This window comes from Crocodylus siamensis, chromosome 9 (assembly GCF_052110815.1).
Source record: "Crocodylus siamensis isolate JL-2025a chromosome 9, ASM5211081v1, whole genome shotgun sequence".
Taxonomy (NCBI): domain Eukaryota; kingdom Metazoa; phylum Chordata; order Crocodylia; family Crocodylidae; genus Crocodylus; species Crocodylus siamensis.
Window position 1 is genome coordinate 7,400,381 of NC_143403.1, and position 288,358 is coordinate 7,688,738.

A 288,358-nucleotide genomic window follows, 5' to 3' on the forward strand; every position below is an offset into this window, starting at 1 on the left:
TACAAAGGACAAATAGCAGTTGCTGTTCTGAAAGCGCTGTCCCTCTGATACCCATATTACAGCCAGCACATTTATAAAGAGAAAGCCCTATCACTAGGTAAGGTATTCGCAGCTTTACAGAATCCCAATATTAAAAAAAAGCCCTTGCAAAAGGGAAAAAAAAAAGCAAAGTTTTCAACCCCCCGCAAAAGGAGGCCGCTGATGAACTTCTGGGTGCGTTAGGGCAAAGACTGTTCAGAGCAGTGGACCTCCCCGGAGAAAAGGCAGCAACAGCAGGAGAGGAGGCCTGAAAGCTTGTGCTTTACATGCTGCAAAAGCAGCTCAAGAATATGCCTTTGATCATCATGTAACTTTGCTGCTTCACATAGCAAAATGCAGCCTCGCTGCCCCCAGGAGACAAGGCAGTGTGAAACAAGGTGCTGCCAGGTCACAGTTGATAGTTGGTCTTGCTTTCTTCAGAGAGAGGAAGCAGCATGTGCAAAGTAGCAGGTGGCTTACGCTGGGTCAGTCAGGAAGTCTTGGGCTGGGTATTTTTAATAGTGAAATATTTTTATTCCGGGCTACAAGGAAGTCCCATCTTCTCTACAAAGTAAAAATCATCCATGGCTAGATTTTTTTGAGCTAAAATGTGCTGCGTGTACCAGCTTTCAAGAGAGGTCACATTTCAGCATCGAGAATACATCCTTCAGTGAAATATTCTGTTTTTCGTAACGGAAGCACAGAAAGTCCCCGACCACAGCATTTTACAGATAGATTCATAGCAGTAAGTAGGACAGGCAGACAGTGGGATAAGAACATATTGGTTCCATTCCACAGAGGGGACCAAGGCATAGAAACCAATTGCCCGATGTAATACAGAAAGGCCGCCACTCACACAAGTACTTCTGATCACCATCTGGTGCCTTCACCATAAGGCAACAGCTGCTATCAGCAAATCAGTGATGGCTGGTGAGTAAGAATAGGTTACTGCAGGTTTAATTTATTTAATACTTGAAATGTGGAAAGAAATTGAGGACAAGGGGAAGGCTGTGATTTTTTTGATCAATTGCAGTAAAGAGCTTTCCAGGGGGTTTTAAACAGTCTCAGCTGATTCCCGGAGGAGAAGGTGATCACATTGTGAAAAAGTTCACACCAATGACCAGAATGTGGCAGGAGTTGGCAGCCCATGCTGGTGATCCCTGCAAAGTGGCCAGGGAGTAGATGCGCATCAGAGGTTCACATATTCCCTGACTAGCTGAGCCGGTCCCTCAAGCTAAGTCATGGTGCCAGAGCAGTACGGGGAGTTGCACGCTAAACACTTATGGCCTCACAGAATTACACATTCACCTCCCTGCAGGTAACCAGAGAGCTTTGATAGCTGAAAACCTTAAACCAGGTCACTGCAACAGCTGGGGGAAGAGCAAGAATACTGTGGATATTCATTCAAATCAAGAAGTGGATTTTGTTTTTACCACAAATATGCAAATCTCCCATGTTCGGTCTCACCCACAAGTTGGTGGATGATCTTTGCAACCCAAGTGTTCGTGCAAACCTGCTGTCCCAAAGAATGCAGAGCGACTCGCAAAAAGCAATCATTGTAACCAAATGGTAGGTTTGGCTGAAATATCTAAATTCCAGTTGAAACAGTATGAAGCTGAAATAATGGTACATAATAAACCCTGACAGACAGTTTTGAGATTTGAATATCAAATATTCAGCCAGGATACTTCATGACCTACAAATTGGAGAGGAAGAGAGAAATTTATGAATGGCTATAAATAGCAAATTTGAGATTTCAGAACCTGCTCGTAAACAGCAAGAAGGGAAACCGAATGGATGGGTTTTTGTATCTAGTTCAAATATTCACACAGAAAGATTAAGAATAGGTGTGTTTAAGAGGTGATGTTTTACCCAATCAAATACTTAAAACATTAAAATGTTGGAAGGGATCTCAGGAGATCATCTAGTCCAACTCCCTGCTCAAAGAAGACCAGCCCCAACTACATCATCCCAGACAAGGCTTCGTCGAGCTGGGCCTTAAAAACCTCCAAGGATGGAGATCCCACCACCTCGCTGGGTGACCTGTTCTAGTGCTTCACCACCCTCCTAGTGAGAAAGTTTTTCCTAATATCCAACCTCAGCTTCCCTTAGTTACTGGTATCCTATATTGTAAAGGTGGAATATGAAATTAGCAACGTTAACTTAACTTAATAATCTACCCTGTACCTAACAAAACTAGAACAGAGTAGGCCATTTCGATTTAGAGGCAGCACAAGACCGTAACACCAAAGGAGGTCGTTAAAGTAATATCCCCATTTACATATATATTTCTACATAGGTTCTCATGTTGCACTTTTACAGCCCCACTGTTGCCTTTCCACAAGTTGCAGCATTGTGCTGTCAGCTCAGGAAGCCCCAGGCACACTTCCTTTAGATTCAGTGCAGTTCCTGATAACCGCCCTTTTCAATTTTGACTCCCGATACCATCTCTTATTAACCGGACTCTTGGAAGAAGGCCACCTCGTTCTGCTGAAGTGAAGCTTGCTTTGTTATGATATGAGAGTAGATTACACTGAGAAAAGGGGTTTCGAGAGGGAAGAAAGGACTATTGGCAGAGAAATCACGGGCAGGGAAAGAGACACAGCAAGCTGCTTCATTTACTGAGCCAATAAACCTAAAACCATGTCCAGGACATTATGTTTCGGTGACATCATGATAGCTCTGAGGGCCAAAGTCCTTTCTCTGTCCTTCCTCAGGCCACCTTGTCAATATTTCACATCCCTTACACCATTCCCTCACCTCGGGTGGGGGAGAGATTAATGAGAAGTTGATGGAAGTCTTTTCACTCACTGCAATACTTTTTGAATCATGCCTTAAATCTTCATGCCCTTTCACTTTGCTGTTTACCTGTCATCTGGTGCCCATGTTAGTTAGAAAATTCCCTCCCAAAGGAATGGGCTACCCACTCTCTTGTATTGAAATACCTTAAGAAGTCTCCACCTACTTGGACTTAGGCCAATGACCAGGAGGTCAAAGTCTGGTATCTCATTATCCTGATCTACCCACTCCCCCTCTCTCAGGAATTTTTGGGTTAAAAAAAGCTCATGAACTATTTGCACACATTCTCATACTTGCTGGTCTTGCAGCTGATACAACACACAAGCAGAATTCTTGCCCTTTCTGTTGTTGCTGTCCTTGGCACTCTCCCTTTTCATTTAAATTGCTAAAGGCTCTGTGAGCTGAACATACCGGGCCTTCGTACTGTCGTGATAAGTCATTTGTGCCTGGCATTTCAGCAATGAATGAAGGCCTATCGCTTCATTTGGGGGATGGTGCAGGGATGGTTTTTTCTTTGCTTAATATCAGTTGCTTAATATCAGTGGGAATCCCGGGGCAAAGGAGAAGTTCCACCAGTGAGTGCTTTCAGCTCCATAATCACATTCTATTTATCTGAGTTATTCATACAAACAAGACCCTGAAACAAGGGAAAGATTTCTGGTCCTGATTAAAAAAAAAAAAAAAAAAATCCCTCCTGTCCTGTGCAGTTGATCTGCATCTCCGCTGCATCTAAGCATCGTTTTGTGATCCAACTGGTGATCTGAAGTACCACGATGCCACACTCTGCCTGCATCCTGTATTAACACACAGCCTACCCAGGCTTCATTTATCAAGAGCAGCTGCCACATCAGAAGAATCATAGCTGCTGTGATAGGGCTATTTGTTGCTGTCATGCAGCAGTTCGGCTTTTAAATCGTATCTTTTCCAAAAGGGAAATACAAATACAGTCGGTAAAAGCTATCAGAACAGAGTAGGCATCTCCAGACCCTAGTGCATGCCTCCAAAATGTCTATTATGTACATATTTTATTTATTCCAGTGCTCTGACATCTATTCAATCATAAGGTGGCCAGAATTTAAATGCCTGTCTCGTTTTTTCCCCTCTGCTACAGTTATCCATCCATCATATTTTATAAACAGAAAAGAGTGCATTTTTCGAGAAGAATTGCAAAGAACTCGACCCGTATTGTTTACAGGAGCCAAGTGCCATCACACGATGCTCTCTGGGTTGCAAAGAAGCAAATCTAACCGACATAACAAGGCTAGCCAGGGTGGAAGGTCAAGATTACCTTCTCCAAAGGAATCAGGACTTCAGGTTGGCGGCCAGCAGTTATATAAACGTAAAGCATAAAGGTCTGGTGCACAAACTAACCCGTCTTCCTGTTGAGATACTTGGCAATTCTGTGCCTTCTCACACTTATGCCTGTCATGCTCTCTCTTACTCGGGTAAAACATGAGATTCCTGGGTTCCTAGGAAGCATGGGCTGGCAGCAGACTATAGCCCAATTCTGCATCGGGCAAAGCACCATCATTAGCCGCTGAAGTCAATGGCAGGGGAAGGAGCTTTGAATCCTCTCATCGTTGCTGTGGAATATAACACACTTTATTCAAGAGGCCTCACCTAAGAAATGCAATGTCTGCTATTTTAAATGGTTGCCTTCATCTGGAGCTGGGGTTGCTAAGCACCTTGTTCTGCCTCAGTTTCCCCATCTATAAATAGTGATAATAATAGATGATAACCCACCCAATTATGTGAATTTATTTAAGTCATGCTTGTAAAGTATAGGGATGCAATGTATAAATGCTAAGTATTGCTAGAAAAGTAAAACAGAAAATGATCTAAGTGTGCAACTCTGTATGCCCAGTCCTGACTTAGAGCACAGAAAACTTACCTGATGGATGCAGTCAGACAGGTGAGGCCCTCACTTTGGATTGTCCCCTTGTGCAAGAGTAAATGGTCTTGGAACACAGATGAGGGCTGATTTTCTCATGCCTTGCACCTTGAGGCATCGGTCATTGACACCTGCCCAAAGCAAACCAACTCAGTGGCAAATTCTCTCGCTCCTGTAAGAACATCTGGTGCCCATAATTATGCACAGTATAAGGCAGGGGTCAATTCAGTTCACTTTCCAGGTCTTTGCTCTAAGGCACGAATCTGGCCCTCCAGAGTCTCACCGTTCAACCAATCCATGCAAGTTAATAAATGCTTCCTTAACAGGTTTGCTCCAGATGTCTTTCTGGGTGGTTTACAATAAAATGGATTAAAAATCAACTTAGTTAGCTATTAGCTGAACTGTTCTATGCTTTCAACTTCATGGTGATCTAGAGAGATGGGTTTATGCTGCAGCTTATCTTTTGGAATCAGCTCCTGCATCTGTCGAGCCATATTTGAATGTACAAGATATCCCATGATATGGTTTGTTTAGTTTTTTGCAAGCTAAATTTTATTGGCCATTATATACAACAGGCTCTCTGTGGTCTTTGCAACAGCCACAGCATTTACTTGCAGTACTGCACAAGGATGCAAATTTTTTCACGGGAGTTGGCAACAGGGAAGTGTACAGTAGGAAGGGCAGTCCACAAGTTAAACCACAAAGGCAAGGGAGGTAGTTAGAGAAGAGACGACGGGGAGCATTTTGCAGACAGTGCCATATCGTGCCCAGTGCCTGTAGCTTGAGAACATGACAAGATGGAGGGAAGCTTCTCTCTGCTTCTCCTGTACAATTGGCCAAATCTGCAGCTTTGCCCCGGGGGGAAAATATATACATTAGTCAAAACAAAAATGGCAAGTAGCCTTAGTATAAAATAAGCTCCTGGCAGTATGATTGCTCTATGTCTTTTACAGTACCGCAAGGTTAGTCATGCTAAAATGCCAGCAATTTCTTGGTGCCCCCTATACACTAATGCCTCCCCAAGAGCTACACCTGAGTGAGCTGTGCCAGTACCAGCAAACGGGGAGATATTTTGGTCAAAAGGCCTAGGGTAGATATTGCCTGAATTTAGCCATTGGCCATGTGTACCTGGCTCCTATTACCTTCAAGGGGAGAAAGGAAGGATGCTTTTGGGCATGAGGACACCAAGGACCTGGCACTCTCTAGGAGGGCTGCCCCTGAGCCCAGCCATTCCTCTTTGCAAGAACCAAACCCAGAAATGCGGTAATGAAACTGCTCTGGGCAGCACCTCCAGCAGTTCTGGCAATGACCGGATTGAGTCGCACTTTCAAATCCGTGGGAGGAGTGAACTCCTGAAGGACAAGCCAGTGTCAAAATGGGAATGAGCCATTAGGACTCGTAGTAGCGATGTTACCTTTTATTACACTGAGATTTTTGCAAAAAAAGAAAAAATATTGAATTGCAAGCTTCATCGGGCATTGGAGGAAAGATTGTAAAAGTTCTCCTGGGTAGAAATGAAAGTTCATGTTTCATACAATTTCACAGAGGAGTCAATCAACAGAAAACTCCATCTATCTGGTCTGGAGCCTCTCACCTCCTGCGAGGATCTGTGATGATGCAAACTACCTTGAAACAAAGGCAGGAGCGTGCCCAAAAGCTTGCAATTAAACACATTTTTTTGCAAAAATCTTGTTGGTCTAATCAATCATCCCTACAACGAGGCCTGATTGCTTTATCCTCTAGACCAATACGGCTACAACCTGGATACCGGAGAATGGAACAGAAGCAGCATCTGGCTATAGGCGCAGGTAGGCAAAGGCTGGATGGCTGGCAGGCTGTCTAGGAACAGGGAAGGGTTGCTGAGAGCGTTCCCAAAGAACAGAGTTATTCTTTCACCAGCTCTCATTACTGTCCACGGCACCCGGGCAGCTTTGAGAGGGACGATCGATGTTCGACGTCACTAACAAGAGTGAGAGGGGGACAGCAGAGCCCGGAGAACCAGCCGAGGCCTGCACCGAAACACAGACAGGAAAGGCATCTTAGTCGATGCATCTGATTGAATTTGGACGAGGTTTCATTACTGCTTCACTGCACACGAGGGCAGCAGAGATTGTGAAACGGAGAGACGGCTCATGTGCATTTTAGTCCTGCTGCACAGCTGGTTCTCCAGGTTCTGCGATGATGCTGCCAAGGGGAGGAGGAGTTTTGCTGAGAGGGGATCTCCGTGCCACTCATCTTGCGTGAGAGATGCTGGCGGTCCTTCCGATTAGAAACCGGTGTTCTCAGTCCCTTGATCGCGGCTCCTGTACTTTCACAGAAGGGTCCAGCTGGGAAGAGGATGAGATTTCGGCACCTATGCCCTTTTTGTGCCTCGTGCTCGTGCAGCCTTTTTGTCTGCGTGGGATGGTTTAAAGAAAGAGTGCATCTTTCAATGTACAGCCTAAACATACACTGGGCACTATTGACACGCAATGCAGAAACTCCATGTCTGCATCACACCCAACACCTGCACTGAAGCAATACTACGAAGTGGCCAAGGGAAATGCATAAAAATTAGGAAATACCAGAACTGAAGCTGCCTGTACAACAAGCTCAGCTTCAGTTCTCATGTACAATACAGTCTTTAATGGCATGATCACACACTATTTTTTACCAGAGGATCCATGTCTCATTCAGGGCCCGGGACTGACTGTGGCCAGGAGCTGCACAGTGAGGGAAGCGGTTGTCTGCCGGAGCCCCCCTTCCTCGTCATAGCAGGTGCAAGGTGCGTAGCATCCCTGTTTCCCTCCCATCCCGTTGTTCCCATGTGCTAATTCCTGCAGTGTCCCTTTCTCTACTTCCCCTTTGTCACCCCTCTGCATCCGAATCAGGTGCTTTCCTTCTCCTGCCAGCTGCCTGCAAACCAGCAGGGGGAGCAGGGAGGACATAGACCAGGGGCGAGCAATTATTTTGGGCAGAGGGCCGCTTTCTGAGTTTTAGTAAGCCATCAAGGGCTGCATGCCAGGCAGCCAGGGGCAGATGTATATTCATTTTCTAAATGTTTTAGGGACACCGCGGGCCGGAGAATGGGCTGGCAGGCTGCACCCAGCTCACGGGCTGCATTTTGCCCAGCCCAACTTAGACTCACCACAACAGAGCCTGGGAACAAGGCAGAGCTGCTTCCAGGTTCAAGGGCTGAGCAGACATTTCCTGGGCTAAATGTTCGGTGAGGACAGAGGAGCAGTCGGGAGCTGGGGTTTGCTAGTACAGACAATCTTGGGAGGATTCAACTCCTCAGTCACTGCTTCCCCACTCGCACGTCAAGTCCCCGATCCCAAATGGGGAAACAAAACGTTTGGAAACCTGCTCTGAATAGGGGTCAAGCAGCTTACACTCCTCTCAGCTTGATCCAAGAGACCACTAAACACTTTAGCCTACCTCCCAGAACTGTGGAGCTAGGGAGGCACCCGCCATGGGGAAAGAAAAGATCCCAAACAGTTTAGCAGGATTGCAAGCCACTGCCAACAGGGCCTATGATGGGAGGGGTTGCGCAGTTCTGCTTCCAAAGGACAAGAGCAGCCTAGCACCAGCTAGAAGCAAAAGTAAAATAGCTCAGTGCTCCTGTAAGCCTAGGGGAAGATGTTCAGGCTTTTCACACGGTGCTCTGCTCTCTGGCCTGCGGCAGGGCAGTTTCTCTGCTACTCAGAGAGGTGGCGATTGGAGTCGGGTCCACCTTCCACAAAGGGGATTCTTTAAAGTCCAGCACGTTGAATTGGCCGGGTGAATCCAAGTTGCGGCTATGATGTGGTTGTCTTATATTCCTGCTGATCACCACGAGGTGGTGCATTGCTCCACAGGACGGCAGGCCACCGCACGACATGGAAAAACAGGAGGGTTCAAAGTCTGCAATTTCTGCCACACAACAAGGCCATCCAATTGCTAAGAAGCATCGGCAAAGCAAACAAAAGGCACCTGTGGCTTAGTATTAGGATAGGTTCGTTATCGATCGTGTCATATATGCAATACTCGGGAAAGAGTTATCCACGCCTGCTGGTTACTAGGTAACAGAGAAGAGTTGCCTGAAGATACCACCAGCCAATGAGAACAGATCTTATGATATAACGTTGTTGGTGTTGCGTTTCATTAGCTGCGTTGTTGCTCACCATCCGTCTAAGGGGAAAGTTCATTCTAAGACTCAGGGAAAACTCCATCTTGGTTGTGCAAATTGGTATTTCTCTCTCTGGAGTAGGTGCAGTCCAACCTGTTCATACAGGGACCTTTTTTCTAATTGGCTTTTGTATCCCGTCATGGTATTACCCCAAATGCCCATCCATCCCCAGCGTTGATGCCCACAGCATATCATGCATCCATTCTCCTTGAAGGATCAGGCCCCCAAATTGTATTTCCCTTGCTAAACTGCAGTGACCTAACTCCCACCATGCGCTGCATTGGTTCAACCAGAGGGAGACTCCAGTGCATCCGAGGAAGCTATAATGCCTCTGGATAGCCCAACTTCTGCCGCAGAATGAGGGGGGCTCCGACTTTGTAACATGCAATTCCCTCAAGACACACGAGCAGCTCAGGTAAAGACAGGTGGGTGTTGAAATGATCCCAAATCAAATTTTTCCCAGTAACTTGACAAATCAAAATAGTTCAGCTTGGGATCTTCCACCCTGAAATTAAATTTTTCATTTATATTTCGCCAACCCTCCCCCCCCCCCCAAAAAAAAAAATTGAAGCAAAAACCAAAGTCTGATTGTCCAGTGGCAATATTTTCTATCCAAATATGTTTTGAGGAAGAAGCCTGAACCATTTCTATTGAGCAATAATTTATAACCTACAAGCCATGTAATGACAGTCTACCTAGTGCCTCTGGTTTATAAAGACTAGTAACTCTCATTTGCAAGAATGACTACTACCCCATTTACTGATAGTAACAGAGGATCATGTCCATAATAAAACTTCACAGTTCACTTTCTTTGGCTTATAAATTATTCTTCCTCCTACAAATCTTCACAGCAATTACCTTGCTGATATAATTCCTGGTTTGCAAAATTATTCACCTAATGACTCCAAGAGCAGGAGTCTTTGGCATCCTGCTCACATGTTCTATTCTTGAATTTCCACTCAGTTGTATTAAGGTGCCAGCTGGATATTTTGTACATCTGTTCAATGAAGAACGTGGTTATTAAATATTAAAGGAATGAGATCTGACAATTACATGCCTAAAAAAAATACTGACTCTTGTTCTAAAGGCAAGTAAAAAAATATATAAATCAAAAGTTGGAGAGAGAATTCTGTAGAGATGATTACAATATTATTAGCAGTCCAATAGATATTTTTAATAATAGAAAAATGTTCAGGGTCTAGCATTATGCACCTTGACGTTGCAAATCCAATCCTATTAAGATCAAATTGTAACCGTAAATTAAACTTAAAAAATGAGTCTGTCAAGAGATGCATGGAAAGTGGAGTCATTCTCCACCGCTGAGAAAAGCCATGTTCCAGCACAGCATGGGAAAGGATATAGTACGTATGCTGTACCACTTCTGTGCCTAAAATCTCCAGTTCTGTTAATCGAGCAATTCATTTTTTTTAAAACTATCGTGGCAGGTTTATAGCAGAGGACAGCGATTTGAGGTGGAGAATTAGTGCACTTTTGCTTGGAGACAGCATACTGCACGCTGCTTCTCCCCTGCCCCCACCTCCCGTGGAAGCAAGCATCATCCAGGAATGAGTCTGGCTTCATTTCCTGGACAACAGTATCCTTTTGTGAGTCACGGGGGGATGATACAACAGGAAATAGGAGAACATTTCTCCATTAAGCCTCCTCAAGCCATGCTAGCAAAGTGCTTACACCTTTCTCTGCTAGGACTGAAATCCTGAGCCTACAAGCGACTAGGATATGCCATTTGCTCTCAATTAAAAACTGTTTCAGGAGCTCACTGCTGAGGCAGAAACACATTTGCTGGCCTTCTAATACCAGCTGGTCTTTATATGACCTATTTAGTAAGTGCTCTTTGGACAAACAGGTTTAATTCAGTGTTTGAATTCAGTTCATTCAGTAAATGAAGAGCATCAGGCCTACTGCAGCAACAAGGATCACGTATCTGATGAACCAGCTGGATCACTGGCCCCAGGCTGCAATGCGCCTCTACCATGACGCATTAATGTGTGGCTCATAATGCAAGCTCTAACGCAGAAAAGCAGCCATTTTCTGTATGAGGCATAGTCATTCAAATCAGTTTAGCACATCAGTCAGCAGTGTTCCCCCCCCCAATCTTATGCATAGTAAATTGCTGCATGTATTGTTTTAAGGCTACCTTGCAGGCCACCCATAATCCACTACAGTTCCATGACCCCAAACAGTTGTGCATGTGCGGAGAGGGACTGGGACTGTGCTGTGCTGTGCTGTACTGAACACAGCAAGAACGCCCAACCACCTGTGTGTGTAGCACAACACATAGGCCACAAAATGTCATTTGCCATGACTGTAAGTCACTCGTCGCAGTGAGATGCAGCTCCCACTAAGTCTTTTACCCCTCAGTTAAGCCTCACATTACTTTCTCTTCCAGTGACCAGTGGAAGTGCTGAACTACAATTCTGTACAAGTAATGAAATGCAAGCAAAGCCACAGTTTGATATTTGAGCTGTCAAGAGAGATTTGGAAAATTAATATCCCAAGGGAGAAGAGTACAAATAAACTAACAAGGTAATCACTAATTTGGACTTTTAATTAATTTCTAATTACTAGACATTGTAGTTTCTAATGACTAATTGTGGTTTTCTAATTTCTAATTGTAATTTCTAATTACTAAAAACTGTGAGAGCTGATTCATTAGGGGAAAAACCCCATTCTCGTAAAGGAGTGGTGTTAGTATTGCACTGGCTGATGCCAGGGATCTATACCTTCCCTCTGAGACAGACAATCTAGGCATCCTTTCTCAATTGGGCTTGAGTTCCCAATTGCACACGGCAATTGAGGTACGTATCCTCAAAAACCGCTCCCAAACTACTAACGAAGAGTAGGATTGGGGTCCTTCCAGCCACAAATTCCATCAAAGCCTGTTTCCCGTTTTTCCTTGGGTCAGATTCTAACACCCTTGGTCCTAGCTCCTTAGTCTGCCAAAGATCACAACAAAGTCAGTGGGTTTCTTTGCAGGACTACAGAAACTGCATTTCTTTGAAATCTAGTTGTGTTCTGACCACATGCTTCTCTTTAGCATGATTAAAATGCTATATAGCACTTCCATATACCCAGAAACTTGTTTGTTGGTGCATGTCGGTGACGTCAGACTAAATCGGCCAACGGTGTTCTAGGAAATGCAATTAGGACATGCAAAGTGAGCTGTCAGGAAATATGTAACTTCCCTTTGGCCAGGACACTGAGCAGATCCTCTGCAGTCGGTGAGCAGCGCTGGAGCACCAGGGATGCAATTGCTACCTAGTTGTCAGAATTTAAGAAATAGTTTGTGAGCTCGCCACTGCTATTTCAGATTTCCCAAAACTTAAATGCAGAGATATGTGCAGAGAACAAGTGTATCACCAGAAAAGACAATGACCTTTTCCAAGGGGTGTGCTGACTTCTTATTTGGCTTATCTGGCTGGATTCAGCCCATAGTGTTGCCTATAACATATGCAATGTAAATGCTTTGGACCCCAGATACCCGAGGTAGCATCTGTTGTCCTCCTGGTCCCTCCCCAGCTTCTTGATAAAGAAGATGAGGAGGTTCTTCTCATGCACAGTTACTCACGATTAAACGACTGGCAGTTAGACCATGGTGCAGGCTATCGCTATCCTCAGAGCTTTTTGCTCGAGTGTTGCATGTGGTCTCTATTTAGGTCATCATAGAAGTAGCTCTCAGCAGATGCTGATACTGATCTATGCAGTGATGGTAAGTGCACCAATAGCAAATTTTACCAGCCAGGATGGTAGTTTCGTCTACATACGGAGGACTTGAAGGGAACAAGCTACATCATCCTGTCATTGCCAGGCCATATGACTTCTGAAGGGACTGGCAGGGGACAGGCCAAGCAACATAAGCACTCAATCCCACTGAAATCCCAGGAAAAGGCCTCTGCAACCTGAACATGAAGCTTTGGTGGGGCTAAGGGTACTTTACGTACAGATGGCACCTGGGTAAAATCCCTGGAAGATTAGGATTTGTATGCATACATGCTCCATGTGCCTCTCAAGGTGTTTTCCTCATTGGAAATAGCATCACACTCTTCCTTAGTGACTGCTGTGACTTGTAACTGTTTGGGACAGGAGTTTTAGGGCTATCTCACTGCTCTGTCATGGGTATTTCTGAGCCACCTCTTGCCTTCACACGGTATCTAAGTGGCATTTCCAAAAGGTACATGAAAGTCATTCGCCAGGAATTCTTTTAAAGCAGAAAAAATGTCTATAGAATTCCTTTTATCAGAAGATTTCTGCCTGGGGCAGCTGAGGAGAGAAGCAAGCCTTGAGTCTCAAAGTTTCAGGAGAGGAGAAATACTCAGTATGGATCCCAAGACAGGCCGTGGGGGAACAATTCCTCATGTCACACGGCTTAGCTCTTTTTGTCCCTGTCCAGACATTGCTCCAATATCACTGTTTATGGACCAACCGCTGACGAAGGAGGATCTGGGTTGTGTCTTAGGCAGATTTGAAAAATGAACAAACCCTGGAGATGCATGCGGGACTTTATCAAATATGATGGGATGGCAAAATAGCAGCAAGGAGATACTTCAGAAGGCCAACAAGGGCAGGGACTGTAGGCACTCCTACAGAAGCTGGTAGGGACGACTCACCAGTGGTGTCACACCATTGGAGACAACTTGCTATTCACCTCTACAGTTGGGGCTCTCCGTTTGTCCTCTGAATTATACTTTATGCCATGCAGAAGCATGGGGCCAGATTTCCAGTTATACTTATAGCCCCTTCAGCAGAGTACAAGGAAGTAGGAAGGTTCTCTGCCCATGTGGGAGGTCTTTGCTGGCCAGGGCAGACTGCGCATGAAGGCTGTACATCAACCATGTTCCCAGCCTTCAGCAAAGGGGCTCCGCACCATGGCTATTCTCCGATTTCCAGGGCCTGTCAGAAAACACAAGCAGAAAATCATGAGTCAGAGCAGCAACACAATGCAAATCCTGGCTTGCACAAGTGGGGGAGGGCATGCAGAAAGCAGGTAGGCACAGAAGAGTGAGTGCCCGTTCGCATGCCAGCTCAAACAACGTCCTTTCCTGGGGCTCAACTGAGGACCTGCCCCAATCCAGGAGACTGTTTCCATCGATTCCCATGTGGGCTGCATCAAGCCCGTATCTCTCACAGCAACGACTGACTTCATTGACTGAGCACTATGAGCTCCTTGGAATTCAAGACATTTAGTTATTCTTGAGCCAGCTGATTATTCATAACATTGCATGCTCATGGCACTTGAGGACACTTTTCTCTCCCAAGCACTAGGGGATTATGATAATTTTTTTCTCTCTGTATATGAAGGCGGAAATGGAACACGATGCCAGTTAAAAACACGGATTACAGAAGAAGCCAGAGTAACACAGAGAAACAGATGAGCTGATCTGAAAACAGGTTGATGAGAACAGTAGTGCTTTCTACTAATCAAAGCATTGCAGGAACTCAAGAACTAGCAGGACCTGAGCCTGGCCCCGCTAGATGCTGGTCCCACTTAGTATTTAGAAAAAGGTTAAACCTTCCCATTGAGCTTTGCAGTTGTGCCCAAGGGAGTTCATCAACTCCTGTGAGAGCCAAAGGAAGTGACTTCCGTGGGGATACGATGTTTCTGTGGGCCTTGAACATGCCACCCTGTCTCCCATGGGCTGTCTGACTCAGCCACAACAGCAACCAATAATCAGTGATGGCACCTGCACTGAAATTATTCCATGACTCATTTGCCCCAGTAATTAAAGGATACTTTTCAGGCCTTTCTTCGTGGGAGGCCGAGATAAATAAAATCTCGAGAAGATTCTCAGTCTGGGAGCAGCGGCAGAAACTCCTCTTAGAAGGTCACCAATAGGATGCACTAAGTGGGTCACCCAAATCGCAATGCTACGTACCGTTTGGACCTGAAATAGCAGCTAGCAGGTCATATTTCATAAAAACAGGTTTCATAGTAGGTAGGGTCAGAAGGGACCTGAGCAGATCATCAAGTCTGACCCCCTGCCATGGCAGGAAAGAGTACTGGGGTCAAATGACCCCAGCAAGGTGATTATCTAGCCTTGTCTTAAAGACCCCCCAGGGTAGGAGCCAGCACCACTTCCCTTGGAAGATGGCTCCAGACCCTAGCCGCCCTGACCGTGAAGTCGCGCCTCCTGATGTCTAGTCTGAATCTACCCTCTGCCAGCTTGTGACCGTTATTCCTGGTCACTCCTGGGAGTACTCGGGGAAACAGGGACTCCCCCAGTGCCTGCTGGTCCCCTTCAACTAGTTTGTAACAGGCCACTAGATCCCCCCTCAGCCTTCTCTTGTGGAGGCTGAACAGGTTCAGGTCCTTTAGCCTCTCCTTGTAGGCCCCCTGATCATATGAGTGGCCTCCTCTGGACCCTCTCCATGTTGTCCACATCCCTCCTGAAGGTTAATTGGCAACAAGAGAAATTGCCTAGAAGATGGCTGGCTTGGGATCCTACATCTCTGGGTCTGAGAGAGAGAGAGATTTGAAATTAGGAACTATTTCTGGTGCTTTGCTAACTGTTACTGCGATAGCTAAGTTGACTCCGAGAAGATCTATGACTGACAGACCCCATGGACCCAAACCCCTTCGGCACTTAGTTGGGCCTAAGTTCGTAAGTTCAATAATACTGTCCCATCCTGTTCATGTCTCAGAAAAACAGTTCCACATCCACGTCCCGTTTTTGTGACTAGCCTAAAGGCTGAGAGGATGGCATGTTATGGAAGTAGGACCATTACTGTTTTCTCAAGGACTTGAGTAGAAGGAACTAGGATGACACATAGGCACCTAAAAGGTGGAAGAGAAAGTGGTCCCATCTACAGGGTTTTGGATGCAAAACATGTTAAAAAAATCCGTCCTTCCCAAATTTGTTTGCATAGCGCCAACACGTACCATAAAACCATCCCATGCCATAAAGCTGCTCTGCAGGAGTGATCTGGACTGATCGGGAATTAATCGAGTTACCTGGACTCTTTAATTTATGGAACACTCTCCAGCACCCAGAGCGAAAATTGAAATAATCCCAGGTTGTGATAAATGCCCCCCACTTACGCTTTAATTTGCCTTCTAAAATCACCCTCCCCAGCATTTCCTGGCTTACTAGGAACAGGATGGCAGATATCACAGCATGCAAGGAGGCATCTGGCATGCATACAAAGAAGAGCAGCTTGTCCTCATTAGAAAAATACTTGCACAGCCAGACGTAACACCACTGTTTTCTCCCGACACTTTTCTCTGAGAAGGTAACTCATGGCTGCTGGGATCGGTGTGCTGTTACCTTATTTACCCTTCTTGGGCAGTGTGAATCAGAGTTGAGAAGTACAATCTGCTGAAGTGATCCCATATTCCCATGCTGTGAGTGTGAGTCATCCAGAAGGGAGATTCTGCAGGCTCCCTTCTGACATCCTGTTTTTTGTGAGGTTATGTGCTGTGAAGAACCATATTCAAAACCAGCTACAGTGACCCAGGAGAATCACTGCTTGCCTGTGAATCTTCAAAAACACCAGGCTTTTCCCAGGATCAGTAATCATGCTGCCAACCCAACGGTTAGGATTTCTATAGCAGACAAGATTACCTCTCACTTATTCTCTTTTCCAGTGGTCGTCGGGATATAGCTGGCAAAACTAAGTGCACACAAAAGGCAGCAATTCAAACCCAGCCAAATGTGTATCTTGAATAATTCTATAATAATGAGGCTTCTTTCCAAATGAAAAATAATAGATAAGCTGCACGTTCATCTCCGGAGTGATTTCGGTTTTGCCATGAAAGACTGTGGTTAGCCTTTTCAAAACTGCAATAAATATGCCAGCGTGAGCATGCGATGTTCCAGTCCTGACTCCCAGAGTCATAAAACAAGCCCAGGTTTTGCCTATTAAGGCCCTTTTCCTCCCCCACCACCCTCCATTAAATGTCACTGATGGACCGAATGCAGGAATTAGTGGGTCAAATCCTCTGGACTGTGCTGTGGGAGGTCAGGCCAGATAATCGTCACGGTCCATTCTGGATTTAAACTCTGTAACTCAACCCTATCTACATTTTCCTTCACAGCCCTGCTGACACTCCCATTCTCTTTATTTCCCCCGTTATAACGAGGTCACCATTTCCCTTCATCGTCTTCTCGAAAGAGTCTCTGCATTGTATGGTCCCATCTCAGGCTCCAGAGAGGACGGCATCGGCACCAAGATGAGCTAATGAGCATCTTTACTGATTTCAATCACAGGCAGCCCTGATTTTCTTCGCTTTTATTAAACTTCTCTTCCTGTCACCAGAAACCTAGGTGCTCCCTGTGACGGAAGTCAGTGTCTGCCTCTCACAGGCACCCGATACAGTGCTGAGAACAGGCTTTCCTATTAAGACAGCCAGTTTCCTTCCATTTCCGAACACTGGTTACATTTTAATAACTTATATTATCAGTAGTGTCCGTGGAGTCCAGCACTGCCTTTACTGGGTTCAAGGATACATTTAAAAAGTGACTGGGAGATCCTTCCATTTTGGGGTGCTTAATTTGAGAGTCTTGAAAGGATCTTGATTTTCAGAGGTTTGCTTCCCAGCACTTTCTTCAAGTCAGGCCCTCGTCAGGTGTTTATTCCAAAATTCATAGCCGCTTTTGGGAGAAAGTTAGGCCTAAAGTTCCTCCTCTCCTCTTCGCTCCCTCTGGGAGGTTAATACTGACCAGCGAATGCTCTTCATTTCAGTCACCATCGCAGAAGCAAACTAGGAAGCAACAGAATCTCTCCCAGAAACAGCAATGAGCGGCTGCTTGGATGGATGCACTCCTTCCTCCCCCCACAATAGAAACAAACCCCGCGTTGAAAACTGGCAAAGAGTTCAAGGTGTTTCAGAGGTCAGGTAGAGCAGTTGTGCATCTCCACTGAGTGCGCCAGGCTGGACCTTGCAGGTATCACTTGCCACTGAATGATTTAAAAACTGGTTCAAGTGAATTAAAAAAAAAAAAAATTAAAATAATCCCATAGTGACTTCTAGCCTTTTCAGCATCTCTCTCTGAAAGACCAACTACGAATGCACAGATCAGACCCATCATCCAGTACCGTATAAACTCCCACACGAAGGGTTTGGCTGCACGTATAGGTTTCTTTTTCTTTCCTTTTGTGATAACTGGCTCACCTCATTCAAGTTCTTCCTGGTGACACGCGGCTGAGGAGGTTGATCAAGTGCAGACTCCAAGTCCTGACCCCAGGCAGTAGCTCGTAGTCCAGCAGATGTTTCTCTTCAAAAACGGATCCAGTCTTTTCTCTGCAGTAACGACAGCTTGGTTGGGATCCAGGGCTCTGCCTTTTAAAATCAAAGAGGAAGACGTACATACTGTGTCGCACTGAAAGGTAAACGCCGTTCTTCTGTCCAGGTCTGCGCCACACAGCAATTTGCTGTAACAAATCATCAACCCTTTGATGTTTCTAGTCAGTACCTGCTCAAAGAAGCACCACTCGGAGCCTGGGGTGAATGGGTGTCTTTTCATTGTTTTCACCAGGTTTTGAATTATGCCCGCTTACCAGGGGGAAAGGACCACATCTTCAAGGATTTTACCTGGATTATGTCAATAAACCCGAGCTTAGTTTTCTGGAAAGCAGGACACAGGGAAAGACTTAGCTGCTGTATGTGGTGTTGACCTTTAGCCTGGCTAGCCCATGGCATTTCAGCTGAATAGTACATTGAAATTTTGAGTTTATTCAAGCCCAAAGCCTCAGATACTTCACTCATGTGAGCTGCCCCGTTAAAGTCCACAAGCCAGTTCAGGGGAGTAATGACTGCTCATGAACAAACTCTATGGGATAGCCCGTCGAGTCACAGCACACAGGTTTTGACCCCCAAGTTTTGCATAGAACTCGCAGGGAGGCAGACGTGACCCGAGAGCCGACTTCCTAATTAACCTTCACAAACTCATCACAGTTGTACTCGACCCAAAGAGCACGCGGTAGAGCTTTCTCACTCTTCAGTGAATCCAAATCAAAACTTTGAGACAGTCTAGACCTGACTGATCCGCCCAAAAGAGCGTCATAAAACAAAGATAAATCCCAGTGGTAGCTACCCACTGGTAGTGGCACCTGAAAAAGGATTTGGATGGAAGATAAGAAAGGAGCAATTAAAGTTTAGGAGGGTCATCACATTTATGTGGGGCACAATCCAAAGCCTATTTGAGCCAATGGCAAAGCTCATATCGACAGGAATTAATTTTGGATCAGGCTTGGAGAGAGCATAAAGAACAAAACCAGCACTATTTGGTATTGCCGATAGGCTCATTTTTGTTCCTGTTTAAGAAAATTAAGGAAATAAACCCCAAATTGTTTCCAGTTTTGTTAAAGAAAAAGTGCGCCTGTGTGAGTGGGTGAGAGAGCGAGAAAAAGAGAGCAGGAAAAAAGCATGATAAAGCAACAGACTAAAGCTAAGTGACACTTAATCAAATGAGATGATTTTAATTCATATTTGATGTTTCACAATTTCACCCTGGGTGAATCACAAGCACTTTGTACTTGCTTTTGGATTTCCCTGGGTGGCCACAAGACATACAAGCTGTAGAATAATAATAGCAGCGACACTGAAAACGGAGGCAGGCAGCTTTTTAAAAGATGTGCTTACCTGAACCATCTGGCTTGGCTTCGTGACATGGATGGCTTTGATGACACATTTGCAGACATTTACATCAGGCTGGCATAGGTCGCAGTGAGATAGAACAGAAGAACCCTTAAAGGTTAGTCAGACAAGACTCTTTGGGTGAAGCTGGTATCTTTTATCAGACCAACTTAAATAGTTGGGGAAAAAAAATCTTAGCAATCTTTTGGGTTTAAAAACCCTTCATCAGGCTGAGGAAGCATCTGCAATTGGTGTGCATGCTCTTCCTAAAGGTTACAGGGGTGTAGGTTGTAGCCACGTTGGTCTAAGCACACAGGCAGACAAGGTTCCTTGGGTAAATCTGGGATCTTTTATTAGACCAATTTAAATAGTTGGAAGATATTTTCTTCGCAAGCTTTCAGGTTTAAAAACCCTTCATCAGGCTGAGGAAGCATCTGTAGCTGGTGTGTGTGCTCTTCCTAAAGGGTAGTCAGTCACTCAATCATCACGAGTTAAAGGAACCATTTGAGATTAAAAACTTCTGATGAAAAAAACAAAGGGCCTATTCTCATTACGTTTTTCAAAAAAAGGTTCCTTTTTTTTTTTTTTTAGCTGTCACTATTATCGACTATCTGTCTTTTCCTGGTTAGTGGGGGCTTTTAGCAGATATTGAGCTTATATATTGTCAACTATCCATCTTCTCCTGGTTAGCGGGGGCTTTCAGCAGATACTGAGCTTATAACTGTAATCTTTGCGGTTCAAGTGTGCACATCTGTTTAACTCACCATGGTCCAGAAATGCCCACCCACTATGTAGATGTAAACTGCAAACATCTCGGGGCAAACGTCTTGGGGAATGGACAAATTTAAAGTAAATATATCAAGAAATGTAAGGAGGCAAGCACCGATGAGACGAGCGGCTGCCATGCTGAAGGAACGATCGTTTCTCAAGGTCTACAGAACTAGGACGGGTGGTTAGATCCGTTGGCCTGTCTTCATTCTCTCAGTCCCCTGTTTTCTCCCTTTTCCCGGCAGGAACGAGCGGTGAACAGAAACGCTAGTATTGCAAGTCATAGGGTTTCCACTGAATGCTGCTTTTGTGGGACCATTTGTCCTCCGCATGCAAAATGCTTGGCATCCATAGCACACGTGCCCCCTTACCCCACTGACATCCTTGTAGGAATGAGAAGAAAAAATGGGGCTCCTAACTAGCACTGTGCTTTCAGAGGCTGCCACCTACCACGGCCGCTCCCACAACTGCCCCTAAATGAGGCAAAAACAACTTCGCTGAACGCATCTGTAGACAGAGTAAATGTGTCCTGGGTCCCAGCCAAGGTTGTCGTGGGATCCAGAACCGTTCAGCTGGCCTGCCTGCCCATCACGTTCCCACCCCTAGCTCCACTCCATCTCGGAGGACCCCTTGAAATCTCCAAAGCAGCATATCTGAGGGGTGGGCTCAGAGCATGCCAAAGCCCAGGCACTAGGTTGGCTGAGGTCAGCCGTGAACACTTACCAAGGACGGGCTGGAGACGGAGAGCCTGAGATAGCACAGGGGCATGCATTTATGGGCTCAGTATGGAGCCAGTGCAGACATGAACCCCCCAGGCTGAATGTCACCCCAAGCTGAGCCAAATCTGAATTTTAATTCAGCGATGAGCAAAACTAGCATTTTTTTCCCCGTGTTTTGCCACCTGCAACTTTCCGATTGGTTTGAACTCAAAGCAGCACTCAGAGGACGAGCATCGTGGTGGGTGAAAGGAGCACAAGCAGTGCTGGGGGGGCGGGGAGGGGCTGGGCCACCAGGTGTCCAAGTCGACTCTGCGAAGGAGCTTCCATGGGAGGCCTAAAATACTCACCCCCACTCGTGCAGTCGTGTGCACTCGTGACCTCCGGGGAGGCGCTGGGCACCTTGCAGAAGCAGGAGGCAAGAGGAGGAAAGGCCCCTCTGTCTCGTGATGCTGGCAGAGGCCAGTCCCAAGCCTGAGCTGTCGTGCGCGCTACAGGGCGATGCTTACATTGTCACTCACATCCGTTTCCTTGGTAGCCAGCAAGCTAACAGCACTCGGGATACCTAAGTGAAGATTTGGTCACCATGGCAACATTGATGTCATCAGCTTTGTGGCTGAGAGCACTGGTAACCTCGAGTGTGAAGGTTTTTTGTTTTTAAAGAGTTCAAAAATAGAGAGATGGTGGAAGCGAGAGCGCAGCGGAGCTGCAGCGTGCACCTCGTTTGTCAACCTACGCATCACGACACAGGCATTTCAGACACAGGCTTGCCCAAAACAGGGACACTGCGCTCCGGGGCTTTTCAGTGGAGAAAACCGTCTGTGTTGCAAGGGTGCACTCTTTTCTGGCATACTCTCCATTCCCTCCCCTGGGGCTAACTCAGCAGCGCTGCTTTTCTCCCCGCCACCGAGTGCTTTTGCTTGCTATTGCAGTATCACTGGTTTCCTGTTCAACCACCATCCCCACAAATTGTGTCCTACCAGGTTCAATATTGCTCCCTCTGCATAAATAACACTCTCCCTGCAACCTCCAAGATCTACAGGCATGCACATGCATGCCTACACACGTATAGAAGGAGGATGGACGATTGCACTGATACAGGCCATCTAGCCTGTCCCTTCTTGGGCTAGCACGTTCGCTGCCAGTCACTGTCCCAGACACAGCGCCAAAGGTGCTCTGAAGTCTCAGCAAATCCCTTCCTTTCCCTCTAGCTGCTCGGCAAAGTCCTGCTATCGTGGAGCGAGGGCTGCCCAACACAGGGGTACTCGACATACCTACAAGTGCAAAGGGATACTGTGTTCATGGTATGCAGCATCGCAACCAAAGCAGGGACGGCATCTGCAGCCTGCGATCTGTCGGAAACCCGATCATCATTTCTTCAGCTGCAAACTGGAAGAGTAACAATGGCTCCGTCCATTTGAAGTTAAATACCATGGATTCCCTTACTGACGTCATCCGCCTTTTTCTCTCGGGAACCAGGTTATGAGACTATCATACAGAATTACTTTCTGCTGCCTATGTCCTGATAAACTGCCCGAGACTATTTTTATGGAAAATGATTTAACTCTTGCTGGATAAGACAGGTGAATATTACAGAGGTGAACAGGGGAGAGTGTTTCACATCCTCCAGGATGCGTCACCGCCAACAGATGTGTTTTTCGTATGGAGTGCTTGCAGATTTAGCCACGGAGAAATGGAAAAAGGTGCACTGTCAAATTATTTTAAGGTGGATCAACGCCCGATTTTCTCTGCAGGGAGATGGAAGTTAATGTACTGCCTTTCAAAGGAGGTGTAGAATGATGCAATGCCTTAATCTGAATATTTGATAACTGCACTTTCGTTTACATAATCGATGACAGGCTGTACATCTGTAACTGGGCAGCTCTGCACTGCATGTCTCCAGCATTACATCACGATAACCTCGGAGATCATTAATATTCAGCCCATCACCTCCCAACCTGAATAAACCAAAGCATCTAACATTTCTGGAAGGGGGGGGGAATGCATCACATTATAAATCTCTGGACTGGAGCAGGGTATCACATCTGGAAAGAATTAGAGCAACCTGAAAAGCGCAACTCTGACTAAAGCAGAGCCATAACCGCAACAAGAACAGCTGAAGGTCAAACTGTTCGCCTGCATAAAGCCAACGGAGGCAGAAACCCAGGAAGGGGACAGTAAACAGCAGCAGTCCTTTGCCTTCCATCTGCGGCTCCTCGCAGACACAGATTTGTTTTCCAAAAGTCCCTAAAAGCCACCAGGAAAAGGGAGGCAAGGGCAAGGCAATCTCTGTTGTAAGGGATTGCCCAAGGGAGTAAGCAAAGAGCAGAACAATGTCTCCGCACAGTGCTGGCTACTCAGTCCCTCTGTGGAGCCCAGTGCTGCTGCTACAGGAAATGACTGCACGTTTTCAGTCCAGGGAACATCTCAACTTTGGTCCAGCCCGGTCCATTGTGGTTTGCCCCATACAGAGGGCTTGCTTTTAATCTGCTCACTAGGAAGTCTGTACCAGCCTATGTATCACCATAGGCAGGCAAGCTTCTTTGGGGAGATGTGATATATCTTTTAGTGGAGCAACTGAGTAGCTGGAAAAAAGTTCTTTGCAAGTTTTCAGGCACAATCACCCTTCTTCACATATTAGAGTAACTGCTGGTCTGAGACTCCAAGGAATAAAAGAAGCCAAAAGTGTGATGGGATGGCAGTGAGAATGTAAATAGGTGTAAATTTGGGAAAAAATGAGGAGAGAAGGGAAAGGGCGGGGGGGGAGGGGAGGGTGGAAATCAAGGGGGGAAGAAAGCCAAAGGGAGACTCTAGTGTAGCTGAGTTCTTCGAGCTAGAAAAGAGGCAGTCTGTGAAAAAGTAAATAGCTGGAAATTAGGAAGACAAAGGGTAGAAAAGGAGGGGGAGGGGAGGAAGGGGTGGAAAGAAAAGTGTAAAAGGTCAGGTCGGGCAGGTACCTGGTGAATCAGATGTCAGGCAGGTTGTAATGCATCTTAAATCCAACGTCAATATTGAGTCCATGATTTTTGCATCCAGTATGCATCACCATAGCACCTAGGTGCAAAGAGAAGGCAGTCCCTGACTTCAGCTGACCTGTATGAGTAAGTCTAATCCCCATGGCTTCGGTCACCAGACCGGCCCAATATCCACCAGGTGCAGCTGGGCAGAGCTGGCTATAGCTTACCCTAAAGAGGAATTGTGGCTTGTAGCCTGCCTCTTCCAGGAATGCCTTGGCAGTCAACGTGTGCAGGACACTGCAGGGAGCTGGTGTTTTTATTGGGGGGGGGAGGGGGGGGCGTTAAATAGTTTCTAGGGTTGGAAGAGACCTGAACAGATTACAAGTCTGACCCCCTGCCATGGGCAGGAATCAGTGCTGGGATCACAATACCCCAGCCAAGATATCTATCCAACCAACTCTTGAAGACCCCCAAGGTACTGCCCTCAATCTGTTTGTGGCCATTATTCCTTGTTATCCCAGGTGGTGCCCGGGGGAACAGAGCCTCACCTATATTCCGCTCGTCCCCCTGGTGAGTTTATAGACAGCCACCAGATCCCCTCTCAGTCTCCTCTTGTGGAGGCTGGATAGATTCAGGCCCTTTAGTCTATCTTCGTAGGGCCTGCCCTGCTGCCCCTGGATCATGCGAGTGGCCCTCCTCAGGAGCCTCTCCAGGCTGTCCACATCCCCCCTGAAGTGCGGTGCCCAGAGCTGGACGCAGTACTCCCGCTGTGGCCTGACCAGTGCCGCATAGAGGGGGAGGATCACCTCCTTGGCCCTGCTCGAGATGCATCTGTAGATGCACAACAAGGTGCAAGCAGCCTTACTGACCGCTTCCTCACGCTGGCGGCTCATGTCCGTCTGGGCTCCGTTCCAACGGGAACGCCTCTGCAGGAGAGCAGCCCCTTGCAAAGGAAATCCAGTGGCTCTCCAGACTCATTGCACCACTAGAACAACAGAAAAGGGTCAGCACAAAGCTTGGGATTAAGCCCAGGACCCAGAGTTAGGGGAGAAGGTGGTTGGAGCTGTGGAAGTAAATCTGTCATGAGCAGGACGATTACCAGAACAGTCTGTGACCACTTTGCAAATGCCGTTGGGACACTGTTGTCAACAGGATGTTTTCCTTTACTTGATTTAACCCAGCTGCCAGGTTTTTCATGTTACTTTAGGGTTTGTGCTTGTGTTTTCTCTTCTTTTAAATAAATCCATCCTCAAATGATATCTGCCGTGTTTTTTATCTAGTTTTACAGGAAAGGAGTTGCATCGTTGTTGGTTTGGGTTCGGTTATCTGAAAGTACCTTAGCATCTCTCTCAGATTATTAAAAAAAAAACAAAAAACGGAGAAGTGAGACTTTTTATTGCTGCCTTGTTCTCAGGTAGAGCTGGGTGTTTGACTGCAGGTGCCGCATTTCCAGGGAAAAAAGAAAGGATCCTTTCCAGCAAGGGCAGTCTGAGCACTGCTCGGCAGTCTGTGCTTTGTTGCACAATGGGTGTCCAGTGACAGCCGGGGCCGCGCAACGTTTGACCGGAGAGGCGGTAGGCTTGAACGGTTGTGCTGCACACCCCCAAGGGATTTGATTCCTGGTTTTGCCCATGGATTAACTGCAGGTTAATTCAGCCCAGTGCACAGGGCAGTGCCGCCATCTTCTTGTTTTGACTTAGCACCTCGCACAACGGTCCAAGTGCTACTGCCGCACAAATAGTCATACAACTAGGCACCGTGTCTGCACCACTTTGAAGACTCAGGCATTAAGTGTTGCAGGGGCCTTTTGTCTCACAACAGTGAATTTTGTCCCCTGTGGCATTCGGGAAGTCTATTAACCTCCCCAAGTCTCCTGTTACTTCCTTATAGAAGAGGCCATCATTGTTATTTGGCAAGTGCGAGGAGTCTGGGTCACGCTGTACTGGAGACAACCCAAACGCACATTATCCATGGTACTGGAAGGTTGAGGCCCAGCAACCCAAAGTATTTTTACCATCTCCACATCAAAGCAGTGGCCAGATTACTCTCTCAGGCGCTGTTCAGCAACAAAAACAACATTAAATCTGAACCTCAGCTCTGGTTCCGATTTCCTGCCTTTCTAAGAGCTGCTCCATGCAAAGCTTTTCAACTGACATCACTGCCTGCTAGAGGAGTGACTTAGTTACACTGGTACAACTGGGAATGTGGTTACTGGTGCAAATGTGCTTTATACCAATATAATCTATTTGCCTTTCCCCCACAGAAATAAACTCCACTGTCATACTGTATCCACACTAAGTGGGTTACAGCGCTTTATCTATGCCAATATAGTTAAAGCAATGCAACTCATGTGCATACAGGAGACCTGACTTGCAGTTTTCTTTTACCTCGTTACCATTAAGCCCAAAGTTACCGGATTATCTGAAAACATTTGGACTCTCACAAGCAGCAATATAATGGCCTGGAACAACAGCTTTCGTGGGTGGCAATTCATGATGACTTGAGGCTCTCAGTTCCTTCACCTCACCCCATGGGTACAAACAATTAGAGAATGAAAGACTTTTCATGCTATCAGTAGATCACTCCCATCCACTGAGCAGGCAAAGCATCATAGGGAACAGGGATATTTAGGAACTGGATCATGGAAGAAGGAACTTCAGAAAAGTTTTGAAGGCAACTCACGTCTAGAGCAGTCCTGCCTCTTGGAATAAGGATGGGATCAAATGAAACTTGCAACTCTTATCCTACTGTTATGCTTACCATGAAATTCAAAGTACTCTTAATAAATACATCAGGCCGTTCAGGATCCCAACTATTTTACTAATTAAACAATAATTGTGACAGTAATGCATAGCTCTTATACAGTGCTTTCTGGCAATAGACCCCAAAATATTTTTCAAAGGAGGGGCATGTCGTTAATTATCACTGAATCTCACAATCATCACTAGTAAAAATTGTGAATATATTCTTACCTCATTATTTCCATGCTTTAAATACAGCTCAGTGAGACATACCACACAAGATGGGGGAAACCCTCCTTTGAAAGGGATACAGTCACTCAGTTTTACATTACACATTTGGACTTTTTGTTTAAAAAAAGGAGTTTAGTGCCACTTGATACAAAAGAAAAAAAGCTGTTCTAATACAAATTTTATTGGCAATTTTATTTTATGACCATATGATCACTGTATTTGCATGACAGACTTGGAAGCTGATAGGTGCTGTTTCAAAAGTAAGTATTGTGTACTACCATAATAGTTCAAAACATAAGTATAAACATTCAGAACAGACACTGTGTACCATACTAACAGGAAAAAAACCCTGTATATTCAATATTATTGACTTTAAAAAGTATATTCCAAGACATGTCAGTAATAAAAATGGTTCATCTTGCATATTTACCGAAGACCTTCTCGAGCCAGCTGAAAAAGGACATGGAAAAAACTGAATGTCATAGATGGCATCAAAACAAATATTTTAATGCATGCACTATATTTGGTTGGCAAAATATCATTAAGAATTCAAGATACTCAGCAATACAGCTGAATGATGGGTTTTTGTAAGTACATCTGGCTTACTTTAGAAAAGCCAAGAAAGGTCACAGTTGTCCTTCACATCAGAAGGATTGTGGCACTCTGTTTTAACTTCTTAAAGATGCAGAGAAAGTAAGGGCGCTACGAAAAGGAGGAATGGCTTTCTCCAAGCTGCGTCCCATGAAGGAAGAAGATACCAGTATAGGGTGAGTATGTGTGCGTTACAGACCAATGTACAATCCAAATAAAGATACCAGGCATTTGTTAACTGATCTCTTTTCAGAGATCTGGAAGTACAAGTTGTACACGCTCACTGGAAATGTAATGATAAAAGGCCTAGAGAAAACACTAGACTTGATCTCCTCTTCTGGTGCTACCAGTCTTGGGACAGTGTAAGATCCACAATCATCAACTGATGGTCTTTACTCCAATGCTTCAAAGAAATGCAAGTTAAAGCTTCAAAGACCTGGCATTGACACGTGTTCATTGCTGTCTTGCATTTAGACTTGCCAAGGACAAAAATACAAGTAGGCCTGCAAACAAGAGGTCTTACGTCCAGCTCAAACCTCAAAAAAAAAAACAAAAAACTCTATGCTTATCATTTGTGGAGACCTGTCAGCATCAAGCATTTCCATGCCTCCCATTGTGGCTAGATGCAGTACTTAGGAATCGTGCCTGAACCACCACAGCCATTTTACTGAGGCAGCTGGGACACGGAGTGCTGCTAGGGAGTCGAAAGTACTTTCTAATATACTCACCAACTTTCAGCTGTTTTTCAGGATGGTCGCTGTCTTCCAAACAGCCCATTTATGGTCAAACAAGAACATCTGTGGTAGGAAGTGGAGTCAAAAGGTTAGCAAAACTCCCCACAGTGCCAAGGGCCTGAGATTGTGCAAAATTTCAGAAAGGGGCTCCTGCTTTGCAAGGAAATCATCAGGCACTTGGGAGTCATCAGGCACATCAAGGCTTCTACTAATACAGCCCAGGGTGCTGTTAGCCTTCTTGGCAACAAGGGCACACTGCTGGCTCATAGTCATCTTATTGTCCACTGTCACTCCCAGGTCCTTTTCTGCAGAGCTGCTGCCCAGCCCATCGGCCCCCAGCCTGTACTGCTGCATGGGACTGTCCTGTCCTAAGTGCAGGACTTTGCACTTGTCCTTACTGAGCCTCACGCGATTTCTTTTGGTCCAGTCCTCCAATCGGTTGAGGTTTCTCTAAATCCTAACCCTAGGATTTATATGATCTGAAGGGAAACCAAAAACCTCCAGCTCTTGGTAACCTGTGGAGCGACAAAGATGGAATCATTTACAGGTCGAGTTTTTCACTGCAATAACATGTGGGCAAAATTTCCCCATGTGTTGCCTGTATCCCTTTATAATCAGTCAGTGCCAGTCAAGGATCAAGGCCCCGTCGTGGCCAGTACCATACCAAAAAGGCAGCCACAGCTGCATTTCCAAAGTGCTGTGTGAGCCATCTTGTGGCAAAGCTGACAGATAGCACACATGCATGTTTGCCAGCAGGGTCAGAGAGGATTTAAAGCATTTGAAACATGCTGACATAACCCAGCAGACAGTGTTACTCAGTCCAAAAAGTGTGGGTAAGCATGGCCGAGAGTGTCTGTGGGGCAGGTCTAGGGAAAAGTATCATTCTCATCTGTTGTTGAGAACCCAAAACTGCCACCCTATCCAGCACAAGTATGAAACAAGTCCTGGAGCCCGTTAGAGGGTGGCAGAGTCGTTAAGTCCTAATACATGAAGTCTTCTCCATCCCTGGTCACACGCTCTGTCTGAGCTCCCCGCTCAGCGCAGTGTGGCCAAATTCTCAGGGCTTCAATTTTTGATCTCCGAGCATGAAGCTCTGAGCTCTTAAGCTTGTCCTCTGGTATAGAAATGTGTTGTGGAAATAGGTATGGTGTCTAGGTTTTCTGAAGTGGAGTTTAACCCCAAATGTCACAATTTCCTGGTCTTCCAAAATACTGCACACAATTTCCCACAATCCCTGCTTCCAACTGAGCAGCAAGGACCCAAAAGGAAGTGCAAATGCAACCCTTCATTTCAGGGTAACCACACCTGAAACAAGGTGGTTAGTGCAGGAGCACCGTCCAGCAGCAGTGGCACCGCTCAGGACCTTCCCATGCACTCACGTTGACCGTTCAAATCCTATTTAGAAGAAGACCTAGCATCGAGCCCCACTTGGGTCCTTGAAAGATGCAACAATAGACTCCTTTGAAGTGGGAACTGGTGATGTTTTAATAGCTCCTACCACCAACACATGGCAGGGGAAAGGAAGGAGGAAGCGCACCACATCCAGAGGGAAATTTTAGGGAAGCTGAATGCAGTACTAGAAAGGCCTTTAAAAAACCTGCAGCATAAGGGCTGTGCAGCACGTCAGATCTTATTACTCTGTTCGTGCAACTCTCCGACTGCTTCATCGACAAGACAGTAACTCAGCTGGCGCAATCTCTCGGAAGTTCGAAGAGCATTTCTTTGCTGTTGTCACTGGCTGGTTGCCAATGGCAATGGCCATGGAGATACCTATTGACAACTGAGCAAGACCGCCAATATCTGAGGACATCATCATCTCTCTAGCTTGTTTTTTTTATTAATATTTTTATTTAGACACTGGCTCATCTGGGGGTAAGATAAGCGTGTGCTCAGAAAAAAAGCTGGTCTATACAACAGGACATTTGGAGGCAACTTAGGGCAAACGGGTTCTTACACAGAGCCTAGAAAGCCGTGTTGAAGCCAGGTTGGCCAGACGAATGAGAAGGCCCTTTTCCTGCCTGGTTTGGCGCTCCCCCAGAAGAGAAGACAGCAGCATGATAGCAGCCTCTAGGCGAGGGGAAGCCACTCAAAATCATGCACTTAAAATGTGCAATACTGAAGACATTTCTACTCCCCTGCCAGTAGTGCATGGTCAGTGCAGCAGCCTAGAAGGGAAGGATTTGGGTACTACTCCTTGGCATTGATCCATCCATCCCACCCACAACAGCATACACTCATAGAGCTACAGGCTGGCTTAGCGCATCTTGGGAATGGCAGGACTGGCACTTCTTGCATTGACACCGACTCTTGGATCTTGGGAGTAGGGACTGAGCGTCGCCTCATGGAAGTAAAGGGCCATTTATTGCATTGGGACAAGGAGAAAGCCTGATTTTTCCACTTTGAGGATCTCTTGCCGTCCTGCCAGTGCTTCCCAGATTGAGTGAAAGATTTCTACAAAGCTGCATTTTTTTCAGTCATATGCTACTGTCTGTGTTGCAAAATAAAGGAGCTTTTATGCCGGGCTCCAATGGCTTCGGCAAAGGACTGGAGGACAGTGAAAGCGTGTGGATGTTCTGTACAATTGGGGCAGAAGGGAGCAGACCTGTTTGTTTAAAAATGGCGGGGGGAGAAAAAGGGGGTTGGATAAATGTCCAGACTCTGGAAACTTTACTGCGAGGCCAAGGTTGCATTGTTTTTGCTGGCACCCTGCCCACACACTGTGGTGTTTTATCAAGGACAATGGGCAAACCTCCAAAAGGATCAGGCAGCTCCATCTGGAGGCTTTCCCAAAGCTTATCAGAGCTTCTCTAGATCTGGAAATGTCGCAGTATTACCAGCATTCGCCGCTTTGGATGACTGACCCGAATCACTTGCCAGGTAACGGTGCGTGGAACACGCAGGTTAAGGAGCTGGCTGGCTCGGGAATCTGTAGAAGTCTGAATTGCTTTTTCCCCCCTCACAAGTCACGAGTTCAAATCCAGCCTGGAGCGATCATCACGGAAGGATGCAAGAATCCTAGAATCAAAGGACTGGAAGGGACCTGTAAGATCATCAAGTCCAGTCCCTTGTCACGGGCAGGAGGTTTTGGGGCTCAAACGAGCTCAATGAAGTGCTGGTCCAGCCTCCTCTTGAACACCTCCCAAGGATGGTGACTGCACCACCCCTTCTGGGAGCTATTCCTTTGATGTTACTATTGCAAAGGTTGTCTGATGGCTTGTGCTACAAGGTTTGGCATTTTGACAAGGTACATACGTTACAAAATCCACATCTCCGGACGGTCCAAAACATGGCAGTTCAATGCCTACAAGGAATGTTTCAGGAGGTCGAGATTCAGGCCTAGTGGGAAACTTAAAAACTGAACAGTCACAGAGGCTCAACTATGCTCCCACTCATCAACATGCTCCAGGAGTCCTCGGTCTTAACTTACTAGGTTTAAACTTTAGGCGACACATTGCCTGGAGGCTGTGGAAGCAGCCAGGGCCATTGCTCCTTGCTTTGTGGATGACCAGTCTCCAGGGGGGGGGTCTCAGATTTTCAAAGCCACTGTATTCATAGAAAAACCCCTACTACTAAAACAAAGCAAGGGAAGTGAAGCATCAGCTCTTTCAAGGTTGTGTTCTGGCCATTTGGGTTCCTCTATTGGTGCCCATCACCTTTATTAGTGTCATTTTTATATTACAGAAGTGCCCAGAAGCCCCAAGGTGAAATCATGGCCCCACTGTGCAAGGGGCTCTAGGTAAAAGCCAGCCGCAGACTCAATGAGCATGCCATTTAAATGGCCAAACCAGGATTATTTTCCTGAGAGGGAGCTGGATATTAAATACAGACTTCTGAAGTCCCACCCCTTCTCACTAGTAAGTACCAAGCACCTCCCAAAATATTCCCACGCCGTCAGCTCATACAAGAGCTTTATTCAAAGAAAGCACAAAGCACGCAGCTAAAAGATATTCACTTACAGTTTATTTTTGCCTGAAATTATTTCACATCTCTTTGTACACAGCTACAGAACAGGAGTAGTAAACCATCGGTAAAAGCAATAGTGCTAAGGAAAAAGGTTGGCATAATTTTTCTTCTTTTTTCTTCTTGCACTGTATGTTCATATAGTTTGGGACTTGAGGGGAAAAAATCTGGCACACTACATGAGTTAAGACTTAAACCAATTGTTTCATTTTGTTCTGTTTTGTTTTTTTTAAAAAAATTTGGGCAGGGGCTAGCTACTTAGCAACAAAGTAAAAAACAAAAGCCCAAAACAAAAACAAAACAAAAAAAGCTTGGCTTCCACTGAATAAGATTAAATATATATATATTTATATATAAAAAAAATTATATTGGCTGTATGTTAATCTTGAGGTGCTGAAGAATAAAAGAATGGTGATAAGCCAAGAGAGAAAATTAACCAAAAAAAGATGCCGCTCTGTACAAAGGCTCATTATGAAAAACAAATCCAACAGTATATTTATAAAACAAACCACAATTAAAAAAAAAAATCATTTTCTAAGCAATTGTGGAGAAGGCTTTGGAAATAAGTAGTGGTCACATTTACAGATAGGGCAGAACTATCAAATCAGGGACAATGTTATTTTCTCAGTCTCCCAAGGGGAACATGCAAAACAATGCGTGCATGATGAAAAAGGGAAGGGACGAGGGCGGGAGAGGGGAAAAGAATAGGCCTGTGCACCGGGGGGCAGGAGAACTTGAGTTTGAAATATTGGACGTAAACAGAAAACAACTGAGGCGACTCGTGAAATCTACAAATATTGTAAATATCCCATTAGTAAAACAAACAATCCGGGTTCCCTACCTCCCAAACCCCTACACCTGACAGGGTCTAAAAAGAACCAGAGAAAGATTTCAGTCTTTCCAGAAGGAGATGTATGACTCATAGGCATCTCTTTGCCTCTCCCACCCCGGCACCCTATGCCCTCTTTTATACATGTATTTTTTTTCCTTCTGACTAGATGACATCTGAGGCATTTTGAAATCAGAAATGCAACAGGGTGAATGCTCCGACAGAGAGAGGTTATAATACAGTATGCATTACTAAAAGGCAATTCGTCAAGGAGGGCTTTCCTTTTAAAAAATAATAACAACAACAACAACAAGACAGCAAACTAGTTTATACAGTACTATACGCAAAAAAGGGTAAAAGAATTAACAATTCATAAATAAAAGACAGGTCCCAGACCTGTAATTTGTGAACCATTTTCTTAAATAGGTGCATTATGTAAATCTTATGTACAACAAAATTACTTTGCATAACAACTGCAAGGACACCGGGAGAGGTGCAACTCATGTGGGGTTTTGTTTTTTCTTTTCTTGGTACTTTGTGGTTGGCTTTCCTGGAGCCAAAATGATGGCGATGGAGCTCCTAATGGACAACCCCCAGGCAAAGAAACCCAATTAATATCAAGAAATAGCTGTGTTCTTTGTTTTTTCTCCACATGTCGTAAAACACAATAGCAAAGTAAATCCACAAAGGGTGTTTCTTCCTCTTGCTGCTACAAAGTCTTTTTTGTTTTTTCAATTTGAGTTACGTTGATTTTGAAATTATGAAGCTGAAAGAATCAGGCAGGGTCTGGGCGTGCTCAGTTCCCCCTCCCCCACACAAAGCGACTCCTCTATCTCACAACCACAACTCCTAGAATCAAAGTCCCAAAACTCACTGCTCTACAGGTATTAGCCAAAAAGGTGTTTCCTGGGGTTTGGTTTTGTTTTAAAAATCTTTTTCTTCTTGCCAGAAGCTAAGAGAGAGAGAGAGAGAGAGAGAGAGGGAGAGAGAGAGAGAGAGAGAGAGACAGTTCACCATGCTTCAGTGTAGCGAACATCTACTTCTTTCAGGTTGGGTAATTTAGCCTGTGTGGAAGAGGGAAAAGATTCATTAGAATGAATGATAAGGCTGCAGGACTTGAAAGAAGGCTTGCATCAAGCCGGCACTGCGAGGACGGGCATAATGGATGAAACAAAATAGTCACCATGTTAACTGATACCGCAGACACACAGGTGGGCCCTTAATGCAGGCAGGAGGAGCCTTGCTCAATACAGCGTTAAGAGCTTGAAGCACCAGGGACTTTCCCCAGAAGAAATGAGCTAGCCAAGTTCAGAGGCACGGGGGACCTAGCTCTGGTCTTAAGACTCTCCAGGATAAACCAGAAATGACTATTCAGTCAGTGGGTTTACACTGATGCAAAGTCAGGATTAGATCCCTGCTCTTCATTGCCTGCTGGTGCCAAGCAGCAAAAGGTGGTTTTTGTAAAACCCTTTTAATAGCTACTCAGAACGCTGCAGTCACACAACGCCCAGCTCCCCAGCCCTCTCCTTCCGCAGCCCCTGCACTGTGTCAGAGCCTAATTCTCCACTCCATGTATTATAAAGATCCCAGAAAATATTAATAACTTTTGGCTTCATCCTGATTTTCTCAATTACTTGTAAAAGGGAATGGCATAGAACTCAATACCCCTGACTTATTCAAATGTAAATTAGACCATATTTAGGTTCTTTGTACTATTACTTATCAACTGTGTTTCCAAGTCCTCTTTCTGTAAAACCAAACACATTTAATTAGATTAGGGCACTACCCAGCTGATGAAGTTCATAAGAAGAATATTTACCTTGAAGCTAGATTTATGCACACATGTATTTTGATGAGAGGGAGATACTGCCAGCAAATAATTTTTCTGTTAGGCAATAACAACTCCAGTGAGTGATAATTTATCATCTGGTTGAACCTGCCCGTGTGCATGTTCAAGTATGTTTGGTGGGGTTGAGGCCAGAGTGGAGAGGATATGTCATCCCTGCTATACTGGCTTGTGTGTTTAATACTCATTGAAACCAGGAGAGTGGTAGAAAAGGTCTCTGTCAGAAACATGCATGGAGGTCTGCATAGTTTTTCTTGACAAACACACCATCGAGGACAAGCTACATGCTGCAAAATCACTTCCCTTTGAGAAAAGCCCTGCATTTTCGGCTTGTTCAATCTGCTGTAATTGGTGACACTTTGTACATAGAAAGTGTCGCTGTTTGCCCTGTACAGTCACTTTTGTGGGCTGCTTGTGTGGTCTTTTGATGCAGCATCAGAGCAGAGGAGAACCAAATAAGGAAAATGTGAGTTCAAAACTAGAGAAAACACTGGTGCGGGGAGGAGGCCCAGGGCAAGTGCAGGACCAGATAATACCGTCTATAATTACTTTTTTAAACACACTTGATTTCAGGAAGACAGCCCTGAGTTTAAATGACCACAATTCTGTGTGTAAAGGACACACAACTAATCGCTTGCTTAGGAAAGTACCTCATGCAAGTGCAACTGTGTTAATGCCAATGCAAATGAGCTATTCATATGCATGTACTTACAAACACTGTTCCTGAAACATGCTACCAGCCTAGCAGAGCTCTCACTCCAGGGAGCAATCAAGGAAATGCATTTGCAGTGAATCTCAAATGCCAGCTAAATGTAAAGTTTCAGGACCTGTCTTGAGTTTGAAATTCAACGCAGGTCTGTGACCTCTTTGAGCAGCCTGAGTCAATCTCGGATTATATCGTCAAAGCCCGTGCAATGCAGAATTTCACTTTGAGTATCTGGGTTTGCAAAGCGAGACTCTGGGCATATGACTCACTTAGGACCCAAGTGAAGAAAAAGTCCACACAAAGTCATCAGTGGTTTTTACATTTCAGATGGTCCCTAGATGATAGCCCCTCCCCTGATGCTGCATTCACCTACATTATTTTCATTCCACATTGGCTGCAAAGTCACCATAACACTGCTGAGCAACAGACATGGCTCAACCACCGCAGGGGCTGCACAGGTGTCTCCATGTAAAGCAGACTCCTATTCAAGGCACCTTGATCAACAACTCCAATATGTATTCTAAGTCATGGCCCCTTCAGGTCCCGATTAAACAAGCCTGTGTTGATCTGAATCCTGCTAACACTGCATGCACACCTCTGGAATAGTCAATCAGATTCTGTTGTGACAACCATACAATAAATCGTTACTGCGGTTGGCACGAGAGCTGCTGGAAGTAGGAAAAGTCAACTTTTGCTCATTTAATCAGCAGACTGGATGGGGAGCCTAATACAGAGTCAGTAAACACGGAACCTGCATGCAATTTCTGCGGTCAGGTTTCACCAGAATGAACCCCATCCTCTCCCTGTCCAGACAAAAGACAGTTTAGGCTACACAATATGCCGTATGCGATGCAAACCTTAGTCTGTCAGACTCTGCTTCTAGATGCTTCAACCAGACAAACAAATATCTGCACTTTGCCTTGGACTCCCAAATCCACTATTTCTCCACTGCTGTGGAACTACAGAACATTACCTTCCTCAAGCAAGACTGCCGTGCTAATTGGCCAAGGATGGGGGCCAAAAACGCTACTGTATTCTTCCCCTGCTTTAAGCGACTACTTTCATTTACAAAATGCAGTTAAACAACAGTCATTGTTTTACCTATTCAGCTGGGGCTGAAACGGTTTCTTTCCCAGATCTGAGCAAGAATATTTTGTGCCCAAAAGCTTGTCTAACTTCTCTCCCAACCACTGTTGGCCTCGTAAAAGATATCACCAGACAATTCTTGCATGTTCCCTGGACCATCCCAGCTACACCACTACAACCCTCCCATCACCCATCTAAGCAGAAGACTGGATGGCCTAAGGCTGGCTACAGAACATCCTACTTTCTTTGCATAATGTGTCATCACATGACATTGGCAGTAGTCACTGGACACTTCTCAGTTCTTAAAACACAACTTATGAATTGAAATACCTTGAGATCTTCATAAGTGTCTGCTGAAAGCTTGGTGCTGTTCATATTTAGACTACACAGGCTTTTCATAGCTGAAAAAGAAAATATATTTGTGGGCATGGTGCAGACCTGTAACATTTCAAGTCCATGTATCGAATAATGTACACCCAAAAAGTTGTGATAAAGGGACAGCTCTCAGTACCAGGCTGCATGAAATAAAGCATGAACAGCAGATGAAGGAATCAGCATTTTGACCCCAACTCAAGGAAATGTCCCTATTCCAGAAAAGCCCTCAACTTTAAGCCTGGGCATAACTTCCATTGACTTCTAGGAATTCAAACACATTCCTGAATTGAAGCCTTTATACCTAAGATCATGGATTGCCTGTACGGCATTCTAAATAATGTCGGTCCTCACTGTGCTGGCGCTCACACTATGCAGAAAAGGTGTGCTGATCTAGGCACAGCGGTGATCTCTTCTTTTTCCTGTCTACACACACTCTGGGCTCTCCTATCAGCAGGGAGGTTCCTCCTCCTGGTTCCATTAACCTTTGTTCTTCTTTTTACCTCCAATATTTATAAATAAAAAGAGCAGGGGGTCTCACCTGCCAAAATGTAGGAACAGTATAATACAGGCAATACTAACCTCCCCTGCAATCAGCTAAGCTCTCCAATTGACTTGTAATGTTTTTTTTCTACATACCAACGTGTGCCCCAAGATGTCCCCACATATCCACAGTAAGGAACATAAAAGAAGCCACGCAGCTCTGAGACAGTTGGATCAGACCACAAGGCAGGAGTGAATTACATAGATATTGCTACAAGAGGAGGAGGAGCCAGGCTGGGATGACCAACTGAATGCCTGTTTCAAGAGTTCAGGTGGTTCACATCCAGGTCTGGTTTTCTGCACCTGAAGCTGACTTTCACCACTAAATCTGGACATACTTTGCCCCTTGGAGGAAATTTTAATGTGGAGGAGACCCTGGACTCTCTAGCCACTGCTGCAAAGTTTCTGTGGCAGCACTGCAGTCCTTCTGTTTGAGCCCGTATGCATTCCCCTTCTAGTCTATTTTGAACACTTACAACTAAGTGCCAGCAGCCCGGCATCTGTGACGGGAGTCTCGCACAGGTTGAGCACTTGCAGCATGGTGAGGTGTTCAGAGAGAAGCCGCAAACCTGCATCTCCAAACTGTGGGGCACAAGCAAGCTCAGTCAGAAAACACGCACAACATCTTTTAGCAAGTAATTCTGCTGGGACGAGGGAATGTCTAGAGCAAGGGCTGTACCCGACACTTCAATACCACACCCCAGATTAGTCATCCTCTCACATGACAGAACGATGGAAGAAATGCTATCCTCCATGTTTCAGAGATGGCAGACAGAGAGTAAGTGGCTGGTCCAAGGTCACAACCGATTTTCTAGCCAGAGCCACAACTCACCATCTTTCCTCCCACTGGCTTCTCTCCTTGGAATTTAGCCCTTACCTGCGAGAGTTCCCACATAGCCCATGTAAGATGGGTAAACAGTCTCAGCCCAGCTCTCGACCCCATCATAAAAAAAAATCATCACAGCTTGCACTGATTAGCTGCTTTGGTGAAAAGAACAATGACCCGCTAATTGTCTTACTGACCCATTTAATTTCTATAAGCTAAGAGGAACCATAACTGCTTCAAAATCAAAAGCTAAATGATGCAATAGCTGTTCTCAATAAAAATGGGATAATTTTAACAAAAAAAGTGAGCATTTTCTTCTAAAAACGGAACCTCTCATTTTGACCAAGAAACAGCTCCAGAAATCACAAATCAAAACATTTGCAAATTTGGGTGAAACTTTTTCTATAATGTTGAATGTGCCATTTCCCCCAGCACACAAAATCTGTGGGTTGCAAAACTATTTGGAACAAAATAGCGAAATCATTCTAAGAAACTGAAGACAAGGATTCTTGGGGCCATGCTGCAAAACAATCCCACTATGATAGGTGGTAATAATGTTAGGAAAAGTAAGTCTACTCAAGGAAATGTAGGGGCAAAAATACGGCTTAAGAGCTCTTCTGATTAATTTCTGAATAGCTTTTCAATAAATTTTTCCTCTTTTATCTTACAAAATAACCAAAAGCAGACTGTAGAGTCCTGATATTTGGGTTTTCTTTCTTCTTATTTTTTTTAATACTGGACTTATCAGAATTTGCCGGTGATTCACTACAGTTGCCTTGAATATTATATGTGGCCTGGCTTGCTGAAATTGTGATTGGTCAGATAAGTTCTTTGAATCATTTATTTCCCGTAACTGGATGAGAGCAGAAGCACATCCAGGACAGAGCAACAATCCACTTCAAAATGTGGTTTCAGCAAAATCAAACTGAACCACTCAACTGTCTACAAGTCACAATCCCTAAAGAGGTGTGACATAACAGCAAATCCATTTCAGCATTCAAGAAAATATTTGCAGAGCTTTCCAATGCAGCACTTAGCCTGCAGGATGAAAAAGTGCCCTCTATAAAGAAAATGGCACCCCTGATCAAGTAAAACCAAAAAACAGCATGTAAAACTAGGTTGAAGGCAAATGCACTCTATGCAGGTCTCTTCACATGTGCGTCAGCTGACGTAAGCTGCGATTTCGGAATTAGTCAGTGTTGGTTCCTTCTCTGTGTCTCTGTCTGCAAAGCACATACCTGAGTTGACCACAGGTTCAGCTGCTTGAGTGAAGGCAGTTTGATGAGGTGCTCAGCGCAGGCACTCGTTACATTGGTAAAGGCCAGGCTGAGGTTTTCCAGATTTCCAAAGGATCCCGAGCTCAGTAGACGGGCGAGGTCTGCATCCTGAAAGCAAATAGCATGTCGCTTAAGGCAGGTAAGCCTGCAAGCATCTGCATAGCACCACCGGTCCTGTTAACCAGCAAGAGTTGCACAACTGAGCCACTTGTTTACAGTAAGAAAGCGTGGCAAAGAAAGGTTTCTGTTTGCCTGGCAAACAGTTAAATGCTTGTGGTGGGACTGCCTCATGCATCCTGGAAACGCGGGGCTAGAAGACGCAGAATCTTCTGACCATGCATACGATACGAACAATGCAGGATTCGTTGTCAGAGTGAACCCAGATTGCCCATTTGCCGCCCGCCTCCCATTTCAGCTTTGAGATTCAAATGATGCTCCGGTCAATGAACTCACTTCAGTGGACGCAGCCTGTCCACTGACTGTGTAGCTGACTATGATAGCCAGTTTCAAACTAATATGTAAGATCCAGAACTAGACTAGATGTTTGCTCCAGTTTTCTGTAAAATTCTGTCAAATTGGATTCTGCCATAAATTCCAAATATGAGCACAAGTATAAACCTGGCAACCGGATGCTCACATTGGCTTTGCATCCACCCTGCAGAGCTAAGAGTGGAAATCTGCCCTCCCTGTGGAGCCCCTGGTTCTGTCAACAAGTCGGTGAAACACCCAACCACTCCCCCTTTTGAAACCGATAAAGCTGTCGTGTCAGTTCCTCCTTGTGTACTGGACTGACACACCTTTGCATTTACTATTCAGATGAACTTACTGTGGATTTGGATGGCAGTGTTAACCGTGTGGGGCCGCCTTTTCTCTGCTGTAACACAAAACATGATTTGGTTATCCAGGCTGTTGTTCCACAGGTGAGACATCACCCACTGTAGGGCAGAGCAAACCCTACCCAACTTCCTAAGCTTCCTGCCAATCCTCCCACCAGCTTGCCCAGTTTTTTTGCATTAATTAAACTTTTCCTCAGTTTCCTAAGCAATGTGACAAAGACAGGCTTGCAGCTGCTGAGGGCAGTCCTTTACTCAACCAGTTGGTGTAATGCAGAATGACATTCAATCTGGGTTTAATAAGGCACCATGCAGCCAGTCTCACCCTTACTGATATACTCCTGGGGTATTGTGTTAGGAGTATGAACAGGGATAGAGGTCTTATTTTATTTTATATAAGTCACAGTTAATCCAGGCTTGTTCTGTTCCAGGACATGAGGGGTGGGGAAGAGAGAGGGGTATATGTGCAATGGGAGGTAGGCTGTGAAACAGATCCCCCTTGAATTTGTAAATCTCACCCTTCTTCAGGAAGTTTGAGATGTGGAACTCATTAGCCAGCTTTATTTTAACCCACAATCTCACAAACTCACCAGACTATTTAACATAGCCCCGGCCCTATCTGAGGCTTGAATGGTGCCCAAAAGCTGCATCTTGAAAAGAAAATGATGTGGCTGCCAAAGCACTGAGGAATGCCAGGCTGTCTTGGCACCCACAAGTCACCCTTATGTAAAAGGGTAACAGGAAGTGACAAGCTGAATATAGTTAAATCCTCCCATTGATCTTTACACTGATCCTTAACAGGTTTTGAATCTCATTCAGGAGTATTATATGTGATCAAACACATGAATAAGTATCACACAACGGACACATGTACAGTAAAATCCTCCGATTACAGTTCCCATCCTGTTGTTCATTGGGAATTTCACACCCTGGTTGCCTTTCCTTTGTACCTCCATTTCTGGAGAGTCCAGACCGCTATGTGCTATGACAATATTGCGTGCAGGGCAACATACCAGTTCTTTTAACTCCCTCTGCCTGTCACACAGCTGTTCATACATTCTCTTTCCCACGTCCGTACTTTCCAGGGTAGAGATGATCTGGAGTTGTGTGTCATTGTTGTCAATGATGTTGTATTCCAGCATCAAACAAAGAATCTAGCAGCACAATGAAAGAGAAGAACATTCTGATTGGAGCTTTGTGTTTAATTTCTTCTGAATGCTCTGATGGCAGTGAATGCCCCAAACTAGCTACAACAGCCATCAATGGAACCTGACAGTCAGTGTTAGGCAAATCAGACTAGATAATCTAATGATCTGTTCTGACCCTAAAATGCATTAACCTTAGCTAAAGAGTGACTTTCAATCTCTGAAATTGTGCCCATCTAGCCTGTTCCTCAGTGGGTGTTCCCTTCAGCCATTCATTTCCTCACTGGCGCTGCTTTATAATTATTTAATTGGTTCTCCCTCCATCTTTTTACTGATTTTTTTTGGTGTTAAAAATAATCTATTTTAAACTATTAAATTCAAGCTTGAAAAGTTGTGAAGCAACTTCATCACGACTCATGTGGCACGGTATACCCCCTTATCACTGGAAGGGAATAAAATATAGGGAGTTAATCTGATTGAAAGTAAATGAAATAAGATAATAAAACAAATAAAAGCCCTGCTACCTGCCAATTCACCCCATATTGCCTCTTAAATCAAACCACATGGCACCATTTCCAAAGGAGCTTTCCCCAACAGGCACCCACAGCACTAACAGTGCAAGAAAAACAATCCATGCACTGGCTATGTACACTGGGGCACATAAATGTAGATCTGAACATGCATGGCTTTACCAGGATGCTGTTTGCACTGATGCAGTTTCAAATGTTCTTTACGAACATGCGAGCCATACATCCCATTTCCTATCGCTGGATGGAGATTTGGGCTAGATGTGTATATATACAAGTCATGAAGGACATCCAAATGTCCTTAAAAGTTGTGTTCTGTCCTGCAGCCTGTATTTCAGCCTCTCTCACACTGCTGAACTAGACAGCAGCATGATTTGTTTTGACATGCAGGAGAGGTATCAGATAGCTAGAGTCTGAGAGTGACACAGTCCATTCATTTCTCATGATGCCTGGCATCTCCCTTTGAAACCCCAGCCCTAGCATTGTGTTAATCCTGCCCATCAGCTGCAAGACCAAAATTCCTCCTGGTTACTGTGGCTGTTACAGTCTTCCTCCCCCCTCCTATAATGAGCGTCAGATCTGTTTTACAGGGCAGCAGAGGAGGATACACAGAACAAAGAGCTAATGATGGACAGTTCGGCCTGGTTATTTCTATTTCTCTGAGTAAGCAGTCACCTAATCTGCAGTGTCATGAGAGGAGTTTGAGAGACTATTAAAACTCATCAATCCTCCTGCCCTTCTCTATTTATTTCATGAGAGCAGGAGGAGGGAGAAGGCGGCTTAGAAAAACTATCACAGTGATGGGTCTCAACAGCTCCTCAAATAAGATAGAGCCTCCCTGACAAGAAAAAAAACAGAGGAACATCTTTCCAGATTGTGCCTAAGCTAACCAGGAGTAATTCAAGTGTGACACTAAAGGGAAAGGATCACTCAAGACAAACAATGGACAAACTGACGGTGTTGGCTCCCTTCCTTGCCCTGTTCCCCACAGCCAATGCAATCCTGGCCATTCCTGAGTTCAAACCCACTGAATGTCATGGCACCTTTGGCTGATTACAGTTAAGAAAACCACTCCCCACCGTTCACATATCTCATGCAGCATGACAATATTCCACAGTAACCACATAATGGAGAAAAACATAGCTTCCCCCACTATTGTTTCGCTTGACTGTGCAATAGCTAAACTTGGCTAAATGCTTCTGTAATTCCATTAGCTCTTGGTTAGGGAAGGACAGTAAAGAATTCAGACAATATATGGCCCTCCCAAAACAGATCTGGATGGTTACACCAGGCATTACCTCTACCATGGTCTGGTTGCCCCTCAGAGCCAGTAGCATGCAGGGTCCAAGTTTGTTTTCAGCCAGCGAAAGCAGGAACTTTTTTGTCTTATAACAGGACCCCATTAAAATGTGAACCTGTATGAGGAGGAGAGATGAAGACTGTTGAATGGTGCTGCCAAACAGTCAAACCAGCATGGGCAACTTTGCCACAAGCCCCAGGAAAATGCAATCACAACCTGCAGAGCTTGCAATACTTAGACAGTTTTATTGTGGACAGTGGCCCTTTGTCAGTATATGGATGACAAAGCCGAAGGGATAATACAAGAAGAGCCTTCCGTTTTGCCCATGATAGCAGTCACATCTTCCTTCAACAATGCTGCCATTAAGCTCAGCCCTGCTCTAGAAGAATCATCAAGAAGTTCAGAAGAGCAGCTCAGATGCAGGTTTTTGTGCTCATTCATAACTGAGCTTCTCTTGAGGTAGCTCAGGTTATGTTGGGTTGTGCTATGATCAGGCTACTGGATGGCTGTATAAAAGATAACAACTTTTGGTTATTGCTACTGATCTGCCAGGATTTGAACCCTTGACTTAACAGGTGACAAGCAGCAGCGCCACCTGACCCAGCAAACAAGGGGTGAACCTACAGAAGTGGCCAATTGTGACAGGGAGACAGCAGCACCCTGAGAAAGACAGGTTTCCACAAAGTACTGAGCTTCACCACAACCTGGGGAGTTTCCCTATCCCTGACTATTCAGGTGACACATTTTGCTTTCTCCTTCTTATGTTTTCCCCTGGAACAAAAGATGTCACTCGTCCCTCATTCTTTTTTAATCATCCCAATTTCCATATTCTGCGGCCAATCTCAAACCTCCTGGGAACATCATGGAATAGCCCACCATAAGCGTACAAAAGATTGGAGCGCAGAGCCACCTGGACAATTCAATCATAAACTAGCTTCTCCTCATAGAGAACGGCAATGCTTTCCCTCTCGTTACAAATCTTTTGGAACAGGCTGTGGGAGAATCCACGATTTTCAGCTCATGGCTATTGCACATACAATGCTCATGGCTATTTCACTAGAAATAACCCAACAGCCCGCTCCTGAAAGAGCCGCACGAAGGAGTTCTGAGTTTCTGATGAGCTGTGCAGACACTGGGCAGAGCACGCACCCGGAGCCCTGGAGCCAGCAGCAATGCTGTTGCACAGCAGCTAAATCATTTACATACCCTTCACAGCGTGGGTTTGGTAAGAGCGGAGGCACACTTGTGTCTGGGTGCATGTGTGTGAAAGTTCAAAGAACACTGTGGAGTAGTTGGAGAGGTAAAAAAAAGACTCTAGACACAGTGCAGCATTTTGTGGCTTCAGATGTTTTAGAGGAAAACCATGAACTGCACCCTGAGTTTCATTAAGTGCAAGATACCCGCTTGAGTTAAAAACTTGCTGAAGCTTCATGGGAAACAGCCCTACTGTAGAAGATGATTCTGGGTAGGGAGTTGATCATATGCTACTGTGTCATTTTTCTTCCTTCATTACATTATCAGCAAGGACTTTCCTTGAACACAATATCTCTGTTTCCTAAGTGTCCATCTGCTCATATTGCCTTTTAAAGAGGAGACATCCAAACCAAAAAGATCTCACTTTCATACAAATGTCCTTGTTATTTTTTCTAAAGAATGAAGCTAGTACTGACATGGAGGTTAGCATACAAACCATCCAAACAGGATGTTTTTCAAGCTTTGCAGTTAGTCGTTAGTAGTACTTTAAGTATTTATCAACATCCTTGCAAAGAGTACAGATTATTGCATATTAAGGTATAATTAGCAGCTTTGGGCTGTCTCATGAAAACCAACTCCTTGTGCTTGTAAACACCGCGAAATCACACTGCTCTCTCAAGAGGAGTGATTTCTTTAAGTATTTTTTTAAAAATAAATTAAGGGGGCTGGGATTGGCCAGAACTGTTCATAAAGAGAAGATACTGAGCTGTATTTGACCACAATTCTATTCCTCAAATATCTGACCAGCTCAATTATCAGTAACTGCATAGTTAGAGGCATACAGATATTTTATATGGCCCAGGGGTAACATTTTTTAAAAGGTCTTAGGAATCTAGATTCTGTTGAAAGTCAATTCACTGTAGCATTAACAAATGTTAGAAGACACTTGAGGTTACTTTTACTTCACCTTGGGGAACTAAGGCATAGTGCAATTCAGAGAATTTGGCCAAGGTCATCTGGGAAGTGTGCGCCTGAACTTGGACCTGAACTCTGGCCTCTTCCATCCACTACCCTAACTCCAAGGCCATCCTTCCCCTCTTAGTTACAAGAAAGGGCAGAAAAGCAAGGTTCTCATCACAATTCTCAAAAGAAAGGAAACATGAAAGCAGGGAAACCTGCAAGAAATGCCAAGTTTCTGTGTGTTTTATGCATTGTTTTAAATGTTTCAGTTTGGTTTGAAATCCCATGCTAAATTATAATCCTGAGGCTGAAAACACCAGCACTGGGTGTCAAGAGCAGGCTCCCTTAGCTGACTGCTTTCTCAACAGTCAGATCGCTGGGATAATATACAGTAAAACACTCGCTGGATAATTACTATGCAATACCAGGAAAGGGGCCAAATTTTCAAAACCAAGCATGGGTGGTTAGTCACTTTGCACACAGAAGCAGACTGGTATTTTATAAGTAGCCACTGGGCATGCAAACACAGTTTGTTTGTGCAAAAGCACAAGGGCACTCAGGCATTACGTGAGTAAGGCAGCATGGCCGAAACATGTAGTTCTATGTGTTATTTTAAACCATTTGTGGGTTTTCTTTAGATTGTCCTTAGGGATCTTAATTGAAGTTCTTTAAATGCTACTGGATGGGTCTGTGGTTATCACATGGTCTGCGTATAAGCCAAACTGCCACTAAGAGGGAGAACAATAGATTTCAGTTGGTTATATCATCATTTTAATTTACTGGCAAATTCTGAGTCATGGTTTGCAGTGTCAACATTTTAACAACCAGGAACAAAGCTACCATTCATGAGCTATATATTGGCTATTTACTGCAAAGAACTTGCTAAACTCACATTATTGCAGACACGTACCATACTGGCAAACAGTTCTCCGTCATCGTCGCAGGCCACGCCCCCAGGACTGTAGAGCTGGAACCAGCCATCTTTGCCAGCCCGCACACTCAGCAAACATGAGTGGACCTGCCCGACAAAGCAGACACTTGGAACATTAGGGTTCCCTCCGGTACTGTCGGCATACCCTGCATAGCACACAACGTCCCCAAAGCAGCAATGCTGCAAAGCAGATGGATTGCTTTTCACCTTTGGGGGGGGATGAAGGGTTAATATTATTACTGACAGAGCTGTAGGCAAATTAATTATTTTTGCATCGTTCAACAGATTCCCAGCATAAACAAGGGGTGGGAGGGTTCCAACACTAACTATATCGCCCTCTGCATTTTCTTTACCCAAATGGAGCCTCACTGAGAACAGTTCCTTTGGCTTGAAAGCAAAGAAGATGCAACATTCTGAGCTTCTCCCCCAGCATGGTGCATGTCTCAGTTTCTAGTGTGGTTCAAAAAGCAGAAGTGGCTGGATTATGGGTTGCTTGTTCTAATCATGTACCGCTGGTATTTTTCCTGCTGCCATGCAACTTCGTCAGATGGAGGGAGGGAAGGAAACCAATAAAAAGACTTCCGCAGAAACGGAGAAGGAAGAAACTGGCAACACAAACAAGTTCAAACAAGCTGCTGTGAGCTTTGTAATCCAAACTCCAAACCACAAGACCAATTTTCATTGTAGGCTTTGTAGGTCTATATTGTTCTGATACCATCGCTTGATAGCGTCTCCCACAGCATTCTTGCAAGCAAGCTGAGAAGTACAGGATTCTGTACTGTACGGTGTACTGCAAGCTGACCGTAAGGTGGATAGAAAACTGGCTGGATTGTCAGGCTCAATGGGTAGTAATCAATGGCTCAAAGTGTAGCTGGCACCTGGTATCAAATGGAGTGCCCCAGGGGTTGGTTCTGGGACTGGTTTTGTTCAGTATCTTCACTAATGATCTGAAAGATGGCATACAGTGCACCCTCAGCAAGAACACGGATGACGCCAAGCTGGGGGGTGTAGCAGATACGCTGGAGGGTAGGGCTAGGCTTCCGAGAGACCTAGACATATTGGAGGATTGGGCCAAATGAAATCTCATGAGGTTCAACAAGGACAAGTGCAAAGACCTGCACTTAGGACAGAACAAACCCATGCACCAGTACAGGCTGGGGAGCTGACTGACTGGGCAGCAGCTCTGCAGAAAAGGACCTGGGAGTTGCAGTGAACAATCAGCTAGATACAAGTCAGCAGCATGCCCTTGTTGCAAAGAAGGCTAACGGTATCCTGGGCTGCATTAGTAGGAATGTTGCCAGCTGACCAAAGCAAGTAATTATTTCTCTCTATTCTGCACTGGCGAAGCCACATCGGGAGTACTGTGTTCAGTTTTGGGCCCCCCACTCTAGAAAGGATGTGGACAAGTTGGAGAGGGTCTAGCGGAGGGCAACACAAATGGTTTGGGGGCTGGAGCATGTGACTTCTAAGGAGCGGTGGAGGGAACCGGGTTTATTTAGTTTGAAGAAGAGAAGACTGAGAGGGGATTTGATCACAACCTTTAACTCCCTGCAGGGTGGTTCTAAAAGAGGCTGGAGCTGGACTATTCTCAGCGGTGGCAGATGGCAGAACAAGGAGCAATGGTGTCAAGTTACAGCAAGGGAAGTTTAGGTTGGATATTAGGAAAAACTCTCTCACTAGGAGGGTGGTGAAGCACTGGAACAAGTTACCCAGAGAGGTGGTGGAGTCTCCCTCCTAGGAGGTTTTTAAGGCCTGGCTTGACAAAGCCCTGGCTGGAATGATGTAGTTGGGGCTGGTCCTGGTTTGAGCAGGGGGTTGGACTAGATGTGACCTTGTGAGGTCCTCTCTAACCCTAATTTTCTGATTCTATGATTGTTGTGGAGCAGCCAGGAGGGCACACAGTTACAGTTATAAAACTTCTGTTTTTCAATGAATAGTTTTTTTATTTTAGCTTTTTGATTTGGGGGAGATGGTGCCAATTAGCTTTCAATTAGACATGTAACTATCCAGGGCCAAATTCATTTGCAGCATAACTGTATTGGAGATCAGGGGCTTACACCAAAGTTTGGCCCACGAAAGCTAAAGCAGAGCTTGTCAGAAATTCTGGGTAATGACTGTAATGCAGGTTCAGCCCACTCCCAGCCTGCACTTCTGTGGTATCTTGTTTCACTTTGTGCTGATATAGAAAATTAATGGAGATGAGAGGCCCAATCCCACTCAGCTGTAGCTGATTATGTTAAAAAGTTACACATGTGGCTGTGAAGCAGTCAGCTGCCATGAAGCAATAGCTATGCACTAATTCCAGTAACATCCTCCCCCTTTTTCCTCTTAATTCAGGAGACCCATGGTCATTTGCGCATACTGAAACTGAAATGCTGCTATGGCAAAACTTGTCATTTGGGAAATGACAGGATCCAGAGCTTGCTGCTTTACTCTTTTCAAGGGAGGAGGAAAAGCCTATGGGGATTTGACAGAAAATAGGAAAATAATTCTTGCTGGTTGCAGTTTACTTCAAAGCAGAGACATCACCAAATCTCAGACAAACAGGGCGGAGTGCATGTTTATACATGAGGCAGGAAGCCATTCATAATAAGGCAGCCTATGTTTTGAATGCATTTTAGCTCGCGAGGTGACTCAAGGGCAGTAGACTAAGAATTACACAGTGTTTGGGGATGTGCTATTTAACGGAAGAACGTTTTCACAAATACACTCACATTCCCTTGGATTGTGACTCTACTTATACTGGAAAGGCTCACCTCTTGCCTTGGGTCTTCTGCAAATCTCTGAATCACATATTTCAGCTCCCTTAAAAGAGACAAAAGAAAACAGCTGATTGGCCAGAGAATTTGTGCAGGTGTCACATTTCCCTTGCATTACGCTTTAAATGATTTATATCTTTATGCAGTTTATAGAGAAACAAGCTGAACAGCTTTTACAGGAAGGAAGCATGAGGTATAAAAGCAATTGCCAAGGACGGTGCCTATTTAAAATAGGCTAGGAAAGCTTTCAGTGATCTACAGTGACAAACAGTTTTGTAAATTCTGTTGGTATCAAATGTCTTTAGTCCTTGGACTCTTGTTGCTGCAGTAAATTACAAAGTAAACCACACAACTTTATTGCTAAAAAGCATGTTCTCGGACCCCCACGGACAAAGGTGTTGGAGATATGATACCGAATGACAGGTCTTTGCTAGCACAGACTTGTTTCCAAAAGGTAGTTTAAGTAAACACGCACTTACTTCGTGAATTTCTCATGTGCAAGAGCCCTAAAATAAAAAGCAGAAAGCTATAAGAATTTTTTTTTTCTGCATTTCTTTCCAAATTATTTCCATAAACACACCAAGCAACTACTGCCTAAATGACATGAACAGGATAGTATGTCTGGACAGACCACAATTAAAAACCCTTCCATTCATCCAGCTGGTAATAATGAGTATGTACACAAGGCATCTCAGTTTTTTTTTAATGAGGCTGAAGTCAGGCACAATTCTCATTAACCTCCATGGGCGGTCTATGTCAGTGGAAAGTGAGTAAAGGACTTTAGGAGTTAGGCATGGAAATTACATTTGTAAACAGGATTTTAGATACGTCAATGAACCAGGTGCATTCTTTAATTGCACTGCACAGCTAATTAGCAGTGTACATCAGCAAAGCAATTAATGGTCATTCGATAAAGTCTGTTGCATCATGGTACTGATTTACTTTCTCCCATGGGATCCTTGGGAAGTCTGACTCGGGTAAATGATGTCACTGCCTTGCTGTAGCCCAGGTAGCCTGGCACTGAGGAGTTAAACCTCTCCGCTACAAGGCACCAGGTCACTGGGGGGGCATGATAAGCCAGCAATTTGTACAATTAAAGACTGTAATGTTTGTCCTGGGAGATTTGCATTTTATAAACACTGATGCTCATTAATAGGTTCCTGAGGGAGCCTGATTGCTCCTGAGGTGGCAGGGCAGCATCTTCACTTAATCCAAACACTATAATACGAACAGTTGAAGACTTCACCAGGTCTGTAAGATGCCTCGGTCCAGCAAGTCGCTTGCTTTTCCCATCCCCCCATTTGTATTCTTTATCCAATTAGCCTTTCCCCTTCAAGACTGCCTTGAAAAATAGGGAAGTCAGAAGGAAGAACAATTTTTTGTACCCTACCACCTTTTGTAGCCTGGAGCTACATGCAGTTGGACTTGTCCGAAGCCAAGGTCTCCCCTATCACAAAGTCTAACTGACGTAAGACATGTCACCTTAAAACAATGAGAGAAACTCTATAACCATTCATTTGTTATGAACTTACTCTTTGGGGAATGGGATAGGTTGAAGCAAACTGGCCAGCGCTGGTCTCCAGTCATCATAATCTGACCTGAAAGATGAACACTGTTAATAGCACAGCATGTGTTTAACAGAATTTGTTGACTGTTGGCTCAGTGGATCAAGAGACTTTTACTGTCTGAGGTTAACCACCTTGTTTTATTGAGGCTTTCTATTGACTTAGGGGGACACTGCCCTTCTGTTTTCCATGCACTCTGCAGTGTGACACACTAACTCTGGTATTCACGTCTCAGCTCCAATACAGACCTCCTGCATGTTGACGTAAAGACTTTCATCATTTACAATACCTGTTAGCATTTAATTGCTAGCTAATATTTTCATCTAACTCTAAGCTGCAATTACTATGCCCCTGTTATTTACAGCTCCACTCTGAACTTTAATCAGATCTTTTTTCCCTTTTTGGGGGGTAGGTGACAGGAGACCAAATCACAGGCATCTTCCTTGGTCCACACATACCGACTGCCATTTCGCAACCTGTTTCATAGAACAGTTATGTAGCGTTAATTCAAGATTTTTGCAAATGTTACCCAGGGCCATTTCCAAATACTTGCTGCACACAGTTCACAGCTTACTAGACACCGTTTGTTCCTTCTCTTTCCAAAAAGCTGCCTCTCAACTGAACAGTGGCATGCAACCAGGAGTATAAAAGGGCATAATCTTTGCTCCAAAGTGTGCCCAAAGAACAAGAAATTGAAGTAGTAGGCACATGGGGATAGTGCAATTTAAAGAGGACAAGGACTGAGAGATTATTTAAACTGCAAGGGAAGAAAATAGAAAAGAAAAAGTGTTCTTTGTAGGGGTGTGGAGAGGGTAGGTGAGGGTGACAGGTAAAAAGAAGAGGCAAATGAAAAGCATTCAATTTGAGCTGGTCCTGCAAGAAAAGGGAAAGAATTCACTGGTGGAACTGCCTTCCCTTTGTAAAATGTCTTCATCACATACCCTACTCGATGCATTATATTCAGCTCCAGGATCTATAGACATAGGTGGCATTCAGTGAGGTGCTATTCGAAGAAGGATGTTTGTGGAGATGGGATAAAAGAAAGGCAGCCTGTTTGGTGAGGTAAAACATGGAATATTCCTTAGATCAGTGGTTTTCAGCCTGTGATCTGTAAACTCCTGGGGGTCCGCAGACTATGTCTAAGGCATCTGCAAGAGATGACTATGATCTGTCAAAAGTATGTGAATATCCACACTTACAACTCAAGGGGGTCAGTACCTCCATTCAAAGTTTTTTAGGGGTTTACAAATGAAAAAAGTTTGAAAACCACTGCCCTAGATCTACCTGCAAGTGGGCTGGTCAGTGGGTGGAAGGTGGTATGCCTTATCTTGTAAGAAAAATACTCTGCGTTTCCCATTTCATCCAATGATCTGATAATTACTAATTCATTAATATTAAGTAGTCAGGCCTCAAAACACCTGTGCAAAGAGTTGCTACTATCGTCTTATAGATGAATAAAATAGAGGCAACTTTATCAGTCAGTAACAGAATTGGAAATAGAAACCCAGAGTCCTGATTTAAAGATGGCTGATATAAAGAGCCCCATTTCCTTAACCTGCGTATTAGGCTGCAATTCCTCTGAACTACAGAAACTGTTTCAAGACAAAACTAGACATAGGCTGAGCTCAAAGCGAGCTCCCAACATGAGACTTTTTTGATCTAAAAAAGATTGCAAGAAAGAGCTTCTTAGCACTTATCTCCTGGATTCAGGTTCTAAAAGCTAGGAGATCAGCATTTCAAACTTGGCATGAAATGATGATGTCTCTTTAGGGAGGAACAAAGTGTAACATACTCAGATACGCAGCATCTACCGATAGCACTGGAACACAGTTAGATAAAATACACGAAGGAACACATCATGCAGTTATACTGAAGAGCAGACGAGGATTTGGCCCAGAAAGAAAAGAAGATTGAAAAGTATCGGCTTTTCTGAGTGGGGCCAGGTCAGCTTGTCAGATGTAAACCAGAGATTTCCACAGCCGTTAAGATATGTACTTAACACACAGCAAAGAGCAATCCAGTAAGGTAACAACAGTGACAGAGCCATGAATATGGGAGTATTACTGACAAACATATGAGAGGCTAAAGAAATTCCACCTTAAGACAATAAGGGAGAGAAAGAAAAATTATAACCGAGCGCATGAGGCATTGGAAAATCTAGTACTATGTTCAGCAATGATTTCCAGTCCTTTAGTGTTAACATGCATCATAAACCCCTGGGGAGTCTTAATGCATACATGACTGATACAAGAGACTGTGACTTGAGTCACATAGTATATGGCAGCACCCACCGAAATATCACAGAAACCCAAGGTTTGATTTTTACAGCAGACACAAGGCCTGCCTATGACAAAGGTCAGGGGGAGAGGAGGGGAGAGCAAGGGAAGAAGACAACTAAAGACATATGCTTTTGATTTCTATGCTTCAGAGATTGTTGCCTACTTCTTGCCAGTGGAAAACCTAGCACATCTACTTTCCAGGTAGGTCCTGAAATCCCTCTCCCAGCAGGCAAAATGTCTCAAATTCTGTGGTTAATACAGAGTTCAAGATAACTATTTCTAATTTACAGATTTCTTTTCTCAGGGTGCATCTGTCAAACGACAATCAAAGGAATTGGGTGCAAGGTAGCAACTCAGGAAAGAAGATCAGTTGAGCAAGTGATATGGCTTGGTCCAGGCGGAGAACCCCAGCCCCAGGCCATGTCCAGGACTCCAAACAACCGGTTGAGAATCCTGGCTATGTCCTCTAATAAATCCAACTTGTTTATTATCCTCTTGTTATCTTTAGCATTCGAGGCCCAGAGCATATCATGTGTCAAGCTCCAGGGCTCCAAGACAGAAAGCCCCATGCCTATGTCAGTAATTCTAAAAGACATGAGGACTAATTTTGCTCTCGGTCACACTGGTGAAAAAAGGCAACAACTCCACTGAGGTATGGGGAGCTACCGTTAAAAAACAGCGAGAGACCAGAACCAATCCTGCTGCTGCTACTGGGCTTTGCAATTTCTGATTCACAAGGTTTCTTCCAAAGACGCAATGCTTTGGTCTAGCGCGCTCTCAGCACTGCCAGTCAACAGACAAAGCACAGCTGTTTGTTTGCCCGCTCCATTTTATGGCTCAGAAGAACAAGGCCTAGCAAAGAAGTTCTTCTGAGAGTAGATCCCGTCCTCCATCAATGCCATAAAATATGGCAGCCTGTAGGAAAGGGACTTTGCTGTTATGCTAGGAAGTATAAAGCCACGAAAAAAACCCCAGCACATTGTATTCGAGGCTTTCCAGGCCCAAAGTTAATTAAAGTCTTACAACAGAGATATTTATTCTCCCTCATCAAGGGTAGAGTGAACCGGGGCCAGAGGTCCAGTGACACCCACCATACAGCCAGCAGCAGACATAGAAATTAATCTCAGGAGTCCTCTGCTGCAATCACCAAACCTCTGCATAAGGGCAGACAAATCTCAAGCAGATCATGGCTGCAGCCAATATTAATTCACTGTCTGTAGTTCATATTCAGTCAGCAGCTACATTTTGAAAATAACTTGTCACTAGACCAGTGATCTTACACGAAAGGCATAACATTTTGATGAGGCAGGTACTACCTGTAAGGGTGGCAAACCTTTAATCATGGGAGCCCAAGGTCAAAAGACCGGCCTTAAGAAATGCAGAGCTCCTTCACAATGCATGCAAGTTAAGCACCAAAAAGGCCTTTTCCAACATAAGGTTAAAGACTCACCCCCACTTTGAGTCTCAATGCTTTGAATCCCTTTGACACCTCAACTTGTTTAATGCCGAAAATCCTTTCTTGGGAAATGGGGCAAGCAGAGATTGCTAGAACTGCTTTGATCCATTTTTGGTGTCCGATCTCCAAAGAGAGTTGCGGGAGAGGGGGAAGCTGCTTACAAATGACTTAAGGGAGAGTGAGACTTTACAGAAATGGACAGAGATGCTGCACAAAATCTTTGACTCGGTTTTAAAAACTGGGATATTATCTACCGTAGCCAGCACGTGCCACTGGTAAATGGGAACCTACGACAGAGCAGCAAAAATAGACCAGATTCTCTTTGAAGACAAGACGACTCTCTTCAGTGAAACACTTAGAAACGGGTCACACAAGAAGTCTGACTGTTAAATTGAGGCGCACGCTCATATCTGATCTCATTCTCTAGCCTCTTACGGGCGATGCCTGTATGAGCTAAGTCTGGACCACAACTTACTAGAAGTCTGCAATGTGTCCCTTCCCTCTTCTAATGCTCTCTGCAGACCACCTCAGTTGCTTGCACTCTTGCCTGGGTTCACATGATTTTCTTTTGTTGGTCCCCGACCAAACTCAAACCTCACTGAACAAGGCAGGGAAGCTTTAAAAGCAGGGAAAGAAAAAGCACCAGTGTCCTTGTGGGATGTTAACTATCACTGCAGTCAGCCAGGCACAGAGCTGTTGGAGGGACAGTGCACAGGGGACACAGGAGTGCACATTATTCAGGATTTCCACTCAACATTTGAAATCTTGCAAGAAATCAGTGCTATCAGCATGAAGATCCCCATTTGCTCCTGCCCTGCTGAGTTCACAAAAAGCCATCAGTAGGCTAGTGGTCAGTGCTAGCCGCTGGAGGCAGAGAGAGCAATCGCCTGTCACTGCTGCAAGCAGCTATACTTCTCCAAAAAATGCCTAACACGCCTGTCCAGAATGCTAACCAACCATAATAATTAAATAATCCCTGCCTAAACTGCATTTGCCCTAGGGCTATCACTGTTATCTGCCTGTAGACATAACACTCTTTCTTCCCTGGTATCACCTTTCACCAAAATGAAAATCCGCCCGTATGTCATGTGCAGCCCAAACAATCCAAAACATATTAGCAGCCCCGGGCAACCCTGATAAACAGAGCATCAGAGAATCCGCTTGGGGTATTTGCTATACAGCACTGACATATAGGGGAATGTGGACAAGGCTGAGAAAGGCACAGCAGAGGGTTGCAGGGAGAGAACCATTGCCCTTATCATTAGGAGACAGCAAACTCCAAGGTGTGTTTGTCCATTTGTAGGTAATTTGTTTCTTCTAATAGCAGTGCCATTACACAGCTAGGCAACAACATCTCCTGGATAGTTAATTAGATATTGAACAGAAAGATGATCCTTGAACCAGAGGCCACAAGTCTAAACTCAGCCAGACTTGGGCAGCATTGATCCTGACTGGGATTGGATCTTTGGGGCTGGCGGGCATGAAATCATTTTGCCCAGCTCTTACTGGAGTTAGTAATACAACGCTGCTAGTGCAGTGGGGGAAGGAGCCACGAGCCTCGCACATTCGGCAGTGTTTTGTTATATGGAAAGCAAAATTTAGTGCTGCTGAAAGGTGCCGGATTGACAGCTCTGCAACGCCAAGTCCTCTAGTGTTCACAGAAGATATACAACGTAGTCAGCAGAAGTGCAGGCTTGCCCAGGCAGCCGTGCAGATTCACTATGACCTGTACGTGCTACATGTATAGCCTAAGTCAGTAGCACATGTTTTTGGCACCTGCAGGACAATCATGGATCACACTAACAAAGAGCAAAGAAGGTAGCTGGAAATTTATCACCATAGTGGCTGCCACCTCTCTCGGCAGCTCCTGCTCATGCAGCTCGTTTCCCTTCTAGTTCCATTGATTTATCATCCAGGTATATGTCAGATTTTATCAGAAACAGGACTTTGGGGATACAATTTTCTTCCCTTCTGTTTATATTTTTGTAACTTACTTATTTCCAAAGAGAACTCCTGACCAATCTGAAGCCCAAGCAATTCTGCAAACCGCTGCACAGCTACTAGCTGCCTGAAGCTGGTCAGACTGTGGGCATCTGGAGAGGCAATACCACACAGTTTGCCATCAAATGTGCCCCTATCTATAGCTTTGCAGCTGGAGAATGACCATCAAGTAGTAAACATGCTCCATGCACTGCTAAGCAAGAGAAACAATTTTTGCTATACAGGAAAGGGAAAGGCCGTCATTTATACTGGAACGGGACAATGCTAAACAGCTCTCAGATACCCTGAATGAATGTTTTGAGCAACAACACTCGATCAGCTTCAAAGTACACATTCAAGACTACTTGGTATTCAGGAGGGGCTGAGTGGTATTGACAATACTGGCAAGGTCCAGGATCTACTACAATCTATTTGACATAAAACTTGATTCATCACTGAAGGCAGGAAAAATGTAAGGTATTCCAATTGACATTATAATTCCTTCAAAATCTGTCCAAGCTCCTGCTCACCTGCTGTAGTTTGGACAGTTTTTGAAAAAGGGACAATGTCAACTGGAATGCAATATATCTTTTCTGCTTGTCTACCACTTTCTGTAAAGCAATAGGATTTTTTTAATTTATTTATTATGGGATGATGACTGTTTTCTGCCACTCAGGTTAATTTTAAAAAGGGACTGATTTGGATCCTCAAATGCTCCTGATTTTATCACAGGAATAGAAGTTGCAAACAAGCTTGTTTAGAGCCAAATTCTATCAAACAGGTGTTCAGGGCTTCTGTTTCAAAAAGCATGAGGTATCTACAGGTCACTACACAGCTTTTATTCAATTTTAATCAGTCTCTGAGGTTTTTTATTCAAAAGTGAATTGTGTCCAGGAGAGAGAAGAACAAGAAATGTCCTCTGCTGAACATACCATACTGTCATGGGATTATTATTTGTCAGACTTTGAATAATTAAAATAAACCTAAATAAAGTTACTCCTTGGTGCACCAAGTTAATTATGTAAGAAAGATATTATTATTGGTGACTGTATTGTTTTGATGGTGCATTGAGTCAGACACCTAAAAGAACAATTATATTCAATGCTAAGCAACTTATTAATAACCATATGCCAAACATAAATAAGGACCTTATTTTAGCAATTGCCTACTGAGACCTCTAATCCAGTCCTAGATGACTGTGGGTTCATAATAAATAACCTATTAATATCTTCTTCTTGCTGGGACATTCTTCCCTCCCTTCCCTTTTGCTATTTCTAAGGAAGCCGAAATGCACTTTATTGCACATTGTTCAAGGGTCTGAGGAAAAATCCCAGCCCCAGAAAGGACTCTGTTAACAACACTATTAACAGCTCATTAATAATCCCTTGCTCTTCTCTAGTGCTTTTCATCCACAGGGCCCACAGCACACTACAAAGGAATTCAGAATAGTGATGCCCATCATACAGATGGGGAAAATGTGGCACAGAGAGGTGAAGTGACTGGTCCAAAGTTGCTCGGCAAGTCCGTTGCAAAGCCAGGAATAGCAGCCAGGCTCCCGAGTCCCAGTCCAGTGCCTCAAGTTCAGCAGAGAGGGGCCTGAATGGGAATGGCAGAGCACTCAAGTCCCTGGTGCTAAGATTTATACCAGCTGGCTTAGGCCATGTTAGCAAAATAGTCACAGGAAACGCCAACTGGTTTTGGTGTGCCCATTGTTCATGGGCTGTATCCATTCTGTGGGCTTCAGTCTCCAGGGTGGCCTGTAGGCCTTGGGCCTACTACAGCTCTACGGGACCACATGGACATAAACAGCACCTTGTGCTACTACAATAATGGACCCAGTGCACTGTTACTACTGAAGAGCTTAATTTAAAAAAAAGTAAAAACATCCAAGGGCCATGTAACATCAAGCTGTAGATCACTGTATGACGTACCAAGAAATAGTAGTATTTTGTGTAAAAGATTAGAGTTGTGTACTTCCATTATATGGATAATATGAAAATTGGAGAGCCTGTGTGGAAGAGCACACCCATTTGTAAGTGTATTTATAAAACATGTGTCAGCTGCATGATGAAACCAAAACCATTGACACTTAATGAGAAAAATGAGTCAGCACCTAAGACAGCGCTGAGCCTGGGAGTTCAAGGTGTTTATGGAGAATATCAAGAGTCAAGGGGCCTGGAATGAATATGCTGCATGGCTCATGCGTCACCTGGGTGCACACAGGCTCACAAGACATCAGGGCTGATGCCAGACATGAGGGGAAAAAGAAAAGAAAGAAAAAAACCCCAAAAAACCCTGCACTTTACCAGAGGAGACAGTGTGTTAGTTCAACCCGGCTCCTCAGCATCTGTATAGGTTATGTGCTTTAGCAGGGCTTTTTGGCGATTTTATCTAAAGCCAATTTAATCAGCTATTACATAAAAGCGCCAAATAGCCCCACTGAATTGCCTGATCTATACAGACATTGGGTGAGCTGGGTCAAACTAACGTGATGCCTCTTCTGGGCATGTGCTGGGCTCAGCATGGGGACATACCGAGTTTAAAGTAAAGCAGCATTGGGGAGAGAGTGGGGGGGAGGGTCATGTCTGTAAGCAGCCCAGGTAAAGCAAAATCAATTGCTGGGCTGATCCAATACAAATGTTTGTAAAGGCCAGGTGAAATCAAAGAAAATCTTCTCTACTGCAGGTTGTTGCTTCAGAAAATAAGAACACTACCTTGGATCTACCTGCCTTGTCAGCAAAAATTACGGCCCAGATTTTCAGGGTGGGTGTATGATCTGAGTGCATAATTATTGCAAATACATGTGCAAATAGTGCAACTTCACAAAGAACAAACCCACTGAAATATACACAATTCTGAAATCGCAGTCTACTGCTGGTGGTTATTTATGGGATGTCCTCAACCATTTCACGTGGAGTTCTCCCACTCCATGGAGTGCCTATTAACCACCCACGCTTCTGGCTGGTGAAACTCTGGACTCACTGAAGTAAGTCTCATTGATGTCAATGAGGTCAAGATTGCACCTACAGTACTTTGTCATTTAGGCATTTAAGGAAGCATTGTAACAGCTTGCATTATTAAAACAAAATTAAACATATGGAAACTTCCATGGTTTGCCCAGGACCACACTACAGCTCAGGTGCAGAGCTGACTGTAAAACTCAGGCATTTTGACGTGTGGCTTCCCTTGGGTGAGACTGCTCACCATTTGAATGCATATTCCCTGTAATTTTTCTGCTCTATTATGCATCACATGGTACCAGCTGATAAACTAGGATCCCCCCCAAAAACACTTATTTCTGAAAATCCTTTCCCAGTATAAACCCCTGCTGAAGGTATGCTCACTACAGTGAAACCTTTCCAAAAAGCTAGCCTCATCAGGCAAGTCCACCTCTTGGGAGACCATGCCAATTGTTCTTAAATGGATTGAGAACAAATTATTTTTTATCTTCATTACATGGCCCACCCCTCCACTGAGCAACTGCTTATTAATGGTCCCTTGAGTGGTCATTTATTAATGTAAAGCTTCCTCTACCTAAGTGGGATTTGGTTGAACCAAAGAGAATGTTGAAAAAGAGTGGTTAACACAATGGAAGGAAGTTATACTTGTGTTTTGTGCACGGTTCTAATGAGCTATGCGAGTCTCAGGGCCCAACCCTGTGAAGAACCGCATGTTTGAGAGACACAGACTTCACTCGCTGAAAGTCAATGGAAGGTCCTGTTGTTACCACTGAAAGCGAATGTGAGCCGTCTTTCAAAGCTAAGGAAAGAGTTTAAGAGATCCAGTTTCCCACCCTCAGAAATGTGTGTTAGATAATCCCAAGCGACCTGGAGTGAAGAAATGGGAATGCTTTATGGGTAACAGAAGACCAAAAGCTTCCAGCAACAATATCCTCTCTTTTATAATATGCTCGAGGCTCAACATACAGAGCAGCGTTCCATTTTCATCCTTGTAACGCTATTTTTAGAAGTTATTGGCAGCACCAGATGTCTCTTTCAGCCATTGGACTTTACTGCTAGTGCTGGATTTATAACCCTGTGTTTGCACATCTTGTTGGCCACACACATGTTGGAGGAGGCAGACCTCTAGGAAAACCCCTTATCATTAAGATGACATCATTCAGAAGCTATAAAAATAGCTACTCACAGCATCTTGAGTATTTCCACATAGCAGCCAAGGATCCTGTCTGCCTGGGCACTCAGCTCGATGCTCATGGTACTACAAGTGGGGCTGACCATCAAGCAGTCAATCAGGTTGGGCTCACTGTCGTTGCCGACATTTGCCGTCAACTTCTGGTTGGCCGTATTGTTGCGCTCCACTTCCACATGGATCTCGTTCGAAGTGACGATGACTGATTTGAGACGGGATTCGGTCAAAGCAACTTCTTGAGAGACCAGGTCAGGACTTGTGTGGAGAAGCCGCAGGGGTAAGTTAGGCTTTCGGTCACACTGCTGCTGGCAGCCATTCCGAATTTCCTTCAGGCTTGGAGAATTGTCTCGGCTGATTTTTAAGAAAAACAAATAATGTTAATAGTCAGACATAACAGAAGGGAGAGAGGGGAAGTAAAGGAGAAGCACTAGACAGAGAAGCCAAGCTCTTTCACAACTGCCCACTGTATTTTACACCAGCCCAAATGATTACACTCTTCTGTTTATTTTGATTAGCAAAACTAATGAAAACTATTCATGTTCCAGATGCTTCTCCACGGGCCTTTCTCCTCCACGAGGATTTGTACTCTTTGTCAACACGCCAGTTAAACATAAAGGTGAAGTGAATGAAGCTTCCCCTTCCAAGTCATGCAAAGCTGTAATGAAATCCAAACTCAAAACCATGCAACTGGCTACCTGACACCCTGGCCCTTGCCTGGAGTCCCACAACCTTGCAATTTCTGTTGGGCGCTAGCCAGCCAATGCACATACACTGCTCAGGTGGGAAAAATAAGATAGGCTTAAATTGATAGAAATCAAAACAAAAAAGGAATACTTGTTGTCTAAGGAAAAATCAAAAGTACGAGACGTAGCAGGCCCACTGCAACCTTTATTTTCTGGTAGTTAGTCCTCTTAGGACATGGAACTGAATCTACCTGAAGCATCGACCTATGGGTACATTATGAGCCTCCATTCTGATAATTAACCATCTTTAGAAATCACCATTCATCTTGCTTAATGGATACTTCACAATGCATGTTTTGTGTTGAAGGAACCTTCCGTGTAAAGGGTTTCCAATCTACTACCTCCCAGGGCGTTATCAGTTCCAAGTCCCACAGACTGTACAGACCCAGGCTGTGGAGGGGCTGTGAAGGGCTTTGTAGGGATGCCTGGGGAGCTTTCCTGCCATTTCCATCCCTCCAACAGTTAGTTACAATTGCAGCTCTCCCACTTTACCCCAGAGGTGTCCCCAAGCAAGATGAACAAGGTGAAGTAGAGAGGCTGGACACAACAGGACACAGAAGTTCATTTTGAATAATGCAGCAGCCTGCACCCTCCTTTAGGCACAGGAACCACTGAATATCTGTCTATAGCCAGAGCACTGCCCTAAAGGCACTGGCTAGCTCACACCAAGTGGATAAAAGAACAGAGCCCAGGCATGGAAGACAAGGGTGCTCAGTTCCTACAGAACACACTCCGCTATGCAAGGGCAAGGGCTCAACACCTCCATTACTTAAGAGTTCTAAAGTGTATAGTGTGCAAAACAAATGAACATATACACAAGTTGTGCATAAATAAGCAGACCATGCATGGTCACACATACATGCACACTGATGCTTGCAGAGGGTTTGTAAATGGGAAGACTGGCAATTGGAGAAGTCATACGGACCTGTTGATAAATTCCTCATAACACGAATAAATGGCTGCTAAGCAAACAGCAACGAGATTCGGCAGGACCCTAGGATGGGGACACTGTCCAGTGGGACCGTGCATGCTGCAAAATAAAACAAAATAGTGTCAGCACCACAAGGAAGCAAAGACAAGAGAAAATCAGGGTAATGAAAGTCTACAGGCAAAAACAGTTAGGCAGGCTAGCATCTGAGAATGAGGGACAGAGGCTCTGGGAAACTCAAGGAGAGTTGGGTGCATAAAACACCCTTCATTTGACCCTAGAGACTCCCCACTATGCTACTGCTCCAGAATTTGGTTGGGCTGCTCTTGACTTTTATTTAGTGCAGCAACACTTGCCCAGTAAAAGCCCATAAATGAGCGGGCACTGACTGAAGGGCCTGATCCACAGCCAGTGGGAGTCCTCCTGAGGACTTCAACTGGCATTGAATCAGGTCCAAGGGGGAAAACTTTCATTTGAGGGGCCTTTAGTGCTTCTAGCAATTTCCAGTACCACCAGCTACTCTATGGCTGTCAAAGAGGAGAATGACGAGAATGTAGCCAAAAAGAAGACTAGAACAATATCAAAGACGAACACATTCACAGGGCTGGAGAATGCTGCACAGCATTAAATGCAACTCACCTGTGAATAAACTTCTTCACCACCTCCATGCCTGCATTCAGTTCATTCAAAGCCAAAATATATTCCTGAGTAAACAGCCTCAATCGAGGGCATTTCCCAAAATCCTGTCCAAAAAGGAGAGACTCAGTGAAGCCGCTGAAACATGCCTGCAATGTATGAACTGAGTGTTTTTAACAATGGTCAACCCAGGCACATGTGAATTCAATTCACTGTCATGCTAACAGCTATAGGAGAACCGTTCTGATGAGCCATATAAATAATTATGATTGTCCCCCATTTTCAATTTTTGCTGCCCAAGACACATCTTTGAAACATACCTTTATGTGAAAAGCATGCCTTTCCATGCAAATAAGATGCATATACACAAGAGCTCCCACTGGTCCTTGCCCAGTCTTTTTTTTGCACCTACATGTGCATGTTGTGTGGATGGGATACCAGTGCTAAATACTGAGAATTCAGTGATCATATTTTAATGAAGGGTTTCCTTTACAAATGCTGAAATAGTATATGGCAATATCGCTCAGCAATGGAACTAAGGATGATTCCATACCTGGCACAAGGAGATATATTAATGATGAAGTATCTAAACGCCTTTGGCTTACAGCAGCATATTTGGGTCATGATTGATTCACCAGGAGACTCAGACCCATGTACACTGCAAGTCAGACATCATTATGGGTCATACAGTTTTATGAAGACAACAGAGCAGGGTGGTACATCAGAGACTGGCTGATTCAGATAGGCATGTGCTTTCATTAGCAACAACCTATTTTGACAGATGCTAGCAATGGATTGGCTAGTTTTATGATAAAGCAGCTAACAAAGTAGGTTGTTGCCTATGAAAGCTCATGCATCTGAGCCAGTTAGTCTCTATAGTGCCACCCAGCCCTACCTTTTGCTTGAGTTCACACTAACATGGCTAACCATCTCTGTATTTTCTGGCTGTCAATTTTAAGGGTATTCATCAGGCTCTAACACAATGCATTTATTAAAGCTTCTCAACTCAAATGAGAGCAGGGATAGGGGCAAAAATTACAGATAAATCAGTATAAGTTATCAGAAACCAGCTCATATCTGTAACACAACAGAAGTGCAGTGTGCAGAAAATGCTTTCAAGTGAAAGGCTGAAACTGGTTTAAGATAAATTTGGAGGGATGTAATATCAGATTCACCTGATTTAGCTTAAATCAGTTTATTGCACTTCTGTCCCAGATCCCCTCCAGATTCAAATTAACTCACAGGCTAAGTACAGACAGTCAAAAAGCCTGAGGCTGAATCAATTCTATTTTTGCAGGTTAGTCTAAGCTGGGTAGATTGAACCAATAGGCAAGTGAACGAGGAATTTGCAAAGGAGGTGCAATGCATCCTGGGATGCTGAGGGACTGACAGTCAACTTGAATCTGGAAGGGATCCCAGACAGAAGTTCAATAAATCAACTTAACCTGAATCTGTTACACCTAATACTACATCCATCCAGGTTTACCTTATACCCGTTCCGGCCATTTTGAAAGTGGTTTATGTGCACCGAACTTCTGCTGCGTTACAGATTTGAACTAGTTTCCAATCACTTATATCAGTGGTTGTCAACTGGGGATACACATACCCCTAGAGGTACTTAAAAGGTCGTGGGGGTATGCAAAACAAATGAGAAAAAAATACTGTTTTATAGAGGTGTGATGATATATCGGTCCCATATTGGATTGGCAACAATATAGGGAACATTGACTGAATTGGGAATCAGTTTTTTTGGGCTGCTGTGGCTGATAAATGACTCATGCATGCACACAGCCACAGCACAGCAGGCAGGTGGCCAGGAGCGCAGCCCGGCAGCATGGACAGCAGCCGGGTCTGGCTTGTACGTCTGTTGTAAGGGAAGGGGCGTGGGAAGGTGGGGGGGGACCCAGGTCAGAGTCCCCACAGTGAGAGAGGGAGTGGGGCTGAGGCCTCACCACGGAGGCCTTGATCTGCCCCTGCAAACTCTTTCCCTGCCTCCTGTTAATGGTAACATTAAAAACAAGAAAAAAAATATAAAGGGGTACATGACTGAAACTTGGGATATACTTGTTAAAAAAGGTTGAAAACCCCTGACATATATCAGTTTCAGTGCAATTTCTGTCCCTAACCACACTGCCCCAGCATCCCACAATGCTTTCGCACCCTCCCCTCACAAACCCCCCCCTCACAGGGTGGGCAGACTAGCCCTGGCCCAAGCTGTCTGCTCCAGCTGAGCAGGGAGGCATGCTCTACCATTCCCCAGCTTCTGGCCTGGGCCACTGTAGGGATGTGGCTGCATTTCTGGAATCAAAAGTGAATGTCTGTTCACTTCTTATTAGTTCAATCTATGCAACTTAGACTAACCTGGGAAGATTGAATCAATTCAGCCTCAGGCTTTTTGACTGTATTTAGCCCTGAAGTTCAGAGATTGTAAAGAGGCTTTAGGTGTGGACTGGACTATCCCTTCATTCAAAGCACTGCAGCTTTTTTTTCGATACCATACGTGGAAGCAGATTATAAAATAATATACATGATTTATATTGTTCATGTTTAATAGCCACGAGCTTTAGAGAAAAAATATAAGCCCTGCAAAACAAACCTAAAAATTCTCATTATTGATTCTATTGATCAAGTCACGCTTTTAAATTAAAAACCTACGCCATTCCCAATTTCTATGTTTTAAAAGAAAATCAAACTGCTGCTACCCACCTGTAATATTTAGTGGCTTGAGACACACTGGCTTGTGTCTTCCTAATGTGTAATTAAATAAATGAAACTGGGAATAAATTACAATTATACAATCTCTATACAATTATAGCCAGATTTTTATAACTGTGTAATTCCCATCAGTGTTTGCGCAGTTCATACATTCACAGATGTTTAGGTTAACGGGAACCCATTATGATCATCTCCTCTGATCTCCTGCATAACTCTTGCAAAACCTCAACCCAGCAGTTCTGCATCGTGTCCATAAGTTCTACTTCTGTATTACTGGTTGTGTGGCTAAGGTGCTGCATTAAGACCTCTCCAGCCATGTGGGTTTGAGTCCCACTGCTGTCACTTCCATAACATCTATTTCATCCCAGTCTTGATTTTACAACTTCCAGCCACAGAGCCTCCATCCTATCCTGTCAGTAGGTAAATTGGTCCAATGGTTCATGACTCCCAGCTGCAATAGTTGTGCCTGCAGCATGTCAGCTGAGCATACAATTATCATGACTTTTCAAAGGCTTACCAAGTAATTTTAAAAATCCCAGGCCTCAGTTTTATAAGATGGTCCACCAAATGGTAGAACTTTGCAGACTGCAGCGTGATGTGGTTTGGAAGAGGAATGTGTATCCAGAAAAACACGACAACTTGGAAGTGTTTGCAAAAATCCAATAGCCTTACTGTACGTAAGTCTGTAATTGCATCCGCTGGCTTCATTCACATTAACAAAAACATGAGAGCTAAGCTCCCCTACTCAAAGGCAGCACAAGAAGCCAGGGATAAAATGAGTTTTCTTATGTATATACAGATGTAAATTACTCAGTATATCCTCTAACATTCCTATAAACCCACCAAAACCAAAGCAGTCAACTGTGAGCTGTAGGCAGAGTTCTCTACTCAATATATTAGGCTAGCTTAATTACTTGGCTTAGCCAAATGTCTGCATTAACTGAGAGCAAGACATACAAAAAAGTACATTTATATTCCAACATTTGGCCCAATCTGGCAAGAAGCCAAGCATCTCCTGGAAGGCAAAGGTACTGAGGCTGCTCAGCACTCCAAAGAACACTTGGCCTATGACAGGATCTGGCCTGTTGGCTTGCAAATAACAGATAACATTGGTGCACATCAAAATTAGACAGTGATTACAGCTGTTACAGGTTTCCTCCATGCATTTCAAAACATTTCTAAAAGGAAAGTGGAGTAGCATTAGCTCCATACTATAGATGGAGAAATCAAGGCACAGAGGTTGAAGTGTCCACATACACAGACCAAATTAAGAGAGCCAAGAATAGCACTTAGGTTTCCCGACTCCCAGCTTGCTGGATTTTCATGTGGCCTCCTACAACTCTGAAATGTAATGCTGGCAACAGCGTTCCCCACATAAAGGGCATTTTTATATACACACACAGACACTCACTCACTCTCCCTCTAAAGAGTTTATTCATTATATTAATTCCCCAGAGAGCAGAAAAGTGTCCAAATCCACTCCAATTAATATTTGACACTGTAAATTCTTTGACTACACATTGTGGTACAGACATGTTGATTTTCAATCTGCAAATGCTAAGTATGGTAAATATGTGCAATTCTCTTAAGTTAACCAAAGACAAGCAATGCTCTGTGTGTTTCAATTTCATTTGAGACCACTTGAGAGCTTTGGATTTCTTTTAAACCGTCTGGCATCCAAAAATAACATTTATAGAATATTTTATTGAACGCTACAGAATATTCAAAAATGTTTACATGTCTGGAGACGGTAGGCATGCAGCCAAGAATATGGCCTTTCAGCCATGTCGAGCTCACTAGTTAGTTCTGTAAACTCTAAGAGTTTAAATAATAATATTAACAACAGCAACAACAACAACAATGCTGTGTAAATACAAAATGCAAAATCTTCTCTGAAAGCATATTGTGACCCAGAAAGGCAGGGAATGTCATCTCAAATTATAATAGACATGAAAAGAGACTATTTGTGCAGTTATAAAGGCACAGGATCCAACCCAGCTATCACAGCAACATGGCCCAAACCTTATTTTTTTCCTCCAAACTGTAGCTTTGTGCAGTAAAAAACTACTCATGCCAGTTAGGAGCTGTGCCAGCCACACTGGGCATGCTCCAGATGGCTCACAAGCATCTTGTGATTCCAAAAAAAGGCAGGTAGGCTTCCATATTACTGGGCTGCATTAATCGTATACTATGTTCTGTTCCCGACGTGGCTGCACTTTATGACATTCATTGACAGACGTTATAATAAAGTATGTGCCAAAAATCATGGATCACCACTAAGACTTGTGGGTAAGATTTTCACGCAGGTATCTAAATCAGTTTGACACTTAACTCCCATTGAAAGCTGGTAGGAGTAGAATGCCTAAACTGTCTAGATGCCGTTGCAAATCTGACTTGAGTGCCAAAAGGTAGGCACTACAAACCACACACAAAAGTGGGGTGGCTAGGTATTCTGGGGATGCATTATTAGAAGGAGGCAAATAATTCATGGCTGCTAATGACATAAGACACCACAATGAAAGCTCTCAACTCATCAAATACCCGTAACTTAAATACTGACCATGTTGTGTTTGAGGATCCTCTGTACCACTGGTGTGAAGACTTCAATGACAACCATGGACCGAGGACGCTCCCTGCAGTGCTACAATCAGAAACATTGAATGTGTGTGAATGCAGCAGCAGCAGCACACAGACAGCAGGATGAAGTGTACAAGTAGAGCATCTATATCAGGGGTGGGCAATAGTTTGGGCCCACCGGCCACATAGGGAGTTTTGGGAAGCTGCGGCCCGGGTCAGAACCTCCCTCCCTCGCTGTTATACAACAGTGAGTAAACCTCCCAATGTGGGATGGGTCTGTAGGTGGGTGGGGAGCTGGCTTCAGCAAGGGCAGGTCAGCCAGGCCCCCACCACCACAAGCACCGCCTCTGGGCTGCCCTTCTACCCTGAGGAGGGGGTAGAGCTGCTGTCCAGTTTTGGCAGAAACTGCTGCTGGGCACTGGGAAGAAGTGGGACCAGGTGGCAGGTCTACATGGGCCTGAGGCCAGCAGTGGCGGCTGCCAGAAGAAGCCACCACCACAGGGGGCTGCCAGGAAATGGAGTCAAGCTGTGGAGCCACTCCAGCCCCACTATGTGACAAGGCACAGCGGGATGTGCCACAGGCCGGATGGCACCTGCACCAGATGGGACCAAGGGACCCACCACAGGCCAGAAAAAAAATCCCTCTGTGGGCCGGATCCAGCCTGTGGGCCATATTTTGCCCACCCCTGATCTATACATACTACACTGATTTGTCATGGCCCAGATTCTCAGAGGCACTCAGGCACCTAGATCCTACCAGAATCAACAGGAGTTGAACACCTCAACATCTTTGACAGTATGGATACAGATTCCGTACTGGGCCTTGGATACTTGTGACCCTGAGGTCAGACACTGGCCTTTGGGCTGGTTAACAGGTAAAATTAATGTTGGATTGGCTGGTTTCAGAACTCTACCTATGAACACATGGAGCCTTGAAGGAAGAAAGCAACACGGAGCATGTACTGGATCAAGGTAGCCAACCTGCAGCACACGTGCCACAAACGGCACAGGCAACCTATGTGTGTAGCATGCAGCAGGCTGTGTAGGGGACAGGTAACACAGCAGCAGACAGGGCAGGAAGTAATCAGCTGATCAGGCAAGGAACAAAGGGTAGGAAGTCAAAAGAAAGAGGAGCAGATCAGGAACAAAGGACAGGGCAGGGAACAGAAAGCAGAACAGCAGATTAGATAGGGGAAGGGATCAGAATGGCACTCAGATGGTGCAGGGATAATATGTAATCTTGCCAAAAAAGTTGGCCTGAACTGAACTGAATTACTATGATTCATCTGAATGTGCTGGCTCCAGTGACCCCACGGCTAGCTAGGGAACATGCTAAGATGTCTCTGCTTTCCCCTTTGGGATAAGGAAGTCTGAGGATTAAACGCTCACAGTGTATTACTGCCGAGCAGTAGATAGGGAGCCATCACTCCATTGCAGCCACTAACTATTCCAAGGTCTGCTACCCATCAAAGACAGAAACTGTCTGGGGAATCAGTTCAGTAGGGTCAAGGAAAAAGAAGTAGTCAGAAACATCCATGAGATTTCAGACAATTAAACTGCTCTTGGTACCTTGCAGAAGAATTCACAGAGGTCAGGTGGAGGATGATTATTTTCCAGCAAAGGTGCAATTGCCTTAAAAATAAAAAAAAAAGTTAACAGGATTTCAATTGGTCTTTGTCACAGAGGTCAACCCTACTAAACAAGTACAAAACTGAACACATTTTAAAACAGAGACCTGAATAAAACCGTGTGTAGATAATTTTAATGGGACATAAAATTAGGACTTTAGAAGGGAATAGTAATATTTGTATTATTGCATACATTTTAAAAAATAAAGAAAAAATGGGATTTGTTTATCCCAGATAAAGAAATGAAGGCTTGCTGCACTTTTAAAATCGATGGACCCAAATGTATCCTAGCTGCAAGCCCATTGGAAAATGCTGGCTCTCTATTACGCTACTTTTAAATCCAGAGCAACGCCACTGAAGATAAATGGAACTCCAGTTTTTAAAGTGATTTAAACAAAAGCAGAAATGGACCCATTGCTTTCAGAAGTATGACATAAAAACAAATGAGGCACAGGATTAAAGTGTCAATGGCCCTGTAAATAAGATTTTACTCACACACACACACACACACAGACACTTTCCCCACATCTTATATAATACATTCATGCTACACACGCCATGTTTTCAAGGAAAAAGTACTTGCCTTTCATTTTACCAAGAACAAGACAGTGTTACCATTACCACCATCGACACTACTCCTTAAAAACAAGCGCTGAACTTTCTGAAAGTTCAGATCATCCTTTCTGTCTCCATCACTAGGCAACCCAATGCGATTATGTACAGTAAATATATTAGAGGTCATACCTACCACTGTGAGCATAATGAAATTATTCTGCTACTACCTCCTTTCTAACTTTACAAAGTGGTATTAGGACAATGCATCCTCTCTGCCTTGATGATGCCTCCGGGCTTCACCAACCTTGAACTAAGGGATTCCCAGTACTGATTTAAAAAGTAACACTCTTAACAGATCCACTAGGACATTTTGTAACAAATTTCTGCACACAGCAATTTTATCTAAAGGAGGTTGGAAGTTTGGCTACAGCAGTACCTCTGCTCCTGCATCCTCAGTCCACATAAGCCCATCAAAATCACCATGCCTCATTATATACCTGCTTTCACTCATACAGAGATAACTGGGAAGGGAGAAAACGGAACCTAAATATGGTCAAAGACCTACACTACATAACACTTCATTTCCCAGTATATACTATGTTTGCCGCCTCCTCTCTCACACAAGGTTACAAATAGAAGGTGTCTTACACACTACACCTACATTAAATAACTGAAATCACTACAATAAATGTTGACCAAAATCCAGACAAATGCATATAAAACCCCTCTCCCACCTTTTGCCCACAATATGCAATGAAAAGCAGGGTACTTTTAAGCAGCTAAAATGGGCCTTTGCGCTCCTGCCCTCCTTACAACTGTTTATTCCTCCATTCAGAAGGCTAGGTGAATACAGACCTTTATAGACCAACTAAATAAGGTACATAGAGAGAGCACAAGCTTTTAAGAATCCAAGTTCATAGCATCTTATGAAGTGAACTTGGGTTCACAAAGGCTTGTACTCTATGCATCTCTTATTTAGTTATCTATAAAGGTGCATATCTACCCTGCCTTCTGATTTGAGACTAACACAGCTAACCACCTCTCTATTCCTCCACTGATCAAGGAGGAATAGTGACATACTCTTATGGGAGTCGCAAGAAACCAATGCTGCATGGTTGTAACATTCAGCTGGTCGAAAAGACCCTTTGTGCAGTTAACGAAATTAAGGATCCTTTTGTTACTCCACATTCGCTCTTAGTAAATGTAGTTCTTTGTGTACAAGTTGTTGTCTCTAGTGCGGATGGTGGTGCTGGGGCGTGCAAGCTGTTTCCCTGGAGACCTGGGTGTTACACAAAGAACTGACCACAAGGCTTGGTTCAGTGACAAAAATTCAGCCAGGTTTATTACCTGCGCAGGTAGTTAGCTGCGTTAGTCTTGCTAACATGTCTATCTACCGGGTTACAAGATGTTGGCCCTGGATCCTGGTGGTGAGGCACAGGTACACCTTGTAATAGCTTTCATCCTTCTGGCCCTTTGAACTGCAGAGTTCAAAGAATCCCAGGCCTTCTCTTATACACAAAGTTAGCAGCTCTGTTTACGCCAGCCATTTACATGGTCAATGCTTCCAGCAAAGCCTTTAAATGAGTTGTATATGCATTGATCGGTGCTTATATTACTCATTACTCTAGCAAGGCCTGCAGATCCCATCTAAAACTATCTTCTTAATCAAATGTGTTATAGTGACTCTATGGACTCCAACAATATACTGCAAAAATCACTGGGAGGGCTCTATGCTTGTCGACTAACTGAGAGAGGGCACTGGATAATCATAATTAGAGGCGAAACTGGCCATATAGGCTGCTGACAGACGTGAACCCCCCGCCCCTCCTAAAATGCACTTTACCAGAAGAGGCAGTGCATTAGTTCAACCTGGCTCTGCACCTTCTATATAGATTGTGCACTTTAGCAGGGCTTTTTAGTGCTTTTATCTAAAGCATATTCAATCAGCTATTAGATACATTTCCATAAAACCCCTGCTGAAGTGTGCAGTCTATCCAGATGTTGGGTGAACCAGGTCAAACTAACACAATGCCTCTTCTGTGCATGTGCTGGGCTCAGCACAGGGGTACACCAAGTTTAAAGTGACACTGTTTTGGGGCGGGTGTTATGTCTGCAGGCAGCCTCGTTGCCTAAGTCAAATCAATCTCACTGGACAGACATCCATATCACAAGGGAAATACCTCAGGAAGACAAAGACTGAAAGGCACACTGATTTTCTCACCCAGGTACCCAGTGAACTCTCTAAAACTTCTGCTGAAACTATGCCTGTTCTAGGGCTAGAGGGAAAGCTTTGTTCTTTGCAGATGCCAAACTATACCAATAACTACAAACACTAACGTGTGTGTGTGTGTGTCTGTGTGCGTGTTCCCCTTCCCCAAGAGATGGACATCGGCTAACCTGAGTATTGGTCTGTTCCAGCATGGCAGTTTGTAATCAGAATCTGTCTCAGTGGTAAAACCACGTTCCCTGTTCAATATTGAACTACAAGGAAAAATCACTGATAAATTTATGAAACAGCAATCATCATCATCATGCAAACTGCAAGACTAATACTATATCTGCAGTGGGCTTAAAATATCTAGAAACTATCAACTTGCATTTGGAACACAATCTTTGGATAACATAAAAGATAGAATAAGCTTTGATTTTTACTTTTAAGAAAAGGATTTTTTTTTGTTGCTTCCCCAGAATAACAAGTCAGCCCCAACTGGCAGCTGGAATCAACTTTAGTCTAGAAGAAAACTACAGCCTGTAGCAGATTTCAAAGAAAAGCAATCGTCACTTTAGCAACTTACTTCAGTGAGCAATACTGGTTAAAGTAGCATCCGGAACCATACTTAAGAGCAATTCGCACATAGCAGCAACTATATTTTATATCTTGTCATTTTGGAGGAAGGTTCACAGAAACCTGGTTGTAAAGTGCTAGATTTGATTACCGAGAAAATCTCCTGGAAATCACCAGCAGCTGAAATTAAATTACAAAGATGGGGAAGCAATTTTCACCCCTCTAATAAATGTTTATATTGGACAATGCAGAGTACACTTTCAGCGCATGTGTGTGCATGTGTGGCTGGGCGAATAAAACCACAGACACGTACATATTTCCCACTTCGCAAAGGCAAACATATACTCACATACCATCAATAGTCCAGACACTCTGTATCTACAAGTGGTAATGTTAACTCCTGAGAAAACCATTGTGCCCTGAAGCCAATAGTTTGGCTCTAAGAGGCATAAGAAGCAAGACCAAATACTTCCTTACATTTTATACAGGATGTTAAGCTGCATGAACAGCTTCTTTTGGAAAAAGGATTAACTCTACATGAATCATATAGATCAGAGCTTCTCAGACCGTGGCCCGGAGACCACCACTGCTCCATGAGCTCCATTGAGGTGGTCTGCAGAAAGTTTGCAAAAGTATTGAGAATATCTGTAGTTGTAAGGTAAGACTACTGATATTAAAATACAAGTTGTGTGCTTTGATTTGCAGAATAAAAAAAAAAGTTTAAGTGGTCTGCCAAGACCCTCAGCAATTTTCAAGTGGTCAGCAAAAAAAAAAAAAAAGTTTGAGAACCACTGATATAGATCAATCAGGGATCTTTTGAGCACCAGTGCTGTGCACTGCCTTTCTTCTCTCCTCCCTGCTCTCTTCCTCCACTTACCATCCCTATTGAATTTAGCACTGTTGCTGGCTATGTGCTTTTGTGGTACTTTGTGGTGATGACAAGTGGAGATTGCAGGGCACACACGAGGGAGAGAGCAGGTGATCAGCGATTCACAGCAGCAGCTAAATCCCAAATGCCAGCCCTACATGTTGCCAACCCCTGACCAGAAAGAGAACAGACCCCCAAACCTTGACGTTAGGAAGGACACTCACCACAATAATGCTCTCGTGGTCTTGAGTGGTTAAACTGTTGTTCTGGAAGGGATAAACAGACGAGGTCAATGAGCAAACTGTATTTTGAAAGCAACATGTTCAGTGCCCATCCCTCAGCCTGTGCAAATGAATAAAGGAAAGGGCCCAGTTCTGTCATCCCTTTACTCATCATTCCCTTCATATAGATCATAATACATATGCTGCAGGAACAGGGCTGATTTCCACGTCCCACTCAGTCCCTTTCATGACTCTCCCACTCAGCGCACCCTGGACTTACAACCTGGGAATAGCAGATCACTGGTCGCTGTGATACCAGAGCAGTACTAAGGTAACAGAAAGATTAAGCCAGTGGTAGGTATTTCTTGAAAGCACTCTCAGTTTCAGACAAAGAAAGCACAGCATTCATCCCTGCTCTGCACTAGTACCAGGAAACTAAATCGCTATGATTTCCTGCATTTCCCATCTTAGACCATGAAGCCAGCAATGCAGGTGATGTAAACTGAGCAGCCCCTCTGAGGTTGATCGAGCTGTGCTAATTTACACCCGCAGGGAACATGCTTGCGGTCTCTGTATTACTTGGTCCATTCAACAAGGAGCGATGGGGTTACGAAGTGCTGTCGCCTTGGTTTACCAAAGGAAAGGCAGCTAGCACTTCTTCTACTCATCACCAATGCACACAAAAAAGCAGAGGTCCATCTGATACGTAAAAAATCCTGACAAGAATCACATTTCCTGTTTGTATGCAGACGGAAGCAACCAGTGAACATGTGCCAAGAGCAACAAGAAAAAAAAATGCTTCCCTTATTTCTAAATGAACAACAGATTAAATATGGTGGCAAATGCTTCTAAATAAAAATGGGGATATCACCCCGCTCAGGAGCAGATCATCTGTTTGAAACAGGCAAAGGGGAAGCTAATTCCCAAACCTTTTCATTTGAAAAATCACTTTATATTAGATTAATGGTGCTTGCATACTACCGATCCGGATGAGAACGGTCTGTTACAGACAAATGCAGCCAACCCAACCCTCACTGAATGACAGCTTTGCCACTAGCTTCAAACAAGACATGAATCAGCCCAAAATGAATGGTAACCGTGAACCACAGGGGGGTGGGCAGGAAAAAGGAGACAAAAAATAGTGGTTTTCTAAGGAAACTACAGAGGATGAGTCAACTCCAAACCACTGTGACTCCCACTGAAATCAGGAGGAGAGGCCTATATTCAGGAGCAGAACATTGAGTCTCTGATTTGAAACTGTGTCCTGGGGTTTTGTTGTTCTGGGGGGAAGGTTGGGGGGTGGGAGGGGATTTGCTTTTTTTCTTCAAAGGGAAATAAACAAGGTGGGACCGGCCCCACGCTCATACCTCTGAGAGCAGTTTTGAGACAATCTCCAGTGGTGCTTGATGGATAGAATCATCCTGGAGTGGAGATGTGAGTGCCATGTCCACCAGCGTCCTGATCTCCTTCAGAACAACCTCCCAACGGCTCGGATTGCTAAGCACCTTCTTGTACTTGTAAATCTTTTTCTGCAAGAAAACAAACACAGAGTCATACTGAAACTCTAGCTAGCCCATCCCATTGTCCTTTGGAAACTGTCAGAGGACAGCAACTTCCCAATCAAGATCTACGAAAGAACACTTCTGCATTTTAATCCTTGACTCCTTTTCTGGGTTGGCTTTTTTTTTTTTTTTTTTTTTTAAAAGTGCTTAAATTCTGAAAATAGAGGGGTATAAAACTGATGGTTCATAATCCCATTCCATGAAAATATTGAGATGAGACTGCCACATTTTGCTCTAGTATTGAAAATGAGCTGTCAGTATAGCACCGGGCACCTTGTTTTGTATTATCCATGGCCTGTAACTAATCCATTCTCTGCAGTTCAGTCAAAGATAACAGCTGAGGTACCGCTTTCACAGCCAAAAGTCCTTTTAAATAAAAAGCAATTTGTTCCATTTAGTTGCTGGGAATAGTATAATAAATATTAATTGCTCTACAAATATTTTATACTGCATTGCCCACTAACAAACTCCAGTTCAGGAACAAAAAGTTCATCATTCTAAGAACAATTTTAGAGATGGTTGAGAAAAGCTCCGATTGAAATCCTCACCATTGGGGAACAGAGTTCCATTGATATGGAAACACTCGATGAAATTGTATCAATTGGTCAAAATTTATTGCAAGCAAAAAAACCCATGAGTTCTGACACTGTCAGAATTTCCCTTGCATATACTTCAAAACTTTCTGAATAATGAATGTTGATTTTTGGAAGCCAGAGGTATTTTGTATTTTATATTGGATTCTTCCCTAAAACAGAACTTAAAGTTAAAAAATCTAAAGTTAAGCTTTGCCGTGTTGCAACAGTGCAATGTTTTGATCTATCCGAAAGATCCCCATTCCCCTGTCACTCTCCCACAATTTGCTTTTGTAGAAAATCTCAGAATTGTCTGGTTTTGTTCCTAGCTATACTGAAAACAATTGCCAAAACCTTGAAATTCCCCTCCACGCTCCCCAGTTCTCGCTCTCTAAACCCTCCACTTCATACCCAGTAATGTCAACACTGCTCCAAATCTAGCGACTATGTGTCACATACACACGAAAGAGCAACCCTTACCATCACAACAGCCATGCTGCCCAGAATGACTGTAGTATAGACTGTCTTGGATTATAAATAGCATTCTTTGGGGAAAAACCATTGTCTAAAAGTCCCAGCCGGAGCTTGACTAAATTCTAGAAGCTCAACAAAATGATGAAATAATGATGAGAGTTATGTCTCCAGATAACCCCAAGAGAGATATCAGACACTGATCCAGGTTAGGCCAAACACAGTCTTCAATCATCATTCAGATTTCTAGAACCGCCACCAAAAAGCCTCTGCTGGTTATTGAAACTTGCAAGAATTTTTTGCAATGGCTCATCTCCTCCTATCTTCTCCTGTCTCTTCCATCTATCCATAAATCTAGCCTAGTAACCAAAGGGGCCAAAAAAGCCCATTTTCATTCGGACTAGAGTCAACCACCTGGATGATCAGTTTTCTCAACTGCCTACCAATGCAGCAGCTGTGAGCAACACAGGCTGCATTATTAGAGATGCTTTGGGGAAAAAAAGATCATTCCCTTAATATAGGAGTGGTCCTCAGGCTGCATAAGTATAACAAATGGCATGACACAAACACAGCTCCCCTTTTTAAGTGTTTTGCTGATATGCTAAATCACATCCTTTCCATTCACTTGGACAGTGCAGCCCTTCCTGAATCACCTGAAATCCAGCTATACCTGTCTGCTTATCAATCATTTCTACCCCAAAGGCAGCAACAGCCTTAATTTAATGTTCAGCAGAATGTGCAATCACCCTCCCACCCAACTACCAGCGAGACAAATAAAGGAGAGAACAGCAAAGAAGGCTGCATATCATATTCTGCCTGTCCACGGTGGTAGGTGACAGCACTCACGCAATGGACAGAGGCTGCAAAAGGATTCTGATAACTGATGTAATTATACTTTCTTTTAATTAAATCTACACACAAAAAAATAACACAGTGGCAACAGCTCAGACTTGCAAGGTATTTTGGAGCTGCCAGAAAGCTTAAAAAAAATGAAAGAGAGAGAGAGAGAGAGAGAGAGAGAGAGAGAGAGACTAAAAACCCTCGCCCCAGACGCTTTCAAATGTATTTCAGATTCACAAGTTGAGTAAATACCTCTGTAAAGCTCTCTGAAACACAGACTGTCCTTTAATGGCTTCTAATTATGTAGCATATTGTCACCACTTATGATCATTATAGGGTTTTTAGCATCCTTTAGGAAACACTCCACAGAGTTTTTAATTTCCCTTATTCTTCTAATGTTTTTGGTAAACAGGCTACAGAGCTGGATAACCTAACCATCCTAGGCAGCCTGCAACCTCCGCGTCACTCTTTTCTGACTAACTGAGCACATCACATAACGCAGCCTTAACAAAACCAGCTTAACAAATAGGCTTCTGCACTGAACTTTGCATCTCTGTCCTATAAAACAAGCACATTAAATTCAAAGCACAGACCAGAGGATGGCGGAGCAACAGAGACCAGCTGGGGGATCTCATTCACCGGATTCCTCCCTTTGCATCTCACGGCCAACTTCCCCACATCACCCCCACCCGGGCATACTGCATCAAGAGCCCTGCTCTTTGGTGGGACCCGGCTCAGACAATCTTACCACACAAATCTTTCTGCGGCCACCAAGTTCTCCCTTGCTTTAAAAAAGATGGTCTGCACTCAGAAGTAAAGCCTTTTAGAGATGTCCATGAAAGAGTAAAAATAATAATAAAAAAAAGAAGCCGATTTCAATGCTGAGAAGCAGAAGGGAAAGGGAGCTGACCCTCCATCACGAAGGACCTAGCTGACGGTGGTTTCTGACGCCAGCCTCAGCAGTTAAAAGGAAGATCCAAGGTCAGGCTACCTCTACACATAAGCTGTTGCAGTCACAAGTAAGAAATCCCAAGCTCATGCTCTCCGTTCCAGCTTTCTGAGGCAAAAGGGTTTAATATGCTTCCATGACGTGCTGGGATCTGTAAGCAACAGGACGGCATTTTCAAGTGATGGTGGAAACAGGGAAAAATAAAACAACCCCAAGAGGGCTGAACTCTGCTATCATGAACCTTTGTCCATGGTTACACTGCTGCTTTCCTCAGCAGAATGCTATTTACTGTAAACTGCCTCACTGAACGCCTCAATTAAGTCTGAAACCTATCAGTTGGTTACAGAAGCAAATTGGTTCGCGTCAGCAAGCATTTGGACAACACTGAACCATCTGCTCTATTCTACTTGTGCTGCCGCCTGAACAAGGGGGAACAATCGTACTTGTGGGGCTGCACAAACTAAGCCCAAGACCAGAGAGTGGTCAGAAGGCAGCCCATCGAAGGGCTGCATCTCTCCTGGGTGCAGATATAAAAAGCACCTGTGATTGCATGCGCCACCTTTACAAATTAAACGAGAGCGGCAGGTTTCAAAATCTGTGATAACGGAGGTCCGTTTCTGTAAAACTGCCCTGCTGGCAAGAGCAGCCCCCCTGCTGTCAATGGGATTATTCATCTAAAAGCAGCTTTGCAGACTGGACTTGGCTTTGAAAAATGCTTAGGTTCCTGAGCGCTGTGCAAACTCCAGACTGTCGCTGATGCCCTGTGGAGACTGCACTGTACAGCCAGGCATCCAAGCACATCCATGTCTGATCTCAGCATTATTCTTGCACTCACCACCAGGGCATGAAGGCACCAAAACAAGAAAAAAAAATGGCAATGAATAGCTGTATTCTCACAAAAAGAGATCTCAAAATTACAATGCCCAGAAATCAGACCTCGACTCCATTAGTTACTGTCCAGACAGAACTGCGGGGTTTTCTAATGCCATTCCAGATGTGCCTGAAGCAATTCTTTTAAACCACAACTGTTACACTTAACTGTAGGGGAACAGAAACACTAGGGATAAAGGGTAATAATTTGCATCCACATGGCACCTTGCACCCAAAAAAATCCAAGTGGTCCTAGCTAATGAAACTTTGAAAAATCCCTAGAGTTTTGTAAGACTCAACCCCATTTCACAGCTGGAAAAGGCGATATTCCACCTTACTTCAGATGCAGAGCTGTGGACAACAAGGTCAGAAGGAGTCAACCACTCTCAACAGAGGAGGTTTTATTAAATAGGTCCTACATGAAACTTCATTATCTGCTGCAAGGGCCTTACCCTTTGATATCACTCCCAAAAATGCTATGTAACAAGAACAAGAGACTAATTAATCTACCTACCTAAGTAAGGGCTACTTCTAAATGCAAACAGAAGTAAAGTTATTTCAAGTTGGCATCCTGGGGACTTCCTTGATGCTGTCAGAGGCCCTAAGCAGCCATTATTTTTGATGGCTATTTGATGACTAGATGATGCTAACCTTTTCTGTACTCAATCCATATGGGATTTTTCTGTACTCAAAATCCACTCTAAATCCTGGAAAACAAGCTTCTCCAAGCACCATATGCATTTGTTTGTCCTCAAAAAAAAAAAAGACAGAGAAAAAAGGAAACAAAACCAAAATCTGGAGTGGATTTGCTTATAAGACTGAGGCGATTAGAGTTAAATAACCTTTATTACTGATACGAGTGATACTTTTTAATGCTAGATTTGATTTTATTGTCTCAATTGCGGATCTATGTACAACATTGTTATAGATTCATGTCTTGATTTACTACTACAGAAAAAACTCTGTTATCTGGTATCCACTGGGAATGGGGGGTGCTGGTTAATCAAATATGTGGGTTATCTGAGAGTTATACTTACTTTTGCTAACACTAACAGCTTGATTCTGTGTGCCTGCTGCATTTGCGCACGTAAGCACACTCAGGCAGTCCTTGTTCTGCTTAGCTGCAGGATGGGTGAGATACTCAGCGATCAAGTCACAATGCAGCACAGGCACAATGCAGTCACAATGGCGGATGAGACTGCCGCTAGCGACACCGCTCGGCAGCGTCCTGAAGCTTCCGTAATCAACATATCTATGTATTGCCGTTTATGACAGGTGCCAGTTAATGGAGCATTCCAGATGGTAAAGTGCCGGATAACACAGCTTTTATTGTATATTTATATTAATAATGTTTTTATGTCGGCGGGCTGTTTTTAGTATAATATTTTTAGTTTGGTTACTTTGTTCAAACTTATTTATATTATGGTCATGTGTGCATTATGTCTTTTTTGGGAGCATGGCATGTAGGCAGAATCCTTAATAATTCTGAATTGAAATTGAATTGTATTGAGTGGATTGTTGAAGTCTAGCTTTCTCTTTCCAGCCACCCCACAACCTCTGTTGAGACAGCCCTTCCTCTCTGTTCACAACTGCAGATAAGCTGATCACTCATTGCTGCAGCCACACTAACACTACAACAGAAGTGTGTGCTGGCTTCCCAAGAGCTGTGTGTGCCAGAGGTTATTTGCTGAGCAGAGGAAAGCAGTTCCAGCCAATGGAAAAAATGGCAAAAACTCCCACGCGTAGTTCCTTCCCATCTCGTTGCGGAGGAGAGCTGAACCAGGCAAAGTTACAGCTTCAACCCAATGGCAAGATGGAACTTTTATAAACTGAAGGTGGCAGCCACACATGACTAGGTATATGGACCACAAACCCAGAAACTGGACTAGCCCAATGGACCACTTTGTTACTATCCCCAGAGAGAGAGCAACACACAAAACCATTTGCAATGTGGAACACACATGTTTTACTGGTCCTGCAAAACCAATAAACTACGCTACATGTTCTTCAGTGCCATGTACCAATACCTTAACTATCAACAAACTATCTTGCTCTATAAAGCATTTTTGTAACTAGTCCGGTACTGTCTTTCACAATCAGTAGCATTATCTGTTTTCAGAAATTGCTGACTCCAAGCACGGACGTGCAACAATCCAAGCAAAGTCCCACGCCAGCCAACTGGACAGCACCTGGGTGTGGGGTTTTTTTTTGTTAGGGTCAGAGTAATATAGCCATGGTGGTCCAGAAATTACGTGAGAGAGAAAAATTTCTTAGAGTGACATTAAACCAACTGTATAGCTATGATAGAGTTTGACAAGCATCTGAATGCAAGGCATTCTTCCTCAGGTTCTCTTTTGTCATAATCAGGGCCTTATCTATTGGTATCGCTGCCTTACAGGACTTTCTGGATGCCTTACACATGAAAATGGCATAACTTGGGGTTCTGCAAGCTGTTAGCACCAGCAGCACGGTCTAACACTGCACAATGATTCATTGGTTTATTTATATTTAATGGCTGCTTAACACTACTTGCCTGACTGTACCAATGCTACCAGTTTCCCCCAACAAGTAAGCTAGCTAGGAAAGTATGAAAGGGACAGCTTGGCCAATGGTGTTAATAATCCAACTACCACCCAGTCCCAGGGGACAGAGGTGGTGGGTCTTTTGGATGTAGCAAGTTCCTGAACCTTGCAAATAACTTCTAAAGGTTTGCAATGCTCAAGCTAGAGTCTGTTAAACATTTTTACCCTTTGATGGTTCCCTTTCAAAGTCCGGCTAAAGCTTGGTATTTCTGTTGCCAAGACTGGGGCGCCTTGGTGCCAAATACTGCACAATATGCACTAAGGGACTGTCCCTGCCCTGAATAGTTTCACTTTAAAAGAAAATGGGTCAGAGAGGTGGAAGGACTTGGCTGAGGTCAGCCAGCAAGTCAGTGGCAGAGCTAAGAATAGCAGATCTAAGACTCTGCAGCTCCGGACTCCCATACCAGTGCCACAGTCATCAAAGCCAGCCCGTCTCTTGGGCTCTGAATTAAGCACAAAAATATTCTAGCACCCAAACTCAAATGGGACAAGAGAGTGGGATGGATACACTAGATCAGCTGTACTTTCCCCTCAGAAATTCTCCTTCCCATTCTGCCCTCCTTTTCATATTTCAACACCATTTCTTTTCCAATCTGTCCCACTTGCTTTTTCACTGGCCTGCATGTTCTGTCTCCTAGTTCCAAGTAAGCCGAACAAAAACTTGATGACATTCAAACCTGAGCTAAACTTTCACAGTCATGAAGCTTGAGTGGGTTCAACATTCGGTGAGACGAGTTCAGCTGTCACTAATAAACATTCTGGACTCTGAAACAGACACTCCCCATTGACGTCAAAGCTCGCCTTTCACTGACAGCCTAGGTTGGGAAGACGAAAGGGAATCTATCAAAAAAGCAGCCAAGATGGTTTCCATTTCTACTCAGGAAATAAAATATAGGCAAAAAGTAGGATTATAGACAAGAAAGTGGAAAAGGGCAGCTCTGTTGGCAGCCTGTGGCATGTGACATAGGTAGCACATCTCATACGACCCTCAGCACACCACAGCAGAATGGTGCTGGGAAAAATGTTCAGAGCCCCCGCTCTCAGCCTCCTTCAAAGCAGCAGTGGCCGTGGCTTTCAAAGCATCAGCTTGCGCTGGGCTCTCAGGTGGAGCAAGACTACTTAGGATATCTCCTAGAGCACGGCTGTGTCACTGATGTCCCTTGGGCCACATGTGGCCCCCAGGCTCCTGGCTGAGGTGCTGCTCCCCATCCCTCCACAAGCTTCTGTGGCCTACCACCATCCCATGGCCAGAGGGCTCAGGGGACTCAGGATCCTTGCACAGCATCCATGGCAGTCCACTGGGATGGGGGCCCAGGGACTGAGCGTAAAATCCTTGGCAGTGCCATGGGACTCTCCTGCCATGCTAGTGCAGTGGGAAGCACGGCAGGAGAGTCCCACCCTGTGATCTCATCTCTCCTCCCACAAAGCAGCTGGGTGGTTTGCTCAGAGAATCAAGTGGCACACAAACACCCGGACTTCGTACACAGACAGTGTTTTTGTGTCTTCCCAGGGATCCCAAAGCACTTTGCAAGTTAAAGCCATGAAAATCATCACCAAGGCTAGTGGATTCTCTTGGCTGGGAGGTGGCAACACATCTTCACAGAGGAGGCTGGGAAGAAGGCAACTCGGGATTCTTTAATAGCCCACAAAGAACAAACAAGACTTTTGTCTTATACGTATTCTCCCTTGAAAGTCCTCACAGGCCAAACTGCCTGAGGGGCATACATATGTAGCTTGGAAAAGGGAAAGCAACTGGAATTTAAACCCCTGGCTCTACATGTTTCAGGCACTGGCCGCTCACCCTGACAAATGCCCCCTTCACATGTGCTTATCTGATTCCACACTGCCGTGTATTTTTAGCCACCTGAATTCAAAGCTCCTACAGTTCAAGGCCCAGGTTTTCCTTACAGGCCCGTATGTGGGGGGGGTCTGTATTGTACCTTCCCACACAGCATAGAAAGGTACAATACAGAACCCCCACAAAAAATATTTTTTATTTTTTGGCCAATACCTCTCCCCTAGCGACAAATGCAGCCCTCCCTTTATGATGGAACAGAAGCATAGCTGGATGGTCTGAGCTCAACCTCCCCAACCATGCATTTGAGATGCTTTTCAGTAACTATAAAATACAAAAGGCCAACTATGGCTCCAGCTGCGCTTCGCCTGGGCTAACACGGCTGCTCTCGTAATCAGACCTGTCCACAAGGGAGATGCTTTTTGGCAGCGCTGACCCTTGATGCATTCCCTGAAACCCTCCATCCCTGCTTCCATTTCCTTTTTGGCAAATGCTCCCATTCTTCAGGCCCTGGTTCCAGCACCAGCTTTGCATTTCAGGTTGGCAAAACGTCAGCTTTCGTCCTGCTCCCAGCAAATGTTGTTCCGTATTTTTCATGTTACAGAGCCAAGTGAGGGTTTGTTTCTTAACGCTGCCTTGGCTCTGTGGAATTTCACTACTACTGCAGGAGACGCTCCAAGCAGGCAAACAGAAAACCCCGTGCTTGCAACAGTTATTAGTGCACAGCTGCCTGGATCTTTTGGGTAGCCAATTGCTCTTGGCCTTTTCCTCCAAAGAAGTGTTTCAAAGGATGTTGACCCCCCTTCTCCCTCCATATTTTTTAAGACAACAACAAGGACTGATCCTCCCGGGTTCAGACAGAGGAAAGCCTAAGTCCACCCTGCCACACTGGGAAGGTGGCACCACAAATTCAGACCAGTTGGTGTTACCACTGCTCCCACCCTCCCTCGGGTTTGCTGCCTGGAGTGTATAGCAGCTTTCAGCTCCTATCCTGAACTCTGAGAAACCTCTCCAGAGAGACTGCTGGATGCACTGAATCGGCTGTTCTGTCCCACCTGCATTAAGCACCTTTGTGGTTGTAATGGCCACTGAGTCATCCAGCACTTTCTGGTACAAGATTCCTGCTGCGGCAGGTCCCGTTAATGCCTGCTACAGGGTTTCTAACAGTGTGCTCAGCACCTAACGTCAGACACGGTTGCTGACAGGACACTGGGCAAGACGGATGCTGAGCCACTCCAAGCTGGCCGCACCTCTATTTCTCTGGTACCATCGTCCAACATCAAGACTGCTGGCCCATCCCTATGCTAGGTGCTGCATGATGTGAGCAGATGCAATCTCTCACATCCACTATGTACTGTCAAAGCAAAAATACATTCAGATGAACAGACTAGCAGTTAAAACGCAGGGCAGGGAGCACATTGTGTCACCAACTAGGGGAAATAACAGGCTAAATGCAATGCATGGGACCTAACCAACCGATAAGCAGTAAGACGCAACAGGCATCAAATTGCTACAACAGAGAATGCAAGATGTAAAGCACAGCAGCTTTCAGCAGTGTGATCCCTGCAGAGACAGGGCATCCCTGACTGAGATGTGGAACAGCGCTGACCTCAGGTGAAATATTCCCTTGGCATCCAGCATTCGAATACCATTTCTTTATACTGCACAAACGGTGGCCCCGTCTGGGGGGTCTGGTCACTGACATCTACCAGCTATCAGCATGCAGTAGGGCAAAGTGACTTAACCGCTTCAGAGAAGAGACAGTCTCCAGAAAAAAGGGACAACACACCCTTATCATTACTGCACTCTGACCACTTACTCTACAGAAGAGACTGCACTTCAAGGCCACTGGGGAAGAGACTGAAGCAGAAGCCCTGCTGCAGAGAAAAACCAATTGGATCTGGCGCTGTGTCCGCACCGTCAGGAACAATCAGCCCATCGCCTGGGAAACGGGATGCTGTCTCAACAGCAAGACTGAAAAACATATGTCACTACTTCCAGGCAATGGCTCATAAAGGACTGAGAGTCCTCAACGCCGGTGAAAGCTCCCCAAATTAGCACTAAGTGATCCCTAATGCTACATCCTTTGCTAACCAGCAGCAAAAATTATCTCCTAGGTTGAAATGGATTCTTCTTATTTTCTAGAGAGGGCAGACAGCTCGGATAGCACTCACTGGCATGCAAAGCAATTATTTCGCAGATGCACAAGACAGACTAAAAGGGGCACTCGTTATCCCTAGCCCTTTCTCCTCTGTTCCCTGCCACAGGCTTCCCCCAGCCCTCTCTGACCACCTACTCGCCCCATATCCTGCAGATGCTTGAAAACAGAAATTCATTTACCTACCTATTTTGCGTCCCCCCTCCTTAGCAAATGTATTATTTGGCTGCGTTTGGAGCACTTCACAACCATAAATGGCTTTGAAATCGACTTCTCTCTCATGTGCACCTGCATCATCGATGTCGTCAGCAGGAGAGATGTGCACTGCTCGAGGAACATGTTTGTGTCAGAACACGGCTGCGGCTGCAGAGCCTTAGGGAGAGCTCCGATATCAGATACTAATGCAATGCTCACGAGCATCTTAAAGGGACTTTGGAAATAAAGCAGGTGACTGCTAACTCCAGAATCCTGGAAGCTGAGCCGGTTTCTCTCTCACACAGAAGGGCCATATTTCAGGGCAATATCTGCATCTGAAGACATTTTGGCACTTAATATAGGGCTTCTCGGAGCCTCTCGCTGCACGAGAAACTTTTGAATTTTTTTGTCTCTCTCATACAGATGCTGCTTGACAAACTAAAGCAAGATAGTAAAGGTCTAATCCTGCAGCTGTGTCACACCTAAAGCTCCCACTGAAGGTGTAGTAGCACTGGGGACAAAAGGAGCGTGCATCAGAGTTGTTGCCACTCTTACTTTGAAAGTTTGGTTGGTCCCCGTCCATCATTCTGGACAATTCCTATGAGTGCGATGCATCTTGATTCTGTAAATGTTGTGTAAGGGTTCCCCGCCTCAATACAAGTATACAAAGTGCCAGGGAATATCCTGCCACGTGTAACAATGATTCAAGACCTCTAGGCAAGAAGATTGGAATAATGCCCCTCAATAGCTTTTACTATCATTCTTTTCTGCCCTTTTTTTATTTATTAAAAATTGCTGCTGTAGAAAAAAAAATGAAGGAAATGTAAATGATGCAAGACAAGTGTCTGGAATGACTGCAGGTAAACTAACAGATGATCAATATGGCAAAGTTTAATTCAGCCATGTCATTCTCATCAATTTACTGGGTGTTAAAGGCTATTTTTGCGATCCTTAAAGGGAACATAGGACACTAGGGATTTTACAGGAGACACTGCCATTTTATTAGGACAGGCTACAGACACAGTATGAAGAAGAAATCATGAAAAATGGAGGGAAGCTTGAAGGATTCTGGTCCCTCCAGACCCCTCTGGCTGCCTTCCTCCTGTACCCAGTGAAGTCAACTGCCGAACTAGCTGAGGCTGCTGCTCCTACAAGGCATTAGGTGGTACAAGTACCTTTTGACTCCCATGACATCACTGGGAGTCAGGGAAACTGTATTACCCGATGGGGCTGGCTCCTCTCTACAGGAAAGCTGGCATCTAGAATTTATGAGATGATTTTACACGACTGCTTTATCAGGAGACTCCAGGGACAGGTGCTACAGAAATCTCTGAAGTAGACAGAAATGCCCATGCATACTGCCAGACATGACAACCGCGGGAAGGGCTCAGCAGCGCTCCAAACACTGTCATTTTCTACACAGCAAAGGTGGTCACACAGTTATGTATTCTATGTTTCCTGTGCTGAATAATAAAATGCAATAAATAATGAAAACCACAACAAAAAAAGTCTTGGGGCATGGGATTTTTAAATGCCTAAATTGTCTCAGCCAACAGTGATAGGATCTGCTCCATCCTGCATGTACTAGTCTCACATGTTGGTCAGAGATCTACCGAGGGCCCCTCCCTCCAACACCCCACTTCCACCAAAGCCTGAAGGGCAACTGGACCTCAGACCTGGAAAGCCAGAGAGAAAGACTTCACCTGCCCCTGCAGTAATCTAAAATAAGGTTTTGTCCCAAGGGGGATCATTAAGGAAGGCTGGGGAAGACTGCAACATAAGTTTAGGTTAAAGAAACGGTGTTGTATTAAACTGGAGACAGCAGAGAAACAGACACTTCATAAATTCTCCTAGGAAAACTCTTTGAATGGGGAAACAGTTTAATTTTGTTCAGCAGACTTCCTAGAAAACACCTCAAAATGGAAAGATTAACTGAACAGAAAGAGAGAGATCTCAGAGAAAGTCCAGAGAAAATCAGATACTCGCACTGGATATATCACAAGAAAAAGACAAGTAACAGTTAAACGTCACACCTGCCCAAGCCATATCTTTCCCAGGAAAAAAATGTCCAATGTTTGCCCATAAAAGACCTCCTGTATGTGAGGAAGTCTTGTATTGCTGTCCTGTTTAGGACACCAACCAGAGGTTACATTTTATTACCACTACATTTCATGCAAGTTGAAAAGGAAGGACTGTGCTGTAACCTGTTGAGATGAATGGTCACCGTGACCTGGAAAGCAGAATTGCTTAGAATTAGTCACTGAGAAAGCTCAGGAGTTAGGCCTAACAGCACACCTCCATCAGGAGGTACAAGGATCAGGGTTCTACACCCGACCATGCCCCCTACTATTTTACCAGAACAACAAGTACTCCTAAACATATTTTCTCCATATACAAGATCAAGGTAGAGACCTAAGAGCATTTACTAAGGGGAGAACAAATTCAGCCATTCTTCTGCTTGCTCTTTGTACCTTACATTGGCTTAAACTGGGGTAAAATCCACTAGCCCAGATGGGGGATTTAGGATCAACCTATTTGCGTCAAGATAAAAGATTCCTATGCCGTACCTCTAGCAGGACTCTGCCACAAGTTCACTGAATAGAGTTATCCATCTCTGGGCCACATCAGGGACAGAGATGCTACCCAAAGTACCCAGCAATTCATGGCTCCCCTTACGCCAGTTTGTAAAATACTGATGTCCCACAATATGCACAGAAGGACTTTCTGTTTAGATGCCATTCAGCTAAACTGCCCATTTTTCTCAAGAGCTCATCTCATCTTCCCAGCAATCCCGACTTGAAAACATTACAGCCATGCCCAGCAAAAGCTGCAAACTCACAGACATTAGACATCAGAGCTGGAAGGGACCTCATGAGGTCATCGGGTCCAGCCCCATGAAAGCAAAGCCTGAGGCCAAGGGGTTAGTGATACTGGATGGCATGATTTGGGGTTTGGGTGGGTAATAGTGGGAATACATGACTTCTTAGAATTTTCTGTGCTTACAAAAATGCCCTAAGCAATGAAGTTAGAAAGAGGGGTGGGGGGCATTTAACTATAGGAAACAAAAGTTATGCGAGTAGAATACTTTCTAAATATGGCCAGACTTCTGCAGGGTGTCTCTGACATTGACAACAATACTGGTTAAATCACAGACTAAGGGGTATTATCAATCACAGCAGAAGAGATCCTGAGCGGTGGTGCCCAACCTTGCTGGGCTGCGGACTGAATGAGTAGCGTGGAATCAGTCCACTGGCTGGATTCAGTGCAGGGTTGGTATATAGGAGTGATCCAGGCTGCCATCCCAGCCCCCCACGTACCAGCCCAGTCTGGCGCCCAGGGCACAGGGCTTGGGAACTTGGTGGTGGGGAAACAATGGCAGTAGTAGTTGCTACTACTCCCCCACCACCAAACTTCTGGACCCCTGGGCAGCCCCACCTGCCAGATGACATGGCTCTGCAGGCTGGATCTCACCCACAGGCCAGAAGCTGAACGCTACCCTAGAGCCTTAGAAAGGCATAGACAAACAGCAGCAAATAAATGGTTTTTGCATGGCCTGCCGAAGTGAAACAATAAAAAATAATGTCAAATCATGGCAGTAAATTGTGAGAGAAGAGCACCAAGAATCAAACTCCTGAAATTTATTCCCACTTCCATGTGGAAGGAGTCCACAACTCACTGGAAAAAACATGGTAACTGGTACAGAATACAGCAGCCTGCCTGCTTAGCAACTCACACCTTCATTAACACACACCATTTTCTGCGTCGTTCCCCTACCAAATTTAGAATTCGGTTCAAGATCTCTGGATAAATCACAGCCACCTAACAGAATGGCTCTGGCTATCTGAGAAACAGTCTCCTTCCCCTGTGACCCATGACAGCTACTGGAAGAATTAAGCCAACAGTAGGACTGCTGGAGCAGGACCGGGAGCCAAATAATGGAATTCAGTCGAAAAAGACAGAAGAATGACCAAAGGCCTCAGCATCTTCAGAACAAAAGACAGCACTAATTCCTTCATCTTAGCTTCCCCTCAGTAAATTAACACACATGTAGAGCTGGAAAAAAGGCTCTCCTCTTTCCTGTCTTACATACATGTTGTTTCTGGTTGCATGCCAAAGAACAGACATGTTAAGTCCCCTGTTTGATCAGAAAACCTGAGATACTACCACAAAGAAGACAAAGATATACCCATAATACTTTTGGCCACCATCATGTTGAAGTGTCTGCTGCACATAAAACTGGAGGCAAAGATAGAAAATGAATATATTTCAGAAAGAAAGAGAAAAATAAAGACACTGAAAGGCAGTGCTGAAAACCAAGAAGAACTATTTCAAAAGAGTGATGGGCTCTTTGAATGAAATGTTTGATAAAAAGTGAGGGCATGGGTCTTTACTCCATTCCCACATGATGCCAGCTGCTTCTCTCAGATCAGATGCCAGGAGGTTAACCAGTGCCACCATACCAGTTTCAGTGACAGATCTTTCTGGCCCTTGCATCTGGGATGTTGCCTGATCTTGTGGTTTAAACAAGTTTTGCTGAAATTCAAGGCTATGAATTCCTTCGATGCCATCATTTAAATTCTATATAAACTCCAAACTGTAAAAACACTATTTTTAAACATTACCATAGTGACAATGGCGTAAGGCATTTTACACAAGGCTTCACCAGTCTTCAGAACAGCTTCTCTCAACTGAAACTTTTGCTGTTTGCAAATGAAAGAAAATATAAACACTGAACTTTCATTGCTAAGTCCTGATATGGCTACCTTTCTTCCGCAGTGATGCTTTGGTGCAGCCATTTGTGGAGTAAACTGCTTTCTCATCGTGTTTCACAAGGGCTGTTCCCTTGTAAAAGCCGGCACGTGCTCCCATTATTCAAACTGAGTGCTACTCACATTTACAGTAGTGCCAACACGAGCAATGGAACTAACTGTGTAATAAACTGCTATTAAATCAAGAATAAGCAGATGCATCTACACAGCTTATTGCCCACCAGTTTATTGCTCCCAGGAAGTTCCCAGGTATGCAAAGTTTACACATGCACCCAAAACGCAGCACACTGAGCTGGCTTGCAGAAGCCTCAGGAGACAGGGGTCCAGAAGGTTAGCCTGCCAGCCCAGGGCTGCTCCTACCCAGCTCAACATGCTGTGGAAAGGTTAGCTGGGGCACGAACGTGCTTCAGTGCAGGGCTAGCCGGCAGGCAGCTCTGGCACCGAAGCACCCTTCTGCCCCAGCCAGCCCCATCAACGTCTATACATGTGCTGCTGCGCACAAGAAAAACCATTGCATCAGGGCAGTGTTTGTACATACTTTAAGTTAATGTGTTTCGTGCACCCTAATAAGGGCACAGGTGTAAAATGCCGAGACATTTACTGTGCAGCTAATTAGTCAACTGTGCAGCAAACATCTCATGTAGGTTAGGGTTACCATATTTCCAGTTCCCTGCTGCCCCTGAAGGGCCCCTCGCCCCCTGGAGACGCAGGCGCCTCCCCCACCTGCCCACCACACACGCACATACTAGACAGTGCCTGCAAGAACAATTTTGAATCTGAGCTGACCAAAATCCTGGACATTTGATCATATTTAAAACCACCCAGACTGAGATCAGAAGATCTAAAAAGAAGACATGTCTCCGAAAACTGGGATGTATGGTAACTCTAATGCAGATGCACAAGTATGTCATAACTTGACCCAAAGGAACTAGTTAATAATGGAAAACAGCAGTTTACAATAGCTTCTAAATCAGACTGTGTGACAAGGATTTCTTTTTTGAAAGGCAACCAGTAAAGAGAGCCAGCCTGTCAATTTGTACCGTTTACGCCGGGGTGGGCAAAATATGGCCCATGGGCCAGATCCGGCCTGCAAGCTCATTGGATCTGGCCCGCAGGTGGGCACCCACCAATTAATTGCATCCAGCCCTGCAGGGGGCTGCCTCTGCTGTGCTCTGCCTGGGACCAAGTCTTGCCCGTGGCAGCGCGTGCTCCCAGCCTCCCAAACAGAGGGGCCCAGCCCCGGCCAGCAGGCAGAGCTTCTGGGCAAAGTTGATGCTGCCGCTGCTGCAACCACCTAGGGAACTGCTGGGCTCCCCTGGTCTCCAGCGACTCCTCCTCCTGTTCCTGGTGCAGCACTCCAGGCAGCAGGTAGGGAGGAAAAGCTGCAGCACTGAGGGGAGTACGGTGGGCTCTGCCTGCAGCTTGCTTTGGTCCTGCTCCTGCATGGCTGGACAGGGGAGAGTGTGGATGATGGGGAGGGTGAGGCAGGATGTGAAGGAGCTCAGCTGCTAACAGCCCCACTGGGCAGGCACAGGATAGGCAGGTGGGGGTGGGAGCAGCAGCAGCAGCAGCCAGCACAAGCTCAGCTGCAGTCCTTCCAGGCAGGTATGGGACAGAGACTAAGGGTGTCAGGTTCAGATCTCTGCCCCCTGAAGCCCACCCCTCTTCTAATGGCTTCTCCTGCTGCCCACTGGCAGCAGCTGCTTTCCCATCCCTTTACAGCACACCGCGAGCTAGACAGGCAGCACTGATCCCCCCCTGCCCTCACCTGCCGAGGGGCTGGGCTTAGCCACATCACAAAGAGCAGTCAGAGGGAAGCTGGTCAGGGGGAGGAAGCCTCTTGCACGTGCACACCTAACCCACCCCACCCCACACATACCCACACTGCAACCACACACCCTCACACATCCCACCCCCACCACTGTCCCATACACCCCATGCCCCAACCACACACCCCACCCCCACCACACACATCCAACACTGTCCCATACACCCACACCCCAACCACACACCTCCACCCCCACCATACCCACCCACTGTCCCATACACCCCAAACCCTACATTCCTACATACATATACACATACACCCACACTCCCCACCGCCACCATATTCACACCCCACCCTACCTACACCTCAGCTACACCCATACCCCCATACCCAAACACACAACACTGCCCCACCCCCACCCACCCCATACCATACTGACATGCACCAAATACTCCCACGCACCCCACACCTTAACCACATACACATCCTATCCCCCCCAAATATATACCCCCCACATGCACCATATCCCCCCCAAACACATCTACCCCCACAGTATACCTCCTGCTCCCACCACACAACACCCGCCCTCCCCCCAAGGAGTACTTCCTGGACAAGAGGAGAGACTTCTGGCAGCAAAGGTAAGGGGTTGGTGGGGTGGGACTTCTGGTCCCAAGATAGCGACCAGAGGGCAGGGCACCTGTCAAGGGATGGGGCTACCCTTGCAGCCCTCAATGCCTCACCATAACTCGTTAAGCAGCCCTCCAACCAAAATAATTGTTCGCTCTTGGTCTACACTGAGAAAAATGTAAAGCTACACAAAGAGCGTCATTTCAGAAAAATTGCTGCCTTTCCTTTCAGAAAAACTAAAATGCAGCCAAGCCCTGTACAGCCTGTTTAAATGCATTTATTCCTCTCCATGTAAGAACTCTTCTGTATCATACAGCAAACTATAAAAGAGTTTCCAGTGATCCACTGGAAAGGTCCCCTTAACACCTTTCCAGATTTCAGGTAGCTTTGTAATCTCTAATGATGAATTTTATCAATAATATATTTCAAATATGCATTGCAGCAAAGTGGTCCATCAGGATTGGGACCTCAATGCTAGGCACTGTACAAGCAGAGAAAGACACAGTCCCTGCCCTGAAGCAAGAAACAGAGTAATAGGTAGGTGACGCAGAAGGAAAATGCTGAGAGTAAGTGTGGTTATTTCTATATTCCAAAAATTATACTGCTAGCCACCAGCTCTCTCATTTTCCAGACTACTCGGCTAATGTTCTGAACACAGCTGACCCCATATGACCTCCTCCCACCCCACCCCTGACCAGTGGAAAAGACCCAGCTTAGCATGCAAGAAAACAGCTTATCAGACAGTAGGGAACATTTACGCCCTCCCATGGTAATGGGGACTCCCACTAATTTTAACCTTATATGTCCTGGGATGAGCAAATGTTTTCAAGTTACAAGACTGAGGTCAGACACGGGAGCTGTGGGTGCAGTTCCCTGCTCAGGCACACAGTTCCTATGTACCTTCACTTAACCTTTCTGTGCATCAGGTCACCAAGACTTCCCCTCGAGTCCTGTTTATATGGACTGCCTGGTCTTCAAGGAGGGGAAGATCTGCACCCCAAACACTTCATACAATGGGGTGCTAAGTTCAACCAAGGCCTTTGGTACTGCCCTAATACCAATAATAATATTAGGTTTGCCTCTTTAGAGTTAACCCACAGCTTCAAGGGGGAACCAGAGTAGATGCTAGTACCATTTGCATTTGTGCTTTCCAGACTTTCAGAAATGTTTTGACCTAACCGATTCATGAGGGTGCAGTGCAGGTCAGTGATGTCCACTGGGCCTTGGAGAACACCATCTGTCCTAAAATAAGAGACCTGCTGTTTCTTTGTAAATCCCCACCTTGTCGGTTGGTCACCGCTCCAAGCAAATCCCAACATGGAATGTAAAACAGCGCCCAGTCCTGATAGCTACAGGTTGAAATGAGCAACTTGCATCAGCAGTGGCAAGGGGTTGACTGCAGTCCCTTTCCTATGACCTCTCTGCCTTCAGTTCTGCTGTACTTTCACTTAAACCTGCTAAATACCCTCCCAGTTAAACAGCAGTCAGTGGGTGTTCTTCCTCTGAACAGTTAAGGCACTGCAATGTTAAAACCACAATGATATACCAGCAAACGGGTACATGTTAGCACAAAATGCATGGGTCATGATTTAAGCTCTGTCATTGTTCTGTGGAAAAGCCTGGCTTCCTACTCTTGGCAAAGGGAAGGCTTTCAAATCAAGATAATGTTTCATTCTATAAAAACATTTAAAAAAAATTCTTCTGAACAGCAAATGTCCGCTAAGGTTACATTGCTCAGAGTTTCCCCAAATGAGATGCTTGGTCAGAAGCACTGGAAATTTTAAAAAGCTCTCCTTTAAAACAACTCCCACAGGGAAAAGCCGTCTCCATGTCACTGGAAGATGTACAAGTGAAGCAGGTCATGTTCCCTATAGTTTTTCTCTGTTGTTTACTGATGTTCAGGGTAGAACTGCATCTTGACCCTCTGCCATAGGGTGGGGGATGACTGAGCTGTGCCAAGAACATACCACAGAACGAACTGGGAATCTGACCCTAATCCTCCCCTTGCTCCAGCAGGCAGTCATCTGCCGCCTCTGCTAAGAAAAATGCCTCTATCCCTTTCTTGCCCATCTGCCGATTCCTTGCCTAACTGCTCAGAAAGCAATGGGCTATACAGAGGCAAACATCCCTCTACACTGTGATCTGCAGTGACCCCTGCCCCTGGAACAGCTGAATAAGCAACACAATAATCTTGCCTTTGCTGAATTTGGAATCAAATACTGGAACACTGGTAAAAAGATGGTGGTCTACAGACAAGGGCAAAACAGGACTACTGTCCTACAATACAACCCTCTATTATTCCAAATACAACCTACATCACTGCCACCGGGGTGACAAGGAATACCCTAGTGGGACACAACTTGTGAAAGGCTTTAACAACTGCCTCAGGTATCCAAGCTGTAGCCTCACTGGTCGGAGGCAAAAGGAATCAGAGCTTGCTGTAGATGCTCTCTTTTATTAGACTAATTAGATCTTTGCAAAAAAAAAAAAATTAATAATAACAACAATAATAATAACTATTATTATTATTATTGTTACTATTATTATTGTTGTTATTATTTTTATTATTATTGCAAGATTCCAGGAACATCTGGATCCTGCTATTGAGAATTTAGACCCATTCAGCAAATGACCCTAATCTCACCAAGATCTCCAAAACTCAAACGTTTCTCCCAACATTCCTGTCAGGTTGGTATTTTCAGGTCTAGATGGATATATTCAACTGACCTTCATTTTCACTTTCTTATTTTTAGCCCTTTCCTCTTCACATGCCCATTTGCACTTCCCTAAACAACTCCTCTCCAAATATTTGTGGGTGAAATACCTCTATACCACTACAACACACACAAGTACTGTGCAAACTATTTTCCACAAAGAGCACCATCCAAAAACTCCTACAAAAAACCAACTGGATAGGAGGGATTTCCTTATATTTTCACATGTACTTGTTACAGGCAGAATGGAAACTTGATAAGCAACAAAATAAGAGGTCAACCTGTTTGACTCCATTGAAACACTTCCAAAGAAATGTTCTTTGTTGGAAAGTTGTTTGTTTGGTTCATAAAAGGGACTTGCATAGATAACAACCATATCCACAGTCGGATCAGAATTTATTTTCAAGTTCAATCCTAATCTGTACAGAATCTATCTAATCTATCAGTTCATCACCAGATACATTTTTGAAGCTGGAGAATGATCTGCTTTTGGAGACACTCTGCTCATTTGTGAACCACTTTCTTTAATAGTCACCACATCCATCAACCTCGTTTCCAGTAAAAATGACATGCAGCCTTTGAGATAGCAACTACACATATTTCCGAGTCATGCTTAAGAATAAAAACAGATGGCTACATAGACTGATGCTGCTTACAGTTAATAAGCAACTTCAAAAAACATCCTCTTTGCCCAGTTTACCAGGAATAAACAAAACCAGGTAGCTTGGTAGCATGGCATAAGCCAAGATCAGGCTATAGTCTAGCTCAGTGATTCCCAACCAAGGTCAAAAATTCCCTGTGGAGATTTGAGATCCTTTCAATGGTGCTGTGGGGTGCCATACAATATAAAGTCTGCAAACATGACTCGCATGAACCCAGAGATTTCAACTAGGAACCCACTGTGTTATAGCATTATGATCTGTTGTGGTCTTTCATAGTTCTCTGCAATGAACTGCTCTTTTTGTTTTTCTCCTTTTTTGACTACAGAAAATAATAAAAGTAGCGAAAACTAAAAGCTGGCATTTTCCAAGGGGAGCCCTAAAAAGGTTGAGAAACACTGGTCTAGACCAGTTCGGAGGTGTTCTCAAATTTGGAGGCTTAATGGATTCTATACGACAAACATTACCTTCCTACAGAATAATGTGTTTATCTCATTAATACTCTGTGAGAGATAGCACCATACTATCTGAAATTACTTAGTTTGAGCCCATGCTGAGGTTCTGGAAGGAGGGGAGGGGGATAACCCTCCTTTAACCAGATAGATGGGTGCTGCGACACAGGAAAAGAAGGGGGGAAAAAAAATACAGAATTTTCTGCATTTGAGTATGCTGATCCTAGCAAGCAAGATGCATCTTAGTTCGGGGGCAAACTTGAGGGAAAACAACTTTCTGTGCCTCACCTTGGCATCTGAACTCTCTCACTTCCTGCCACAGATCACTAGGCTTGAAAATATATAGCTTCTAGTTAAAACTGTAGCAAGGAAAACAGCAAATGGAGGACCTACCTTCCACTGCAAAGAATGAAACCACTGATCCCTCAGGTAACTGTTTGCAGCCTGCAATAAAAAGAAAGATTTTTAAAAATAGGAACCATTAGATTCTATTCAAGCTTGAGATCACTGAACCAAACACATGCGAACCCTCCACCCACCAACATTAATTAAAACTCATCAAATTGCACACAATTTTGACACACAGCCCAATGACCTTGACGCTCTGCTCTGGAATTGCCATCTTCACCCCCTGCCCTTCATTAAAGGGAAGAGAGTTTTCTGAGCCCTACAAAAGGCCATGAGTTTGCACAGTAATTAATTTATTTTCACAGGAAGCAGAAACATTAAGACTTTGTTCGATCTCATTTCCTTTCAACATATTAAACATTGAACTAATACTACTAAAAAGTACCAACTTCAGATGAAATAGGACCAGATCCAAAAACCCTTTAAGGCCAATGGAAACATTCTCATTGACTTCTAGGAGCTTTTGATCAAGTCTATGATAATTATATGCCATTTGCCCTATGTATTAGATCACCCCTGTCAGGTTAGCATCTCATTCTGACATGGTGCAGATAACTTTTTATATGCACTAGCCTTCCCCTTTCCCAGTCCACAGCTGCCTGCTAGCTACTTGAGTCTGAGTGTCATGTTGGCTTTTCTAACAACAATATAATGTTAAAAATATTATAAGATACACACATATCCCCCAGAGGGTCGGCAGAATCTGCATAAATGCTGCCATAATCAATGATCCCCAGTTTTTGTCCATATTAAGCAGAGCTTCTCAAAATTCTCAGTTAAAGCTAGGTTCATAGCCAGTGGAGAAATAGTTCAATGCTCTCAAAGGTCACAGGCTTTGTACCAAAAATTATAAAAGCAGCTATGCTGACGTAAATCCATAAGGGCACAGAAAGAGCGCATGCCTTTGAGGGGCTATGCAAGTTTGGAATATGCTGAGTGTGTAGAGGAGTGGGGGGGCGGGGAGGGTTGGCTTTTCCAGCTCAGCCACTGGGACTTTTTCCTTACAATTAGAAACATCTTAAAATGAACAATAAAAATTATACTCAGTGAAAGTCCTGTGCCAACAACAGGCAAGGCTCTTCTTTGGAAGAGCCACATGCCCTTTCAGAAGGCTTTTGTCCTGTAGCAGCAAGAATCCTGCAAACTGTATCCTGCGTGGTCAAGCAGAAGTCTAAGCATCCTTCAGTTCTAGCTTCTCACCCCCAACCCTTTGAATATATTTTAAAATTTAAAAAACCAAACAAAAAGAACCCCATGACAATTGAAAGAGTGGGTCAGAAAAAACAAGTACAATGATTAAGTGATGGAAATTGCAGCAAATTAGGATGAACCATAACAACTGTTTCATAAGTCTACCCTCTCTCTCAGTAAATGGAAGCGACGCCACGATTTATCTTGTTTCACATAGGGGCAAATCCCTGATGTTTAGCTGCATGTCCTGAGGGACAGGAGCAGGAAGTTGGAATGGTTACCAGAGATGAGCTGACGTGCTTGCAAGGGGCAAATCCCTCCATGGTTAAAAGTAGTGTACTTGTCCATACAGTATACCTGTTCAGTTTTTAAAATAGGAATCCATAGTATTAAAAACACCCTCCCCTGCTGTGGTCTTTCCAACTTCTTTGCAACAGAAGAACTGCTCTACTATTTTTGTGTAAATCAAAAAACAAGTGAAAAGTAAGAGCTGGAATTTCCCAAGGGGTGCCTTGAGTTTCGGCAGAGGTGCCTCGAATCTAAAAGGTTACTTTAACCATTAAGCTAACACATCTTCCCCAAAAAGCCAAATACTTCACATTGGGAGGATAGACTTCACTCCCTGGCAAAGGATCATAGGGAGGCCAAGGACTGACCCCCACACCACCCTGCTTCTTCAACACCAAAAGTTCAATACATTTTGATTTTCCAGTCACAGGAAACCTCTTATTTTCACTCTTAGAAGCCGGTTTCCCTGACCCTCCATGGTGATCATGTCACAATGATATCCTGAAATGCAACTGAGTCTCTGAATGAGTAGTCAAGTTTGAGGAAAGTTTCTTTATGCTTGAGGACATGGTTTACAAGGCTACTGTAGTATCTCATTCTATATACTGATCAGCTCTGATACTTCCCAAAGAAACTCTAGTTTAATCTGTAAATGTTGCGTTACTAGCAAAACCCCCTTCCCAAGGCCATTATCTACATTGAAAGACCAATAAGATACATAAGCTTCTAATATTACTAAGGAATAATGGAAAGGCACAGAGCTTTCCTCCTGAAAAGTGGCAATGCCAACCTGTTTTAAATCCCAGGCTGAACCTACAGTATTATTTGAACCAAGAAACTGCCTCACCTAGAATGAGCAAATATTAAAGCAAGAAAGGAAAATAGTTTCTGGCTATTATCCATTCTCTTATTTCCAGACATCCAGTCACTAGAGACCTCCAGAGCTTATAAATAACTAGGAAAAAAACAAAACAATATGTGCAAGCAGATTTCATGACCAACCCGGCTCCTAGCTGGAACAGTGGTTAGGCACTTGGTAAAATCTCTGTTGACAGATTATTCAGACAGACTGAACACAACAAAGAAAACACTGAAACAATACCAGACTCCCCCAAAAAAATCAGAGGCAAAAAACTAATGGCACAGACTACTAACTGAGAGCACACAAAACCAGCAGAAAAATAAATTACATTGTCAACCTTAGAGGGGAAATATTTACAGAGTTTTAGACCATAAATCGAGCAGAGTGCACGGGCTGCAAACGAGGGACTTAGATTCCAAACTCTGCGGGGCATTTAGGTGCAGCTTTAGTTCGGCCTCTTATGAGAAAAGGCCGTCACCTGAAACTGGCATCTGGATCTGCATCTGACAGCATCTGCTGTTTGAACAGCTCCAAAATTTGGGATGGGCTGCATTTGAGGCTTGTTTCAACACCACTGCTCAGAAAAGCCACCAGCATGACAACAACAGTTCCAACTGAAGCACAAAAGCAGAAAACAAACCTGTAGGAAAGTCTGCCGTTCTACCACTGAGCAGGAACCAATGGGCTACAGACCTCAGAGAGGCAATGGCGGGATTCCAGAAGTTCACTCTCCACAGCGCTCCAGCAGATAGATCAGGCCTCGTTTGCTTAACTGTTCTTACCTCCAACGGGGCTCTTCTGTCACTAGCATTCTCTTTTGCACATTCGGCAAGACTGAGAGACCACAGAGCCTAATCCTTCCAGTACACCCTTCCTTCTGCCTATTTTCAGCGGGCTGCTAAACCACAGCTATGTGCAGGAAATGTTGGAGCTTTAGCAGCCAGCAAAGAATCATCCAGTTTTACAAAATGTTTTTTTTCCCCCCTTTTAAACTCAGAGAGGAAGAGGCTACTGGGTGTATTTCCTGCTTAGCAGAATAACCAAAAATTCCATAAGGAACTAGCGTAATCAAAATGCCTTAAATGGCTCTCAAGTACATATGTTTAGAAAAAAAAAATACTGTACCCAAAATGGACTTCTGTCAAATTAATTTTCTGGTGGTAGGATTCGTTCACAAATCAAAATCAGGTTTGCTCTGGTGCAGAATAGCTTATACATTTATCTTCAAATGTTACTCTTTTTTACTAGCTGTAGCAGAAATGAGGGCAATGTACTCATTTCCCTTGCTTTTTCTTCGACTGCCGCTGTCCCTCTTTAATAAGAGGATGGTAGTACTTTCCTACTTCATAAAGATGTCATGAGATTTTATTCATTAATGAGACTGGAGTACTCTGAAAAGCCTGAGAGTGAAGTTTATTCATATTAGTTCCCTCCTTCTCCATAAATAGACCTAATTTTGATCTCCTTACTTGGGCAAAAGCTAACTATTTCAGGACTGACTCCTACATAGGCAATTCAATAATCCTCAACTAATGTAAATGAGCAGTTCCATTCCAAGCCTTTATGTTGTCCATTGATGTCACTGAAATTACTTGCATGGGTAGAGTCAGCCACACAGAGATTTTTGGGGCTGAGCTTTGCTAATGTAAATTTTGTGACACGGTACACTTGTGCCACAGACACTGTAGCTCATATAAAAAAAGAGCTGCCCAAGCTAGCTAGCTCACTCATGTCCTGGTAGCTGGACAGCCAAAACAGAACAGAGCTCAGTCCAGGCTACAATGCCCTGCTGAGGAACAAATCAGTCACTGGGTCGTTAGGCTGCGCTGATCTCCCTGATGCAGTACCCCAGGGCCAGCCAGCTTAAAGATTACCTGGGTACATCTATATGAGCTGCAGCAACTGCAGTGCAGACATCAACTTCAATGCCCACCTAAAGATACAGCCTACAAGACTTATTCAGCCTTAGGCTATGAGAAAAGAGAAGAGAATGAGAGGTTGCACATGTGTTTTTAAAAACTCAAGCTTTTATTAGCTATCTTGGCTATAATGGGAAAGGTTTTCTAATCATCTCCGTCTTCTCTATGCAGTGAGGGTCACTTTGCACCAGTTATCCTTAAAGAGACATGACCAATGCCCCCCAAAAGTTCCCATTTTTCTCTAGACATGTTCCATGTAAGCAGCCTTTAAGGCTAACATGAATGAAACGGATTAGAGAAACAATGGTGCTCTTTAGTTGAACAGCTCGACTAGTTCGGGTGCTCCGTAGCAAATGACATCTAGCTGCTTTGCTGGCTCCCCTGTATAGTCTATTAGGCCGCAATCCCGAAATGAGTTCTGTATCACGGTCAGTACCACGTGGCCATGAAAAACCCAAAGGGAGACTGAATGCAGGAGCACAGATGTGACTGTTCAGATCAGTTAGTCAAGTATCCCCATTGCTTTCGACAAAGAAAAGATTCAGAACATCAGAAAACATGGCATTAAAAACAGCCGGGTGGGGGGGTGTTATGGGATTTAGGGACAGGTATAAGGTACGTGTGACACTCCTTGTCAGTGTTTTTTATCCCACAGCCATGATGAGCAGGTTGTGAGCGACAGAAATAAAACATTTTAACATGGTACATTTCTAGGACTGATTGTTCAGTTCCCTGATTTGGGGCATCAGTGTGTCAAAGAAGCAGCTTGGTCCCTACTCCCTAAGCACGCAGTAATAACTTTACCTCTGCCAGTAATGTCAGTGGGACAGCCTATATGAGCAAAGACAGGCAAGTAATCAAGTGCTTGCATGGAAGAGACCCCGGTAAAAGTAAGTTATTTGCCCCTCTGCTTGCAAGGCAGTTTTTTCTTCCACAAACCAACTTTTGCCTTTCTTAACCACAGGTGGTTGAAACAAACTAAAATAAGTAAGAATAAATCATTTGGAAGGCAGCAAACCTTTTGAAACTCGATTTTTTTTTTTTGGTTAGCAAAACTAGGAAGTCAAGCTATTGTCAAACAGCACTGATCCAGACATTGCAATGGTTCCCAGCCAGTTAAGAAGCAGACAAATTATTGTTTTGCTTGGGTTTTGGACACTGATCACACAAAACATTATGCAACTTACAGGGCATTCTCCACAACCCACTGGTACGATGTAGATAGGAAAGCCAACACCAGCTGGATCCATCACTGACGTTCTGCTACAACTTAGTCCTGTCACACTATAGTGTCAAACTCTGCTGACATCAGCATTACTCAGAAGAGTACAAGCAATGGCTTGTCCAGATAGCAAAATGTTGTAACAACAATTCCCCTTATTACAGTGACCTTTATGTAAACCATCCTAGAGAGCTCTGCCATAGATAGCAGCTCTGAAAAGGTCTGGCAATAAGCGGGGTGATTTGGGGCCTGGCTTAATTCTTTACAGTCTGGATTAACTCTGTATTTCTTCTTTCCCTTCTTTGATTTTCTTTTTCCACCCACCATCATACATGCATTCCTCCTTTTTTGTCTGCACGTCCCTCCAAAAGGTGCTCATTAGTAATACCTGGACTATAATTGCACTGCAGGCGCCTGCACCAGCGGTTATGTTAATAGCTGGTTTCAATACGAAATGCTGGGATCTAACCAGGCTCTTCACATACAACCCAAGTGACATGAGAACAATGAAACAAAACCTCCCCTTCGAGCTGAGAGTCAGGACACTGGGCAATAGCCCAGCCAAGCTGTGGTCAGCGCTCCAGACTGTGGACGGCAGATCCCTGCCCCTTTCCTGCAAGCACAGGGAGTGTAATCAGCACAAGCATATCACTTGCAGAACAACTAGCCATGCTCCTGTTCAACCAGCAACCCCTCACATGCAGGGAATGAGCTACTGGACAGTATCCCTGCTTGAGGCTTTGGGATCTGCACCTCTCCTCTCCGTCTCCCTACACAGTACAGCTAAAGCAGAACTGCTTATTTCTGGGCACTGCTGATCAGCCTAACGATACTGAATGGATCTGTTGCTAAACAAAAAGCAGCAAGGAGGATTATAGCCAGATAACAGGCTGAAAGACAGCAGACTACAAGCAGGTTTATATCTGGACTATAAGATAAAACAAAACTGGGTACCAAAAAAAAAGAGACTGCACTGATGAAGGGGGGAAAGGACATACAAAAAAGAGACCTAGGCATCCCCATCTAAGGGACTTCATGGCAAAACACTGTTCAAGCAGCAAGGCAAGTATGTGCAGGGAGCTCGTGTTTATCAGGAGTTCCTCTACCGCTTGTTTTTCCTTCTGACTACACCTGATTGCCAAGGATAGAATAAATCAACACAAAGGGTGGGAGAACTCACCTGGCAGCAGTTAGAACTGGTTTGAAAAAAATAGTTGGAGAAATGAGAACTCAACATTTGTGAGGTTTATCTGGCCCTAGCAATTTTTTACCCATCCAACTGTGCAGGCATCAATGCCACAGTCACTTAATTTATTGATGAGGATGGGGTGAGAGACAGTGTCAAAGGCCTTCTTAAAGTCTAGAAAGACTACATCCACGGCAACACCATCATCCAAGGATTTAGTTACTTGGTCATAAAAGGCAATCAGGTTGGTCCGGCAGGACCTCCCTTTGATGAACCCATGCTGACTGCCCCTGAGCATGATCTCCCCTGCAGGCCCCCCACAGACGTGCTCCTTAATGATTCTCTCCAAGAACTTCCCAAGCACCGAGGCTTACAGGCCTATAGTTACTTGGGTCCTCCTTCCTCCCTTTCTTTGAAATTGGGACCACATTAACCAGTTTCCAATCCCCTGGCACCTGGCCAGATGATCACGAATGCTCATACAGCCAGGCCAAGGGCTCCGCAATGACCCCTGCCAGCTGCCTCAACGCCCTTGGGTGGAGGACATCTGGACCTGCAGATTTAAAAATGTCTAGTCCTTCCAGAAGATCCCTAACTACATCTGCACTGACTGAAGACCTGACAGAGCTATCCCTAAGATTGTCCCTACCTCTGGTAGGTGGGATATCCTGGTCCCCGTTCAAGAAAATGGAGGCAAAGAAACTGTTAAAAATATCAGCTTTCTTGTCTGGCGTAGCCACAAGATTACTGTTTGCATCTTGCAGGGGGGCCTACACTGCCTGGTGCCCTCTTCTTGCTCCCAATGTACTTGAAAAAGGACTTTTTGTTGTCCTTAATCCTGGACACTAGCCTGAGCTTCATCTGTGCCTTGGCCTTCCTAATAGCCCTCCTACACTCACGGGCCGAGGAGGAGTACTCCTCCTTGGTGATAGCCCTCTCTCCTACTCCTCACATGATTCTGACCTTGGAAGGGGGGAAAAAGGGAATGACAGCTTCCCAAGAGATATGACACTTCATGGTAAGTCAGGCTGTAAGTAGTAGCAACTTCATTCAAATAATTTTTTCTTTCAAGTTACTTATTAATAAAGTGGTCCTTGGGACACCTCATCACAGTTACTTATATAGCCCCACAAAGATACGAGGTGCTTTGCCAACAAAAGACTGGAAGGTAAATTAAATAAATAAATTAAATATCCACCACGTCTACCACAGCGTGTAGAAAAACTCACTCTTTGTGACACCCCACGAGGGGCAACAAAAATTCCCGACAGCTGGAACAAACTCAGTCCTTCCAAACTAAGCCTGTGTTCCAACAACTATCCACATACCAGAAACAGTGATCGGCAAAAGCAATTCTAGCAGAGACTTGGCAGCTTGACTACACTCCAGGTTAAGCTCTTTGACCTCTGGGCTTCATCCCCTTCTCCAAAATCCAGATGGACTCAGTGTGTTAGAGCAGTCAGATCCCTTTTCAGATCCCATTACCTTAAATGGGCTGGGATACATTCATATTCTAATAGGAGAGAGTTAAAGGAAAGCACAGGTAATGCAGTGAGATGTCACTCATCCTTCTCTGGCTCATTACAATGTAACAACATCCATTAGCCCCTGGTTTAACAGATAAATCCAGTGCAGACAGGAAGGCCCACTGTCTCCATTGCCTGCTAGGAACAGCAATATATAGGGTCATTTCCCACGCCCGCAATGGTGGTAGCATTGAAGGTGCTGCTAAATTCAGAAAAATTATGGAGGGGTGCCTTGAAGCTAAAAAAGTTGAGAACCACTGACCAATAGGAATAGCAGTGACAAAAAGGCATGAGGGATCAAAGCCAAGCTCTGTCTTCATTTGAGCAGATAGCAGAGACATCTCAGTATGTCATATCTTGCGTCTACAGTGGACTCAAAGTCACAATGTCCATTCTGAGGAAACCTCCGTGGAAAATTCTAAAAAGTGTGTCTCTACTAAAATGGAGCAACGCGTTGAAATTCTGAAATGTCCTGGAAAACGAACATGTTGTGAAAGAAAATGAAATGAAGCATATGAAACATTATGATTTACAGGGATCAACACGCTTCATTTGATAATGTCAAATCACCTTATTTCAATGTCAAAAGTCAGTTGTTATATTATACTACATACTAAAAAGTAATGTGGATCAAAGTAATGTGGATCAAAAGTAAAAAGGATCAAAGGGAGCAGGAGAGCAGACAAGCCTCCAAAAGCATCCAGGAATGTCTCCTTGCTAAAAAGGAGGAATATACCCAATGGAAAGAAGGGGTCATCACCAGGGATGACTATTCTGCAGTCGCTCGGGGATGTAGGGGGGCAGTTAGGAAGGCCAAGGCAGAGATGGAATTAGGACGAGCTTCTCAGATTAAGGACAATAAGAAGTCCTTTTTTAAATACATAGGGGGCAAAAAGAAGGTCCCAGGTAACGTGGGGCCCTTGCAGGACGCGTTGGGAAATTTGGTCATCACACCAGACGACAAGGTTAACATGTTTAACGATTTCTTTGCCTCTGTCTTCCTAAGTAGGGACCAGAACAGCCACCTCCCTGCTGGGCCCCCCTCGGGTCCCAGGGGAGGCACACCTGGGCCAAAGGTTAGCGAGGAACTAGTTACGGAGCTTCTGGAGGGGCTGGACGTAATTAAGTCAGCCGGCCTGGACGATTTCCACCCTAGAGTCCTAAAGGAATTGGCCGAGGTCATTGCAGGACCCCTGGCATGGCTTTATGGGCACTTGTGGTGCTCTGGTGTGGTGCCAGAGGACTGGAAGAGGGCCAACGTGGTTCCCATCTTCAGAAAGGGGAGGAAGGAGGACCCAGGAAACTATAGGCCAGTTAGTCTTACCTCGATCCTAGGCAAGCTATTTGAGAAAATTATGCTGGCACACATCCAGGAGGGGCTAGCAGGGGACTGCATGCTTAGGGGCAACCAACACGGGTTCATCAGTGGCAGGTCCTGTCAGACCAACCTGGTGGCCTTCTACGATCAGATTACCATTAGGTGCAGGGGTAGCAGTGGACATAGTCTTCCTGGACTTCCGGAGGGCTTTCGACATTGTCTCTCACCCCGTTCTCATTAAGAAACTGGGGGACTGTGGTGTCGACACCCACACAGTCAAATGGGTCACCAGCTGGCTGGAGGGCCGCACCCAGAGGGTGGTGGTGGATGGGTCCTTCTCAACCTGGAAGGACGTGGGCAGTGGGGGTCTGCAGGGCTCGGTCCTCGAGCCCGCACTGTTCAACATCTTCATCAGTGATTTGGATGAGGGGGTAAAAAGCACCCTGTTCAAATTTGCTGATGACACTAAGATGTGGGGGGATGTGGGCACACTAGAAGGAAGCATCAGGCTACAATCAGACCTAGACAGGTTACAAGGGTGGGCGGATGTGAATAGGATGGGATTCAACACAGACAAGTGCAAGGTGATGCACCTGGGGAGGAACAACTACATACCTACAGGTTGGGGAACTCCCCTCTTGTCAGCATGGAGGCAGAAAAGGATCTTGGAGTCATCATTGACTCCAAGATGAACATAGGCCGGCAGTGTGGGGATGCAGTCAGGAAGGCCAACCGCACCTTGTCATGCATCTACAGATGCATCTCGAGCAGGTCCAAAGAGGTGATCCTCCCCCTCTATGCGGCACTGGTCACGCCGCAGTTGGAGTACTGCATCCAGTTCTGGGCGCTGCACTTCAAGAGAGATGTGGACAGCACGGAGAGGGTCCAGAGGAGGCCACTCGCATGATCAGGGGGCAGCAGGGCAGGCCTATGAGGACAGGCTACGGGGCCTGAATCTGTTCAGCCTCCAAAAGAGAAGGCTGAGGGGGGATCTAGTGGCCTGTTATAAATTAGTCGGGGGGGATCAGCAGGCACTGGGGGAGTCACTATTCCCCCATGCACTGCCAGGAGTGACCAGGAATAACGGTCACAAGTTGGCAGAGGGGAGATTCAGACTAGACATCAGGAAGCACTACTTCACAGTCAGGGCGGCTGGGATCTGGAACCAACTTCCAAGAGAAGCGGTGCTAGCTCCTGCCCTGGGGGTTTTTAAGAGGAGGTTGGATGAACACCTTGCTGGAGTCGTTTGACCCCAGTATTATTTCCTGCCACGGCAGGGGGTCGGACTAGATGATCTACTCAGGTCCCTTCCGACCCTAGAAACTATGAAACTATTTCTGCTTGGGCAGCACTGTCAAAGCATGTCCTGCTTGGCCACGCAGGATACAGTTTGCAAGATGTAGTATTTATACCCTGTATACATACACAGATATATAGAAACAAACATTCTGAAACATTTTGACCTTCCTGCTTCATACTGGGAATATAATTTAGTCATTAGATTTTGACAAAATGGTATTTTATTAATGGAAGATGATTCCATCACCATTTTTGTTACAGTATAGTCCCATCCCAATACCAGCATTTGACCACTACGTCCCAGTGTGTTGCTGTGTAAAACCTGGTTTTACACAGGGTCTGGCTCAGGGTTCCTACTTCCCAGAACTGTAATTCAGTCCAGGTCAGAATCACACCTGCAGCCCAGTACGTCTGAGGCATCCAGTGCTTCTTAGTAGTAGAAAACCACTATAAAGAAATGCCATAGCATGCCTGCCGAGTTGTCTCAGTATTTAAGTATAGTTTGCAGATCCTTCCCCATTGTTTTATTTTAAATATCATTTTGAGATTGTGACCAACCGACAGAATGCTCTATATGGGAAATCTATTTTTATACTCCAGTAACCCCAGACTTTACCAAGGATCAGCCCATCCTGAAATATATGGGAAAGCTTGCGTTTGCAGTTACATCATACTTCCCATAGTTATACAGGAGTCTGGTCTGATCCAGCCTTTGTCCAATATAAACACTAGACTCATTCAATTTCTTTATCAGTTTCTCTGAGGTTATATTAGGATATCAGTTTTTCAGAGGAAATACTGTGCGTGCAAAGCATCCACTTTTAGATGTTAATTTCTCAGAATTGTATTAATTTGTTTTTTAAGAAACAAAGCAGTAGGCTGCTCCAGATAAAAATCTACAATTCCTGCCAGACTCCCTTTGCACCCAGCAGGGAGCTTTGGGTTCAAACTTGTTATCATTTCTAACAGGTCAGTAAGAAAAACTATAATGAGAACACGATGGAGGAAATATTTGGATGTTCAAGTTAACAGGGAAAATGAAGTACAAATGCTCCCATATCAATCTACAGAGGTATAAATACAAATGTTAGCACAAGTAGTAATAAAATTAAAATCACAGTGTTGTATGAAATCATCTAACTGGTTAAATCTCTGTCTAAATAGGGTCCATTAAACTAAATGGAGAAGGAAGACTGGGCAAAGGGGCTAAGGTACTGGCCTGGTATCTGGGAGCATGGAGTTCAATTCCCTGCATAACTAAACTGCCAGTCACTTAGGGTCAGACATAAATTGTGCTCAAAGATGGCTACAGTGCCTGAATAAATAAATGAGGAGCCTTGCCCCCAGGGAGATGATCTAAATTGACAGGGTTAGTAGGCACACTGGTCACATCCAGACAAGTGAGCATGTGCCTGTTGCAGCATCTCAAAGCAGTTTGAAACGCCACAGAAGGCATGCTAAGAACAAACTAGTGTTCCCCACACTGCATATTTGCAGTGCGGACTCTAAATCTGATACCCAGAAATCCCATATTCAAAAAAAAAAAACCCTGCAGAAAAAAGCAGCACAAGGCCTGCTCCTGGAGCATGTCTTTGAGGCACCGGGAGTCAAGTCCTCCAAAGAGGACCTGGCCAGAGCATCTCTATGGTGCTCCTGCTGCCCCAGCATGCTTAGCATTAGGAGCAAATAGGAGCGGGGCAAGGCTGTAGCGTTACCTGGACCCAGGCGCTGTCCCAGGTAAGCAGGGACATGGGGGTGGGAGGGGAGGCTGTGGGGTGTCTGGGCAGTGGGAGGCTGATGTAGGGTGTTGTAGGTGCCACACACCCACCCCCAACACTCAACCCTTGTAGCTCACATCCTCCAGTGCCGGCAGCAGCAGCCAGCTGAACTGTTGGGACAGTGGCCTGGCTGCGGGCACAGTTCCGTGGCGGCACAGCACTGCCTGATCCAGGGTCTGTACATGGCCAACAGACCCAGCCCGGCCCGGCCCACCCCACTAGCGCACGCCTTTGGACAGGACAGGGACAGCTCCTGCCACCACCTGCAGCTCCTGTCCAACGCCATGTCCTTACACAATGTACAGACCCCAGGTCAGGCAGTGCTGCACCGCCACAGGGCTGTGCCCGCAATTAGGCCACGGCACTGATGGCTTGGCTGGCTGGCTGCTTCTGCCAACACCAAGGGCTGTGTGCCACCAGTGGTGGTTGGGGCGGGTGTGTGGCAGCCCCCCTCAAACTCCACACCCCCCCACACCCAGCTGGGGGGCAAACAAGGTGGCTGACCTCCTGGCCATTTGAGGCCAGAAGGACATGCTTTGACAGTTGAAAGCGGGCTACCACATTGAGCATGTCTTCCAGGCAACAGCTGGCCCAGAGGTGCAAGCGGCTCTGCTGCAGTGCCCATGCCACAGCCCAGGCGGCTGTACAGTCCCTGTCCAGGTCTGGCAGGCATGCAGACATGTGGCTGCAGGTCCAAGGGAGGAGATGCTGTCACAGGTGGCAGCAGGTCACAGCCAGGAAGCAGGCCCTGCTGCCAGACTGCTGCAATGGGTAGAGGGTGCAGGGTCCACTCTAGGTCAGGGCTGCTACAGCAGTCCAGCTGGCACAAGGGGTAGTGTCCCCATATGTCAACTGGCCAGGCCTCAGAAGCTCCTAAAAGCAAGTAGCCCTGAGCTGCTCGCCAGGGCAGGTTTTTATACTGCTGGAGCCAGCACAGATGCTGGCCCCAGCCTTCAGCTCCCCCTGGCTGCAGATCTGGGAAGAGCTGGGCAGGGTCAGTTTGCCCCAAATGGCACAACTTGCCCAACACCAAAGTGCATGTTCAGGTATGTGTGCTGAGGCACAAATCCCCGACACAAATTTGTGCTGCTCCTATTTGAACTGCTGGAAGTGCATATGCCTGCATGTGCAGACCCACCCACTGGGTCCACATGAAGTCAATGGAACAGAGAATTATGTGCTTCCAAGAACTGCCTATAAGCAGCACTAGGCAGCCTGCCTGAAGTGCCATGCAGATGCCACTATGTTGCTTCTGGTTTAGCAGGCCAGCCAGCTAGAGCAGAGCAACATGCTTGAGGGTGCTGTACATGGAGGTAACAGCCACTTCCCTACACCCCTAGGGGTGTAGCGAAACTAAGAACTACAGCTGACAAATTATAAACAAGCCCAGATTGTCAGTGTCCCTTGCCTAGGGGCACCATAGCACTCCCTCTTCTACTGTCGATGCAAACTTTGCCTATACACAACAAGCCATTGAGTCGTCACGGTCCCCTGCACACAAATGAGTTCTGTCTGCATAGTGAAATGGCTCAACATTTAAAAATAAATAAATAAATAAAAATCAGGAAAGTATTGCCCTTCTCACTGGTTAATGGGACTCCACACTAAAACCTAGACACAAGCACTGAAAAAAACCCTATACACCACAGGACCCAGATCATTCCTGTCCAAGTGGCTCAGAACCTGCTTCATTTACAGCAGGCTGCTGAATTCATAGATTTCATAGACATTAGGGCTGGAAGGGACCTCGGGAGATCATTGAGTCCAGCCCCCTGCCCAAAGGGCAGGAAGTCAGCTGGGGTCATAGGATCCCAGCAAGATAAGCATCCAATTTACTCTTGAAGGTGTTCAATGTATTAAGGGTGAGCTGCTCAGCTACTCCTTTTGGCTTTTGCTTCAGAGGATACCACTTTGCCACTCAGCTGGAGCTCATCGATGGTCCCACGCAGCTGACTGAGAAACAATGTACTTTGAAAGGGAAGCCACAGCAAACAGCTGGAGCACCTAAGAAGTCCCATGCAGCTGTTTGCTGTGGCTATCTATATATGCCCCTAGGTAGCAAATGCTCATCTTCACAGGGGTGAGGACCCTAACCTGAGGAAGAATCCAGGCTCTGCTGTATTATCACCTCGTTAAAGGTCCTCTTCCAAGCAAAACTAATATTAGAAACATGCCTGTAAAACAAAGTGACAATTATACTTTGTCCCTTCCCTCCCTTAACTTCACCTCCGCACGATGAAGCATTAGAAGAGGCATAAAACAAAAAAGAAATTCCATTTTGTAAGTATTTAATATCTGAAATACTCTGAAACACTCTGAAAAATTTAAGAGGACAGCAAATGGGCTAACATCTAACTTGCACATTCCTCTTATGATTTCAGTGGAGGAAAAAACCTCATCTAAAAAGGATTTATATCTGCTAGGTTAAAATTTGTCCAATTCCAGTGTCGTCTTCCATGATTGCGTTTGGCTGCCCAACACAGCCACTCAGCCTGGCATAAACTACACAAGGTGCTCTCTCTACAACAGCAGTTCAGCAAACCTTAAATCCCCTGGAACAGATGCCTTCGGTTCAAGGTTCCAGACACTCCTGGACCTCAATCCACACTGCTGCAGGTTCAGCAAACACAGATATTCACATGGCCAGGAAGACAGGGAACCTCCTACCTCTAGGGTCCTTGTCTGAGCAACCATTTTAGGTTTTGCTCTGCAAATGTAACTCTACCAGCATTCACAGACATCAACTATAAGCAAAAAACCCAAAGACTCGGGGTCATATCCCAATGAGAAAGAGAGCTGTGCCAATTCATTCCAGCAAAGGCTCTAGCTCCATGCATTCCCATGTATGATTCTCACTGTGTGAGGGTGGCAAGTATATTTACTGTGCTGAAAATCATCAAAACCTCAAGATATTTTTATGACATTCCAGCACCATCCAAAACCTCAAGCACTGGAATACACTGAAGGGCTGAAGTCAGGATCTGAACGAGACATACCATACACTCACAGCCAGCAGTAAACAGCTCTGCCAATGAAAGGACCTGTCAGCCTGTCGGAAATAACAGCAGAAGAGTGCTGGAGTAATATTAGCATGACCTAGCATGACTCATCTTGGTTTGTCCAGAACTGTCTCAGAGTCAACTTTGCTGTTCCACATTCCAGCAGAACTCCATTATGTAGAGAATACAGTTCAGTTCAGCATCTAGCCTCTGGCTGCCAACTGACATCATTTGGCCCCTTGCTCATAAACCACAACTACGACTGTTTATTCCCACCCCCAAGGAAAACAGAAGAGATTGGTCTCATGCCTCTTATGAAGACTGCTGACCAGTCTCCCATGCTGGTGCTGCAATGTTTCATGGTGTCAACTAGAAATTAATGGGATGTCGAACTACCCACCATCTGGCCCAGCTCTGACGAACTGCTCTTCAGCACCAACATCACTACTATTCTCTTAGCACTGGTGCTAAGTTCCAGCCCATGCCAGTCCTGCAGTGGCAGGGTGACATGCAGCTCAGCAGACCTACCGACTTCCCTATGGAGCAGCTGGGACAGACAAGGTCAAACACCACTTCTGTTATAACACTCCTTTTGCAGTCACTCCCGTCCTTATCAAATCAACTTCTTCTGGGGAATCTTGTTTCAGAATCGGTCTACATTTAAAAATGATCTTTTCTTTTCATTTACACGTTCTGTAAAAATCGCTCCCTCAACTATTTTTGAACTCCAGATGCACATGCATTCTTGCCCAGATGGCTCACCGAAAAGAACCCATGTACATCTGGAAGTCAGCAGGACTGATATGACTGAAACTTAATTTGATCTCAAGCATCACTGAGATCTGCAGAGCAAATCTGGGGAAAATGGGCTCAGTCGTTTTGAAGCAAAAATCGCAGATGAAAGATTTTTAATGCATTTGCAACTGGTTTTTCAGTTACATTTCTTTTTCTGTTTCAAAACTTAGGAATGCTGCAGTGTTTTCCTATCAGCTAAATGTATAAGACTTCAACAACACAAGGAAATCTGGAATAACATTAAATCAAAGGGAAGGATGAACCTTTCTGTTTGGAAATAGGCCTTGGAGGACTGAATAAAATATACATGCATGGAGCAATGCATCCCCACTGAACTGTTCTGGAAACATGACTCTGGCATGTTATGGATTCACATGGTGGGAATGGAAAGTGTGGGGTCACTAGTCTTGCAAAAATTCTACTTAATAGCAGCATTTAACATTTTAAAGTATTTTACATAAAATAAAATGGACCTCATTATTCCCAATTTCACTCACAGAAAGATGAATGGTTGGTTTTTCAGGAGGTGCAAGAGAGACATAGCACAGCTGAAAATCAGTAGGAATTTCAGGTGTTCCCCACTGATAAAGGCCAGGACATTATGCATGCTGCCTGAAGTTACAGAAGGGTGGAGTGCTAAAACTACTCCATGTTTCTGGATTTCTAAATCTAGTGCTCAAACTGTTCAAGCACTGGAGAATTTCGTCTTTGAGGTCTTATCAAACACAAGCACTATTTAATGCCTGTACTCAAAAGACTGGGTTTTTTGGCCTGTGGTATGCGCAGAGTGGGTGGCACCAATGAACTTGTTCAAACTGAGACAGCTACAAGTACACAGGGTGTGCCACTAAAATCTAACCACAATCCTCGTTTTGTTTAATAAGTGTGAACAATGTTAAAGACCTACGCATATCTACCATCCTGTCCCTCCCCCCACACACACACAGGTGCCAAAGGAACAGTCCTTCTCCAGTGGTATCTGATTGTTCAAAGCACTGAGCCACCCGATTAGCTGAACCTCTAAGGATGCTCTGTTGTTTAGTATCAACCTCATCTGAAGTCTGTTCACTAAGCTTGCGTGCATTAATAAAAGATGCGTCTTAGTTAAAATATAAGTTATATGTCGAGGCAGGAACTACAGAGTGAAGTCGGATGTGCAAAGCACAGGCCATCAACAAAAAGGTGGGAGTCAAGTCTTGGCAGACATGCAACAAATCAGTCCCACATTTTCCTCAAGTGCCACTCTGATCCCTGTCCAATCTGCTGTTTTGCTCCCTACTCCCAGGTACCCACCTAGACAGCTCCACCTGGGCTTGTAAAATCTGCAGCAGGGTTCAATCACTGTGGCCCAGGAAACTCTGATTATGAGCTGCCACTCAAAGGGAAAAGATATTGCAGCACCCATGCCAAACCTCACAACCCGAGACAGTTTCCCAATGTGGCACTTCATGCAAATTTGTTGGCAAGCAGCCAACTTGACCACAGTGAATTCTCGGTCTTGATGGCCTGGCTAATGAAGACCAAGATCTCACATGTAGCAAACAGAGATTTAAAGCGATTAATAGTAAGAGAGATGTTTACTGTACCTGCAGTAAGACAGTACCCCCAGGGACTGTGAGCTGTAAACAGTACTTAGGGGCATTCTCCCAGGAAAGCAGCTGCACGTCTTCAATAGCACTATAGGAAATGGAGTTTTCCATGTAGCCAGTTGGCTGCCAGAAGAAAAACAAGGAGAGAAAAGAAAAACATTTACTTACTCATCAATAGTTGCACAACTAGGAATCAAAGGAAGAGTTATACCATAAAATATTCAGGTGCATTTGATGCTGAACATGTCTACATAGTATTATCCATCTACAATGTCAGCTGGAAGGGATGAGGGGTAGCAAAGAAGTACAGAACACTAGTCATTCACCTCTGGAACCTCCATCCAAATCCTGATGAAGTCACGGGTGGCTTCATATTGGCCTAATTTGACTATACCATGAAATCTGGAAGAAGGTTAATAAATGAAAGCCCCAGAGTGAAGCAGCTAGTGCAAGCAGAAACACAGGTAGCTTGTGAAAAAAAGCTTCTGTATACGTCATTCTGCATAGGTGTTAACAGTCTATCACAGGGGTGGACAAAATGCGGCCTGGGGGCTGGATGCGCCCTGCCAGGCCATTCTATCTGGCCGCAGGGCCCCTCAAAAATTTAGAAAATTAATATTTATCTGCCCTGGTCTGTCTGTCATGCAGCCCTCGATGGCTCGCCAAAACGCAGTAAGCGGTCCTCTGCCCAAAATAATTGCCCGCCCCTGGTCTATCACCTCCTCCTTCCCCACTTATGCCTGTATCCCCCATACTGTAATTGAGAAAATGAAAGCAAGAAATGACAGAGGTTGTTCATCAAGCTTGTTGACTGAAACACGATGGCTTGGATATTTTTAAAATCTCATTTATGCACTCAGGTCTGAGCTGAATCTGAGTCAATATGCATATAGCCTGTCTGCGTGTATGTGGGAGAAATGCATCTGAATCAGACAGAACTGCAGTGAAATATAATTGAGAGAGTTTTATCCCGCATGTTTTGGTTCTGCTCCCTGCGTACAAGGCTGATCAACTGCATTATCAAGATCTAATATGCTCCATCTGCCAGGGGCTCTTCAGCCTCCAAACGTGTCTTACACACCTCATAAGCCTTTGCTTCAAGACAGATAATCCAAGGTAGAGCAACCAACCTACTTGGCTCTGCTTAGTTTCTTCTAGAGGATGCCAGTCTGATGGCAAATGAAAAGTCACGATAAAATAGAAAAAAAGATAGTTCCTTGCAAGTCCCTACAATACGCATCAACTGCAGCAAAGAAACTCAAAGGATGAAGCTTGTTTTTTAACCTCTACCAATATTCCTGCTATGGCAGCAGGCCCTGTGTATATACACACACACCTCTAGCAGACATCCAGAGAACTAGGCTAAATTTCACATCTGTCATATTATATATGGCGCACATGCTGTATTGGATGCACACATAGCTGCAAAGTATAAACACACAAGGAGAGATATGTACGCGGTCACATACACTCAAAACACACACATTTCCACACATGCCCTTTATCCGAGTTCCTTCTCATGTTCAGCAGAAACCCCAGAAAGTTTTCATTTAAAGTGTGTCAACAAGGGGGCGGGGGGGGGAGAAAAAAAGAAAAAGAATCAGTGGTAGTGTTAAAGGGAGTAGCGTCTCTTCCACTTCAGCTCTGTTGATCAGATTCTCCCCATAGGCAAACCTTTAGATTGACCACTGAATAAGCACATCATTACGCCTTAAAAAGTCATCTCTGTGGCATGTACACAGCTTTTAAGACACCTGGTGTGATCCTATTCTCCTCACCATCATGGCCACAGAGCTAGCTGCTAAGACACCCAGATTCCTTACATGTCTCCATTTTGGCCTGCAAAGATCTCTTGCAGACTGGACCTGGCCTGCCGTGCATACTCAGAACCTTCCCAGACAGCCATCTAGATGGCTAACTCCACTAAGGTCTGCTGCATTGTGCATTCTGCATGGGAAAAGTACATACCCTGTGCAAGTCCCCGTTTTTGTACAATGAGAAAGTCACCAGAGCATCTAGCTGGTGGTGAAGCCAGTAGCAGACAATGCTGCTGTCTGTCAGTTAGACATCTGCCCTCTGGACTGAACTAATTCAACCTAGATCCCAACATGAGGAAAATGCATCAGGCAGCAGAATTCTCAATTCCACCAAGGGAACTGGGAAGAGGTATGTGCCTCTTCTGACATGGAAGAGGATTGCTTTCTAGAGCTGCCTAAGGCTGCCCACTGCCAGAGGGGGAGAGCCATGACTGACTTCAGGGTAGAATAAAATCAGCCTTTGAGACAGCACTAGGCTGCCTGCTGAAAACAGGAGAGCAATGCATCTTCCAGGGCAGATCAGGACCATGCTTCCAAGCTAAGCTGTGTATTTTGGGGGCTAGCAGCAGCACAGATTTGGATGTTAATTACTCTTACAGAATGATTTTTATATAATTACTTTACATCTAACTTATGCTTCCCAAATATTTCCCCCAACACCTGACTGATTTAAGTTAGCACTGACAGTCTTGCAACAGACCAGAAAAAAACCCAAAAAACACAACAAACCTGTCAAAGCCACATCTACGGCAGGAGCAAACAGGAGCATCTTTAACAATCACAACAGAGGATTCTTGTGGGCGAGTGTGAAATAAGCAAATTCCTCTTGGAATGCACCTACTTTTTAGCGGTGAGGCTTCCTTCCAGAAGACAAGTGGGTGGTGTGTGGGGAAATCATAAACTCACTTTCCCCTGTTAAAAGGATGCAGAAGACCCATATAAAAATCTCTGCCAAAATCCAGTAGATGCCCTTGTAACACACGCTTAACATGAACATATAAGCTGCCTTTATAAAAAAGGGGGATGGGGGTGGGGGAATGGTAGGAGTTCAAGCTTAAAAACAACATTTTTGAATGCTTTATTGCAGTAGTCTTATTTTTACACCAGCCCTGGTGATGAAAATGGTTTTCAGTGTCTCCTTAACAAAACCTTGTCATGCAGGAAGTATGATAAACTTCTGCTTATTCATTTAGCCACAATACCGTTCCCCTCTAGCAAATGGAGTCCCAGTGGCTTGTGTTGATCCTGTACGTCATGTGGGGCCTACCGGAGAGTAATTATCTTGTTCTCACAGGAAGCCAAAGGACCAAGATTCTTTGGTGATCAACATTACAACACTTGGGGAAAATAAGAAAAAGAGCCAGGAGACAACGTTAGCAAAAACACACTTTAAAGGGATGGAACAAGAAGAAAGCAAGGACCAGCAGAAGCCAAGAGGCAGAAGCAATGCACACTGTTCTCTCCACACCCCATCTACAAGGTGCCAAATGCCCTGAACCCTCATTTACCCCAAACATGAACCTGGGGTATTTGGGCCCTGGGACCAAGCTTCCCTATAACTTTTACCCGCGTTGTTTAAGAATAGCTAGCCCAGTGCTGGCACAATGCTGTGACCTGTAAATAAGTAAATCTCAACCCACACACTAAACATCTATAAGCCGGTTTTGATTATTAAATGCTTTTTCTTTTGAAAGGGTAGGATAATGTTCAACCTTACCTCTCTATCAGAGGATCACAACAAAACCATTAGTCATTCAGAGGGCTTTTGGCATTCACAGGGCATTTTCCTTCGAAACAAGGGTGTGGTTGCCTCTATGAAAAATCACTTGTACACCTGGACCACAAAAACACCCATGTGTCTCCACAGTGCTAAACTAAACTAAAATTCTGTCTGAAATATCATATTGAAGAGAATGGGCTATGCTGCCTTTTATAGGCACAAACTTGTGAAGAAATAATCTACATAATGATGAAATATAAATTAGATTTTAAAATTCTCTCTTTTTAATGGTCTACTCTAAAGCTACCTTGGAGGAATATCTTTTAGCTCTAACAATTTTTAAGCTTGGGACACACTGCAGACAGTACAGTCCTGAAAGTAGACATTTCCAGCTCTGTTTTGCAAACTGGAACTGTTTGCAACTGAGTCAGCTGAGTGATGCATCACGATGTAAAGGGCTTTTACAAGTTGTCAAAGATCTGAAACTACATGTTGCCACACCAGGGGCAGTGCAAAGGGCACTGTAGCAGCAGGAAAATGGAGAGCAGAGTACACTTGACTCGGACAAAGCAGATCCCAGGGCTCACTAGTCCTTCCCACAGCACTACCGCTTGCAGGCAAAGCATACATGTCTCCCTATCCTGGCCGGTCAGTACACAGGCCACAGTACTGGCTACTTTGGAAAGCCAAGCCCTACACAGGAGAGACCAAGAACTTTGCTGGGCTTAACCCTTCCATACAAAAGTGGATGGAGAAGAAGGACAAATCAGCCCTCTGTTAGGAAATAGCCCAAACCCAAAACCACAGCCCGAGTCACTTGATCTATTTGAAAAACAGACTAAAATGACGTTCAGGTATGTAAACGTCCATCACTGTGAATCACCGTGGCTGGTGAACAACCACAGCAAGTGTTGAAAGGACTGCATTTTCCAGTAGACCTAGCTCACACAAATCCCCACAGAGGGTTTATTCTGACAAGCAGGTTGCTCTCAGGAAAATGCAAGTCATGAACACAGGAAAAAAGAGAACGGAGTCTCAGGTACTGGAAAGCATCTAAAAGCAGCAGGACAGATCCTGGGCTGGAGCAAATCTGGTCTAGTATCCTCAGGATCTTTGAGCAGCAATACATCACGCTCAGTTGTAAAGAGTCCCAACCACAAAGCATTCAGGGGTATGGCTATGCTGTCAAAGGACCACACTACACAGGATGCATGGTCCACCCTGACACAGACGGCACCTCGCTGCCTTTGTGCAGTGCTAAGCACACATCAGTACGCACACCCAAGAGTGCAAGCCCCACACATCTACATGACACCCATTCTGCAATGTGCAGAGCATGGAGCACCCAGACCAGGTACCACCGTGGCACCCCCTAGTGAGGTCCAAAGCAGACCCAAAATTATAAGTGCAATTTTTAGGAAGATATGTTCTCTATTTCTTGCACAAAGCTTGAACTCTAGGGAGATATGTACTTTCCCTCCTTATGCTACAAAAATTTAGCTTTAGTTGACTGAAACAGAAGGAAAGCAGAAAAAATTCATTTCTTATTGCTTCTTTTTTCCCCCAGCTTGGGCAAAGAAGCTGTGAAAGTTTCATGTTAGTTTATAGTTTCTGTTTGGTCTCTGGCATCGCAGATAGTTCTGACCGTATGCTAATTTAAATTAAAAATAAAGCTTCATATTAGGCTTCGTAACACCTTTCTCCCCAAAAAACTGCTCTTTCCTTTTAGAGCAAAAGGAGCAGGATTTTTAGCCTTTTAAAGAAAAGCCTGCATTTCTTTCACTTTCGGAAAGAGTTGTAAACCAGAGAGCTCTCAAGCCAAGGGACCTCTTCTTGCCCTGGGACAGCTACATACCGAACACTGCTGTAAATCAGAGCTGGGAGACTGCATGCTCTTAAGGCTGACCAAACTTTCAGACCTGAGCTCAAAGCCAGCCTTTCTCCAACATTTCTGGGAAGCAGCAGCAGTCCCCACTTATTCCACAATACAAAAACCAGCCCGTTTGTCTCCATGGGAATTTTACTAAAAGGGAAAGAAAAAACATGACATCCCCAAATAATACATGGCTTGCACGCACACACTCGTGCAGTAATGATCCAAATTGTTCACCGCATCATTTTTGCGAGAGCAGCGAGACTAGATGCGCTCTGAAGACACGGAGAATCATTCACATAAAAATAAGCTCAGATAAGACTGACGCACACACAGAGGGAGAAGAAGCAACTCTCCTTCTCTCCCAAATCCCACAACTTTCTCTGTAAAACATGGAGGGGGAGGCATGCTGTTCTGAACACTTGCACTGGCACTGTTGGGTGTTTCACACTTCACTGCTCTTGGGAGCCAGAATGTAAACACATGTAGCTCAAGACAACTAGTGTACTCAGTCACACAGAAAGAGCCGTCTACACTTGTCTTAGGACCCAATCTTGCAAGGACACGTCCCAGCACAAGCTGCTTATACAAGTCAGCACCTTACGGCCCCTGGACAATTTGAGTGGGGAGTCTTTGCCAATACACGAATACATCCCCTAATAAAAGAAACTACATGTGAGACAACACCCTTGTCCCTACAGTCTGTAACTGTGCATTTTAAGTAACACAGAGTAATCAGCATCTCTTCAGGTCAAATATAAATATTACAGCACATTACAAATCACAATATACAGCACACTGCAATCCAAATCACTCTCAATATGTACTGTCACTCACAGGGTAAAAGACTTCTCATAACAGTTTGAAGTCAGTGTTAATATCCTGAAGGCTAATGATAATAAAGTAAGAACAGAGCTAGTACCCGAATACACATACCCCTCCATCCTCAAGGTACCCAGGTTAGATCCAGTACCACACACTTGTGTTTTTTATTTGGGGGCACGTGGTACGCACTTTGTTTTTGGAAGGCAGAATGGAGAAGTGGTGATTTTTCAAGAGACATGGCCAACTATGTGACAAAGAGTATATCCTCCTAGGAATGCAGCACCCACGAAGTATTGCGCTGCAGGAGATGGCTGCGGCTGCCTTGCTCAGACCATCTCCAGGGATGCCCCCCTTCCTGGACAGGCCATGTTCCCTGCAGGACCTTGTCATACAAGGTCAGGCTCCAGACCTTGGCACGGGCTGTAATAAGATTGTTACTTCTTTATTAGAAGTAGTTCTTTATGTACATTTCCTCTGAACTGTTGCTTCCACACCACAAGCTGTAGCAAGACACTACCTGCAGCTCACTTGCTGCTTCAGGCACAAGCCACAGTGCTCAGCCAACAGCCATGGCTGAGAGAGGGTTATTACAGGGCCTCGCCATTTCTTGCCAAGCCAGACAAGTGACAGCCATCTATACCCAGCGTCTCCAGGTGTGCTTCTTTCCCCAACAGGGAAAACAAACCCCTCGCAAAAAATCTAACAGCTTCCCTACTTACACCTGCACCCCAGTTTTCAGGGGAACAATCCCGTGGAACCACAAATAATGGAGAACACAAAATTGTCTATCCCAGAATCGACAAGAAAAGCTGGTCTCCACACAAACATAATATGAGCTCTCCGGTGTCTGTGGCATCATGCCAGCAGAGTAGAGAATTTCAGGAACGTAAAAGTATTCAAATTGCTTCAGATCTTGAACTAAGTTAAACTATTTCTATTAACCTTTTTTAATACAGTTCTAATATCAGCTCACGAGCCGGTGCCTTCGGATTGACATCTTTCCCTTCTGAAGCCACATGAAAGCAATACACTGTAAAGGGGTTCCTGAAGGAAAGACCCTTTCTTAAAAAATGAAAACATGTTACAGGACACGCATGGTCTGTGGGAGAGGTATCAGTTGGGCACGAAATAAGACAACTTCAAATTTAAAACGACCCTCCAATAGCTATATATGGGAAATTATGAATTTGCTATTATATTTCATATACAGAATCTGATTATTTTCAGGGTGTCTTAAATTCTTCCCCCCAATGCCGCCGTGGGGGAAGGAGAGGCATGGACGGCAGACAGCCTGCTCCTTCCACACCTACCCCCGCAACTCCCCGCCACCACAGCTTATCTTATGCTGCGACCACAGCCAAAAAGACCAGAGACCAGAGACAGAGAAGCTCCTCTGCTTCTGCTTCCCCCCTGCCATACCACACACTATTTCCTTTGTGCTTCCCCCTACCCTGCACCATACGGCCTCTCCCACCCTCCACTGCACTGAAATCTCCTATGCATGTCCTGCCATGCCACATAAGCCACCGTGAGCCACTCTGGCCCCAGCCAGGCAGCAGTGCTGGTGACGCCTCGAGCCTTGGCCCCAGATTGGGACGAGAGCCAGAGCTGCAGCAGCTGCCTGCCCCAGGCCAGTACTTGAATGCAAGATGAGGCTTTTCCCCAAAGTGGAACAGGGAAAAAACCTTGTCTTTGATTCTAGTAAATGCAGTTAGTAATATGTTTCCTAAAAAAAATTTAAAAAAAAAAAAACTGTCATTTTAGGATTATTTTTAATGGAAGCAGGGATCTTTTTCTTCTACTGTCAAACCCAGGTGAAGCATCATCTATGAGCACTCAGTTTCTATTAACCAGAGGTGTCTTTGACTTTCAGGCACTTGGAGAAGGGGTGCATTTAAAGGATCTCTGCACCCTACAAACCAGGAAGACTCTGCCTGAACAGCTCATTAGAAATCAAACTTCCCTTGGTAGTTAATTCAACAGCTGACATCAAAAGGTATTAAACACCCATGGACAGAGGGGCTGGTGTTTAAAAACTGTACTCTGAAGCCATGTCTACATTGGAAAATCCCATCTCCTAAAAAATACTTCATCAACCAGTGTCTAACAATGCAGTATGCACTGGAAAAAGGGGAGCTCACCCAGTGTACAACCAGGGCCTGAGTTTGGTGAATTCTGCTGACTCACGGTACCAGGATGACCACTTTTAACACCAGCCCCAGAATAAGAACAAGAGGAAACTGCATTTGATGTAAACTGCTAGAGGCAGTGAGATTTTGCTCAAGAAAATGCAGCCTGAGCCACAGGTCAAACCTAAGTGGAGAACCCCTGACCACTTAACACTGCAAGGTGACATGGGTTACTCGACTCCTACTGATATAATTGGAAACGGAGGTTATTTGCAAGCTCAAAAGGATGCCAAGAACAGGCAACACCCTGCAACAGGGTGTCAAAGGAATAAAACAGAGACCCTACTCCTCTCCAGATCAGACAGCCCGAAGACTGGAAGAAGGCCAATGTGGTGCCGATCTTCAAGAAAGGGAGGAGAGTGGATCCGGCTAACTACAGGCCCATTAGCCTGACTTCTATCCTGGGGAAGATCTTAGAAAAGTTTATTAAGGAGGCCATCCTTGATGGACTGGCCCAGGCTAACATCCTAAGGGATAGCCAGCACGGGTTTGTTGCGGGTAGGTCTTGCTTGACCAATCTCATTTCCTTCTATGACCAGGTGACCTATCACCTGGACAAGGGAGATGAGATTGATGTCATATATCTTGACTTCAAAAAAGCTTTTGATCTGGTATCCCATGATCACCTCTTGGCCAAAATGGCCAGTTGTGGCCTTGGCTCCACCACGATCCGCTGGCTAGGAAATTGGCTCCATGGTCGGACCCAGAGGGTTGTAACTGATGGCAGTCACTCATCGTGGTGCCCTGTGACCAGGGGGGTCCCTCAAGGCTCTGTCCTGGGACCCATACTGTTCAACATCTTCATTAATGATGTGGACATTGGAGTCAGGAATGGACTGGCCAAGTTCGCCGATGACACCAAACTTTGGGGCAAAGCATCCACACCAGAAGACAGGCGGGTGATCCAGGCTGACCTGGACAAGCTCAGCAAATGGGCAGACGAGAACCTCATGGTGTTTAACACCGAAAAATGCAAGGTTCTCCACCTTGGGAGGAAAAACCTGCAGCATCCTTATAGGCTCGGCAGTGCTACGTTGGATAGCACTACAGAAGAAAGAGACTTGGGGGTCATCATTGACCACAAGATGAACACGACCCTGCAATGTGATGCTGCGGCTAATAAAGCGACCAAAACGCTGGCGTGCATCCATAGATGCTTCTCAAGCAAATCCCGGGACGTCATTCTCCCCTTGTACTCGGCCTTGGTGAGGCCGCAGCTGGAGTGCTGCGTCCAGTTTTGGGCTCCACAATTCAAAAAGGATGTGGAGAAGCTTGAGAGAGTCCAGAGGAGAGCCACGCGCATGATCAGAGGTCAGGAAAACAGATCTTACGATGATAGGCTGAGAGACATGGGACTCTTTAGCCTGGAAAAGCGCAGGCTCAGGGGTGATCTGATGGCCACCTATAAGTTTATCAGGGGTGACCACCAGGATCTGGGGGAACATTTGTTCACCAGAGCGCCCCAAGGGATGACTAGCTCGAACGGTCACAAACTCCTGCAAGACCGTTTCAGGCTGGACATAAGGAAGAATTTTCTTTACTGTCCGAGCCCCCAAGGTCTGGAACAGTCTGCCAGCGGAGGTGGTTCAAGCACTTACATTGAACACCTTCAAGAGTAAATTGGATGCTTATCTTGCTGGGATCCTATGACCCCAGCTGACTTCCTGCCCTTTGGGCAGGGGGCTGGACTCGATGATCTCTCGAGGTCCCTTCCAGCCCTGATGTCTATGAAATCTATGAAATCCTTCATGCAACATGCTTTGTAATTACACAAGGTTTTCCATCAAAGAAATGCCAAGCATTTTCAGAATCCTAGCCTGCAACTCTTTCAACACTAAGAGAAATAAAACTTATTATGCCTCATTTACCAATGAAGAAACTGAGCAACAAAAAGAGTCTCTCACTCAGGGCTGGGCATGGCCAAAAACTTTCCAAATCCATGTCTTGAAGTGCCCTGCCCCATAGTCACCTTAGAAGTACAGCAGAGCTAAAAACAAAACCCGTATTTCTTGCATTTCAGAAATGCAACGGTACTATATGGCCCTGCACCTTCCCAGAGAAAGTATCTTACTGGCTGCTAAGAGAGGCAACAGTTTATTCTCATTTATTAGTTAATGCCCATATTACTATGACCTCTCTGATCATTATTTTCCCTTCTATTTTTTGTCCCATGCATTTATTTTAGGTCATAAGATCTTCAAGGCAAAGACTGTTTTTGCTCCAGGAACAAGCAGAGCTTGATCGTATTTGGGGCCTCTTGACACTAATAATGAAAAAAACCCAAAAGTAACTGGGTCACAAAACCAACTCCCCGAGGGATACCGAGATATAAAGATTGCTGCGTATTTAACATCAATACAAAATATACATAAAGCATGTAAAAAAAACAAAAAACCCTGTGTGAATCCTTCCCACACTGCTGTTCCTCTGGGGCTGAAAGCTACCTGCGGCAGACAGTGCGTGTCAGAGGACAAACAGTAAATGTTAACAACAACATGCACTCGTTGCAAAATGCCGAGGGCACATGTGCAGGTTTGTGAAGTGTAACAATACAATGGAAACAAACACACGTGCAAAAATCACACCACTGCCCGCAGCAGGCAGCTACCCAATCCTTCAGCTAAATTTCCATAGCAACAACAAAGTGACAGAAAACAGAACTCCATCCGCAAACCAGAGTCAAGGCTGCTCTCCAGTTTTGCTTAGCTTCAAGCAAATGCTTACTGAGCAGATCGGCCTTGCTCTATGCCACGAAATGCATCAAACTCTGGTACTGGCAGGCCAATGAAGCATTCCTTTGGGCACAGTCCTACCCAGGCACTTCACTAAACTCAAATGCACTGCAACAAAATGATAACTTAACCACCTTGTACCCCTTGCAGCTGCCCCAGGCTCAGCTATGCTGACTTTCGGACCTCATACAGGGTCCTTTAGGTTGGCACGGTCTGAACAGAGGAAGTCTACAGTGGTTTCTCCCCAGTATGGAGAGAAAACAACAGCAGGCTACCATTACTCTTGCAGTATTGGTTAAGCCAACCTGTAAGATACTGACACTTTTGTATTTGTGCTTGCATACGCATGCACCCTATGAAATCAAGTCACTGTCCAGAGGCTGCGCCCATACAGAAGATAAGGACTAAGAACCACTGCCAACCGTGGGAGACCTCCAGCACCTGAACTGTCTCATTTTGAAGCATACAGACTCCTACAGGTCCTCCTAGTTCCATCCTAACAGTATCTGAATATTACCCCCAAATTATCCCTCACTTCAGTGAGTGAGTACAGGTACCAATAGATCTCATCAGCATTTATACACATGCTCAGGGGAGAGAGGGGGTGCTAATTAGAGTGGCTCCGAAAGCCACTTTAATTAAAGCACCCAGAGCATTTTGTAGATCAGCGTCCCCACACTTAAAAATGGCAGCAGGTTGATTTAACTAAACATTGTTCAACGAGCTTTAGTTAAAGCGCCCCACCACTATTTTTAAGTGCGGGTCACTGATACACGAGACACTGGAGTCTGTTGGAGCATGGTAAATCGACTGAGCCTCCTCCGATGCACTGTAATTGCAGCACCTCAAAGCAGCCTTGCTGCTCGTGTATAGACAACCCACGAGACCAAGAGACAAGGCAAGCTGTGCAGATGCTTCAGTGTAGTTTTTGGCAGAAGGCATACTACTATGTGAAACTACGGCAAAGGCTAATCAAATCAACAACCATTTCATGCACTTTGTCTCACTGTAGGGAATTCTTTGCTAAGGGAAACCCTAAGAGATCACACCTGGAAACTCCTCACAGAACACCAGCTTGTCTCCCCCATGAAGGCAGCACACCGGAAGAGCACCAGTCTCATAAACCATGGAAGAAAGGCCATAACTACATGCAAAGATTAAACATATTTAGCTGTGAAATGAAAAGAATGAAGCACCTCTCTGAAGTTTTTGACTAAAACAATCATTAGGGCTATTTACAAAGACAACAGCACACTTCTACTGCATTGTATCTTTGTTTTTAAGGACCACCAGGAAAACCAGATGCAGGCACCCGTGCCAAAAGAAATGCCTCCAAGTCAGTGGCAATGATTCCAGGGATATTGGGATCAGCTAAGCATCTTTCCCCCAAAAGACTTCTACCTCTCCCTGCTGGGAGAACATCAGCATTTCCAAGAGGATTTTTGTCTACAAGGCAAGGGGCATGGCGAGACGGCTTCGTGGAGAAAACCTGGACCCCTGCTCAGCACAGAAACTCAGCTCCAATGCATTCTGGGTATAAGGTCAAGCACATAGTGGTCTGCAGCTGTGCAGATGCCAAATCATGCAGGACAGGATCCTGTATCCTGTAAGGCTATTCATTGCCAGGACTTGCTGTTTTCCTTACAGGACATCACAGCTGGTTTCATACTTTTGTTTTTATTTGTATACAAAATCTGGGATTCAATCACTGCTGAACTAGGCCTGCTAAATATAGCACAAGTAGGCTGCACTTTCATATCTCAGCCTTTACTTAAAAACAATGCCCTCTAAGGCTGCTTCCAACCTCAATGTATTTTATCTGGAGATCCATCAAACCTCTGGGATGGAACAACAACAGCTGTGTATCACTGCCAACACAATATGGAGGTGCTAACCACAATGACTACAGTTCCCAGGGTGCCATGCTCCATGTCATGCCGGCTGCAGGCTGGCAACTGTAGTCTCTGGACCAAACCTCCAAATTAAAGAAACATGAGTGGCATGTTCCTTTCTGTTTTCTGCATATTACGTACAAGCCAAAAGTTCCCGGCAGCCTCTCCCTGTAGTCCTCTGCTGGCTTGAAAGACATTAGATGAGGGAAGGCACACTGCTTTGCCTCATGAATCTCATCTTTAATATCAGCTTGATATTCCTCAGGATGATTCTAGCTTACTGCAGGGCTGCAGTAAGGGTTCACGGTCACCTTACCCATGATAAGGAAAAGGGCCCTTTACTAAATCTCTCTCTCTTTTTTTTTTAGAAGCAGAATGACTTTCACCACACTGCAATAACTTGAGCCTTCCCGGTGCCTTCCTGCCACCCCTATAGCCTCCTTCACCATTGGTCTCCTCTCACTGTTTAATGGTAGATTGGCCCCTTTGGATTGGGAGGGGGCCTTACTATTTAAATAGAGGATATTGAAGTGTGTGATACCCAGTGTGTATGTATTGGGGGGGGGGGCAATTAGAGTGTGGAAATGAATCAAATGCCTGAGGGTGCATCAGCCAACGGGAAGGAACACAGACAGCATCAATCCGATTCCAAGCTAGCTTGGTAAATCTGTCCTAAGCAAAATTATTTTCATCGGTTATCACTTCCTTTTAATTAAAAATAAATAAATAACCAGTCAAAAACTATGAAAGGCTTGTGCTGGATGGATGGAGAATTACAGACAGGTGTGAGACAGATGTGCCCCTTTGGGGAACTATTTAGTTGTGACATAATATTTGCAAGCCCAATGAGTTATTTCTCAAACTAGCTAAATAAAGAGCTCATAATATGAACAGACAGACACCTGCGCATGCAGCGATAATATCGCTCTTAACCCATACCATTTTCATGGCCAAACTGTTAGCGGTTCATTGAGGTCAAAATTACAGCACATCATCTGCAGATTAGTCAGATCCAAAGACAAATGCCTTCAGCAGTTCCAATTAGTGCTATCCTATCACCAGCCCAAGCAATCGCATGATCTTTCAGGTGCTGGCCTTTTTCCCCACTGTTTGTTGAGCCCTTCTGGTCTGTCTTGTGCTCCAGTCACATGGGTAATTTTCTAGAGGCTCAGACTTCAGCAGGGAAGGTTCCCAGTTCTGGCTGGAGCCCCTAGGTATTATCACAGTCCTCATTATAGACTGTACCCTATTGCTAATGAAGCCCTTGGGAGTTTTATCACGAGGCCCCACATATTAGAGATCACACAACAAATGTTGACATAATAATATAAAAGGCATCATCTCTGAACCAAGAGTTCTAAAGTTTTGTGTTTCTTTTTGACACAGAGAGGTACACTTGAGAAACATCTGTAGCACAGTCCCTGTAGCTCCACTGAAGCATTCACCAACCTAGAGGTCCTACAGAAAATCTATTAGAAAACTGACTTGCACCAGAAATGGAGTCACAAACCTGGAGAGATCTGGAACCACTGGCTCATGGTACAGAAGAATGCACTTCTGCCTGGTAACAGGCACGCAGATCAGTCAATCACACTCTTTGTGTTAAGATATTTATTTATGCACACCCACAGCCAGACCCACCACACTCAGCATTTCCTTCACTCCCTACTCATCTCATACAGGCCAGAAAAACATGAATCAAATGAGCAAAGCTGGTTAATTCAAATACATGCGCGCAAAGAGAGAAACTATTTGGAATACGTATTATCATGTTGATTAAATGAGCTTCTTCAGAAAATCATCACGCTGATGAGACCTAGCACACAGACTGGGTATGGCTACCCAGCCACCAGGACATGAGCTCACTCATGGGCAAAGGAAGGTGAGCGTGCACCTACCTGCCTTCCCACTGCTGACAGCCAGAATGGGTGAGATGGGAAAACCGATGTGCCCATGAGTGATAACTGTAGAAGAGCACTTCCCTGCACATCCATCAGCTGTTGATGTCACTGGATCTGGGCAGATGGGAACAAGCTCTGAAGCTTCCTGTCACCACAGGCAGGATCAACCTGAATGCCTTGAGAAAAACAGAAGTGCCTGGCTTCTGACACTCCAGAAATGTGTGTTACTCTCACTGGCTCTGGCCATACAACATTATATAGAGATATGTCATTTAAGCACTCTTGGAGATGGGGCTTGTTAGCACATTTCTTACCACTGCTACATGTGATTAATGGAAACAATCAGCCCAGCAGAAGACAGGCTGGATCTCCAGGGAAGGTATGCTGGCGCATGGAGGCAATCCTTCATTCTTTCACAGACACAGACTGCCCAAGTACATAAGCAACACCAACATCAGTCTGAACACAACTGTCTGCTGTGCAAGTGGAGACCATTCCACGTCTGGCTTTTGGGACATGCAAAGGAAACAGACTAGGAAAAATGGCTGAGATGAGAAAAAAAAATGCAGCCATTTCAGGCACCAGTTGTCATAGTAAGCAAAGCCTTTGCAGACAAAGTAGGAATATGGAGGACTGATATTCTCGGACTTAGACACTTGAGGCCCCTAGAATTTACTTGGATCTGATTTCTGTACTAGATTTGATGTCATTTGTTTGTAGCTGCTGGAACCTGCCCTTTCATCAGCTATTCACACTAGTCTATGCCTATTATCTTTTCTCGATATTTTTCCCATTCTTTTCTCCAGGCTGGAGCGAAAAAGCTAGCAGGATTGAAAGTTTCCTCCCAACTGGGCACTCCAAACAGGAGGAAGACAAAGAAAGCACTGCAAATCTGGAACCATGTGGAGGAGAAATGTTAATCTGGGCCCATTACAGGCATCCGGGGCCTGATGAGAAACATGGACCTGGAGGCAAGAGTCCCCCAAGTCTGACATGTTCAGACACCGAAATGTTGCTCTGGACTCATTTCTGACACCCTGAGGCATTCTGTGCTCTATAGCTAAAGTTTACACTTTGTGAATGGTATAATCTCACATATATCATTGCTGTCATTTAAGCATATAGTAATTACCTCTAAGGGAGAGTTCAGTTTAATTCCTAGAGGCGATGGGCCATTCCATCCCCTTTCCACTTGGACCTCTGCTGAAAACATTAAAAGCTTATGTCAGCACAACCTGATCAACAGTCACCTGCCTCACTGCACTATGATTAAAACAAACCTGAAGCTGAAAAACTATTATATGAGGTTCAAAATACACCCGCAGAACAGGCTGGCCCTGGGGCTGATTGCAAGCCCCTGCTATGTTTGAATGCAGTGACCTGGTTGCAGGTATCACGACCACCTCATGCAATAACGTTCTGGTTTTCACCTTCAAAAGTACCAATAAGTGAGTGCCTTCCTGAGTTCTTTCTATGACACGGTTCAATTACTCTGGCTTCAACCTCAGAAGGAAATAACTTGTTTTTGCAAATCCTTAAAATATATCACAACCACAAACTTTCAGGCAAGGTTTTCCACTGGAGGAAGAGGGGGAGAATGAAACAGTTGCAGTGCGCTGGCCTCACAGCGCACCACCACATGGCAATTACTACTATCAGCCTTCGAAGTTTCCATTGAAACCTGAACTGTCTTCAGTGAATTCTTTGACTGTGAAGCCTGAATACCAAGCCAACTTCAGCATTTCCTTTAGGAGAGCTGAGTGCACTAAAGAGCCAGCACTGCTGGGGAACCCTGGATCTAACTATTATGATTAGAGCCATAATGGGAAGCAAATATTACTGGACCTTTCTCTCCCAGAGCACGCCGGTGCAAATGCTGCAAGTCTAAGACCTCTAACTGAACCTAACTCTCTAACTCAGCCTGTGCCCAGGTCGCCCTTAACGGGCTATACTCAAACTACGTGAACTGGGAAATAAATAATTTTCATATTTTGCTGTTTTATACATAATGTAAGCTCACAAAAATCACTGTTACTGGACATTTGTACAGCCAGCTAGAAACAAAATGGTAGAGGGGACAAAGAATTAGTTTGTTCTGCTCCAAAAGCACAGGCCATTATCATATGAGTTACGCTTTCTTGTGCTACGTTTTTACTTTACAGCTATTAGCAATATAGGGCCAATGACACACAGTGGACAGCCCCAAATCCATCCAGCAGAGGGCAGCGGCATACAAGAGGAATAAATCCTTGCAGTGCCTGAAGGCTAATGGCTTTCTAATGCATTTTATTTGATAATACAACTCTCAACAACACCCGACTGATCATATGATATGTATGAATTTGCCTTTAAGTGTCAACTTTCCCCTCTCTAATCATCTTTGCTGTATTGTTCCAGTGCTAGTACTGCCTCGTGGGACTATTACATTTGCAACTATGAAGAAAAATCTGGCTAATCAGAAAAATATTCAGGGTGGCAACTACAGGAAAACTGAGCATGATGAATGCCTGTGTTTAGTTTTCCTACCTACATCTTTCCAGGTAACACTGACAGAGGAACGCTTGAGAAAGAAATTGTTTTCCAATTTTCTCCTCAGATGAGGAAACAGGTTGAATACAAATCTTCTGAAAACAAAGAACTCAGCATCTATGACATCTTTCAATGCGACCAGAGTAACTGGCCCGTCCCTTCTGAGAGCGCACAAATGTTGATACTGGAGTGGAAAGGTTCAGCTTACAATAAGAAAGCACCCTTTTCTCTGGCTCTGCTCTCCCCCCTCCCCCAAAGGGAAATGTCCAGCAGTTATTTACTTAGCTTCTCCAAAATGTCTAAAAACATCATTCCCACTGAGATCTAAAAAAAGGTTTTCTTTTCCTTATTTTCTTGCGAGAAATTAATGTTTTTACTGGAAATGGCTAGAGAGTCTACACCACTGTTCAGAGTTTGTGTCTGGCCTCTCAATAGCAGACTTCAGAGTTTTGCAGCATTCAGAGCAGGAGCTGGGTTCAGGGATGCAACACTGGCTGCGAAAGCAGCAGTTCTGCCTAGCACAAAGAGGAAATTCAAACTCGGCTCCCAGAGCTGTGGCTTTTAGTTTGATGCCAATCCTCATAGCCATAAAGCTAGCGGTCCTTTTTCAAAATGAATAGGCTATTTGCTATACATCTCCAATCACCCTTATGAGAGATGGAGTATGCATAAAGAAACAGAGAGCCAGATTTTCAATGGCATGATTGCATACATGCCTGCTTTGCATAAATCTGAACATCATGAGGAGCACACCAAACTGTACCTCTGAATACCTGGCCAAAATGAGAAGTTTCGTTTTCTTTTTCTCATCTCTGGCTATGGGGTCTCTATCTGCTCTTTCACAATGAAGTTACAACAAATCACTGTACATTCTCCAATGCCTCAACAGTTTGAATTTCTCTAAGGTTCACATCCAGTTGGTGAACTGCCAATCTAGCACTCATCCAGGAGGCTAGCAAAGAGAGCTGGGAAACACAGTGTTCCAGTGTACTGTTGTGACCTCAGAAGAATCAACGATGCAGTAATAATGTCTCAATGGCACCAGATGTACTGTAGATTGCACTAAATTCAAGCAGTGTTTTATGAAAAAAATCCACAACTAATTCTGAATGTAATGTAACATCCATTAAATACAGCACTTTGTCTCCAAACATCAGGCACTTGCCTAACTATGTAGATGTGTGTGCATGCAATCTAGTTGTACATATAGTGTAATATGCAGAATGTACTTTTTTTCCCTAAATCAATAAAGCCCCTGAATTACTGCTAGAATTTAAAAGCAAGTGTCTGGTTTTAAAAACTGGAAGTCAAGCAAAATGTTCACTGACTGCACCACAACTTAGCCCTGTTGAGCTAGGTGAGCACAAATTTGTTCGTCAGTAATTTAGGGGTACCTGAAGGAGCCCACAAGCTAATAGCTTGTGAATACCACTTAATTGACATGGGCTGGAACCTGCAAGCACTTCTGTATACAAGCAGCCCTGCCAACCAAAATGAGACTGCTTGTATAAGTAAGAACTCAGAGATTAAGGCCCAAATTTGTTACCTACAGTCACTTCTTGAGCTGAACCAGAAAAATCTCACACACTTTAAAATCTGGGCTTGAGGCAGGAATTCCTAGCTGAGGTTCTGTGGCCTGACTTCTGCCAGAGATCAGACAAGATGATGCCTTCCAGCCTTACAATCCATGAATCTACAAGCATGCACTAAATGTCATGGCCAGGCTGTTTCCCTAACTGGAAAAATCATGCTCTGACAAGCAAAAAACAGCAGCCAGGTTTGTCCTCGCTATGAAATGACCTTCCCAGTGCTACAGGCTGTTGCAGCTGCCATGCAGGATATACAGAGCTATTTACAAGCCACATTATGAGAGCTACTTGTCAGCCTTGCAAGCCACAGAAGTGTAATAACCATGTCAGTTCATTAAATATACAAATGAGACAAAGGCGCTCCAAATGACGTTTTCGCCTGAACAAACGTACTTCAAGGCACAAAGAACTAGATATTTAATTATGCTGCCACAGGCTGAAACGTGCCTTGGACACTGACTGAACAGGGATGCGGACCCCATTAAGTTCTTCCAGTGCAAACCATTTCTTCAAATACTCCGATCAAAGTTCAGACATGCAGCAGGCCTCTACATATGGTACACAACTGAGTGTTTTAAGAACACCTTCTTCCCCCTAGTTTTCTAGATCACATGCTTACCTGCTGATTCCAGCAAAAAATGCTTCTAGATTAACATTAACAATCTAAGTAATTTTGATGAAAATCTTCCGATGACCACAGACCAGCTATGTCACGCATTAGGATCTCAGTAACTTCAGAAGTAAATCCCGATGCAGTTATAACTATCAGTGCACAAGTATAGAAAATGCAAAGCAAACAAAGACACATTCACCAATCTGTGCTTCTGTCATGTCCCTGTGGTTGGGGCGGGGGGCAGGGGTAAGGGTTTAAACTCAAAAACAAATCTCATGATCCATTTTTACAACCAACTTACCTTGATCAACATGCATTAATAGTACTTAGGAATCCAGGAACACAGGGTGGTAGCTTAAGCCACCAGTCTGTCTATCCACTCTCCATCCCCTCCCAGTAAGACAAGGGGGACACAGTCCATTGTCTACCACTCCCGGTGACAGCAAGCAAACCAACATTTGGCCACAGGACAAAGAGAGGGGGAGTCATTGCTTTCTGGTATTCCATGACTGACCTAGTCAGATTTGAGGTCAGCAGTAGGCCCCACTGCTGCTGCTAAAATTGGAACAACAGTTTTTACATTTCAGGACTAGGTCAAAGGCACAAACAGCTATCACTGATCTGGCAAATAGCAACGTAGACATGGAATCCAGGAACACCAGCTTACAGTCCTGCATGTAAAAATCACTGCCTCCCATCCAATCACTCTAGATGCAGATCCAGCAACATCATCTTGTCTGATCTCCAGCAGGAGTGGTCCCTTTGCAAGACATGTCTATTAACATCTCTGATCAACCTTGCTGTGCTAAAAAGGAGAGTTAACATGAATTATATCCTTTCCATGTACTGATAAACATGGAGGTGGTTCAAGCGCCTACTTTGAACACCTTTAAGAGACATTTGGATATTTATCTTGCTGGGATCCTGTGATCCTTGCTGACTTCCTGCCCTGGGGCAGGGGGCTGGATTCAGTGATCTTCTGAGGTCCCTTCCAGCCCTAGTGTCTATGAATCTATGAAACCAGCCTACAGAGTTTTCAATTGGTGCCCCTTACAGAGACTCTCTACATCAGGCATCACAGAAATTTGTACTTGTGCTACAGAGCTCTACAGAAACATTACAGCAGTTCCCCAAGACATCTGATAGATCTTTTCCAAAAAAGATTTGTCCTTTGATACTGTGGCTTTCTTTAAAAATTATCTTATTTTCCTTGGTAGTATCTTAGTAATTGGAGTCCCAGATCTGCTGATAAGCAGTGCTGAGGATCTGTGACCTCTCTGCTATCTTCCTCAAAGACTAATTGCTCCCAAATTATGAACCTAACAATAGATGTCACAAGACTCTTTTCTATATTCTGTTCCATACCTGAAAGGCTCCCTAGAGAGGTGATCATCAAGCAGTGGCTCACAAGAATATCTGGAAGGTGAAAATCAAGACAAAACTTCAACAGAACCAAAAGCTCCTTCTGTTGATGAATTCTACCAGCCACTCACATCAGCAGAAAATGTGACAGCAACTTTGCAAACCAAGGCAAAAAGGTATCAACAATCAGCTGCTCTCAAAAATTCAACAAAACCCATGGAATATCCTGAATTCAAGGAGGTGATCTGGGCCCCATTGTTGCTGCTAAAATTGTAACAGTCTTCAAGTTTCAGGACCAGGGCAAAGGCACAAACCGCAATTAAAAGCAACCACCGATCTTGCAAAATACAGAGGCAATTCTCTTATTCTGTAATGGTGAGTCAAGTGATTTCTGAGCGGTGGCACTCGCACCACACACCAAGCAAATCCATTGTATAGTGTAAGGAGTGGAACATGACATAATCCCCCAGGACGACCTTTAATCCCCTCTATCTGAACAGTGGATTTGCATTACGATAGATAACCTGCCTGCTTGCAGCATTAAGGCCTCTCTCAATGATACACACACACTTTCAGTCATCTCAAACAGAACGATGCACTTCCCACAGCTTTCCATGCAGTTATTCATTTACTGCCCTACTAAAATGGATGACTTGATTTTGATACTACTCCAACAGGGTCACATTTTAATCTCTCTAGCTTAGAATCTTCGATGCTCTTTTACAGCCAGATTCAGACTTTGGAGCTGTATCTTGTATATCATTACAAATAAATGGGGGAGGGGAGAGGGGAATTTTTATGCTGATCTCCAGACCAGCCTCTGAAGTTCCACTGGGAAGGACTGGGAGAGATTTCAACAGACTGCAGCTCTAACCCTCTGAATGTATTCCAGCGGTTGACTTATTTCTAAAAATGCTTCTGTACAGAATGGTGGCAGTTTGAGGCAGTGGCCTTAAGCACCTGAGAAAGGTGTTTAATACCCACTGTGTAAGAAGAAGAAACCCTCCCCCCCAGCAAGACACATTTTTTAAATTTCACTTTTTTACACTATTTCTCTGAAGCTCACTTCTAAAGTTTGGTTTTGCTGTGCTTGGCAGTCTCCTTTGTGTCTTTTGCAACACTGCACACACATAAATGGTCTGTGGTTTCATGCTTTGCTTCCCATTTAAAACCAAGCACTTAAATAGTAGCTTTATTTTTGTTAAATAAAGAGTTTTTCTGTACTGTCACATATTTGCAAAGCAAGCAGTTCATCTCTCTCTCTCTCTCTCTCTCTCTCTCTATATATATATAATAAAAAAAAGAAAAGCTCTTGGGGTCCCAATCTGTGTTGCTCTGGAATTTTAATTGTTTTAATTTAAATTTCTAATCTTCAATCTACCTTCCACCATTGTTTACTTTGAGCAATTCATTCGAAGACAGCCAGACGAGACAGCCCACTTTTGCTATGAGGCGCCTAGTTTCAATGTCTGATCGTAATGCACTCTAGCACGTACTGCATTTAAGATTCCAAAACTGCAGCAAAAAGTTTAAATTTTCAAAAACAATTTCGTGATTGTTTTTCCATTAAAAGCAGCAAAACATTTCTACACATAGCCACAATCCAACTCCTACTAAACTTAGCAAGATTTAAAAGGGAACTGGACCAGACCTATATTGGTGGATGAAATTGGCAAATTTCCCTTTGACTACACATAGGGCTTGCAGTGAGTTGGCTTTGTGCCTTTGAAAAAGGTACCTTCTTTTAAAGGCCTGTTTCTAATAGGCTTCCTCCTGGACAGGGTCTATCAGCAGGTAATCAGCAGCGCTGAAAGAGACTGCAAAGTGCATGGGAATGCACTGGAATAATTACATGCACCAGAGCCACAGCTCAAACAATCGCAATGATACCCAAATAATTTCTATCACTGTCTAACACAAGAGACAAGTTTCTGGATATAACCCAGGGTCCTGTCCCCCTGCCCCAACCCTTAACCATCACATTCCAGCAGTATCTGTTACTCTTCTGATAAAGCAGGCTGAAGGCAGGGGGCACTATTTACTATTCTGTTATCAGCCTTCTGATACACAGCTTTTGAAGACATCCCGCTGTAGTGACGTGATCTGCCTTCCTACCCGAGATTACAGCTTCCTCCCTCGCATGCCCTTCCAAACCTCTGAGGAAGAATGAAGGTACAGCTGAACTCTGTTGCTAGCTCTCCCTAATTACTTAAAGCAAAAACTAAAAAGATGTCAGTGACTGGACGGTCAGCTCTTTTTTCCATGAGCAAACAGAAAAGGCTTCCAAAGAGCAATCCCTGGGTCTCAAACCATGTGTCAGCAGCAGTCCAACCCTTGGCCCACCTTGCAAAGGAGATAAAGGCTGACCTTGCAAGCAGCGAGCTGTGCTTCCCAGCAAGTTCAGCAAGGGTTCCTTCAGCAAAGGGGTTGGTATTTAAAGTCACTGAACCTACTATGACTGCTACTGTAATCTCAAACATCTACAAACAAATACAGCCCAATGCAAGCAGCGCCTGATTAATTAAGAGTTTAAGAGCATGAAATCTACCAAATTTAGAAGGAAAAAGAGTTCCTAAGTCTGATTAGCCTGCTACTCCAGCATCTTTGTCCTTATTTCCAGCAACAGATCTCGCTAACTTTATTGGGTTGCTTTTTTTCCCTTTAAACCCCTTGATGCTTTTTAAGCTTCCTATGTTTACCTTTTTCTTATGCCTTATTCTAGGAGTATGGACAACAGCAATAAAAGAGGCCTGCTGCAGTTCTTAATTAAACCACTTCAAATGAAAAAAAGGACTTGAAAAGCAACCCAGCAAGTCCTGTGTGCTCACTGCACAGAGCCCGTAATCTGTGCATATACTTGCAGGTGCAGCCCACTTTTTCCGCTTGCAAACATGGAGGGGACTTATTTTGCACAAGTAGCAGCCCTCCACTGGACAGTATACTTACAAGGGGCCCTCAATATGGTTGTGTTGCTTTATTCTGCTCCCTCCACCACCTAGACCTTTGAAATGTCAGTGTTAGAAAATCTGCCTACTGTGCTATGAACTGATAACTGGCTCAGCCTGACGTTATACAAAGCACTGCTCTGCCTTAAAGAGCTGACACTTGAAAGAAATGAGTCAATTTTATTTTGGATACAAGACAGTTTACCAGAGAGCATGGCAGGCTTTGAGACTGGCTCATTTCCTGAGAACCGAATAATTATCCTGGTGGCAGTAGAGGGGGCACCACTCACCTCTGGGAGTTTAACTGCATTACGCTGGGACCAAACTGACACGTTCCCCATCAGGGAAGCTAAACCTAAGCTTCTTGACAACACCTGCCTCTTTGCTAACACCAAAGGAAAAGGTTATTTTAAAATACGAAGGCTACAAGAAACAAGTCTCCATGTGAACTAAACATACTTGGAGATCAATCTGGACATAGAAGATGCAAATAGTAGCTAAATCCAGAACATACAGAATTTAAACCGTGATTTTAAGAGAAAAGCTGCTGCTAACAATAATAAGGTTGGGATAATAATAATGTTGGGATGTCATGGTCGGCAGGTTACCACCTCCTGTTAACCAATAGAGCCCCTTGTTTTGAAAAAGCAGCCAATGGAATAAATACAAATAACCTCAAATAATGTTAACTGTTGATCTAATTCAACTGCAATTTGGCCATAAATTGTACTGGTGTCAACTTTTGATTAAGCACAGGATACTCCGCCCTTGGAACATGGGAATGTGCCAAATAACACAATACACAGTGGGTGCCCTGCCAGTCATGGGGTACTGTTTTTACACGGGAAGAGCAGGGAGGGGAGGGTGCACTGTGCCAGGTCTTACAGTAGCGCTCCGAAGGAGCAGGAGAAAAGCAGGTTCCGTAAACCAGGGAATGATATTTGCACTCCCACCCAAAAGCCTTTTGTTACAAACCTGATGCAGAGGGCTTGTGAAGCCGCAGGTGACTATCAATGGGCAGAAGGAAAGTGCTGTCAGCTAGATGAAGAATCTGTGTCTACCCTACTCCATTCTTTCGTGCTAAAATCTTGTCAGACGGCAAACGTTGGGTCACCATGTATTCTTCTCTGTAGGAAGGAGGGGGCAAAACAATGAACAAGTAGCATAATCACAACTGGCACTGACTGTTGAAATCAGGAAACAAGTCAAGCCAGGACTACGGCACTGAACGCTGAAGTTCCTCTGACCATTAAACAAGGGTTGTCCCAATAGGGAGAGCACAGAGGGCAGAGTGGGAGGGAGTCCATACAGTCCCCATTCTCATTCTGTGGATAACCAGACAACATTGGATTCCTGCAGCAGACAGTCAGGCATCTTTCACAAGGGCTGGAAAAAACGTTAATGCCAGCAATATGTAAATGGTGCTGATGACTGTCAAAGGTCAGGCTGACTTCTGGTTCAGAAAAGGATCAGCTGAACCATTAGCAAACAGTGTACTGACTAGAGGAACACTCCTATTTGCATCACAGCAAAAGCTTGTCTGATCATGTGTGGGATCATCTGCCTTCATAAGGCTGCTGTGGGTCACAAGGCTGCGTTCGTGTTCCCTATGTCGGGCCTTCCTGTAAGACATTACAGTTCAGGAGCTGTCACTGCAGGAAATACAGTATAAAAGCACTGCACACTAGTCGGAGCCCTCCTATCATTTCATGCCTTGCCCTAGAACCTATTTCCTTTTTGAGCTATTACAGGGGATATTACAGACATTGCAGGAAATAAGTCAACTGCTCCCAGAGAAAATACATGGGCATGTAATAGTCACCTGCAGAATATACAGGTCCCAAGTTCAATGTTTGACTTGACAGACTATGAAAGGAATGTGTACAGTGTCTACTAAGCCAGAAGCACATACACAGATCTTCCATAGCGGAGAGACACAAGAGGGAGGGGAGTGCTGTAGACACGGATATGCTGTAGAGTGCTGTAGACACGGATATGCAAACAGGAGTGGCAAATCAGATGAGAGTGCAAGCAACCATGAGATTTGCCAGATGAGAGTGGCAAATCAGATGAGACTGCAAGCAACCATCCAATGGCAGGCACAGAGGAAAGGAAGCAGCAGCATCCAGGGAACAAGGCTGGTACGGAGAAGACCTGATTTCCATTCCTCTCCCGCTCGCCTGCTGGATAATCTCAAGCAAGTAACTTTGCTTATTGGTGTCTCAGCTTTGCTCCATGTAAGATGGCAAGTGGTGTCCTTTGTAAAACACTCTACGCTCTGAAGACGAACCACACACAATAAACAAGGTGTATGGCAACGACAGCTGCGTGTGCAGCTAAGCAATTTGCATGAACACGGTAACTGAAAAAGGCTGGTAACTGAAAAAGGCTGCCGAAAGAGTTTATTTTAAGTGCCAGAACAGAAAACAGAAATTCAAACTTGGATTCTCATAACCACCCAAGAAATCTCATTTTTATTAAACGGTACAATTTACAAGAAAGGAGGAGGCAAATGTAGGGATTAACTTGCAGTTGCGTCATTTCCCATGACCTATCTATCGCTTCACCAGAGCTTTTCACACAGCAACACACACTTCCTGGACCTTAAACCACTGAACGACCAAACAGCAATGCTTCAAAAGATTCTCTGAGTAACCATGTTACTGCCTGAGCTGCTGCATTCAGAAGACAAAGCCAAATCCCAATTAACTAGTTCTTCACGCTGTACCTTTCTGTGGTTGAAAAATTATGGTTTTACATACCAGAGGGACTGGTTTCAAATTTTTGTTCTTTTTTTTGGAATGGAGAGAGCTGTCTCGATGATTTCACAATGGGACACAATAGAAATGGAACGTGTTTTGTTTTTTTCTCCCTTTGCCTTTCTACAGGATCAAATCTTGCCAGCTCTCACCTATCTTGTCCTAAATGAGTTTGGTGCTCTGAGGTCATGTACTAGCTGTCACCTCACAAAAAACACTGTGATGCTGAGTGCTAACTGGTGTCCCGGCTAACAGGTAGACAGTCACTGAGCAGTGTCACAGGAGCACAGAGTAGGGATGTGAAATGTTAAAAGGTGAGTACATGTATGTATCATTAATGAGCTACTATTAATGTTCAGTGCTGGACACAGTCCCACAGCACAGTGCCGCAACAAGCCAGCGAGCCTCTGAATTGGGACTTGGGAGAAAGGGAGGGAGGAAGTGGGGGAGACTAGCTGCAACACACACATGCTAGGTATGTGTTACTGGTTAGCTGTTTAACCGAGATCATTAGAGGCACTTAAATGGGTAATTATGTAAACAATATTTACATCCCTAGTATGGAGAGGCTCAGATTTCCAGCAACTCAGTCGTTACCGAGACTAGATGGCACCACTTGCCAAGGCTGCCAGTCCAGTATTCTCACCAGCGATAATTTCATTCCTAAAAGCGTGATACTCCCTCTACTTACAATCAAAACCATCAGGCTCATCCTCCTGTGCAGCAGCCAATACCAGCTTCTAAACAGAAACAACCCTAGAGTTTTTCCAGTGCACATAAAAAAGGCATCCTTGATGGCAGGGGAAGTGCAAGCCTGGAGAGATCTGGCACTTACTTTGCCTCACTCAGCATGAGGCCTCCCCACCTGCACCCCTGCAAACAGGATGGATTCTGCAGAAATGCTGGGATGTTCACACAAGTGCTCTAACTGTTTCTCAGATGTCAGACTGAGACTGCCAGCTTTACCTCCAAATGTCGCCAGAAATGCACTCCATATAGCAGGGGTTCCCCAAACTGTGGTAGGTGTACCCCTGAAGGTATGCAGGAAAAACTGTGTAGTGGCAGATTTAATTTTCATTATAATAATACAGTAATTGGCATTTAAGAGTTTAAAATATTAACTGTATACTAGTAGGGGCACACGTGCAGCTGGTAAATCTCTAAGCGGTATGGTATGCAATAAGAAAAAGTTTGGAAACTTCTACCATATAGGAAGCAACCATTACTTCAGCCTTGTTCTTGAAAATAGCATATTTCTGCCCAAATGCTACAAGATGGTAGCACAAGGCCGGTTAACCAGGACAAAAGCAGAGTCACCAGCCCTGTGCAAATGCTGGTAAATGATCCCTTTTTTAAAGCTAGCTTAAAACCAATAGCATACGGAATGGGAGAAATTAGATTTCCAGGTGAAAAGTATATCATGCATTTCAGTGAGGACTCCCAGAAGCTACACCTTCATTGGGCAAAAATCCTTTGGCTGAAGGGAAGGGAATCTCCAGGTATCAGTCACAACAAAGATCTTTCCCTGGTGCAAGTCTGTGTCTTCATCTACAAAACAATGGTTTTTTTCCTAGACCATTGGACCTAGGAATGCCTAGGAAGAGTAATAGGGATTTTAACATGGTCTGCTCTGGCATCCAAGGGGTTCATCAGATTACCTCCTCTCAAGAGGACCTGGTCAATAGAGAAATGAAGAAGCTACATGAGAAGCCACAAATGCTGCATTTCCCTCTCCAAACATATGTCTGTGGCTGCGGGGGAGGGGGGGATTTTTTTGTTTGCCTTTTCAAGACTACAGCAATCCAGCTGCTGCAGTATATAATACTGCAATCCAGTGGCCAGTTATCCTGCCCACTCCTTCGAAGCAACCAGGCCAACAAAAAAAACTAAAGCATCCCTTTACCAAAAAAGTGTTTTAATAGAGTAGAGCATAAACCTGGAACTGACAGAAAAGAGCCAACTGGAAGCTTGAGTTTGCCAAGAACCATCTTTTTTATACAAGTAGTTTGATGTAGTCAAAATACTTCTGATGGCTTCTGAACCTTTGAGACTGCATCTAGCTCCGTAAAACAAAAGTAGTGATACTTGAGCATTCTGGTGAGACTTTTCATTTAATACATTTTCAGTAGATTTATTAAAAGAAAACAAGGAGCTAAATGTCATTACCTCCATCCTATAAGGGAACTGTGGCACAGAACCAGGACCTAGAGACCTGGACCTCTGGTTCCTACATTGTACCTGTCCTTATGCAGCAGTCACAGAACTACTGTGTTCTGAATTTTCTACCCCTGATTTTTACTGGGTACTCATTAACACCCCATTCCCACAAACGATGTAAATATTCAAGTCTAGGTTCCCTTCCTTTCTTTCTTTAGGAAAACTACACTGAGAGCACAACACTAAGAGGAAAAGAACATAGATTATCAGCACAGCTCTTATCAAAGTGTTGGGCCTTAGGAAGTCCAAAAATACCTCCCAAGCGGAGAGAGTAAGTTCAATCCAGCTATAGAAAATATTGTGTGTTGCCTTTTTGTCCCTTCTTTTTGTAAAATAGAATGTGAAATCTTTAAAGGACACTGCATTTTGTACACTGATCACAGCCAGCCTCTTGGGAAAGGTCTATTTGTATCACTAATTTCAGGATGGTTTTAACAAGAACGTTCCATCAGTCGCGCTGTTCCTCTCTCGGGAAATCCAGCGAGTCCAGCTGTTAGCGTTTACATGGGGAACACAGAAATGTTCTGCAGCTCTTGCAAATATGGGTTACTAACTCAGGGTGCGAGACTGAGATGCACCTGTTGCATTGCTTGCAGCTGGGAAATGAAAGGGCACAAGGCAGCAATCTGAGAGACATGCAAGATGAGCCGGCTCCAAAAGAGCTCAAATGTGGAGAAGTATTCAGAGTTTCCAGATCGCTCATGTGGATGATGCACCCTGCAATGGGCAAGTCTGGCTGTGTAGCCTCCCTAGGTTCACTCAAAAGGTCAGGGGTAATGAACTCTTTCCAGCTCAGCGGGTGACTTTTTCAGAACCCTTCTGCATCTGAGGGGAGCAGCAGGAAAGAAGGTATGAAGGAGTTCCCCAATCCAGTGGCCAGGAGGAAGACATGGTATTATTACTCAAAAGCAGGTAAAACACTTTAGTCATGTCCCTGCTATACGGTTTAGGAAGCTACTGGTTCATGATATAGTTTACCAACAGGGGATGTGAGTAACAAAGCAAGAAAAGACCAGTGCCTGCTCTTTTTGCAGCCCAGGGAGGTCTCTAGCTAGGGAGAGCAACAGCAAAATCCACTGTGGTCATCTCTTAAATACTGTATTTGGCATTGTTCACTACGGAGACAAGGTGCCCAAGCACCATGAAAATTCAAGTCCGTCAAGCTAAGTGGTTAGAGGCTGTCCACCCCCAGGCAATCAGAAAAAGACAATTAAGATCCAGCTTATCAGAGGAGGTAAAGGCAGACATCAGGAGCAGTGGCTGGTTGCTGAGGAACACAGGAATCATTCATAAACATGGTTGTTCCAATACAGGGCCTCAAAAGTGTAGTCACTGTATATTTACACAGGTTCTTTATCTAGCACAGTTAACACAGTATGTTTGCTTCAGATTTTAAAACAGTACAAAGTACCACAGGTAGGAGTTAAAAAAAAAAAGACTCTCAATGCAAGCTTCTTTGTTCCCTGAACAGAGAAACAAAAATGGGGGAAGTTTAGCTCAGTTTCTTGGGGCTATTTCTCCTACAGTAGGATACAGCTAAATCACATTGACTGCTGTAGGCATGACCCGTCTCCTGCTAAAAACTTGGGCCTGAAATGCTAGCAACACAATGAATTTCTAGCTCTGCATTTTTTGGATGCTTGTATTGTGAAACATTGTGGTCTTTAGGGTTCAGTGTCAAGTGGAGAGGAACTATCCGAAGGTCAACATTGCCCGTAAGTAAACAGAGAAAGACAGGCCACGCCAGCAGATAGATGCACACGTATGAGGATCCCCATTTGCATGCAGCTGCTGCCTCTACAGTAACTGATTCTAACGTGTTGGGAAATGACTTGAGGGCCAGCGAGGATGAATGTACAATGGTCACATTTGCACGGGGTGGGAGGGTGGTGAAGGAGGACAAAAAGGGCAGGTATTTGCTCTCTGGTCAGCCAATCAGTAAAAGTTGCTGACTGGCATTTTTGCTGCAGCTGTCTTAAGTCAACCCTAGAAAAATGTTAGTGATGCTGCTGGGTGCAAGAGAAGTTCAAATTCCATCTGCTAAAAATCCCAAGAGCCATGGTCTACACCTGCAGCCAGCCTATGACTACACCTCCGACCCTACAATTCACTCAGCCAGAAATCTGTTTTTCGCCTCTTGACCCAAGAGAGAAAGGAAAGGGAAAGAATGAGGCATACAGAGTGAAAAAAGAGTTAGAAACAGTGCACTACAGCATGGGTTTGGCCCACCACTGGAAAAACACTGCCAACTGCTGCACACTACTAGCCTGAATGGGTGGTTAAGAGGACTTTTGAGCATCATTGTATTTAATATGTGAAAGAGGTGCAAGCTTGTACCTTTTTCAAATATTAAATAAAGTGATGCTCAAAAACAGGAAGAATGATCCTGTGGTTAACACACAGGACTGGGAATATGGAGACCTAAGTGTTTTTACTCCCATTGCACCCTGAAGAGGTGCAAGTGTTAGTGCCTCTGACAATCAGGCTGAGGCAGGGGGATCCCCAAGACACCTAAAACTAATGGTCACAGTTGCAGGTATTTCCCTTAATCTGCATCTCAGTCTTCAGACACCTTAAAGGAGATTACTAATGCTTAGCTGTAACAAGTGGCATCATGAGGTTGCACTGATTAGACATTTGTGAAGTCACTGAAGTGCTCAAAGATGTCCAAAATGCTCTTATATAAGATTTCCAAACAGTGAATTGTGAAAGAAAGAAGGAACAGTAAAAAAAAAAAAGAGAGAGAGCGAGAGAAACTAGGGCTTTTCCCCCTCCCTTTTTTTCCATTTCAGTGAATGGTCCAGTGCACCCTTCTGAGACGATAGAAGATGTCAGCAACAACGAAGGAATCTTGAGTACCTGGAATATTTATGCCACAAGAAAAAATTATATCCCACTTAGTATGTTGTAAATGCACGTGCACACACATACACACACCAGAGACTGTGAAAAAGGAGGAGATCCTTGACAAAGCTCTTACCTTTAGAATCCTAAACAGCACAGGTCGCTCTTTGTCAAATATTATTAGAGATGACTAGAGGTTCAAGTTCTACTTGTAATGACTATGTATACAGCAAACACAGTAAAATTATGATCTCTACCCTATCTACTATATCAGTGATGAGCATTATAACGAAGGGAGCATTTGACCACAGACCTGGTGTCTAAGCAAAGATATTAGATAAAAGTAAGAAGCTGCACAGAAATAGTATTAGCTAACAACGTTGGCCTTGATGGAAGCAAGAGAGAAACTATTTGGATATGGATAGTTTCTGATCACCAAAATGCTTTTTTAAAAGATTTTTATGGAAAAAAAACAACACATGGTATATGTTCACATTTACATAGTGTAGTTAGCAAGTCGAAAAAGATGATAAAAAGGAAAAATAAATCCAGCTCTGTGCTTCCCAGCTACTGGCATAAACATATCTCAGAACAAACTTATCAGAAACCAAGGAGCTCCATACGTCTTTGAACATGATAAACCTACCCCAAAGCCAGCGCATTGTACCTTGCATTTTCCAGACAACCCCTAAAACACTGACCACAGTTACCAATGAGTGAAAAAAGTTGCAGTCACCAAATTTCCTGGAAAGCTCAGGTCCCTTCGCTCAGCACGTCTCTCTACTTCTTGTTTGCTGCTTGGCAGCGTGGTAGGCACTAAATTCACAGCTTGTACAAGATGGCAAAGTGATCTGAAGAGTTCTGCAGTCCCGGAAAAGGCTATTTTTCTCCATCTCCAGAGACTTATTCACGCCATGCTGTCATTCTTGGTAAATGCTCTCCATTAAACACAGCTGTTTGAACAGAGAGCATATGTCAATGAGCTGGCAGACCTGTTAACATACTATGGGAGAAATACTGCCAGGGCTGGGAAGAATGGGATAGGAGCCGCTAGTATTTTAAGGGCATTCAGAACGCTATGACCATTGCATTCAGTTATTGAATAGGTGGATATCACTGGCTCCACCTAATTTTTTGAGACCATTTCTTCCTCCCAAAACCAGGTAATGCGCAGGCAAAGTAACTAGTAACATAACTTTCTGTTGCATTGAAAACCACCATAGTAACCAAGACAGCCAGAGAGAGAAACCAGAATAATGCTAACTAAAGGATATACTGCAATGTGACTCAACATTAATCAACTACCAAGTGCCAAATTAAATGCTGCTCCCCTCCTGCTTGCTGAGCAAGAAGATGGTGCACATTTGTATTGCTTAGTTTTAATAACTTGCAGAATTGGGGCATTAAATGGCTGGCAGTAGTGACCCTGTGAATATTGTCATGTGCTGCCCACACAACCTGCATCTGAACCAGATATACACTCTAATGATAAGCAACAGGTCCAAATAGTGGGTGCCATTTGTCTCCTACTTCCTTTGATTGGGTTCGGGATGTGCAATAGGACAGAACAGAAATGGGAAAATTTAAAGGATTGCAAGTGATGCAGAAGGGTGCAGCAAGTTGAGCTGACAAGAGTCATATAACCCCCCAATACATGCAGGTGATGATTATATGGATGGTAAGCTTCACCAACTCAAGCTTTTTTCCAAACCTATTCTATGAGAAAGCAGCAGCACACTGTAGCATGCAACTCTTTCACTCACTCACAGCAAGCCTTCTGTCTCTACCTTTCACCCCCCTTTCAAGAATATGGAAAGCTTTGCATCATGCTAACAGGAACAAGAATAGAGTCCAGGAGATATTGTAATCTAGACAATCACTTTTCTGTTCCTATTTCAAAAGAAGTGTTTTTCCAGCAGTTCCCAAGAGAGAAATCAGACTCCTGTACATACGTACTATGATGGTAAAAACATCTGAAATGTCCTATCAATTGTCTAAAAGGGGCCGTAGAAATGGACTGAAAGATTCCCTGCTTGAGCATACTTTTATTAATGCATTCTGGCAGCGGGTGGTCTTTAAAAGCTGATTTGTCTATCTGCTGTAATTAAAAACTCCTGTATGTTCCTTTGATTTTCCACTCATCGGAGGAACTCTACCCAGTACAACGGCAGTTCCTGGCAGCCGACGCTGGCACGGAGAGCAAAAATACAGATGCCAATTTCTCAGCTCAGTGAAAGGAGGTCCGATTAAAGCCAGATAAATTACACCATCTTTATCTAAATGTTACAATGTGAGGTCTCTCTCCCTTCCCTACTTCTGTGACCCACTGTGCAAGCAGCAGGTCCACACAAAATGCCTTTCACTTTAGGCAAGGAGCAGAATTTGGGCTATTTAAAGGCAAACTAAAAGTACATACTTACAGACTGGTCTTTTAAAAGTGTTCTCTCATTTTAGATACTAGATCCGGAAAAGAAATGAGATCAACCAGTCCATCTTGACATGAGTGCAAAAGTATAGACTGGAAGCCACCAAAAATAGGTAGGCTGGGCCTGAAATTTGTAAATAGTTGGTGGATGCGTCACTATCTGGAACAGATCACATTCACACGGCTTGTGGCACTGCTGCCATACATGCATATTGAGAAAAAGGTAAGCAGACAGAAATCCCTATTCTGGATACAGGCTTTACAGCCAACACTGACCACCTGCATGCTAATACTATGAGTCTGTGAACTTTACGCAGGAGACAGCAGAGGCTGCTGGGCTGCGGTGTTCTAAGTCAAGTGACAGTTGAGGCTACAGATGGAGGCAATCAAGGTTAGGCACCAAGTGTCATCCTCCATGCTGAAAAGAATTAAGGTTCAGGCCCACTGCCTGCGGTCAAGGGTACAGGAATATGAGAGAAAGGGTCACAGCGTGGATTCTAACAGAAACGTGGAACCATACCCTCAGCCGATGTAAACAGGTGATGCTCCAAAGTTAAAGGGCAGGATGGAGTGCTGAGATGGCTGAAGACCTAGCCCAGGCTCTTGAAAATGATGAACAAGAACTGAGGCAGTTGTCAAACAAATACCTTGAGTGCTACATTCCTCTCTGGCCTCATTCCTAGATCTAGACAGCAGCATCTTGGTGGCCATGCAACAGCACTCAAATCACACAGGACGTGCTCTCCCAAGCTCCCTGGCTGATCAGTATTCCTCACCTTGCATTTATAATTGTGACACTGGAGTGGGTGAAAAAACAGGAGGAACGTGATAGAGCTGAGTTTAATTATGAAAGTATGCTGTGTTACTATCTTTGTTGGAAGGATTGCTATATAATGAACGCTCTCTCATAATTAAGCGTTTTGCTTTAAATCAAGAATTTGGGCCTGCCTGTTCCCAAGGAGTAGCTGGGTGGAGGTGGCTGTACATTTTGTTAGAATCTGTTTTTATTTTTTTGGGTAAAGTTAGCATTTAGTTCATAACCAGCCTGAGAACATAGGTATGTGCACGTAAGAAGGTCGGTCTTGTGGTTACTGCATAATTTATGACTTACAGTATGACTTCTGGGAGTCTGAAGGCCAGAGGTCTAACTTCTCTACCTCATATGTAATCAAGTATTTATCACTGACTATCAAAGCAGCATGTAATCAGTCAGGCTCCAAGTTACACACACAAATACTTACTGTAGATTCCTAGCATTTGAGATCTTGAAATCTTTGGGTGGGGAAGTTAGTATTCTCATTCTGAAACTTCCTTGTACAAGCTGCGTGCTACTAATGCTCCCTTACTCTTTGCACGGAGCATCTGATTTATGGTGGTGTTTGTGCAAAGAAAACAAGAGTGAAGACTCTTAACAAGGAGTAATTCACCCCAAATTAACAGAAAAAAAGAAATCCATCTTCCTCAAGTTACATACCAGAGTTGTGTTGGGTCATTCTTTTGGCTAAGGTCTCTTTTTTGGGGATAGGTGGATCTAGGTGGGTAGCAGTGTCTGGCAATATACTTGATAAGAATGTTTTGAGACCTTCTGCAAGTAACAAAAAGGTGAGTACAATGTGCTGGTTGGTCTCAAGTATTTTAGGATGAGTAGACTCCAACAGGCTGTGCGATTCAAAACTACAGATGTAGGTTGACTCAGCTCTCCTCTCCTGCAGCCTGGGAGTAGTGCCCTCTGCCTTAGTCTTACATGACGCCACTCAGTGGCTAATGTTTAAGTGATACATCCTGGGACCATCATCTTCTCATGCTGTTTCCATAACAATGTAGGAGCTGACAAAACAGCAGCCTTGAGGAGAATCTCAGAATTGGCAATTCTACTTGTTTAAAATTAGCATACCACACAAAGAAAAAAAAAATATGCAACCTCCTTGAACCTACACACACACTCACTTTATGCACCGCACCTTCCTCAGTTGATAGCTGCCCAGTGCTGGAAGGACACATGTATTTTAAACTGCTGCTGCTATCAAAATGTAGTTTAAGAGCTGAACTCCAAAAATGCTTAGCATTTATTGGCCTTTTATTGACTGTTGCATCATAAGGACTGAAGAAGTAATAAGAGCAATGGCAGCAAGTCTGAAAAAACAGATGGGCTTTCTCTCCCAGTCTACTGGAATCATTTGAATTCCCTCTTTAAAAAAAATGGATTGAGAAATTCATGATAATAAAACTGTGGTTATCACAGTTCCCTAGTTAATCTATAATCTTTGCAGGAACACTGTGGCAGCAACATAAATCGTTAGATTAAAAATACACTCAGGCTGCCATCACCATATGAGCACTGGAATTGGGAAAGCCCAGTTGTCACTGCTTTATGCCAGGCTTCAGTTTGCTGTGCCCAAAGCTGTTATTTTTTAACCTCTTCAAATTTGTTTATTATTTATTTTGTTTACTTCCCCTTCTACAACCTTTGTTTCCTCTTTATTTATAGGCTGAAGCTCCTCGTTTGTTTTTGGGTTTTGTTGCTATACAGACATTTAACTTCTTAACAGCACCTTGGTTAAATGGATTTGATTTGTCCTGCAGTGTCCTAGAGCGGGGTGGTGAGGAAAAGTCTAAAAAACTGTCACTGAAAGGACTCATCTTCAAAACAATCGTACCCTATTTTAAAGGTAACACACATTCAGGGGAGTCGCATTCATAAATTCTAGGTAGATTTGTTATGGCCAAATCTGAAATTGCTCAGCGCTCACCAACTGCCAGCGAGAACTGTGGTAGCTGCAGGTTTTCCGGCCATTCTTTAAAAAGTCTGGTCACTTCAGCTTGGGGGCTGGCACAGGATATGTGCATTGTTCTGCTCTTTCGAATTTTTTTCCCTTACAGACTCAAACTCGGATTAACTAAACTTTCCCTGTGAAAGAATTAATTTTACAATATGCATCCTGTTCCCTGCCACCCCGTCACAGACTGCTGAAATAAACCCAGAATTCCTTCCCCACTGCTCCAAAGTCAGTGTGATGAAGTCAATAAGTAACCTCAGCCCCACACCTGTGCTATTAAATTCTTTGACCGAAACCAAAATTTCCCAATTCCACCTTTTTACAAAACCCTATACTTTCTCATTTACAAAGGATCCTTCAAATGAGGAGGAGAGGCAAAAGTCAAAGCTGAGCTGTGTACACAAGCACAGAACAGAATTAGGATCACGATATTCAACGCCATTCGGGACCAACAGCCAATTACTCCTCACAGCTTTACACAGCTTTACTTAGATAAATGATGAAAAGCAAGTCAAAGCTGAAATCAGAGCAAGGCAGCCATATAAAATGATCTCTTTGGAGAGACTGTGGGACCCATGTGAAGAGGCAGTTGTTTTCATCTCTGGTCAGGCTTGGCTATGAAAGAATTTCAAGCAGCATGACCTATTTCTGTGTTTTATCCTTTCCAAACCCAACAACAGCTGAGAACACACGACCTGAGCTACTCAAGTGACAAAGATGAGTAAACTCTATCCAAGTATCTCTGGGTTCGTCAACATGAGTCAAGCCTCTAGCAACATGACGCAAAGACATAAGATAGCATTTTAAATTGCAATTACAGCAAGTTATTGTGAAAGTAAAAATTCTTCCCTCCAGACTTGGAAAGCCAAGCCAGTGTCTGCCCCCTTTTAAAGATGCACCTACTCTACTTTTCACTTACATATACCCATAATAAATAGTTTTCTGGGTATATTACTAAGATTATTTAAGTAGTGTTTCCGTGTTCAAAGGAATTCTCCTTCCTGTACAGTTCATACAGAAACATGAGCCATGTTAAACTGCAATTGCAGAAGGTAGTATAATTTAGCATCCAGATGGAAGATTAAAATTTTTTTTAAAAGAGAGTTGTATTAGCTGAAATTATGCTGCCCAATATTAGTTAACAGCATATCATGGATCCCACAGCAATAAAAGAAAATAAAAAAATCTTACAAAGACCACCTCCCAAGACTGCACAAGTCACTCTCCTACCATGAAAAACATCAAGCTGTACATATATAAAAACAGCATCCAGCAATGCTTTCTGTACAGAAACTATTTAATTCATAGGTTTTCTGCAATGCAAACCTTGTTTGAAGAAAAGAGTGGAACATTAACCCTGGAAAGTCAGTGTACTTGAAGCACACAGGGACCCAGAAATTTTCTGAATTGCCTGATCCCACCTTAGCTTTTGCATTATTTAACAGCACTTCTTGAACACAGATGCATAGCTGCTGTCTGCCTGACCTAAGCTAGGACACATGCTGATTTTATCCATTTAACAGATCATCTCGTCAGTACAAGCCCAATGTTACCGTTATATTAATTTAATATGAATATAATTAATGTTGTAACAATGAAACAAATTGCCTTTGAAGGAAGAATCTTCTAAATTAAAGGAAACCAGTTAATGACATGATAACAGGACCTGATGTCCCCAATTAGTATTTTTTGTTGTTGTTTTTTGAGGACAACTGCTATAGGTTGTTAATTCATAGATTCATTTCTGTCCTCAAAAATCCTGGATTAAATATTTTATTTTTTACGTGCATGCTGGAATTTTTTACCCAAAATGCGTAAGAATTAATGGAAAGCCAAATAATTGAAAATTTTCACTGAAGATCATTGTTTAATATTTGCAGAACTATTAAAAATCATTCCAATCAATGGTTTTTATTACAATCAACGATTTTTCTGCCCCCACCTGATAACGAATGTCACTTACCATATTAATTTACAAAGTCCTATACAGGTCCCTCCAGTAATCCTTCCCAACACTTCTATAGTTAGGGGATTTAGGCTTCTGGCTGACTGGTCATTTTTTCTGGTGCTACCCTAAAGGCAGTTTTGTGAGCAACTCTCCTGAGGCAGAGCTTCAACATAACCCTCCAAAGTGACTAAAAATGCTAAAGAAGCTAACAAAAAAGGCTTCTCATCATGCACAATGTTCTCAATTTCATTAGCTGCAAAGACAAAATAATACTTTGGTTTTTCTTCTGCACAAATCCCATAATAAAGCGATGTTAGTGATCCGATCAACAACAGATATCCTTTCCACTGCAAAAAACAGACATTGTTGTTTCCCATGGGACAAGTTTCCAAATGGAAAAAATGAATAAAAAGAAGAGATTAGATTTTTAAAAAAACAACCCTAATCTAATGCTAAAAACTGTGTGGTCTACTGCTATTGCAACTATCACATCTGTACTTTTATACCAAGGAACAGGAGATAATTTAAGATGTGATAACTAAAAAAAACAGTTTCTGCACTGTGAAATCCCGATATCAGACACCCTGGGTAGGCTTAAAATCTACAATCTGAGGGAGTGTTAGGAAAGAACTTTCTGACAACCCACATTAAACACAGAACAGATCACTGGGCAAAAGCTTCAGAAAATCAACTCTAAAAGAAGAGACACATGGTTTCTAAAATAGGCCCTGATAATTTTATGCATACAAGTAGCCCCACTGACTTCAGAGGTATTACTCACTTGCATAAACCGGTCAGATTGGGGGCACCTTTTACTATGCCTGATATTTTATTCTAAAATCATTTTTACTTTAAATGACACCAGTGATGAGTTGCAGCTACAAACATCCATGCTGAATCCTGATTTTGGAAGCCATTCACAAAGTTCACTGCTGTCTGGGTTCAGGCCCACCCCTAAAGTTAATTAGAATAGGAAGTTTAATGGGAGAGACCAGGATTCAGTGTGGGAAAGGAGCACACCAGCTATATTTGTAGGACACAACAGTGGGAAAGTTTGAAATATCACACAGCAAGATGCGTAGGGATAAGTTTTCATGTATGCAAAAATCCTCACAAACCTTTGTCCACCATGTTCAGAGCATCAGCTTTAGCAGGAGTTGTACAACAAGCTGCCATAAGTAGTTACAAACAATGGGCTTTTGCTGTGCCCAGAAATCTTTATAAACACACTTATTTTCATTGTCCCATTTTAGATTTAACTTCACTACTTTTGATCTGTTCTTATTTATACTGATCTGTTCTTAAGTATATTGCATCATTCATAAATATATGTTAATAACACTCAATTTCTCAATGTAACAACTGGGTAAGTCTAGGACAAATGTTTCATTTCATAAGGTAAATTTGACCAAAAAGGGTATTTACAGATCAAAGGTGCTGTCCTGTTATCACCAGAAACTGATCTGTCGTGTTTGCCAACAGACAGAAGCATCACCTAGAAATGTGCCTCACCTCCAGATAAGGGACTGGCCCATACATGTAAGGATCCTGTATCTTTAGATGTCAGCAGCCTTGTGACCAGCACCCGTCTGACATCTGGCTGCCAGAGCTGCTCCAAAGAAGGTGCACAGGGGAGGGAGAGCAATTCATCTCCTACCCCCATTCCAGCACCTTGGTGCCCAGGGCTCCTGGACGGGGTGCTGGAATGGTGCTCCCCCATATTACTGGATGCGAACAGCAGTGGAGACCACCAAAGTCAAAAGGGGGAGGATGCTGCCACAGCACTGCACCCCCACTAGATCCACCCCTTGAATTCACCCATTGATCCAGTGGGTCATTTGCCTTTCACTGCTGCTAGTGTCTCCCTCAGGCAGTTAGCATAAAAAAAAATGTAAACTTTAATTGTCAAGAGCCCTATCAGCACTACAAGGGCCCAAAACCCACTACAATACCGAACAATAATTCTTCTCATCCATGTTATGCTATGCCTAGAAATGATAGGGAACAGTTATGACATCCAAACCACTCTTCAAGAATGGCTATGCACAGGGTACCGCAAAGAATACCATCTGTATTAGTAATTACTGTCAGGGCTCCATCTGGACCAAGAATTTGGCAAGTGTTTTACTGGAAGAAGACTGATTTTGAAAAGCAGACCCGTACACCCTTGAATTTCCCCCTTTCCTTCCTGTACAACATTTGTGCTTGCCTGAGGATTTTACCTCTGTTCTATCCTCTCCACTCATCTTTGGATCTTGTTACAAACCATGAAGGAAAACCACGGCGACCCATGGGTTTTTACTTCAGAACTGCTTGCAACATTTTTTTAAAATAAAGAATAATCCTGATTTTTAACAGTCTGCAAAACAACCCTTGTTCACATTTTCACCCCCTCTCAAAAAAAAGGGAATGAAAGCAAGAGAACTGGAAGTCTGCAAAATCTAAGGTACTATTAACACACAAGATGTTAGTGCTAACACAATGCCAGTGCAGTATAGTCGCACCCTAGATCAGTGTGCAGCAAATTCCCTGTTGGCTAGAAGTGGGTCTTGAGCCTGGTCACTCACACTGCTGGCGAGCATCCTCACCACCAAGCTGTTGGATGTTTGGTGGTAGGCTTGTCAATCCCAATCTGCTGGAGCTCTTCTGTTTGTATAAACAATGACATTTAATTGGCCAGAGAGATACAGGCCATCTGACCCAGTGGTCAGGGACCCAACTTCAGCATCTGCCTAATTCAGCGCAGGGACCTGAACCTGTGCCTTTCGCATTCCAGGCAGGTGGCCTAACCAGCAGATTATTCTCCTCTCTCCCCCTCTAGTTGCTCTATAAAAGACAACTGGCCTGGTATTCTTGCAATGTCTTGAAAAGGCTTGAGAAGCAGGAAATCAGTTTACCACCCAGAAGGAGATGGCATGTTCCAGTAAGCAGGATGCCAGAAAAGGGTTTGGGAAGTCTGCACTCTGCTGAATTTCTGCTTTGTGATCTGGAGCAAGTCACTTCACCTGAAATCTGCCCCTTGCACTTAAGACACTGACAGCCAGATCCTATTTCATCTATTAGGTGCCTAATTGGACCTAGGCACCTAAGTGACATCTACTGCTGCTGCTACTGAAGTCCCTGAAAAGCAATTAAAGAAAAGAAGTGGACTTACTCTTCCTTGGTTCATTCTTGTGACCTAGACTTAAGTCCCAGATAATGGAATATTACTAAAACAGGTGAATTAATATTTTTTTCAGGGATGGACTTAGAATGAAATAGGGACACACTTAAGATGCCTGAGTCCACTTCAGTGTTTAAAAAGTGGGAGGGAAGCAGGTCCTTAGACTGTGGCAATGAGCAACAAAATAAACCTTCATATATTACTGCCTCAGAAAATTCTAATATAAAGCAAGCCAGAGCTGCAGAGACAGATGTCCAAGATTCAAAAACTCCACACTTCTAAGCACAGAAAAACCTTGCATAAGCCCTAGAGCTTCTCAGTAGTGACCCCTGTGGCCTGAGCTTATCCAGCCAGCTTCCTCAGAAATCCAAGTGATGTGATCTCACAAGCCAAGTAAAAGCAAGGCAGAGGTAACATACATAGATTTATTTTTTGAGAGTGGAAATAATTTAAATGGCTCTTAGCAGTACTCCAAGGTATGCGATAAAATCAAATTATATTGGGGGAGGGGAAAGATTGTAAAAAACAGACCACAAGAAATTAGATCTTTCAAAATGACTAGAATTTCACTAGATGAGATCTCCAAGACCCTGATTTTTCATGTAGTGTCAGACACATCGCAAAGTCAGTTTCTCTGAAGTACCATATATCACACGTTTAAAAAAATCCCATGCCAAACAGTCATAAAAGAATAGGCTGCCGCTATAGAAAGAGTTTAACAAGGTAATAGCACTGGGGTTGCTCCTTTCACGTATCTCCTAGGGGTGTTTAGTATGGAATAATTCATTTAAAATGGGGGTGGGTTATTCTGTTTGAGACTTAAAACTTCATAAAAATTACTACGAATTCTTATGTTTAGAAAAGATCTTTTTCTTCTTTTACTCTCGTTTACTCTACCAGAACTGTATCCTTTCCTTTGTCGACCAATGTTGCCAGCATTTCAATTCCCCAGTTAAAAGACCGTTCAGTTCCAGAAATTATATGGAAAAATAAGGGATGAGACCCTTGAAATTAGCTTCAGAGATGTGTATTGTTTTTGTTGTACAACAGAGTAGGTCTTTCCAAGGCATTCCAATGGCAACATGGTCTCTTTAAACAGTACACTATATGCTGGGTAGTGAAGTTGCTACCAATACACGAGATACCTTATATTAAAATAGGAAACGATGCACAAAATGTTTTTGTCACTAATACCTCAATACTGCGAGAGCTTGCGAGTGGAACTTAAAAGCACACAAGCTAAGAGATCTCCGACAGCAGACTAGCTGTGTTCATTTGACATCTGAATCATATTAGTTAATGAGCCACAGCAGCCTAAAAGATAAGATCTGGGATCTGAATTCTTGCTTATGAAGAGGTAAAAATAAGCAGCGAGGTAACGTTTGTGATGGTTGCTATGTTACTGTGCACTCTGGTACCCATGACCCCCATTCTGGAACGTTATCTGAGAACTGACAAAGTGCAAAAAAATGCTTAGCACGCACAGATGTTTAGTAATCCTGTGCCCACACCTTATCCAAAAAGACTTTTTGTCTATCGTTTCCAATGCTAGGTTTGATTGCCTAAACATCTGTGCATCAGTTACATACCTGATTACTTAGAATGTAAACCTTTTGGGGGCAAAGGCTTCCTCCTTCTGTGTTCATACACCTATCACAATGGGCTCTTGGCCTAGCACTGGGGCTCATGGACACAGCCACATTGCAAAAAAATTATTTATATATACATACATACATACATACACACACACACACACACACACACTTTCTTACATACAAATACACACTTTTCCTCAAAAAACAGCTGCTGTCAATTGTAGTTCGTGTTCTATATGAGAAATATGGTAATAATGATTTCTGCTGCAAAAGGGAACAGAAGTAAAAAGTAAAATCTATACATCATTCACAGGGATCAAAACAATGAGCAGGTTCTGCTCCCCAGATGCTGCTATTTAGTTATTTACTACAAGGAAAGACCCTTTTGTTTTCTTTTTTTTCCATTCTGCCTTTTAAGAGCAAAGTGTGTTTTATATTCCATGGTGTGTTGTATGCAACAAAATACAGTACATGGATGAAATGCGCTCACCTGTGGTCCAGTCTGGTAACCCTGCTGCAAAAACTCGCTGGGCTCTGAGGCATACAGAGGTGCTATTTCTTGGATCTGGGACTACTTTATATTACTCAGTTATTGGAGGGCTGTAGCCATGTTGATCTAAGGACATAGGCAGACCATTATTGTACTAGTTCAACATAAAACGCATCATGGCAGCCAAATAATAATGATAAACAAATAACAATACTGAAGAAAGCCAACCCACCTGCCCAGGAAGTCTCTTGGTATATAAAAATACCAGTTCTAAGATTGACCTGTAGCCCAAATACAGTCTGATTTGTCACCTGAGTTGCTGGACATTTAATTGTCTTAGTCTTAAAAAGGGATCACCCCTGTGTACATCTTGCAGAAAGGCATAAGAGTCTTGTTAATTTATGCAAATCCAAACCCTTGCCCCACTTACAAAGCTGGAACACAGATAAAGGAAGACTTTAAAAAAAATTCTGTCTCCATGTCATTGCGACTTGTTACCATAGCAGCCACGCAGGATGCGATTTCTATGGTAACTGTGCAGTACTACACATTTTTTATAAGTAATGATCCAAAAGGGCAACCACTTGAGGCTTATTTTTAGGCCAGTCTAAAGAAGCTTGTAGTAGAAGAAACAACCACCAAAACCCTGGGCTAAACAATCTTACCTGGTTAAGAAATACCAGCGCAAAATTGTGATACACCTTTAAAAAAACAAACTAACAAAAAAAGCAAAATGACCCCCACCCCCCGAAACCCAGAGACCAAAGTTTCCTCCTCTGTAAAACAATGACAGAAAAATATAATTCTCTCTCAATAAGTAACCTGCTAGTTCTATCAAAGGCAATACACCGTGACTGTTGCACTGCTTAAAGCCTCATTTTCTGCTTATTTCCTCCTCTTTCAAACCCAGTTTCAGTCAGGAGGGAAGAAATGTAAATAGGCTGCATAGCCCCAGACACAGCAGAGGACACATTTTTAAACATGTGTAACAAGGAAGTGTTTATCTTGCATGAGCTCCATAAACTGGTGGGTTTACAACTTTCAAAAAGGTGAAAGGCCTTTCGCTAGGTGTAACTACACCTGAACTGCCATTTTATGTCCCACCATTTAAATACCTAATTGTTTTAAATGTCCTCTCAGTTGCACGCCGAGTTCAAACTTTGGTCATTATGCTTTGGTAATGACTCAAATTCCTAAACCATGTTGTTCTTGGCATGTGTTTTTGCATAATTACTTCTGTAAAGAGGACATTACCATATGGAGCCTTCTGCATGCACTAGAAGTGCTTTTTCCATGGGTTTCCCCTCCCCCGCTCCCTCAGCCTAGGTTCTCAAATCAGATCCTTTTCTATATAGGTTTCCCACCAGGATCAGCTTCGTTTAAAAAACAAAACAAAACAAAACAACAAACCAACCAAAAAAACCTGTTGCAGTAAATTCCCCTGGTTTGCAACGAGAACAAGGAGGCCAAATTCAATCCAAGAAAGCTCCAATTCACAGCTGTTTGCTAACCTAACCTGATTCCCATTCATTCTATTAACCTAAGTATGAAACCTATACCAGAGATTTTGCCCTGACTGTACAAATGCTTTTCTTAAAACTCCATTCTGAAATATCCCAAAGTACAGAGTAAAATGTCACCGCACTAAGCAAGTGATTTTTCTTGGTCACTTGAATGAGATGTTCTAGGCAATATTAAATGTTTGAATCTGACAGACCATAAACTACATAAAAATTCAGACTACTGATTGGGAGGTCTCTTATGAATGCTTTCTTATAAAAACTACTCCAACACAGTAAACATTCATGTCCCCTTACAGTGGATACAATGTGCAGCTCAAAAACCCACACAATTCCTGCAAGACAGAAATAGTAAAAATAATAGGTGAATGGTCTGATCCTCAGCTGAGGTATATGAGCAAAGCACCAACTTCAGTGAAGATATGCAAGTGCAAATCCTTGGAAGGGAAGCTAGTACAGTCCTTGTCCTTTGGAAGGGAAGCTAGTACAGTTTGGGTTTTTTTCAGGCAGGTAACTCGTTAATCAGGATTGCAGAAAGACATATCTGGATTCTAGCTTCCTACGATGCTGAGACAGCTCTTTTTAGCATGGGTTTGGTAGAACTTTTCCAATAGTGTTTGTAATTACTTTTCTTGTTTTTCTTTTACTATTTCCTTGTGTCCCAATCAAAATGAATGTTTAAGTTCATTTCCCTAACAGCTCACTTTGCCACATGATGCTGCTGGGTTAATAAGAAATCCAGGTAAACTGACAAACAGAGTTGCATACACTCAGTATCAATTTTCCATAGGATTCACCAGAACTGAAGGGGACAAACTGTACCATTAAAGTGAAATGAAGCATCTCTTCTGAGCGAATGGAGGCATGGACTGATTTAAAAAGCTGCCCCCCCCTCTCATCCTCAAGGAATAAAATACAGAGCTGACAGCCCTTCCCTGCCACCCTGCCCTATGCAGAATCACAGAAAATTAGGGTTAGAAGGAGGTCATCTAGTCTAGTGGTTCTTAAACTTTTTTTTTTACCAGGACCCATTTGTAAACCTATTGATGACCAGGTCCCCAACCCAGTAAATAGTTTAAGTAGAAAACACACAAGTATTTTGGCCCCAATATACTTATTACACACTACAAGTTAAAGCAGCTCAACAGTCTTAATTTTAAAGACAGAAATCAACATCAACAGGAAATCTTTAATAGCAATATCAACACGTGGCTCTCCATTACTCCCAAGTGACATTCATCATTGTGAGTTGCCAGTGCCCCTCACTCCTGACTTGCAGCTCCCCAGCCCCTCACTGCCAACCACTCACTCCCCACCCCCAGGCACCAGGCCCCAGTGGGTTGGGCAGGTGGGCAGGACTGTGGGGTGAGGGGCAAGGGTACACGCCCACAGCAGGCATGGGACTGCAGCCTGGGCAGACCACCACGGGCAGAAGCCACCCTCGTGGCCCAGCGTATAAGACCCACAGCTGAGCACTGAGACTCACTGCTGCCACTGCCACAGCTGCCAGGACCTCCACACCAGCCATGCCTCCAGCAGCATGAGAAGTAACAGATGAGAGAGCACTGCCCTCACCTCCTCCCACTGCCTGTGCACCAGGCTGCAGCTCTACCCCACGATCATGGCCTGGCCACTGCCACTCCCCACCACCCCTCCAGAGTAGAGCCACAGCCTGTGGGGAGCGGTGGTGGCAGGAGGCAGCGAGGGCAGTGTGGTTTCCTCTCCCCCTCCCCTCCCCATCCATTACTCCTCTCACAGTCTTTCCGCCCTGCTCTGCCATCTTGCACCAGCCCTGCCTGCTAGGCCGCACAAATCCAGTTGGGTCAAGCTGCAGCCCCATGCCCACTGTGAGTGCACAGATCTGGGACGATTACTTCCCTTGAACTGCTGGCAATGCTCCTACTAATGCAGCCCAGGATGCCATTAGCCTTCTTTGCAACAAGGGCACACTACTGGCTCATATTCAGCTTACTGTCCACTGTAACCCCCAGGTCCTTTTCCTTAGCCAGGCAGTCCCCAGCCTATAGTGGTAAATGGGATTGTTCTGTCCTAAGTGTAGGACTTTGCACTTGTCTTTATTGAACCTCATGAGATTTCTTTTGGTCCAACCTGCCTCAGCCCTGTCCTGAAGAGATCCCCTTTACACCAGTTGCCAGGGCTGTTCAATTGCTAATTTTAGGGGTGCACAAAACAGGCCATATTAGATTCGGAGTTGGCCTAAATCGGGGACAGTGGTTTGATTTGTTGATTCAGATCACTGTCCCCAGTTCGATTCAGCTAAATCTGAAACTGAAGATTCGATGCTTATTCAGACATAGACACAGCTTTAAATGTTTTTTCTACATACCTCAAGGTACCAGGTGTGGCTTGTGAACACTGCAATGCTGGGGTGGATGGAGCATTGCATTGCATTGCATTGCATTGCACTGCATTGGTCGGCAACCAACCACAGGGGACCCTGGGTGCCCCCCAGACCCAGGAGGCACCAGTCGACAAGCTGTGTGGGAGTACAGAGGCCTCCCCCTGCAAGCTCCCTGGCAGACTCAGAAGCTGTGTCTATAATCACCAAATCTTTCCAAATCAATTCAGGGGGTTCTGATTTGATTCGGAGAGATTAAAAGGGTCTCCCGATTCAAACTGGATTGGGAGATTTGGCCTGAATCTGCACTAAATTGAATCAGGGACCAAAGCTTCATGCAGCCCTAGCTAACTTCCCTTTTGGGACAAACAGTGAAGGGTACCGATTTTGGGGAGGTCCCTGATCTGAGCACCTTGAATTGGATTATATAATCCCCCCAAAAAAATTTCACAAAAGCTATTGAGAAACCTTCACACAACAGCAGCTTCTGGTCATGACCAGGCCGGACAGGATTTGAACCAGTGAACTAACGGTGAAAATGTTCTGTATCTCCTTCACCCATTTCCTTAGAAACTCTTGTCAACTCCCATCAGCACAAACCCCCTTGTTAAAAAGCAGATTCTAACACTGTTCAAATCTGCTTCTTAACACTGTCAACTTAAAATGTTTTTTCTTTACTAATGAGAGGGGCGAGCATTTCTTAGGGTGTCTTTTATTGAAAAACTGCATAGTTGGGATACAGATAGACAAACTTCCGAATGCAAGATATTCTTCACCAGGTCATATCTTTACTAATAAAATTAAATGAAATTAATTAATTAAAAATGCCCACTGCAGGCCTTTTGCTTCCCCCAACTGTACCAACCTATAGGAAAAGCTTTAGGATTGAACATAGCAACAACAAATTGTGCCTGACTTTTTTTTTAGCCTGATCTGGCAAGATCTGGAAAATGAAAGATAAGCTTCCAGACTTTAGCAGGAAACAGACAGAATTATTACAGCTGTGTTCCTTATTCTCTGCAATGAAACCATGCAAAAGAGCCACAGACCAATGATATAACAACAAAACCTGGTGCTCCCCCACTTCACAGGGGCCTTTTCACTAAACAAAGTAAATCTTAACACAGGTGAGATGGCTTCTTTCCAATCTGGCCAGCTGGCACGAACAGAAAGCAGCAGAATTGATAACTAAAAATCATATCAAGAAAATATTTTGGGTTTTTTCTTCCATCTGCCCTTACACTTACAGCATGGATTGCATCTTTAGACACCCTGTTACATCCTTCAACAGGGTGTGAAGGACACTGAACTTTGCCTTTCCAACGGACATTTTTTACAGCTCTTCCTGCAAACAGACATGGAAAATACCTGCCATCCAGGAAGATAAACAATGCTCAGTAACAGCTCACAAGAATGTGTACTCTGAAAAGCTTGCAAATATTAGAGACAAAAATAAACATCCAAATCTTAACGGGTACTAGAGCAAATGACACAGCTCCAGACTCTTGACCAGCTCCCAATAAGTGAGAAAACGGGGAGAAAAAAAAAAGTTTGATTTTGAAACTACCCAAGCTACAAGATGCAGAGAAATGAAGACAGATGGCCAGTTCTGCAGCAGGTTTCTACCATCAGCTCACAGCAGGGCAAGAGCCAGCTTAAAATGAAAGTGCATGAGTCGGCCTTGCTAGTCTGCACAACAGCCAAAGGCGGGGGAGGGAAATGAGGATTTCATTTCCCTTAAGCATCTCATCTCTTTGACCCTTAGAGTCTAATTCCAAGCTCGAATACAGCTCTGACGTCTGAAGGTGTTACCCTATCTCCAATTAATCAAAGGACAGCTCTGTTTAAGCAGCCCCCTCTTAAGAATCCCATGGCTGGGCTAGGAATTTGATCTCTGTCAGGGCTGTCAACAGATCCTCCTCTAGCTTCTCCTTTGCTTTTGTTTTTATCGGGCACAGCTCAGTGCCTCTGGAGCGAAACTCCCTTGGACAAAGCAGGGAGGTAGAAAGCTGCTTAGTAGGAGCTTTGCAGTGATCTTTGGCTTGGTGACTGGTAACTAACCTATGCAGCCACTGACGACACAGAATCAATGGGGGTAGGTAGGTTCTCTGCTCTTAAGTTACCACTTACAATGCATTACTGTTTAAAAGTAGAGGCAATGTAAAACTTAATTAAGGCCACTAGTCAAAATAACATCCACCTATCAGGCTTCTTTTCCATCTAGTCAGATGGAATCTTTTCCACAGGGCCATTTCCTGATCACTTTGGATCTTTTAATTGCCAGGGTGAAAAACAAGCAAACATTTCTTCTCCAATGAGCGTAAAACACCTGGTCCATTAACTTAAGAAAGGTCAGTTTGGTAAGCTGTAGAGAAATAATTGTGTCCTCAGAAATCAGTTTAGTCTCAGAAAGAAAATGTACTGCAGCAATTAGCTTAAACCTGGAGTGAAATCCATGCAAAAATCACTGCGATGGGCTTTGACGCATTGCCACAGAAAAGAATGCTTCATTTCAGCAATCCCTAATAAGCTACCAGAAAGTCATCTTTTCATCACCCTCTACGAGGTAAGAGTGAAAGAGGTGTCTTTCTTTCAGACTTCCTGTCACTTCTGACTTAGAAAAAGTGTAACATGGTCCTATGCCTCATATGCTACCTGATATCAGCAGTTTTCAAAGCCTTCTTCAACAAATCAGTCAAACAGGTTTCTAACCTTTGTTCAGTGGCTTATGATCAGGCTGTTTTAGATAAACACCACCGTACTTTAAAAAAATTAAATGCCCATGAGACACACCAGATGCCTGAAACAAGACCTTTAAAAGGTTAGTCTTGTGAGACTCCATCTAAATTTAGTCAAGGCTTTCTTTGGCCCTTCCATGCCAGACAAGCAGCGCTCTCAGAACAGTTCATAGATTCAAGGGTCAGAAGGGACTTCAGTGGGCCATCTAGTCTGACACCCTGCCCCTGGCAGGCAAGAAAAGGGTCACCAAACCTGTAGTCAGGTGAACACAGCCAGGGTTCATCTTCTGCATTAGACACCTCAACCTAATCCATCTAAACTTGCACATTGAGCTGCACCACAGTACATTCGGGCCTAATTCTGTGAGGCCCTGAGTACTGCCTGCCAAAGGGTTGAATATATCAACTTCCATCGCATCCCAGTGAGATCTGAGGTATTTAGTAGAAGGTTGAACAGGCACTCAAAGAAAAGGCACTTGACACTATCCTTACATATGTGCACCTCAGCTTAGCTTGGCAAGCTCTTCTTCCCATGCATTCAGCTAATTATTTTATTTCTCTATTGTTTGAGAACGAAAATTACATTTCCCACTTAAATCCAGCATGGATTATATAACATGTATTGTATATAAAAGGCCCTTTATGAGACATGGAACCTTACTTAATATAAACTGTACTGCAGAAATACATTTTTCCCCTGATAGGTTCATCTGAGTTTGATATCATTCAGTGTGATCCTGTTGGTAATTATGACTGTTGCTGTATTCCAAAATTATACTGAAAGGTCTGTAAGACAACGTAGTTCAATGGGCTTGGGGAGAAGAGAAAGTAAAGCCCGAATGCATTTCTTTTCTGCCTAGCATTTTTCTAGACAGGCACCTGGGTATATTGGGAGGTAACTGTAGAAATCAACAATGTGACATGATAATGAGGCCATTTATCTAATGCTTGCCCTAACAGAAGGACCTTTAATTAAAGCCTGAAATACATCTAGAGCAGTATTTGAGAAATACAAAACTTAACAACTCTCTCATTTCCTACTCCATTTCAATCCTTTCAACATCCCTTATGAAATTTTAATTCCAGTGGGAAAGAACCTGGCAGGGGAGAAGAGAACTAGTGTCTCAGCGCAAGTTCATTTCCTGAATCCTGTAACAAACTTCTTGTCACCACCACACAATGGTTTGCACAGTGGAGGACTAAGACTTACCAAACAGGACTTGTCTAACATCACTAACTGCTTCCCCTCTGACTTGCGCGCGCGCGCACACACACACACACCTTTCTTGCTGTCTATTTTTTTCCCAATTTGTTTGATGAAGACAACACCTCAGAAGGTGAGGCCTTGCGTCTGTCTCGCAGTCCTCTTCAGCCTATAGAAGAATATATGAATTGGGAAAGAACAATCCTCCAGTTGCACCATGAGGATATTGCACCACACGTGAATTTTTAAATGGGGTGAAAGGAAGAACACACTGTTTTACAGTCAGTTCATGGTAGAAACCAGACAGTCAACAGTGCATCATCTCAAAAAACCTCTTTCCCTGCAGCTCCCCATGGCTCTCTCTCCTTCCCTTGTTAAAAATGGTTGTTGTAGCAGATGCAAAGATTATCCCAGACTCTAATCCATGTGTAAATCTCCTTGCAAGTCCCTAAATTCTATGCAGTTCACCAACTTTCTATTCCCCAAGGGGCTCTCCATTAAAGCCAGCCCCTTCATTTTTTAAAATCAAAGGGCATCTCAACGTGATCTTAAATGTTGGGATTTTCATGCCAAGATGCCCAGTTCCCTTGGAAAGTCAGTGGAAGCTGAGCTGCTAACTCTCCAGCTCTTCCTTAGGGAGTGAAAGCTGTAACTCCAGTATTATCACACAAAAGGTACAGTTTAATAGGATGATTCTCCCCTATGGCATTAGCCGGGGTATTCCTGATTAGTAACCCATGCAACAGGACTGCTTTGCTGCTGGAAAATGCAGCACAGAGCACACAAACCAGGACATTTCTAGCTCACATGGAGAAGTAGCATATTGTCTTAGCCATTCTTATGGACAATGCTAAAGCCATCCTTAATAAAGGCTCTTCCATTGTGAACACCTCCAAACATAAAAATCGGGTGTGGAAAATCACACGGGCTAAATTACTGTCTTAAAGGTAGGGTGAAGCAAAACATGGAATTTCTACCATATGGAGATTCCAACAAATTTCAACATTTGTTATCACCCAAATCAGGATAAAAAGATAAAATCTGGCAATGTCAGGCAAGGGAAATTCCAAAATTTTGGAAAAGATGATTTTGGTATCCCTGATATCAAAATGCTCAGAACATGTCAACACAACTGGAACGCTTCGTTTCAAATCAGTTCGTTATGAAACTGCATTTTTCCACATTGGTGGATTGTCTCACAGGACCCGTAACATGGGAATCTAACGTCACTGTTTTGTCTCATAGGTTGCTCTCCCCTGATTCTCCCATGCAACACTTATGATGTGCCACGCAATTTAGTCAATGGGAATCTGCATTGCATCATGGAAGAACTAGACCTCCCTGAACCCCACAGAGAGTATGCCAAACTTCAACTCCTGCAAGGCAACACTGTGCTAAACAAATGCAAACTGAAACATTCCAGGTCAGTTCAGGAAAACAGAAACATAGAATTGGAAAGGAAAATGAAAAGTCTGAGTCAGGTCAAACCAACCTGAAATGAAAGGACAATTAGAACAAACAACAAAAAGAAAACAAAACTTTTTGGCAAAAATCAAAATGTTCCAATCCAAAATCATACAGATGAAAATTTTTTGCCTTCTCTACTGAAAGCTCTTCACTCATGATCTTTCCTCCCCTCCTCCTCCCAAACCTTGTACCCTCAGAGTATACAATTTTGCTCTTTCTCCAGTGACAGGTTTTTTTTAATCCAAAAATGCTTCATCAGATATTATAAATTGTATCTCAGTATCCTGAGAGAGCAGGTTTTCTTACTGCCATTTTACAGATGGGAAAATTAAGGCACGCAGGATTTGTGTGATTTATTTAGCTAAACAGGGCTCAGACTTTATGTTCTCTCTAATCCTGTATTTTAACCACTGGACTGTTCTTCCCCGCTGTCACTAATCTTCACCTCGCTGAGCCCCAAGGGAAGTGGTGAATACATAATGCCGGTCTCAGGACAGGGTATGCAAGTTTAGAGACAGCAAGCATCACTTCTACAACAGACCCTGGTGGAGGCATCATAGCCCCTCTGTGCACTCCTAGTAAAAAAACTCCGCAGACGGTTTCTAAATCAAGGCAACAGAAACATGAAGAAATCTCACAAAACATCCAAGACAGTAACACAACCCACCAGGGCAGAAGGAGTTAAGTTTTATTAAAAGAGGACATTCTTTTCTGTAAAGCTGCTTACTGTGCTCAAAACCCAAAGCCAGGACACCAAGAATGGGAAGTAGAATTTCTGTACATGCGTCACTGATTCTAGGTTCTCCTTTTCTTTTGTTGCTGAATTACTGTAACTTGCATGTTTGGGGGACCTCTGCTAGACTAACAACAAGAATGTCATTCTCTAGATCCACTGAGCTGAAGAACTATCATCAGCCCCTGTGGAATTTCACTAATCAACTGATTTGATGAAAAGAGAAAAGGCTGTTGTAGCTAGTAGGAAATAATAAACCACAGTGTTTTAAAAAGTTATGCCATTACAACCTGCTCATTGCAATGACGCCAAGATGTTGGGTTTGCTTAAAAGGAGATTGTTAAAAGTAACTGTTAGAGTATGTGCAGCAACTCTTTCCCCAAACTCAGAGCAGTTAATGACAGTAGTTTTGGCAAGAGCATGATTTATCCTGACTTTATACAGCATATATCCTCAGACCATGCTGCTTCAAAGCACTTAGCAAATATTAACTAATGTATGTCTGTAAACTGCCTAAGGATACAGAACTGTTTAACACCATTTTTGCAGCTAGAGAAACTGAGGCTCAGAGAGATACGGCATTCCCTCTTTCCAGAGTAAGAGAAGAGTCTGTGTGAAAGCTGGAATTAAGTATTGGGAAGTTCCAATGCACCAAAATAAGGATTTTGACACCCTACCACAGCACAGTATGACTTACTTTAACAGTGCAGCGTACTTCTATTGCAAAAGCATCTAAAGGCTTCATTGTGTTGAAATTGTGCAAACACATAGTAACAGACAGTGTATTTATACTATATACATTTAACATTGTTAGTGCAGTCCCAGGATGCTTGGTGCAGTAATGAGACAGATGAAGATATAGAAACTTTGAATGACCACAAGGCCATTCAGGGTGAAGAATGAGTGCTCTTAGTTCTTTAAATAATACACTGCCATATAAAGACCGCAATTCTGGGTTCAGGGAGCTTCCTACTTGTAGTGAAATTAGCCTATAGCAGCTTTTCTCAACCCATGGGTCACGACCCAAAATTAGGTTGCAAGAACATTTCAAAGGGTTGTGAGCTGCAGCAGGGCAGAAGCACAACAGGAAGGCGCCTGTCCTTCTAGAGGGGGAAGGGTGCAGGGGGGGAAGGGTGCATGGCCGGGCTGGCATCACCGGGGCCGGTGACCATAGGGGGTGGCGCAGCCGGGAGACGCTGTTCGGGGATGGGAGGAGCCATGACCAGGTTGCCTGGTGCAGCACAGCAGCCCCAGCACCAGCCCAGGGCATGGGGGGTGCCACAGGCCTCTCCTCCTGCTCCCTCCCTGCTGGAGCCAGACTTACTTCACTGCCGCCTGCATGAGCCAGAACCACCGCAGCCACTGTGCTCTGGCCCGAGTGGGACGGGGAAAGCTGAGGGGCCCTCTGGCAGGGCCGGAGGAGGCAGGGAGCTGCAGGTCAGGACTGAGGGACACCAGCATGGCCTGGAAGGAGGGGGGGGGCAACAGACTGGGGATAAGGCACTGGCAGGGCCAGGTGGTATTTGTCGGGACAGGCCATGGATCTCTGCAAATGGGTCCCAGTAAGAAAAAGGTTAAGAAGCACTGGTCCACAGGGAAAGAATAGGGTGGGGGGCTTCTTTTTAAGAAGGCTTCAGCCACTGCCTCCCAAAATTCATTGCTTCATAGCTACTGTGCAGCAGAGCCGCACAAACAAAAGAGGAAGTCAATTCACTAAATAGGAAATATCAAGACTGACTAAATGAAAGATGTTCTTAATGCACAAAGTAAACAAATTGTAAAAATATTCTAATTCTTTAATTAATTTTAGGTGTTACTTGCTACTTCATTTCAGATGAACATATGGCGTTTCTTATTGCTAATTTTTCCATTAGCTTTTGTTAATGATTTTCAGTTTATTCACTGAGTAGCTGAAAAGCAGAGCTACTTAGGAAGTGGTTCACAACAATGCTAATAAAGTTTAAGAAAGATTTAGTGTGGTAGTAGCATTCAGGAATCAATAATTGAGCACTAATCAGAGCAACTGAAAAGCCACTGTGTAATACAAACTCATCTGTATGCTTCATAGATGAAGAGACTGCAAACAGCTAGCAAGCAAGGAAGCTTGGTAACATAGGGAGGCTGCTTCATGAAACAGGGTGTCACGGCAGTCTTCAGAGGTGGACTCGGATTCCAACATATGTACTGACCTATTTTTCTACAGCCTCTATTATACATTCCTGCACAGGACTGAAAAAACGTCTTGGGGAACATTTCATGAATGGCATACAAAAGCTTTCTGGTTTTATATCCATGAGACCACAGAAAAATCAGAAATTCTCTCTCTCAGTCATAAAATAACAAAAAGAAAAGGACTACAAGAGACACCATAGTTATAAGCTGATCCTGACTTTCCGCTTTATTATAGTTAGTGCTACGATTAGTTCATGTTTGTACAGGGTTTTAAAGGTATAAACCTGTCAGGAAGTGTTAAGAATTAGTATTTCTCAAAAAAAAAAAACTGGCCAAGTTCGCCAATGACACCAAACTTTGGGGCAAAGCATCCACGCCAGAAGATAGGCGGGTGATCCAGGCTGACCTGGACAAGCTCAGCAAATGGGCAGACGAGAACCTCATGGTGTTTAACACCGAAAAATGCAAGGTTCTCCACCTTGGGAGGAAAAACCTGCAGCACCCTTATAGGCTCGGCAGTGCTACGTTGGATAGCACTACAGAAGAAAGAGACTTGGGGGTCATCATTGACCACAAGATGAACATGAGCCTGCAATGCGATGCTGCGGCTAATAAAGCGACCAAAATGCTGGCGTGCATCCATAGATGCTTCTCGAGCAAATCCCGGGACGTCATTCTCCCCTTGTACTCGGCCTTGGTGAGGCCGCAGCTGGAGTGCTGCGTCCAGTTTTGGGCTCCACAATTCAAAAAGGATGTGGAGAAGCTTGAGAGAGTCCAGAGGAGAGCCACGCGCATGATCAGAGGTCAGGAAAACAGATCTTACGATGACAGGCTGAGAGCCAGGGGACTCTTTAGCCTGGAAAAGCGCAGGCTCAGGGGTGATCTGATGGCCACCTATAAGTTTATCGGGGTGACCACCAGGATCTGGGGGAGCATCTGTTCACCAGAGCGCCCCAAGGGATGACGAGGTCGAACGATCACAAACTCCTGCAAGACCGTTTCAGGCTGGATATAAGGAAGAATTTCTTTACTGTCCGAGCCCCCAAGGTCTGGAACAGTCTGCCAGCGGAGGTGGTTCAAGCACCTACATTGAACACCTTCAAGAGTAAATTGGATGCTTATCTTGCTGGGATCCTATGACCCCAGCTGACTTCCTGCCCTTCGGGCAGGGGACTGGACTCGATGATCTCCCGAGGTCCCTTCCAGCCCTAATGTCTATGAAATCTATGAAATCTATGAAAAAAAACACACTGCATTTTTTTTTTTTTTGACGGAAAGATTCAGTAAAATTCCCTGAACACTTTTTGGGCTGTTAGATAGGAAAATATATTCTTTTAGGAGCTGGTCAACTGCTTTTTATTTAAACACAAAATAAATTAAAAGACTCCATACTTGCCGTGGACATGATCCTCAATAAAGATAATATATCAGGTTTATGTAACACATACCTGCACACGCTTGATACCATGGCATCTGTTCTGTTTTTTTAAAAGTATCTACTTTCTTGTTGTGAAAAATCAAAATAGGCTCAACAAGTTAATCACAGCAGCAGCCCATTCAGCCTCAGTAAAGCAGAGAGACCCAAGTAGAGATGGATTCAATTTCTGAGTCTACCAGACTTTTTATATGACCTGGGGCAAAACGCAGGGCTCAGGTCTCCATCCATACAAAGGGGATAATTAGGGCATGGGATCGTGACCAATTTACCATGATGTAAACTATGGCAGGGATTTACTGTGCGTCTGCTGCTACATAGTAACTGCTCACATGTGTGCTCCCAACCGCTCACATGCACTATCGTACTCCACAGCAAATGGAAGCTAAACCACAGTAGCTCTGCCCTGCTTTTACCTCAAGACAACCTAGTCACATGCTGCTGGCCTTAGATCACCTTATCCTCCCAAAACCTCCCTGAGATTAATGTTTCTGAGGCACTTAGATGCTACAGTGACAAGGACTGAGTAATTAGGAAAAATACACTGTGGGGACGGCATGCTGGATGTATCATATAGAAGAGTTAACAATAGCTGGATCACAAATGGGCTAATCTAAATTAGTACTAATAAAATGCTTTTATTCAACCCCACACTATCACATATTCTGTACTGCCCATATATTTGCAAAGAAATGTTATTTTAGATATGTGCTTGCTAAAGGTATACTTCTATAAGGCAAGGATAACAAAAGGCACCCACCCCCTTACAATTATAACATTTCAACAATTCTCTTCAGCACATGCCTTAATTACGCAACAAGCAAGTTTTCTTCAGAGCTGGTCAAAGCCTGACGTTCCAGCCCAAAACCTGACGCACAGACTCCCAAAGACATGTCTGCAATCCTGCAATCACACGGGCTATGGGATTACTCATATGCACAATGTTACCCTCATGTGGGAGCCTATGGGTGCAATAAGGGGTTGCTATCGTGAAGAGTCTCCGTGAAAGTCAAAGTGTATGCCAGTTCAGTCCTTACTGCGCAGCTGCATACACTGAGGGCTGTCTGACTCCAATCCTACAACATACTGAGCACCCTCAGTGAGATTTTAGGGCAGCCAGCACGTTGCAGGGCAGGTGCCATAAAAGCTGTCTGTGGATTCTTTAGGATCTTCATTCTTACGGTGGTTGACGCACACAATTTCATCTCCACTACGTCTGCTTGCCAACAGGCTGTCTGAAATTAGCACCGACCCACAGCGAGGGTGCAACCCTCCCCACCATCCCCTACAAAATAAACGTGGTGGTTCCAGTTCAAATAAAACAGAGCGTTCTCTCAGAACATCCAAAAGGCCTTTCTGCCTCTGCTCCATACTCATCGCCTCCAACAATTTTTGTTTATATTCCTATAATTCAAACCATTTTGCTATAGTTTGGCAGGCTTCACAGATTCAGCTGGTAAGTCATTAGGCCGCTATAGGAACTGGGACTTCCGAGGGGTTTGCTGTTGCCATTTTACTTAAATTACTTTTATTTGCCCTAAGCTTCATATAAAACCATGTCAAACCAACTTTACAAGGGTAAAATTGCAGCAGAAAGTCTCCAAATTCCCTGGCTCTCATCATTCCGAGCTAACCCATTGACACGACCATAGCAGAGCTTTTTAACATATGCGTGTGCATTCTCTCTGTACATGAGATACCAAACTGAACAGGACTCAATATATAACATTAAAGGGGATTTACTTGTGACAGCTGCTGCTAGCACAAATAGAGGTGGGGGGGAGGAGGGGGAAGGCCCAGGTTGACGGTGTGTCTTTATAATGGCTAACAGTCTGCCAATCATGCCACGTCAAGCGGGAAAGAGATACAAACAAGCACATAATTGACAGCTAACACCAGACTCTGAGAGCATAACGCAGATCAGTGGGAGCCGACCTTTTCTGGCAAGCATACCAAATTAGCCCTGTACCCTCCTCTCAAGTGCCATTCCCATCTCCTTCTCCTGCCCAATCAGCTGCTCTGCTTTCTGCTCCTTATCTCACCTGATGTTCTGCTGTTTGCTCCTGCCATGCTCCCTGCCTGACCTGCAGCTCTGCTTTCTGCTTCCTGTCTGATTTACTGCTCTGCTGTCTACCCAATCTGTTGCTGTGCTGCCTGTCATCTCCCCAGTCTGCCACGTGCCCTGTGCCACCCATAGCATTCAGGTGACATTTGGGCTCTAAAGCAAGGACTAACATCCCCAGCCTCCACATCATGGATGAAGCAACATTAAACTGCCTTTTAGTTTCTCTTTTTAAACTTGGAAACCCCAGGCAGACAAAACCAGCTGTGGTGTCTCATTCGCTTGCCAATGACCCCCTGTACATGGTGTAGCAGCTAAGTGAGCTGGGGTAGACTAAGCCGGGTATCAGTGTTAGTTTACTACGACTGCACTGACTACATACACAAGAAATGCATTCTTCCCATCACTTCCCAGTCCTTAAGGAAACCAGAAGGGGCACCAGGCCAAAGTCTGGTATTTATGTAGACATGCTATCAGGTTTCCCACATTCAAAAATCTTGCTGCCAGGGAAGCATGAAAACTGCTTCCTACCGCCTTCATAGCAGACGAGGGAAAAATTAAGCAAATACGAGACATGATAGTTATGCCACTGATCTGTACAAGGGCTTAGATCTTATCATCACTTGCTGAAGTCATAGTCTTAAAAAATGTGCTTTCCTCTCATCACTAGCAGTCTTTCGTATTCAAACTCAGTTCCTTCATTCTTGTTCTGCATGAAGTTGAGTCCAAATCCATAACCTTTTACATTAAGCCTTAAGATCTTCAGTTACCTTCTCCCTATATTTCCAAGATACACACCCACAAATGGAAGCCCTTTCTTCTGCATTTCTATCTCGACCCTTTCAACCCAGGAGAGGAGCGTCAGATCTGGCCTGTGGAGTCTCTCTGTGCAGCTGCAGAATCCAGGGTGCTTTGGCTCCATTGGTCAAGGCCGCTGGCAGCCAGCTTGGCTCGTCACTACCACTCCTGAAGTCACCCGCCAAATTCATTGCTGCCACTGCTCCCCTCACTACCGTCATCAACACTGGACCCACTGCCACCACCATGGCAGCCACTGCAGCTGCCCTCACATCCTGCGCTTAATCCAGCCCACAAGGAGCCCCAAAGTCTGGATCCACCCCAGAGCCCTAGGTGAGTTTGACACCCCTGGACTAGGACATTCAGATGACATGTTTACATCATCTGGGAAACAACGTGGAGAAAGGCTCCCCCATTTTACAATCTGAAGAAGTCTATGCTGGTACAATGCAAGGCAACCCCAGCCCTCTTCTCACCATGAAACTGAGACGCAGGCTCAAAAGGGTTCTTAGCCAGGAGAGCAAAAGACTGGAGCAAAATGCCCCCACTCTTTCCTCCCAGCTGGTCAAGTAATTAAATAATCCATCATGAATTTGGGTCTCTGGGAAACAGAAAGGGATCCATCAGGGTGCCACCATAACTGATAGTACTGTGCAGTTCAATTAGTGACGCACAGGAGCTGAGGTGGGCTCCTGTAATATTCTCCATATGATGCTGTTCCTCAAGGCCACATGGCTGCCGGTACAGACCAGGGCTGCTCATTTACTTACAATGAGCACATGGGTCCCTTGCTCTTTATAAAGCAGGCTGACTTCCAGACAAACTGTGTTATTGGGGCTTTTCTTCTCCTTATGCACCAGGCCAGCTGTTGCAAAGACTTCTGCAGACATAGCTCCTGCATCGCGACATTAGAGATAGGATACCCATGGTGGACAACTCAGGTCTCAAATTCATCTTCCACTGGGCTAAGAGACTCTCTGTCCACCAACCTCTGGGACAGGGTACAAGGCCCATCTTTGTACTTCCCTGAAACAAAGTCTGGAGGCCTCTCTGTTTGAAGAGGGAAATATATTAACAGATGCTATTCAACATATTATGCTGAGTTTATTGCCTGGTTCCTAAGGAGCTGTGATGGTTTTTCACCTGTGGAAGACGGGTATAAGAAAGAATGCTTCTTTAGAGGAAACTGTATGGATCCATCAGGGCAGGAACCATGTCTCTCCACTAAGAGTCACTTTTCTAAGCATCCAGTCTCAGCATTTTCCTCACATCCTCATTTACTGGCTTCTATCTGAACTGACAAGACTACGACAGAGTTACACAGCCCAATATGGGTGAAGAACTGGAGACCTGTCTTTGGACTGTGCAGAAAAGAGAAGCTAGGGGATAACGGTCAATAATGGCACATGGTCAATTATGGTACCAGGGAATGCTTTGCCGAGTCCACTCTGCATTACCTCCTGAACTGTAATGTCACTGTCTTAGAGCACTGCTATTTCTCAGCACAACGCTGTCTGATCCTATCGCACACAACAGATATACGCCCAGCATCCCAATTTCAGGGGGCAAATAAGAAGGCCACAGAGTCCTCGATACTCAAAAAATCAGTTTCAAGCACAGTATCACTGCTACGTTTGATCTGGATTCACAAAAATCATGGAAAATAAACCACATATGTGCAGATGCTCCTGGTAAGTGACAAAAGAATTATAAAAATATACTGGGATTGAGATCACTCCTTCAACATTTTATGGAATTTCTTTCTAAACGGTCTCATTTACTACAGCCCTGGTATTCATTGTTGCATAATAATTGTATAATTGCATGTCAAACTGCTAAAACATAGTGAGCAAAAATGCCTCAGAATGATTAACTCAATTTAACTACAATACAGGTTTCCCTCACTTTATGCGGATTCCATATGTGCAAATTTGCTCTTATGCAATGACCCTTTTTATACCAAAAATGTGTTATATGCAAGGTAAATTCATTCTTATGCAATCAGTGTGGTGGAAGCCAGCTGTCAGCTGCTTTGTGCGGTGCATTGTGGGAGTGACACGCACCAAAATACAGTCTCCTGTGTGGATCTGTGCTCCTCATTGTCTGTGACGCGTTTCTGCAGTTGCCATCCCCGTTATGATACTGCCCTGTGCTTGTGTGTCTGCTGCTGTTGGCAAGTACCAAAATTGTCGTGTAAAAGTGGCAGAAATGGATCTGGGGGGTCAGTACAGTTGAGGTCTTGGAACATATCCCTATTTGTTACATTGTAAAGTAGGTTCCCTTTAGGCAAATTCAAGTTACGTACGGTTTTCCAAGAACGGGTATACAGCATAAAGTGAGGGAAACCTGTATTACCTGAAAAATACAAATATATTCCTCTACACATAACTAGCTGAGCTAGTCTTGGAGGCTACAGTTTGCTATTTCTTATATTGTGTCTAGAGTAAGAGACCCAGACCTGCTTGAGGTCCTGAAGCACTACTGCAATGTAAAAGAAATAAAGGATCTCTTCACTATTGCCAAAACCAGACTTAATGCTATGTATCCTTCTCTATACATACTTCTGACAAATAGCACCACTCCCCTTATCTTAAATATCACCCCTCTGTAAAGCAGAGAGAGAGCTCCATTGCCAAGAATTTCAGCTATGTTCCTTCTAAACTACATACTCCAGTCTACATGTGTGATACTTAGACTAGATGCCATTTTGTACTGCAATGAAAACCTGTGGTGCTTCAAATGTCAGTTTTGATCTAGATTTTATATTCTGGGGAAGCACTGGTCAATAGCCCCAAGGGGGCATTTTAAAAGTGTTCAGCATTGCTCCAACTCACAGAGAAGCAAGAGAGGACCAGAGAGCATGCTCTTAAATCCCAACCCCAGTGTCATTGCAACTGTATCCTAAATACCTCTGGGTACTTGTATTCCTTCCAACCTTGGCCCCTGCTGCATGGAAGATGGTCTGTCACGCCAGAAGACATGGTATGTATGGTCAGTGGTGTAAACCAGGTGGTATTCCTGCTGCCTTGCAGACTGGCTTTTCTTCCTCAGGAGCTCCTCAGCCAGTCCTCTAAACAAAGACACAGTCCTGGCACCGAAGTAACAACAACAAAAAACCCCCCCACAAAAAACAAAAAAAAAACTTGTATCCCTTCTCTGGCTAGGGAGAGGTCTTTTAGGTCTGGCCCAATACCATGGCCCCTCCTGGTAGCAAACTTTTCTGGATTCCAGTCCACCTCCTGACCACAAACTGTTCCTTCCATTTCTCTGGGGTTTTAACTGCTAGTTCTCACATTAGCTGACTGCCCACTGCTGGACTTCTACACCAGGGCTATCTGCTCCCTTATCAAGGACCAGACTGCCCTATTGAAAATGAGTACATGTACATGCAAGCCTGGTCAAAAGCCAACTGAAGTCAATAGAAAATTCACATACTAATTTCAGCAAACTTGGGAGTCAGCCTCTGACAGGGGACTAGAAGCCAATTATTTTCCCCAATTCAGGCACTTGAACCCAGTTTCCAAGAAGGTAATATCCAAGTGCTGGGGGCAGCAAAGGGGGAATAGCTGTCCACAGAGAGTGGCAATATGCTAGCTCTCTTTGTTCCTAGCAGCTATAAACAGACCTGAAAATACACCTAAAAAAATAGCATCTTAATGCATATTATTCTGCAATACAAGTGATTGTTGCTGCTGTCACAAGGATGTTATATAATGGGAGGAGAGGTGGTCTGTGAAATCATAGCATTACAGGCCAAATTCAATGGAGCAGAGTGCTTAGATGCCATGGAGGTAAGTGTTTGTATAAGAAACCACAAACACACAGGAAAGAGTCTGCCTGCCCTGTGATCAAGTCCTGACTGGAGTTCTGGGGGGTGGTATTAGCTCTATGTCTCAAGTTAACTCTTTCAGGTGAGATGACTAGGAAAATATTCCCCTTCAGTGCCTGCCTAATTCCCAATAAAATGCATGCCTTCAAATGCATCCTTTTTCAGTATGCACCCTGACCCACATGACAGGAGTCATGGTGAAGCACCACAGGGAGCTAGCAGATGTCGCCTGTGTTTTAACAAGCACCAGGTCCCAAAGAACACAGTTGCTTCAGCTGCATGAATGTCGTATAAGCTGTCTATTTAACAACAGCAAAGTGGTAATCTCCTGCTTTTGCTACTTTGAAATGGAGGAGGCAAAGGAAAATATTTGAATGTGCAGTCCTGAGGTCAGAGCTCAAGTTTGATTTGGGTTGGTTGGATTAAGGAGAAATGTCCAAGAACAACTCACTGATTTACTTTATTTCAGGACTTGGCACACAGCTTGGCCCGGGTTCAAAAATCAAAATACACTGCAGCCAGAAAATGCTGCAGAAAGAGCAAAGATAGGAGACATCTGGACTCTGTTAGGAACTTAGAGCCATAAAGTCCTTTAAAAATATTCTCTGTTCATGTTGAGACTTCTCTGTTTTTGTTTCAGACAGTCTGAATGTCAAAGCTGCATTTCATATTAAAAGTTTAAAAAAAAGCAACCCCACATACAAATCCCCACAAGAAAGTCAATCTAAACAGACTCCAAACTTACAGACTGAGAGCATGCTAGTGACTTGGATCTATGATGGAAAGGAAGGCTCTTCCACTGGACGCATTTGTTTCTGGTAGAATCTCCTTCAGCGCAAACTTTTGAGACAGCACTGCAAGCCTGTGCCACAAAGGTGGCATCTCAGATCAAGTAACGTTTTTCTCCAGATCCATGTGAACTTAACCAATTGAAACACCAATTAATAACATTAAAATGAGAGCTTATGAATTATCCTTCTCTCAGAACCTGACTCAAAGCCCACCGAAGTCAACAGGAATCTTTCCATTGGTAAGGATGGACCCTGAACCAGGGCTTCAGGTCGAGGTGTTTAAACCTTGCAGCTAAGACTCAGCACTGATGCAGAGGTTTACAGTCTCAAAGTGGTGTAAAAAAAAAAAAAAAAAAGTCAGTTTGTTTCTCTAAGAAAAAAGAAAAAAAAAAAAAGAAGACATTTCTGCCTAAAAGTGCCATTCCTACTATGGTTACCAGGACAATCTAAACAGAGGTACTAGGTATAAACACGATTTTTAGTCTCTACCTGGCTTAATTTTGCATTTGACACTACTAATTGTCTAATCGGTACCACTGTCTCTATAGTTTGGTATAACTAGTCATTTATTCTCCTACTGAAAACATCACCACAGAGCGGGAGATGAGAAAGAAACCAACATGTAATCCTACATTTATTTTCTTTTCCAAAACCAAAAGAGAGAGAAGAAACCTTATGTATTGGGACATATTATATCAAAGGGTGTTCTATGGGATGCTTTACGTAAAAGGGTACTTCTTATACTTTAAATTGGACCATCTAAATACTTCAAGCTGATACTGGCTCTTTCATTAATGAAACATTAGCACATCTAATCTGTAGTAAGAAAACATATCAACACCATCTTTCAAATGAGAAACCACAAAGAGCTATCAAGCCTCTTTTCAGGTCCGTACAGTGAGTCAATGGCACACCTGGAAGAATTCAGAAGCTCTTAGCTACTAACCCAGATCTCCATATTCTTGGCCCTTGGTGAGAGCTGGGAAATGGAAATCAGGTGAGCCACATTCTCTGCACCTTTGACCAGACTTGTATTCTCTTTTTGTGTGTCATTTCATCCATCTATCAATTCTTAACTCAAAGTTGCTGTGCTAATACTGAAGAAATATTTTGGCATCTACTTTTGAAAAAAAGTACATAGGCAATATATCAGCTTGTGTTTGTGGTCTCCCCCTCCAGTGTTATGAATGACCCCAGTGATGAGAAGGGCCTACTACTTACATGTAATTAAGTTGTGTAAACCAAGCACCAGATGCCTGTGTTACAGCACAGAAGGTCCCAGGTTCAATCCCCAATGGTAACTGTGGTGTCTATATCTGGGTATCTGCTATTTGTTCGAAGTACAAAACAATAAGGCAAGACAGACAGATAAAAAGGATATTATTATTAGGGACTACAGATATTCCCAGAGCAATAAATTGTAAGGTCCTTAACAGGGAATTCTAGCCTTTGAAAAGCACTGAGAAGGAGCATAAAGAAAAGGTTTGCCTTCCCACAGCCTTTGCAAAAAACTTAAAAACAACTGATCTTTGCTTAAACTATACTTTTCATTAAGTAGGAGAGAGCTTCCACTCAAATCTCACTTTCCAATAAAAGTTCAAGCAGTACATTTAAGAGAGAATAACATGTAGCAATGAGTATCAAGAGAAAAGCCTGAACAGCTGTGTTTCATGCTGTAGCCAAGGTTGAGGCTTAGCTATATTCAAAACAGGCCTGCATGGAAGTCTTTAAAGTGCATGCTTCTCAACAATGCAAACCTCTGATGACAGTGGTTTCATTTTGAAAGGACTATTTGTCACTGACTACGAATGTTTTAATCTGTTAGTTTTCGTTCCCTGAAATTGCCGTCATTTCAGGCCACTCACAGGTGTACCGCCTCCCAGTAAGCATACCCCAGACTTAGATGGTATCTACGCCCCAGTTCCAGCAGTGTAGAGGGCAAGTTAAGATCAAGGTCCTGAAGTTACCACAGGACCTCTGTAGGTAAAAAGAGTTCATTTCTTTCCAAGCTTTATCCTACAATCTGAAGATCTGACCTCAAGAGAGAACACTTGCAAATGAGATGTGCTACTGAGGTTTGTTTCAGACAGACACAGATCAGGAAGGACAAAGGTTTGAGACATCCCTCAGACTGCTAGTTACAGGAAGGAACCGACAGGCCATGTCACTCTTGGCATGACCTGTTACTGAAATTCCATAAACCCCATGCTGCAAAGGAATCCACTTAAGAAAATCTTCCCACCCCATTTTGCATCTCCCTTCCTTCCCCTACTGAGAACAAGGGCCACTTTCCTCACTCTTGTTTTGGGCAACTAAGCAGGACAGAGCTGTACAAGTCATGAAACTCAGATTTCACCTCTTGCCTCTTCTCCTCTCCCACGAAGTTAGGGGTGTTTAGATTCTGGGCTGTGATTTTAGACCATCTGCGCTCCTCAAGTACAAACATCTTCATTGAAACCAGACTCATCCTGCACAGCCATTCATTTAGTGAGCTCATCTGTAAGGAGACACAGACTGGCACATTTCTATGACAACCCCCCAAAAAAAAACCCAGCTTGGCAGAAGCAGAGCAGTTTTTTTAAACCTCCCCATTGTTTCAGAGGCTGCTTTCGCTTCCTCTTATACCTACGGATCTCTTCAATGTATTGCCCAGAACACATCTTCTGTGAAACAGCACACTGTCTATGGAAATAATAGATATTTACATCAGACTCAAATGGCGGGGGCTTTCAACTCAGGGAAGGGAAGGGAGAAAGTGCTAGGTGGTCCAAACAGGAATCGGAGCCTCTCCCCTGTGAAAGACAATCCACACACAGATGAGGTCCCAAAACCACAAGGGTCTGAAAGTATACTTGTGACTCTGGCTTACAACAGGCTCTAAAAAGTCCTCCCTTTCAAAATAAATCCAAATGGATTATTTTTTTTGAACAAACTTGTAGCATTGACTTTCCAAACAGTAGTTAGATGAAAAATACTACTTTCAGCCCTTTCTCAAGCAAGTGCCTCTTTTTAAAATCCCAAATTCTTCCACTCTCAGGGGCTCACTCTGGTTGTTCTTATCTTAGCTTTAGTGGTGGCATCTTTGATTAACACTAGCAGAACTAAGATCAGTTTCCATCCCTCCCTGCCTTCATTCATTATTTCTTTGCCTTCAATTGGTGATGTGTGTTTGTTTTTTAAATTGATATCTCCAGATATTGATATCTGGAGCCTTTACTACTCCAGAAATCAAGGCTATACCCCATCATTTGATAGCAGCAAGCCAGACTGAGGCAAAAAAAACAAAACAACAATTGATAGGATTTTGGATCAAGACAGACCTTAAAGTAAAACACAACGCCAGTGGGGTGGGGGGCGGGGAGACGGGGACTGAGTGTTTGGGGTTGTTTTTTTTTTAGATAAGTACATTGGTTTAAAAATACACATATTAAAGCAAATCCACACTGGATAAAACAAAGCATTTCCATTGCTGATTTACATTAAAGGAAAATCCAAACTGCACTTGTATGCATCATTCCATCTTCCCAACTCAATGGCTGCCAGCTGCAACATATACTAATTTTAAGTAGAATTGTTCTACCAGTGAGGCCCAGACATCAAATTGCTGAGGATACAGAATGAATCCCGACAAAGAAAGATGCCATGAGTAAAACCAATGGAATGGCTCATAGGAGCCAACTGGGCCAAGCCACAAATGATGCCAGAAGAACAGCTCTCAGCTGCTGACTCTCATTCCCTCTCCCCTCAACTTCATTTTTAGTCTTTGCCTTAACCCAAACTTTGCTGCAATTAGCACCATACTACAGTCTTCCTCTAATCCTCCTTCTGTTCACAATGGCAATAATAAAACACATGGATAGAGACCAGATTTTATTTTTTAAATCACAAGTCTCAAGAGCAACGCCCCCTGCCATAGTCAGGTTTGGGGTTTTTTCCCCTAGTGAGATCATTTTCAGGATCTCCAAATCACACATGCGCTGCACCCATCAACTCAATGATGTTCATCTTGACAGTGTTTTGACCCGATCTTTTACTTACAAGTCATTTAGTTTAATTTGCTTCATGCATTTTTTTCCACCGGATTTGGAGCGCTGAGACTCTGCCAGGCTGAGCGAAATGTTCCCAAAAGGCACAGACAAAAGGAAATTCAGTTGCTAGTAGATCAAAAGGGGTACTTAAAAACATAGTTACCCAGCTTGCCCCAGAATAAGAGATGTGGATACTGGCTTACCCCCAGGTGGAGCAATTTCTTTTGAACGGATACAATTTTCACACCGAGACACTGTGCAATTGAAACCAAAGGGGATTACTTGTGGGATCAAGTAGCTTAGTTATAATGTATGCTTTTACAGAAGGAGGGATCCCCTTTGTCCTGATAAGGTCAGTTTGGTCATGGAATGGAGCACAGACCATGTAACAAAGTCAGCTTTTGACCCGTTTTCTATACGGATGTTTAACTGAGATGTAGTCCATGTAGGAAGTTCCTTTCTAGGCAAACAACAACATCCACAATAACACACGGACATCTTTTTAAATAACCCACTGTTAAATTACACTTTCCTGAGCAATGTTTCTGGTGTACTAAAACTGCCATAGAGTTAAAAAGTTCCAGTTGTGAGGTTCGGGACAGAGGAGCTCTCCTAAAAAGCCAACTGATAAATCACGGCAAATGCCAAGGGGCTCATTTCTCACTCATGTTCCCTCCAGATCTGCAAGAGGTGACATTGTCAGAACACTGGACATTTAGAAAAGCATAAATCACAAGCAGCCATTGGTCCTAGGCCTATTTTGGGACAACCTGGTCCTGATTTCCAGATGGGTAGGGAATCCTCATATCCAACTGACATCAGCATGTAGTGGGCTGCAGCGTTAGCTCTGCTCTATACAGGATGCACCAAAACGTCCTATTTATAAATTCAGGATACACAGTGATCTGCAGACTCATGTCTATCCAGACATATACTAGCCCCCTGAAACAGAGATGGAGGAGCATCATGCTATATTTTCAGCTGCATGCAGAGTTCCCTATGCCTTGCACTGTCTCATGGATGCAAAGATATACCACTTATTCTGAGAGCAATGTAATCCACGCAGATGGCAATCGGTCATAAACAGGAAGCCTCCATCCTCCTGCTGCACTTTAGTACAGAAATAGGCAATAAACAGGCTCCCCCATTGTCTGCACAGCTCACATCTGCATACTCCAAATGCATGTCTGTATGCAGCTGCTTCTATAGATAGAGCTGGCATGAGGGTAAAAGGGAGGTCTGCTACAAGCCAATAGGTTAATACAGAGCAGGCACTGGGCAATCCCATAACTTGTGGAGAAGAGTAAATACCAACTTATCAGCATAAAAGGTGTCTCTCCTTCCCTATAAATAGGGACATCCAACTTTCTGGAGATGAAAACATACAGTGTGATATCAAGAAGTTCATGAACCCTTTCAATTACTGCACCGAGGAGACTTTTAGGGAATTACCAGCAACCACAACAGTCCCTCTTCCCATTGCCACGTCCCAAAGAATGACTCATGTTCTCACTTGTACGCAGATAGGTCAGAACTATTCTAAATGGATCTCTCTCTCCTGGACCAAGTTAGTTGCATTGGAAAGAAATGCTGAAATTGTTGCCATGAACTTTAAGCAGGGTTATCTTGCTCCCCGAGAAGTCCGGCCCCAGACTTCAAGAGAAAGAAAGACTCTCTCCCACACTTGGCACAAAGCAGGCTACTACTTCCCTCCCTAGCGGGTGACTTAAATTGAGGCAAATTAAAAATGCGAAGGGATCACAAAGTTTTTCCCTAAACAATTACTTTCTTCTTCCTTACTATATCTTGTAACACCTGCACATATGCACACACACAGGCTACAAATTAGGAAGGGCAACTAAGTTATCCCTAAACTACACCATCACTTTGTGCTGCCATGCAAGAGTAAATTCCTCAAGACAGCATAGGGCCCACTCCTTCTGCAGTGACTTGCTGGGATATCAGCGTAGTAACATAACCAGAACAAAAAATAAAAAGGAAGCGGTTTCCTCAGGAGAATACAAACATCTCTAGCTTTCCCTTTGTCTCTCATGTACAAGAGGTCTGAGGCTGCTCTCTAAAAGCTGGGCACCCCCTGGCCAAGCACCCTCTGCCTTGTAAATCACACTTCCCTTTCCACCAGGATCGTGTGGAAATGAGTGAGCCCACAGGGCATCATGCATTTTTGGCTTGTGACAGACCATCAGGGTGCTGACCTATATCCACTCTATGGCTTTTAGTAACCTATTGTATACAGCCAGAGCAGACTGAAGCAGCAGGGCTCTGCTTGGCCCCCAGCCCTTATACTAAAAAGCTGTTTAAGTGCAGAAGAGAAGTATTTTTAATTAGAATGTATTTGGTTATGTTTAAGTTTACCTATTTACAATTTTCATTTAGAAATAATTTTACTTCACTAATAGGATGTGGGAAGTTCAGAAAACCAACACTAAATATAATTTGTGCTACTGGTGGCTTGCTGAAAATTTAGAGCAGTGTTAAGGAGAAGAGGGAACTGGTTTTTGGCTTCAGTTATTTAGGCATTCATTATACAGGGAGAAGGTTTCAAGCCTTCTGTTTGTATAGTGACAGCAGCCATATTAGCTGTATACATACATACCTAGGCCCCTACCTCCCCTGCTATGCATCACAGACTGCATACTGCTGACAGCTAACCAAGATTCCCCTTTAGCACAGGACTATGTGCTTATGGATAAGGACCTACCAAACTCACGATTTGAGAAAACCACAAATTTGGTCAGTCCTTGTGAAAAGGCACAAAATTGCCAGGGGGCGGGGGGAGGAGACAGGGAAGAATGCTGCAAAAACAGAAAAAGGTAGAAAGCCCTGGCATCCTGAAGCACAGGGCAGAGGTGAGGTAGGAGGGAACAGGTTTGTGTGGCAGAGCATGGCAGGCCCCCCTACACCTCTGGCCAAGATGCGCCAGAAGTCCCACCCCTCCTCAAAGATTGATGGGTGGCCATCTGTCTATTTCCAGGGGACAGGAGGGAGTTCCAGGGCCCCTCAGCCAATTACAGGCATGCCCCACACCCTGCACTCTGCTGCAAAAATGGTGCCTGCTCAGACCAGAAAATCAGGGGGTAGCCTCCCCAAATTCAGTAGCTATTTATGGAGGAAAAGGATGCTGTTCTTCTGGCAGGCTTAGATTAAATGATATGGTTCTAATGAATTGCCTGCAAAGCCTCTGCTTGCTGTCGTGACAGTTATGGAAGACATTTGTCCAAAGAAGGGCAAAAGCACATCTAAGCACAAAACAAGGACAGCCCAAAGTCACACAAATTACAGCACCAAGCCACAGAAGCATCACCTTGCTTGTGCCATTCTAGGGAAGAACACAAAATCAAACATTATGCCTATTAAAAACTGAATAATCAACTATCTATTCACAAATAGCACAGGGGCCTCATCCCTGTGTACCGTGGCTCATATGCAACGCTGTCCAAAGGGGTTGTTTGGAGACTCCTGCTCCCATTTCACATGGGTTCATGGAGATCATCCCCATGTGGCCAAATAAAGGTTGTCACCCCACATCTTTATAGTGTTTGCGTGTTAAACTGCACACTGGGCACATATCCAACCTATGCCTCATACAGATCACTAGGTTACCGCCTGGCTTAATTCACAAGCTCCTGACTACATGATTAAAACCGTGCTTTCACTTTTACACACACAAATCCTTTTTGAAGTCAGTCTTACCATAAACAAAGAGTAATGGCACACCCTGAAAAGAAACTCAGGTCACTGGGTCCTGGAACACACCATAGCTAACCCTGAATACACTGACGCTAGCATTAGCTGCAGTGCAAATATGGCAAGGTCTTTTCACAAGCATGTGCTGTAAAAACAAGACACAAAATGGGAAAACTTTACGGTGTTTGGTAACAGACAGCGCTGTTTGTACAGGTTTGTCTTACAAATGCAGAAAGAATCTGGTCATATGAAATCTGAGCACTACGAGAGTTGCAGATCACTAAGAAGAGTCTCAAGACAGCACCTCACAAGACCTACAGGTATGAACTGTACAATCAGAACATGACACAGAGCAGTTTATTTCCCCCACTTCTGTGCAGATAAAAGTTGACAGGCAAAGAAAGAAGCATCCTCCAAAAAGAAACCAAACCAAAACCAATCCCCTACCAAAAAAAAAAAAAAAAAAAAAATTAATAAAGCAAAATACCGCATCTCTATCTTGCCTCCAAACAGTGAGGGGAAAAAACACCCCTAACAATGAGAATTCTGCAGCCAGTAAGAAATATGGGCAAATAAATAAATCAAGAACATATATTCATAACCAGAAATACATATGCTGAGAGCCAAGACACAGGCCCCACATAAACTGCCTCACTCCAGAAAACCATAAATTACACCATGCTGTAGATTAAGTTTTTTAAAAGCTTTGTCTGAAGACCAGGAGGAAGGCTCTTGAATTATAAGAATGCTGCAAACCAATTCAAACAACATTTATTTCCATTTAAAGAAAATATTAACCCAATGGTTAATTCACAGCCCATTTACATGATTGGGGTAAATGAGCTTAATTCAAGGTGATGGAGGAGCAACACTGGTTTACACCAAGAGAGAACATGTCTTGTAAAGCTGTATTTGGCCAAGTGAGCTCATTTTTTTCCCTTGCATCTGCGTCTCTACTACAGAACAGTTTAACTATCATACCCCATTCACACTGCTTGGCTTCATGCAACTTAAACACATTAACCTGAAAAGGATCCAGCCTTACATCCTGCACTAGTGAGGACATGAGAAAGGGGTTCTGTCTAATCTGTTGCAAGCCATTTTGAGCTATGACAGAGGAAAAGAGCATAAAAAAACAGCTGTAGTTAGCATTTAGATGCCAACAATATTCCAGTGGATAAAAGTCAGAACGAGAAGGTGCTCTCACCATTCAAGTTAGCAAATAAATGCTGGGCTCCAAAACCAAAAAGTCTTGAGCACTACCACTCCCCTTACCTTCAGGGATTAAGTCAGCATCTAGTACATACAGAGTTGGAGGTAAGTACAATGGATTTCATTTCAGTGTCTGATTTTTAATTCATACTTTTGGTGAAGCATAAAACAATCATCCAAGAGGCAGTTTCTGACCCTACAAAATGTGTTTTCAGTCAAACTATAGACTGTTTGGCTGCATCTGTATTTTCACCTTCAGCAGGAGCATTCTTTTCCAGCAGATGTTTGACATTTTTCTAAATGTTCACGTTATTTGGTTACAAACCAGACACACGATCTTTCAGTGCCAGGACTCCACACAAACCATTTGCTCTTCTGGGAGAAAAGGAAGAGTCTGTATTGTATTTCTGGGAACCAAGCAACTCTTTATTTCAACTCCAAACTTCCCTCCCAAATCATCACAGTTGTAGCGAAAGATAAATTAGAGAACTTGAAAAGAGAGACAGAGCCATGGACAGTCAGAGGAAAACAGAAACAATAAAATGATTAATTATTTGCACCTTTCATCACAATACCTCATTTTCCACACAAACTGGAAAAAAAATTCACTGCTTCCATTTCATAACACACGTCAAACTAACACTACTCAGCCTTTTTTAATGTGCAAACGGCATCTGCTTCTCTAAATGAAGAAATGCCCCCACCCAGCAGGAAAATAGGATGGAAGCTTTCCCTTCTTTAAGCAGGCAATCACATCACTGGCCCCTCTGCCTCAGCCAACAGCTTCATCAGTGGCCCTGCAGGTTTCTACCGAGATGCATGAAAGCAAAGGGAAGTGCAGTAAACTCTAGTTTATTTGTCACTCTAAAAAGGAAATTCAAATAATGGTGAATTATCCAGTACAGTTATGAAGCCACAGAGTTGTGGGAGGTGCTGGCAGAGAACAGAAACTGGGGCAAATTAAAACACAGAGGCGAATTATCCCACAGGCAAATTAACCAGAGATTACTGTACATAACATCTGGAGTCCTCTCTGGGAAGCCTGTTATCTCACTGCCCATAGTCACCTTGCAGTGCCCAGGCAACTTCTAGATATTTGACTACAGAGTAACAGACTAAGGTCACTAAACTTAGGTAGGCGCAGACTGCAGCTGGTAACAATCCTCGCTTCCCCACTAAAATTGTTGTCAACCAGGGTATAGAAGTTTTCACCTCCTGCTCCCAAACTAAAATTAAGATAATAGCTGCAGCCCTTAGGGCTCACTGGGCCTTTTTGTATTCAGTTATCCTTTTCTCCCTCTCTTTTCTCTCTCAGAGCCAAGATGTCTATGCAAATAGTCTGAGCCAGAAGCACCAACTTCCCTACCCTGGTACTCCATGAGCCAGTGCAAAGAAACCTCTGTGTATAACAATGTCTCCACGCTGCCAAGAACAACCCCACCCCAAGGTGTTTACCCTCAGCTGGGAACACCACATAGCTACAGGGAAGCCTATGAACCCACATCAGCTTCCACCCGCTGAGGACACGGCTCTCAGATGTCAGAGTTCACACAAGCTTATGTTGTTGGGTTTCCTGCCTTCTTATAAGCTCGTGCCGCAGCAAGGAGAAAATGCAATGCTCTGCAGCTTCCATGATATTCTTCCCAAGGAGCTTCTATTCTAGTGTTTGTATATTAAATGTAGGGAGAAAATTCTGATCCTTTTGCAAAGATGGGCCATAGGACACTGTGTCTGTAACAAAGCAAGATCTCTCTTGAAAAATGAGCCTTAGAAAAGGTCCAGTGTAGTCGAAGTATCACCAACTTAGGCCACGTTCCCACATCCAGGCATGCGGTGCCACAAACCGTATGCATGGAACATTAAAATGTGCCCCATGTTGCAAATTTGCAGTGTGGGGGCAACATTTTCTACTGGGTTTTCCTGGTAGCAAAAAAACCAAAAAAAAAAAAAGCACTGGGAAAAATAGCAGTGCGGAACATCCAAAAAGTAGCATGTGCCGGAACAAATGGGAGCTTGTTCCTACAGTGAGATGCTCTGGCTGCTGGCCAGAGCATCTCTACTGCTCCATTTGTGCCCCTGCTGCTCCAGCACACCAGGAGCCAGGAGGAGCTGGGCAAGGGCCAAAGCAAGACAATGCATTCTCAGCAAAGCACATGTGCAGTGTGCTAAAGGCACAAAGCAGCAGCAAAAATTTGTGCCGCTAATATTTGCTCCACTGCAAATGCAAGCTCCTGCACATCTGGACACAGCCCTATTATCTGGGTTTGGAATTGATCCTGACAAGCTCCAAAGCAAGAGCAAATTGGTACATTGTCAGAATGGTCTATAAAGAGAAACTATAAAATGCACACAACAGAAAGGAAAAGCCTTAAACCGATTAGCACCTGGCTCCCTGACAGCGATTGTTTTCTACAAAAGAGAAAAGATTAAAAACTGCTAAGAAGTGCAGAATGCTGGGCCAGACCTGCTATCAGATACAGCGAGCAACCCCACAGGATGTAAATGAGACTTACAACGGCCGTGAGGAGTATTAACTGTCAGAGTCAGAAGCAACCATCTCAACTAGTGGACAGAGCAAAGCCCTGTGAGCAAGGAAGCCTGGATTCTGCCCCAGAGCTCCCACTGATTTACTGTGAACCTTCTGCCAAGGCACTTTTGCCAATATTATCAAAACAGTCTACTGATGCTGGTGTCCAACTTGAGATGCATCCAACTGGAACCATGCATGCATACAGCTCTTCTGAAAATGAGGCTGCTGGAATCCCAAGTTAGGCACCTAAAAACTGATCTATTAAAGAGGGCTTATCAATACTTTCTAGATGTACAAGCCCCTCTCAGATCTTCAGACAACCATGATGTTAGAAGGCAAGATTTTTCCTTCTGTGTCTATTTGAAGCACAATGTAGAATAATTATGCATTACCAAAAAACATTTTCACCAGGCTCTTTCCTTTATAAGAAACAACCAAAATAATGTTTGTGTGTTTACAGAAAGCCAAGGAGAAGCTGTTATTCCTACATTTTACAGAAAACATGTATCTTGTATTAATTAAACAACACTCAACTCCATTCAGCGTACTGCAGAAATAACCCATTAAAAAGCTGTCACATCTTAGTATAAATAGACAGTTTCATACAGAGGCGGTTCAAAGTGATTTATAAATTTAGCCTCGATTCAGGTGCTTGCAGAGATGTAGGATGGTCTGGTGAGACAAAATAGCCTAACTGTATCGCAATGGCACACGCAAGCCCCAGTGGTACAAGGAGAATCACTGCACAAGGTACCACACCAGGGTGGATTTGATTTAAAAGCAAATAGATTTAAAACATGATTTAAATCACTGGTCAGGAAGCCTTGACTTAAATCAGTGTTTTCTACAAAAAGTACATTCTTGTTGTTTGATATAACCTTAATACATATTACTCAACTCAGAAATAGATGTAGGTTTCATTTTTAGAAGGTACACACTATGCATTTTAAAGCAGTGATTTATTTTGATGTTTTTTCAGATTAATTTTGCAGGTACATCAGAAAACTGAATTATGATTTATTTTATTTACCAAACCTAATTGAAACAGATACTTGTGAGGTCATTGGGAGGTGAACTGTCCACTACATGAATATTTCTGCCATGCTGTATTAGGTGGACAACAACAATCACCACCAAAAACAACAGCCATTTAAACGGTTTTATTTAACTAAAACAACAAGCTTATGTATTTTGGATATTTTTCTTCAACAAACATATATAATTATTTTAACAAAACAAGCATATGTATTTTTGAATTTTTAACTATTTTAGTTATAAATGTAAAAGGTGGAGGGGATTTTTTTTTTGTTTGTTTTGGTTTTTTTTACAAAAATTAAATAGATTACTACAGCCACAAGAAACTTAAAATAGTGGGTTATGCAGCAAACTCAGTCTTCACCTTCCTCTTCCTGTTTATTCACAGACTGAAAAAGAAAGACAAGCTCGGTACTCAGCGCTTAATGGATCTTCTGGACTGAGAACGGAGTCCCACTGGATAGAGTGGTTAAGTTTACTCCTCACTAATCTATAGAGAAGCCTCCTGGAACCCCATAAAATTGGGCCTCTAATACAGTCCATGGCCTGTTGTGACCTATTTATAAAACTTTTCTAAAAAGGTTACATGAATATATTGTCTCAAATAGTATATAATTAGAAGTTATAATCCCCATTACATGATATCTTTGAGCTTTAACATTTCTTAAATTAAAACCATCTTTATATAGTTTTATTCTTAAAAGCATCTTAAAAAATTAAATAAGATTATATAAAAAAAAAATACTTAAAATATTCTGATTTTTTATTTTAAAAAAAATCGTTGATTTGTATCCACCCTGTACCCCACACACACACACACCTCCTGACCCCAAAGTCTTACATTCTAAAACAAAATGAAGGGTGGAAGAAAGGAAAGACTACCATATGAATAGTGCTAGTAACCTCCTGCTTTGGTGTTGATATTAATCTGTTCCATTTGATTTAAAAAACACTTTTTGAAAACACACCGGTCAAAAAAATTGGGCAAGAATTAAAAATGAACCAAGAATCTATTTGCACATTCAGTTATCTGGTGTGTGTGTGTGCAATTAAAGTAACTAAATCCAAATTAAAAATGTTTTTACAAATGAGACTGTCTGCTGAAGTTTGGAAAACCTACCGCACAAAATGCATAGGTCAAATTCACACCAAGCACACTCATATTCTTTATGGGCACGTACAACTGACTTCACTTCTACAGCTACAGAACAAAGAATAATTCTTACTTCAAGTAGTCTTTCTGCAAGTTTTGATTCCACTGAAGTGTGAGAAAAATAAGAACTCCTGTATTCTAAAATACAATCATCAGTGGAGCTTATTAATCTAATTTTTCTTCAGGCAGTGTTTACCGAGTCATCTGTGATACCTTCATAAACATTGTTTCTGGGTGTATTAGGGTTTGTAAAACTGTCTCAAGTTTTGCTTTTAACATTGCAAAAGAAATACAATTTTGTTTTGTTTTTAGGACTTTCAACCTTCCCTCATTTGCTAGAAAACTAAGCAGCAGAATCCCATACCGTCAGCCCCAAATATTCAAGAAACCTGCATCTGGTCCCAAAAAAAGTCACAAGATTGGATTAAACATCACAAGTTTCAAGCTACAATAATTAACACTGGGTTCTTTTTTCACATGCCTGCCAGTTTGAGCCTCCCATATTTTCCAGCTTTTCTCCATACTCATGAGGACTAGAAACTACTCCCTGCTATGTATTTTAATGGAAAAACAGTTACATGCAATCTTGTGATTCCAGCACCTAGGGCTTTAAAACACTGCAACACTTGAGATCACTGATAACACTAAAAAAGACCTGGCAAAATAAGAGTTCTAGGGGATGGTACAAAACAAAAATCTTACTGGGTTAGAGGCAGACAGGATTCTTTGGGTAAAACCAATATCTTTTATTAAACCAACTAAAATAGTTGGAAAAATTCTTTGCAAACTTTTGGGTACAAACACCCTTCTTCCTCAGCTAGATTCACTGTCCAAGCTGATTGATAAGCAGAAAGCATTAATAAGGAAAAGTAAATGAGGTATTTACTTGGGACCAGTGCAAGTCCACAAGGAGAGAATCCAGCAAGCCTTCAATTCAAGGTAGAATAAAGAGAGCGCAAAACAAAAAGGGGCTGAAATAAGAAGGGTAAGGAGGCAGCTGCTGGCAAGGACCTTTCCAGTCATTCTCAGTGAACAGGATGACCCAGAGTCATTCAAGAAGAGCCCATATCCCATTTCACCGAATCAAATGCTGGTGCAAAATTTCATGTCTTTGCTCTGCTTTCCCCACCACCTCCCCTCCCCACCTCATCCGCAATCATACAGTAAAAACACAAAGCTCCCTGGGGGATATTGCTCATCCATCTTGCTTTCTGTGCCCCCAAATTCTTAGTTTTTTGGGTGGAGCACTAACAAAAAAAAAATCTCAGGACTTGACTCTTCCCCTTATTAAGCTTTGGCCCAAAGGTCTTGGAGTAATGAAGTGTAATCCACTACACCAAAATGCACCTGCACCTCCTCGGTGCTGGCTCTACTCTACCTATTTGGGTAGAGAGGGTCATGAGAGGGGGCAGGACCCCATCTTCTCCCTGTCTCTTTCGGGATGCAGTTTTTCCTGGCAGCACCACTTACTGCTGGAGCCAAAGGATGAAGATTATTTGGATTAACCCTGGGGCAGGGGTTTCTTGGTCTTCCTTCCCAGGTCTGCAACCCAAGAGAAGGTTATGGAGCAACCTGGCCTTCAATCTGAGCCAGGCTCTGTGTGGTCCATTATCACTTACTGCAGCTCCCCAATTCCTGGGAAGTGCCCTGCAAGCTGTATACCCATGCTGAACACAAAATACTCAAGGCAGCAAAATAGTCAAGGCACTGTGGCAGCAAGAATCTCTACTATGTATGAGTCATGAGTCAGGTCTCAAAAAACCCTCAAGATTGATTCTAAATGCTCATGATTTCTGAAGCTAATAAAACTGGAGCCTTTTTTATTTGACATCAGGTTTTTGAGGCTTTAGGATTCATGTTTTCATGCCATTCTTTCCAGGCTAGAGTTAAAGTTTTACTGGTCAAGAAGTGTTCAGGTACAAACTGTTCTTTTAAAATGGATTCTGTTCCTCCCTTCTTGGTATCTACACTCAGAAGTCTTGTGTCAAAGAGGCAAATCCTGAAGAGTATTGTGAGCGAGAGTGTGCACACATGTTCTAGGCATATAACATATGTGTGTGTTTACATACCACTCATCTAGAGATATACAAATGTGTAAATGTATATAGAATTATACACTACAGAGCTATAAAGATAATCACGCACATCCACAGGACAGAACTGACGTAACTGGTAATGCTCCAACATTAACAAACAAGCCACAGTCTGGTTTCTCAACCATTATGTTTATTCTACAGAGGTCTAATTATCCTTAAGGGGTCCAATTACTTAAAACAGTTATGGTACATCTTTCTAACTTATTACCCCAAGTAAGATTTGAATCTTTCTACAGTCCTAACTGAGATATGCTTATGACTGCCTCATAGCACCCTCGCCTCGTATCTGAAGATTCCATAACAACAAACAGCTTAAATGTAGATGAACTTAACTGTTAAATATTAGGTTTCCAGAATCTCTCTTAGTTTTATTCAATTGGGTACCTTTTCTTTCACTAAAAGTAAGTGCAAGTCTGGGCTCAGCAAAATCAACTGATTTTTTGCTTTTGCTGTCTTTTGCTAAAGACATTAGTAGGGCCAAGATTTCAGCCTGTGTGTCTTCTCACTCTTCCAGCCTGTAAACCCATGAAGATCATCATGCCAACACTATGCCTCACTCTTCCAGGCTAGCCTTTTACCCAATAATATCTTTTTAATATATACTCTACCAAGGGGCCATAGCTTGCAACAGATGATCTAACAGGCTTTTTCCATCACTAGCTACAATGTTCTTAAAGAAAGATGATGATGATCTCTTAATTCCTCAAGGGCTTGATCCTGAGAGATGCTGACAAATTACTTCAATTCCCAGCATGCCCTAGAATCAGGTTTTTACAGAATACAAGGCAACCTGAGGATTCCTCACGGGTCCTGTCATCATGTGGTGACCAACACTGCATCTTCCTTCCAATGTCAAATAAGACGGATCAAACAAAAAGGAATTTACAGCATCTCTCACGCACAACACAAACAGAAAAATGTATTACATGGATTTTTACCCTGCTGGTGTCTTCATTTTACCAAAAGAACAGGAATTTACAACACTGCTTGGATACATCAGGCCTTCTGACCAAAATAACGCATAATAAAAGTGAAGCAATTAATAAAAAACAACAACAAAAAACCCCCCTAAAATTGACATTTCTGTAAATGCAGTTATGGGCTTAAACAGTAATCATAGAAGTAGGGTCAGAAGGAACCTTGTAGATCTTCAAGTCCAACCCCCTGCCTGGGCAGGAGAAAAAACTGGGCTCAAATGATTCCAGCCAGGTAGGCATCAAGCCTCTTGTTAAAGACCCCCCAGGGTAGGAGCCAGCACTACTTCCCTTGGAAGTTGGTTCCAGATCCTAGCCGCACTGACTGTGTAGTAGTTCTTAGGGAATAAAACTGGCTTATTTATCAAGTCATTTACAGAACAGCCAGAAGCAGAGGGGCTGGGGGGGTGAAGGGGGTTAGCACATACCTGTTTTAATTCTAGTTGAAATACAGAGCTACAACTTGAACAAGATAGCAAAAATGTAACATTTGGGGCACAATTTGCAGACTTAAACATTACCAAGGGTTATACACAAATTCCATAGTTAAGTAATTGTTAGTGCGCTTGATAAAGTTATCATGATGGATAACAAAGGGCTTTTGCATGATACATGACAGGTAAAACATACAACCATAGATACACATGGAACCTATACATTGGTGTGTAACCAAAGAAGAGCAATAAGTTGCAGTAAGAAATTATTTGATTTCTTTGTAGTAAGTCCCTCTATATTGTATGCCTGGACTAATCTAGGGCCAAATCCAGCGTTGTTTTTTCATGTTCAGAGAGTCTTGTGGGTATCAGGTGACCAACTACTACTGGTAGATGAAAAAGAGTCAACATTGGTTGAATGTAGAGACTGTTTATGTCAAAAATAGATTCTCGGTTAGGAATTTATTTTTTTTTTACTATTACTTTAGTTAGAAACCAGAGAACTGCTAATGTTTGAGTTTCAAAAATCCTCTATTTTGTTTTATTTTTAAGGGTGTTATGAAATCTTTACGTTTTGCATAATAGCTCCCCTTTGATCTATATGTTTTTCCAAGGGAAAGTTTATTTTAAACAGCAGGCTTTTTAAAAAAAATAAAAAATAAAAAACCTAACGGGATCCCGATCTGAAGCAAATAAAAAAAAAAATCTTACTTAAAAACTTAAGACAAAAAAAAACCAGAACAAAATATTTAAATAAATCTTGCAACACAATAGTTGCATTTTCCAATACTGAAAAGAAACCCAATCTCTGCTTCCTCTGCCCAAATTTTAAGGAGACTCACCAATATCTACTTCCTTTAAATCTTAGTTGTGCCTTATCATGCACCTAGGCAAAAGACATAGATGAAATTCACCAGTTCCTCAAGTATATGTAGGATTTGTTTTCAATCCTTGTCTTTATAGATGCTTCACTAGCCAAGTACTGCCTCCATAGGTAATTCTTGCACGTAAAAGCGATACAAAGAGCTCCAGGTTGCCTTCAGGGTTATTCCTAGTTATGAACGGTCATAATGGAACAAAACCAGCCCCAATCAGACAGCAAAAGTGAAACTAAAAATTAAATGTGTGCAAAAATCCACACACACCCCCCACGCCACTTTCTTGAAGAATAATAGGAAGTAACTTCATGGTGGTAATTATGCCTTATCTTCCTACAGGGATCACCCATGATCTGTTTATTTTACCCTCTTCTTTTGTTCATATTTTCCACTTGTGCTCACATGAATTCAAACCTTCTGCACGAGGTGCCAGCTCTGTCAGAACATACTCAAATCAGAATCAGAAACTGAATAAAAAACAGGGACACAACTGGAGAAGAGAAAAGATAAAAAAAACAAGTCCAGTTAAGGCTGCCCCTGGAAAGGTACTGGAAGTGTCATTTTTACATGTGTGCTAAAAATAATGAAGTCATTTCCCCTAACAAATCAGAACATGAATATTTTCTTCAATTTTATCACCTCTCGTCTTTATTTATTTATTTTTTACAAATTGCCACTAATAAACCATTTAAATTACGCAGACTGACCCCATTTCAAAATAAAAAAGACCATTAGTAAATGCCCCCACATTTAAAGTCTGATCCATGTTTATAAAACAAACATCATTCTCCCCATGGGGAGGGAATCAGATTCATCCCTAAGGAAGCTGTTATCTGACAAATGAAGTTTGAAAATACCATCATGTCCTATTGTGACACTTGGCATTGAAAGAACTGGGGGAAAAAAATGGCTACAAATCTGTATTCATTAATACCAAAACAACCTTGCATGGCAGCAGCTAGGACAGCCAAGACAGGATGTGCATGCACTCCTGAAATTATGCTATGTTTAAAGCAAATGATCTAAAACAAAACAAGAAAAATGAAGCAAACAACAACGGAAACAAAGTACAGAAAAGACAAACTCCGAACACCTACAGGAGAAGGTTCTATGTAGTAGAAGAAAACATTTCCATTTCTTCAGCTGAGTATCTCTGTTAACAATTCAGCATAAAATGACACACAAAGCCATTCCTATTTTCCTTTATGCAGGGTTATTTTGATTGAAACTGTCACTCTTTCCAGTGTTAAAAAATGTGCTGTGCAGTTTTTGTAGCAGATGTGATTTTTAATAATGACAAGCTAAAAAGTTGTTAAAGCAAGCTGTGTCTCAGATGCAAAAATTATGGTTTTCTAATTAAACAGTGGAAGCCGTCACCTTTCTTAACAAAACAATTAGCTCTGGGTTCTTACTTACATTTATGTATGGAAGAGTATTGGGCAGAGATAAGAACAACAGCTGGATAATCCAAAAACAAAATAATCCCAACACCTGTTCTGGGTCAGTTAACAAATGGAGTGGCCTTTTATTCACATCCATGTTGCAGGTGACAACAAAGATGACAGCAAATGTCTAGAATTAACAAATATATCCATAACATTTATCTGCAGGCCCACCAAGTCTGTGATTAATATTATGGCAGTCCCTCCAATTTTTGCTGTTTCAAGTGCAAAGGAAGTGAAGTTATTTCCCTGTTCAGTTTTACCCCTGTTATAGAGAATGCTGTAAAACTTGTCATGCTACAGGATTTGCACAGGAGTGACACAAGGATTCATTAGTTAATGTTTGTAAAGCACCTTGAATGTGAAATGCTCCACCTCTAAAAGCAGTCTCATTATCAGAGGGTCCACTTGACTCACCTTCCACAGAAATCGAAGATTTGAGCGACTTCTATTTCACTATCTATGCAGGGATTGGGATACCCAGTTTTTAGCACCCAAGTCGGTCTGTTTTTCATTTCTAAACACTTTTGAAACCAGTTTGATTTGCATGTTTCTGACCCCTTAAAAACCAAATATAAAAAATAAAAATCTCTCTAAACACTGGCAGAACAACAGGCAAATATTTAAGCAACAAGTGAATTTGGGCAATATTCTGCTCCGCTAGCTCCCCTGTGTAGTCATTTTTTAAAATCAGAGACAGTACCTGCACACATCAGGCAAGCAGGGCATAGTTCTAAATACATGTGTTCACTTGATGATCTAGCACTCATAAATGATTATTACACGTGCAAGACCAAGCGCAAAGGAAAAAAAAATAACCTACTGCTCAACAAAATGGAGCTCACATGGATAACAATGAGACCGGCAACATGAGACACTGGTGCACCGACGGCTTTAGTCTCTTTCTGTTACTTATGCATCCCACAGAGACAGAAATGAGACCAGACTGCACGATAATTAGAGCACTACCATACAGCAAACTAGAAATTATTTTAAAAACTACTAGCTTGTTGTCTGATAAAGGGTCTAAACCTTGCCAGAAAGCAGCATTTGACCTTTATTGTACAAACAGAAGTGACTCTCTGGTGTATCTGTATTCTTTTCATACATTAAAAACATAAGCAAGCCTCCCCTTACCAACACCACTATTGCACTTGTTTCTTCCCCTACTTCTTCACTACCCCCTGCTCCTCTTACAGGAGTGCCATGTGAAGTTACTAATGCTGTTTGGAGACAGCCCAGTGGAAGAGAAGACAACCATGGTGGTGGCAGTTCATTAGACATGAAAAAGAACCACATCAAGCACTTAGGCAGATACTCTGGCTGAAGTCTGTATTTCCTGCACATGAATCTTCTTTGGATACTTTTTCTGGCAAAATACAGTGTAGAAGAGATGTTTGTACTGACACACACATCTGTTCTACTTCCATAACAAATTATGGGAAATCTACCTTCAGCACTAGCCTAATTTTGCCCATCTAAATGTACCACTGATGGAAAACTGTATAAAAGCTAGTCCAGTCTCATGGTCTGAATTTCTCTTGGGGAGACCAAAGTGAAGCCAATGAACTTGCCCTAATCTCTCAATATCCCATTGAGAAAATAAGTAATTCATACACCAGTAAAATGCCAGAGTCAATAAAGTTCTATAAGGTTGTAAATATATGTAAAACTGCTCAATGTCATTGCTCCATACTGCTATACCAAGTGCCATCTGATTCAAGTGTACAGTAAGACCTGTGTATACACGCAATATTGTACATGACATTTTTACTATATATGAATACTGATGTGCATTGTGTACATCATATACGTGCCTTTTCACATCATGAATTTGCTTACTTACAACTGAATGTCCTGCACCACCCTCAAAGAGAGAGACAACATTTGTGATCACACTGCCAAGGTCTGAACAAGATATGCAACTACCACACTCAGCACCCAAACCGAGGCCTAGAACAAAGCAATATATTCACAGTAGCTGCTGAAAGAATCTGGTTTCAAAATTATAAGCAACCTGCGTCCTCCCCAGTGTGAACTTTGCCAACACGTCAATTGTCATTTGCAAATTTGAGTTTCAGAAACAAGTTGTTTTCTCTCCAAATGCCATGACGCTCATTTTCCCGAAAACATAAAAATATCATGGTAAGAGTAAAAACCAGATTTATTTTTAAAATGCTGTAAAGTTACAAAGGAGTTTTAAAACAAAGAGGAAAGAAAAAAAAAAAACTTTGTACCATTAGAAAACAAAATCACAGACCAAGATTTTAACATTAGGGTTAGTCCACACACACCCCACCCCACAGGACAGGGTCCTCAGGTGTGCCCAGCCATCCACAGAGACACACACACACACAGTGTCCCATCCGCCCCCGCCCCCGCCCCCAAGGATACAGTTTCCCCCCCATGATTAAAGAGATTGGAAAAAATAAACCAGGAGCATATTTATTTCCTATTGATAATTGTACACACTTGTTTTAATTCAACAAAACAAATGCTTCAGTAAAGGCTCCCCCCCATATTATCATAGAGCAAATTATGAATGTAGGCAACCGCTGATGGGATTTAAATAGAGATTAAGGTAGAATCTCTCAATCAAGTGAGATTTCAACCCTTTCAGAAAGCTTCTGAAATCAATACACAAGACCAGCTACATATTACATACATGTAAGCATTCAGGCTACCATTAAAAAAAAAAAGTCTAATCTAGGCATGGCCCAGCCTGGTGCCAGAGATCTGGAGGCTTTTTCTAAGTTTCTGAATATATTTTCCAACAATCACCAAAATGGCCCATGACTAACAAAAAAAAAACTGGACAAATAGCAGCGCTGGTTTCCATAAAGGCTGGTAGATAGCCACAAAACCTGAAAGGCTGGGCAGATTTCCACCTTGTAAATTAATCAAAGTGAGAGCAGGAGCACATGTGTGCAACACGCGTGTTGGGTGTGTGCAGACATATGGATGTGCACATGTGTGCAACACGTGTGTTATGTGTGCAGGCACACATGTACAGATGTGTGCGTGCCTGCATACATGTGCGTGCACAAGTCCGTGTATATGCAGATGTGTGCATGCCTGTGTGGGCGTGAGTTTATGTGCACGTATGCATGCCTATGTATGCATGTTCGGGCGCATGCATGCGCACGTGTACACATGTCAGCACGCGTACACCCCCGTGTGCACACGTGCGCACATGCATCGGCGAGTGCACGCGCATGCATGTGCATCCGCGCGCGCCCCCGGCGCGTGCACATATGCACGAGGCGCGTGTGCGCACACCTGCTCTCCCGCCTGGCGGCGCTTACCGTGGCCGAGGCGAGGCCGGCATCGGCCAGGGCCAGGTGGTGCGGCTCCCAGCGCCGGAGGAACTTGGCGGTGAGGATCTTGCTGAGGAAGGTGCGCGGGTGGCGGATGACGCACACCTGGATGTCGCCCTCCTGCAGCAGCTTGTAGCGCATGCCGTGGCAGTGCAGCAGCGCCCGGCGGCACGGCGCCGCGCCCCCCAGCCGCTGCCCGTCCACCGCCGACATCTCTCCCAGCAGCGGCTTGCTCTCCTCGATCTGCCGGGGGTCGCCGCCGCCGATGCCGCCGCCGCCCAGCTCCATCGCGCGGCGTCCCCGCCGCCTCACGCGTGCCCGCGCCGCATCCGCGCTCCGCCGGCGGCGCTGAGGGGGCGGGAGGCGGGAGCCCCGACACCAGCAGACAAAAGGCGGCGGCGATCGCGGGGCAGCCGCCGCCGCGGGGAGGAGAAGGAGGAGGAGGAGGAGGAGGTGGTGGTAGCGGTAGCGGGCGGGGCTGCGCTGCGCGCGGGGGGGGGGGCGCGGTGCCCAGAGTGTGTGTGTGTGTGTGTGTGTGTGTGTGTGTAAAAGAGAACGAGCGAGGGGAGCGCGGCTCGCTGCGCCGATTGGCTCCAGGCGCGTCACGTGCCGCCCGCTCTGACGTCAATGGCGAGCAGAGCCGCAGCTGGCGGGACTGTTGGGGGCGGTTGGGACGGTTGGCTGCGCCCCTCCCCCCGCGGGGACCCCCCTGAGGGATGAGCTCATGACACCCGCGGCTCCCTCAGGAACAGCCCGGCCTCCCCCCAGGCACCGAGCGGAGCAGCATCCCCGCCCCACGAGGCCCCGAGTTGGGGATCTCCACTGCTGTGCCCTTGTTCCCAGCTGGGATGCCCCCAGCAGGCGGGTTGGCAGGGGCTGCCTGGCAGCGGCAGGCCCTTCAGTCAGAGTCCAGACACCTGCTTTTTTAAAAAAAAAATTCAATATCGAGAGAAAAAGTTATACCTTTTAAAAATATATTATATCGAGAGCTATATATATACACACACGCACAGCATCTCGCATAAGCTTGCTATCACACGCCTTAAACCATGTTATCATAAAGGCGCCTGCCCTCAGACCTTTCCTTAACCCAGTTGCAATCTCATAGAGCCAGAGTCCAGATACCAACTCCTCGCCTGCCACCGAGCCACCCCTTGGAGCCGGAGCATGGGTTCAAGTGTCTGCTGCCTCAGAGAGAGCCAGGCACGGACCCCTCATCTGCCATCAAGCCGCCCCCCCTTGAGCCAGAGTCCAGAAACCTGCTGCCTCAGGGAGAGCCAGACATGGACCCCGGGTTCGCCACCAAGCCGCCCCTCAGTCCTAGAGCGAGGGTCCAAGTGTCTGCTGCCTCAGACACAGCCAGGCATGGACCCCTCATCCACAACCAAGCCAGCCCTCAGAGCCAGAGTCCAGACACCGGCTGTCTCAGGGAGAGCCAGGCACGGACCGGACCCCTAGTCTGTCACCAAACTGCCCCTCAGCCCCAGAGCGAGGGTCTGCATGCTGATTGCATGCCAGAATAATCTGGGTTGTGGGGACAGATGGGTCAGAGAAGCTTTAGGACTTGGCGGGAGGAGTGGAAATCCTCTAACCCCCTTCACTTTTTCCAGGCGTCCTATAGATGGCAACCCGGTCTCGATAAAACATCTCCAAACCTATCACCATCCTACTCCAAGTGTGGTGTGCAATGAAAGGAACGAGGGGGGTTTTCCCCCTTGCTTCTGCTCTTCCAGGTTCCAGTCTGGACTGGAGGCACTAAGATATGATGAGAGAACCTGTTCTCTTGATGAGGCTGAAAGAAATTGCATTAATTGCATTAATAATGTTAAAATAATAATTTTATTCATGGGTATACAAAAAAAACTTCATTGCAGAACAACGAGAAAGATTTTCTACCTCTCTGCCTGCTGTGGGACACCTCCAGGGAAGGAATCCTACCTGATCTATACATCAAAGAGCTACTCGGCACAGCTCACAAAGACACTCTCGTGGACCCCAAGGGACAGCCTTCCATCTTCAGCTCCCTCTATGCAAAAATGAAGTTTATTTCCTACCGATGGGGACTTTTTACCATCTTGTACCATCTGTACTTTTCCCTGAGCCTGAAGAAGGGACTTTGATCCTGAAAACTTGCAGAAAAGGACAGTTTTCTTGCAATTTCCCAGTTGGTCTCATAAAAGGTATTATTTTGGAACCAAGAGTTCTAGTTTTTTGTATGTCTTCTTGTCTCAGACCAACATGGTTGCTCTATGTGATACATTTTCCCATGAGAATCTCAAAACACGTTGCAAACATCAGTCTGTTGATGCAGCACCTGTGTGACATGCATAATGTCTCTGGACGAAGAAAATTTAAGGGACTTGTCTATAGTTTCCACAAGAAGTTACTAGAAGAGTTGAGAATAAACCCCAAATCAGATCCTCGCTCCTGTGATTCAAATGCTAGGCAAAAATTAATACAGCTCCATTAGACTGTGGAATTCATTGCGACAAGACATTGCTGAAGTCCAGATTTTAGCAAGAATAGCCAGAATAAATGTTTGCTAGCACTAATGCTTCTGGAAGTGATTTGGGACATTTTGTGATTTTGGAAACTCAGGCTTCAAGGCTTAATCAATCTCTAATTTAGGAATTAAGATGAGGCAATCATGGGAGATGCATCTAGCTGCTGGGTTTTAGGATATCTAGTACTATCCACTGTCGGAAATGGATGACTAACCTTGTTTCTTTTTATGACCAGGTCACAAAATGCTTAGATGCAGGAGTCAAGGTAAATGTCATCTACCTAGACTTTAAGAAGGCCTTCCACACAGTATCTCATTCTGTACTCATAAATAAACTGACAGGCTGTGATGCAGATGATTACATGGTCAGGTGGGTAGCAAATTGGCTTAGGGGTCACGCCCAGAGAGTGGTGGCGGATGGGTCAATATTGGCCTGGAAAGATGTGGGTAATGCAGTCCTGCAAGGCTGGGTCCTTGGACCAGTGCTATTCAATGTCTTCATCAGTGACTTGGACGAGAGCATGGGGAGCACCCTGTCCAAGTTTGCAGATGATACCAAATTATGGGACAAAGCTAGCACACCAGAGGGTAGGGAATGGATCCAGGCAGATCTTGACAGGTTAGAAAAATGGACAGAAGGAAATAGGATGCAGTTCAACAAAGACAAGTGCAAAATGCTGCGCCTGGACAAAAAGAACCACCAACACACTTACAGGCTGGGGGATGACCTCAGCAGCACAACAGCGGAAAGGGATCTTGGAGTCATAGTGGACTCCAAGATGAAAATGAGTCATCAGTGTGATGAAGTGATCAACAAGGCTAACCACACTTTATCATGCATTAGCAGGTGCATGACGAACAGGTCCAAGGAGGTGATGCTTCCCCTCTTTGCAGCACTGGTCAGGCTGCAGTTGAAGTACTGCATCCAGTTTTGGACGCCACACTTCAAGAGGGATGTGGAGAATCTTGAGAGGGTTCAGAGGAGGCAAGGCCCTATGAGGAGAGACTGAGAGACCTAGATCTCTTCACAAGAGAAGGCTGAGATGTGATCTTGTGGCTGCATATAAATTCATCAAGAGGAGGTAGCAAGGAATAGGAGATGCTCTGTTTACTAGGGCACCCTCTGGAGTAACCAGGAACAATGGCCACAAATTGACAGAGAGCAGATTTAGGCTGGACATTAGAAAGATCTTCACAGTAAGGGTTGCCAGAATCTGGAATGAGCTTCCAAGGGAGGTGGTGCTCTTCTGTACCCTGGGGGTCTTTAAGAGGAGACTGGACAAGCACATAGTTGGGGTCATCTGTCCCCAGCGCTCTTTCCTGCCCAGGGCAGGGGGTCAGACTCAATGATCTACTGAGGTCCCTTCCGACCCTAACATCTATGAATCTATGGGAATCAACAGAACTAGATAGACCACAAGTCAGATCCAGTCTGACAGTTCTTACATACCATCCTCAGGTCCCTGCCTCCTCCCATCATGCCATATTTTAATAAAGATACTGATGTTGCAACAGAATTACTAGAAATCCCATGGGATACTTCTGTTGAATACCAGTACCAAAGACTAATTAGGACAAAAATGGGAAATCAATAACTGTTCCCCCCACAGATTTAGTATTATGGAATGGTGCTAATTAAGTGGTCTAGTTAAACACTGAAAAATAATATTAATCTTGGTGACATGAATTACATCTTCAATAATGAGAGAGAATTCTCCTTTTAAAGGGCCTTTCACACTACAGGTATTTTTGGAGCATTGATGATTATTTGTACTGCAATCTTAGGCAAACTGGCCTGTCAGGCCTGAACACTACCAGCTGGTAACAACTTTGTCTTAGATGCATCTTTCTTAGGCTAGAACTACACATCAATTTACCCTGAAATAACCAAATCTGTTCTAATCCATGGCTTTAAACCTGTGTAACATCCTATCAAATAAAGAAAAGGACACCCTTGATTTAAATTAAAGCAGGGATGGCTTAGAAAGGAATGACCCTCCCTTGGACTAGATGACCTCCCGAGGTCCCTTCCAGCCCTATTTTTCTATAATTCTGTAATGTGTACAAATATGTGCACTGTCTAGCACAAAAGAGCACTGGTCTTGCCAGGACCTATTGGCTATTGCAGTCAAAACTAATGCTATATCCAATTAATTGCTATATCCAAAACAATTAGAATAAATCAGTGCAAAATGTATGTATCCACACACAAGACTTAACACCAAAATAATTTTAAAAGTAGGAAATCTAATCCTACTTTTGAGTCATTTTGGTGTAAATTTGTGCTTGTAGACTAGACAGGCCTGCTTGAAAAACCACCGGTTCAAATCTATTGTGATGCCAAGCTGCTCAAAATTGGTGCCGTTTCTCTAACTGCTGTTTGGTGCAGATAGGCAAGGGCAAGCAAAATATGGCCCATGGATTGTATTAAGTCCACCAGTTGATTCTATCAGGCAGGTGGCATGCACAGGAGCTCCAGCTCCAGTCTCTGCTGGTGCCATAGGGGAAGCTGGGCAGAAGCAGCCCCATCTGCTTGCCCTCCTGGCACCACACAGCAGGCCCTGGGCAAGCCACACTCGGACCCTAGCAGCTCTGCCTCCAGCCTCTGCTGGCACCGCAGGGGACGCTGGGCAGAAGGAGCCCCACCCGCCTGCTGGCCTCCATTCAGCAGGTGCTCCACACCTGGGCCCAGAGGCAGTGGAGCTTCCCCGGTACCTCCTGGCAGGTGAAGCCCCAGTCTCAACCCCAGTCCCAGGCTTGGCCCCGGGCCCAACCCTACCTTCCACCTTGCCCTGGACAGTGCTGCGAGCCAGCCCAGCCCTACCTGCCACCTCCTGACTGCAGCCAGCACAGTTCCCATCCAGCAGCTGAGGCTGCTCCCAATACGCTGGGACTGGAGCTCTTCCTCACCAAAGGGGTACCCCAGGGCTGTGGATGGAATTAACCTGCATGGCCCTGGCAAAGAGCTGGGGCAATCTGGAGGGAGTTGCTGGGCTTCCCCAGGCTTTGTGTGGTAAGTGTGAACAGGAAGGGGCGGAGGGCAGGTGAGTCTGGGGTGCAAGCAGCTCATGATGGGCTTGTCAGGGTGCAGGCTGAGGAGCTCCCTTGTGATCTGGGAAGTAGCTGGGCTCCACTGGAGGTGGAGGTGCTCTTCCTTGGCTGAGTGTCCAGCTGGCTGGTTTTGGTTCCCCTGGAAGAGAAACTTTATTTTGAACTAGTATGCTATCAATTCAATATACACTACTCAACAAAACAAAAATCAGGACAAAAAAACTTTTTTTAAAATAAAATTTAAATAGTTTGTGGTCCGTGTTTGATTTTTAGCATACAATTTGGTTTTGTATTTATCATTTGTTCAAATGATTTCTTCTGAAAGATTGTGTGTGTGTGGTCCTCAGCAGCTCAAACTCGTTAAGTGGCCCTCCTTCCAAAATAATTGCCCACCCCTCAAATAGGGGATGTGGGGAAAACTACCCAAAAAGAGTTTTGCCAATTTCCTGGCAGACTGTAAAAAGCACACCTTACCAAGGAGTACCACTATTAGCCACATCAATCAAGGGTTAAAGGTCCAAGAGCTAAACTCTTGCAACTTGCCCTGAAATTATCTATTGTCACAGTCCTTACGGTGGTCCCCCTAGTGTCCAGTCACTGTATAGTGATAAAATCAAGCCATGAACACTTGCATTGTCTGGCAAAGGGCAACCAAAAAGCCCTGTCTAGACAAGTAAATTGTAAGTACTAGCAAGACGCTGGGCTGCAGTTCCCCCTCCCAGGTACATCGACTGACTGGTGTGGCTGAACATATCCTATCCACTCATATTCTTCCAAAGCTGCACTGCAGAAAAAGAAATAGATGATTTGCCTTTCTAGCCAAGTTCCTATTCTAAGCCCTTATGATACAGGAACACGATTACCTGCATCTCAAGCAAAACCTGTATCTTAAGGAAACAGTTTTTGGTTTTACTGTAGGAACACAAGTTTTAAGTGTGATCTAACTAGCACAGCAGTTGATATGTCGAAGAACAGCCATGGTATACCAGCTGTATAACCAGGACTGAGTCAAATGTTCATAATGATGAATGATCTCTGTTCAAGGAATGTTCACAATGAGACTAAAGAATTCTGGAATTTGTTCCTTTAACTAAACCTTTCACAAACGGTCTATAATAAATGTATTGCTGGGATGAATGGTCCCCCCAGCCTACTTGATAGTGTGGGTAGGGGGTTACTCTGGACAGAAAACTAGACTTTTAAGATGAAAAAAAATAGTAGTTTATTTGTACTGGTCACGACTGGAGGCTGCAACCAGCACCACAGCCCCACTATACTACGCACAGTTTGAACACATAGTAAAAGGCATTCCCTTTTTTTCTGTTTTTTTTTACAGAACGTAATAATCTAAACAGAACAGATGGATGAAGGACTGGAGGGAAACATGAGTGAAGTGCCTTGGCCTTGGTGACACTGTAGGTCAGCGGCAGAAACCAAAACAGAACTCAGATGTGCTTCCCATATCATTGCCCAGTGCACCTGACTACTCTGCTGCCTTCCAGTGTTATCAAATGTGCTTTTTGCACAACCACTACAATTGATTTTAAAAGAAAGGTATAGGGTTGGTGCTGGTTCTGTTTTGTTTTCTTGGGAAAAAAAGCACACGTTGCATATTGAGAGAGACAATGGACACAATACAAAGAAAGGGATATCCCCACCGTTCAGCTGAATTCATCCAGCTCTTTGGCTGACACGAGAACTGTTTTTCCCCCTTAAAGCTCATTCAGCTGTGTTCCGTTTCAGTGACGGGGATGTTCATCATGTCAGTTCCGAACCCGTAAAGCCAAGATAGTACACAAAGACATTTGCAGCTAGGAATCCAATCTTCAAAAGTTTTTTTCATGCACTACCAGCCCAGCTCTTCAAGTCCATCAAGCGTTCTCCAGGAAGTCCCTCCTCACTTGCAAAACAGAAGCATTGGCATCACAGCTTCTTATGCGTGGTAACACCCATTTATACTCATGTGTTAAAATAAAAACAATATGAATTCTGAAGAAAGGGAAGACAGGAAATTCACAGGCACGCCTGGCTGCCAATAACACAGGTTGTATAACAGTAGGGGCTTGGAAAAACCATGAAAAACATGCGAGATGCCAAAATCTACATAGTAGAAAAGTACTGCCTGCAGGCACCTTATGCGAAAGCAAGCCCATGACAGACAATGGCACCAAAGGACAAACTAAATGGAAAGAAAAGGTTGTGACATGATGTAATAAGTAAAATTTAGTTGGATTTATATAAATTACAATAAATAATTTAAAAAAAATCATTTGTTGGGTTCACCTTAGACTCATCATTTATTTTATGGGATCCTACAATGTTAACAGCTGTTCTAATGAACTCTTAGCCACAGTCAGCTCAAACAGGGAAATAAAATCTGCTCTAAATGTCTAGAGCCTGGAAATTCCTCTTGTCACAGGGCAAGAGGGCTCATTGCCTTTGTGTTCACTGTAAAAGTCTTCACAGGTTCTGGCCAGTCTGCTTCCAAGTGGTGTCTTTGCAGAGATGTGAGCTGATTTTCAAAGCAGAGGACTGAGCACCAGGCATTTCCAGAATGCATAGATAGGAATCTATCAGTCTAGGAGTTTACATACCACCCGAGCCTTCAATGCAAATTTCTACTTGTTAAATGGGAATAACAGAGCTAATTTACCCACCTCAGGAGGGTGCTATGTGGATTAACAGACTCCTTAGTCATTGCTTGTAAATTGCCATTGTTGAGTCAGAGCAAATTCCTGCTATCAGATCCACTTGAGTCAGCTCATTTTCCTAACAATTATGTCTTGTCTTAACTCTTTCAAAATTACCCTTTACGGACAGTAGAGAATACAATGAATCTGAACAATCCATACAGCATATAATCCCTTTTACATAACAAAAAAAAAAGTGTCCCAAGTCAAATCAGGCAAATCAATTCCAAATCCGTATGAATCATTCAAGAACCATATGTGGCCCTGGCAAGCTTCCTCCACCCCCGCCTGGGGATTCAGATACTTCCAAATCCTTTGGCGGGCATTCCATGTGCAGGCCCAAGCCTGGAGACATGGGGTTCGGATGCCCCAGAGTTTTGCTTGCCCTCAGCTGTATGGCAGCAGGAACAAGCTAGAAAGGAGTCTCCCATTTCCATAAAGTTGGAGTGTGGCTCAGATCCTCCCACTGGAAGTCTAAGTGGGAGGCTGTCATAAGGGAGTCCTATCCGCAAGGAGACAAGGGCACAATCCTCCACTACATAGTGCCATTTTAATTGCATTACCTCAGTCAGGATACTGCCCCCTGCCACATTTGTGGTTTTCCCCTGCCAGTACAAAAATCACCTTGGTGGTCATGGTATTTCCCATGCCAGGTAAGTATATAATACTACATAGTTATTGCAGACATTAGTGTCCCCAGTTCAAAGCTTGCTTAAACTTGTCATCAACATCATCTCCTCAGAAGTCCCACAAAACATATATAAGCCTGATTTCTAAATATAACTTGAACATAAGTCACTGCATTGGAAGCTGCATTGTTTAGGACAGCTGAAACTTGACCAGAAAGTTCTCCAAAGGGCACCAGAAAGGACAAGTCTAGTGCCTAGGGTGGGATATATGGGACAGAATAAGGGGATTTCCACTATAAACCCCTATACCTCACCTCCTTTCCCCAACTTCCTGATCACTCACTATTTTGATTCTCAAAATACTGAGTTTTACTGGGGACTTCCCTAGGCAGAGCACAGGACTGGAGAAAAACAGGACTACATGAAAACTACTGGATGTCACATCTGGTATTTTCCCACTCTCAGCTTTTGAAGTGCTTTTGTCTGGGGGTTTTCACCTAGTCTCTGATCTCCAGTTAATACAGATAATCAATGAATCTGTAATTGCAGTGCAGTCCCCAGCTACTCAGACTCAGGGACCTTCCGCTTACAAACATAGCAACGTTTCTTGATTTGCATGCTCCATGCTTGCCAGCATTAGATGTTCTTTCTACTTACCACCTCTATCAAATGGGCTTGTACAGAAGCTTAAGGAGGTGGTACCAATTGCTAGAGAGAGCTTGCCATCCACTAACCTGAATAGCTCTCCATGCCATCTTCTACCTTATCTGATATAGGTGCAGGTAGGAGCATTTTATAAAAAAAAGTGGTCTTGGAGAGTCCGTACAAGGGAGCTTGTACGTACAAGGGAGCTAACATACACCCAAAAAAGGCGCATTAATGAGCTGGCTGAGGTAGAAGAACTGACAAAAGTAGAGAGAGGAAGTAGGGGAGGCACATGGCTAAAGTCTATATTGAATCAGACACAGAGGAAGAAGCAGCTTCTAAAATAAACAGATGAGCTGATAAGAAGGAAACCGTATGAGGCCTGTAAGGGTCCTTCCCCATTTTGCTGAAACCTCTGTCTGTATCAAACACTGTTGCTTGCCAAAATGTCAGCCCTTGCCTGTGCTCTGCTAATAACAAAAGCCGTGATAGTCCACTTCTCCTACACAAACTCTGCTTTTCTCTAGTCTCACCCCATATGCCTGCCAAGAGAGACCTCAAGGAAGTCAATCAGGCTTCTGTTACTACTTCCTCCTCAGCACTTAACTCTCCCAAGATTCCTACAGGCTGTTCTCAGCTGACACTGGTTAGGCAAGTGATAAGCTGTAATTTCTGTTAAACTCTGCTCTGTTATTTTTATCTTGTCCACCCAGCCTATCCCTCTCAAATGATTCTTTATCACATGATTGTACAGCACTGCACACTATAGGGCCTTGATCTTTGATGAGATCCCTAGGTACTACTTTAACACATGCACAAAATAATAATGACGCTAAAAAGATTTGTAAGACACAGCTACAAATCTTCCTTAATTGGAGAATACCTCAAGTTTCACAAAAACAGGAGGAAGGAACACCTACAAAAGGATAAGCATTTTATCTTCACACCTTGGTCAAAGGCAGTAGGGAAGTAAGATTTTTGATATGGTGAAAGATTGAGATTGCTTATAAAAGATCAGAGGGGGAAACAGGCTGGGAAAGAGGGGGAGAAGGAAGCAGTAGCAGAGTTTGATATAGGGTGAGGGGGTATCACAGAGGGAGAGAGAGAAGATAGAATGACATCACAGAGTCTTAATCATTATTTTGTAGTATTATTTTTTTAATCAAGTATTTATACTATGGTAGTACCTATAACTAAAGAAGTGACACACAGATGAGGAGGCAGAACTAAATATATTGCCCTCTGTCACATCATACAGGTCAGGATTAGAAAATGGACACTCCTGTCCACTAACAAGGAGTATTACCCCTAGATTGTGGCCTTGTTTTACAAAGCACTGTATCCATATATGAAAAATACAGCTCCTACCACCAAGGACTTGCAACCTAAGAAGACAAATTACAAGCAAAGGACAAGAGAGGCATCAATCCCATTGTACATTTCCTATCAGAATTAGTCTTTGTATTACATAGATACAACTAAAGAAATGAGCTAGTGTGGTTCATTTTTATGATTACATCAATTAGCCTACTGATTGTTCCCACCCATTCCCCAGCTTCGTCTGATTTCTTGGAAGTAATAATTCATGCAAGGTTAACAGTCTGGGGGAATGTAGGAAATAAGATGACTGGTAGCATTTACTCAAGGCATGCCCCAGCTGAAGTGCAATAGGACAAAAGAAAGAACTGGAGGAAAAGGGAGATGTTGTGTCATTCCTACGTAAAGGGAGATGTGTCATTCCTACGTAAAGGGAGAGGCTCTGCTATATATATGGAAGAAAAGCAAGAGTCCATTTTAACTAAAACAGAAAGACAGAGAGAGCACATCCAGCTTTGGCAACGCAGAGGCTGTGGCTGACCACAGAAGCCAGTGTCTTTGGGCCACCACAGGATTGCATAATATGAATTCTGGGCATTTTTATGAATAATCAGTTGGGCTTTCAATGTGTAGGCCTGGCAAAGAGCTTGTTCCGCACATAAAATAAAAGAAGCAGGAGAAAAGTAATAGAACTATGATCATATAAGAAGGCAGAAAAGTTACCCGAAGTTTTGGTGAAACAGGAAAGATTTGAGATTTGCATCTGAGAGAGCAAGAAAATAACCCGATCTCTCACCAGCTCAGGTGGCCCTTACTAAAATCTTGCAGGTACTGGGTCATATAGGTACCAGTGTAAACCAGAGGTGTAAACTACTGTACCAAATGGGAAAGCTTAGTGTGCAGGTGCAAATGGATATTAATTTAACACATCCACATTGGGCTTTTGCACCAATTGGATCTGTGCTAAGGTGCTGAACCAACAAACTGTCAGCATAACTAAAGCTTAGTCTAGATTTCAGTTTACTGTCAGCATAGCTACATTGGCTAGGGATGTGAAACATCATCCCACATAGGTAAAGAACCCAGGTATAGACTCAGCTTTGCCCGCTTAAAAACACATCTTCCAGCTAAACTCCTGCCATTTGGGAAGCTGCTATAACTCTGGCAGCAAAACCTCTTGTTGGCATATGTTGCATCTGCAAAAGTATAATTCAAGTGACAGCAGCCTACATTGTAGACAAGCCCTAAAACACTATTGGCTAGAAAACATTGTGTAGATTAGGTTTTGCTTCCAAGTGTGGACTTACAGGATTTGGGGATTTGCAATCAAAAGTAAAGTGAGATCAGAACTGTTCTAAAATGAGGCCCCAGTTCTGACAACAGAAAACAAAGTAAATCAAGTGTTGGGTGAAGTCAATGGGATTAAAGTACTGGAAGGTAAAGTGGAAGGGAAGGATGGTTAAGGGAAATGGGATCAGTTTACAATCAAATATAATATAGGCCAAAGACTTTGGTGTGACAGGAAGAAATGGAATGTCATACAAATGACAGCAAACATATTCTAGTTTGCTGAAAGTGTAACACTGCAGACAAATGAGTCACCCAATGCAAGGAAATCTGGGAGGATGACAGAGTGAAACTCAGAGACTCAGAGGGTAAACAGACAGTTTAGCAACACTCCTTTCATGTTTCTTTTTATGAAAACTTCATGAAGATATCTGTGAATCAGGGAGACAAAATAATTCAGCTGGAAAGTCAGTTAATATAAAGTGGTGGTTTAGGTTAGCTGTTATCCAAAGCTGGAATGCCGCTTCACATGGGGTCACTGGATGGTATTTCTTAATTAACTACGGTGTTTTTTAAATGTCCCAGACCATGAGGACAATAGGCATATGGGAGGAAGTTGCTTGATTTCTTCAGAGCTGTGGAACTAGAGCTCTGGGAACAGCTCCCTACAGAATAATACACAAGGAATACAATAATTCATTTCCTACAGCACACAAGACATCACTGGCAGGGAAGGAAGCCATTTTAAAGAATGGGCTCTGCATTAATGGATTTTCACACATGTAAATGCATATCCAAATGAGAGTTATGGAAAAAATGGCTGGCTCAGTAGCTAATTAGTTTGATATTTTTGGAATGGGGAAAAAGGAAGACTTGTTCCCTACAGCTTAGAGCAATCCAAAGAGGTGGCATCCTGTAGTTGAGGGATGCTGGGCCTGGGAGCCATTAATTGCATGAACTAGGAATGGTTTCAAAAGAGGCCGTTACTCTATCTTCACACTTACTTAAGGATGTAAAAGTGCAAAGGATCACAATTATTTACACAGCAATAGTTAGTGAGTTCAAATGGTTCAAGTTTTGGTGGAAGGCTGGGCTAGTTTTGAAACTGCTCCCCAGAAATATTCTGTGAGCACTAATGAAGAGTTTTCACTTCCCTACCAGTGCTAGTATAGGATTTACGTATGCATGCGTGTCTTAGTAAATATATCTGGGTGCTGGTTAGTGTCAGGACATGTCTCCATAGAAGTGTGCATCTGTGAACATGTTGACAGGTCTCATCTGTGTGTACGGCTTGTTCATATTTTGAGTATATAGATGTGGGTGTGAATGAATGAATGGTTTTATTTTAAATTGTTCCCTAGCAAAGCAAGGGGTCAGGCATCTCATGAGGTTGCTAGCTAAAACCAAGAAAAGGAAGAGAATGATAGTAAGGGATAATTTACTGAGAGAGGTAGGCATGGCTACAGTTAATCCTCTGCCTTAGTGTTCACCAGGAACTGGGGGAGTTAATTCCAGACTGGAAAATGTCCCAGGGAGGATCATATCCATCATGCTGGAAGAGGTGATAGAGACAGTAAATTATCTAAAGGCTATAAAAGCAGCAGAGCCAGATGTGGTTTGACCCCCACAAGAAAGGGTAAAAAACAGGGAGGGGGCCCTCTCCACAACATCACTAAACATTCCTTAAGGTCCAGGAATCTGCTTGTAGATTAAACAGAATCTAATTGAATCGACATATCTGTGAAGGGGATCTATGGAATACCCCATAAACGTCAAGCCTCTGTCCTTGGGTCCAGCAGCGGATTCGGTGTACAAAGAAAGATCTGTGCCGGGAGATACTAGAACATTAGAATGTGATGAGAACTGCAAGGTCCCACAACCCCCCTTCATCATTTAAAAAAAATAAGACCAACACAGGAATCCATCCAGACCATGTCTCCTTGAGCCAACAACAGAGGAGCTGCCACAAACTCCCCCAAGCTCCAGTGCCCAGTCTCATTTCACAACAGCAGACCTGCCTCACCCTGTCACTGTTTTAGACTCCAGTGAAGCAAGTGAACTCAGTAGCATCTCCCCAGTATAAACACAGTGACACAGTAGTGAATTGGACCATTTATGTAAAAGGCAACAACATGCATAATTGGGAAAGAGACTTCATGCTTTGGAAATTATTACATACATCAGCTGCCTCAGTAATTGAATATGTTTCCACACACACTTAGGAACATGCATCTACCTTGTATAAGAAATCAGATTCCTTCCACACTAGTGGCCGGTTTTGTAAAGGATAGCATAAAGATTAGTTGCCCAATTTACACTGGATCCACTTGTGCAAAGACATTTGTGTGCATACTCTAGCCAATATTTATGAGTGCAATGCATGCAAGGAGCTTTTTGCATATAAAAATATTATTTCATTACCTACGTCCTACATGGCATGTTGGCTAAAATCCAGTTATTAGCAGCTGATACATTTGCTGTGTGTCCTGGGCTTGCAGGAGGACTGGCACTGTGCTCTACCCAATAAGTCTCTTCTTTCTCCTAAGTTCATGTAGAACTGCTGCACTTAAAGTTGGATTGTTGATGATCCTGGGTAATGAAAAGAGTGAGGAAACTGAACCTTCTATTCTTTTAACCCTATAATAATGCCTCAAGTGAAAACTAAGCATCTAATTCTTCCCATGTCCCAAATAAAGAAAATCGTAATGCAAATCCTGAGTCACTTGGAGCCCCTTCTGAACCCCCCAAATAACCTTACTAATATAAATTTCCAGCAAGTGCAACCTTGCCTGTGTTTTTTAGGATCTTGCCTTCAAACTTTCATATAACTTTTCCTCCTATATACTGTGCCCTAATTTGGCACCGTAGATGCTCTGATGAAGTTCCTGGAACAAGTTCACCCTCTCCTGCTTCTGCAAGAGCACTTCCTTTCATTGATCACCTTTTTTGGTTAAAAGCAGCCACTCTGATTCAGTGTCTGTCATCAATCTCGAAACAAATACAGAAGGAATGGTGGTGTCCACATGGCAGTAAGAAATCATGGTGCCATTCCTGTTGCAGTTGCTTCATGCATTGTGATGTGATGTGTCATTCAGGGCCGTTGTTTTCAACAGGAAGCAAGTTCTGCTGCCTCTGTAATTTAGATTGTGGGTAATAAAAAGAGGTGTGGTGGGCAAAGCAAACATCACTGCACTAACAACTCACTCTAATGAGCCGGCCATCTCTTCACTTGTATTCAAGGAGTCAGCAGTCTAATGGCCTGAGTCAGTAGCCAAGGGTCTAACTCTATTTGGGTCACTGATTTTCTCTGTGATGTCAGCCAAGTATAATCGGCCTGTCTGTGCTTTGGTTTTGCAACCAGAAAGTAAGAGAAATAACACTGCATGCCCACTTTTGGAAGCCCATTTGAGAACTGTGTATTACGACCTCACTGAAGTTGGCCTATATGGAAAAATTAAGAACAGTCCACACTGGTTCCAGTTTCTCTCCAGAAACAAGGACCAGGCTTCACAGTAGATTCCTTTGTTTACACTGGGCGTGCCAGTTCTCAAACCGATGGCCTTTCTGTGTACATGGATATATATAGATTGAAGGTGACAAGAACACGGAAAGGTTTTGTTTATTTTGTGTAAAGACACCGATGTGCGGAAAGCGGTGGGGTTGGTTTTTTTCCAGGAAAAAAGTTACAGCTGAGAGGTTGTTAAAGAAATATTACACGTTAAATACGATCCAGGTTGCATTTAGTGTACAGAAGGTGACACCACTGAAAGGAACCCAGCTTCCATGGAAGAAAAGACCACAAAAATACTGGAAATAGAAGACAGTGGGCGAACTCAAGCTGTTAAAATGGTCAACATTTGTTCTGGTTTAACATTTGGTCAACATTTGCTTTGGTTCCTGCTGTTAACATGCATTTTTAAGTCAATATAAATGTAAACCTAAGTATCCAGGTCACAGTCCAGGGTGGGTTCATCTGAAATGACTATTCAATCCCAGCTGAACACAGTCCCCAGAACTGGCCATTACATAAGCTGTGAGGCCTGGCAGACCTGATGCCACCTGTAGGATTATTAATAAGGAAGGGCAAAGTGGACTCCTCTTGCTCAGCTTCCTGCCACTTCAGCCTCAAGCCTGACCCTTCAAGCAGACAGACCACCGAAGGGGAATTCCTGCCATTCAGAAATTAGTCCAAAGGAAAGGCAACCAACGCGAGGTGGGCTCTACATCCTGGATCCATGTGCCCCAAACTTAACAAAAGGCCCTACACAGAGCTGTCTAAATCAAGCAGGGCTTTCTTCATTCATATTACAGGGGAGTCTCCTCTTTCACCAAATCCTGTGCATCATTCCCCAGTCTCCTGCAGCTCCCTTCCCCACAAGGCATCAGCAGCTAATGAGGCCAATCACCATTCTTTCCAAGAGCAGCAGACAATCCACCCAATACAGATTAGCACAAAGGATGGATAGTTGCCTGCCTGAGAGGTGTTTTGAACCCCATCACCGCTAGGTGCTGTATGGGGAACCTGAAAACTGGCTCGCCTAAACATGGCATTCATAAAAATGCTCCCTTTATGTAGCAGCAGGACAGGAAGGACCTCCTGGAACATACCCTAGCAGTGTTATTATGAAGTGGCAGAGGGTCCTGTTCTGGTTGGATCACACTGTTGGGATGAAACACCACGTCACAGCCTGGGTGGCAACTTAAACAGTGGTTACACCGAGTGCCCAGGTGGCACTACTACATACAGTCTCAAAATTGCTTTTCTTAGTATTTGAGCAGTGTACAATCCTTGCAGCAAGGTGACCATGTTGTTCATTTAACGACTGAGTTTGTTTGTTTTGGGGAAGCTGTTGCCAAGGGAGTAAATTTGGGGAGGGGGACAGGACACATTTGCTTCCCAGGAATTGAGGGCTGGTGTTTGGGATGGTATTTCTGAGGGTAGGGCTGCCTCCATGCCTTTGGTCCAGGACAGGTATAGACAATGCAAGTAAACCAGGTTACACTTAAGAATAAATCTTGAGTCTACATAATTCACTTCTTTTGCATCATGAAAATGATCAGCGAAGTCCCCGAATCTGCTACCTTTTAGCAATGGGGCAACACGGTTTACATGATGAGTTAATTTACAGAGGCAACACTAAGCCATCTTGCTTGGACTCATGACAGGGGGTCTCTCTTCCCTCAAGAAATACATTTGCTGCCATCATTTACATCCAAAGATTACTTTTAGTATGCAGAGATTGAACTCAGGCCTGGCCTGGCTGAGGTAACTGCAATGTCCATAGAAGGACAATGAACCCCTATTTTGGGTGGGGGAAAAGGTTCACATACCCACTCAAATCCAAAGGTGCAAATCAAAGGCCTGTGTTAGTACCTGTCTACATGGGGAAGTTAGTATTAAAGAATGGGCCCAAAGTGAAACAAAGGAGTGGATTGAGGATGCTGGCATCATGAATATGAGTGGCCATGCAGGAGCCTAACGTGATTTAATTAATCGCCTTTAAAAGTAAATTTGGATTAATTTTCCTAATCATACCCATTGCAGAGAAGCCATTAGTGGACACTGAGGGTGTCTGTAAGGAAGTTAATGCCGAGTAGATACTGAGCTGTAAACTCAGACCCTTCTTTCCCACATCCAAACTTCCCCATATAGTCAAACCTCAACTTAGCAACAAGGGGAAGCCCAAACCCTTATGCATCTGCTCATGCTGTAACCCTGACTCCTCACCAACACTCTTTGCTACCCACAAGTTGATAGGAGCCCTCACAGAGAGGCAGGTGATGCTGTTTGGAAGTGAAGGAGGAATATATTGCTTCCCAACAAGGAATGAGACAGCCTACACTCTGCTACTTGGGGCAGAAGGAGAATAAGGGAGCTGCTGTCAAGCTGAAGCAGGATCCCCTTCCTTATCTGGCTGTTGCTCTGGCTGGCTTGTGTGTTGTCCCATGCTCCAGAGGGAAGTATCCTGGCAGGAGCTGAATACCCTCAGCATCCACTAAATTCTGTGCCCTCAGGCCTAGCCCTGCAAACACTGAATATTTCCAGGTGCACTGGTATGTTGTAGGATTGGACCATAATCTCTTCAAGTCCCAATTCATTCATCAGGCATTAAGTAGTAGGGGTGGGGTGTGGCTCAGTTGTGTTTGCAAAGTACTTTGGGGGCTTCTGATGAAAAATGTGAGCAAATGTTACCCTTACAAATGTTAAAGGGGCCCAATGAATAGTCTGAAGTGGCTTGTTCGAGGCGGTCTGGCCAGGGAGGAGAAGCAAACTCAGCTGCAAGGAATCAGAAGCATGCAGGGTTGCCTCACTTGAGATTCTGCAAACTTTTCCTAGAAGAGAATTATTCATGATCAAACAGTGAAGGCTGCCAGAAGGGTTTGTCCTTGTTCACATCTTCCCATGCTACAACAGAGTTATTGTGGCACTGAAGACTGCGTGAAGCCTGCAAAGTCCTCTCAAAGCCCTGCTGGAGCCTGCGGAAGACAGGCAAGACTGTCTGCCCCCTCCATTGGTTTTTACCCTGGCTACAATGGGCAGAACTTGGCTCATCTCCTAAACCAGAGCATCAGCAGAGGCGAGAAGCTGAAACACAGATCCTTCCCTAAATGGGCACTGTCCGCAACCTGGAACAGTAGTATTCCTGTCCCCACCCTGCTGTTAGGGTGGCCCTGGGACCTAGCGTGGCCTCTGTGTCCCTTCCTACCAAAGGGTCTAAACACCTCTTTACATTAAAAGGTCATGAGATGATGACCCCGCTCTATGCTAGGACTGTCCAATGGGGAACACAACAGAGGCCTACATCCTCAAACCATATTCAGGCAGTTGGCTTCCTTGGAATCCCAGAGACAGAGGGACCAACTTTTATGTGCCCAACAAAAATCGCCCCCCGTGCCTTGCCCATGGGCCAGAGGAAGTTTAGAAAGAATCTACATTTTAATGTTACCTAAATTGCAAAGTTCTAGCCCTTCAAATTTCAGAGAAGAAGAGGTGGGAAACAGGAAACCTAAAGACTCAAAAACCAAGAGGCAACTGAAAATTCCCATGTCTTTAAATTTTGTGTCTCATGATTTGTAAGCAATGTTCATGATTTGGGGCCAGGCTCATGATTTTTTTAAATGCTTGGAGTTAGAAACCCTGGAACTGAACCTCAGGACACTAGATTGACACTGGGCTGGGAAAAAAAATCAAAACCGTTTACCTTTCTATGATTCAGTGCCTCAAACTTATTGCACATTCAAACTTTGCTTTACAAATCAATCAATGCTTTGTACTGTGCCAAGCAGAGTTTTAATAACTATCTACATCCATAAAGGTATAGCCATTTGTTGGGATTTGTAAATAAAACAAGCAGGTCACAGCAGCTTGTAGAACAGCAAAGCAATCTGAAGTTATTTAGCTTAAATAAAACCTATTAGTGCCTCCCCCCCCGCACTATTTATAAGAGACTGGTAAAAAATAGAAAGACGTTCTGCAGACCATTCGTTCCCATTGCCATCAACAAGTCCCACATTTCCTGCTCTGGTCCGTTTCTGAACAGAAGAGAGTCCAGCTCCAAAAAAAGCCCTCTCATTCCACAGCCTGTTACATCCATGAAGACTCCACCAAAATTCAAGGCAAGCCCCATTCACATTGGGATGGGTAAGCACAGATCTAGATGCTTGCAGGTCTGGGTCTCTTTTTTTCTTTTCTTTTAATTTCTGCCTGATCATCAAATCCCTAGCCAGTGCCAATAAATGCTAGCACTGTTTGCTGGAGCTGTATGTGATCAACCACAACGATGTCAACTGTAGACCACTATGGCCAGATGGAGACAGTCACCTGCTCTTAACACTGATGCACTGAATTCATTGGCTAATGTGTACATGCCAATGGTTTTGAAAAGTGACTGTGACATGCCTTGCTGCTCAAGAGACTTGTGGGTCTGAGTGGAAAATATTGCTTGGAGGAAGGGAATATATTAATTATAAGGATCAATGCTTATTACTTCATGCCATCCATATAGTGTTCTAAGTCTTACCTGGATTTACTGTATTAAGTTGATCATCAACCATAGTTTCAAACTTGTAACTTAAAGCTGAAGTGAGTGAGATCTGAAATCTTCTTTCCACTAATTCCATGAGATTAGGATCTCTCTCTCTCTCACACACCTTTTCCTTTCTTTTTAAATTTGAGAAAAGACAAACGGTACCTATGCACCAAGTTGGATGCTTCCAGAGCAGGTCCACCTTGCTTCAAGACCTTCCTGACTTCCCTCCTTGGACCAAATGAAATTCAGTGGTTAAACTGTATGAGAAGTCAGACACCAACAGCTTTGTTGTTCCATGCAGAAATATGAGAACCTGCCACTGACAGACTCCAGCCGAGAGTTTGGATGTGTGCGAGTATGTCTTGGGTCTGTACAGCTGGAATGGAGAATGTTCCTATTGCACTTTGGCATCTTCATTTCAGCAGGGACTCAGCACTGAAAATTATTTTTGTTCAACTTCTCTTGTGCCTACAAGCAAAAAGATTCAGGCTGTAGTCATTATATCCATCCCATCATGTTAATGCAGGGATTAAATGAGATTGAAGTGGCTCCTGGGACACTCTCCCACAGACATTCTTAGCTTCTGCATAACTCCTCCCCAGTAGCATGTCCAGTTTCTGGATCATGCAGTTTGTGGCCTATAACAATAATATTGTTGCATCAAGAAGAACAAAATCTAAAGTATGCAAGTCATCACAAAGTAAAGATTGAGGCTGGCACAATTTTTAATCATACCATCCAAAATAAGCAGGTGAGGTTAAACAAAAAAAGCATCCAAAAGGCAGTGTTGCAATTAGTCATCATCATTGGCTTGAGATCCTGGGAGTTTAGTCTTACCTTTTGTGTCGGTCATCAGGCTCAAAGGTGGAGGACACAAAGTGTCTTTTAGCAGGAAAACAATGATTGGGAAATGGCATAAACATTGACTCAAGCACTTGTACACTTGGTTCTGAAGCTGACAGTACATCATTCAGTGAAGGAGGGCTTGAGAAAGCACCACACCTCCAATTCATGAAAAGCATTGGGATGATGCAATGTTATTGGTGCGCCGGTACGTCGGAAGCACCGCGCATTTCTCCGAACAGGGATTCTTTCATTGTAGCCAACGTCCCAGACCCGAGGGCTGTTTCAGAATGTTCTTCCTCCGCTCTGTGCTACTGTGGTTCCTTAACATGTTACACAATTACTGGACCACAAACCAGTTTTGTTTCTGTAGACCTTATACAGCCATCCCCGCCATTTAATGTTCCCTTAAAAACTAGTTTGGGGACAAGTTGCCTTTTATATTTTTTTTCTTTTGAGACTTCCTTTCTTGTTCTAATTAAGAGCAGAATGTGGAAAATTCCAACAACCAGCACTAGTTACACACACTAGGAAGCTGCATACTTGTACATCAAAGAAAGTCATGAATGGCCATCGCCTTATTTTTGCACGCATGTGAACTGCTTTAAAAAACTGAAAAGCAAGTTAGGAATGGTTCAAGCCTTGCTAACAAATTAACTAACAGGGATGAGCATGTTTCCTTATGGGGTGACTCCAATCCAGCTGTCAGGGCAAGGACCCACTGTGCAGGCAAAGTTGTTCTATTAAGTCAGTGCTCTGCAGTGGAAAAGGAAAAAAAAGATGACTACTTGGAAGTTGGTTGGAAATTTTTTGAATTTGCTAAAAAAGGTTTCCTGCCTCCAAACCAGAACATTCAAGAACCTTGTTTCTGAACACTGAAGAAAAGTGCCAACTGAGTTAATACTTGAGAACAAATTCAAAATAAATTAAAAAACACAGATGAGCAGAAAATAGTGAGATTTGTATTATGCAGAGTTCAAGGGAAAAAAGGGTGAATTAAGGAAATGAAGAAGCACAAAAGCTTTCTATCAACAGAAGCATTAAAAGATGTGTTTGAGACTGAAAAGAAGAGAACACAAGTCTCCCATGAACGTGGACTTGGGTTAAGGGAGCATGCTATCGATGGAAGATAAATATCTGTCTACATACATTTTAGGAAACTGGACTTTATTTTTTAACATCAAATCTGTTCTTTGGTAAGTTGGATAGGGCAGGGAAGAGGGTAGAGAGAGATGGGGGCGGGGGGGGGGGAAGAAACAGGTACAAGCTTTCTCGCTTCTGGCAAGATCCAAGATGGACTAACTGTCCTTTCACAAGACTTAATATTTTTCTGAATATTAAGTCTAGATAGTGAAATAGGTACCTGACAAAGTGGGAATCAGTAAAGGGACACTTGTTACTTTGAGCATGGAAAATTCAAGATCAATTTTTTAAAGTGAAAATAGTTTAAAGTTTATTGAGAACAGTGCACCCACGCTGGTCACTGGCACTGTCAATCCAGCATCTTTCCCCAGTGCTATACTGTATTCATTACACATCACATCTGCAGTGGCAATCCCCCAGTCCAAGGAAACTCTCAGGGCTGCAACAGGGGAAAAGGTAGCTGCAAGACACTCAAGCAGTGGGGATCCATGACATCCTGCACTTGGAGACTGGGATGAAGGGATGTGGGTGCAGGCTGGGATGGGAGCACAGATGTAACGGGACATACAAAGGTAATGGCTATAATTCCTCCTGTTCCTTGTCTGGGGCGTGTATCCAATGATAATATCCCAGAAGTTGGAATAATGTTGTGGGATTATAACAAGGCTTTCACTTCACAAATCCATTCCCCCAGAGATCCTGCTACGCTCACGACCTGCCATCCTGCCCTATAGAAAGAGGATCCTCAGCTCTCAGAACGGTGCCATCGCCACTAACCAGCCCCAGCCCCAGAGAGCAGCACCAAAGGAGAAGGCAAGATGAACAGAGAAGAGGCAGAGCAAGCAACAGTTCAGCAGGCAGATTTCATACTGCCCACTGTACCAGTTTGCCAACAGAGATCAGAGCCATTCCTAGCAGCAGAGAAAGTGCTGTGTGATTTATTAGTACAAGAGTCTTTTGTGGAGAACTGGTGGCCAGTGCTGCAGAGTTCCTGTAAAAGGAAAAGCAATTGCAAAGCCTACTGAAGATCCCAGATCCCTGAAAAGGGAGAAGTGAAGCAGCAGCTCTGCACAGAACAGCGCAGAGACTGGATGAGAGAGAAGAGACACAAAATACTCCAACCTGCAGGCTCCTTCCCCATCTATCAGCACCCATAAATGCCCTACACCAAGCTGACACATGGGTGGCTGCACTGACAGGGTCTTTGCAATAGGACTGCAGAATTAGCCCCCCGTTGACAATGCACTGTGGAAAGTCTGCTGTATGAAGCAGCATTATCAGAACTGGCAATGGGTGTCTTTGGTACTTTACAAAAGCCCAGAGAAGCAGTGGAACAAGAGAATATTTACTGCTTTTTGTGGTCTGAACAGCTCTTTCCTCCAAGGTTGCAAAAAACCTGATAGTCCTGCATGCTCCAAAGAAAGAATAGAGAATATGCTTTCCTTCTCAAGACAAAGAACAAAGTGGCCCTCCAAATTAAAAGCTTCTGGACAGAGTCTTATATATTAATAAAAAAGCAAGACATGGATCTGTTTCAAAGCACATTTCCCTAAGGTCCTTCTGGAACACAAGCTCGGTAACCGTTCAGGCGATGCACTGGAAAAACAGCAGGCTTGGCTTTTAGTATTACTCACCTGAGCAGCAAGACTATCTTATGGACTGATGCAGATTTAACTCTCCAAACTGCTCTGCTTCGACAGGGAAAGAAAGAAAGTTTCAAAATTTGGAGAGAACGAGAATTTCTGCTCTGCACTTCCCCTCCCTGGAGAGAGAGGATTGCTCTCAGCTTCCCTCTTCCTGCTGATAAGCATTTCCCGGTGCATAAAAATACATTTGTTCTTACCGTAAGTTCCCTTCAGCCAACTCTTTCATCCAGCCAGGGTGTTGGGGTTCACACTTCCTGACAGGCACAGGAAGGCTGAGAGCTCAACTGTTTAAATCTGAATACATGAGAAAAACAATAAAAAGCTTGATCCAACTCCTAGTTAAGTCAATGACAACATGCTCATTAGCTTCACCCAGAAAAACCCTTCTTGCGCTAGTCCACAGCAGCGTGGCGATACAACCCGTTAGGTACTCTGTACACGTGGCAATAAATGCAGGGTGCGTATTGAGGTCGGGCAGTAGAGGTGGTCCAAGACTTCAAGAGCCAACCTCTATGCGAATGAAAATCGTCTTAGGCTCTGTAGCACCCCCTGCACCTTGGTAAAGATCTCGGGTACCAAGAAATTTACTGCCTGATACCATCTCCCTCAAGGAGACCAGGCTCTTCTGGTCATTCCGGCCAGGCTTGGCATTTCAGCCCTGATGCTGGAGGCAGCGATGCCATCCCCTGCTGGAGCCCAGGACCAAAATCAGCATCCTGGCTGCGGCTCAGTGCACGACCCCTCTGCGCCTGTCCGTTTCCTCGCCTTTGGGAGTAGGATTTGAGACACTGGGCTGAAAAGCACTATTCGTTTAAAACACTGGTGCTCGCCTTACTTTGCCCCCCATGGAGGTTCAAAATGAAAAGATGGGGGAAGTCGTTCTGGGGACGCACAAGGAACTCGCTGGCTGCAGCGGAGCCGTGTCACCGGGACACAAAGGGGAAAGGAAACCAGGCCGCAGCCAGTTTCCCTTTTGGTTGAAATTCCAGCCTGTGGAATAAAGATAAATCCAAGCTCAGCCTCCCTGTTGCTTTCCAAGGCTTGGTCAGACAGGCAGAGGATACGGCAGAGTCGGTTGATGTAGCAGTGACCACGGGAACACCAGCAACAAAAGCAAACCAACACGAGATTCCCCATTGCAGAGCCCGTGTTCACATTGGGACCCTCCAGTTCTCCTGAGCAGGCAGCTGAGGCTGGGCTGGTGCTTGGCATTTATGTAGTGAGAGATTTTTCAAGAGCAATCCTCTTCTCCGGATAAGTCTGAGCCCTTGCAGTGTGACTGTCTAGGACGTGAGAGCAACCTTCCCACCCCATTCCTTGCTGGTGTCTCCCCAGCGCCGCTCAGCCCCACCTCAGGGTTTCTCTTGCAGAAACTGCTCCTGGAAACTCATTTCTTTTCCAAAGTTGCAGTTCAACCTATAGCAATTTTGGGCCTGCTTCTGCGGTGCCAACCCCGCAAGCCTGCAGAGAGCCTGAAACGAAGGAGTAGCTCATGCTGTGTAGCTGCTGCCTCCGCTCATAAGACAACCGACAGCTTTCTGCCACCTCCAGTCATCCCAGAGACAGCTTCCCTCTCTCCAGCGTACTCCACAGCCAGGTAAGGCCAAGCTGTTCCCACCTGGCCAGAGACAAGGTACCCCCCCCAGTGGTCTATTTGGTCTCCTGGGGTTTTCCCTCTTGACAGCCTCCTTTAATGTCTTCCATGCAGGTAGGTTTTTAACCATAAGCAGCCATTCTCTCTCCCACACAGCCACCCTTCAATCTCCACTGCTCCAACTGGCTCTGGCTAAAGTTTTAAACTATATGCCTCTATTAAAAAATCCGGCATTTAAGTAAAACAAGAGACAATGAACAAGTCTTCAAGCCATCCGTGTTTTATTTGGTTAGTTTATTAAATACCTTTTTAAGACAATTAATTTTGGTCTGCACCCTTCTATAAAATGTTTCAAGTTCTGAACAAACCTCCAATACATAAAGCAAAGTTACTTGACCATACACAAATTTCAGATCAAAATACAACACTCTGTTTTCTTACATTTATAAAACCCAGTCAATACAAACTACTTTAAAAAAGATAAAACACTTTCACTGATCCTTGGTACATTACAGCACAATTTGCACATTGGCAACTAGGTCCCCAAAGCACAGTTCATGCACTTTGGAAGGGGGACCTCCCCTTAGTTACCCAACATTATACTGCACATGTAAACAAAGTAAGTGCTACTTAACCCAGGAAAATTCTCATATCCTTTTCTGCATCATAACATGTAAACTAGAAAGAGATTTTGAAAGAAACATTACTGATAAGAATCAATAAGTCGTTCCACTTTGCTGTTACAATAACTGATAGACGTGGTCCAGAGACAGAGTTGGGTGATTTTGACAACAGAAGTAAACTAGAAACATATGGTTTCCTAAGAACGGATTATAAAAGGTCAAAAGAAAAAAAATATATATCACGTTCCACCAAAGTATTTAGGGACACATCTTGAGAAGTCACCATTTCCAACACTTGAAAGACATTCAGACTACACACCGATTGTTTCAACTGTGAATACAATTTGTTCCATTGCAAAACCCAGATTTTCACTAATAAGTCAAAGTGCCATTAAAAATTGCACATTATTCTTCACACATGAGAATACATGTTAGCATGCATAACGTTCATTCTTAACTATTCCTAACAGCTTGGAGCGTTGCTAAACTAAAAAGGTACAGGGATCCTCTATTAAGCAAAAAAGGATACGCATACATAATTATACTGAAACTGAAGCCTGGGTTGACAGACATTCTCCTGGAAGTCCCTAACTAGCAAACTCTTATTGTTTTGGAGAAGAAACACTAAATCGAGGGAATGAAAGAATAAGTGGTCTGATTTTTGCTAACTGTATGCCCAATGGTTGCATAGGCAGTCAAGGCAATTGCACACGCAAAGTAGTAGTGCAACTGAATGCATATTGTTCCTGGAGATTTCTCCAACGTCTCAATCTATTTTTTCACCCCCCTGCACTAGTTCACCAATGTGGTTAATTTTGTTTCCAATTTAAATTGTGAGTTCAGTTTAGATCCCACTAATGTTAAAAGGAGATTATGAATCACTTAGCCCAAAATACATAAACCAATCCAATGCTAAGTATCGCACTTTTCACAATCTCTCAGATCATGAACCCAGGACACCATCAGAACTCTGGAACTTTTCAGGGTACCACTGACACCGCACTCACGATACGAGGCTGCACACCGCACAACCAGTGCATTTCCCGAAAATTAACTAATACTCGAGTGTAAACATTGCAAGATGGAAAAAAATTAAAGTTTGGCAAATTCTAGTGAGGTACAGTAATAGCTATCCATCCACTAACAGAGTAAGTCGAGAACAACCGAAATACTGCATGCTGCCCTCCTAAAAAAGACAGCTCTCCAGAATTACGCCACGCCGCTAAGATCACTCTCCAAGCTGCGCGGCTCTGCTGTAGTCACTGTACTGGGAGAAATAAGTTTACAGGGTCAGCCAGCAGTTTTGGAGTCTAGGGACGGTAGAGGGAGCAACTGTGGGAAAAAAATTGCTAATATACCCTTTAAAAGTATCACTGATAATTTATAACACAAACCAGCAAATATAGTACTTTGAAAAATGCATAAAAACCCTGTTAATATAAAAATCCCCACTAAAATTACACAACTAAGCAATTTTAATCTAAATATTTTATGTGCTTTCTTTATAAAGGCCACTTTGACATCAAATACAAAAATGTACATTTTCCTAAAATAAATAATCTGTTTCTCAATTAAAAATACTGAATATGGAAGCATAAGAAATTTATCTGCTGCCTGCTGTCTGGATTGGCTATTTCTCAAGAAAGATTTTCTAGGATCTAGTATTTCCAGTCAACAAAAAAACAGCACACTTTCAGACTCTGTTTGGCTTACTGTGTCCTACAGCAGAATTTGGGGCTAGGACTAAAGGGAAGCCTCTGAGGTCCTCCTCAGCCTAAGGAGCTCGGGGCACTTTGGAGAGGTTTGTCTCCTGTGCTATACCCCACAGTCAGAGGTTGATTCATGCAGGTAAACTAAAATTAATCTGAATTAAGAGAAGAGGAACAGTAACCAGAGTTCAAAACAAGGCATGGGGGAGAGGTACAAAATAATGTCCAGTAAAATGGAAAACGCTGCTTAGAAACTGAACGGATTTAGGATGAGGTAGAGAGACCGTACTTTAGGCTCCTTTGAAAAATCACAATCTCCAAAGTATTTCTGGAAATACCAGAGGCATGCAAGGATGACAGATTCAGATTCACCAGGAAACTACAATGACTCAAATACATCCTCAGCTTTGGGGCTACAAACGCTAGGAGATGACCCTGATTTACACTACAGGTAAATCTGGGCTGACATCCATCCGGACCACTCCAAGAGAAAGATTGTAGCAAGAAGAAGAGTCAGAACGAGGGACACATGGTGGGGAGCAAATTAAACACAGAAAATGTGCAGCAAGTCAGAAAGAAATGGGGATTGGGAAGGGGAACAAATAACATTGATCTGGGTGTGAGGCAGTAGTCTATCAAAAGCACTCATACTCTGGCCTCAAGAACTGGATTTAGAAGAGCCACGTGGCATGGATGCTCCCTGCATTGCAACGAAGGATTCTCTGGGGCACAAATACTCCAGTCTGCCTCTTGGAGAAGACAAGCTGAGGCCAAAGATCTTGCATCCGACCCCACAAAGGAGTTCTCTCTCTAGCAGGGAGGTGCACACCTGGCAACGTGTGCAGGTTGGATGCTGTGTTCCCAGATTTCTACTATTTTATATAAAGTCAATCATTGTAGACTCAGCATCAGAAATACAAGAGAGAGAAATAAAAATCCAGCTTCCAAAAGATCCAAAAAATTCAAGTGAAAAATCCTGAGTAACCACTGAAGTGTGTGGTATGAAAGTCTACGATTAGAGATGTAGTAACCTCACCCCTAAACTGAGCCCGTACCAGGGGCGAGCAATTATTTTGGGCAGAGGGCCACTTACTGAGTTTTGGCAAGTCATCGAGGGCCACATGACAGGCAGCCAGGGGCAGATAAATATTCATTTTCTAAACTGTTCAGGGGCCCTGTGAGCCAGACAGAATGGCCCACCCCAGCCTATACAGATAAAGTTTCCTGTTCAAACAGAAAATCATTAGGTTAACAATGTCCTCAGACTCAGAACACCAGAGCGCTTGGCAGTCCGACTCCTTTGTATTGCAGGTCTCACAGAATGATTGTGTACTCATGAATGCCCCAACGTGGTTATTTCCAGCTTTATCCAGTACCAAAATGTTGGGATTGCACACGATTCTCCAGTGAGATTAAATTCTTGAAGTACGCCAGTGATCAATTGGGATTTTTTTTTTTTTTCCAAATCTTTGGTCCAACCTCATAGGATGCATGATATTGTATAATGCTTTGTAATTAGATGCTCTAACTTCAGAGTTTTCTGTAAGATGAAGGAAAATTGTGACTTAGCTGTAAAAACAGCTGAAATAATTAGGAAGTATACGTACCCTATAGTTACTTTCCTATCCATGCATTTGTGAAAAGATACTTCGGTTGTCGATTTTTTCCTACTGTATACTACAACGCTTGCTCTACCACCCTATAGTAAGACCCCAAACCTCCCGTTCCCTTCCACCTGCTAGAGTGATAGAGTTCATCTGACAGGTTTTTACAATGCGAGTTAAAGTAACCATTGCCTTCAGAGACTCAAACTAAGTACATATTGAATTAATATGAAGTCTCCTAGAGTAGTACAAAACTAGCAACATTTGAAATTATGATATTTGCTTCTCCTTGAGATACTTAAGGGCCCTCTGAAATTTCAGTTTGAGTTTTGCTCAAGAAGTACATGTTGAGCAAACCTTCTAAAAACTGTAGACTTTTCCAGTGTCAATGCCAGATTCAAACTAGCTTGTTCAGAAGATTATCACCCTTCACAATGAAGCATTTGAACATCAATATATTCCCCTCTGCAAAAATCCAGTTTTCAAGATTTCCAAGGATGGACACTTGACAAAACATGATGTCAACCGATATTGGACGAACTGAAGCAAAACACTGCGATGGATTCAGAGTCTTACCAGCAACACAGCGCAGCAGAAACCCAAACCCATTACGTGCACTTTATGCTCCAGTGGCAACAAAGCAAACAAAGCCAGCTTTCAAAGGCCACACCGCTACAAGGAACAGGTGGCAGGGCTGATGGGAGAAGCTACTAAACGAGCACAGCAGCTGCGTTCATGGGAGCAGGCCCTAGCTGCATTATTGGCCCTCTGTAGGGCTAAGTAGATCAGCTCCGAGGGGAAAAAGAATCGTACCTCAGGTCTGGCTGAAGATGACAATGCCATAAGAGTAGGCATCTCCACGTGGCCAGATGTGAGGACTTGGCTAAAGAACCATTAATAACAAGGTTTTGGGGGCTTTTTTTTGGGTAGACCCATGGCCCAGTGCAAAGCTTCTCAATCCTGTAGCTAATTAGCACACTACAGACATACAGGCAGCTCTTTGTTTCTTCTTTCCTCTGAGGGCAGGTGCACCCTCGTTCTGATATTAACCCAAAATCCACGAGCTGCAAAGCAACAGGAAGACTGTAGAAAGCGTGCTACCGAACATTTCATATATTGATTTTTTTTTTTTTATTTTTTTTTTTTACAACTTATAGCTCAATTTTCGCTTGCATCTTGGTGGCTCTTTCAAGTTAAGGAGCTGTCCCTGCTAATGAAGAATTGTACAAAATACTCAAGAAACCCAAGAACTAATGGTAACTGGTTGTTATCGGGTTAGAAGTAACATTTGAAAGAAGTCACGTGTGGTGTCAAGCATGTCAAAACCGCACCCACGGTGGATGACAAAGAACGCGCTGGGGTCCCTCTTATTCAAACCAAACAGGATCTGGACCTCTGAAAGCTCTAGTGAAGTGGGCAAGGCTGCTTTCGGATCTGGAAGGCGATTTATCCTGCTGTAGGATTTGGAGAGTCTACTCTCCCTCAACGAGCAAGTTCCATGCAGGTAGGGCTGGCACCAAACACTCAATTAAGTCGTCTGGCATTTTCCCATGGATTTCTGCAGGCACTGAATCAAGTCCCCAGGACAAGCAGAATATATAGCAGAAGTGGAGAGAAATTTGCCCATCTGCTCTATTTCACTTCCAAGTGTAAAGAGTTTTAATAGATCGGCTTCCTATCTAAAGCCATTAGAACTGCTACGACCTTCAATTGCTTCTTTCATTCACGAGCCAAGTTTAGTTATTTTCAAGTATTCGTTTTAAAGCAGCTGCAGAACCCTGGGGCCTGCCACTGAAGACTCACATATTTTAGAGGAAATGAAGAAAAACCAGCCTAGAAAAATGGCACTATTCCACCCTGTTTCCTGTTAGCCTTTTCTTGAAGAATAGATGCCAAGGTGTTGAGAAAAAACTTGCAAAAAAAAATCATGAGGTAGCTGGGAATAGGGATTTGAAAGAAAAATGCTTCCTGCCACTCTAAGAGAGCTGTGTAAGAGCACTTGCTACATATGCTCTACTCAGAGGCGGGTTACTTTAGTTCAGGTGAACTCTGACCTGCTCACGCTATCGTTTCATACGTTTGATCAGAAGCAAGTCTTGAATCAATACTGTACATCTGAAATGCCGAGCTAAGCAGTCCTCTCCCCTCAACCGTAGGTGGTGAGGTAACAGCTGGGTGGGAAAGCGTTCGAGTAAATCTTAAGCGGAAACCATGTGCGGCGGCAGCAATTTGTTTCTGGAGGACATAGTAGGAGCCACCTGCTGGCATATCCCCCAGCTGCAGAAGCTGGTCCAGAAGATTATTGCACAACTGGAATTGTGAAGTTTTCAGAGCTAGGAAATAGCCGGGCCAGAGGCCGACGGAAGCCGTGCTGCTCAGCAGGAGCGAGGGGGGCAGGGGGAAAGACAAGGCAGGAAGCAGCGCTCCGCAGCAGGCAATCCAAACTGATGTCCAGGGATCTGCGACCTCTAGTTTGGTAAAACTGGGGACAGATTCCCACTAGGCCAATCTGCACCAAGCTGGGGTGTGTAGGGGACTAGGTCTGGTAACTGAAGGTCCCCGGCACACAGCAGCGTTCTGCCTCTGGCTCCGGCCTGGTGGCAGCGACACCAGCTCCCCACCAAGACGTATGGCCCCTTTGCCTTGGAAGGCCAGTGCAACACACCCGTAGAGACGTGGGGCAGGATCCTTTCCTTCTTATTCTCATGCTTCATATTCAGCCCTACTTTAAAGGTCCACTAGCAGTCCTGTGTCACACTGGGATGCGATACACAAAGTACCGATACACTAATTGCATTGCACTGGATAATACACAGCCTAAATAAGAAGCATCTCTCTCCCACCTTAAAAGAGCTCCAGTTATACGGAGCAAATTACTAGGTTTTGGAACCTAGAGGAAAGAAAAAAAATGGTTTAAGTAGTGGAATAATAGTTCCTCTCCTCCTACCCCAGCCCAGAGAAGATAAAAGCAGGGAGGGGTTGGGAAAGAAAGAAGCTGCATATGAGCTGTACGTCACCAGACCAGCCTGGAAGAGTTCTTCTCTTTACTTCCATGACAGCCAACAAAACTGTTCAGCGCTCGAGATGTACATTACCTGAAGAAGAAACCCTTTTTGAATGCAAAGTATTACATAGTTTCTCCTCTGAGTTATCTGAAAGAATTTAAGAGAATGTCAGCTTAGTACAACCCGCGTGCCAGAAATCCTGCTTTGTACGACCGCAGGCTCTGCAGGGAATCAGGCTTGCTGATTTTCTTTTTCAAGCACAATTTGGGGAACAGAACACTGCATTTGTCTCTAAAGCATTTACCTATCCTTGTTCAAATAACCAAAGCCTGATTTGTTTATTCACTTATTTTTAGTAAAGCATAACATATTTTTTTTCATTTAAAAAACACAAAAGTCAGTCTGGTCCAAGCAGAGACTGACGCTACTTGTTACCTTAAAGCTAGAGGTGGTCCGTAAATAAAACAGGAGTTGCTTGGCTAGACCTGCCCAGCACAGCTGAAGTCACTGGAAAGAGAAACTGAGAACAGCCAATGCTAGCGAGGTTGGAGCAAGCTGCCTGTCGTACGTGAAAGTCTAGACTTTCAGCAGTGGCCTTTGCTTTCACAGGTGCCATTTTGTGCCAGGTTATTTTTTCAGCCTGTAACTAACTACAGGTGCTAGGGTGGAGGCACAAAATTATATCTGCAGAGAGAGACGGGGTCAGAGCCTGGCTGAACCTCAGACTCCCGCACTCCACCAAAATAAAATCTAGTTTAAGAAAAGCAGCACACATCACACAGAGGAAGTCAAAGCAGTGACAGCGATGGTGGAAAGGGAATTCAGATACACACTGTAAGTGACGATTTAGAAATACTTACTACACAGCATTTAAAAACCCCCCCAACTTTTACACATCTGATCAATGCTCTTAAGAAAGGCTTTTTGTCTAAGCATAAGCGTTTCTTTTTAGCGATTATTGTAGTCAGAAGACTTCCCCTTACCAAAAGGGTTTCAAATACCGGTCTCAACTCAAAGGCCATAGGTAATAAATGACCGTGAGCATATTCATTTACCATCCAATCAACTCTGACACATGTACATGATATTCACATTCCCACGCTGATTGGAATGAAATACAAGAACACCAAGGCAACAAGATTTACGCTATTGTGTTGAAAAGTTCCAGCCTTCCAGTTTAGTTTTAAGGCATTACAATATGGTATCTCAAATGACCCACTAAATAATATTGGAGTACATTCCCCTAATTTTATTTTTTTTAAATGTTTATGGTCATTTGATATTTATAAGTAGTAGACAAGCTACTAAAAATAGATCTATTTTGAAGTGCCAAGAAAATTATTAAAATTTAAAGGATCTAAAGCATTGGAAAGCTCTCATCCATTGCATCTATTATCTTGATGCATCAGTCCCTAATTCACAGAATAAAGACATTGGAGGGTTTGTTCAGTTAGGCACTTGGAAAGTGTTTCCTATCTTTCAACTCCGACATTAATCAACATTTTACAATAAACTTCACTTGCCAGGTGTTAACTGTTAAAATGACAGAAATCCCATCGGAAAGGCAGCTAACTCAAGAGGGCTTCTGTGTTGATATAGATTTTTATTAAATATTTAGTGTTATATTTTACATATGGTGTGTATGCATGAGTGTGCGCATGCATGCATGCGTGCATGTGTACACACACAGCTATATAGTATATATAATGTACATATTATATGTAGTAATTATAATATTTACTAAGCACTAGAAGACTGTATAAATGTGATCCTTCCTACAACAGTTTAATTTAACATACTAAAGTGGTTTAGGAAATAGGTTGTATATTCAACATGCACAACCTACTAACAGATTTCAGAAAAATGTGCATTTTGAGGAAAATGCAAACAAGCTAGTTACTTGCCCTGGACAGAATCCCAGCGTCCCGAGTGCTAGCTTCAAGCCAATTTACTCAACACTTCATAAGATCAGGCTTCAAATCTAACTAGATGAATGATTTAAGGTTTATTAAAATAAACGCAGCGCCTGATAGTAGTTACGTTTCCCTTTAAAATGTACTATTCTGCAGAAACATAAACCCTAGCTGGTAAAGAGGGTTTTTAAATAGCAATAATAAGTGAGAAAACCAGGGGATGGCAAAAATTTAAAAAAAAGCTACAGTACAAATGTCTGATGTATACATCTCAGCACTTGCTTTCATCTCAACATTAATAATAAAATATTGCAATTTACCCTGGAATCCCTATGTTCTAGAATCGGGACGTTCAGATTTTCAAACCAACTTCTACCTGTTTCCACAGACCTTGTACGAGCAGCCCCAAACATAAAAGTGAAGAGAAACAAAACAGAATGCTTAAGAATCGCTGAGACTAGAAGGTATCCTATTTTCAACTAAACAAAACGCCACGACTCCTTGAAAGTGCCATTGCGAGCGGCACAGAAAACACGGATTAGTTACAACACAAGGATGCTGTAGCCTCTGAGTACTTCTGTGTCCCTGGCAACCACTGCATTTGCTGCAACTTGACCCGAGACACAAAACTCCTTCTGCAGGTGAGATAAGTTCAAATGCATTGCACTTTATCGAAAATATTAATAATTTAAAACATAAAACATATTCTTGTCAGCTGCCATTTTCTATTTACATGCCTGGCACCGGTGCTCTCGTACAGAGCAGTGTCCATGTGCATCACGTGGAGTGATGTTTCAAGGCAGCCATGGAGAGTAATGCAAAACCCGCAGAACAGTATTAAAAACAAATAAAAAGATTTACAGTGTTTAAGTAGCACTCATTTACAAAATAATCTCAACTTTTTGGAGCACAGTGAAGTTTAAAGGTCCATGTACTAGAACAGAAGAATTGAAATATCCATATATACAGAGAGAACCAAAAGTTTGGCACTTGTAAACGGCCTTCCTCTGTTATTGCATCCTGCGCTGTGTGGTGAGCATGTATTACCAAAAAACATTCAGACTGTACAGTTTGGCTACTGATGCAACTAATGAGTAGAGCAACTGCAATCAGCATATAAAACCCCTTCCTTCTGTACATGTACCCGAACGTGCAGGCACAATAATGTGCAAAAAAAGGACATCCTCTTTGCTGTTCTGAGAATGCTGCTAACAACATCACTGAAGGAAATTAAGCTGCCTGACATTTTCTGGAGGGGAAACTGAACACTTACAAATAAAGTCAGGGGCTCCGGTAGTTTTGATGAAAACATTCCCTTTTCTATTTGCAAGAATAACTCCTATATGACTCAGCAAAGAGACTGCCCGAAAATGCCTTTGAATAACTGCATTCAAAGGGAAAACGGGACTGAATTTGTCCTCAAAGAACAATAAATCATTTGTACAAGTCGGTCTTAGCTCTTGGACTCGTTGCTGCTCTGGGATGTAGCCTGATTTTGTTTGTCTTAGGTTTAAAGAAAGTTTCTTCGCTGCTTTTATCTCAAGTTACTTGACTGGGGACAGCCAAGTCAATCCGTGGCTTTGGGATAAATGCACAAAGGGTTGTAGCTGGGAAAATATTTGAAGAGAAATGTCCTGCTTTGCTATAATTAAGTAGGGGACTCTTTGGAAATGCCCTTTGGGTAGGGTGGGATAGGTGTATAAACAGGCAGAGGGCATGAAATGCAGGCTAATGCCACACATTTAGCAGCACAGGGTTCCTGCTACACTGATGAAATGCTGTCTGGCTGGAGGGAAAAGGGGACACCAGGTGCACCTTTCTCCAGACCTTTGGCAGGACCATGAAAGCAACACCTGATCAGAAACTGAACAGACACCACAGCAGCCATCTCTGAATGACGGGGTAGGACCCATCTTTTCCTCCCACCCAAAAGCCACCACAACGTTACAGTCTTCAAAACAGTGCAACATGATCATGCCCATGATGCCTCGGGCTCAAAAATAGTTGAAACAGAACAGCAACCCTTTCCAAAACATTAACCTTTCATCTGGAAGTGGATAAAGTCTTCGGCAATGTTTGGACAAGGGGAAAGGAACAATATATATATATATATATATATAAAAAAAAATTAACCATAGGTTTAGTGTTGAAAACAAGCATAACCACCACCACTATTCCCATCATCAAGGTCTTTTGTGTGCATGTTTATTTTGGGGGGTTGTGTTTTTGCATTTTTTGCTGTATTTTTATGTTTTTCTTATAAGGTTACTTCCACTTCTCTAATATATGGCTACAGACAAGCTTGGGACTTGAACCAGACAATTCCCAATGAGGATTCTGCCACTTTGCAAAAAAAATAAAAGTTTTTTTTGGGGGAAAATAAATAGAAAGCGACCTCAATGTGCACACTAAGAGATATGCATGCATATACCTAAAGTCAGTTGTGTGTGCACACAGGTTCCTGCTGACTCGACAAATTTTCAGCTCAAGTCTTGAAGGAAGTGAGGTGCCCTGGCTAGCACGTTACTCAGAGCCCCGAGTTGCCACCTCAGCCCCTTGTACATCACATGGAGATACTTAGGCACCTGAGACTGCAAACTGCAGAGCAGAAACTGCACAGGTTGCTGTTTAAAGTTCAATCATAGGGACAGAGAAAAGAAAGGGTTGTGACTTGGGCCAGCTGTCCCAGGGAGTTGGGGAATGGTTTAATTCTAGCCAGGGAGAGGCACCAGTCTCTGCTCAGCTGCCAACCCTCTCCTGGAGTTGGGCACCTGCAATCAGGTCAGTGCCACATCACAAAAACCCAGAAAGAGACTGATGCCCACCACGCTGCAGCTAGTGGTCCAGCGACTGAGGCTCTTGTTTGAGAAAAAGGAGATCTGGCTTCAAGTCAAGAGGAAGAAGAGGTTTGAACCTGGGTCCTGACCTTCCCAAAGTATGTACTAACCACTGGGCTGGGCTACTGGGTATGACAGGGCAGGTATACTAGCTGCTCAAGAAACAGCATCACCCCATTGTGTGTGCAGATTAGACATGCTTTGACAATACCTATGACCACAGGCTCTGCCAACAAGCTTGGTGGAACCAGTGCAAGGTCCTGTCAGGGCTCTGGCACATGACAAAGGTCTGAGCAGCACTGGGATTTAAGCAGTTTGGTGCATTATTCCCAGAAGCAGCTTTGGGGCCTTGCAGCAACTGAACAAGGTTCTTTAAGCACCTCCGAGACCTTGGTTTGAGAGTTAGCTGTACCAAAAACAGCAGCTAGACGCTCATGTGACTTTGTGGCTGCAGCCCACTGGCCCCCCTGCTCAGGTAGGCTGTACGATGACTCATATGCTTAAGGTTCAATATGCATGCAAGTCTTAGGACAGGACGCTTAAAAACTTTGCTGTCAAATTTAACAAACCATGTGAGCAACATGAACCAATGAACTCCAGATTTTCATTTCTCTTTTTTTAAAAAAAAATGTGAAAGTTACATTTGGTTAGTTCTGCCTTATCTGGTTAACTGTAAGTGTTTAGCTCACTAGTCGTTACTGTAAAACAGTGCCAGAGCACCCACAGCTCTGAGCACAGGTTTCATGTGTCTGCTTGCCTAGATGCCCAATCTCTTCCTAATGCTAGCTAGGGAGTTGAAGGGTGCTGTGAGATGCTCAGAACCTTCCAACATGCTGAGCGTGTGTTCAGAAGCATCCAAGCGACTTGGAAAACTGCTCAGATTTCAAAAAAAGTGACTTAGGTACTTCTGAAAAATTTTACATCCTCACCTTGAAGTGGGAAACTTTGCAAGATAAACGACTAAGCACTCAAGGTACGTTACACAAAAGATCTGGAGATGGAAACAGTGGTGCATATCTTTTGCAGTAAAGCATTATATAGCATATCAAATCTACAGACCAATATTAGGTCAAAAGTTTCTACTCACTGCACAAAAAATACAACCAATTTAAAAAAATAAAATAAAATACAATACAATACAATACAATACACCGACAAAAAACCCAAATAGGCTAGAAACCCCCCCCGATGTGTGCAGTCCAGAGTCTGCAGCACTTCAGCATTGCAAGAAAGGACTACATTCTGCCCTCATTCAACACCGCAGTAACTCCAGTAAAACAATTAAAATCAGAGAATGATGAAAAGTATGAGCACATTTTGGAATGTCTTTTGAAAGAAAGTTTAGAAAGCTGAACAGCAGCTATTTTGTCAGCATTTTCATCTAGGACGAAGCAACTGAGTTAACCTGGATGCACGCTGAATGTAACTGAGGGCAGAACGGCCCACTGATTTTTTCAGATGAGGTCCTTCAAAGTTGCAGAGTGGAAAGTACAAGGTCCAGTAATAACATTGGTAACACTGCAAGTCTCTAAGGGGTGGGAAGTTTCAGCTGCATTTCCAGCCCTATTTTACTTTGAAGTAGGGTTGCAGCTCACCAGTCATAAATAACAAAATGAAATTAAGAAGCGAGGTAAAGTGTGTCCTAGCCAGCAGTTTCTACCAACAACAGTCTACTCAGTATTACTACGACTGTGAACAGAACTTAACAACCTTCAAGCACTGAATTCATTGCTACAACTTCCAAAACCAGGCTTTCAAAGCCAAATGGTAGTAGACAGCACTGTTCTTTAACACAAAGGTTATAATTAAACCAGCATCTGATCCCAGCATAAGCTACCTGGGCAATTTCCTTTAAAATGGTAATTTGAAAAATCATGTTTTCCGTAGCTTGCGTTACTTAATGCCCCACCATTGCTTCTCCCCTTTTATACCATCATACCCCCCAGAGCCCTTGACACTGCAAAGCTGCAGGGATTCGAGTCATTTTGAGTGAAGAGACACTGCTAGTTTCTCTCTGATAAGAAACTCGTGCGTGGTCTTTCTTTACCAACAACAATAATGATGCAAGATTTTCTTGGCTGTGATCCTCCCCTTTACTTGGGGGTTGGAGATTTCAGCCTTCAAAAAAATCTATGCAGCATGCATGCTGGCCCACCCATACACTGAATCTTTAGACCATTTGAATGACACAGGGTAAAAAACAAACACAAAATGAAACAAAAACCATTGGGTTATTCATCTATAACATACTATACATTTCTTTTAGATTAGTCCATTTTAAATATATTAAAAAAAAGATTCTTAGGAACAAAAACACTGCAAATGAATGAAAAAACCCCATATATACACCACCACCGTATTAGGCACAGACCTTAACCTGTGAAGAAGGGCTAGGATAAAGGGTGCAACAACCAACACCTCCCTCTCACAGCTTCAGCCATGTAACAGTCTTTTCCCAAGACACTGGAGAGGTTGGTTTTCATACAGCATTTGTACAGTACAGCTATCAGGGTCAAGATAGCATATTTATTCTTATTCCCTGCAGGGAATATGCACCTTCATTTTTTAATTTTTATATATATATATATATATTTTTTTTAACTTTTCAGTAGATTTTGCCATAGTAATACCCAGACCTACCTCTTTCTGACACAAAGAAACTCCTTCCCTAGCAGAGGTTATTCTCTGAACAGTTAGAACTGAAGGAGTTTTCTTGGTCACAGGTTTTTGGGTTTTGTTTTTTTTGTTCATTTTGTTTTAATATATAGTTATTTTCCCCCAAAAACAAGAACCAAGACTCAAGCTTTGAAGCATTTAAAAAACAAAAAGTTACCATACCAAAGCACAGATTACAGTATAAGTTTCAGTTGCACTATCTTTGTGTTTTTTTCCTTATGTAAAGCTATGTTGTAGTGGACCGTGGCAGGCTCTTCCAGTCTCCTCCCCTTTTGCGAGGCTGGTCACGGAGAAGGAACACGGATGCGGAACAATCCCTGCTGAAGCTGCAGTCGGAAGAGCTTGCAGTTTGCAATCCGCAAGGCTGCGCAGCCAGTGCGGCGAAGGTCTGATGGAAATAATGGTTTTGTGCGGTGCCAAGTTCCCGTGCTCCTTTTAAACTCTCTGACATAGTCGTAATTTGTACCTAGAGTTAGGTTGGAAAAAAGAGGGAGGGAGGGAAAAGAGAAATACATTGCACTTTAAATTACACCGCAACTTTCAAATAGTTTAAAGTCTAATGAGGTTATTATTTCTCCAGGCTAAATGGAAGCAGAAAGATTGTTGCTATCCATTTCTAAATGGGATTTCAAAGAAAGTAAAGTTGAGAAGTCTGAATTAAGAAGAACAAAGCAAAGCAAAAAGGACCTTTTTCCCTTCCACATTTTTTAATTTCTGCTATTGATAAACTGACTTTGGTGATATCTAGATATACATCTTGTTACGTATAGATAAGAAGACTATATAGATAAAGCCAGAGGTTCATGTCTTCCAAAAAGTAAGCTGTACAAATCAATATCCAATACAAGAATTTCTAACATTTTAGCAACCCCTTTCTACTGGAAAGGTTGTGGGACCTTTAAAGGACCTTGGTCGTTTAAATTTACTTCATCATTTGTCAGAGCTACCACAGCTGCAAAGCAACTGGCATTTGCCAGGTATAAATCCTGAACATTTTCTCAGATGTACAAACAAGCTGAGTAACACTAAAAATGCTGCCATGCTTATGAATCCCAGAATCTCTGCATTATATTCCTAAGAGTACTCTGAGACAAACTTCTTGGAAATGAACCACCGATGTTCTTTTTTTGCATGTCTTCCCCCAACTATGGCATTACCATTTTGTTTTAAATATTATTAATGAATGATACTTCACAACAACATGTAACCTAGTAAGGTTACATATTACATTCAACATTTTTCAATAAGGAAAACTCAATTAGAAAAATGACACTACAAAAATTGAAAAAAGTGTATCTAACAAGTTCCTGCCTAACTTATTCTGTGTCAAGGGCAATGATGGACTGTTTCCTACCCAACAGTTAGGACTGCAGAGCAGCAGTGACACTGTTGCAAACCTCTCCCCCACATGCTCTTACCAGGGATTACTGTTAATCAGACTATTTCCAGACTGGCCACGTGCCAGAAGTTGCTATCAACAATTTGGAAGAGGCTGCTTTTGTATTGTTTGCAAAAAATCCAAGAACATGTTATTAACCTCAGTCTATTCCCCTAAAATCTGTTATGACAGCCAAACAAATGACTAACAAGTTTACAAACTTTCTTTAGGAGTTTAAAATCAAAGAGATGTTCAAGCACAAAAGTTAAAAAACAATTCTGCTTATTTTTTCCTGTAAATTTAACATGGTTGCCTTGAACTTGAGGGCAACCAAGAGCAGAACGAGATTCAGAATCTTAACTACACTGAAGTGTATTTTTAACTCTAAAACTTCAAACCATTTTGAAAAGTATTCTCAAAGATTGAAAGAAAACAATCAATATGAACTTATTAGCGTTGTCTCTAACCTGTATCAAGATCTCCAATCACATAAATACTGGCCCCAATTGGTACAGCTCCGTATACAAAGGAAGAACTGGTGGGGATGCATAAATTCTGATCGTTTAGATAAATCCACCTGCAAAAGAGGGCAGTTTTAGTGTATGGATTAATATGCAGGACAAAAATATTTGTAAGTTTTTTCCAGCAGTTTGACTGGCTGTAAATAAAAGCGAAGTCATGTAAAATCTTTTAGCTTTTAGCAGAGACCTGCACTGGGAATTGGGGCCTCCAAGTCCCTTAGGCCTGGTCTACACTGAAAGAAGTGATCTTCAAAGGCCTTCTAGAATAGCTCCCCACGGGGATCCTTTGTTCTGGAATAAAATCACTCTGAATGGAGTAACTGTTTCAGAATATTTTCCTCTCATGTTCCCCTTCCCCTCCCCTACTTTGCTATAAAGGCCCCGCACAAGGGAGGTTATTTTGCAATTGCCATGATACTCAATTTTCCTCATACAATGCAGCCCTATTTTAAAACGTGGGCCAAGACAAAATATCATCATTATTTGCCACCAGTCACAAACACCTTGGTAAACACACTCGTTAATTATAAGGGTAGGTTCTAATGATGTGAGCAGTAAGTTTTAAAACTTCTCTCTTATAGGAATACAAGCATCAAGTCTTTTGGGAGAGGGAGTGGTAGAGGAGTGCGCAAATTACTCAGCCAAAAGAGTTCAACATCTTCTCAGGTACTGAACAATTCACTAGATCCAAATTAAACTCATTTGAGAGCTTCTTTTAAAACTATTTCTGCACTACAAGGCTACACAGACTTTTATCCAGAGTACGTTTTTACAGCCTAGGTATAAAGCCCTGTAAAAATACACTTCCAACAGAACTAGCTGTTCAGTTCCAAGAGCTGCCCCACAGTACAAGTGGGAGTCGAGAGCTGCTGCATCACATCACCTTGAATTATGAGCCCTCTTCAACCGAGAATTTAATTCCTAAGGTCGCGTCCAGATGAGTGCAGACGTGCAGCATGTGGTGCTCCCATCCTAACTCACCCCTAACAGACTAGCCCTCAAGAGCTCGTACAAGCAAGACCCTCCACTGCAAACAGGCTGCTCTCTTCTGTATGCAAGTACCTCTTAGTTTTTGCCAGTTCTATATCTTTGGCCGTGAACGAATGGTACTGCTAAGAGCTATCAAAGCCTGGGGGAGACGGGCAAGGAGCTGAGGTACCACAGGTGAAGGAGCTGGTACCTGGTGCATTTCAGCTGGTTCTCAGTTGAAGGGTTTGGAGCCGGAGGGTGCTCCTGAAGGCAGGAGACCACTGCAGGAGTGTCTCACAAAAGGCACATCTGGCCACATCCACAGTTGAGACAGGCCACAGCATGACAAATGCAGTGTTACTGCTTTCCTCACGTGCCAGGCCAGCACAGGCAGTCATGCCAGTGAAAGGAATGGTTTTCATCAATGGCCTTTGCCAACTGCATCATGCACCCTTCTGGATTTGACCTTCTGAGCCGTCCATGCTGCCGGCTGAACAGGTTCCAGACTGGCCAAGTGCAGGCGTGCAGCTCGCGTTTGCAGATGGGGGCCAATGTGAAAGGCCACGCTGCAGCTGCAGGCGTGTACAAGTGGTGATACATGCACTGGTGAGGAGGGCCTTCTAGCATGGCCTGCAAGCAGCCCAACAACACTGAAAGACTGCCAGTGAATCGGCTGTTGCTTGGCTTGGCAAGGCAGGCATCCGTGAGATAACTGTATATTACAACTAGACAACAACTGAAGCTATAATTGCTAATGAAAAAACTCATCCCCTTCCTGCCCCTCACCAACTTATGTACTTTTCAGGAATGCTTCCAGCAGTTCAAGCTAGGAAACAACAAAGGCAGGAAGGGCAACGGGTCACGTTTCATCAGCTTTTGGCCTAAGCTTCAGCTTGCTGTAAGTTGACCATTTGCCTGCTGTTTGGGCAGTAAGAAAATAAGCTATACCAAGAGATTCACAACCTTTACGAAGGAGAAAGAACTGTTTAGAAAGTCTGCTCTTCTGGGTGCTTATTTTCTGCAAATGGTTCTGCTCAAGTCAGATCCAAGGAAAAAGAGGTGACAGCTTCTTTTGCAGCAGGAGACAGAGTTGATATAGTACAGCATGTAAAACTAAAATGTGTTTCTGTCAAAGCTAACACAGGAAAAACACTTAAGCTTTTCATTTTTTAAAGCAGTAAGTGAATACAAAGAGATGGCAATCTAAACAGCAGTAACTCGTAAAGCAAAATGGGTGTTTCTAATGCTGAAGGAGAAGTGAGATGCAGAATACAGAAACCAAGCCATCAAGATCTGCTACCTAAAGTCTGCACTCAGTGTGGAAGGAAGGCTTGCATAACAACTATTAACTGAGAAAGTCTCGATCTAATTTGACTTTGGGGTAATCGTTTCATCCCTCTGTGCAGGGGCAGATCCAGGATTTACTGAAGAAGATGCAGCACCCTGCCCCTCAGATCACAGGGGCTGGAGGTATAGCTGGCAAGGAATGCTTGGGAACAAGTGCACGAAGAGGGGCACCCACCCCTGCTGATCTCTGTTGCTGTCCTCAGCTGACTTAGAGACAAGGGGAGAGGTGGGGGCAGGAGGAGCAAAGCCATTCCTGCTCTGCTCCAACCAGGAGCTGAAGAGAGCAGCTATATAGAGAGCCAGGCTTGGCCAGGGACAGCAATAGTGGCAGCTAGTTTCCTCCTCTAATCCTGCCTACCTCCCCTGCAAGTGTTCCCTGCTGTCAAGGAGCAGGTGCTGGAAGGAGGAACTTGTGCATTGCTGTTGCTACCTCCCACCAAGCCCAGATCCCTGCAAAGCCACCCCTGCAGCCTAGGGCAGGAGCAGCCCTGGGCCCCGCCCCCGCCATGCTTTGTCAGCCAGGGACAGCAGCAGTGGTGCACAGGTTCCTCCTTCCTGCGTCTGCTCCTGGCCAGTGTTGGATACCAGCACTGTGGGGAACAGGTGGGAGCCAGGGGGAACTGGGCAGGTACAAGGCATTGCAACAAGGAACTGGACCACAGTTACAGTTATCCCCCACTGAGCCTGGCACCCAGCACAGCTACACCCACAGGTGGAGAGGCTCTGGGGTTTCCCGAGCATCCAGATCAGAAACAGAAGAGGAGTATGTCCTCACTGGATCTGCCCCTGAGCCTCTTATGTCAGCATCTTAGGAGACACCTGCATATTAAAGGAAGCAGTTTTTTGGTTCTAAATATTTTGTTGCAAGTTTTTTTTCTTTTTAATCTTCACACACATTATTCAAATGGTGTTTGCTGGGTGGCAGTTACTTACAGGAATCATTTTTGAAAAACTGTTTGGCAAATTATCACTTCTAAAAATAGCACAGCCCCTGCCTAAGAAACTTAGAGATTTCAATCCAGATGTTTTCCATACAGTTTAGGCTGCATACATAACACGTCAGTAAAATGCAGCAGCTTCTAAAGTCGAGACAAGAGTCCAAGCCGCCAGCCAAATCAACTTCCTCACAGAGTATTTCACAATATGCTGGAGGAATAAAGACCTTTTTTGGGGCAAGATTTAAAGCCAATTTGTACTCCCTGATGTTTCATGAAAGTCCCGAATATTCAAGCTAAAGGTGGCAGATTCACCTTTCAGTCCATTTTCTGGAATGACGACCTCTATTCTCCTCACTTTCTTCTGACACACAAAGGTCAGAACAGCAAGTCGTCCAATTGATAAACCCCAGAAGCATGAAAGACTGAGCTGACACGATTGGGGTTTCAGTAGGAGCTCCAGGCACTTAAAATCTGGTGTCTGAATCAAAGACAAATCTAAAAATGGATCAAAACCAGTACACACCAGAACATAGTGCTTAAACAATCCATAGTCTAAAAAAAATTTCCTATATATGGTCAGCCAGAATTCAACTAAATGCTGAGATCAGTGTCAAGCACCTCATGTGGTGTGAAGAGATCTGAGAATACTGCCAATCATTTTAAAGTTCATAGTAACTGATAGAGGTAACCTGGAGGGGAAAAAAGCCACCCGCACTGAAATCATTTGGGTTAGCCGAAGTCAGAGTGAGGTGGGTTAACCAATTAAGGCCTCGTTCCTGGAATCCAATCAATGCCAGATCATCCAAGAGCCCAAGTTCTTGGGTAATAAGATTTAGGATTTAGAAGGATACAGAAGGTGTGAGAGGGATGCAGGCAGCTATCATTTCTAATCATGAACGTCTATTATAGCACTTATAAGTAATACTTGATGGCCAAGCTCAGAGCTGGAAATCTGGCAATAACCATTAGTTTCTAGTCACATGAACTTTGTGACAGGTAGCAGATGTTGAAACAAACAGATAGCTACCTCAATGTTCATGACACACATACTGAACTCTGCATTCCCATTTCAGTCAGAGCTTGTAGGCCAAGACAGGCAATGCCCTTTTCTTTGCTACTCTGTTAAACTCATTTCGGGGCCCAGTCTGAATGTGCTCTCCTGCTATGAGAGTATCAATGAAAACTTACAAATACACCACCTAATATTCTATGCATGCTTAGTCATACGGCAAAGTGCAGAAGGGGAAGCCCCTATTAGAAACATGAGCAAAGGTGAGATGGTATGAAACTTTAAGTCCATATCCTGTCTACAAGATGTCTAAGTTTATGCACCAGTTCGCCCAAATGCATGCATGCGTGCCTTGGCACAGAACAATCCTATTCTTCCTCAGTAAGATGCCCAGCTTTCCCATTCCCATCTCAGCATGCAAGCGCAAAGCAGAGTCAGTTCCAAGCAGGAAATGTTAGCCTTTGGGGGTGTATCTGAGCTCCTGTGTCGGTCTCAGGGCTGTGAGAAAGTGCTTACTTGTGCATGAGCTGGATCCCAACATGGAGAGAGATGTAAAGCACGACAGACAACCCATCCACCTTTTATCCAATAGCAGAATTCTGACTCCTGCTCCCAATGCTATTTGCATTTCGTCCAATGACTATTTCACGTAAATTGCTTAAAAATAGCATTGGAAGCAGGGGACAGAACCCAGGCTTCTATCCCTCCCTGGAGATGGCTTCCTTGCTGGAAGCATGTTCTCCTTTTGATCCCATAACCTGAGCTTCTTTCTACCCACCAGCTGGTTTCAACAGAAGGAATGGAGAATGCCCTCACAGCCTTGTTGGGAATGCTGGCCTACGGCATCAGCACATAGCCTGATAGGTGGGTCACTTATTCTGGGACGTGGGAGATGCAAGTTCAGGGCTGAGCACACAGCGCTCTCATTTCCTAGCCAACACCCCTAATCACTGGGCTTTTTGCCAAAAACTAAGTGGGTTTTATTTCTGCATGTGTGATCTTAGCTCCAAATCCTGCTTGGTGCAATTCCCTCCTGAAACCAAACTGGATTACAAACTTTGGGAGAAAGATGCCGAGATAGCCATTCTAGACTGCTTCTCAGCATGTGCGATAGATACAACCAGGACAAAATGGAGGTGCCTGATGAACCTAGGCATCTTAGTGCACTTACACACATGCAGGGAGAAGATCTGATTAATCAAGTCTGCTGGTGCACGTAAATTGACACACTCTGGCAGCCTTGCGTATCATGTGCATCAGCGGCGCAGTGTTCCTCCACACTGAGAAAATGGCAGCAGTATGCTTTGAACTAAAACATGTTCAATGAACTTTAGTTCAAAGTGTACCACCACCATTTTTTCAGCGTGGGGGGTGCACTGCGCTGCTGATACATGCCACGTGTGGGAGCTTTTTATTAGCATGGCTTGCTAATTAAAAGCGCCCAGCACTGTGTCAGAAGCATGTATAAAAATGCCCTTAACGGTTTTGTGCCTGCTGAGTGGAGGGAAATAGGAATGCACTTGGTATCCAAGAGAATATACGACTTAGACATCTTAAAAGGAGAAAAAGGACTCGGGTTTACTTTTTATCTATATCACTAATTGGCCCCCCATAGTTTAGTACACCAAAAGAGCCCAAATCAACAGCTAATACAAACAGCCAAAAAGCTTTCTAGAAGTACACACTAGCGTATATGTACTATGTTGAAAGCTCTCTACTGCTGCACCATATACAACAGAAGCATCCTAGGTCATATGGCATACCCCCCATCCTTGTGCTATTCCAGCTTCACTCAGGAAAGACGTGTTTCCACTATCAGTGTACTTTAATTAGACAAAAATGCCGATGTATACTGCCTTTGTCTCCTCTACAGGAAGTACGACTTTTTGCAGAGAGATCTTCAAAAGGTATGCTGTTTCCTTGACAACCCATTATCACCTACATCATATACTTGCACAACACAATCTATTATTGTGGGAACAAATCAACAGTCCTATAATAAAATTAGTATTAAACAGTTAAGGTACAGTTTATAGATTACATAGAAGTAAATTGTTCTTATCTGTATGCGTCACAAACTACACACTACATACCCAGTTTACTTTAGGAGGAAAAAGTGTTACTGGTTTATATGGTGTTACCAAAATGCATGCAACAGACAACATATAATATGATGGGGACAGACGGAGTTCACTTGCAAACAAAGCAAGATACATAATAAAATGTTTTAGCCATGGTTTTGAGAGACAGAATATGGCTTCCTACTTAGTACCAGTAAGACACCTGGAAGATTCCCATTCTTTAACGGTATCCAATGTGCCTTCACTTCATTAATAGTCTGTGGCAAGTTTCAAAATTTATATGAAGTAATATGATCCAGATATCATTCTGCCAAGAACATAACCTCTGCTTAAGTTTTTATAAAGAGTTCTGCCTTTGGCTTTTAATTGGAGTCCCTTTATAAATAACACTTTTACAACAGATACAACTCTCCTAGACTATAACATTCTTTTAATGTTGAAGATAAATTACGTTCAAATTACATACTCTGAACATATCCAATACACATGAAGATTGCTTATCTTCATAGCTATGATCTAAAATAGTAACACATAAGATGGTAATACAGCACCCTCTTCTGGTAAGCACCATTGTACAAAAATGCTACCACTCCCGGTACTGAAGCTACCATATATTCCAGCAGAGGAAGCAGAAGTTATGAAGTGGGAACGATAGCATCTGAACTCAGCTAATAGGTCAAATTTTCATCCTAGTTTTTACCAATTCTCCTTTTCAAAGGTATAAGGGGAGCTAGGCATAGTTTGCTCTTGTACTTCGTCCCACTTCAAAACGAGCCCCTGAATATACACTTAAATCACGTATAGTCACAAAATCCAGAAGCCAGTGTTTGAAAGTGTGGCCCTGGGGATTTACTCAAGTAAAATAAAGATTAACTTTTCTTTTTAAATATAAGCCTCAGATTTTTTCTTAACTGAAGCCAGTTTAATGGAAGATTGATAGTCAAGGTATTACTACTTTGCTCTGTCCTTTACTGGTTTCACAAAAAGTCATCTTATTAACTTTAAACTACTGTCAATTACTGTAAGAATTTGTAATTTGCAAAAATGTTAATCACTCAACCCAAATTTAAAACTGTCTGTTCTAAACGTGTGTGTGAAAGCCACTAGGTGGCAGTGATAACTCCTCTGCAACCAAATTTGGACAGGTCAGAGGTTCCTAATCTTTCTGGAAAGTTTGATACATTAAAATCAACATTGCTGGAAGTCTTAAATTACCACATTAGCAAGAGATTTTTTTCCCCCTAATGTTGTATAAAAGCATCATGGAAGCAGTGGTAGATGGTAGAAACTGTCAATGTAAAACAGCTGAGACAATCAGCTATTAGATAAAAACACAAAAAAGCCCCACTAACTTGCCTGATCTATAAACATTTGTTGGGTGAACTGGGTCCAAGTAATGTGCTGCCTCTTCTGGGCATGCCTGGGCTGGCATGGGAGTGCACTGAGTTTAACGTAAAGTGAGTTTTTGTTTTTGGGTTTGTTTGTTTGGGGTTTTTTTATTTAACATCTCCAAACAACTACTTATACCTAACAACCAGCATTTTAGTGCCACAAGAAGAAATATTTAGGTCTCAAATTGAGGCAAAAAAAAAAAAAAAAAAATCAACAAGATGAATTGACATTTGTTGAAAAGCTGGATGCGTTACGACACTCTCAAAAGGGAATAAAAAAGATAAAAGGAGCAACTGAAAGAGAGACATGCTCCATCTACAGCCAGAACTAGTTACCTTTTAAATTCATCATGATAGAATTCGGATTTGCAGGTCACCATCTCGCTGGCCTGATTATCATCACGACTTCTGACTCCACCAAACACGTACAGTTCTGACGCAACTCCACAAGCTACTGCTCCAAATCTGAGGGCCAAAGAAAGGAAACAAGCACTATTAAATAGATCCACCCACATCCTTCCATGCATTTCCCTACTTGTTCATATTCAAATGCTCAGATCAGGTGTTCAGTAACATTTAGGTCAGTGCATACATCATTGTCCAAAAAAATGAACAGCACCAATTTTTCATTCAAGGACAAAGTCCTAAATTTCAAGCTGGTAGGAAGTGCAATCCTGACAATGCCATTTCTGTTTTCATTGTGCAGAATAGCAGGAATGTTTCAATAGCCAGCTTTGGGTTCACTGTGCAGAGAAGCACTCACTGTTCCTTGAGAGCAAGTTATTTTATGCCATGGAGTTTGGTAGCCAATAAGAGCCCAAGGCACTCTTCCAGCCAAAAAATAAATAAATTAAAGATCCCACCAATGCTCGGTCCCAAGCCACGTCCACATTCCCAGGCTACATCCCCAGCACAATAGCTCCATGTTACCGTATGACTCAGGAAGGCAGGGGAATCCACCTGGAGGTCTGTCTAGCAGCATTAGTTGGAACTGCTTAGCAGAGTTACAAAAGAACCAAGGCATCAAAGTTAAAATGATTGCACATGTTGATTACTGAATCCACACCACTGCCATGTAACCAGCAGTGCTAAAACTTGATTCGTTTCTTTAAAAATGGAAGTACCCTGGGGTCACGTTTGTATGGCCTTGTTATTTTAGAATTTAAATGACACATCCTACTAACCTGGACGTGCATTTTTACTCACCTTCTCTCTTTCAGGGGACAGATGGCTGTCCACTGCTGAGTCCTAGGGTCATAACACTCAACAGATTCAAACAGTTTTCCATAGGAGCCTCCACCCATTGCATAGATTTTCTTCTTCATAGCTGCATAGCAGCCAATCTTTAAAAAATAATAATAAAATATATATATATATATATGTTGAAACCTACAGAATCCTGTTAATGGAGTACCTTCAGTATTTTAGATGAGACAGTAAAAGACTCAAAACTCCAGGTTTAGGCAACTTCATTAAGGCACATTCTGAGCCACATGAAAAATTAATTTAAGGACGTAATTTATAATAATACTGTGTCAACCTTTCCTCAAAGGGAAACAGCTATAAGGATGTTGAAAAAAAAGAGAATAAAGACAAGTTCAAATGGACTTGCCTCATTTTCATTAACAACTACTCTATATACATAGTAGAACAGCTGTCCCTGAAAACTGCCCCTTAAAAATCCAAGGCATCCCAGCTAGTGTTAAATTTTTGGTGGTGACCACAACCTATAACAGCTCATTAACTTATGAATGTGTGACCAAAGGGTAAAAAGTACAGCCAGAGTAAAGTTAAAGCAATTTTCACAGCCGGCTGGAGGCATTAGGACTGCTAGTCAGTTTATACAAGGTTTCCCCTATTTTGAAAACTCGTTACTTTTCATAATCCCCTCCCGCTGGAGAATTTGCAGGAATCAGAGTACTGATAACACAAAAATAACCTCATTGCTACATTTTATTTAGAAAATGAAGTCAAATGATCTAGCCATAATAAATTCGTTCTTAAATGTTTTAGTCAGCCTGATATAGATGCAGTAGCCTTTTCTTCAAGTGTGGCTGCAAGTAGATTTTAAAAAAATTCAGGGTGAATAAAATAAGATTATCTCAGCTTGTTCTGTCCTTTCACAATGACATTTTGCATTAAAAACACATAGCACAAGTTTCTTCCTTCTAGTATTTTAAAATTAATTGTTGATTAAGTTTGCATTATGGAAAAGCAGCAAGGTATACCCATAAACTGCACCTCAAACAAGACAGTATAAAAAATTCTCACTACAGCAGCAGTTTTATTTTGATGAATAAAAAAGAAAAAAAAAACAAAACACACTCTTCCCCTCTCGCCATCAGAGGACTATTTGGTTTAAGAAAAAGTTGTAACAGACAGTGCAAACAGCTCAACAGGATTTTTTAGAAAAGTATTTATTGCTAAAGTGTAACTTATTATGCTATAGCTCGTTACCTTTCTAACCATGGTTAAGTCTGGTTGCTTGTTCCATGTCTTGTTATAAATGTCATAACTCTCCATAGAGATGAGTTCCCTTTCTCCATCCTCACCTCCCAGAATGTAGATAATTCCATCAATTTCTACCACACCAAAATTATGTCGTGCCTACAAGAGACATCAATAAATTCATGTTGCAGTGATGTTCACAAGTTCACATCCTGCCTACCGTGCTTGTAACTGCAATTTGCCTCCATTAAAAATAAAGTTACAATAAAAGGTATCCTTCTCCAGAGCAAGTTTTATCCTTTAATTTAAAGCACAGGTCTCTGGTGCAGTCCCTTCATCCCCATTAGGATTCTCCAGTACATAAGTATCCTATTTATACCTACTGACATGCACACAAGCTTTCTGCAAAGGAGAATAAACCCACAATACTAAGGGTACTTTCTGAACAGAAATGAAATTCTGCATTTCACCTCTAAAGTTAGCTCTTTGCTAACAAACAGGTGTTACCTAGGGGCTGCAGTTATTACTGATCCAAACTTGGCAATAAAGAAATGCACAAGTATGGTGATCTGCACTATGGCTTCTGAAGGCTTCACGTGACTGGAAATTAACATCAGTGTAATACTGCTGAACCCATTTTATTAAAGGAACAATAAGTGTTGACAGTTAGGTAGCGATCTTGCCTCATTCATTGGTGGCAAGGAACTCCACGAATTGGTGTCTGGATCGTATTTTTCTCCAGAGCTTAAAGTTTCCTTATTTTCATCTTGACCTCCAAGCACAAACAAGAATCCTTCTGCAAAACAAAGCACATATGGCAATTTTAAAGTGGTAGTCATACCCGTGATTGTGACAAGGCATTAAGGTACATCTTGGAATAGCACAATTAAAAAAAAAAAAAATAGCACAGATCAGACACCGGACTGGCAAAGGTTAGGGCTGTGTGAAGCTTCAGGTTTTGATTTGATTCGGAGGCAATTCAGTAGCTGAATCCAAGTCAATAAAAAGGTCCAAATCGATTCTGAAGTTCTCCGAATCTTTTCCAAATGGACTCGGAGAGCTTTGGAGATTCAGGCAGTCCTCGCTTGCTGATGAAGGAAACTGGACCCCGACTCCATGCTGGAGGAAGGGGGAAGAGGATCGTGAGGGGACCCTCATCAGGCCCCATCCCCTGCCTGCTCTCCCAGCCCCAGCTCTTTAAAAAAAAAAAAAAACAAAGAGCAACAAAAAAAAACAACCACAAAACCAAAAAACCACCCACTCACCGGCTGCTGCCAGGCAGGGGGGCCCCCATCTCTGCTGTTCCCCACAGCCCCATACTGCGTGGGGGGCTCTGCCACAAGCCCCGAGACCCCCACCCACTCTCCCAACCCGCCCATGGCTGCCCTGCCCTGCCCTGCCCTGCCCCAGCTCCCAGTTCTATAAAAAAAGCCTCCACTCACTGGCTGCTGCAGCAGCTGTCGAGGCTTCTGGGGGCTTGTGGCAGAGCTCCCTATGCAGCATGGGGTAGTAGGGATTACCCCCCACCTGGCAGCAGCTGGTAAATGGGGAACTTTAAAAAAAAAAAAAAAAAAAAAAAGAGCCAGGAGCCAAGGCTGGGTGGGGCAGCCATTGACGGGGCTGGGAGAGCAGGCGGGGGATATGGCCTGGCGGATGCAGAGATTCGGCAGTGGCTGAGTCTCCAGATGAGATTTGGCTGAAATCATCTTGGGACGGCGATTCGAATCACTGAAATCGAATCACTATCCCCCAAATCCAAAGCAAAATACTAACTGCTTCACACAAGCCTATAACGCATGTCCTTTTCCCCCCAACATAGTTCATCAGAAACTATAGGTCAAATTCAGCAGCACAGTGCACCAGGTGCAACCCCAAGTTATTTAAAATAAATAAAGAAGACATTCCTGTAGGGACAAAAGTAGCAAGCTGCAACAAAGTATCACTGTGCGATTTTCAGATCTTCAAAATCTGATGGATTCACCACAAAAAGCAGCAGTAAAGGGATAATTTGCATAGAAATCAACAGGCTTCAGTCCAGTTTGCTGTTGGAAGGCAAATTATCTTACAAACTATAACTGTTTGGATAGCATGGTGAGCTTACATGCCACTGGCTTTTCCTTGAAGTGATAACGTGTCCCCGCTTACCTGCTGAAAGTACTCCATGGTTGATTCTTGGTATGCTCATAGGGGCAAGTTCAATCCAGAGCTGCCTGTTCGGATCATAAAGAGGGCACATGCACCTCATCACTGATGTTGGTTTCCGTGACCTGAATAAGGATAAAAAACTGGTGTTATTTTTACTAGTGTTATAACATATTTTAGAACATATTCTATCTATGCTATAGCTATGCTTATGCTAAGCTGCCATTTTAAACGTACTTCTATTTTGTCAAAAAAGAAGCAATAAGGGTGTGTGTGTGTGTTGTGGGTGTATGATTACTAGTTGGATAATTGCAACAGGTATTAGATAGACTTGTACAAAATATTTGGAGTAAGCAGAGATAATTGTAAAGATAAAGTGCAGGTGGCGATCTGAGAACGTGGAGATGATATAAATAAGAACTGAAAAACATACAGATTAGAATACAACAACAATACGTAACCGGTAACACAGTCCGAAAGATGAGCACAAGTAAAGAATTAAATGGTGGTTGGTGAAAGTCTCCAGGCATTGATCAAAGTTTGCCCCATGGACATAAAAGGGCAGTGAAGGCCCCTCTCAACTGAACGTCGCCTTGCAGAAGCCTGAGACTGGCTGCCGCAGCGTGACTCCAAGTGCCGTGGATAGGTGACTTGGTGTGAATGAAGTATATAGCGTGAATGAGTAAAAGCAATTCTTATATAAAAAGCTGCGACATTTGCCTCAGTTATCCATATATTATGCAACAAACTTTGGTTTGCCGAATCCATGTGTTGGTCATTTATCCAATACTAGCATAACTATTTACAGCTCAGTGGGTGTGTCTCAGTGGGTGTGAGTATTACTGCGAAAAACTCTGGCACAGTTTATGCTGAAACTTACTGCTCACAGGTGCAGCATTTACATGTGCACCCAGGACCACAGCATGTTGAACCAGGGCAGCATGGCCCTGGCTAGCAAGAGGCCGGGCGGGGGGCGGGGACACAACGATGACGACGGGCGGTGCGGTCAGCCTGCCAGCCTGGGGCTGCTCTGACCCAGCTCAACGTGCTGCAGAGGGGCTGGCTGAGGCACAAAGGTGCTACAGGTTGGGGCTAGCCAGCAGGCAGCCCCACCCTGTAGCACCTTTGAGCCCCAGCCAGACATGGTTCTTGTCTACACATGACTTATAGTAGAGTAAAATAACTCTGCAGTGTAATAGTACCCGTGTTGGGCACTACTATCCTACAGTAGAGTGAATTAGTTTACTCTGTCTTAATAGTATCGTTTAGGTAGATGGTGAAACTTTACTGCAGAGCTAATTAGGCAACTCCGCAGTAAGTGTCTTATGCATCCAGGGTCTTCAAACCTGCCCGTTTGAGTGGCAAGTGTGGTATACAGGTTCCTAAAATCACACAATCATACAATCATAGAAAATTAGGGTTGGAAGGACCTCAGGAGGTCACATCTAGTCCAACCCCCTGCTCAAAGCAGGACCATCCCCAACTAAATCATCCCAGCCAAGGCTTGGTTGAGCTGGGCCTTAAAAACCTCCAAGGATGGAGATTCTACCATCTCTCTGGGTAGCCTGTTTTACTGCTTTACTGCCCTCCTAGTAAGGAAATTGTTCCCAATATCTAGCCTAAACCTCCCTTGCTGCAACTTGAGCCCATTGCTCCTTGTTTTGTCATCTGCCACCACTGAGAACAGGTCAGCGCCATCCTTTTTGTAATCCTCCTTCAAGTAGTTGAAGGCTGCTATTAAACCCCCTCTGTCTTCCCTTCCCTAGACTAAATAAGCCCAGTTCCCTCAGCCTCTTCTGAGAAGTCATTTGCCCCACACCTCAAACCATCTTCATTGCCCTCTGCTGGACTCTCTCCAACTTGTCCACATCCTTTCTGTAGTGGGGGCCCAAAACAGACCACAGTTCTCCAGATGTGGCCTCACTAGTACTGAATAGAGGAGCATAATCATTTCCCTTGACATGCTGACAATATGCCTACCAATGCAGCCCACGATGCTGTTAGTCTTCTTGGCAACAAGGGCACACTGCTGGCTCATATTCAGCTGATTGGCCACTGTACCCTCCCCCAGGGCCTTTTCTGCAGAGCTGCTGCTTAGCCTGCACCGGTGCATGGGATTGCTTTGCCCTAAGCACAGGACTTTGTACTTGTCTTTGTTGAACCTCATAAGTTGTCTTTTGGCTCAATCCTCCAATTTGTCTAGGCCACTCCGAATCCTAGCCCTACCCTTCAGTGTATTCACTACTCCCCGCAGCTTGGTGTCATTTGCAAATTTGCTGAGGGTGCACTTTGTGCCATGTTCCAGGTCACTGAAGAAGATATTGAACAAAACCAGCCCCAGGACTGGCCCCTGGGGCACTCCACTTGTTACTGGCTGCCAACTAGACATCGAGCCATTGATTACTACCCTCCGAGCCCAAAAGCTCCAGCTACTTTTCTATTCACCTTACAGTCTATTCATCCAGCCTTAGCTTGCTTGCAAGAATGCTGTAGGAGACCATATCAAAAGCCTTGCTAAAAATCAAGGTACACCCCATCCACCTGTCTCCCCACATCCACAGAGCCAGTCACCTCATCATAGAAGGCAAATCAGGTTCGTCAGGCATAACTCATCCCCGGTGAATCTATGCTGACTGCTCCTAATCATCTTTTTCTCCCCCAAGTGCTTAGAAATGGATTCCTTGAGGATCTGCTCCATGACTTTTTCAGGGACTGAGGTGAGGCTGACTGGTCCTCCTTTTTCCCTTTTTTAAATACAGGCCCTCCTTTTTCCCTTTTTCCAATCATCTGGGACCTCTCCTGATTGCCATGAGTTTTCAAGGCTGATAGCAAGCTAATCTGCAATCACATCAGCCAACTCCCTCAGCACCCTTGGGTTCATCCCATCCAGCCCCAGAGACTGGTACATGTCCAGCTTTTCTAAATAGTCCCTAACCTGTTCTTTGGCCACTGCGGGCAGCTCACCTCCTCCCCCAACGGTGCTGCCAGGTGCAGCAGTCTGAGAGCTGACCTTGCCTGTGAAGACCGAGGTGAAAGAAGCACTGAGCACTTCAGCCTTTTCTGCATCCTTTTACTAGGCTGCCTCCCCCATTCAGTAAGGGACCCACACTTTCCCTGACCTTCCTCTTGTTGCTAGCATCCTTGTAGAAACAGTTCTTGTTACCCTTCACATCCCTTGCTAGCTGCAACTCTATTTGCACTTTTGCCTTCCTGATTTCATCCCTGCATCCCCGAGCAAAGCTCTTATATTCTTCCCTAGTTATCTGTCCAAGTTTCCACTTCTTACAAGCTTCTTTTTTGTGATTTAGTTTACTGAAGAGTTCCCTGCTAAGCCAAGCTGGTCTTCTGCCATCCTTGCTAGTCTTCCTGCACATCGGGATGGTTTGTTCCTACACTCTCGGTAAGGCTTCTTTAAAGCACAGCCAGCTCTCCTGGATTCCTTTCCCTCTCACTGGTTTCCCAGGGGATCCTGCATGAGTCCCCGATTGAATCAAAGTCTGCTTTTCTGAAGTCCAGGGTCCTTACTCCGCTACTCTCCATCCTTTCTTTCCCAAGGATCCTGAACTCAATCATCTCATAGTCACTGCTGCCCACGTTACCATCCACTGCTGCATTCCCCACCAATTCGTCCCCATTTGTGAGCAGCTGGTCAAGAAGAGCACGGCCCTTAGTTAGCTGATCCAGCAGTTGCACCAGGAATTTGTACCCAACACTCTCCAGAAGTGGAGAGTCTGGATTGCCTGTGCACTGCTGTATTGCCCTTGCAGCAGACGTCAGGGTGATTGAAGTCCCCCATGAGAACCAGGGCTTGTGACCAGGAAGCTTCCGCTACCTGTTTGAAAAACACCTCGTCCACCACTTCCTCCCACCACAACAATCACCCTTGTTGCTCTCCTCTCTGACCCTAGCCCAGAGACTTTCAACAGGCCTGTCTCCAGTTTCATACTGGAGCTCTGTGCAATCATATGGCTCTTTTACATAAAAAGTGCAACTCCTCCTCTTCTCCCCTGCCCGTCCTTCATGAACAGTTTATGCCCATACCTTTGTCTGTTTTCCAGATGAAAATAACAGTCTGAAAGCTTTTACAATCTAAGTTTGACAATGTAGAAGCTATTGGGAGATGGAGGAAGATGTGATGTGAAATAATGAGATTTGGCTCTCATTTGTTAAGTGAGGAATTTATTCAAGCCTAGGGAAAATTAATATAAATCTGAACTTCTGACAGTATGGGTTTTAAAATGGAAGTAAACAGTTAACACTAGTTAATAGTAACCAAAGGACACTGCATTTCTAAACACTAGAGCTGGTCAAACACTGCACAATCCTTGGGCAACCCCTATCACCTAAGAGGTGGTATAGGCCTCATCATTATCTTTGGCAAGGAAGGTGAGCCTTGACTGTAAAGCAGGCATGTGATAGTTTAATAAAACAGCAATGACCTGAATAGCAACCATTAGAAGAGTGTTGCCTTGTGTTCTCTACTACTTCTCATTCAAGACTGGTACATAAAATCCACTCAGTTTACAAATTAGAGAAAGTTTATTCTAGCAGCCCATACCAGTCTAATGAACTGCATCTTTGGCTTTCAACATCACTAGCCATCATATTTTAATGAGAAATTTGCTACAGCATCTAGATAAGTCAGTACCACAAAGCTACTGCAGTCTTTCACAACCCTCTATCACCTAATCCAACAGGGGTCGATGTTTTTGGCAGGTGCCACAAGGTAAACTCCATACTCTTGCCGAGTGCCACTCTAATCCCCTGCCTGATCTGTGCTCTGCTTTTAACTCCCTACCTGGTCTGATGCATACCACACAGGGAGGCTGCCCAAGGCATTGCCACGTGCCATGGGATGGCCACCCGGGACTCAATCGATGGATTCAGGATAACATCTAAATTAGGATATCCTAAGTCAATCAACAGACTTAGGATAACATCTACAGCAATCAAGTTTCAACAAACATTTTAAGCATGTAAAACATCTTGCCAATGATAAACATTTAAAATGTTTTGTTAAGTGTCAGATGTCTATTTATTAATTTAAAAGGCCCTCTTGTATAAGTCATTCAGTGTAGACAACCTGGTCTATTCAAGTCTTGTATCATGTTGCTGTGCGTCTGCTAAATCTAAAAACAAACTGAAGTGCTGAACTAATTAGGTGCATTAAGTGCACTTTATGTACCTATTAACTTCTCACTGTACTTCAGTTTCTATAAAAGCATCTCAGGCCCATTAACTGTATAATTGTACAAGTTGGTTTTGTTGATAAGGGTAATCAATACTTACACTCTTTCTTCACCACCAACGGTAACTATACACTCAGAGTAACCTCTGGGTTTGAAAGAAGCCAGCAATGCCTCACCCTGCTGTGGGGGGGTAAGTGGAATGTTGTTACATTCTTTGACGACCTCCCGAACGAGTGGTTCGCTCATCATCTGCTCACGCAAATAGGTTGCGTCCAATCCTGAAACCCACACTGAGGACATAACATCCTTCATGTGAACCTAGAGAGCCAGCAAAACAGGAAAAAAATTCTGAAACGCTGTACAAAATGACACTGTTCACGATAAATTCTTTGCAGCTATGCTCTAAAGTAAGAGCAGTAGTTTCTGTACATAAAAGGAACATAAACCATTTTGTGTATTTTAAGTAGATAACAGAATTCTAGTTCGAAAGTAAGATTGGAAGCCACAGCTTAAGGCTCCAAGTCTAATCAACTAATCACTCTCCCAGAACTAGACTTGTGCATCTAACTTTTGGATATAAATATCAAGCTATTCCATTTGCTGCTTATGTCTGCAACAAAAAAGAGAGGCTGCAGTGACTCTACCACCAATAACTGAGTCCTATTCTGTCTTAATACCACCAACCGACACACCACATTGAATCCCATATAATTTAATATAGCATGAAACCCAATAACATATCCTATTTTCATCCTGCAGTGCTCTGGCATTGGTAGCGACACACTTCAGAAATACCCAACTGGGATACGATGGCAGAACTTGAGCCAAAAATCACAAAAAACTCAGGAGCACTCTGACCTTTCTTAATTCTGAATCATGGGAAATCCATCTAAGCACCGCTTCAAACACATATCTTTCATTTCCAACATTCAGCTTCTCCAGAGAAAGCACTTCTTTCAGTTTTTGAGGACTCAGTTCCAGGAATTCCTCTGTGCTGCTGACATCTCGGAAGTGAGTTTCCAGATACTCCGAGGCAAGGTAGTGAACATGATGCAAACAATAATGCAGTGCAAAGTCCCGAATACCAATACAGTTCTCAGCAGCTATACAACTTTCCAAAAACTCACAGCAGAGAGTTTTAAGATCTGTAAGCAACAGAAGATCAGCTGCCTGTACAACATCTTGGATAGTTTCTTCTTGTAGCCTGATCTGCAAGAATCAGAGTGAAAATTACAGCTGTAAGTCACACATCTGCTGCATGGGATGTCCAAGTTCTTAACAATGGTTCTCAAAATGTAAGGTAAGTAGATTAGCTGAAAACAAGCAGGGGGTCTGCTGCACAGAGGGTGTGTACAGACGTGTTGCATCTGAAGGAACCACAAACTTGATGAACTGATCTGAGAAGTCAAACTGTACCCTGCTGTTAAATCCAGGGTGCATACAAAGAAAAGGGCTTTTACAGCCAAATCTGCAGGATTTCTACTTTAAGAAAGCTATTTTTTAAATTAGTTGCTGTCCAACCAGATCTGATACTACCCGATGCTTGTTTGGGGGACCTGTTTTATTTGACAATTCTTTGTCTGGTTCCCAAGGGATAGCACAAAAATCAATTAAAAATCTGTGCTTAGTTGGCAGCCTTACCAGGTACTAGCAAGGATTGAATGGACATGAAAACTAAACAACCTTGTAACCCATAACTGATCAAAGTTATTGGCAAGGCAGTGAAGTGAAGTACTTGAATAACCCCAAAGTACATGTTCTGTGATCATCTGCTATCTTAAGGCAGCCAGTCCAGACACCTTTCACAGCTGCTAATAAATTTGGTTTAAACTAGCTCAGTGGAAAGACTGGTGGTGTTTAAAAAGGTTTAGCATTATTTATTTGGTTTTTTTTTTTGCTTGGGAGCCACAAGACTAAGCAGATCAATAGAAACTCATTAGACATGCTTACTTTTTGGTTCATACCTATAGCCTACAGTGCGGCTTTACTGCTTTACAGAAGCAGTTTTATGGCAAACTCTTAACAACACAGGACTTAAGTCTGTGCCTTTTGCAACAGCAACATAACACAAAAAGCAGGCTTTGCCTTTAACCAGCATTGCAGATTTAGTGATAGGGATGCAGTAATTCTATTTAATGCCATACCTGCCCACTGAAGATGTAATCTAGTATCTCTTTCATTATTTCGACTGATATCCCTTCAAGTTCAATCTTGTAAGTTGATCCATCGTCCTTTGGAGGGTTATAGTTCAGCTTTGTCCTAGAAAAGAAAAAGAAATAAAACGAATGGAAAGAGTGCTCCACCATGATAAATGGGAGAGAGGGAAAACAAGCACAAACAACTACCATACAGCTATTACACCCGGGAATACCATTCGTTCCTTTTAGGGGAGCAGTTCTCAAAGGCTCCTATTAAGGATGCTGCAGGATACGAGGACAGAAGCATTTGCTCTTCCTCACTTGGCCCCTGGAAGCATAGACTTATCTCTAGATAAGCTCACACGTGTCCCTGCCGGCTCCTGTGTGAGGAGTCAAGTGTTAGCTTCTTCCCCCCCGCCCCCCTCTCCAACCCAGGAATTAAGAGCTGCAGTAAATTATTGCACTGGGGACCCAACACTCAGAGGAATTATGGAGGGGTATCAGGAGCCTGAAATGATTAAGCACCACTGTTTTAGGGAATGTAAAAAAAGAAAAAAGCAACAAGCTTCTATACAGAAAGATTCCAACAAGGATTACGCTTTGAAAACTGTATCTATAAAAATTGGAGAAATTAGATGTTTATTGTCTCGAAGACTTCAAAGCCAATCTGGTCACCCTTGCAAACTAAGTTCAGAAGAGTCAAACAGGGCTCCTTCTGGCAGCAAGAAGCACCTCCAATTTAAACTTACTAAAAAAACCAAAACAGAGCTAAGAAGATATGGAGAATAGCCTTTAGTTTAAGTAAGGAATAGAAGAAAAAGTAAATGAAGAGATATGACTAAGAATATCTATGTGTTGCACAGCTTTTGAAAATGGCAACATAAACCAAATGAGTCACTCTTAGTAGGTAGGGTCATAGTCATGCTCTAAGTGTGATCATCTCAGTACTGTACGGGTATGAGTGAAAGAAAACAAACAAAGTACAACCAATGAACCAAATGCCCCAATCAAGCTGTAAAAATATTATCATGCGATTGCTATTTAAGCAATACATCAGCAAAGACCATCCATCTAGCTAAAGAGCATCAAATGTAAAAAATACTCTCAAATTTCACGTGACTAACAACAGGGCAGCATGAAGACCAGGATGCTTATCTTCCCTACTAATATGTCATTTAGGTTTATTTAAAAAGGAAAGCTTAAAACAGACTTCCTATTGTTTTAACATACATCTTATAGAAGGGTCATTTTCCAATGTGAAAAGCTGCTTCCTGTTTGTCTCTTAGATAACTTGTGATCATATACTATTGGCCATACTTTAAATAAATCCAGAGATGACTGACCTGAAGGCCAGACCTACTCACATTTAATAAAATTAGTTCCTTCAGGGGAGGTGGGAGAAATGCTACTCATATATGAGCAGTATCTTTAAACAGTAACTTTCCCCATAAGGAACTATTTGAATTGAGTATAAGCATGGCAGAATCTGGTCTTAGGCGAGTCATATTTCTCAACTGTTGGCACAAAGCTTATATAAGCTGAGAAATGAGCCATTTTTAACTAACATTTTTGACTGGAAACTCTCTGGGGCAGAGACCCATACATGCATACAGACAGTTCTTTGTTTGTACCATTACTGTGCTAGCTACTATGGCAAGACATTAAAAATGAATAAATAAATAAAAAACTTTTAAAAACACCCCAACTTCTTTAATTTTTTTTTTTAAAAACCTCTTATGTGTTAGACAAGCCCCCCGACTCAAGTAGCAAGGTACTGATCAGACAGCAATAGTGTTTCTTCTCTTTGCATATTTCCTGATCTGCTCAAGCGAGCTCAATTTTCTTTATATTGTATGTACTTCTTACAGAGGCCATATCTGCTCTCCTCCAATGAGATGGCACATTCTGTTAAATTAATATAACTCTAGCTCTGCAGCATCTGCCTGCCAAGGTATATCAAGTTGTGCTTCTTCCAAGACACTATCAAAACAGGGTAGCAGATTATTGTCAAAAGACAGCACAGAACATCACAACAATATCTACAGATCCCTAGAAAGACCAGCATGTGTGATGCAATGTACTGTGCATCATGAACAGACTTTATGCCAGCTACACTGGAGAGATGAGAGTCATACAAATAGTACCAGCTTCTTAAGAAATCAGCAATCACAATGTCAGCATCATACACAAACGCACTGCATGGACTTCTGATTAATAAAGTAATTGGTCTAGTCAATTACCTTATTAAAAAGTAAAAGGACTAAATGTCTTAACTCCTGTATACTATTTCATGTTGCAAAACAGTATTTTATATGAAATAATCACGTGTCTGTCCAAAACCATAAAACAAAAACAGGAAAATATATATTTATTTTTTTTCCTCCCCAGAATAGGTATAATACATATCCTAGAACTAGAGAAAGCCTAGAAATAAGTGATCTTGTCACACATAACGTGGTTTTAAATGTCAGCCTTTGATCTTAACTCTGTCCCATGAGAGCAGCTGGTTGCCTTAGGTGAACTGCACAACTAATACATTAGTGAGCATAAAACTGTTTTTACTTTATTTTTAAACTTAATTTATGTGACTGATAAAGTGGTCTGAGAATTTGTTTGTTCTCATAGTATGTAGGAAAAAAAGGGGTAACAGCAAAGTTGGTTGGCTGAACTTAACTGTGGATTTCTGGAAGTAAGCAACTGCATTTAAACAGAAAATCTGCAGAGAGTTAGCACCTAGGGAAGGTCAACCAACAGGCACCTTAACAGCGCTCTCCCCATTCTCTCAGCTGTACAATTCCCAGTATGCCCATTTATTTTGCATCTGATCTTCAGGCCTGCAAACTGGGGAGTGTCAGCTTGCATGCAACGTTGCTGATAAAGAGATCTGCACAAGTGCAATATGGCTATTTTTCACATTGTGAATGTGCAAAGCTCTACCTTACTATTACCGTATCCTCATGGTATTCAGAAAGACCAAGTGCTTCAGCACCAGAAGAAAGCTACCTTGGTTTTTAGTTCAAATACAGGACTAAAAACTCTCAAGGAAAACCCCCTATACCCAGTGGATCTGTGGAAAGAGTAGGAAAACATTGGGAGACTGGGATTATTATATGTACTGTTTATGTTTACACATTCTCTTAACTCTCCCTTACCAGGACTCAAGTCTCTTCTCATTAAAATAACTATTTATTTCCAATTACACTGTTACCTAGCGAGTAAAGTCTAAAGTCTCTCCCTGAAAAATTGTTTTAAGAACAGTGTAAACAGATGTAGTTATCCTGTGGAGAAGAGCAATATTTACTGGGAAGGTGAGTAGGGGAAAGAAGTAGGGAGAAAGTTAACCAAAATCCCCTTATTCCTGAGTTAAAGTCCCATGTTCTTAAAACAAAACAAAACAACAAAACAAAACAAAACAGAAAACCACTTCATTTTTACCAGCTTAACAATGTATTTTGTTCAGATATTTTAAGAACTGATTTCCCCTTAAAACAAATATTTTGTTAGCAAGTAAACATAACTGCTTCAAGCTATATCCTATCTACTCAGCAATCTATGTAAAAGATGCATGCATACAGATGATACCATTAAGAAATTTAATTTTCCTGTTAGGTAAACAACAGAGCATATAGCACATGGGATGAATAAGTGAACATGAAAATATATATGATAATAGAGATGCAAATCTAGAATCTGTTCTTCAACATCTAGGGAAATAAAATCTTTGAGTCAGCTCAAATGCCATTGTGTAAGACTGTGTATATAATATTAGAAAAAAAGAGTCACAGCTGCTCAGTAAACACGTGATCACATAAGTACAGAAAACCTCATGTTTCAAAGACAGCATTTGAAAGAAATGTGCATTCACATCCAAGGGTATAAACTGGGTTCAGTAGCTTTATACCATATAAAACCAATAATATTCAGTTAAGTTTCATCCTTCTAAGCAAGTCTATAAATTAAATCTTTACTCAGTGAAATATCCAGGCAAGGACATATTGGGTAAAAAAAAAAAAAAAGAAGAAAAAAGATGTACTATGTCTTACAAGCCGTAAAATATACGGCATAGCATAGCTCACTTGTAAGCCGTCAATGAAAGATAACAGACGAAAATGATATAATAGTGACACCAAGCATAAAACGAACAATAGTTTCATCCCTATGCTTGTTTTTGTGTTCCTGACTGACAGAGAAAGGCTTTTAAATGGCTGCAAAGGCTATGCACCTTTGTAAAAGATACAGCCCCAGCTTCCTTGAAGACCTTTGCGGGCCTTATGTACTTCAAGCATATTTATGACATCTGCAGTGTACTACAATAGGTTTGGAAACAGTTTTCGTGGACAGTTATTTTGCTTTTTATTCTTAATAGCAACCAGGGTGCTATAGCACCCTAGGGTGACTATGAGATCCTTTGAAGAGTACTATGGGTTAGAGCTGTGTGAAATTTCACCCCATGTTTCGTTTTGAAGCATGTTGAGCTGGAAACAGCAAAACCGAAATGAAACAAGGGCACTTGAAACGTTTCAAAAGTTTCAAAGCGTTTTGAGTTTCAAAGCCAGGCTTACTTGGCTTCAGCGCCGGCCAGCAGCAGCAGCTTCCTATCATCCGGCAGGCAGATCAGGGCCCCACCCACACCCCCAGGAGGGCTGTGGGGCTGTGCTAGGCTCCTCCTGGGGCTGAGCCCCTGATCTGCCTGTTGGATGACAGGAGGCTGCTGCTGCTGGCTGGGACTGGCGCTATGCACGGCCCACACACTGCGCCGGGAAGACCGGTGCTGCTGCTGACCCCAGGGGGTGGGTGAGCTCCCGGGAGGGCTGCAGGGCTGTGCCAGACTCCTCCAGGGGGTGTGGGTGAGCCTCTGCTCTGCCTGCCAGATGACAGGAGGCTGGTGCTGCCAGCTGTGGCCAGTGGCGGCACTGATCTTCCCAGTGCTGGGTGGGAGAAACAGCATCAAAACAGTTTCAACGAAACGTAACAATGCTTTTGAAACAAAACAACAAACTCAAAATGAAACACTCTTCCATTGAGACGGACATCGAAGGAATGATGCTGTTTCACACAGCTCTGCTATGGGGTGCTCCACAATATTAGCACTGTTAGATGTGCAAATACACACACGTGGATTCACAAGATAAACCCAGAGATTTTGCATAACAGTTGAAAGCATCAAACAAAATCTTACCTGTTGTGGTCTTTCCAAGCTCTTTCTAACAGAAATCACCCTATTCTTTTTCCATAGTCAAAAAGAGAGAGTGAAACCTTAAGAGCCGGCATTTTCCAAGGGGTGCCTTGAGTCTAAGAAGGTTGATAACCACTGTTTTATGGTAAAAAAAGGAAATTTCTGTCTTTGAAATGGCAAAGTAAAAGTGTCAGTTTCAGCCTCATTTTACCAAAAAACAATTCAGGTTCATAAAGTTTTCTAAAGAGCTCTGGTATGATGATGGAAAAAAAATAAAGTTTTAGAGAACCACCAAGAATATCTCAGCTTTTTATAACTGAGTTCCTTTGCAGGTTTTCATTTGGCTCCAAAAAAGCTACATCTATGCTAGAAAAGTTTTGTCATTACAACTACAGCTTAGTCACTGTTTATACTAGCAAAGACAATGATTTAGCACCAAATGAAATAGGCCAAAAAACAGCACAAGCACTTTTTAGGCTAGTATAATCAGTGATTATATAAGGGCTTTTGATGGTATAGAAATATTGTTAAAAATAAATACATATCACACCAAAAAGAGTTTCTAGTGAAGGCCTAGAATAGGATTAAACCATGTTAAATAGAAGCGACAGATTTTCAAGTTAGAAAGGGAGTATTATCCGAAACTACCAAGGGTGATCGGAACATGTCAGGACAACACTAGACTTGAAACTGTCTCTGCAGAATTTGATACAAACCTACTTATACCAAGGAACAATTAAAGCCAGCTTGGGTCTCCTCCCAATCCAGGTCCCACACGTGGGTTTGAGCCTACAGGCTTGCCACCTCTCTAGATCAATGCTAACAAAAATTTATTTACCATGTAAATGGCTAATGCTTACAACACCTCCCCAAACATGTTTTGTTTTAGATGCTGTAATCCTAGATGCTGATCAAGCTTCGTATTGCACATGCAAAGATTTTTAGAACATATTTTAAAATAGGTCAAAACAGAAAACCATGATGCAGCAGTTTGCTGCCACCCATCTCTCTCTTTCAAAAAAGGCTTCTCAATTAAACAAGCAGGATTCTTTTTCCAGGTCACACCCTGGCCTTTTGGCACCGTACATGAAAGATTGTCTTCACCACGCCCTGCAAACCATGCGAGCTTTTAAAATATTTTGTCTATGTCTTTGTAATTTTTTCCAGGTGATCTGCAAGTGATGAGCAACTACAAATCTCCAGCCAAGCCAATCTATTTACCAGCTCAGCATAAAAACCAAGCAAGGTTGCTTTTATTTTGTTTAAGGAAGGACTGCAGACAGTTTAAAAGTTTTTCAAAGCACAAAAAAACTAAAGTTTGGCTAAAAATTCACCAGTGACATTTTTACATATTACAAAAGGATCAAGGCAATGCATTCAAACAGTAGTTGCAGAGTGTTAGTATTAACCTGCACTTGGCAGATTTTGCTGGCTCCAACATTTCCAGGGTTGGGTCCTCGCTTTTGGGTGGTGTTAGAATCTGCCCCCCTCATTTTCTTGGTGTTGAGAACATGGTGCCACATTATGATGTAATCTACTCAAGTGCACATCTGAAGTTATTCTGCTGCAGTTAGTCAATGTAGTTAGTATGTGCAACCAGGGTTTGTTAGACAGAACTCGGCCATCCATCCACAGCCAAATTTTAGGCCTAATCATCTAATCAACCAAACTACTCTAAAGTAAAAGTTTTCTTTAATGTAAAAGCCCTAAAGTCTCTGCTTTTTAACAGGTGACAGCCCGCAGGTAATATAAAAGAGTGTCTTAGTCCTTATGTCTCCTTGGTTGACTTTAACTCCTCATCCTAACTGCAGTTTCAACCCGTCTTCCTTCTCCAGGTGCAGATTAAGTTTATTCATCATTGTAGCTCACGTAGTGAAAGTTCATCAAGTAACTTTAATTTGATAATAGCTTCTAGTCTTAGTCAAAACACTGTCATATCAGACATGGGTTTGGAACTATGACTCGTCTGCCTTTCTCTACCTTTGCTCAAAGGATGGCTTTCCTGTAGCTTGGTTTTAATAGCAACAGAGCCTTTGTCTTGCTTAAAAATACAAACTGACTGACAACCCCGCCTGCAAACATCTTACCTGTGTTTGCTGAAAAGGAACACAGCCAGCTACAAGTTATTTGGTAAATCTAGACCTTTTTAAAATATTTTAAAATTATCAAGCTATTTATAAAGAAAGCAGGCTTTTGCTAATGGGTTCATGCGATTGCAGGAAGTAATGGTTAAAAAATGCTAGCCTTCGTGGGTTACCCCAGGCTGTTATATGTGCTCATGTCACAGCACCTGGAAGAGGGAAGCATCACACTGTAACCCAGTGGGAGTCACCCCTTCGGGCAGGCATGCCACAAATGAAAATTCCATGCTCTCCCCTCTGTGCCACTCCAACTTGCTGCCTTTCTCTTCCCCAGTCTCTTGTGTGCCACACACTGAGGCTTTGTCCTCACCATTTGGGACCTGCATGCTGCAGGTTGGCCAGCCCTGGTCTAACCGACTTCATTAGCTATCATGGGATGAAGTATTATGGAAAAAAAAACCTGCATAAAGGCCTAACCAGAATAACTTGCAGACAGCAATAAATGACCGTGTTTCTTTGCATATAAGAGATGGAACAATGACAGCTGAGATCCTGGGAGGAAGGAAGACAAGACAGTCAAGGAGAAAAGGCAAGAGAAACATGAATGAAAATTTCAGCAAAGACAGTGATGCATGTGGGTAAGTATTCCCCAAAGTTATTTTTCCCATTTGCCTTCTTTAAAAAGGTGCACATCTGAAAGCAATGGTTGCTGGTGCAGAACTATGGCTGTAGCCCATCCTAACCTCTTCCTTCTGAGCGCTTGGCTCACATGCCAAGTTATCCCTCAGTTTACAGGCTGGGCATCTACCAGTCCCATTTCCTTGCTGAGCTGGTCTGGGCAAGGCAAGAGACAGGCTTCTTGTTCCCTTTGGGTTTCCTTTGCATTCTTGCTCTAACCAGCCCTTAATGAATAAACTTCCCTAACAGGCTTTGCATATGGCATTGCACATCCCATCCCAAGCTCTTCAGAGCTTTTTGCGGTTAGGACTGTCCAAGGTCCCTCTCATCCAAGTAAAATACTCCCTGGAAAAGATGCTTCTGTTCCGGAGGGCTACATACCGTGATTTTCATTTGGCCAATTCATTTTTGATAAAGAAAAGGTCTTTTTTCTAAAAACTCCAGAACTCAGACACCTGAACATTACAAGTAAAATTTTAGCTTTCCCATTAATTACAATGGAGCTATATATTTTAAAGCTATTTTACCTATTTATTCCCAACTTCCCAGAAAAATTCTGCCATTGTGGAGAGACCAGTAAGTAACATGGAACCCATAGTACAATACAGCAACCTCAGACCATCCGCACAGAAGCTTTTGGTTATGCTGTACTACATCCTGTTCTGTGTGTGCAGAATGAAAAGTAGCTTTCCCCTCTATACAGCACTGGTGAGGCCACATCTGGAGTACTGGGTCCAGTTTTGGGCCTGCCACTACAGAAAGGATGTGGACAAGTTGGAAAGAGTCCAGCAGAGTTCCCTCTGAAAATGGTCTGGGGGCTGGAGCATGACTTGTAAGGAAAGGCTGCGGGAACAGGGCTTGTTTAGTCTAGAAAAGAGAAGATATGGGGTGGTTAATAGCCGTCTTAAACTCCCTGAAGGGTGGGTTAGAAGAGGCTGGAGCTGGGCTGTTCTCAGTGGTGGCAGATGATAGAACAAGGAGCAATGGGCTCAAGTTGAAGCAAGGGAACTTTAGGTTAGATATTAGAAAGAATTGTCTCACTAGGGGGGTGGTGAAGCACTGGAACAGGTTACCCAGAGAGGTGGTGGTGGTTTTCAACACCCATCTTTGGAATGTCTCCAAACCCAGCTAGACAAAGCTTTGGCCGGGATGATCGAGTTGGGGATGGTCCTGCTTGGAGCAGGGGGTTGGACTAGATACGACCTCCTGAGGTCCCCTCTAACCCGAACTTTCTGTGAATGGGAGCGGGTTTGGTCAGCTTTAGGCTGGAAACAAACAATAGGAATCATCATCCCCTTCACTTAAATGTTATCAAATTGCAAGTGTGAGAACAGGACCTATTAACAAGAGTGCTTCTCCAACTTTACCCACAGCACTATTTTACATAGGGCTGCTTCAGCATTGGTCTCTAATAGATAAGACTACTTTCAAATAATAGAAGGTTATGAAAAATTACAAAGAGTTTTCATAAGTACAGCTAAAAATCTCAACAAATGGAAATTTAACAAATGGAAACAGAAGGGAAGTTAGCTACCAGCATGTGTATTCACATGAGGAAGAAACCAGTATTGACGTTAGCTAACAAATGCTGTAGTACTGTGACAAGGTGGCTTTCACGGCAAGGTTTTACATAAGTGAGAGCACTGATTTCAAATTTCACTCTGTTATTAAGAGCACAGTTTAGCAATGCTTAGGACCAAGTGTACACAGTGAGCAAGATGTTTTCATCACCTTTTCCCTCACAGGCCTCAAAACACAGCTTCTAATTTGCTATAAATCAACAGTGTAAAAAAAGTAGGAGGCTGACAAAGTGATACAAAAATCTTTCAGGGCTTGTTGTCCACATGAAGTTTATTTCAGCACCGTCAGAGAGATTAACATTTTATGGTGGTTTGGCAGCCTAGGTGAGATGAAGAGCTTTGCATATCGAAAAATTAAAATAAAAGACCTGATTTCTGACCAAAACTAGTTTCAAGAAGACTAAACGTTATTTAAACAGGAACTGAAAAATACCCAGTGCTTATTCCTACATATTTCAAGTAGACTTAACGTACATATTTCTCTGTCTACTGTAATTCAATTTATGTGGCAAGAAATACATTAGGGGAGCATTTTGAACCAGAGCTATGTGCACGTACATCCACTGCAAGCTCAAGGATGGCCATAGCATAAATGCATATCCAAGCTGGCTGGGGTCATCTGATCCCAGTGCTCTTTCCTGCCCAGGGCAGGGGGTCGGACTCAACCTGTTAAGGTCCCTTCTGACCCAGCGTCTATAAAAGCTGTTAAGTTTGACTTTTATTTCAAATACCAAACTTCATCCATTAAAGCACTGTCTGTATAACAATGCTCATTTCGTGTATGGATTTCAGCTCTGAAATACTCCTTTTGTTAAAAATAATCCTCCCAGTCATAGATAGCTCGGTGTATACTATAGGAGAAGTGTATCGATTTGCTCCCGTGACAGCTCATTTTAAGTCTCTTAAAGTATATCTCCACCACAATAAACTTGGGTGATCTGTATTCAGTTAACCTGGCCTATTTGCAAGCAGTCTTTCTGAAAAGCCACGCCTGAGTTACTGAGCCTTGTAACTGCCATGCATGCGTGATTTCTTGTGTTAAATCCTATGGGTTTTGGACTGCAGTGGACTGAGCTACTCTGCAACTGCTTTTCTGACCAAGTGGTGGAAAAACATGTCTGTCCTTCTGGGTGCACTTCATGGGAAAAGAGCATGAGGCACTACAGCACTACCAGCACTCAGGTGCTTTTGCCTGTATCCTCAGCACACATTACCTTCCAAACAAATATGGTACTCAAGCACCAACTTATACTTCCAGCCAGGGTAGCTTATCTGGGTCGACAGCACAACTAACTTTGCATGAGGTTGGGTACTTGGCCAGGATGAGGGTTAGGGACAATGCTGGAATAGGAAGCTAAAATCAGCAGTAAAGAAACATCCATGAATTGTTTAACCCTTCGTGAACAACCACGATTCCCTCTACTACACCATTAACCAGACAGTCTTTAATGGCTAAACTCAATTGGTAACATGTCAAGATAGTATTAGCAACTCAAGGAAGTGTTTTGAGATACTACAAGGGAAGATATTACATAAGGACATAGATTAACATAAGCATCCTCACTACGCCCTTCCAAACTAGCCAAGTATTATCACCCCAATTTAGCAACTGGTACACAGGGCGGGTGAAAGCCATGTTTTCAGAGAACCTATTGCAAACACCCCACAAAACTTACAGACCTTCCCAGGTCCTTGCTTTTTCATCCCAGGAAAATAATTTTATTTTTCTAAAATTCAGATATGTGCTTAATTCTAGCTGTGTTTTCAGCCAGCCTCAGCCTAATGGAGGCCAAAGGCAGCCCACAGCATTCATATTACTGAGATTTTCCAGGAGAATCATGCACTGCTCAGCTGCTCTGTATACCAGGCCAAACTTATTTTCAAAACACCAGTGCCAGTCATGCTGTCTCCTTTGGGGTGTGTGGCCTCTATGGAGTGCTGGTATATATTTGTGCTACAGAATTATTAACTGTACCAAGTTAGACGTAACCATGCAAAACAACTCATGCCAGGTCATGACAATCCGTAGCAATGTGCCACTTCGGTAAGGATGCCACATTTGCTGGTACTAAGGACAATACCATGAATATTTTAGCACAAGTCTATACCATTAAAGGTTTGCCAGTACCGCTATACCAGCCAACTCTCCTGGGGTAGATGCTGTTTATCACAACAAAAGTACTCTTTTGTCAGTATAGCCTGTTACTAATGTGAAATATTACACTAGCAAAAAACACTGGGGGGCGGGGGGGCAGCTCAACGTAACTACATCTACACTAGGGCTGTGATCATAGATATGCAAGGATGGAAAGGACCACAAGGCAGGATTATCCTTGACAGACCATCCCACTCAAGTGGCTGCCCATCTTGCTCTCAAAAGCATCCTCGGATGGAGATTCTACAACCACCTTGGGTAGCCTTTTCCAGTGCTTAACTACTCTAATAGCAAGACAGCTCTTTCTAATATCCAACCTCAAATTTTCCCGTCTGAAATTACCTGAACTATGCCCTTAGCTAACACTGTTACCAGCAAAGTTAAGTGGAGCCTTAGCCTTACTCACTTCCTCTGAGCTGTTCCGTTAGGCCAGTATATCTATGCCACTGTCTACAAGTAGTACCTAAAGAGCCAAGGTGCATTCTTCTGCTCAAGCTTAGATTGTACTATGTGATTCAAGTGCCAGAGACACTACAAAGTCTTCTATCTCCTATAAGCCAGGCAGCTAGCCTTGAATGTAACGTGATCAGATAAATATACATGCATAAAGTGCCTTTGGAAACATTAATTCACCAGCCAGCCTCTGTGCATAGCACAGTAGGTCTACACTGAAAACACCATGCCAGGAAGTGATGCTCTCAACCATGCTACACTACTCCGTGCAAGCCGCTTTCCAAAGAGGAAGAGACTAGCTGGATCTGGGCTGTTCCATTAGCGGACCAATAAATCTTCCCACAATGCTATGCAGTTTCACTGTTCCCTTTCATGAGTCAGCACATGTGGAGAAGTATGGACAGTTTGTGGACATCACTGGCCAGCACAGTAAGCAGCACTAGCTGCCAGGTGAAGGAATATTCATCTAAAATCACAATAGCTGCATCCACACGAGCATGCATATTGGTTTACACAGGTACAAGAAGCAGCAGTACACCTTGTGCCACTGCTATATGTTCCCAGGCAATGCCTGTGCCATGTATCTTCTGGCACGCAGCAGGTTGCCCCAGCTGGGGTAGGGAAGGCTGGGGCCAGCATTGGCTCCAGCAGCCTTACCTGGGGTTCTGGGGGTCTCCTAGGCTTGCAGCAGCAGTTCTGCTGCTCGGAGCCTGGCTGCCAGCTGGAACGTGGCTCCAGCCAGCCAGGCTCCAGTTTTGGGTGGCATGCGCTGCCCCTGTGTGCCATTCTTGCATAGGTTTTTTTTTGAGTCCTGGATATCCTGGTGTTAAAAACCCCCAAACAAACAAAAAAACCCATGCTGCTACCTTCCATCACAGAGAACAGATGAGTGTACAGTATGCAGTGCTGCAGATATACATCTGTGGCGCCACGTACCACATGACTGCACTTACCTGCAAGTGACCAATGTGTTCTTAAAGCAAACCTCCTTGCTTACCGGACATACCAAATTACCCATTCATCTCTAGTTTAGTAGAAGTGCAGCTAGACAGGTCCTATATTTTCAAGGCATTAAACGTGTAAAAGGCTGGAGAAGAGACAGGGCCCCCAATAGCCTGGCCCCATAGGCAACTGGTTGGAGGGACGGAAGGGGGAAGGAACATGCCCCCGACAGGGCTGTTCCTGATGCTGCCGGCAGCTTCTGTGGGTGCTTGCCAGCCATATCCCCACCACTGCCGGCTTCTGTTGGTGCCCCCCAGACTCAGGAGGCACCAGTCACCCATGCCTGGCCCCCACAGAAATAAGTTCTTATGGGCCCTACAGATTGTAAACTAGATTAAGCACATTCTCTGGAGGGCACCTGCACCCACATCACATTAGGTGCTTGCTAAGAGAGGCTGACGGGAAGCACACCCATGTTGAAATTTTGTACGGTAGGTTCAGAATTGCTCCTTGCTCTTCAGGACCTTCTTCCATTTTTCTCAGAACCTTCTGAACTGCAACAGATAATTCAGCTGCAAACAACTACTGAGAAGCCTCCTCATTCTGATCTACATATGCCGGAATTACAAGTCAGCCTAAGCAATCTTCATGCAAATCTCAAAAACAGATGATATTCTTCTTGCTGTGGCCACACCAATCTTTCGGCACAAACAAAAGTTGAGCTCACACCCAGCCACCCCCTCAGAAAATCCCATACTTCTCCATTTTCCACTCACACCCTAAACAAAGCATTCAGATGGTGATGTGGACACACATCTTCTGATGCTTGTCCACCAATGGATTTGCTCAAGGGCATAATTCATTTGATACAGCTGGAACCAAAAAAACCACAGAACCCTGGACTGATTCCTGTGCTGACAGCTCTCTCCATTTCTTCCCCAGTTAGGTTACATTTTCAAATGCCACCTAACACACTGAACAACATGCCTGCCCACCCCATTTTTTCTTACCCTAGCTATGGTTCTGGGCTTGGTAGATAAATTCCTCTAATATTTAAGCTGGGACCTGCCCATGGAAGCAAAATGAATCAATTGATGTACTGACAACTTATGAGATGTTCTGTAGTATCAAGGCCTTAAGACAGACTCCCTGGGCTTAACAGAAAGCCATCAATATCTTAAGTCTCTTGCACGATCCTGAATGTAACAAACTTTACACAGTTCATAAGAAATACCGCCTTCTTTAAAAAGAGTAATTCCTTTCACAATAAATGAGGCTAAAGATCACAGTAACTAAATACAACCTCAAGATGAACTACAGAGTAAAGATGCGATGGTTTTGACTTTACCACCCCTCCATGATGTATAGAAATGGCCTCAAAATAAATTTTTAAAAGTCCTCCCACCCCTCATTTCTGATTTCCATAGACTAGAAATTTCATTCCATAGCTTATTAGCCACAGGCCTCTTCTAAGTTTTAGATTTAAAAATAGAGGGTTAATATGCAATGATCCAGTTTATTTCAGAAAAGAAGAGACAATGAAACTGGCAAGTTCTCTGGGTACCTTTGTTCTCTAGTGCTGGCAGCCTCTCCAGTTCTGCTGAATATAAAGGCCAGTGAAATCAGGCTAGAGCACTGGAATAAGAAATAAGTTTCAAGTAGTGGAGACAGGGAAACAAGCAGCATAAGTAGAAGGTAGGCTCTTTAGGGATAGCAGTGAAATATGTTGAAGCCCAAAGGAATTCACCAATATTAGGAAGTTGAGAATAATATTTTTTGAATGTTAAGATACACACATGAAAATAACTTAATTAGTGTGTGCTTTGTCTGCTCACCTTGCATAACAGATTGCAAGGTTTTGCTCTACAAGATTGAATATGATTTTGATTTTTACCCTTGCCTAGTACTGGTTTCTCTGACCCTTAACGGAGTGTAGGAAGGAAGAAGGGGAAAGGAGGAGGAAGGCTGATTTTCATCATCCCACCTATATCTTACAGTTTATTATTCAGAGGTATGTAACATGCACTGACTTATCACTTTTATTCCAAGGAATATGTCTTGCTCCGAGGTTCTAAGATATCAACAAATACCTAAGAGATTCAAAATTAGACTTTCATTGCAAAAATCTAGTCTATTTTATGTAAATGGATACTCCAATATCCTGTCAAAATTAGCCTTGCCAATATAATCTTTCCCTAAACTCTCCTCACAATCCAGGAATTTTAATAAGGTATCTCCAAATCTTACTTGTGATTATCTAAAGTACTAGCAGCAACAAATGACTAAGAACAATTCTGTTGGCAGCAAGACACTTTTAAAATATTGAGACAAATCCTACATTACTTGTACTAATTTAATGTTAGTTTCTTTGTTTATTCTTTTATCACAGATCTCCCTCTCTCTCATCCTTGATAATTAAGGCACAGAACAAATGCTTTCTGCTACTTGCATTTTTCATGATCTTTTACAGTTATCACAGTGCACCTTCTCTTATTATTCTTTTGTATTTTATACCTAATCTTAGACCCCATCCCGTCTCATGCCCTTGGAAAGTTCAAGTGTTATGGTTTAACAATTGTATAGGCTCGGACAGAAGTGGCCACCCCATAGCATGTACCACAAGTAGCCAGCGTGTTTGTATAGGAGCCATGGGTGCCAAGTGAAAGACTGCATCAGCAATGGGAGTCAGGGTGACACTCAGAGTGGGCAGAGATTTGGGGGGAGTGGTGGCTTGAGGTGTTGACCCTGTGAGGGCAAGTACCACCAGATTTAGTATTGCCACTTCCTGCTGCCAACAGGATCTGGCAGCTCTGGGAGACAGCGGCGGATGATTAGCGTGGCACTGCTGCATACTCTAGACTTAACTCGTAGCATACTTACCCAAAAAGACTGGCCATCAAACGGGTTAGAGAACTGGTACTACATAATCATGAAGCCACATTTAGAAGTTAACTACCAAGTTCATATTTCTTTCTGGATAGTTTATTCAGTTTTCACTAAGACCTTTGAAGCTGTTACCGTGTTATTTGAAAAGGCGTGTAGAACTGCCATAAACATAGTGAACGCTGAGCAGTAAAGCATCTGTGATACCTGCTTTTCCTGCTGTCAAATAAGACAGCATATCTGATTCATGACAGTGCAAAGAGTATCCCCCTTGGACATTAAGTAAACTTGACAGGCACATGAAGTGTTAACAGCATTGTGCCAAGGTGCTTCTCTTCAGTGACTCTTCGTTTATTATACATAACAACTTGGAACAATTTGCAAAACCTAAAGTCAAGCAAGCTGAAGTCTAAAACCAAGCAGTATTGCCTGATGGACCCCAGCTCACACAACAACTATTCAAGTCCTTTAAATACACCTCACCCATATCTAGCTCAATTTATGCAAGTTTTCATGACAACTTGTGCAGGAAGGGTGCAACTGGCCTGACTCTATGAACATCTCAGAATATTAGCAGGGCTCTATTACTGTTTTGGGATTTACTTAAAAAAAATAATACTGAGAAGTATATTTCCACTTAAAAAATAAAAGAGTTGCTCCATCTATTAATGGTAGAAAAAATCCTTCAAGTTTTACAATGTAATCTATGGAAATTCATTATTTTTAATCCATGTACTCTCCCTCAATCATGTAATATAAATACATCAAGAAGGGGCATAATTTCACTATTTTATATTACTGGACTCATCAGCTTTGAGTCTTGAAGAAGTAGGGCTGGAAGGGATTTCCAGAAGTCATCTAGTCCAACTCGCTGCTTGAGGCAGAAGCATCCCTACCCACACCATCCCATACAACCATAATTTAAGCTCTATGTAAGACTGCCATCAATCACCAACATAGACCTAACACCCTAACCTGTCACAGGTAAAGCAGGTGAACCACAGCAACCAACATCCTGCTTCTATGAAACGTTGTCAATATAAGCTCAAGAGGTCCCGGGTAGAGGACAATGCCTCCTGCTACAGAAGAACAAAATCTCCTGCAGTCCATATCAACGACCATGGGGTGAAATTCCTTCTTGACTCCAAATACAGGGTTGGTGTGACCCTGAGCCGAGGGGCAAGATCACAGTAGAGAAATTCCCCTGCACTTGCTGAACCAGAACCACTAGTGAAGAGGTTTAAATGCACACGCAGCCCAGGACCAACTCTGTTCTATACCAATTCAGAAGCCACGATTGTGCTGCATATTCTGTGTCCTTCCCTGCACTTGCTGGTCCCTGGACTCAGCATGATTTTGGCCGCACCTGCTGCTGACACCCATTACCAACAGCTCATTTCCCCCTGGCCTACCCCGGCTTTCATATCTCTACTGAGATCCAAAGTAGATCTTCCCTACTGTCAAGGTAAATGAATGGCAAAGGTTAGCGTGAAGACAAAAGCAGCTTTTCAATGCCCCAATCAAATTTACAAAGTCAAAAATGGATGTACTTCAGAACCCACGAACGCTCTCTGGGAAGCTCACATGCTGCCAGAAACAAAATAGCAGCTGTCATCCACAACATAAACAATGAGCCTATCTAATGCCAAATCCAGCCCTATTGATCTTTAAACCAATAATGAAGCAAGATGACTAGTTTACAAACTCTGGCAGAGTCAAATGTCGGATGAAGTTACAAAAAGCAAAACAGCCAAACCCGAAGTGCTGACATTGCTTGGTGCCTCTGACAGGCCGAACGCAGGCAGAGCCGGTTGTGGGGTACTCATGCACAGTCCTGCAAGCACTGTGCAAAATCTACACACGTTACCAGGAAAACAAAACAAGTTAGTGTTGAGACACAGCTCTTTATCTAATAATCCCCCTATTACCCACTCAGTTTTACTTCCCTGCCTTGCTGTTTTAAATCTGGATTTTAATATCGCTTAGATCAGGGGTTCTTTGATCAGGTTAGGTCTGGCCTCACAGGCTGGGATTCAGCACCGTATCTAGACTCCTGGTGGTGCCAGGTGAACTTTTAGTATTGGACCCCCTTTGGCTGGAGATAATGATGATAATAATTTTAAAAATCACCATTTTCAGGTCCCCTCTCTGTCCAGGCCGCCCAGTTTGCCCGCACTAGGGGTGGTCCACGGGGCAGACTGAGCTACGGACCTCCCCTGCCCTGCTCTATACCAGATCCAGCACCCGCAATGCCCGCTCTGGGGCCTGCACCACACAGGGAGCATCCACACAAGACACCTTACGCGCAGGAAATCAACACCCTCTACATGTGCTTGGCAATGAGGGCGCCGCAGATGAATGGATCGTGCTGCCTGCCAGATACAAGCAGTATCCAGCAGCACAGCAAATTAAACACACGTTTCGGATTAGTTACTCCAGCTCAAACTGAGTCACATTAGCTGCACGTGTAGATGGTGTCTCCCACACACGTCCAGAAGTGCACGCTGGTTCCAGGACTGGTTGGAGCGGGCATCGCAGGCCGAGCAATCCAGCAGCAGGGGCTGGGGGCGCCGGGTCCTGCCATCCCAAGGACATGCAACATCCTCTCAGAGTGCCCTGGCTTTCGACGCGCCACCGGGGCACAGGGACGTGACAGCTCCGAGGGGCTCCCTGCGGCCTGCCGGGCCCAGCCCCTCTCAGGCCTCCCCGCGCCCCCTCAGGCCTCCCCGCACCTGATGTAGGGGCTGGCGGCCGCCAGGATGTTCTTCTGCACCGGGATCTCGGCGCCCTCCAGCACCAGGTGCGCGTCGCAGAAGCGGCTCTCGGCGCGGAACGAGCGCAGCGCCCGCAGCAGCCGCGCCGCATGTTGCGGGTCCGACACGGCGCGGGGCGCCGACATCCCGCCGCCGCCTGCTCCTCCTCCTCTTCTTCTTCTTCTTCTTCTTCCTCCTCTTCTTCCTCCTCCTCCTCCGCCGCCGCCGCCGCTGCTGCTGCCGGCCCGCCCGGCCCGCCTGACATCATCTCCCCGCGCAGCCGCCCCGCCCCGCCCCCCGCAACTGCCTCCGCCCCGTCACCGCCCCCGGCCCCGCCCCCCGCAACGGCTTACTAACTGTCACCGCCCCGGCCCCGCCTTGGCCCCGCCTCAGGCCGGGCTCGATCGGGCCCCGCCCCCGCATCCCGGCCCCGCCCCCGCCCGGCCTTCAGTTGCGGCAGGCGCCTCCCTGTAAATGAGGAAAAAACACACTATTTTTGTTCTCACGTGACAAAAAGAGACGTGTTGGGGCCTGCCCACACCGAGTTCAGACAGGTGTGCGGAAGTAACAGCCGTTCATCGTAAAGTTCCACGAAAATCCGTTTTCACGGATTGTTTTTATCGTGCGGGGCCTCGTCTGCCAGGTGTAGTTTGGGGCCTCGTCAGGGCCTCGTCCGGCACGGCCCCTGTGGGCCCGGGATAAGGCCCCGTGCGACAGCCGCCTGGCTCCATACACCAGGATTTGGCCCCGCATTGGCCCCTGGGGACCTGGGATGAGGCCCCACACACAGGATCAGGCCCCATGGGAGCTGCGCTTGGCCACGCGTGCCAGGATCATGACCTGCGCCATGCAATGCGCCCAACCTTGCACACCCAGCTCCCCATAGGGAGCGGCAATTACTCCCCGACGGAGCCTCGGGGAGCCCCACGGGCTGGACGACCGGGGCCGGCCCTGGCCCGGGGCTGGAGATTGAGCATGCCTGGTTTAGAAAGATTATAAGCTTTGTTAGCTGCTTCCATGTACAGGGATGGGGGAGCTCCTTGTTTTTTCTCAGGACCTGTTGTGAGCCTGTTGTCTACCAGCTGAGTCCGCCCGCGTGTTGACACGAGGCCTCAGACCCGTTTGGCAGCGTCGCACCAAGCGAGGTGATGGCGCTCAGCGAGTGCAGAGCTCCCGCGGTGCTCTTGGGGCCGCTTTCTGCTTTTCCGTAAAAGCCCTGCGATGAGGCATCCTGCTCCAGCTACGTGGTTTTATAGTTTGTAAAACAAATGAGCGCTGTAACCTGTATTCCTTAAACATGAATGAGCTTTTGGAAGGGGGCAGGCCCTGTAGAGGTGGGGTGGGAATAAAGGTCTTTTACTCAACTATAGAAAAGGTACAACATAGTGCAAACTTCCCTGTGTTTTCCTGCCAAGGTGCCTTGCCGCTGACCTCAGTTAGACAGTTCTGTCTCTGTGCCCAGGACTAGCTAATCCCTGTAGGAAAAAAAGAAAAGAAAATGAGAAATAAAGTGAGATTCATTTGGACAGCGCTTCTTTTTGTGGCAGTATCTGCCAGCTAATATTTCCAGAAAGGAACCAGAGCCAGTCCTTTCCAGGCATAAAGATTCTATTTAAAAGGATTGTACTCCAGATGTTTAGGCCTTGTATTAGTATGCCTTAATTGCCCACAAGGAACTCTCCTCCTCCTAGCTGTTTTAACTTTTGTTTAATAGCTTTCACTATTTGAGTGAGAGTAGAACTGTGATTAGGCACTGAAAATAAACACTTTAAAAATGGTGATGCTGCTTTATTCTAATTGCATCGTGCTTGATCCCCTCTTATGTATTAGCATGGGTTCGTTTTGTTCTCAACTTTTCTTAGTCTGTGATGTTGGACACGATTTGTAAAAGAAAGTTGTATTCATATTAACATTTTGTATTAATATAGTATGTTATAATATGTATGTTATGTAATATGGTATGTTATAATATGTGTAAGGCCTAACCAGTTTGGGGACAGCTTTGGTAGTTCTGTTACTGGAAGAATTGGTGTGAAATAGTTTAAAATTATAATAAAGGAAGGTGAAATAAATAGTGGTTTTGCAAGGACAACATTGTCCTTTCAGATCCATAAAATAGTGCTAGGCTGCAACAATTTGTTTTTATATGGAGATCACTGGGACCTAAGCCTTGATACAGAAAATCACTGAAGCAAGTGCTTAGCTGTTAAGCATCTGGGCAACCTCATTGTAGACAGCACTGGAGTTCACACTTATACAAGTGCTTTACTGAATAGGGGGTTCACCAAACAGGAACAATATAACCACAGTCTGAGTCATGCAGATGTGGAAAATAATTTTAATGCCTAGCCCAGTGGTTTTCAACCTTTTTTCATTTGTGGACCCCTAAAAAATTCTGAATGGAGGTGCAGACCCCTTTGGAAATTTCAAATGGAGATTCCTTTGAGTTGTAAGGATGGGTATTCACATATTTTTGATAGATCATAGTCATCTTTCGCAGACCCCTTAGGCACAGGCCGCAGATCTGCAGGGGTCCACGGACCACAGGTTAAAAAGCACTGGACTATATAACATAACAATTATAAAGGCATAAGAATAAAAGAGACTACATTTTCACAGAACACCAGCAGGGAAATACTTCATAGAACGTAAGTGCAATGCAACCCATACACAAATATATAGTCTAAAAGACTGAAAGGAAAATGCTTCTGATTTGGCTATAATCGTACAAGGTCCTGAGTGTCCTCCGTTCGTTGGGATCAGTTGAGTCACTGGGGATAGTTTGAAAGAAGTTAGTACAATACTAGTACTATTGGCTCAGGGGTCATGTGTTTCACCTGCTATTTCTAATACTTTGGGAATTGCATAACCAAGGAAGTAGTGCTCTTAATAAATTAATTTGAAAGCTGTCATTGAGTGGCCTGATTTATCTAAAAAGGAAGAGCTTGTTTTGTTTTCACTGGCACCTGTGTGTGCTATTATGATGTATGAAAACATAATTGTAGTTCTGATTTTAATTCAAACTAGTAAACAACGAGCTGGCTCCCTCCCACACTATATGTAGTGCAATAAGAGCAGGTGTAACAACTAATATCCACTTCCGGTAGAACAAAATAATTATTGTGCTTCATTTGTTCAATTTCATAAACCTTTCCTTTAATTGATAAGTCACATACATGCTGGTACCAGGATGTTACAAGGGTCACTTTAACATCTTGGGAGCAATTACAGGATGTAAATATTCCTAGTGACCTGTTCTGTTGCACAGGGATTTCTTTTTTTTTTTGTCTTCTAAGGTTATTTGAACTAGTTCATTAGCATTGCCTCAATTTGCAGTCATTAGACAAGATTCTCTTTTTCACATACACTGGTATAACTTCACTAGTTTCTCAAAGCTATTCCTGTTTCTTGCCAGTCCAAAGGGGTATCAGCCTCTCTCATCCCAGTCTTCTTCATCATGAAGAATGTCAAGGAAGCAAGTCACTGTGATGTCAAATGATTACCACATACCCCTTTCACAGGCACGGATTTATGCCAAATTGCTACAGCAAAGGAAGCACTGAGCCCTACCTCATTTCAGAAAACAACCTACACCCCCTTGATACTGTCAGCCCACACATTAGAGTGCTACGTATACTCTAATAACAACTTATAAGATGAATCTTGAAGATTGCTAGAGCACCTCCTTGAAAGATTTCAGTCTTCATTCCACAGGATTAAATCTGTTAGCCAGGCAGAGAATTTAAAGAGTTATGGTCCAGTCCATTTTTCTTCCAAGTCAGTAGTACTTGGATTACACCTTCAGTTGGTTAGTGGCTCTTAACTGAACTTACAGGTTTTTGTTATCATACTCCTCATTTTAAGAAGACTATATAAATCATATTAATCCATTGTGCATTTTAAGTAGGCATAGAGCAGGCCATCAGATGAAGGACTGAAAAAAGTCATAGAATGAATTGGCATTACATTTCCACCCCAACATACATTGCACGTTTTGCTTTCTTAGAAATTAATAAACAAATCTTGATTCACTCCTGGGAAAGATGCTCCTGTGCCAGGTTTTCCTCCTAACAATATGAGTTAGTTCCTAAGAAGCTGGCTGGATTAATAATCCCACACGCTATGTATTGGTTCATGTGTCCATAGTCAATGACTCAACAGATGAGTTTTCACTACAGGTAGAGTCTTATGGATAAAGAATTCCTAAAAGGAAACCTGTAGTGGTGGTTATGTACATAGCTGATTTAGATCCAGCTTACATGAAAGACAGCAAACGTAAAAGATCACAGTTTATATCTATATATATCTATATTTATGTATATCTAAATAAAAGATATATATAGATACGTATATATATCTATAGATAGATAAACTGTAGACATACATATATGCCTTTGCAGATAAAGAAAAATTGTCTGTTTTTTTAAGGGAACTGTTCCAACAATGGAAGTAATCACTAAATATAGTATTCTATTTCATTTCTACTGTGTCACTTACAAAAATGGTATTTAACTT

The 288,358-nt window shown here is 43.7% G+C and overlaps 2 protein-coding genes across 5 annotated transcripts; both read right to left on the bottom strand.

Annotated features, from left to right (window-relative positions):
• Positions 1-32,122: 32,122 nt before the first annotated feature.
• CMIP (c-Maf inducing protein) lies at positions 32,123-204,347 on the bottom strand. Of its 4 annotated transcripts, none has more exons than XM_090062515.1 (21): positions 203,835-204,347; positions 115,724-115,849; positions 97,740-97,790; positions 75,731-75,892; positions 74,367-74,408; positions 69,876-69,938; positions 68,290-68,370; positions 63,018-63,163; positions 62,376-62,480; positions 60,705-61,058; positions 50,811-50,876; positions 49,758-49,784; positions 49,276-49,324; positions 46,499-46,606; positions 43,433-43,549; positions 41,476-41,616; positions 40,456-40,503; positions 39,591-39,737; positions 38,003-38,108; positions 36,942-37,012; positions 32,123-34,037 (listed from the first exon to the last, which is right to left on the bottom strand). In XM_090062515.1, exons 1-21 carry the CDS (start codon positions 204,132-204,134, stop codon positions 33,984-33,986), a joined length of 2,364 nt encoding a protein of 787 aa, XP_089918641.1. In that variant the 5' UTR covers positions 204,135-204,347; the 3' UTR covers positions 32,123-33,983. The 4 variants fall into 4 exon arrangements, with proteins under 4 accessions (XP_089918641.1, XP_089918642.1, XP_089918643.1 ...); XM_090062516.1 differs by having other exon boundaries at positions 46,481-46,606; positions 63,018-63,121; positions 203,835-204,346; XM_090062517.1 differs by having other exon boundaries at positions 63,018-63,121; positions 203,835-204,345.
• Positions 204,348-229,488: 25,141 nt separating this feature from the next.
• Positions 229,489-284,091, bottom strand: GAN (gigaxonin). The gene is made up of 11 exons (XM_090062842.1): positions 283,823-284,091; positions 265,149-265,263; positions 263,863-264,213; positions 263,105-263,322; positions 257,819-257,940; positions 256,357-256,469; positions 255,683-255,832; positions 254,432-254,568; positions 253,562-253,690; positions 245,437-245,546; positions 229,489-244,057 (listed from the first exon to the last, which is right to left on the bottom strand). The coding sequence occupies exons 1-11, from the start codon at positions 283,987-283,989 to the stop codon at positions 243,876-243,878; spliced, it is 1,794 nt and encodes a 597-aa protein (XP_089918968.1). The 5' UTR covers positions 283,990-284,091; the 3' UTR covers positions 229,489-243,875.
• Positions 284,092-288,358: the final 4,267 nt, after the last annotated feature.

Bases quoted from the DNA above. Each gene is read 5' to 3' on its own strand.
- CMIP (XM_090062519.1), bottom strand. From the start codon at position 204,134: ATGGAGCTGGGCGGCGGCGGCATCGGCGGCGGCGACCCCCGGCAGATC. The intron at 97,791-115,723 runs GTACAGTAAACA...TTTTTATTGCAG, and splicing joins GGGGTACTGTCTTACTGCAG to GCTGCAAACAGTTACCTGAG. The intron at 46,607-49,275 runs GTGAGCCTTTCC...TTTGTCGGGCAG, and splicing joins CAGAAGACCCAAGGCAAGAG to GTCCACTCATGTTTGCTGAG.
- GAN (XM_090062842.1), bottom strand. From the start codon at position 283,989: ATGTCGGCGCCCCGCGCCGTGTCGGACCCGCAACATGCGGCGCGGCTG. The intron at 265,264-283,822 runs GTGCGGGGAGGC...TTTCTTTTCTAG, and splicing joins GCCGCCAGCCCCTACATCAG to GACAAAGCTGAACTATAACC. The intron at 263,323-263,862 runs GTCAGAGTGCTC...CTGGCTCTCTAG, and splicing joins ATGATTCAGAATTAAGAAAG to GTTCACATGAAGGATGTTAT.